At 40.0% G+C, this 288,358-nt stretch overlaps 2 protein-coding genes and 1 non-coding gene across 4 annotated transcripts; all 3 read left to right on the top strand.

Moving 5' to 3' along the window:
• The first annotated feature begins 64,102 nt into the window (after positions 1 to 64,102).
• On the top strand, positions 64,103 to 192,389 carry C1H1orf87 (chromosome 1 C1orf87 homolog). Its single transcript, XM_065884333.1, is given in 15 exon segments — positions 64,103 to 64,209; positions 84,004 to 84,176; positions 84,179 to 84,231; positions 100,806 to 100,946; positions 101,530 to 101,585; positions 101,587 to 101,648; positions 101,651 to 101,784; positions 103,519 to 103,634; positions 107,186 to 107,350; positions 112,887 to 112,947; positions 114,490 to 114,587; positions 148,749 to 148,822; positions 181,119 to 181,198; positions 184,402 to 184,609; positions 192,229 to 192,389. Coding segments are annotated over 15 exon segments (1,689 nt in total).
• Positions 173,142 to 173,248, top strand: LOC136141212 (U6 spliceosomal RNA). The gene has a single exon (XR_010657715.1). It is a non-coding gene; the product is annotated as a U6 spliceosomal RNA (small nuclear RNA).
• A 64,065-nt stretch (positions 192,390 to 256,454) lies between the features above and the next one.
• Positions 256,455 to 287,917, top strand: CYP2J2 (cytochrome P450 family 2 subfamily J member 2). 2 transcript variants are annotated; one of them, XM_065876675.1, is made up of 9 exons: positions 256,455 to 256,710; positions 266,949 to 267,111; positions 270,075 to 270,224; positions 270,839 to 270,999; positions 273,598 to 273,774; positions 275,791 to 275,932; positions 278,885 to 279,072; positions 282,115 to 282,253; positions 287,429 to 287,917. In XM_065876675.1, the coding sequence occupies exons 1-9, from the start codon at positions 256,501 to 256,503 to the stop codon at positions 287,605 to 287,607; spliced, it is 1,509 nt and encodes a 502-aa protein (XP_065732747.1). In that variant the 5' UTR covers positions 256,455 to 256,500; the 3' UTR covers positions 287,608 to 287,917. The 2 variants fall into 2 exon arrangements, with proteins under 2 accessions (XP_065732747.1, XP_065732806.1); XM_065876734.1 differs by having other exon boundaries at positions 256,482 to 256,710; positions 275,797 to 275,932.
• Positions 287,918 to 288,358: the final 441 nt, after the last annotated feature.

The raw sequence follows: 288,358 nt of genomic DNA, 5'->3' as shown, positions 1-288,358 counted from the left end.
GCTTGTACATCTCTATCAGGGCTGTGCTGAGACCTAATTCTGATCATTAGCCAAGAGGTAATGATGGGTGGTACGGGTGAGTCTTGAGATAATCACTTTATAAGGTACCTGCTCCAGGTGAAATAATTACTTGGTCTCCAAGGAAAGGGAGGCTATTCTCCTCTGGAAAAGATGAAAGTGCTGCTTTTACTGGCCAAAAAGGTGCGAGAGAATTTGAGGATTCAAGATTCTCAGATTTGCTTACTCAAATGTTACCACCCCAGGTCTCACGGTTCTATTCTTTATCTATCAAGGTCCTAGCTTTGGCATAGAACACCTATTGAGACTAAGTACTGATCCTTTTGGTAGCTCAGTCACCCTTATAATCAGTTTCTGGACCTGATTTTCATCCCTGAAACTACAGGAGAGAAGACTGACTGTTAGAGCTTTGATTAAAAACATTTTGGTTTTTACATTCTTCCTTAAGTCGAAATTGACTCTCCTTTGCTTTTCTTTTTTCTAAACTAGGTCTCTAGTGCAACCTAAAGCAGCCACCCCACTTTACAACCTTTATTAAAGAAACAAACAAACCAACACCCTGTTCCCATATCAATTAAGGGCTGCAACTTATTGGTGTGCCAATGCCTTGCCTCCAACTGTACTACCCCAATTTTCCACAGGTAAAAACTTGAGTGATTGCAATGAATAGCATCTTACTACTGGCAATGGGTTTTACTACTTCTAGACAAGTGGGCAATACAATTTTAAAATCTTGTTTTCTAGAATCATTCCTGGGTTCAGCCAAGTGTCTATAAAGCAGAGCCTGGGGCAAGGATTAAAATGATGATATTTTATTTAGAAGAAGCAAGCCTAGAGAAATGAAGGTGAGAAAGAAAAGGGGAATGGGGCAAGGAAATATGAGAAGAAATGCAGTGTACTTTAGGACACTGGCCACTTTTTCTGAATAGGCCAGGAAGACTTATAGCAGCTTGTTGTCACACATGTTTGCTTTACCTGCAAGACTTCTTTGGAAGGTTTACAAGGAAATTTTTCACCCTGGAGAAATCCCCCAAAAGATAAATGAGATGGAATTATCTGACTAGCTCCCTTCTATCTCTCATTTGTCATTGCTCTTGGTTTTCCTCATTGCATTAGATCAACTTCTATAGCAAATATGAGCCACAGGACCCTGTTTGCAAAAATGTTGAAAGTGACTAAATGTTTGGAAGCCATATATAACAGTACGAGTTCATGAAATAAAATAGACAGACATATCAAGCTGACTCTTAAATAAGATATTGTGGGTAATTAATATTATGTGGAGAAGACTGGGGAAGAAAGAACCAATAGAACCAAACATTCATAGAGAATGCTTGGGAATTGTCATCTCATTGATATGAAAATATGTTTAGATATCCATGATTATTTTAAAAATCAAGAAATAAAACTTACAATATATTTTACATAATTCTACCATAAAATAAATTCTTTCTTCTACAATGAAACAGCAATGCCATGAAAATCAATATACAAAAAATAAAATTTATTTAAAAGCTGGTGTATATATTTTATCTTTAAAACAAAGCCGGGGGTGGAGTCAAGATGGAGGCATATGAAGACACAGAGTTCGTATCTCCCCACAACTAGGGCACCTGCCAGATGCTGGTAGGGGACCTCGATGCCCAAGGAGATGGGAGGAACCTGCAAGCAAACTGGTAGGACATGGGGGGGACTGAGGGTAGAGGAGAAGTGGAGGCCACACAGGACTGGCACCCCTGAGGGGTGGCTGTGGGGGGGCATTTCCCACACCTGAAGGGACCCTCACAGGCTCAGATCAGGGGGAGCGTGGCAATGTTTTCCCTTGCCCAATCAGCCGGGGAAGTTTGCCCAGCTCTCAGGCCAGGTCCTACGTCCTCAAAGGATGTCTCCAGGCCACATGGCCCTGGGGGTATAAGAAGGAGGCCAGGGGAGAACAGGAGAGGCTGGTGAGAGGGGCCTTCCAGGACAAGAGGAGTGGGAGAGGAGCAGAGTGCATTTGTCCTGCAAACTCGGGCCCAGGAAGCCTGCTGGGCTCCCAGGCAGGGTCCCCCAACCTCTGAGACCAGAGGCATGCCTGGGCTCCCTCTGTTCAGTTGAGCCTAAGCCCCACCGCTCACACTCCCCCAGGGCCTTTTCCAGCCCTGTGGGTCCTAAGCATAGGCCCCGGCCACCATCCAAAAACCCACCCCTGCCTAGGCCCCACCCTCCACAGCCAAGATCTTTTCCACCTTCTTTTTTCCTTTTTTTTTTTCTCTTCTCTTTTTCACTATTGTGGTTCTGTTTTACCTTCCGGTTGTTGTTTCATCTATATTTTTATTTTTATATTCTTTCTAACATATCTGTTAGTTTCCTAGTCTAATTTTATTTTTTACTCTTTGTTATTCACCTTTTTTTTTTTTTTTTTTGCCACCATGCACAGCTTGTAGGATCTTAGTTCATGAGCCAGGCATGGGGCCAAAACTCCTGTGTTGGGAGCTCTGAGTCTGAACCACTGAACTAACAGAGAACCTCTGACCACAGGGAATATTCATCAGAGTGAGGTCTCCTGGAGGTCCTCATCCCAGCACCAAGACCCAGCTCTATCCAACAACCTGCAAACTCCAGTGTTGGAAGCCTCAGGCCAAACAACCAGTATGACAGGAACACAATCTGGCCCATTAAAAAAAAAAAATGAGATGGCAAAAAAATATGTCACAGATGAAGGAGCAAAGTAAAAACCTACAAAACCAAATAAATGAAGAGGAAATAGGCAATCTACATGAAAAAGAATTCAGAGTAATAATAGTAAAGATAATCCAGAATCTTGGAAATAGAATGGAGGCACAGATTGAAAAAATACAAGAAATGTTTAACAAAGTCTTAGAAGAATAAAGAACAAACAAACAGGAATGAAAACAATAACCGAAATGAAAAATACACTAGAAGGAACCAATAACAAAATAACTGAGGCAGAGAAATGAATAAGTGAGCTGGAAGACAAAATGGTGGAAATAACTGCCAAGGAGCAGAATGAAGAAAAATGAATGGGGCTTCCCTGTTGGCACAGGGGTTGACAATTGCCTGTTAACATGAGGGACACAGCTTCTAGCCCTGGTCTGGGAGGATCCCACATGCCGTGGAGCAGCTAAGCCTGTGTGCTGTGGCAGCTGGACCTACCCTCTAGAGCCCACGAGCGACAAGTACTGGGGCCCGCACACCTGGAGCCTGTGCTCCGCAATGGGGGGTCACCACAGAGGGAGGCCTGCATGCTGCAATGAAGAGTACCCCCTGTGCTGTGAAACTAGAGAAAGCCCGCATGCAGAAACGAGCATAAATAAAATAAATTTTTAAAAATATTAAAAAAATAAAAAAGAATGAAAAGAATTGAAGAAAATCTCAGAGATCTTTGGGACAACACTAAACACATAAACATTTGAATTACAGGGGTCTCAGAAGAAGAAGAGAAAAAGAAAGGGCCTGAAAAAATATTTGAAGAGATTATAGTGGAAAACTTCCCTAACATGGGAAAAGAAATAGTCACCCAAGTCCAGGAAGCACAGAGAGTCCCATACAGGATAAACTCCAGGAGAAACAGATCAAGACACATATTAAACAAATTAAAAAAAAATAAATTCAAATAAAAAATCTTAAAAGTAGCAAGGGAAAAACAAAAAATAACATACAAAGGAATTCCCATAAGGTTATCAGCTGATTTTTCAGCAGAAACTCTGCAGGATAGAAGGGAGTGCCAGGATATACTTAAAGTGATGGAAGAGAAAAACCTACAACCCAGATTACTCTACCCAGCAAGGATCTCATTCAGATTTGACAGAAAAATCAAAAGCTTTTCAGACAAGCAAAAGCTAAGCGAATTCAACATCAACAAATCAGCTATACAACAAATGCTAAACAAACTTCTCTAGGCGGAAAACAGAAGAGAAGAAAAAGACCCACAAAAACAAACCCAAAACAATTAAGAAAATGGAAATAGGAACATACATATTGATAATAACCTTAAATGTAAATGGATTAAATGCCCAAACCAAAAGACACAGACTGGTTGAATGGATACAAAAACAAGACCCATATATGTGTTGTCTATAGGAGACCCACTTTAGACCTAGGGACACATACAGTCTGAAAGTGAGGGGATGGAAAAAGATATTCCATGCAAATGGAAATCTAAAGAAAGCTGGAGTATCAATACTCATAGCAGAGAAAATAAACTTTAAAATAAAGAATGTTACAAGAGACAAGGAAGAACATTACATAATTATCAAGGGATCAATCCAAGAAGAAGATATAACAATTATAAATGTTTATGCACCCAACATAGGAGCACCTCAATACATAAAGCAAATGCTAACAACCATGAAAGCAGAAATTGACAGTAACAAAATAATAGTAGGGGACTCTAACACCCCACTTATACCAATGGACAGATCATCTAAACAGAAAATAAATAGGGAAACACAAGTTTTAAATGACACAATACACCAGATAGTTTTAATTAATAGTTATAGAACACTCCACCAGAAAGTGGTGGACTACACTTTCTTCTCAAGTGCACACGGAACAGTCTCCAGGATAGATCACACCTTGGTAACAAATCAAGCCTTGGAAAATTTAAGAAAATTGAAAGTATATCAAGCATCTTTTCTGACCACAACACTATGAGATTGGAAATCAATTACAAAAAAAACATGTAAAAAACACAAATACATGGAGACTAAACAGAGCATTACTAAATAACCAAGAGATCAGTGAAGAAAACAAAGAAGAAAACTAAAAATACATAGAAACAAATGACAATGAAACACAACGACCCAAAACCTATGGGATGCAGCAAAAGCAGTTCTAAGGGTGAAGTTTATAGCAATTCACTCTCACCTTAGAAACAAGAAAAATCTCAAAAAATCTTCTAACTCTATACCTAAAGCACCTAGAGAAAGAAGAACAAACAAAACCCAAAGTCAGTAGAAAGAAAGAAATCATAAAGATCAGAGAAGACATAAATGAAATGGAAGTGAAGAAAACAATAGCAAAGATCAAAAAACACTAAAAGCAGATTCTTTATGAAGATATACAAAATTGATAAATCATTAGCCAGACTCATCAAGAAAAAAAGGGAGAGAACGCAAATCAATAAAATTAGAAATGAAAAAGGAGAAATCACAACTGACACTGCAGAAATACAAAGGATTATAACAAATGACTACAAATAAGTATATGACAATAAAATGCACAACCATGAAGAAATGGACAAATTCTTGGAAAGGTACAATTTTACAAGACTAAACCAGGAAGAAATAGAAAATACAAACAGACCTATCACAAGTAATGAAATTGAAACTAATTAAAAATTTTCCAACAAACAAAGGTCCAGGACCAGATGGCTTCACAGGTGAATTCTATCAAACATTTAGAGAAGAGCTAACACTGATCCTTCTAAAACTCTTCTAAAAGATTGAAGACGGAGGAACATTCCCAAATTCATTCTACAAAGCCACCATCACCCTGTTACAAAACCAGAAAAAGATATCACAACAAAAGAAAATTATAGACCAGTATCAATGATAAACATAGATGCAAAAATACTGAACAAATACTAGCAAACAGAATCCAACAACACATTAAAAGGATCATACACCATGATCAAGTGGGATTTATCCCTGGGATGTAAGGATTCTTCAATATATGCAAATCAATCAATGTGATATACCATATTAACAAATTAAGAAATAAAAACCATATGATCATCTCAATAGATGAAGAAAAACTTTTGACAAAACTCAACACCCATTTATGATAAAAACACTCCAGGAAATGGGCATAGAGGGCACCTACCTCAACATAATAAAGACCAGATATGACAAACCACAGCAAACATCATATTCAATGGTAAAAAACTGAAAGCATTTCCACTAAGATCGGGAACAAGACAAGGATGTCCATTCTCGTCACTCTTATTCAACATAGTTTTAAAACTCCTAGCCAAGGCAATCAGACAAGAAAAAGAAATAAAAGGAAAACAAATTGGAAAAGAAGTAAACCTGTCACTCTTTTCAGATGACATGGATACTACACATACATAATCCTAAAGATGCTACCAGAAAACTACTATAACTAATCAATGAATTTGGTAAGGTTGCAGGATACAAAATTAATGCACAGAAATATCTTGTATTCCTATATACTAGCAACAAAAGATCAGAAAGAGAAATTAAGGAAACAATCCCATTTACCATGGCAACAAAAAGAATAAAATACCTAGGAGTAAACCTACGTAAGGAGGTGAAAGACTTGTAGTCAGAAAACTGTAAAACACTGATGATAGAATTTAAAGATGACATAAACAGATGGAGAAATATACCATGTTCTCAGATTGGAAGAATCAATATTGTGAAAATGACTACACTACACAAAGCAATCTACAGATTCAATGCAATCCCTGTCAAACACCAATGCCATTCTTCACAGAATTAGAACAAAAAATTTTACAATTCGTATGGAAACACAAAGGACCCTGAACAGCCAAAGCAATCTTAAGAAAGAAAAACAGAACATTCACAGAAAGATACACAACATGAAAAGGCAGACGGCTATGTACCAGATGAAGGAACAAGATAAAATCCCAAAAAACAACTAAATGAAGTGGAGATAGGCAACCTTCCAGATAAATATTGCAGAATAATGACAGGGAAGAGGATCCAGGACCTCGGAAAAAGAATGGAGGCAAAGATTGAGAAGATGCAAGAAGTGTTTAACAAAGACCTAGAAGAATTAAAGAACAAACAAACAGAGATGAACAATACAATAACTGATATGAAAACTACACTAGAAGGAAACAATAGCAGAATAACTGAGGCAGAAGAATGGATAAGTGACCTGGAAGACAGAACGGTGGAATTCACTGCTGCAGAACAGAATAAAGAAAAGAGAATGAAAAGAAATGAAGACAGCCTAAGAAACTTCTGGGACAACATTAAATGGAACAACATTCGCATTATAGGGGTCCTAGAAGGAGAAGAGAGAGTGAAAGGACCAGTGAAAATATTTGAAGAGATTATATTAGAAAACTTCCCTAACATAGGAAAGGAAATAGCCACCCAAGTCCAGGAAGTGCAGAGAGTCCCACAGAGGATAAACCCAAGGAGAAACATGCCGAGACACTTAGTGCTCAAACTGGCAAAAATTAAAGACAAAGAAAAATTACTGAAAGCTGCAAGGGAAAAACAACAAATAAAATACAAGGGAACTCCCATAAGGTTAACAGCTGATTTCTCAGCAGAAACTCTACAAGCCAGAAGGGAGTGGCATGATATACTTAAAGTGATGAAAGGGAAGAATCTACAACCAAGATTACTCTATGCAGCAAGGATCTCATTCAGACTCGATGGAGAAATCAAAAGCTTTACAGACAAGCAAAAGCTAAGAGAATTCAGCACCACCAAACCAGCTGTACAACAAATGCTAAACCAATTTCTGTAAGTGGGAAACACAAGAGAAGAAAAGGACCTACAAAAACAAACCCAAGAAAATTAAGAAAATGGTCATAGGAACATACATATCAATAATTACCTTAAATGTGAATGGATTAAATGCTCCAACCAAAAGACACAGGCTTCCTGAACGGATACAGAAACAAGACCCATATATATGCTGTCTACAAGAGAGCCACTTGAGACGTAGGGAAACAAACAGACTGAAAGTGAGGGGATGGAAAAAGATATTCCATGCAAACGGAAATCAAAAGAAAGCTGGAGTAGTAATGTTCATATCAGATAAAATAGACATTAAATAAAGAATGTTAGAAGGGACAAGGAAGCACACTACACAATGAACAAGGGATCAATCCAAAAAGAAGATATAACAAATATAAAATATGCACCCAACATAGGGGCAACTCAATACATAAGGCAACTGCTAACAGCTATAAAAGAGGAAATCGACAGTAACACAATAACAGTGGGGGACTTTAACACCTCACTTACACCAATCGACAGATTATCGAAACAGAAAATTAATAAGGAAACAGGAGCTTTAAATGACACAATAGACCAGATAGATTTAATTGATATTTATAGGAAATTCCATCCAAAACCAGCAGATTACACTTTCGTCTCAAGTGTGCCCTGAGCATTCTCCAGAATAGATCACATCTTGGGTCACAAATCAAGCCACAGTAAATTTAAGAAAACTGAAATCATATCAAGCATCTTTCTGACCACAACACTATGAGATTAGAAATCAGTTACAGGGGGAAAAATGTAAAAAACACAAAAACATGGAGTCTAAATAATATGTTACTAATTAACCAAGAGATCACTGAAGAAATCAAAGAGGAAATCAAAAATTACCTAGAGAAAAATGACAATGAAAACAGGATGACCCAAAACCTATCAGATGCAGGAAAAGCAGTTCTAAGAGGGAAGTTTATAGCTATACAAGCCTACCTCAAGAAACAAGAAAAACATCAAATAAACAATCTCACCTTACACCTAAAGGAACTAGAGAAAGAAGAACAAACAAAATCCAAAGTTAGCAGAAGGAAAGAAATCATAAAGATCAGAGCAGAAGTAAATGAAATAGAAACAGAGAAAACAATAGCAAAGGTCAATAAAACTAAAAGCTGGTTCTTTGAGAAGATAAACAAAATTGATAAACCATTAGCCAGACACATCAAGAAAAAGAGGGAGATTTTCCCTGGTGGCGCAGTGGTTGAGAGTCCGCGTGCTGATACAGGGGACACAGGTTCGTGCCCCAGTCTGGGAAGATCCCACATACCATGGAGGGGCTAGGCCCGTGAGCCATGGACACTGAGCCTGCGTGTCTGGAGCCTGTGCTCCACAATAGGAGAGGCCACAACAGTGAGAGACCCGTGTACCACAAAAAAAAAAAAAAAAGAAAGAAAGAAAGAAAAAGAGGGAGCAGACCCAAATCAATAAAATTAGAAATGAAAAGGAGAAGTTACAACAGACACTGAAGAAATACAAAGCATCCTACAAGCAACTCTATGCCAATAAACAGGACAACGTGGAAGAAATGGACAAATTCTTAGAAAGGTATAACCTTCCAAGACTGAACCAGGAAGAAATAGAAAATATGAACAGACCAATCACAAGTAATGAAATTGAAACTGTGATTAAAAATCTTCCAACAAACAAAAGTCCAGGACCAGATGGCTTCACAGGTGAATTTTATCAAACGGTTAGAGAAGAGCTAACCCCCATCCTTCTCAAACTCTTCCAAAAAATTGCAGAGGAAGGGAAATTCCCAAACTCATTCTATGAGGCCACCATCACCCTGACACCAAAACCAGGAAAAGATACTAAAAATATAGAAAAGTACAGGACAGTATCACTGATAAACACAGATGCAAAAATCCTCAACAAAATGCCAGCAAACAGAATCCAACAACACATTAAAAGGATCATACACAATGATCAAGTGGGATTTCTCCCAGTGATGCAAGGATTCTTCAATATATGCAAATCAATCAATGTGATACACCATATTAACAAATTGAAGGAGAAAAACCATATGATCATTTCAATAGATGCAGAAAAAGCTTTTGACACTATTCAACACCTATTTATGATAAAAACTCTCCAGAAAGTGGGCATAGAGGGAACCTACCTCAACATAATAAAGGCCATATATGACGAACCCACAGCAAACATCATTCTCAATGGTGAAATACTGAAAGCATTCCCTCTAAGGTCAGGAAGAAGACAAGGATGTCCACTCTCACCACTATTATACAACACAGTTTTGGAAGTCCTAGCCACGGCAATCAGAGAAGAAAAAGAAATAAAAGGAATACAAATCGGAAAAGTAGAAGTAAAACTGTCACTGTTTGCAGATGACATGATACTATACATAGAGAATCCTAAAGATGCCACTAGAAAACTACTAGAGCTAATCAATGAATTTGGTAAAGTTGCAGGATACAAAATTAATGTACAGAAATCTCTGGCATTCCTATATACTAGTGATGAATAATCTGAAAGTGAAATCAAGAAAACACTCCCATTTACCATTGCAACAAAAAGAATAAGATATCTAGGAATAAACTTACCTAGGGAGACAAAAGACCTGTATGCAGAAAAGTATAAGACACTGATGAAAGAAATTAAAGATGATACAAACAGATGGAGAGATATACCATGTTCTTTGATTGGAAGAATCAATATTGTGAAAATGACTATACTACCCAAAGCAATATACAGATTCAATGCAATCCCTATCAAATTACCAATGGCATTTTTTACAGAACTAGAACAAAAATTCTTAAAATTTGTATGGACACACAAAAGACCCCAAATAGCCAAGGCAGTCTTGGGGGAAAATAATGGAGGTGGAGGAATCAGACTCCCTGACCTCAGACTATAATACACTGGCACAAAAACAGAAACATAGATCAATGGAACAAGATAGAAAGCCCAGAGATAAACCCACGCACCTACGGTCAACTAATCTATGACAGTGGAGGCAAGGATATACAATGGAGAAAAGACAGTCTCTTCAATAAGTGGTGCTGGGAAAACTGGACAGCTACATGTAGAAGAATGAAATGAAATTAGAACACTCCCTAACACCATACACAAAAATAAACTCAAAATGGATTAGAAACCTAAAAGTAAGACCAGACACTATAAAACTCTTAAGAGGAAAACATAGGAAAAACACTCTTTGACATAACTCACAGCAAGATCTTTTTTGATCCACTGCCTAGAGGAATGGAAATAAAAACAAAAATAAACAAATGGGACCTAATGAAACTTAAAAGCTTTTGCACAGCAAAGGAAACCATAAACAAGACGAAAAGACAACCCTCAGAATGGGAGAAAATATTTGCAAATGAATCAACAGACCAAGGATTCATCTCCAAAATATATAAACAGCTCAATGCAGCTCAATAACAAAAAAACAAACAACCCAACCCAAAAATGGGCAGAAGACCTAAATAGACATTTCTCCAAAGAAGACATATAGATGGTCAAGAAGCACATGGAAAGCTACTCAACATCACTAATCATTAGAGAAATGGAAACCAAAACTACAATGAGGTACCACCTCACACCAGTTAGAATGGGCGTCATCAGAAAATCTACAAACAACAAATGCTGGAGAGGGTGTGGTAAAAAGGGAACACTCCTGGCACTGTTGGTTGGAATGTGAATTGATACAGCCACTATGGAGAACAGTATGAAGGTTCCTTAAAAAACTAAAAATACAACAACCATATGACCCAGCAATCCCACTACAGGGCATATACCCTGAGAAAACCATAATTCAAAAGGAGTCACGTACCACAATGTTCATTGTAGCACTGTTTACAATAGCCAGGACATGGAGGCAACCTAAATGTCCATCAACAGATGAAAGGATAAAGAATATGTGTCACGTATATACAATGGAATATTACTCAACCATAAAAAGAAACGAAATTGAGTTATTTATAGTGAGGTGGATGGACTTACAGTCTGTCATACAAAGTAAGTCAGAAAGAGAAGAATACAGTATGCTAACGCATATATATGAAATCTAAAAAAAAAGAAGGGCTTCTCTGGTGGCGCAGTGGTTGGGAATCCACCTGCCAATGCAGGGGACATGGGTTCATGCCACGGTCCGGGAGGATCCCACATGCCGTGGAGCGGCTGGGCCCGTGAGCCACGGCCGCTGGGCCTGCACGTCTGGAGCCTGTGCTCTGCAATGGGAGAGGCTGCAGCAGTGAGAGGCCTGCGTATGGCAAAAAAAAGAAAAATGGTGCCGATGAACCTAGTGGCAGGGCGGGTATAAAGACGTAGACGTAGAGAATGGACTTGAGCACACAGTGGGGAGGGGGAAGCTGGGGCAAAGTGAGAGTAGCATCGACATATATACACTACCAAATGTAAAACAAATAGCTAGTGGGAAGCAGTAGCATAGCACAGGGAGATCAGCTTGGTGCTTTGCCATGACCTAGAGTGGTAGGATAGGGAGGGTAGGAGGGAGGCTCAAGAGGGAGGGGATATGGGGATATATGTATGCATATGGATGATTCACTTTGTTGTACAACAGCAACTAACAGCATTGTGAAGCAATTATACTCCAATAAAGATGTATTAAAAATTTTTTTAATTAAAAATAAAACAAAGCCAGCACTTGATGTAAACTAGAAGCAAAGGGATAGCTTAGGGAGTACCCCCTCTTGAAGGACCTCTGGGCTCATACCAAAAGTGTTTTTTTTTACCTAGAAGTATGGTCAAGAAAGCATATAGCTCCCTCATTGATATATACTTTCATACTGTTGTTACAAATGCTATCTAAAGACTACTGGATTATGTATTCTGTAAGAGCACAGACCATATGTTTTAGTCACCCAATGGATGTAGTATGTCAAACTTGGTAAGCATTCAGTTAGTATTTATTGGATGATGCAATAAGTCAATTAATTAATCAGTTCAAAAAGGTTTCATACACTTTTCCATCTGTCATTTCTCATTGCTCTTGGTTCACCCCATTTGAAGTTTGATTCTATGTAAAGTACAAATTAAATTTATTAAACAGCATTTGAGTAGGCCTTCCCAATCTTTCTCATAGCTCTTCCACAGTAGTGAATATTAATATTGAAAATTGTATAAATTCGTGGCTAAAAGATGAGCCTTCAGAATGCTATGAGTTTAATACATGAGTTGGGCACAGTTGAACTTTTACGGTCATCTAGGGTAACTTAGGTACCTTCAAAGGATTTTTTTTTTTTTTTTTTGTGGTACACGGGCCTCTCACTGTTGTGGCCTCTCCCGTTGCAGAGCACAGGCTCTGGACACGCAGGCTCAGCATCCATGGCTCACGGGCCCAGCCGCTCCACGGCATGTGGGATCTTCCTGGACCGGGACACGAACCCGTGTCCCCTGCATCGGCAGGCGGACTCAACCACTGCGCCACCAGGGAAGCCCCCATCAAAGGATTTTTGATGGTGTAGCATATCAATGTTCATAGATTTCCAGGATATATTTATTTTCCTTCTAAATGTATAAAAAGACAAATGTCAGATTGTCTTTTTGTAGGTTTATATGACAAGTGACTCACACTGGATTCATTATTTACCTACCATGGGCCAAATTTCCCTATTGAAAGCAACATTTTTTCCTGACTTTATCTTATTTGATATGCTTCAATCCTTTGTTAATAGTCATAGAAAAATAAGCCTGAACTTTGATATTCATCATGGCCTGTAGTCCAGAGCATGGATGCATGGATGATTTTCTATGTCATGAACAGAACTGGAAATGAACAGTTAACTGACATAGGCTCAAAATAAAGTGTACTAAGAAGGGCATTATTTTTCTCCCTCAAAATATAGAAATGTCATTCTCTAACATCTTGAGAAACTTCCTAGCTAACCCAGAATATTTCTATAAGTTACTAATGTTTAGGCAAAATGAGAAAGAGAATAACAATCTGAAGTAGAAGGGGAGCTCACCAGTTCTCCATTCTGGCAGTATTCTTGTACCATTTAATCTGTTTCAAGATTCAACATTTCTAATATATAAGTTGGCTTTGTCAACACCAACCAACTGAAAATACATTGGGAGTGTTGACTGTTGGAAGAATAAGTCAAGGACATTCTCGGAGAACTCCATGGGAATAGAAAATGACTCCCTGGTCAACAAAAATAACAAAATATAAAGAGCAAGATATTAGCTATCAATGAAAGGAAGTAAGTGCTTCTCATCCCTGGTGACATCAGACAAAAAGTCCATATTATTTGTGACTCAGGTGGCAATTGATGTTAGGCAGATAACAGCTAGTAGAATCAATGGCTTTTTGGAAAGTGTGACTATATCACAGCTCAGGTAAACTCATTTGGACCAGATCCAGTTAAATGGAAAGATGGTGGTTCAAAAGAGGGCACAGCTGAATTTTCTTGTTTTATCAAAAGCTAAATTCAGATAGTGGAGTCTTGGGAAAGGTGGGAGTCTGAACACAGAAGTCTCAAGTTTTCCATGCCTGCTCAAGAAAAGGAGTAGATCATCAGTTGTGTGGGTCAGTTGAATGACTCTTGAAGAATGAAGTTGTCCAGCAATTATCAGAGCATGGACTCCATTTTTTCATTTTTCATCTAATCTAGTTTGTACAGTATGATATACTGATTAAATTTCTTAACATATCTTAGAGGTACGATCATTTGCCCACAGATAGTCTCAGAAGTGACTGCCCTGCTCACATTTCATGAAGCTAACGACCTGGTGATGTCAAACAAGATTGCACAGGTTAAACTCTCCTTTTGAAAGTGTAGACAGATGAGACTATTTTGGGCACTTTCCTTTCTCCTATAGTTTTTCTCCAATTGAGTTCTTTAACACTGGATTTTTCCCTCTATGTTATCGGAGGAATGATAAACATTCTTTCTCTCATGGACTGAGTGAGTAAACTTCAGGGACTCTCAGACCGCTGGTCTTCCTGTCTATGTCTCTGAAAGCCAGTATAATATAACTATAAGGACCATAGGCCCAGACACTGGAAACAAAAGCTACTGATCACAACTCTGCCACTAACTCATATTGTGACCTTGAACAAGTCATTTTCCTTTTCTAGGTCACAATTTTTTCATCTGTCAAATGAAGGCATTCAATGAATAATTTGTAAGTACAATTTACAGCTTAATAATTCTTTAATTCAAAGAATACTTTGGGGTCTAGATTTCCCTGGTATTTTTAGGTACCTCATTTACTCCAACAAGGATCAGACTTTCTGGATATTAAGTAATGGTTAATGTATGTTTGATGTCACGGATGTGGAAAAAGTCATTGTTAACTTTGTGAACTTTTCCAAGTTTACTTTGGGAAACTTTGAAAAATTCTGAAAGAACTCATTTGCATATCCAATCTTAGTGGCATGAGTGATTTGATACATGTCTCTTAGGTGGACAAATAAATTCATTCTCATAAATAAGTCAGTCCTTTTTGGTTCTCTTTGGGAATAGCCTTTCTGCTTGAGAATGTTTTAAAAAGGAAATGGGAGCTATTCAATGCCTTGTGTCTTTCACATTCTGCCTCCTAGGTCCAATGGACCTTTAACAAGTACCCAGTCTGAGAGAGAATCAGGGGGTAACTAAGGCATTTGCAAAAGAGTATCCATTTTGATTCAGTAGTTAGTGATTCTCAGTCTTTTGTGATCCTCACTATGGCTGACTGAATGTGAATTCTTCATATATACAGTTACACAATGGTTTTTATTTTTTGTTCTACAGACCCTAAGATATAAAACATAGAGAGATATGAAAGGATCCCTCAGGAAGTTTAACTCTTCCTATATTGATGGAAAATACTTCAAAGTTGGCAAAAAAACAACTTCTAGAATCCTTTAGAATATTGTTTAAAGGAGAGAACTTATGTGGTATCAGATGCTGCAAAATCTCAGGTCATGTCTACAACTGAGTATGCTGTTAATAAGTATGTTCTCTTATCATTAATAGTATTATATTATTCTCCTAAGCAACATCAATATTAGAGAACTGGCATTCTACTTGATGTAACCCTTTTCCCCAGACTACATCCTCACCAGAGCTCTAAGGGTTGAACTGAACACATATGATGTATATCATCTGTTTCTCCTCCATATCCACTTTCTACTATTCTGTATCACGTCATCCAGGAGGCTGATCTGTATGAATATACTAATGGAATAACCTGCTTTCTAACTTCCAGCTGGGTTTGATCAATGGGGAATACTAGCAAGAACTCAGAGGACAAGAGAAAGGAGGCTGTTTATTGCCCTCCTCCCTCCCATTATGACTGGTTGGTTTGCCATCAACTAAAGGTTTCATCCCCTATCAGGCAGTTCTCTTCACACAACTATCTCTGTCCCTAGTTAGTAACCATTCCCTACCCTTGTCCATCATGTTAGTGCTTTCCTGTTACCAACCAGAGAACACTGTACCATTCTTTCCAGTTTACCTACACCCAACCACATCTTGGTAAATAGCCCCTTTATTATATTTTCTTCAAATTATCCATTTAATGTGTGGCATGCCTTTCCTGACAGGACTCTGACAATGCACGTGGCCTGTAGGCTATCAGTTCCATGAGGACAGGGATCTTTGTTCTAAGTTATTCACTGCTGTATCAAGAGCACTTTAGCACAGTGCCTGGCATGTATTAGGCATTCGAGATAAATTTGTTGAATGAATGATGACTGTTCTCTAAATAGCTTTAGAACAGATTTTATGGAGGCAAAGACTTTTTATAATTATGGAGGCACTCTTTAAGAAAAAGAATATGCAAATATCTCAGTGTTGCAATGTTTATAAAAATATATGACCTTATTGCTAAGGCCCCAAAAGACCTTGAATGGGTCCTATGCAAATGAAGGGCCCTGAAACTTAAGTTTCTCTAGCTTCAACCTACCTCTTCTGAAATCTCAACTCAGAGTTTCAAGGAATCTGCCAGTTGCCTTCATAGAAATGTGAAGAGAACAGCATGATGTAAAGGAAAATGCATAGCACTAGGAGTCAGATACACATGGGTGAGAATTCCAACTCCTCGGCTTATAAGTTACCTTCCAAGAGACTTGGTCTACTTCATCTATAATAGAGGGATAATATTCTTCTTTCAGAGAACTGTTGTGAGGATTATCTGAGATAACTATGTAAAGGTTCTAGCTTAGAATAAGTGCTTAGAGATTAGTCAGTCTTTCCCTGGGAAAGGTATTTTCCCAGCAGCCTCTGTTCAAGCCTTCCCCAGGTCTGCTTCTTATCTATTATGATAGAACTGGATCTTCCCAGTGAATCCTCTGAGACCCTGTCTAATCAGGTGCTACTTCAGGACTGGACCATAGCTCTATTTACACTATGTTCTGGAATCAATATTTGCACAATGGAAAGTCTAGCATCTAACACAATTTGCCTCCAGCCAAACATATAGCCCTGTTTGCTGGGGATTCCTTTATGTCACTGGCCATAACTCAGCCAGATCTCTAAGGAGCCATTTAGATGCTCTAAGCAAATTTTTTCATTGCTTTCTCGAAGGAAAAATTTTCCCCATATTTCATTTTCTAAGTGACCCTCAAAGGCATGTCAGCTGCCTTCTACATAAACATTTTATTATAGTTTTGAGCAAGCTACATTTTAGAGCCTGGGTTATCTCTTTTTAAAAATTCTATTTGCTCTGTTATTAATTCTCTCCTCTTCCAGTTATTCAAGTATGAATTACACCCAAATCCTTGCTTAAACAATGCAAAATCCATGAAGATAGGTATGGTATTGCTTTACTTATCATTGTATTCCCAGAATATAGTGACTGGCATGTGATAGATACTCAATAAATATTTTTGAATTAATAAATGAATGATTGAGCATATCATGCAGAATGGAATATAAGAGTATGACCTAGGGGATATTAGTTATAAGGGTAAACTAAGAAATCAAATATGGGCAATACTTTATACTGTATATCTACAAGGGTTAGATATCTTATGAGAGAGAGTTCTTCATGACTGGAGATGCTAAAATAGAAACTGGTGAACATTTCTCAGGAATTCTGTAAAGAAAAATCTTGCCTTAAATTGAAGATGGAAGTTGGTTTCCTCTAATTTCAATACCAACTCAGAATTTATGATTTCCTACATTCATACTAAGTGTTAGGTAGTAGTTTGTGGTAATTTAGGGGACTAATTGACCTTGGAGCTAATTCCAGTTCCCATATTCTAACTTTGGTACCTTGACCAAATCAAGTTCCCTGAGCCTCAGTTTCTGTAACTGTAGAGTGAGCATAATACTGATTTCACAAGATCACTGTAGATTAAAAGAAATATTAAATTTAAGAGCCCCCAAGCACCACTCTAAACATCTATTAACTGCTCAACAGGTATTAGATGCCTTTTCACCCCTCAAATTTATGCTCTTAATAAAGTTAGACTAGTTAAGGAATTCCTCAAGGATGCAATGTAAGAAAGAGGCTGGTACTGCAATTCAAAAGACCTAGTCTCTTGGTCTATAATTGGCCCTAATCACCTCCATGACTTTTAGCAAATCAGACACCTCTGATTCTTCAGTTATAACATGAAGGCCCTAGATTAAATACTGCCTTAGATTTCCTCAAATGCTGAAGCTATGGTATGTCTTCAGAAAGCTCAGTTTACTTACATAATACTCAGAACAATATTAAATAGAAAAAACCACACTTCTTTGTTGATTTTTCTTACCCTTATGGGTAGAATCCTAGCACATGGCTGAATCCAACTTGGTCTCATGAGTATATTATTGTGTACTCTGGGCTTTGTGAAATACAATAAGCCACATGTAATTCATTAGCCATAATGAACCTATCTTGACTAAGAGGCAGGCATCCTCTCTGAGGCAGTCCTCTTCCACAATAACTTCATTTCTTCCTGGAATGAGACTGAAGAATTAATACACTGCAGCTATTAGGATAATATTTCAATTTTTCAAAAGGAAATGTTCTTAACATGGGCCTGGTATCCCTCCTGCTGTTAACAATAGAACCCTCCACCTCCTTCTATGAGCCTTCCCTATAAAGGCCAGAAAACTCATTCTCTGCTAAACGAGTACTTACATAACCATAACCGTAGTGAGGAAGAGATCATTTTAGCTTCCTGCCCAGAAAGCCTACAGTGCACTGGTGTGTCTTCCTGAAATCTGATTAGTTCTTCAAATAAAAAGCCTGATACTTTTTCATTATGCTCTTCTTCCTCTGGGAATAATTTTGCAAAAAAATAACATGAATAACAAAATGTAACATTAAAATGGAGTGAGCTATTCAATGGAGATAAAGAGCAGGGGTCAAGAAAAGACTCTTTTGCCTCTAACTGGGAAATTCAACTGCCCTCTCAGTTTTGATTATAAAGGGAAGAAAAAGATTTCACTCGACTGTGAAGGCAAAAGATTTGATGGATAGAGCTGTTATCCTTGGTTAGCTTTATAATGACTTACTTTGAATGGGTTGATTTTAAGAAAAATTGATTTCAAAAATATACCTCTGCCTCCCTGTCTTTATTTAAGTCACAGCCACCCTCCTCTCCACACCCAGAGCACATCCTCATAACATTTTCATCATTAATGAGCAGTGTTAACTTCTGGATGATTTCACGACTAGATCTGCTGATGCACTGGTGGATCCTGACTGTGTTAAGTTTTGCAATGTTCTTATCCAGAGGTTTCGATGAGAACCACATGTTTCTGCCACTTGCTCTAATTCTAGTTAGTGACAAGATCTGCTACTCTGAGACTTTTAAGGAACTCTCTACAGACCCAAGTTGCCCTGGCTTGAAGGATGAGTTTGGATATGACTGGAGCTTGAGTCCAAAAGGCACAGGAATACTGTGAACTAAAGAAAGAGCAGAGAGAGTCACAATATAGACACCACCTTCTGAAAAAGGCTCTGGGAAAACAACCTCAAAGTGGAAATCAGACCATGTGAGTTTCAGAATCAGTAAATACTGATGTAAGTGCCCAGTGGAAACTGGGGCTGTTTCACATTATTTCAGCATCAAACTTACATTTTAAGGAGTCATTATTAACTTTACTTATAATGAAGGCACTGGAGCTCTGAAAAGTTACATCACTTTCTTGGTCCCAAGATTATTGCAGAGTTGAAATCTGAACTCAGATCTCCTAAGTCTTTGTTACTAACTGCCTCTTAAAACCAAAAGAACAGCATTAAGAATCCCTCTTTGACCAAGATTAAAACTACTAATCATTAAATTAAAAATGCCTTGTAGGGACTTCTCTGGTGGCACAGTGGTTAAGAATCTGCCTGCCAATGCAGGGGACACGGGTTCAAGCCCTGGTCCAGGAAGATTCCACATGCCACGGAGCAACTAAGCCCACGCGCCACAACTACTGAAGCCCGCGTGTCTTACAGCCCATGCTCCACAACAGGAGAAGCCACCACAGTGAGAAGCCCGCACAGCACAACGAAAAGTAGCTCCCGCTCACAGTTAACTAGAGAAAGCCCATGCGCAGCAATGAAGACCCAATGGAGCCAAAACAATAAAAATTGTTTTAAAAAGTGCCTTGTAATCACTACAATCTTGTTTTTCCGATGACCATGGTTGTCCATAGCTTTCAGGATAAAGTTCAACATTCTTACCTTAACCCACAAAACCCACAAGGCTCTCCATCACCTTTCTTCCTACTCATTTGCCTTCTTCTCTCCTTAATCCCCAGAAGTTTATCTTATTCTACAGAACTGCCCTCCACCCCAGACAGTAGCTACAATTTCCCAGTACACATGCCACTCCTCCACTCAGGGTGCCTTCTCTCCCTTATTTATTCAGTTAACTCAAATATATCTTTAAAAATCAGCTCTATGGTCTCCTCTTCTGGAAAGCCTGCTTTGACTCCAGCTTAATTTAGATGCCTCTGCTCTGTGTCCCCACACATACCATGGGGGCCAAACTCCTAACTATTCTCCATAATGACTCATTGACTTGCTTTTCTCCTTTACCAGATTCAGAACTCCCTAAGAACCAGACTATGTTGAATTTATCTTGTATCCTCAGCATCTATTACAGCAACTGAGGCATAAAAAGTGATTAATGATTCTGAGTGAGTAAATGATTAAAAACAAGGTTGATCAGGAGATGACTAACAAGACATATGGGAGACAATTTCTGAGAAGACAAATTCTTTCAGCCACAGTATGGCTTTACCTAACTGTACAATTTCACATATCACTCCCTGCTGCCCCCACTCCTCTCATCTTATACTAGAAGGGATATTTTCTAGTATAAGAAATTTCTTATAAGTATATATTATAATTTCTGTTGACCTAAAACAATTAGACTGCCAGTTATTTCTCAGGATCAGTAAAGAATTGCTCTTCGGGGTCTGCAACCATGGTGAGCCATGCGCAAGTCTCCAGAAAAGATGGAGAGAAGAACTGTTTCATAGAGGGGAAAAGGAAGTTAGGAGGGTTGTAGTAAACAAAGAGCCCACAGCTTTTCATTGGCTGAGTTCTGACATCTCTCACTGGGAGCTCTTGCCAGCAAGGAAGAGGAAGCCCTTCATTTTCCTGTTGGGCTCTGCCTATTGTCACAGGGCATGAGAGCCCCCCTTCTGGTCTCCCAACTCTATTGAATTGAAGTTTCTGTTTATTCATTTTTTTTTACCACCCATTCATGGTTATCTCTGATATGTTAAAATTTAGCTTTATGCTCTCAACTTTCACTGAAAATTGCTATTAAAAATAACCCCCAAAACTCACTGCTGATTCTTATGAATCTCTATATTGGGAAGTTCTTAGAAAGTTTAGCCCGAGAAGAACTTAATTTCCCCTTAATGGATTTGGCATCCTTTTTACAATATAAGCTATGTAACCAAGTATGATTTCATATTCACTTTAGCTTCTAGGAAATTTAGAGTCAAATTTCTTGCCCAATCATAGCAACTATACAGGCCCTCTGGTTTGCAAATTTTTATTTTTATTTTACTTTCTCATCTCTACTTCAATTCAACATATTTTGAGAACTTACTGGATGCATGAAACTGTTCTGGGGGCTTAGTGTATATCAATTAACAAAATAGAATTAAAATTCTACCCTCATGAAACTTACCCTCATGAAACTTACCCATAAAAATGATGTACATTTTTTATGTACATCATACAAACCAATTCCAAAATTAATGCTGTACATATGATCTAAAGTTGATGCTTATATTTATTCAATCCTGCTTCCTTCTTTTATAATGCATTTATTATAATTATATCTCTCAACTAAATTTTGTAAATGCTGACATTCACAGATTTGAAACCTCTAAGAAAAACATAAAATGCTGGTGGAATTAGAATCATCTCATTTCAGACTTTCTTAAATAATGGTAATTGAAAGTTTATAGGCAGCTTCAATAATTCCTAATCAGTGCTTTTTAACACATTAGCAGTTGGTGTCTGGAGTCTGACATTTGCTGTGAATGAGTGCCTGACAGCTTTTGTTGTAAGTTTGGGCTTCTTTTGCCTAGTAATTTGCTCCCTGCTGTCTAAGGGGAGGGAACTTTACTTTCCCAGATGTCCTACAAAGTGTCAGTGTCAGTCTCCCAACCCACCCCAGAGCTCACTGCTCCCCACCAATACCAGCGACCCTGACCTGAAGGTTTCCTAGCTACAGGTCAGATATGACTTGTACTGGGATTGGGAGGGCTTCTCCTGAGATGCACCTGCCAGTCTTCAGAATATCTAGAGAGTTTCTTTTTATGCAAGACCTTACAGAGACATCCAGAGCATCAGTTGAGAGCTGAATCTCCTTCACGCACTAAGAATATTCAGTTTGTAATACAATTAACAAAAGCACACTTTGCATTGGATTGTATATACTATACAATGGCAACCTGATATTTATGTCCTATTCAACTTCCCCAAAGGGTTAGAGAAAACCTTTAGAGTGAAATGGCTAACCAAATGAGATCTACCGTATCTGTCATTTTTCCTATCATTGCTGAAACTCTTCTGGGCCTCATGCTGTTCTTGTCTCACACTGCCTATTCTGTCAGAGGATCTGACCAATGGGGGCCTGAGCTGAAAATGTATCCCTCATTAGGAAGAAAACTTTAACTCCATTCACTAAACCTTACCCCACCTACCCCATCTTTATTTAACTGTTTCACACTATCAATACCATATAGGCTACACATACAACAGTGCTATCTAATCCAGCCTAATTCATCAAGCAAGAATTTAATGAATAACTACTAAATACACAAAATAGACAGAGAATGACTATGGCAGGGACTTGGACCTCCTATAAGGTCCCTCCTGTTTGTGCGCTTGAAGGATATTGTCACCTGCTGGCCCATAGTTCACATCTTTTCTTTGTTTTGTATATTGAAAAATGTGACTTTTATACTACAATGAACCAAATCATAGCCTCCCCACTTCACCACTTATGTATATGATTCCATTTTCTTTTAATAAATATACCACATTCCCAACAGCTTATAATCATTTCCGTACAGGAAGCTGGCAAGAAAATGTGCTCCCAAGCTATGGATACGCAAAACATCATCAACAAATCATAAATGCATTTTACTGGACAAAAGAAGGCCCTCCCCAAAGACTGCATACTGTGTGAATCCATGCATACAACATTCAGGAAAAGGTGAGACTATAAATATTGAGAACAAATCAATGGTTTTCAAGGTTCGGACAGGGGTGCTGGGCTTACCTAGAAAGAAACTACATAAGGGAATTTTGGCATAGAGAGAGAGAGAGAGATGAATCTGTGTCATGATTTTAGGAGTAGTTGCATGACTCTGAGTATCAAAACCTACAGAATTGTATAGTCAGGAATAATTTTATTTTAGGTAAGAAAAAGTTAATAAATATCAAAGCCCATGTGATGAAAAGAACTCCAGCTACAAGTCTAATAAGTATAAATTTGCTACATTACCTAAGATATATATTTATATCATCTTTAGTTATTAGCCTTTAGACTTATGATGTCCAAAACAATACTAGAATTTTGATAAGATATATCCAAGTATTTAAATACCCTATAATCATAGATACATGGAATCTAAAAGTTATAAAGAATCTTGAGGGTAATTTACCATTAGATTAACAGATTAACAAGAAAAACATATAATCATCTCAGTAGATTCAGAAAAATCCTCGGATGATATCCAACATCCAATTCTGACTAGAAAAAAAAAGACAAAATCAAACAAAAACCCTCTCGGCACTCAAGGCATAGAAAGGAACAACCACAATCTAATGAACCACATCTACAAAAACTGTGAAGCAAATATCATACTTAATAGTAGAAGACTGAATGCTTTCCCCTAAGATGAGGAGCAAATCAAGGGACTACTTTGGACCACTTCTATTTAACATTACTGGCCATTCTACACAGAGGTACAAGGGAACTATGTTTTCATGCCTATTTACCAAATTATACACTTCAAAAATGTGTTTTTTTTTGTATATCGAATATACCTCAATAAAGCTTTAAAAATTATGTGATTTAAGCACAGTTCTTTCACCTACTGCTAACCAAAGCCTAATCAAGTCCTTGGTTTCTTCACCGTCTGAGAATATTGGATCGTAGAAGTAGCTGGGAAGTCAGGAAGTCACTAGGTGGAGACAAGCCTGATGTTTGGGAAGTGGCTAAGCCTTCTTTTCTGACAAAATGGAGTAAAATAAATCAGACTTCCAGAAATCCTGTTCACTAGGAGCATACACTATGAGTTCTAACCTCACTGAGAAGTAGAAAAGATAGCATAAAAGACTTAGGGTTTTGGAATCACACAGATTTCAAGTCAAATTCTGAATTAACCAAACCTTGGCTGTGTGATTTTGATATATTTATTACACTTTCTGAGCTTCAGTTCCTGCTCTGTCAAATGAGGACAATAATACTTTTTTTTCTAAAGGGTGCTTTGAGGAACAAATAAGTTATTCTACGTTAAATGGCATATATTAGGCATTCAATAAATATTGTACAAGTTCCCTTTCTCTTCTCCAAAATCCTTTAAGTCTTTTCTCCTTTTATTTTGTTTCCAAAGCCTTGTAAATAATTATCCAATTACTTATTTTCTCAAAATCAACCCCCGTGCTGTGTAGTAAGTTATCATAGAAGAAACAGGCATGGCATTTATCTAGAAAGAGCTCACAGTCTAGTCAGGAAGACCAATGTATAGAAACAAATGCTATCCTGCAATCAAAGTAAGTACTACAAAAAGTAGGGCTACAACAAGTAGAGTGAATAATTTTGCTCAGATGACTCAAGTAAGGTTTTTCCAGAGCAAAAAGAATGTCTTAAAATATGGATGAGAGTTGCTAGGTTTATGTGGATGTGGATGTAGGGAAAAGCATTTCAAGCTGAGCAAACAAAAAATATACACTACATTCACAGGCTTTACTAACAAAGTGCTTTTTGCATCTTGCTTCATGACGTAAGTCTGATCCACACACATTGAGACCAACTTCAGGTATCACCAAGCAAAGCCCATTAACAATTCTCCAGCGCAAGCTCTCACCTCTCCATTCTTTGATCATCCTTTTCTTCTGAACCAAACTCGGTCTCGTTCTATTGGCATGAGCCACACCCAGCAGGAGGACCCTTGTTGGGGCCCAACTTGGGAGGGTCAGTAACACATGGACTCCTATAGCAAGTGTTTAACTGCACGACAATCTGCCCGAAAACTGCATGGCACACTTATCCTATATGATCTTCACGTCCTTGGTCTACCCCAGGCTCTGGGAAAGTAAATAGAAGAGGCCCAGACCATCAACAATCTAATCTTGGAAAAAGAGGTTGTGCCTTCTAAGTTCCCCACCAAGTTTGTCTTTATCACAACATCTGTATCACTTGAAGGCTTCTCCCTCTTAGGCTATAGGAAGTAAAGAAATGGCAGACTCCTTGGGCATATCAGATATAGATATAAATACTGAATATTAGTTTTCCAAACTAATTGCAGAGGGAATGAAACAAACTACTCGCCTCGAAATTGCTGAGCACCTTAGAGAAAAGTACCAAATAACCATACCACAACCAGCAAATCTGAAACATCTGGAATCAGATCCTTTGGAATACACATCAAAAGCTATATATTGAAAATAGATCAAGGAAGTATTCTTCTCCTGAGCTGGACGAGTTAATTTGATTTAGAACCACAGACAGTAAACTGTCCCATTTCCCTTACCATGCCATTGCATCTCTTTTCGTGAAGTGTTCTAATATGCTGCCTTGATTTGAAGTTGCCTAGATGTGAGAGGCATCATGAAATCCTACAGGTACCAAATTCTTGATTTCAAGATTTGTGCTCATTTCATTGCAATATGCTGCTTCTGAAAGAATGGGCATGCCATTCTCCCCTCCCCCACCATACCTTTTAGAAGGATCTTGAGTAATTGAAGCTCACTCAGGATTGCTCAGTTTTGATGTGGAAAAGGGAGAGATTGGAGTTTAGGTACATGAGTCCAAGGAGAGTCAAACTTGAAACACCTTACAAAGAAGAAACAATAATTAGAAGGCTCTAAAAAGAAGTAAAGGAAAAGGAACTACTTACGTGCTTTGTGCTGTGCTAAGTACTTAATCACAGCCAGTGATAGCTATTAATATCTCTATTTTAAAGATAAAGAAACTGAGACTTGGTGAAGTGGTAAAGATGGTCACAAAGCCATCAGTCTTTTATAATCATAATAACATTATTTGAATAGTACTTGGTATTTTCCAATGTGCTGCTAAATCCATTCTTTAAATTGCTCCTATTTTCATCTGTATGAAAAGGACAAGACATATTTTCTGAATTCTATCTTATACCTGATCAAACTAAGGCACAGAGCTTTAAATCCTTTGTCTAATTGACTGCCAAAACCCCTCACTACCCCATAGCTTACAATAGTAACAATTTATTGTATCTCATGATTCTGCAGTGAAGTATCTGAGCAGGGCTCAGCTGTATGACTCTTCCAAGTAGCACTGAAATCTCTCAGTAGTATTCACCTGGCAGATGGGCTGGTTTGGAGGACTGAAGATGGCTTCACTCATGTCTGGTGCTTTGTCAGGTATAGCTGGTAGGCTGGACTCAGCTGGGACTTTTTTTCTTTTTAATTTTATTGAGATACAATTGACAAATATCATTGTTTAGATTTAAAGTGTACAACGTGATGATTTGACATACATATACATTGTGGAATGATTACCAAGATCAAGGGGACTTTTGACCAGAATGCCTACACATGGCCTCTCCAGCATGATGGTCCTAGGTTAGTTCTAAAAGAGGGTGTTCCAGCGAACAAGAAGAAACTGCATGACATTTATAAACTAACTTTGAAAGTCACATAGTCACTTCTCCCAGATTCTATTGGCCAAAGCAGTCATAAACACATGCAAATTCAAGAGGAGGGAAGGTAAACATGAAATGAAATGGCAAAGGACCCGTGATGATGTTTCAAGACTGCCATAGGTGCACAGGTACTATTGGAATCGTGATTTAAAGCCACAACTTTGTCCCATTCCCTGATGCTCTATCTGAGGAACCACCAATGATTCACAAGCCTGCAGGGTTGGAAGGGCAGGGAAAAGGGGCTGTCAGGGAACAATGGCAGCCCAGCAGGCATAGACTCAGGGCTGTGCCAAGAATCCATTGCCAGTTGTGTTGGTCTACCATGAAAATCTAGAAATCCAGATTTTTATGTGCAATCTCCCAATTTTTAATTATTAGGAAATAATTCAAAATTTTAATATACTACATGAATTAATTTTAATCTCTAGTTTTTTTCACATCTTTATTGGAGTATAAATGCTTTACAATGTTGTTAGTTCCTATTGTACAACAAAGTGAATCAGCTATATGTATACATATACCCCCATATCCCCTTCCTCCTGAGCCTCCCTCCCATCCTCCCTATCCCATCTCTCTAGATGGTCACAAAGCACCGAGCTGATCTCCCTATGCTATGCAGCAGCTTCCTACTACCTATCTATTTTACGTTTGGTAGTGTATATATGTCAATGCTACTCTCTCACTTCATCCAAGCTTCCCCTTCCCCCACCCCCTGCCCTCAAGTCCATTCTCTACATCTGCATCTTTATTCTTGCCCTGCAACTAGGTTCAGCAGTACCGCTTGTTAAAATTCCATATATATGCATTAGCATACAGTATTTGTTTTTCTTTCTGACTTACTTCATTCTGTATGACAGATTCTAGGTCCATCCACCTCACTACAAATAACAATTTTGTTCCTTTTTATGGCCGAGTAATATTTCATTGTATATATGTGCCACATCTTTATCCATGCATCTGTTGATGGGCATTTAGGTTGCTTCTATGTCCTGGCTATTGTAAATAGTGCTGCAATGAACATTGCAGTACATGAACCTTTTTGAATTAAGGTTTTCTCAGGGTATATGCCCAGTAGTGGGATTGTTGGGTCATATGGTAGTTCTATTTTTAATTTTTTAAGGAACCTCTTCCATAGTGTTCTCCATAGTGGCTGTATCAATTTACATTCCCACCAACAGTGCAGAAGGGTTCCCTTTTCTCCACACCCTCTCCAGGATTTGTTTGTAGACTTTTTAATGATGGCCATTCTGACTGGTATGAGGTGATCCCTCATTGTGGTTTTGATTTGCATTACTCCAATGATGCTGGATTGGAGCATACATTGGATTACAGCTTTGGATTACTCCAAAAGCTACTCCAATGTTGAGCAGCTTTTTATGTATTTGTTGGCCATCTGTATGTCTTCTTTGGAGAAATGTCTATTTAGGTCTTCTGCCCATTTTTGGATTGGGTTGTTTGCCTTTGTGATACTGAGCTGCATGAGCTGTTTGTATATTTTGGAGATTAATCCTTTGTCAGTTGCTTCGTTTGCAAATATTTTCTCCCATTTTGAGGGTTGTCTTTTCATTTTGTTTATGATTTCCCTTGCTTTGCAAAAGCTTTTAAGTTTCATTAGGTCTCATTTGTTTATTTTTGTTTTTATTTCCCGAACTCTAGGAGGTGGGTCAAAAAGGATCTTGCTGTGATTTATGTCATAGAGTATTCTGCCTATGTTTTCCTCTAAGAGTTTGATAGTGTCTGGCCTTACATTTAGGTCTTTAATCCATTTTGAGTTTATTTTTGTGTATGGTGTTAGGGTGTGTTCTAATATCATTCTTTTACATGCAGCTGTCCATTTTTTCCAGCACCACTTATTGAAGAGGCTGTCTTTTCTCCATTGTATATTCTTGCCTTTTTCAAAGATAAGGTGACCATATGTGCGTGGGTTTATCTCTGGGCTTTCTATCTTGTTCCATTGATCTATATTTCTGTTTTTGTGCCAGTAGCGTACTGTCTTGATTGCTGTAGCTTCGTAGTATAGTCTGAAGTCAGGGAGCCAGATTCCCCCAGCTCCGTTTTTCTTTCTTAAGATTGCTTTGGCTATTCGGGGTCTTTTGTGTTTCCATACAAATTGTAAAATTTCTTGTTCTAGTTCTGTGAAAAATTCCATTGGTAATTTGATAGGGTTAATCTCTAACTTTTATCTCTATATCACACAATTTGAACTTTTCTGTTTTGTTTTTATGTCTAGAGGAAAATGAGTTAATTATTTGTTTCTTTTGCCAACTACAAATTGGCACATGCCATCTACCTCTGCAATAATTAAATCATGAGTCACTGTAGCTGCTGACCTTCAACACTCCCTAAAAGGAGTTTAGGGTGGAGATCAGGAATGAGGCACTCTGTGCTCTGGGAAAAACTGGCGGAAGAGGTCTTCATATAGTTAGATATATTCAGGAGATTTTATGAGCCCAATTCTTGCCTCTCCTCATGTCTACAAAAGCACTAAAATCATTAATGGTGACATCTGCTCCTCGTGACTAGCAGCCAGCCTCTGCCAAAATGTGTGCTTGACTGCACGTACCCCGTTCACTAACATCGTATGTAACACTGACCTCCCCCACTGCCTCTTTGGAGCAGTTTCTCAGAGCCCTCTGAAATGCTATCTCCCAGGCTAGAGTCCTCATTTTGCCCCCAATAAAACTTCACTCACAACCCTCACATTGTGCATTTTTTCAGTTGACACTTTCAAAGCAAGAAGTATAAGTCCCAAATACAGGTCTGGAGTCAGACAGCCACAAGTTCCAGTCCCGGTTTTGCCACCTGATAATTCTGTGCCTGATGCGAAGTCACTTATGCTCTCTGAGCCTGTGTCCTCAACTGTAAAATGGGGATAATAATAATAGTTATCTCATAGGACTTCTCAGGGTGAAAATGAGGCAAGAAGGCTAGCACAGCTCATGACACATAGTAGGTCCTCAGTCAGTGGTACTTATTATTATGAAGGGGAAAACATCCTCCCCCACTCTGACAAGAATCAGTGTGGAGAACTTTCACCAGGAGTTAAAAGACCTGAGTTTTATTCTGTCCTGGAGTGAGTCTAGGCTATGGACCAGTAGCCAGGGAGACGGGAAAGTAGGAGGCCCCTGCAAAGCTAAGGTCCAAGACAGGCTATGACTTGAATAAAGTGCATGAAAAGAAAGGCCATGGTCTACACAGAGGCTGAAGGACCAGGCAAGCAGCATCGTTGAGCCCTGGCCTTGGAATCAGGTTGTTACTTAGATGACCTTGGGAATGTCACAGGATTTCTGTGGAGTTTGCTTGAATTCCTCACAGGTAAAATAAATAACATAATCTCTTCTTAAAAGGGTTGATGTGAAGATCAACTGACCGAGCTCATGTGAATTATCTGTCAATGTCTCATACATATACTTAATGAATGTTTATTGAATCTGACTCTGAGCCATTCCAAAGTCAGGCAGATGTTTCCTCTTTAAAACTCAGAACACACATGTACACGCACATACACATACACACACACACGGGTGCATCTAAAACTGTTGAAACCTGAATACACCTGGGGGATTGTACCAATGTCAACTTCCTGGTATGAATATTATACTATAGTTATGGGAGATGTAATCATTAGGAAAAACTAATTGAAAGCTATACATGGGACCTCTGCACGTTTTGTTTGTTAGGTTTTTGGGTTTGTTTTTTTTTTTTGGTACTTCCTATGAATCTATAATTGTTTCAAAATAAAAAGTTTTTTAAAAGTCAGAAGAAACAGTGGAATATAAACCAAAGAGAGAGTGAGAGAAATCAGCAAGATACCCATAACAGAACACAAGGCAAAGACCAGGAAGGTGGGGAGGGTAGGGGCAGCGGCAGGAAATTCACAGGTATTGAAAAAGACCAGATGAAGCCTGTAGGGAAACAAACAGCTGTGAAGCACTGATCCTAAAGCTTCACATCTGAGGCCATTTTCTCTCACAGCCTAGACACTTCTTGCCTGGTTACTATTCTATTCAGAAGATTATCTCGGGACCTAGCCAGACCAATGGCTGCAGACAGAAACAGGTAAATAAGAACACAGGACCAGAACCAGAGGGTGCACTATGGAATAGAGGAGGAGACAGAGGAAGGAATAGTGGCCACCAGAAAACATACCAAAATTTGATTATTCATCATGCCACATGTGGTTTTACATGTGTCCCAGAGCTTGCTCTGAGGCAAATCTTGAATGGTGCATTTGGCTTTCAGGCAGATCGGTGATCACTTTCTTGTTTATTCAATCCACAGAAAGGTTAATTATGCTAGTGACTGTGGTCGGGAAACAATTCTTGGAAAATGCTTTGGTAACAACAGGTTGGTAGTGTATGAAAACCATCTGCTTCCCACAAATGTTAAGGTAAACTTTCAAACTTGTGGGGTTAGCAATTACAGATTGTATGGTAGTTTAGCAGAGGGAAAATACATGCTGTGTTGATGTAGACTTTTGAGATCTTCTTGACACCCAGCCGAGAAAGAACACCCTGTTATAAGAAGGATGGTCTTCGAGCATATCAAAACTTTGGGTAAGTCATCTTTGTTTGCACGTATTAAGGCTAACAGAACAAGAACATCACACAAGGGAATATAGTATTTATACTGAATGTCTCCTAAGTAAATTAAGCCTCTCCGGTTTGCTCTTGCCTTGACCCACTAATGGGAACAGGATTATAGATGGAAGATTTGTTTCTTATAAAAATATTCAGTTTATTCTACAAAGGAACATAAAATGCTGCTCCTCTGACCCCGTGGCAGGAGCTGCTCTCAAGGGCTGCAATTGTGGTTGTTCCAGCTGCTTTGTCATGAAGAGGTCTACTCTCCAATTCTTCTGATGGCAGGGCTTCATGGCTCCCCACCTCCACTCTGGAGGAGAGAAATGGAAAGGGCTAACGGGCTCCCAACTTAGCAAATGTTGTCAGGACCACTAATCCATCATTCTAAGGGTACTTCTCAAAGAGACAGATTCTTGTGAAAATCATTCAGCTGACGCTGAGAGGGAACATCTTAAGTAGAGTGGAGTTCAAAATTATGAATGGCAGCAGAGAATGGACACAAATCATATTTGCTAATGGAAGTGAAAAATCTAATTTGTCCCTTGTGGTTACATCTTGAATAGCAACACCTTATAATGCTTAGGCCCTAGGTGGCTTATGTCCACTACTTATTGAGGAATGGCCACATAAATATATAAATTAAAAATTTAGGCAATCTTACATCTATAGGTGATTAACACCGTCCCCACAACATTCTCATCCTGATTGACCATTTATGACATTTCTGCTAAGATCTGGAAAGGCAGGGTGAAGAAAATGGTGACATCTACCTCAATTTGTATGTGTGAACATCTTATAGCGGCGGTTATAAAAAAAAAAAAAGGAAACTTCTATCCTTGTCAGAAGACTGCAAGGCATTCAAAAGAATACAGAGGGGCTTCCCTGGGGGTACACATTGGCTTCCCTGGCCAATGCAGGGGACACGGGTTCAAACCCTGGTCTGGGAAGATCCCACATGCCACAGAGCAACTAAGTCCATGCGCCACAACTACTGAGCCTGCACTCTAGAGCCCGCAAGAAACAACTAATGAGCCCATGTGCCACAACTACTGAAGCCCGTGCGTCTAGAGCCCATGCTCTGCAACAAGAGAAGCCACCTCAATAAGAAGCCTGTGCACCGTAACGAAGAGTAGTCCCCGCTCGCCGCAACTAGAGAAAGCCTGTACGCAGCAAAGACCCAATGCAGCCAAAAATAAATAAATAAATTTATTTATTAATTTTAAGAAAAGGAACACAGAATCTGGAATCAGATGATATTTATTTTAATAGAGACTCTGACACCAAATAACTGACCTTGTGCTAGGTATTCAAACTCTACAAATCACAGAATTTTCATAATTAAAACTGGATCGACAACAATAATATGCTTCTCATAGGATTGCTGTATGAGACCCAGCTATCTCTCCAAGTGACAGATACATATTATTTCCTTCTTCTTTGTTAATCAGGTCCCAGTTTTGCTTAGGTGTTCACACTCTCCTTGGCTATATGCTCAGAGGAAGGACCCCTCCCCAGGCCTCAGTGGTTAATCTTGACTAGTCTAAGTCAAACATGGCCCTTCCGTTGCTCCTGACAAAATCTGGTTTAGGCATAGGCATGTGACAAAATTCTTGCCAAAGAGACATGAAGGGAAGACTCTGGGGGAAGGAGGCCTCCAGAAGATGGATTATTCACTCTTACACAGAGCCCCATAAAGACAATTTCACTTTCCTACCTCAGGATAGTGTTAGCTACATATGAGACCCATAACTGCAGCAACCATAAAACCATGAGAACAAAGCCAAGAGAATTTTAAAGAACCCAAGCTAGATCCGGGGTGCATTTACGAATTAGCAGCCAAAGAACCAGCCTATCTCTGAACTTCTTGTTATGTAAGATGATAAATTTATTCTGTTTAAGCTACTTTTTGTTTTACTTGCAGCATCCCAGGGAATCCTACCTGATACAATATAAGAATCAAATAAATAATGTCTATGGGGGTCTACCCTCCAGATATGGGATGGACCAGACGCAAATGGAACATTACCAAATTTGCAACCCAGCTTCAATGCATCTCAGTCTCAGACTGTATTCGTGTGACCTGCCCTCTATTGATGATCTTAAGCATATGGCAAACTCACTCTAGAGGCAAATGACATCACCAAGAGCTTCCACAAATTCCCATAAATTATGTCTGCCATTCAATTAAACATAACAGACATATCAACAAACAAGAATAACAGGAAAACCACAGACAATGGAAAAAGAACGGGAGATGACCTGGTTTGGGAACCCATCAGACATGAATTTTAAAATAACTGTCAGTAGAGGCTTCCCTGGTGGCACAGTGGTTGAGAATCCACCTGCTAATGCAGGGGACACGGGTTCGAGCCCTGGTCCGGGAAGATTCCACATGCTAAGGAGCAATTAGGCCTGTGTGCCACAGCTGCTGAGCCTGTGCTCTAGAGCCCACGAGCCACAACTATTGAGCCCACATGCCACAACTACTGGGGCCTGCACACCTAGAGACCATGCTCTGCAACGGGCAAGGCCACCACAATGAGAAGCCTGCGCACCACAACAAAGAGTGGTCCCTACTTGCTGCAACTAGAGAAAGCCTGCGTGCAGCAACAAAGACCCAACACAGCCAAAAATTTAAAAAAAAATAAAATTAAATAAATTAAATAAATAAAATTTTTAAAAAGCCTTTGTCCAACTTAATTAAAAAAATAAATGTCAGTAAAATGTGGAGATGACAAGATGGAGAATGTATCAGAGAACTGGCCCTTACAAAAATCCAACTAAAAATTTAGAACTAAAAAATATAGTAATCAAAATTAAGAATTCTATATGGACATAACAGTGAACCAGGAGTTAGGTCAATAGAAACTATTCAAGCTAACACAGGGAGAGCAAGAAAAGATGAAAATTTTAGAAAGTACCAAGAAAGACATATGAGAGAGGATATAAAGCTCTATCATGTATATAATGGAATTGTGTAAAGGAGGAAGAAAAAGAAAGGATCAAAGGCAATATTTGAAAGTTGACAGCTGAAAATTATCAAAAATTGACAAGATATTAAGCCACAGATTAAAGTAGGACATATAAAAAGAAAACCACACCTAGGAATATCATAATAAGACTACTAAAAAACAAAAACAAAATCATTTTAAAAGCAGCCAGAGGAAAATGCACATTTATCTTCAAAGGAGCAATAGTAAAACTTAATGCCTGACTTTTCAATAGAAACTTTAGAGGCTATAAAACTATAAAAATGCTTTTTAAAGTTCTTAAAGGAAGTAACTATTAACTCCCAAAGCTAAAACCGATGAGAAATGGTACATACTCAACAGAAATAAGTATTTATGTCCTACCAAAAGAAAGCCTGTACAATAATGTTCATCACAGCTTTATTATTAATAGCCCAAAATGAAAAACAACCCAAGTGTCCATCAATAATAGAGTGGATAAATAAATTGTAATAGAGTCAATGGGTTACTACATGGCAATAAAAAGAAAACCCACTATTACACATAAAAGATGATTCCACAGACCTGATGTTGAGTCAAAGAAGCCAGAAACAAAAGTACATGTTGTATGGTACCACTTGTATGAAGTTCAAGAACAGGCAAAACTAACGTATTGTTGAAGAACACAGAATTGCAGTTACTTCTATAGCAAAAGTGGTGTCTGTAGGGAAGGATGGGAAAACGTCTTGGAGTGCTCTACACGTTCAAAACCTTGATTTGGATGGTATACATAAAACTTCATCAAGCTGAATGCTGAGATTTTGTGCTTTGAATGTATGTAAGTTGTTCCTAAGTAAAAACAATGTCACATATAAAGAAGAAAAAAGCAAAGAGTAAATAAAAATGTTTCTATACAAGCAAACAAAAAACCCTGAGAAAATTCATTGTCAACAGAATCCCACTAAAGTAGTTAGCTCTTCAGACAGTAGGAAAATGATTCTAAGCAATAAAATCAAAATGCAGGAAAGAATTAAGGACAATTGGTTGAGGTACATCAAGTATATAAACCTAAATGAATATTATCTATAAACAATGGTAATAATGTCTTGCAAACTCTAAAATGAATGTGTTACTTTGCTTGACATTAATAACCAAAAATCAGGAAAAGAATAAAAGGAGTATGAATGTTCTCAATCAGCAATATCTGGGAAGTGGTAAAAGATCTAATTTATATTAGACTGTAATTAGTTAAGTGTGCCTGTAACTTCTAGGATACCCACAAAAAGCATGGTAAAAGAATGTATAACTAACAGGTTAATAGAGGAGAAATAATGAAGCTAGACATGAGAGAAAACAGAACACACAAATACACCAGTATACACATTAAGTGTAAGTGGATTAATATTTTGATTAAAAACAAAAGTTAACAGACTGAATAAAACAAAACACAACAATATGTTCCATCTTTAAATATAAAGATATTAGACAAACTGTAAGTAAAAGATAGCTTCCTAGGCTGCATTTCTTCAGAAGCAGACCCTGACACAAGTATTTGAGGGCAAATAATTTACTATTAAGTGATGACAGGATCATATGTAAGGGAATGAGAAAATAAGACAGGGAAAGGAAGGATACTGGATGCATTAATGAACAGTTTAATTCTTGGGGCAATTATAACTGAATTCTGCTATGGACTGATGCGGGATGGTGTAAAATATACATCACAGTTGTCTCAACTGAGGGGTTAGAAAACTGAGGTATTTATCGCTAAACTCCCACACCTTATTGGCAGAGGGCTCTGCCTGGAGAACTACTAACTCCCCCTACTTCCTGCCTGCCACAGGAGTCAATTAAAAATGTCAGGCAGGGCTTCCCTGGTGGCGCAGTGGTTGAGAGTCCGCCTGCCGATGCAGGGGACACGGGTTCGTGCCCCGGTCTGGGAGGATCCCACATGCCGCGGAGCGGCTGGGCCCGTGAGCCATGGCCGCTGAGCCTGCGCGTCCGGAGCCTGTCCTCCGCAACGGGAGAGGCCACAACAGTGAGAGGCCCGTGTAACGCATAAAAAAAAAAAAAAAAAAAAAAAAAAAATGTCAGGCAGAGAGTTGAAAGTGCTTATGGGACTCAGTAGGATGATTTAGAATTTCCTGGAAGACTGAGTGCTAAGGAGATACCAGCAGGGCATCCATAGCTTCAGCCACAAATGAAAATATATATACCATGCAAACACTAATTTAAAAAAAAGAAAAACAACTATATCAGACAATGTAGGTAAGACACATTTTTTTAAAAATTTTTTGGCTGCACCGCACAGCATGTGTTATCTTAGTTCCCTGACCAGAGATTGAACCCGTGCCCCCTGCATTGGAAGCGCAGAGTCCTAACCACTGGACCACCAGGGAAGTCCCAAGACACATTTTTAGAAATTAAAAAAAAATTTTCTTAGGAGAAAAGGATGATTTAACACTTATTAATATGAACTCAATTGCATAGATTCACAATACATGAAATATAAACTGATATAAGAAAAAATAAATATATAATCATAGAACTATTAGCATGCCTCTCTCAATAACCAGTATATACACTGACAAAAATATCAGTAAAAACAAACAAAAAAAGGTCTGAATAGCACAAATAATACTCTGGAACTAATTGACAGCTATAGAACACTGCAACTGAGAGCAACAGTAGCAGTACACACAGTATTTTCAAGTGTACATAGAACATTTATTAAAATTGACAATACACCTGACTATAGAGCAAGTCTCAATGCCTTGCAAATAATTTAAGTCATACATAATATGCCCTCTAAACACGGTGGTTTAGAGCTAGAAAACAATAACAAAAATCTAAACAGAGAATCCCTAAAACTAACGATTATGCAAAATAATTCCAAATGAACCTTGGGTTAAAGAATAAACCACAATGAAAATTAGAAAATATTTTGTACTAAATTATTAAAAAACATATCAAAACTTGCAGATACTGCTGAAATACAGACTTAAAGGAAAATGTGTAGCATTAAAAGCATATGTTAGAAAAGAAATTTTTAAAGGCCCAAAGCCAATGTTTTAAGTGATTAACTGAAATAGTAGAAGGAGGGAAATCAAAAAGAGCAGAAATAATAAAATGGAAAAAAATACAGTAGAGGAAATAAACAAAGAAAAGTGACTATTAGAATAACAAAAAGAATAAATGCTTAGCAAGACTGATCAAGAAGAGAGGGACAGAGACAGAGAAAGGAGGACAGGGGAGTGGGGAGAGAGATTTGAGGTATGAAAAAGAACATATCACAACATATCCTACAAACACTATTTTCAAAAAGAAGAAGAATAATGAGAGGATATTATAAATAATTTTATGCCAGTAAGTTTTAAAAGTTAAGTGAAATTGCCCAATTCCTAAAAGAAGGAAATTTGCCTAAACTGACACAAGAATAGAAAACTTGATCTATAGCTATTTAAAAAGTTAAATTTCCAATTAAAACATTCCACTGAATGGAGAAGTCTCTAGGCTCAGACAGCATCATTAGTTAATTCTTCCAGATATTTAAGGAGAAAATATCATCAATCTTGCACAAGTTTTTCCAGATAATAGAAAAGAATAGCTAACTTTATGAGATCAGCATAACCTTGATTCAACAACCTGACAAGGATATTGGAAAAAAGGAAAATGTCAGAGAAATCTCTCTCTAGAACAGGTAAAACTCCTAAATAAGACATCAACAAGTCCAATCCAGCAGCATACAAAAATGATAGTACCCAAGGCCAACTAGGGTTTACTCCAGAAATAAAAATTCCTGGTTGGTTTAGCACTCAAAGTTCAATCCATGTAATTTAGCACATTAACAGAGTAAAGAATAAAACAATATGATAATCTAAATACATAAAAGCATTTGATAAAATCCAATACCCTTCCTTCTAAAAATTCCTAGCAAACTTGGAATAGAGTGAACTTTCTTAATTGGATAAATATTATTCTTTAAAACCTTATATCAAATATCATACTTAATAGTGAAATATTGAAAACTTTTTGCCTGAAATGGAGAATGTGACAAGAATGCTTGATACTACCATTTCTCTTCAACATTGTACTGAGGACTGGGCTAGCACAATAAGGGAAGAAAAAAAATAAAACCATAGAACTGGCATGGAAAAATTAAAAGGTCCTTATTCACAGATGACATGATTACATGCAACAGACAATCTGAAAGAATATATGATTAGAACTAATAAGTGAAAATAGCAAGGCTGATATTTAAAAAGTGTTTTTATATAGCACTAACAAATAGAAAATATTTTAAATAATATCATTTACAGTAGCATCATAGACATGAAATACTTCAAAAAATTTAACAAAAGATGTGCAAGATTTCTGAACTCACAACTATGAGACATTACTGAGAGAAATTAACACCAATTTAAATGGAGGGATATACCATCCTTATTTACTGGAAAACTTATACTATTGATTCAATACTATTCAATACTGTCCCGTTCGACATCTGTAGCAGGACTAGTTATTATTGTAAAAAGTGACTAGCTGATTCTAAATTTTATGTGGAAATGCAAAAAGCTAAGAATAGCAAGACAATCTTGAAAAAGGCAATACTGCAAGATTTACCTACCAAATATCAAAACTTGTTTAAATGTAAATTGATTAAGACATTGTAGTACTGGTGCACAGATAGACAAATATATCAATAGGAGACAAGAGAGTGTTCAAAATTAAACCTATCCATATACGGTCACTTGGTTCAGACAAATATTCTCTGCAGTGCAGTCAGGAAATAATGGGCTTTGCAATAAATGGAAAGTGAAGTGGAAATTATTATGGGAAAAGTGAACTCTAATTCTTTCCTAACAACAAACAAAAACTAATTCCCGATTAAAAGTAGATCTAAATATGGAAAGTAAAACATTAAATCTTCTAGAAAAAAAGAAAATATCTGTATGATCTGAAAATAAATGAAAGTTTATTAAACAGGACACAAAAATCAACATTATAAATCAGACTATATAAAAATTAAGAAATTTTATATGCCAAAAGACAACACTTCAAGAGTGAAATGTTAGAGGGGAGGGATGAATTAGGAGTTTGGGATTAAAGTATACACACTACTATATATAAAATAGATGATCAACAAGGGCCTACTATATAGCACAGGGAACTACACAAAATATCTTGTAATAACCTATAATGAAAGAGGATGTAAAGTGTGTGTGTATATGTATACATATATATATATAAAACTGAGTCATTTTGCTGTACACCTGAAACTAAAACAACATTGTAAATCAACTATATTTCAATAAAAATTAAAAATATAAATAAATAAATACATACATACATAAACAGAGTGAAAAGGTAAACCACAAATTGGGAGAATATATTTGCCATATATATACAGCAAAGAACCCGTATCCAGAATTAAAAAAAAAAAAAAAAAAGCCTACAAATCAAGAAGAAAAAAGACAGAAAACCTGAACAGGCACTTCACAAAAGGAGATATTCAAATAGCCAATAAGCATATGCAAAGACACTCAACTTCATTAGGTGTTAGAGAAATGCAAATTGAAATAAAAATAATACCACTACACACCCAACAGAAAGGGTATAAATAAAAATTCTGACAATATGAATTGTTGGTAAGTATGTGGAGCTACCAGAACTCTCATTCTCTGCTGGTGAGGGAATAAATTGTTTGAATTACTCTGAGAAACCTTTAAGCAGTACCTAATCAAGCTGAAGATTTACACTCTACAACCCAGCAGTTTATCTCTTAGGTATATAACCAGCAGATATGTGTTTCTGTTTTACCTGTATATCAAAAGACAAACAGAAGAATTCATAACAACCCAAATGTCCATTAATAGTAGAATGAATTTTAAAAGATACTATACAGCAGCAAGAAAGAATTATTGCTACAAGTAACAACATGGATGAATCTCACAAACTAATAAACCACACACAAGAGTATATAATTCCATTTACTAAAGTTCAAAAACAGGCAAAATTAATCTAAGTTGTTGGAAAGCAGAACAGTGGTTACCTTTGGTTAGGAAGAGGCACAGGGGAGATTTGGGGGGGGGGCGGTATATGAAATCTTTACTTTTTTATCTCAGTGCTGGTTACACGTACTTTGTAAAAATTACTTGACCACTTGTGATTCGTGCATTTTTTCTGAATATATATCATAGGTAAATAAAATGTATTGAAATAAAACAACACACATTATATAAATGTACTTTGTAAAATGAAAAATATGTAAAAGCAAAATGAATGTCCACAAGAGTACTTTGTAAAGAAGTTTGATTGCTCCGTTGTAGGAACAAAGTAAATGACCAAGAGATGTTTGACTTTAAAAATATGTGTATCACTGAGTCACTTTGCTGTATAGCAGAGATTGGCACAGCACTGCAAATCAACTATACTGCAAAAAAAATTCTTTTTAAAGAGATGTTTGACAAAGACAGGAAGAAAGAAATATACAAAGGACTGAAAAAAAAAACAGTGGAAAGGAAAGGAGAGAGGGAGGGAGAGTCCAACAATGCAGTACAGCCAGGGATGTTCCACCTTGAGCGAACTCTGTCCTGCTAGCTCTCGGATTCACTGATATAACTTGTACAAAAATCCAAGCAACTGCGACAGTCAGTTAACTGCTAAGTACCAAGCTCTGGGCTCTTCTTCAATCATGCCAAGGACGTACTTTATACCTATTTTATGGGTGAGTGTAATGAGGCTTGGAGAGGTTAGATACCTGTGCAAAGTCACAAAACCGGTAAAGACAGAAGCAAGGATGTGAATCCCTGTCGATGTGACTTCCAGACCATATTCTCAACAGCCACCCTCTCCTGCTAACACAGTAATCAATAGTTATCTATTTAGATATGTTTTGAAAGCCTAAGTAAGTAGCAAGGTCTAAGGATCTCCTGAATCCCAAACTGCTTTCCTAATATTTATCTTCCTTTATCTTTTTAAAAAATCTTCCTTTATCTTTGATGAACAGAGATGATGTTCCTCAGGAAAGGAAAAAGTGATGACACAGCAACAGCTTAATGTCCCACAAAGCTGTCTGGAGTTGGTCCCTGGAAGTGTTTGTGGTTTGCACACACAGGTGACGGCAATGGGGATCTAAAGCAATGGGACTCATGTACACTGACTTCATCACTTACTAAAGGAAAGAGTCCTTTGCTTTGAAAACAAATGTGTTCCTTCCATTGCTCAGAAAGACCTCTTTATTCACAGCCTGATCTTGGCCTCAGGCTGATCTGGCAGGTGCAGTATCAAAACCACACTGGAAACCCTCTGAGTGATACTTTCATTCCCCTGTGCACTTCCTCCATCCAGGCAGCACTGTCCCTCACCTCATTTTAATGCTTTGGCATTCAGTGTCCTACTCTTCTGGAACTCTTATTAAAACATGTTTGTGGTTCACCTACTGGGTGACTTGATAGCCTTATCACAGTTAATCCTTATCACACATCTTTGGGGTAGCTTATTGAATACCCATTTTGCATTGGAGGAGAGTGAAGGTCAGAGATGTTAAGGGGTGTGTTCAAGGACACACAAATATTGAACGACAGAGCCAGGACCTATCAGATACTAGAGACTGGTCATTCCTTTCTACACACACCCATATAACACCCACGGTTGTAGACACATATGAACAGCAAAACATCTTGGAAAAGAGGAAGGAATGTGAAAAAAAAGCAGACAAAAACCTTAGTGATCTGGGGCTAAATGAAGAACCAATCTTGCATATTTCAGTAGCCTCTTAAACATCTGTAACTGAATTGCATTAGAACTATTCAGCTTCATTTTACAATTATGCTTGTTATACCTGCATTCGTGACTCAGGCCTTTAGTTAACAGTAGATACCAGGTACTGGGCTAAGAACTGGGATGATGATGATGGCGATGATGATGATAGTGACAATGACAGCATACTGTCTACCCACATGGACCTTACCATCTAATTGGAAAGTTAAACAATCACATTAACAACAAAGAAAGTAGATAGCTAGTGGGAAGCAGCCTAATAGCACAGGGAGATCAGCTCGGTGCTTTGTGACCACCTAGAGGGGTGGGATAGGGAGGGTGGGAGGGAGGGAGACGCAAGAGGGAAGAGATATGGGAACATATGTATATGTATAACTGATTCACTTTGTTGTAAAGCAGAAACTAACACACCATTGTAAAGCAATTATACCCCAATAAAGATGTTAAAAAAAAAGAGTGTTGTCTGTTATGACAGGGGAAATTATGACCCTGATCATCAAGTAAAAAGTACAATCATGATTACAGTTCTGTTGTCAAAAAGGCACGAAAGTGTCAAATGTATTTAAAACAAGATATTATTAAAATAAGTCCAGGGCATTTACTTGCCTAAATAACTAGAAAAACGTTTGTTAACTTCTTGGGGATAATCAGAATAATTAAGAGATTATTGGGCTTCCCTGGTGGTGCAGTGGTTAAGAATCTGCCTGCCAATACAAGGGACATGAGTTAGAGCCCTGGCCCGGGAAGATCCCACATGCCGTGGAACAACTAAGCCCGTGCGCCACAACTACTGAGCCCACGTGCCACAACTACTGAAGCCTGCGGGCACCTAGAGCCTGTGCCCCGCAACAAGAGAAGCTACCACAAAGAGAAGCCCGTGCACTGCAACAAACAGTAGCCCCTGCTCACTGCAACTAGAGAAAGCCCACGTACAGCAACGAGACCCAATACAGCCAAAAATAAATTAATTAATTAATTATTTTAAAAAAGAGATTGTTCTAATATGACAGATTATCTGCCTTTGTTTTACAGTAAAATCAAAGCTCATTAGCATGTCTGGTTCTACCTTCTGTGCCTAGCAGGGTAGTATGGAAAGAGCAAGGTCTTTGGAGGCACAAACACTGAGTATAAATATCAAGTGTGTCATTAGTATTTTTCTGGTTCCTATTTCTATTAGAAAAAGCCGCTCATAAGAATACAGGGAACAAGAGTTGTTGGAAGAACCAAGGAAGACAATGTGTATAAACAAACTTTGTTACCTATTATATTACTCAGAAAATTTTTTTGGTTGCAAATGCCAAAAATCTAATTCAATTAGCTTTAAAATTGTATTTGTTAAAAACTTTTGTCCACACAGAAACCTTCACACAGATGTTTATAGAAATTTTATTCATAATTGCCAAAACCTGGGAGCAACCAAGATGTCCTTCAGTAGGTGAATGGATCAATAAACTGTGGTACCTCCAGACAATGGAGTATTATTCAGCTTTAAAAAGAAATGAACTATCCAGCCATGAAAAGACATGGAAGAAACATAAATGCATATTACTAGGTGAGAGAAGCCAATCTGGAAAAGTATGATTCCAACTATACGACATCTGAAAAAGGCAAAACTATGGAGACAGTGAAAGAGTCAGTGGTTGCCAGGGATGAAGGAGAGGGAGGTCAGGGTAAATAGGCAGAGCACAGAGGACTTTTAGGGCTTCCCTGATGGCGCAGTGGTTTAGAATCCGCCTGCCAATGCAGGCGACACGGGTTCGAGCCCTGCTCCGTGAGCACCTAAGCCCGTGAAGCACAACTACTGAGCCTGTGCTCTAGAGCCTGCGAGCCACAACTACTGAGCCCGTGAGCCACAACTACTGAAGCCTGTGAGCCTAGAGCCTGTACTCCACAACAAGAGAAGCCACTGCAATGAGAAGCCTGCCTGCGCACTGCAGTGAAGAGTAGCCCTGCTCACTGCAACTAGAGAAAGCCCATGAGCAGCAACAAAGACCCAACGCAGCCAAAAGTAAATAAATAAATAAATATTTTATTTAGTATCATACAGAAACTACTCTGTATGATACTACAGTGGTGGGAACATGTCATCATAAATTTGTCTAAACCCACAGAATGTATGACGCCAAGAGTGAACCGTAATGTGAACTATGGACTTTGGGTGATTATGATGGGTCAATGTAAGTTTGTCAATTGTCACAAATGTACAGCTCTGGTGGGTGACGATGGGGGAGGCTAAGCATGTGTGGAGGCAGGAGGATATGGGAAATCTCTGTACCTTCCTCTCAACCTTGTTGTGAACCTAAAACTGCTCTAAAAAAGTGTCTTTTTTTAAAAAAAAAAAATGGTATTTACGGACTCCCATGACTGGAAAGCGTGGGGTGGATCTCACCTCAAGCACTGCTGGGCCTAGGGGCTTGAAGGATGCAGCCAGAATGCTCTCCATCTCTTGCCTCTGTTATTCTGTTGGCTTCGTTCTTTCCTATTGTAAACAGTCTTCTTGAGTCTTCGTACCTCATCCTGGCTGGCAATCCTACAGGAGAGACAGTCTCTCTCCCCACTTTTATATATATAAATCCTAGGGATCCTGGTTGGCCAGGCCTTCATCCTGTACCCAGCCCTTGAGTCAGTTAATGGGGCTAGAGTGAGAGTATTATTGTGACTGGCTAGGCCTGGCCACGCTCTTACCCTGTGGTGACATGGACAGGCACGGAATACTATGGACTATGTTCTGGAGGAGGGGTGACTGCCCAAAGAAGAAGAGGGGATACAGAAAAGCATGTTGGAGAGTCAGATCTGCACAATGCACCACACACAGTGACTAAGTTAAGATCTGTGGATTTCTACACACTTCACGATACTCCAGCTGTGTGATCTAGGCCTATATATTTCACTGCCCTATGCTTCATTTTCCTCATCTATAAAATAAGGCATTTCCTTTGTAAGCATTAAATGAAATAATAAACCCTAGATGCTTGGTACCTGGCACATATAATTGCTCTGTAGAAGGCAGCCATTACTAATAAGATTAATCCCCATCCCACAGACCTGGGAACAAAGGCTCAGAGAGGTTCTAATTTGCCCTGGGCCACATCCATGGAACACCCTATGGAGAGATCATAACAACAAGTATAAGAGCCTGGAGCCCTGCAGACATCTTTTGCACTTAGGGAATTATACAAATGATTTCTCATTGATGACATCTGGTCCTGAGGGAGATAAGGCTCACTTTTAGCTGTGCTTAAGGACAATCGTATAGTCATCATAATGTCTTGTGCTGCATGCTGCTTTTATTTTTCAAAGTGTTTCCCATCAATTACATCATTTTACTCTTAAATATCCCTATGAGTCAGGGAAGACATTATCACCATTAGTTGTTGTTCTTATTATTGATTTTTTTAAATGCTCTGCTTGTTATAGAGCAAGTACAGCCATTCCCATTTTTAAACTGTTCCTAATATATTTTTTCATGAATTCTGGTGCTTAGTTTTCTCTGACTTGAATTATTCTCTCCAAATTGAAAATGGCAAATGTCCTTGACAAATGCACAGCAAGATGGCTTAGGACGAGACTAAGGAGTGGGAGAGCTGGAAAATGGATTTTTACATACAAGCCAATGAATGACAAAATCTGTATTTCCCAATCCTAAACTTCTGCAGAAGCTGGAGTCAGGAGGACCAGGGAATCTGTGAACTAGCTAACACCACAAGTTAGCAGCTGTTCACATGGGGCCCAGACAATTGCCAAATTAATGCATTTCTCAGTGTAAACAGAGCTGATGGAAAGTCTGGGCCTTGTGAAATCTTGTAAAGGTCGGGAGTCCCAGATTCTACCACTCAGCTCTGCCACTGACTAGCTGTCTGACAGTAGGAAAGGGACACCTGCTCTCTGAGCCCCATTCACTTCTGGAGAATGGAATACCAGAAACTTCTGAGGAAGGTAGGTCTGGGTGTGAACCCAGCTTCCTTATATTCTGAGTGTGTGGCAAGCTATATAATTATCTGAGCTCTAATTTAGTCACTCAAACTGCTTATATTTGAAGATTATATAGCATCGATATGTACAAGGACCTAATACAGTGCCTGCTGCAGAGCAAGGATCAATAATTATTAGTCTCTCTTTCCCTAGAGCAAAACAAACAAGTCTATATATATCTGATAGATAAATTGATATATATATATATATATGAACATAGCATAATTATATGCATATATAATTACTGTGATAAAATTAAAACTTTCAGTTATTTAAAATGATTACAATACATTTAATATGCAATAAACATTTTATACTCTGTATTATTTCAAATTCTCAAATAAATATTCCATCTTCAAAAAGAGTATCATTGTGTAAAAGCCAGGGTTAGGATCACTCTATTCTCTCATACAGTAATTATTCAAGGATCTCCTATGCGTCAAGCACTTCCATGCATATAACAACAAGCAAAACAGATAAGGTCTCCACCTTGCATCTAATGGAAGTTCAGGCAATGATGACAAAGAACTGTTCCTCCCTAGAGAAAGTACCTAGGAAGGATATCTGGGGAACACATCAAAGGGCCACCAAATTCATTTTCAACAGAATTTATCCAGGTGAAAACAGAAGCAGAGGATTCTAGATAGAGCAAAGCGAACATAAGCATTAGCTCTGAGAAGGAAGCCAAAGAGATGTTCCCTAAGGCAGAGTCTATCACAAGTGATTGGCCAGAGACAAGATCCTTATCTAAGTATATAAAATAAGCAGTCACCATATGATGGTCTACCTTTTCAAGAAATGTCACCCTTTTCTCTAAAACAATCTGTGTGCACATCTGCAAAAAACAGAAAGAAGCTTAGCTACTCAACTTGCTTTGGTAACCAAAAATTCTTGAATAGGTCTCTAAAGGTAATCAGTTTCACAGCCCACCCATTGCCTTAAGGGAAACCTAGTTTCACAGTATGGTTAGATCACTCATCAGTCACATGTCTTTAAGCAAGTCACTTAACAGCTAGGCCTCAGTTTCCCCATTATCAAATGCTGATAGTCATAAACCAATTCACTTTTCAACCACCCACATGAGACCAACACTTTAATGAAAAAGGGTATTTTGATGTCACCCCCTTCGCTATGATTTTATGCATTTTTCCTAAAGCCTGATTTTATCATCAGCTGGTTACCATTTATTTAAAAAAAAGGAAACATCCCTGCATAATAAGACTCTAGTGGGAATGGTAAGGGAATTGGACTCATAAAAATCAAGTAGCAAAACGATTTAGCTGTTGTTTCACTCCAGCCTGGGCTGTGCCTTGCATGAAAAATGAGCTCATCTTTGAATGTAGCAAATTCTGCTTGTTTGGGTAGTGCTTCTAATCGAGGCATATATATTTTCCCTCAATCACAGGAAAACAAATTGTCAGTGGCATATTGCTTTGATATTTCAACCATTTGCGGGATTCCCAGCCTCCAAAATGTCTTAAACAGAAGCATGAAGCATGAATAGGCCAAACTAGAGAAACCGGTATTTATGAGCCTATTCGAACCTTGTAAAGATTTGATCAGCAAATATGCCAATTGATACACCATAATGTTTTACAACTGCAGTTGTCTTGGTCTATAAAACTTATTATAATTCTGAAGGGATTTCTGCTTTCTTTGCAGACATTTCTGTTTTACTGCCACCTAGTGGTGAATATTAGAACTGGCAGTAGTGCTGCTGGAATTTTAGGAGGCAGAAAGAAAAAAAAATAAAATAAAAAGACACAAACAAATGATCCTAAAAGGCATCTTTCTCTCTGTCTCACTCGTCTCGCCTTCCCTATCCAAGTAATCCCCTCCGCTTACATACATAAACACAATATTCCAGGCAGATTCTATAAGTCTCTTGTATGGCTTACGGACTATGCGGTAGAAAAAGTCCCAGAACCATTTTTGACAAAGAGCCCTGATCTTCCTTATCTTTAATATCTACCAGACTATAAATAAAGCTGATGTTTTTACTCTCATTTGACTCCTCTTTCAAAAATCTCCACCAGTTGGAATGCAGTACTTAGAAGCTTCTAGACTTCTGACGACAGAGACCAAGACGGTGGCGGTGTTGAGGGCCCAGGATTGGCTTCTCAGGATGATACTGGGATGGCCTTGGTGGACTCACTGCTCAGGAAAAGCACATGGGGATGTCAAGCAGAGCTCCTTTCTAGGAGATTCCTAGGGCACCAACCAAAGGAAGCAAGAGAAAATCCCAGTCACCAATGTCCTGAGCATACAGAGAAAAAGGTCCCACTCTACAGAAGCTCTATGGCTTCCCACAGAAATATTGGTTCTAAGCCTGCATAGAAGTCTTGGGTCCCATTAGATCAATGATTTTCAACCTGAGGGAGTAGCATCCCCACAATAAGCATGGGGTGGTGGGTATTTTGATTGCCAATAAAAATATGGAATGGAAAATGCTCTTGGAAACTAGTGCTAAATGTTCTTCACAGTCCTGCACAATGAAGAATGTTCCATCCAGAATTCCACTACTGTCCCCACAGAGAAACACAGCATTCACTTGAGGATGGGGATGGTTCTTCATTCCTTCTTTTATTCTTTGATAAAGCATTTTCTGAGTTCCTTTGTGTCAGACCTTGGGTTAGAATCTATGGATCGGCTATTAAACACACAGCCTCCCTAAAATTTCAAAGGCTCCCAGTGGGTATTCCATTCATTCTCAACAACATGGTACTTTTGTTGATTTTCCTTTTCTCCCTTGAGGATATGGTAACTGATCAGGAAGCCACTTGAGGATAGCGCAGCCTTGTCACAGTCACAGATGAGGATGCCCACCAGGTGGATATTAATTACCTCCCAAGGGTGCTGTGGTCCAGTGCACTCAAAGCATCACACTCTCAAGAGACTCTAGCAGAGCCACATTCTGATTCTTATGGTGTTCATGCCAAGGTGGAGGGAAATAGCCTTCCTTTCTCTTGTGTGTTACACTTTGTCACCTACTTACCAAACAAGTGCTGCTTCTGTCTCTGTGTCTCAGAGTCTCTCCACATCATCTCCTTTACCATCTACTTCTAGCTATGTACAGTCTTGGGTATGTGGTGGGATACCTAAATCTCAACAAACACCATAATGTCCATCCTATTTCAAGCTAATTCCTAGAAACCCACATGAAACCACTTTATCATATTCCTTCAGTAGCTCCTCTCTACCCCTGGAAAAATCCCTCATGCAAACCCACTACCTGAGGCCTTATTCACCAGGTCAGTGCATCAGATACATTAAATCCCAGTTTAGACTCAAGCTGGAACACTCCCTCCCATTGCATAAGAGCTGAATCAATGTCCTTACATATGTTGATGAGAAAGATAGAGAGAGATGGATAGAGGATATATGATAGATATGATGTGATAAAACATCACATGTAAAAAGTTTGACACATACCAGGCTCTTAATTAAATTTAGCTTTTATCCTTAGTATCTTTTTGGAGAATACTGTTGTTATCAATGCCATTTTAAAGATGAGAAACTGAGGCTCGAAGTCACAGAGCAATTAGTTCATAAAGTTAGGATTCTAGCTTATTGATCTTTGACTCCAAAGCTCAGGCACTTCTGACTAGGCCATACTAGCTCTACATTCCATTCTCAAAATATCTTCCTTTTATGTAGATCGTGTAACATGTTCACACCACATACAGGCGACTGTGTGTATACACATTTCATCAGTGTTCTTCTTTCCCTAAGCATGGCTTTCTCTCTCATCACATTCTGATAAGGAGGCGTCCTTTGGAAGATGTGGTCTATAATGACTAGACTGCAGTTTGCAGCTGAAGCCAAGTGAGGTGTCAGCTGTGTGTCGGCAGAGCTTATGCCCCATACAACATACACCAATTTGTGCTGCCCTAGAGATAATAACAGGCAGACTACAGAAATAAGTAGCTGTCTTCCTCTCATTATACATTGTGGGTGGATAAACCATAAACAATATTTCCTTCATTTGAAAGTTGTAAATGCAACAGATGGGGAAATTTCTGTTAATAGAGTATTAGAAGCCTTACGTATCTCTATTTTGTTTGTAAATACAATCTTGTTCTGAATCACAGTGATTTTCTGCAAGTCTGGGTGTGGTGGACATTACTAGGGCTCCTCAGTATCCATGTCCTCCCCATTTCCAGACACACAGAGACCATACTTCCCAGGCCCCACTTGCATTAGGAAGGGCCACGGTACTCATCTGGCCAATGAGTTGTAAGCAGAAGCAGTGTGTGTGTGGCTTCTAGAACAAAGTAACTTAGTTCCAAATGGGTAACCTTTCAGAACTTTTTTCTTGCAACAGCCATTGTGGAAGCCTGTGTTAACATGAAGGTGCCACAGCGTCCACAGAGACCAGACTGTGGAGCCAACGAACACACAGAGGATAATTGTCCTGGAGAATTGCCCAAATCCACGGCAGAATTTGCATAAATAAAAATAAACTTTTGACTTTTGTTTTCTTAAGCCACTGAAATTTAAATGTCATCTCTTAACAACGTAAGAGACATAACTTGGACCCTCCTGACTAACGCTGTGGGTGAGGTCATTTCACTCATACCATAAAATAGCATACACATCCTTCTGTCCTAATCCAAAGTAATATATGCATTTTAATCTCATACTCAACGTCTTCTACAAACTGGCTCAAACCTACCTTCCGAAATTACCTTCTACCATCCTCCAAGTGAAACTAAACACCATTCTTTGACCACATCTCACAATTCCTTGCTCTTTTTTTTCTATGTCGTTCCCTTGCCTAGCATACTGTCTCTTCCCTTCACACATATCAAATCGCCATCTTTAAAAAGCCCAACTCATGTGCTAACTCTTCCAATGAAACCTTCCCTAATCCCACTATTCTGAAGTAATTTCTCCTTCCTTCAGATTTTCATATTTCTTGCTGCTCCTTCTAACTGTATATTTTGTATTATGCTTATTTTACACATAACATTATATTAGTTTCAGGTGCACAGCATAAAGGTTTGAAATATGTATGTATAGTAAAATGATTACCCCCGGCTACTTAATTTCTACCACTGCACATAGCTATGTTTTTTTTTCTTGTGATGAGAACTTTTAAGATCTACTCTCTTAGCAACTTTCAAACATACAACACAGTACTATTAACTATAGTCACCATTCTGTACATTATATCCTCATGACTTATTTTATAACTGGAAGTTTGTACTTTTTGACCCCCTTCACCCATTTCAACCACCCCCGCCCACCTCCCACCTCTGGCAACCACCAATCTGTTCTCTGTATCCATGAGTTCAGGGTTTGGGGTTTTTTTTAATTTTTTATTTCTATTTTTAGATTCCACAAATAAGTGAGATCATACAGGACTTGTCTTTCTTTGTCTGATTTTTTTCACTGAACGTAATGCCCTCGTGGTCCAGCTATGTTGTAGCAAATGGCAAGATTCCCTTCTTTTTTATGACTGAGTAATATTCATACATATGTCAAATCCTTTGTCTGTTTTTTAATTGAATTAATTATATTTTTATTGATGAACTATATACTGTAATGTTTTAATGTGTCTTGCCGGAACTCTTTTTCTATTACAAGAGTATGTTATTTTTACTATATGTTTTTAAATGGCATTTATGACACATACAATTTTGTAACTTGACTTTTAAATTTAATATATCGTGATCATCTTTACATGTCTATGTCTAATTACGTCACTTCCAATGACTCCTCTGTGGTTCATTACATGAATGTTCCATAATCTAAAATCTAATGCTTCTTTTTTTTTAACATCTTTATTGGAGTATAAAATCTAATACTTTAAATTAGATTTAAAGTCCATGGGACTTTCCTCGTGGTCCAGTGGCTAAGATTCTGCACTCCCAATGCAGGGGACCTGGATTCTATCCCTAATCAGGGAACTAGATCCCACATGCCTTAACTAAGAGTTAGCATGCCACAACTAAAGTTCCCACATGCCACAACGAAGATTGTGCACATAGCAACGAAGATCTCACATGCCACAACTAAGACCCGGTGCAGCCTAATAAATAAATATTTTTTTAAAAAGTTTAGGGTTTCCTTGGGCACAGTGGTTAAGAATCTGCCTGCCAATGCAGGGAACAGGGGTTCGAGCCCTGGTCTGGGTAGATTCCACATGCCGCGGAGCAACGAAGTCCGTGTGCCACAACTACTGAACCTATGCTCTACAGCCCGCAAACCACAACTACTGAGACCACGAGCCACAACTATTGAGCCCATGCACCACAACTACTGAAGCCCACATGCCTAGAGCCCGTGCTCTGCAATAAGAGAAGTCACCGCAATGAGAAGCCCACACACTGCAACGAAGAGTAGCCCCGCTCACCGCAACTAGAGAAAGCCCGCACAGCAACAGACCTAGCACAGCCAAAAAAAAAAAAAAAAGATTTGGATTTAAATTCAGGATTTATTTAAAAGGAGAAGGAAAAAATGCCACACTGCATCTATATCTTTGAACACTTATACAATCACTTCTTTTTTTAACTGAGGTATAATTAACATATAACATATTAGTTTCAGGTATACAACATGATTCCATGTTTGTATACATTGAGAAATGATCATTGGGAGTCCAGTTAACATCCATCACCACACAGAGTTACAAAATTTTTTTTCTTGGGATGAGAACTTTTAAGATCTACTTACATAATAACTGTCAAATCTGCAGTATGGTATTATAAACTATAGTCACCATGCTGTATATTATATTCCCATGACTTGTTTATTTTATAACAGGAAATTAGTACCTTTTGACCCCCTTAACCTGTTTCACCCACCCCACCCCGCCTCTGGTAGGCACCAATCTGGTCTCTGTACCTATGAGTTTGCTTTGCTTTGACTTTTTGTTTGTTTGCTTATTTGTTGTTTAGATTCCACATATAATACAGTATTTTTCTCTGACTTTTTTCACTTAGCATAATGCCCTCAAAGTACATCCATTTTGTTACAAATGACAAGATTTCCTTCTTTTATATGGCTGAATAATATTCCTATATCTATATAGAAAGATACAGCAATCACATTTTTTTTTCTATCCATCCATCAATGGATACAGGTTGTTTCCCTGTCTTGGCTATTGCAACTAATGCTGCAATGAACATGGGGTGCATACATCTTTTCAAATTAGGTTTTTCATTTTCTTCAGATAAATATCCAGAAATGGAATTGCTGGAAACATATGTTGGTTCCGTTTTTAAGTTTTTGAGGAATCTCCATACTGCTTTCCATAGTGGCTGCACCAATTTACATTCCCATTAACGGTACATAAGGGTTCCCTTTTCTCCACATCCTCACCAATACTTGTCATTTCTTATCTTTTTGATAATAGCCATTCTAACACATGTGAGGTGATATCTCAATGAGGTTTTGACTTTTCCTGATGATCAGTGATGCTGAGCATCTTTTCATGTACCTGGCCATGTATATCTTCTTGGAAAAATGTCTAATCAGATCCTCTGCCCATTTATAATTAGATTGTTTGTTTTATTTGCTATTGAGTTGTATGAATTCTTTATATATTTTGGATATTAACCCCTTATCAAATATATGATTTGCAAATATTTTCTCTCATTTAGTAGGTATCCTTTTCATTTTGTTGTTGGTTTCCTTTGCTGTACAGAGCTTTTTAATTCAATGTAGTCTCATTTGTTTATCTTTGCTTTTGTTGCCTTTACTTTCAGTGTCGAATCCAAGACCAACATTAAGGAGCTTACTGCCTATATTTTATTCTAGGAGTCTTATGGTTTCAGGAGGTGTGCTCAAGTCTAAACCATTCTGAGTTGATTTTTGTATATGATGTAGGATAATACTCCAGCTTCATTCTTTTGCATGTGGCTCTCCAGTTTTCCCAACACCATTTACTGAAGATTCTGGTTTTTACCATTGTATATCTTGGCTCCTTTGCTGTAAATTAACTGACCATCTATGCATGAGTTTACTTCTGGGTTCTGTAGTCTATTCCATTGATCTAGACATTCATGTGCCTGCTCTTATGTTAAGACCATGCTGTTTTGATTACGACAGCTTCATAACAGTTTGAAATCAGGAAACATGAGGCTTTCAGTTTTGTTCTTCTATCTCAAGATTGCTTTGGCTATTCAGATTTCTTTGTGGTTCCATACAAATTTTAGAATCGTTTGTTCTATTTCTGTGGAAAATGCCATTGGGATTTTGATAGGGATTGCACTGAATCTGCGATTGCTTCGTGTAGTATGGACACTTCAAGAATATTAATCTTTCCAGCCCTGTATTATGAATATTTATGAGCATATTTTACCTCTCCGATTGGTAATCTTGAGAGGGGCATTCAAATCTGATTCATCATCGTATCTTCAACATCTCAGTGTGGTACCTTAAAATTATGCCCAATAAATATTTAATAGATATAGATACCAGTGATACTAATATAGTAAGTTTTATCATAAAATCAACTTAGACCATTTGGGGGCTCTATCAAGAATTGTTCCTTCTCTCAACCACTTTCTTACTTCCCACCAAAAAGAGGGAGCATTATCCCAATCAGGCCATTTTAGAAGTGGGTGGGGATACTGGGCATTGAAAAGTCCTGCAGCTACACAAGGTCCCTCTTCCAGGCCATGAAGCAGTATTAGGAAATGAAACAGGCTTCCTTCTTTCCCCACAAGCATTCAGGAATTGAGGAGTTTATGGCACTTGGGTTTCATAGCTGGCAGTAAGAAGATTAGAACTGGGAGGACAGTCATGGCAGCAGCATTGACATCTGTTGAGAATGTAGGGTGTGTCAGGACCTGTGCTAAGCACTTTATGTATACTTTATCACTTCTTCTTCCCAAGAGCAGCAGGGAGGTGTAGAACATGGTGGTGGTGCATAAGCACTGAAGCTGGACTGCATGTGTTTGAATCCCAGCCCTACCACTAGGTAACTGTATAATCTAGGACAAGGTATTGAATTTCCCTCTGCCTCAGTTTCCTGAATTGAAAACAATATTCCCTACCTCACAGAATTATTATGATAATAAATGTGTTGGTTAATAGAAAACACTTAGAAGAGGGTCTGCACATAAGTGTATAACAAATATTGCTTTGAAAAAAAAGAATAATGTAGTTATTGTTATGATCCTCCTTTTACAGATTAGGATACCAAGGCATAAATGCTAAACCCATTGCCCAAGGACATGCAACAGTAAGTGGTGGAATTGATATTTGAACCCAACCTTCTGCTCTCAGAGTCAGTGTTCTTAATTCTACCATATACCCTCTTTGAGGCCTTCAGAATCACTGGGCATAACTTATGAGATTCCTTTCAACCTTGAAATTCTGTGATTTACAGATGTTAAAACTTAAAATCAGGTAATGTTCTTAACAATCCAGGGCAGAGGTGACCAGAATGGTCTTTCTGTGATTTAGAACTTCTAGCCTGCAGTCATTCTCTAGGACCTTTCATTAAGACCACATTTTTCTAGGACTCTTTTTTTATACTCTAGAGGTTAAAAATGCTGCTCCAAGGAGAAGATGCAATACTTTAGAGTCAGACAGATGTGAATTTTTTTTTTTTTTTTTTTTTTTTTTTTTTTGCAGTACACGGGCCTCTCACTGTTGTGGCCTCTCCCAGTGCGGAGCACAGGCTCCGGACGCGCAGGCTCAGTGGCCATGGCTCACGGGCCTAGCCAGTCCGTGGCATGTGGGATCTTCCCAGACCGGGGCACGAACCCGTGTCCCCTGCATCGGCAGGCAGACTCTCAACCACTGCGCCACCAGGGAAGCCCGAGATGTGAATTTGAATCACTGTTCTACCACTAATTTGCTGCAAGACCTTGGGCAAATTATTCAACCTCCTATCAGACTAACCTCTACCAGGTTCCTATACCTTGTAACTTACTGGATACTGTCTCTTCCTCAAGGCTAAGGGCTCCTCCAACAATTTTATCTTTCTGCTATTATCTTCTTTCTCTCAGTGCAACAATTCATTGGTTCAGATGAATTGGCCTAACCCAAACTAGGCCAACCCTAGTAAATGGAACCAAGGAATTCTAGGTTTACTGGTCTCTTGAATGGAAATAATATAAACTCATGAATTGTGGGGATAACTTTTTCCCATGGTCTGGGATCAGAAAACACCAACATATAGCAGAGAAGAGAATAAATGAAGCCGATGTACACAGAGAAGCAGAGACAAAGGTTAAGAAAAAAAAAAAAATCTCCATGTCCCTGACTGTGCCAGAGGCCTGAGTTCACTTCTGTACTCGAGTTTCATGAGAAATACCCCTTTCGCTATCATTGGCTTTAGTGGAATTTCTCCTATTTACCATCAAAAGTCCTGTCTAATCCAGCATTCTGAGACCAGATTCCTCAACAGAAAAAATAAATAATATATCCCTTATAGGAACATTACTGAAATTAAATGAGATACCACACATCAGTGACTGACATATTGTACATCTTAAATAGAAGATGCTATCATTTGTTAAATGGTCTTTACTTATCATAATTCGTATTATGCTATTACAAATTATCCAACATATGTTTGTTTCCTTTCATATATTTAAAATATACTTATGATCACATACTACATGCCAGCCCTGTGCTTAGAACTGGCCATACAATGAATAAGACATAATATTTACCATAAACAAGAGAAACAGAGTAGGGAAAATAGATAATAAACCAGTAATTACAATTGAGAGCAATAAGTGTTAATATTACAAACCAGGTTCATTTTGCAGATGAACAGCAAGTCAAAATGCTGAGACTCTGAAGTTTGCAGCAAAGAGGGTTTGTTCACAAGGCAGCCAAGCAAGGAGACAGAAAAACAAATCTCAAGTCTACCTCCCTGCCCAGAAGGTAAGGGGCTTGGGTTATTTATGGGATAATGAATAATGAAGTGGTAGGCCTGAGGCATGGGAAGCGGAGAAAGGTGATTGGGAAAAGGTGCAACAGTGGTTGTTCTGCGCAGGCGTAACTAAGAGCTATAAGCCTCTGCACGTTCAAAAGATCACTGAGTGGACACTCGCGCATGCCCAGTTGAAGGGTCGGTGGTCTTATCCAGTCTTAACTGGCTCAGCTCAAACTAGACACAGCTGACTCCAAGTCCTAGAAAACAGCTCAGGCAAACATCTTATTGTTCAGGCTACATGCTGCTTGGAGGACATGCTGCTTGGAGAACAAGCAAATCTTAAAATAACCTTGATTAGTGAAGGCAGGTGAATTGGATTTAACCCATGGGTTCATTTAGACTGCTAGTTTACTGAAGAGAGCAGACCTACCTGCCTAGGGACACTGAGAACAGATAACTTCACAGAATTGGTAACATTCAATCTTATCTTGAAAGAAACAAGGTCATGAGGAAAAACATTTCAAGGAAAAGCAACAACTTCTGCAAAGGCATGAGGGATAAAACTCCATGGGAGGTTTTTAAGGAACTGCAGGCAACTTGGTGCAGCTTCAGTTGGGGAGAAAGAGAGGGAGATGGAATTGGAGAAGTGAGTAACAGCCAAACCAAGGAGGCCATAATAAAGAACATGTGGGACTTCCCTGGTGGTGCAGTGGTTAAGAATCCACCTGCCAATGCAGGGGACTCGGGTTCGAGCCCTGGTCCGGGAAGATCCCGCATGCCAGGGAGCAACTAAGCTCATGTGCCACAACTACTGAGCTTGTGCTCCAGAGCCCGTGAGCCACAACTACTGAGCCCATGGGCCACAACTACTGAAGCCTGAGGGCACCTAGAGCCTGTGCTCCACAACAAGAAAAGCTGCCACAATGAGAAGCCCGCACACCGCAACGAAGAGTAGCCTGCGCTCTCCACAACTAGAGAAAGCCCATGCGCAGCAGCAAAGACCCAACACAGTCAAAAATAAATAATAAATAATACATTTATAAAGAAAGAAAGAAAGAACATGTATATCATCCTAAGGAGGAAGGCTAAAGACAAACCCTTACCATATACCAAATACTATCCTAAACGTTTGTTAATTCCTTTCAACCTTACATGATTGTAGGCATTGGTACTACCCATGAAGAAATAAAGTTACAGAAAGGCAAAGTACCTTGCCTGAAGTAACACCATACTAAGTGCTGAGCCAGATTTCGTATCCAAGCAGTTAGGCCTTCTTATGGAATTATGCCTTAGTTAGTTGAAGTTACTATAACAAAAATACCATAGATTGAGTGGTTTAAACAACAACCATTTACTTCTCAAGTTCTGAAGTCTGGGAAGTCCAAAATCAAGGTGCCAGCCATTTCAGTTCCCGTTAAGAACCCTCTTCCTGGTTTGCAGAGGTACACTTTCCTGCTGTATCCTCACGGGATGAAGAGAAAGAGCTCTGGTCCCTTCTTTCCTCATAAGTGCACCAATCCCATGACCTCATCTAAACCTAATTACCTCCCAAAGTCCTCTCCCCAAATACCATCACGTTGGGGGTTAGGGATTCAACATATGGATGGGGGAGGAGCATGAATATTCAGTCAATAGCAAATTGTATGCCCCCCAAATTCACACATTGAAATCCTAACCCCCAATATCTCAGAATATGACCTTATATGGAAATAGAATGACTGCAGAGGTAAGATGAGGTTATATTGGAGTAGAGTGAGCACATATGTGCACACAGGGAAATGCCATATGAACATGAAGGCAGAAATTACAAGCCAAGGGAACACCAAATATCGTCAATAAACCACTAGAAGCAAGGACGCAGGCATGGAAGAGATTCTGCCTCACCACCCTTAGAAGGTACCAACTCTGCTGACACCTTCTTGGATTTCTAGCCTCCAGAACTGTGAAACAATAAATTTCTGTTTTTAATCCACCCACTGTGTAGTACTTGTTATGGCAACACTAGTAAACTAATATAGGGTCCAAAGTCAACCCATCTACCCAAACTAATATAGGGCCCAAAGTCAACCCATGTAGTATGCTACATGACCTTGTTTTTCCAGAGCCATGAGAGCATTTTAAAGAGGGAAGAAACTTGGCCATATTTGCATTCTGTTCTAAAATCAGCCTGCTCTCATTCATCTTTTTACCTGACATCCTCCATTAGTCATAAAGATCATTGGCTTGGGTCCTGTATGTTTCTTTGGCCAAAAAAAAAATAAGTATAATACCCCATATTCTTTGCAACACAGCTCATCTTACATTCGTATTTGTCCCTTCTCTTTTTGGACAGGGACTTCAATGTAAAATGCCTCAGTTTTATAGATCTTTGAATAAACTGTTCAAAAGAGCAGTGTTTTATCGCTTCCTATTTATAATCTCATTCTGTTCTGACTTATATGGGCAAAAACCAAACACTGGAGACAATTTTTTCCTCTTCCTTAGTCTGTTTGATGGTAAATGTAAAATCATGAAGTTTTAGGTGGGGGCATTCTTTGGTCCCCTTATTACAGCTATTCATCTTTACGGGGGGTGAAGGGGAGAGAGCTGACTCTATTGGATGGAGATGTTTCTCTGGAATCTTTCTCTGGTGACTCGTAATCTAAAGCTGTTGAATTCTAGGAAGGCAGTTTTAACCGCAGTATTTAATCTTATGGAGACGTTTATTGCATAGCTTTTTGTTTTGTCTTGTTTAATATAAACCACCGGAGAGATGTTTCCTGGTTATGTCATTTCATAAAGCAGAGTGTGAAGTAAAAAAAAAAATCCCGGATAAGAAAAGGCCATTCCTTCTTAAGAATTCTGTCACAGAATCTGCTTCTCTAAGGGACTTAGAGCCTTAAAGCAATGCCAATAAAAACATTAATAGTAACAATAATAACAACAACAATGGCTAACTAACACCCACAGAGGAGGTGTGGAGTTGCGGTTATAAAGGCTACTTCTAGAGTCAAACACACCTAGATTTTCTTTGCAGCTCTGACTGTAGTTATTGCTTGTCTCTACCTTAAAGATAAAAGAGTTAAGTTTGTTCAAGGTCACTTGGCTAGGAAATGGCAAATCAAAGGCTCCCTGGGGTCTGAAAAAATATATCAAATTTCATCTAAATACCTCCAAACTGATAGAACAGCTGCATTATGGAAAGCCTCCCTCCAATGCCATTATGTTTCTAGTTAGCATTTATAAAACCTCTAAGTCAAGATAAGGTCAAAGGATAGTCTTTAGTAGAATATCAGATTTGATCAAGATCAATTTACTCCGTCAAGCTTTATCACAGAATTTATAGTGAAACTTAAAATGTCATTCAATCTTTTGACTGCGCCCCACATATAAACCTTAGCAACATGAAGTTAAGAGTCTCTGTATTAGTCAGAACTCTCTGGGTAAAGATTAATGAGGCCCATCTCAAAATATCCTAAGTAAAAGGGAAATTTATCTCTCCTCTGTTTGGGAATTCTAGACTCTAGCTTCAGGTATAGCTGGATCTAGGCTCTTTGTCTTGTCACCTTTCACACACTGGCTCTATTTTCAGTTCTGATCTGGCTTCCTTCTCTTCTACTGAGAAAAAGGTAGTATGTGTTGATATAGATCTCTGCCAGCAGCCTCAACACCTTATCCTCACAGGTTACTAAGCTGTGGGCAGATAGAAGACTTCTTTATCCTCTGATATCTGTGTACTAGTCATTGATGAGAACTGTTCAGCCTATTCAAGCCATAGAGTATGACCAGGTCTATAAAGAAGTAGATCCTTCAGTGGCATTGCATTCATTTCTTATGGCTGTTATAATAAATACATTATCACAAACTTGGTGGTTTATAACAACACAAATCGGAGGCCAGATGCCCAAAAGCAGTCTCATTAAAGTGAGACTAAAGTCTAGGGATCAGCAGGCTGTGGTCCCTTCTGGAGGCCCTAGAGGAGAATCTGTTTCCTTGCCTGTCCTAGCTTCTGGAGACCACCTGCATTCTTTGGCTCAGGACCTCTTCTTCAAATCACTCTAACCCTTTGCTTTCAAGGTCATATCTCCTACTTCCTCTTCTGTAGTCAAATCTCCTACTGCCTGCCTCTTTTAAGGACATTTGTGGGACCCACTGGATAATCCAAGATAATCTCCTCATCTCAAGATCCTTAACTTAATCACATCCGCAGTCCCTTTTGCCACAGAAGGTAACATTAATAGCTTCCAAGGATTAGGATGTAAACATCTGGGGGGCCATTACTCAGCCTACCACAAGCGTCATCCTGGAAGGTATGATAACTGATGCAAACAGGCAAAGAAAGACACGTTTTATAAAAGAGAAACCAAATTATACAGAGAATGGAGAAATCCTTTTCAGCTTCTGGGATCTGGTTTGGCTTCTTGACAGATAATTATAATAATGATGAGAGCCAACATTTATATTGCTCCTTACGTGTCAGGCATTGTTCTAAATGCCTTATTTATATAACTCAATTAATCTTTACAAAACATCACCCTCATTTTATAGAAGATGAAACTAAGGTATAAAGACATTAAGTGAATTGAGTAAGATCACATTGAAATAGTAGAGCCAGGACTTGAACCCAAGGTATCTGATTCCCAGGCACATACTTTTGGCCATCTGAGATGGAACTTAAAGAATGGAGAGCAGGCTGACACAATGAGGAAACAGAAGGGTATTGTAGACAGAGGGAAGAGAATGAACAAAGGCACAGGGGCAGAGAAATGAAAGGCAGATTCAGGCCAGTGAGTGGACCAGGTTGAATGGAGTTTAGCAAGTCTGAGAGAAGCAGTGGGATAGCGAGTTAGGTCTAGCTTGAAGCCAGGGCACAGAAGACTTTGAAACCATGGACACCCTCCATGGCTGATGGGAGGCCTTTGAGACATTGGACTAGAGGAGGGGGCTTATCAGAGTTGTACCTTGGGAGGACTGATCTGGTGACAACGTGAAAGCTGGACTGGGGGAGTGAGAAGGGAGCTGCCCCCTCTCCTCTACTCCCCTGGCACTTTGTATATCATAGAATATGCCCGTATGTCTTGCCCACTAGAGAGTGAGCCCTGGAGGGGAGCCCAGTATATCATCCATCTCTGGCAGCATGTGCCAGTAGATGATACAGTAAAGCACAAAACACAATACAGCTAGAGGGCAGGAGGCAGGGGTTGTGGATGCTGGGACTGCTCCTGCTGCTAATGGAAATAACCATTCTGGAGTCAGTTTAAAGTGCCTTTACCCACATTTGCTGAAGACTTTTAGCATAATAAAGAATACCTAGAAAGTTTGGATATATGTAGGTTTATATTCAAATCTTGCCTCTGTCAATTACCTCCTTATGGTCTTGGGTAATTTCTCAATACCCCAAGCCTTGTATTCTTAATCTTTAAAATCGAAATTACCCCAAGCCTTGTATTCTTAATCTTTAAAATCGAAATAAAGTTATTTTATTGGTAATTGTTAACTTATAAGGTAATATTAATCTGGCTCAAATGAGGGATGTGGCAGGTGGATATCACTGGAAATTATTTTTTTTAATATTCTTATTTAATTGCATCACCAACTTACCTTTATGCCCCTGTTAGTACTTTTCCTCCATTTTGCAGTTGTGACACCGAACCTCAGGGAAAAGAAGGGATTTATCCAAAGCCATACAGTGGAAGAGCCTGGATGTGAAGCGACAAGTGTAAGATTCCCAGCTGCGTGCACACTTCATAAAGGAAAATGAAGCTTAAGGGAAAGAGCGGGACAGGCGTGACCACACAAGTGAGAGAGATGGACTTCAAGAAGGACGCTCACAGATCTTCGAGGAAGTTCCAAAGACCAGGTTTGAAAAAAACATCCAGACTATTCGCCTCTCAGCAGCCACACCCTGGGCACCCGCGGAGAAGGCCCCAGCCTCCCGCAGGTGAGCGATCTGGTCCCCGCCCAGCAACAGCCCTCTGCGTCCTTAGCGACCGGGGGCTGGTGCAGCCTCCGCCCAGGAGCGGGGCCCTGTGATTGGCCGGACTCCTGGGCTCCGGTCTCCCGCCCCACCCCGGTCCCCACAGGCTTCCGTAGGTCGGGATCCTGGGGAGAAGCACTGACCACGCACCCCTGAGCCGCCCGAGCGGTAAGGCCGCCCCCTGTGAGCTCTCCAGGGAAAGGATTGACACGCAGCTGCTGGGTAGAGAGGACCCCCATAATCACAAATTCTGGTCCTTGAAGTTTCCAGATAGCTTCAAAGAAGTTGTAGGGATGGGGCTACCCTCGCAGAGCAGGTCCTATTGCTCACCACACACTAAGTGAAGCTAGGGTTTGGGGAAGAACCCTGGTCTACTTATCAGACCAGAGTACTGGAAACAGGTATGCTCTCACTCGCTGTGTGACCTTGGTCAAATAACACCCTCTCTGGGTCTTGGTTTCCCAATCTGTAGAGGGAGCATTTGGATTAGAATGATTTCTAAAAGCCTTTCAATCTCTGAGAGCCTCTGATAGGGAATGGTTAGCCTGGGACCAGGTTTATAGAACTTCTAAGTTTCCCCTGGCATCACAGCTGTTTAAACATACAATGAATATCTAGAGCTGGATCTCAATTTTAGATCCACTGCATTGTTGCAGAAACAGATCAGTGATAACGAGAAAAATCCCCTTTTCTATGCACAGTGCTCCTTCAGATGCATGATCTCATTGGCTTATCCCTAAATCCAGAGAGCAGAACTGGAATTATTCTAGTTTCATAAATGGGGAAACTGAGCTTCAAAACTGAATTTGAGTTCTTCACACGTCCCTCTAAAGCCCTGGTTTCCTCTCTGACCTCACAAGAATCCTGTCACTTGACTTGTAGTACAGGAAGGCAGGGTCACCGAATGGCTGTCAACCAGTTTTACAGCCCTCTTAGGTGGAATTCCCAACTCTGCTAATTACTGTTATGTGACATTGGATAAGTTACTTAGCTACATTATGCCTGTTCCCTCAACTGTAAGACAAGAATGATAATAGTAATTAAGAGTAACTTTCTCATGATTTTATTAGAAATACTGAAATAATAATATAGGTAAAGCACTTGGTCTCGCTATTATTATTGTTGTTGTTATTATTGACAAGGATGCTACAGCTGCCTAGTGGAAAATCCAGAGAAAGAGTTTTACTTATTTTCCACCCCCAAGGATTTGAAGAGGTTTTGAGAATTATGTCTTCAGTTTGGAAGGCTGCCCGTGGATCAAATGCAATGCCTGAGATGATGGTGAAAATCATTGGAAGTAAACACTTTTGATACCTTGTGGAGAAGCCAAAGATGTAAGTTTACTATTTGAAAAATACCTGTTTTGCTTGGATGATAATGAAGTTTTTTCTTTAATCCAGAAATTTACATTTTAAAAACGCTGTCCATGGAAAATTAAGTCATTAAGATGAAACAGTAAAAGTAAAATAGTGTTGATAACTTCTATGCACAGTGTTTTCCTAAAGTTTTCATCTTTGTAGTTCCCCATACTCCTTAATTACTTGGGCTGATTTTCCAAATAGATGGGAAATATAAGCATTGAGACATTTATAAATATTAATGGAGCATTGCTGCTTCTTCTCATCAGGTCTGTAATCTACCACATTTAGTCATTTTTGGGGGGTGGGGAGGGAGAGGGGAAGGTTGTTAATCAAATTGTTATGAATTAAAGGAGGGGGATTGGTAATGAGTCATCAATTGTAAGAGTTTCACTTACTTTTCTTCATAATCCATACTCCTCCAATAGGGGCTTCTCAGAACATAACTAAGAGGGCTTTCTTCCTCTAAACTCATCACAGTCACACTTGAAGGGGGACATTCATATATCACTAAAATTCTCTAGATGTTTGGCACAGAAAAGTATGACCAGTTCTTCCTTCCAGAGTTTTGGTGGTTTGCATAAGAAAAAGAAGATACTAGCCCTGCCTTTCATCTAGTAGATATTCCATAAATAGCAGCCTGTTAATAATTGCCTTTCCCTCCTAAAGTGATTTCCTTAGTTCTTTCCTCTATTTCAGAAACCCATAGACCAAAAAAATAGAGAAACAAAAAGATCTAACCTCATTGAACATAGGTTCAGAAAGCAGTGGACACCAAACCTGGCTATCATCAGAATCACCCAGAGAGTCCTTAAAAATAAAGATGTGGGGTTCAACCCAAGACCTATTAAATCAGAATCCCTGAAGATGAGGCCATGAGGACTACTGTTATGGAGTATAGGCTTTAGAAGGGCAAATGGGCTTTACCTCCCCACCAATCAGTACGGTTGCCCTAAGAGATTCCAAAGTGAGTACTGTAATCAATTAGTAATGTCTGTCATGGCACAGGAAGTGAGCTTTGCAGCACGTGAGTCATATATTTGAGATCCCTACAGACCTGAGAGATGTGAGTTTGAATCCTGGCTCTGTGCCTTCCTAGACTTTTGACATTGAGAAAGTGAGTTAACATCTCTGGCCTCAGATTCTATCAACTGGGGATAAAATCCATCTATCTAGTAGGGTTGTTGTGAGGATCAAATGCGAAAAAGTATGCAAAACATCTTTCCAGTGCCTAGAAGTATATTCAATGTGCTTAAAAAATGGTTCTGCTACTATTATTGAGGCAAATCTTTCCATGGATACAAGACATTAAGTAAAAAATCAAATCTCTTTCTATGAAACACTTGGCATCCCTTTTATATTCTATGCCAGGTTATCTCTGTTTTGTAGATGAAGAAACTAAGATACTGTGATAAGTGATTATTTCAAGATCTGCTGATCTTGACAAATCCCAGTCGTTGTCCAGAAAAGTAAATAAGATCAGTTGGAATGCCTTGCTCAATTCTCCTTCTACCTGGAAGACATTGCAATTCTACTAATTTCCATTCCTCTTTGAGGTTGTTTGTTTAACCCCTTCATCCCCAACCCCTTCCTTTTTCCAGGGGTATCAGAGTCTAATACGTTCCTAATGGGGGTGGGAGGTGGAGGAAGTATCCTTGTCCTTTTAAAGTAGAGAAAAATTCCATCTGTCTTATAAGAAGGTACCTGTATTTATTTCTCTTTATTCTTTAAACTTTAGATTCAGGAATTAAGAGTACATTACGTCAACTACATTAATTGGAAATAAAAGTTCTGTTTCTTCTATGACACAGACAATAAAACAATTGTTATTTTTTTAATATTAAAATAAGTTTTCTGTTTCTGTTTCTATGGACTTGATGTTACTGTTGCTGGAATGACATAGGACAGTTAACAAGCTTTCCTAAAATATTTTTGTATGGTTCAAAAATAAATAAATCTCAAGAGGCTTCTTGTTGCTGAGTTAAAGACAGACCCACCACTACCATGCCTTTGCATGTTCCAAAGTCTGACTCTAAAAAACATTTTAATCATGCTACATCTACACCTTTCAGCCAGGGCTTCAAGAAGGTGTTTTCTTTGGGGTAAATCATTGAGCCCATAAGTAAAAAATGTACATAAGAAACATAAGTAAAAGCCAAAAGAAGAAGAAGTCTCTATAAGGAAAATCTAGATTTAAAAAAATTACAAATTAATAATGGATGGAAAAATAGAACTATTCTCGTGTAACCACATTTAGTTCAGATTTCTTATAGGATGTGTGGAAAAGATGGATAGTATATCAGACAGAGAAGTGATCCTCAAGGTACAAATCAGTCTATTAGTTTGCTAGGGCTGCTGAATGAAAATGCCATAAACTGGGTAGCTTAGACCAACAGAAATGTATTGTCTCACAGTTCTGGAGACTAGTCAGCCGAAACCAAGGTGTCGGCAGAGCCCTGCTCCTTCTGAGGTGCCCAGGAAGGATCCTTCTGTTCCAGGTCTCTCTCCTTGCCTCTCCCTATATATGTTTCTGTGTACAGATTTCCTCTTTTCATAAGGGCACCAGTCAGTTGGCTTATAACTCTACTACTCTAACATGGCTTCATCTTAACTAATTACATCTGCAGTCACCTTATTTCCAAATAAGGTCACATTCTGAGATACTGGGGGTTAGGACTTCAACATATGAGTTGGCGGGGAGGCACATAACCCATAACAACCAGTCTCCCATTTTACAGATGAGGTGAGACAACTGAGGCCTCAGTGAACTTAAAGTCAGGCCACTTATTAAGAATTAAGACTGGAATACCACTCCCTCCAACTTTTTTTAGTTAAGCCTGGACACTTACTAGCAGGAGATGAACAGAAAATACTCAATGCCTACTTAGAATACATATTTTTCACAAAAAAGATCAAGGTACAGGCTTAAAGAGTAAAACAGGTGTCCCTCAGTTTGTGCCATCATCGTTTTCCTCATATATCCCTACACCAGCCTTCCAACCCTGCTCCCTGCCTCTAATCTCATTCTCTCATTCACTCTCTGAATCCTTGTTCCTCAAAGGATAGTCTATGGACCATCAACATCAACCTCACCCGGAGTCTGTTAGAAATGCAGACTCTCAGGCCCCTCTCCAGACATACTGAGTCAGAATCTGCACTGTTGTCAATTCCCAGGTGAGGCCTATGCAACATTCGTGTTTGAGAAGCCCAATTCTCAAGTATAGCTAGCACCATCTTTTTAAAATGCAAATCTAATGAAGTGCCACCATCACCAGCCTCAGATTTGCCTGCCTCCCTCCCCCTGCAGGCTCCCATAGCATTCGTAGGGATTATTGCACTCTGACAATTTCCTATGCATTTCTGTGTTCCCCCCATTTACCTGTAAATTCTGTGTGCACAACTGTACCCTCAGCACTGAGTGCAAAGTCTTGTACATATTGAAAGCCTAATGAATGAATTAGAGTACAATAGATGCCAAGAAAAGGGAAGATCTAGAAAGACAATTCTTAGTGCTTTAAATACAAGTCTAAAGGCCCATGTTGCTAAAATAACACGAAGATATTACTATGGAACCCTGATGAGTCATCTGATAGCTGATCCAGAAGAACATATGCCAGCTGACTTGAGACAAATGTCTCATTTTCTAAAAGGAGATAAAAGTTGGTAATGAAATCACAGAACTTGAGGCTTGTGGACAATCCCTGGCAAAATTACAGGCCAAAGAATTAAATATATTAGATGTGAGAACAAAACACAAAGGTGATGGTCACTAAGGGTTGGTGCATGTTGACTAAAAAACAGAGCATGCTAAACTGACCGCGTTCTCTTTATTGATGAGGTTACTGCAGTGCAGATGAAGGGAATCATAAAGCACAGTATTGGTTAATTTCAGTGAGTCATTAGGCACATTTTTCTCACAAAGCCTTGAAATAAGGCAGAGAATTCTGGACTGAATAGTATTAAGATAGGCGACATACCAACCTGGTAGTGACTGAACAATGGATGTAAACACAATATGTCGGAGGTGGAGAGGTTGAGAGGATTTATGTGTGACCCTGTTCTTAGTCAACATTTTTTGAAATCCCCAACTGAAGGAAGATAGACAAATCACTTTAGTAAACAGGTAAGTAGTAGAATGCTGGGAAGACTTGGCAGGAAAATGAGCGAAAACCAGCAAGATAAAATCAAGAGAAATATATGTAAAGTATGTCTTTAGATAAGGGTACATGTAAGTGATTATATAGAATAAATGTTTGGATTTTACTTGCTGTGAAGTAATAGAATACATACTGGTCTCTGGGAATTCCCTGGCGGTCCAATGGTTAGGATTCCGTGCCTTCACTGCCTAAGGCCCGGGTTCGATTCCTGGTTGGGGAACTAAGATCCCGAAAGCTGTGCAGTGCAGCCAGAAAATAAAAAATGAAAAAAATTTTTCAATTTAAAAAAAGGATACATACTAGTCTCTGCTCCCACCCAGCTCCTGGCATGGAGCTCCTAAAACTCTCACAATTTCCTAAGAGATAAGAGTACTAAGAGTATCATTTGTTCTACTATTTAATCTTTGACCCTGGCTCCTGACACAAAGCTCCTAAAGCCCTAAGAATTTCCTGAGTGATAAGGTGTCCTTTGTTCTAATGAGGATACTCTTGGTGGGATCCTGGGTGGCTCCAGGGTGGAGGTTGGTCACGAGAAAGACCAAGCCATGATTAAAATCTTGGAACTTTCAGTGCCTGACACCACACTATCCTCCTAGAGGGAAGCAAAGCTGGAGACTGAGTGAATGATTGATCATAACTACATGATGAAGCCTCCTAAAAATCCCAAAGGTATGGGGTTCAGAGAGCATCTAGCCTGCTGAACACATCTATGTGCTGGGAGGGTGTTATGTCTGTAGAATGCATGGAAGTTCCATGCCCTTCCTCAAATACTTTGCCCTCTGCATCTCTTCCATCTGGCTGTCCCTGAGTTGTATCCTTTTACAGTAAACCAGTCATCTAGCAAGTAAATGGTTTTCCTGAGCTCTGTGAGGCACTCTAGCAAATTCATCAAACCTGAGGAGGGAATTGTGGGAATCCTAATTTATAGCCACCCTGTCAGAAATATAGGTAACAACCTGGACTTGTGACTGACACCTGAAGGGGGCAGGGCAGTCTTGTGTGACTGAGCCCTTATCCTGTGGCATCAGTGCTAACTCCAGGTAGATAGTGTCAGAACGGAATTGAAATGTAGGACCCTCAGCTGATGTCAAAGAACTGCTTAGAGTGGGGAAAACCCACACATATTTGATGACTAGTACTGTGTGGTAGTAGTAGAGAGTAGAGTGGAGAATAAAATGGAGGGTTTTCCCCTGTACACTTGGGTTTAAGCTTAGCATGAGCCAAAGGTGTCCAGATAGAGGAATGGGGGGTGGGGCAGGAGGCAGGCATCATACTCAGAACTAGACCTGTCACCTGGGAGTACTATGCTTTATCCCGGATGCCACATTTTAGGAGGGATCCTGGCACACTAAAGGTGCAAGCACTAAAGAGGTGGCATTATGGAAGCTCCAGGGTGTGACATGTGGCCTAGGGGAACATTTATAGAATCTGGGAATTGAGTTGTTAAATAAAAGAGGAATTGGGTCCCTTTCAAGAAACTCCTGTGAGTAGAGATGCTTCTGGTGAATAAAGTTGGACTCTATAGTTCCTTCCCATGCCAAGAATCAATGACCCAAAGCATTTTATTCCATAGTTACATGGCTGTTGGTATAGAATTGCTAAGCACGGGGGAAGCTGACTCCGAGATGTTATGGGAAAGAATAGCAAATGTTTGTAATAATGTACATTGATGTTTAGAGCCAATAAACATAAAATTCTTTATTTTTCCACATGACTCTCATGGAGCCCATATTCTGTCACTTTTTAATCCCTCAAAGCCCTTCACATTAATACAATATTTTTGAGTTTCTTGAACTCTTTTAAAGTGTTAATGTTAACAGTTTTAGAAATTAATGCATATATGGAATTGACATCTTTTCAGTTAAAAAACATTAATTGAGTACTTGCTGAGTGTCAAGCCTTAGGGACACAGCAGGTTACCTAAAATTCTAGTGATGGGAGACATACAACAAACAGGTAAACAATGATCATTCGAGTGAGGATAGTGCAATGAGGAAAAATAGAGGAGGGTCATAAGGGTATATGGAATCACAAGGGATGTTTCCAGAAGGCGTCTCTAAGCAAATGGCATTTAACTGAGACTGTTAAGAGATGAGTCAGAACTACGCAATGAAACTTATCCATGGTTAACTAGCAGTGAGCTGGCTAAGACTAGCCCAACTCTATCCCAGTGGGTGTGGCTCACCAGATTCCAAGTTTCCATAAAAGTAGTAGTTTCTTCTTCCCTCTCCTGCCCCAGAAGAAGAGGCTGCAACTTCCCACAGACCCCAAGTTCTCCAGATATTGAACATTTGGCTTTCCCCAACAACTGCTACAAATAGCACCTAAGTTGAGCATCTGGAGTCTAAGCAGATTTTTTTGGTACTAGGTTGCCTTATGCCTGCTTCATACAAAGTGCCAAAGTGTCACTTCCCAGGAGCACAGCACCCAGAGATCAGGGCAGCTGCGTAGCTGCTGATTTTCCACCCATGAGAGTCAGTCTGTACCAAGCGACACCACAGGTGTTCATCACCATCCCTGTGCCTCCACAGTTCTACACAGAGAGTAAACTATGGAGCAAGGAAGCCAGAGTTGGTGGAGCTAGTGAACAGGGGGAGGGGCATAGGAAATGAGATCAGGGAGGCCCTCGGGGCTCAGATCATGGGCCATGTGGTCCCTGGTAGGAACTCTGGATTTGTTCTATGTAGAAAGGGAAGACATGGGAAAATTGAGAGCAGTGGAGGACACAATCGAATTTATGCTTTCTAAAGGATGGTTCTGGCTGCTGAGTGGAGTATACACTGGAAGAGGCATGAGTAAAATGAGAGAGACCATTTAGGGAGTCATTATGGTAATCCAGGCAGGAGATGGTAGCAATAATCAATTATAGTCCCTACATAAATCCTGGATAAACTTAGTGATTTAAAAATTCAAATACCTACTTATTTTTTTTTAAGAAATAACTAATTGTAATACTTTATCTTTGTTTATTGTATTTCTTGCTATATAATCTACATATTACCTTACTATCCATGAACTCAATCTGTCCCTAAAACAGAACGATATCAGAGCACAAACAGTTGTCTATGTTTTCACAAGTTCAAAGAAATGAAGTAATATGCTAAAAATCATACTTCTCCTATGCCCTTTCCACTGTTTTTTTTTCTTTTTTATTAACCTTCTACAATAGGTTTTAAGTTATTATTATTATTCTAGACACTGTGAGAAGTAAAAAGGAGCATGAGATACTGTTTGGGACATATGCCTCCAGCCCAAGACATAGGCATAGAGCTTTAAATTAGAGTATAGGGCTTTATGTGAGTAAATGTCAAATCAATGGTATAAAAAACAGGTGGCCATTGATCTTAAATCTTGAGACTGTGAGGTAAAAGTTGTTACTTTACCATTTGAAATTCTACACTTCCAAAAATATAATAAATAGTAAAAGGCAAAAACAAAACACTATTTACAACATATATGACAGGAAAAAATTAATCCTCTTAATGTATAAAGAGCCCTTACAAATCAATAGGAAAAAGATGATCAGCCCAGTTTCAAAAACTGGCAAAAGATCTAGACAGGCAATTCACAAAAGAAGAAATAAAAATGAACACTAGATATATATGTATGGTTGGGGGAGTGGGGTGGGGAATTAACCTGAGTGGTAATGAAAGAAGTTTAAACAACAGTGAGATATTATTTTCTAACAATCAAATTGGAAATGTTTTTATAATGGAAATACCCAGGTTGACAAGGGTTTAGGAAAAAGAGTACTCATATGCTATCGTTTTTTAGATTATAAAAAGCCTTAAAAGTGTATGTACTTTGGCATCAAATCACCACCTGTGAATCAATTCTGTGGAAATAATTATGGGTAGATGTAATGGTTTGGTTTCAAAAATGTACACAGGCATATACAAGTCTGGGTCCAGTAGGAAACAGATTACATAACTCAAATTAGGATGATTCAAGGAGGATTTGTTTACAAGAGTAAAAGAATTGCAAGATATAATACAGGAATCATGGGCTAGCAGCTGCAAGGTCTGCAGAGATAGGAAAAGGGGAATGTTATTGAGATGGAAGCATTCTGTAACTCAGGCCACCTGGAGAAAATCATGACCTTTGGGCAGAAGACACAAGTAGCTTGAGACACTCTTGCAGGGAGAACCAGTCTCCTGCCAGGGCCAGAATCAGAAGACATGGGAGCTGACCAGCTGATCAGTCCACAAAGGTCAGCTTCTCAGGGTGGATGAGGACGCAAGGAAGTCGGAGAAAAGGAGAATGTCCAGCAGAGAAGCAATATTTAAACTAGTAAAAATTTGAGAACAGTAAATATTCCCAAATAATAGAGGACTAGTTAAATAAACTCTTGTATATCTATACAATGAAATACTATCTAGACACTTTAAATGTTCTTGTGGATACATAAACATTGATGCGTAAGGTATCCACATTATATTGTCAACTGGAAAAATTTTAAAAGATCACAAAACTTTATAATCCTAGTTTGGTTTAAGAGCAAAACAAAACATAAGTTCTTGTATACGTACAGGGAAACTTTCTATAAAGAGATAACATAATACCTTGCCACATATAGTTTAACCACTTATAATTTTGAGAAAGCACAGATTTATTTTTATGCAGTACACTTTTTTTAGGACTTTATTTTTTACAGCGGTTTTAAGTTCACAGCAAAATTGAAAGGAAGGTATAGAGACATCCCATATACCTCCTGCCTCCACACATGCGTAGTCTTCCCCATTATCAACATCCCTCACCAGAGTGGTACATTGGTTATAATTGATGAACCTACACTGACACATAATAATCACTGAAAGTCCATGGTTTACTTTAAAGTTCACTCTTGGTGTTGTACATTCTATGGGTTTGGATAAATGTATAATGGCACGCATTCACCATTATAGTATCAGACAGAGTAGTATTGCCCTAAAAATCCTGTGCTCTGCCTATTCATTCCTCCCCTCCTTTCCTATAGTACACTTTTCAAATCCATGGTCTCTTTACATACCACTGATTTAGTTCAATCTAATTAAACAAAACCCCTATAGCAATCATTATTGCTCCTGGTTCCCATAGACCCTGCGGATGTATCCAGAACATGTTACAGAGAGAGAAGAACTGTAGGAGCCGTTCGAGGATCTCAGAGCATGAATGGAAAACCTGGCTCAGAGCTGTGCCTTAAAGCATGGAGATAATTGATGAAGAGGCCAGGCAGTTGCACAATTACCTTGCTTAGAAACAGAGGAGAATGCAAGTGCAAAGAACATTCAATTTCAAGCCTATAGTTGAAATTGTTGGCTCAAAGATTTAAAAACAGCACAGTCTGGCCAGCTCCTGGGTATAATTCACCTGAGGACACTTTGATACAACAATGTTTGGGGTTTTTTGGGTTTTTTTTTTTTTTTTGTAAAATTAAGGAATGTGATTCCAAAGAATTGTGCTTTATCAGAGCAGATTTTAAATATGAATTAATCTGCTTTTTTTTTAAAGTGGGTGATTTCTATAACTTGTATTTACTATTATTAGTAAATAACAAGGTGGTGGGAGAGATTACATGAACTCTGTCTTTTTATCTGTTTAAATAGGTTTTCCTCAGTTCCTATGAACTGTGAAATGTTGATCCTTCAAACTTTAGTTTTACCTATCAACAAAGAAAGTTTGGGGATCCAAAGGAAAGAGCACCCCTTCTGTACCTGGGTGATGAGAAAGGTGTTGATAAAGGAGATAGCACTTTAACTTAGGACTAAAATAAAATTACCATTTGTCATGGGCTGACTGGGAATCCAGGCTCGGTGCTAAATATTTTATACAGCTTATCTTGCTAAGTATTATTTTTCTAATCTCACAGATGAGAAACTGAAAATTAGAGATGTGAAATAACTTATCAAAATCACACAAGTTATGTTTGGGGTTAGGACTCAAAACCAGGTGTCTTGGACATATAGCTCACGTCCTTAGCCACTGCCTGAAGTTATTTGTACATTTTGCACAACTATGGAAAAGACCTTCCTTTTTCATTGTCTATGCCATTGTTTCTCAAACTTCTGTGTACATAGGAATCATCTGAGATGTTTGATAAGAATATAAATTTTCTTGTCCTGCTTTCAGAAATTCTGATTTAATAAGTTCAGAGTGACCCAAGTTTCTATCTTATTATCCAGCACCCTACACAATTCTTACCTGCCTCAGGTGGTCTGAAGTTCAATCACTGTCTTTTTCTCCAAGAACAGGCCCTTCATTCTATCTGGAATATTCTCCCACCTCTTACTTTCTCTTTCACCTGCTATCTTATAAATCAATTCCTTCATGGAGTCATTTCCACTCCTCTTAAAGCAGATTTGGTTTGACAACACTCTGTGATTCTATATCTTTTTTTTACATACTCTATTTTTTCAATTATCACATTGTATTATAATTTTCTGTTTAAATGTCTGCTTTTCCCGCTTAACTATGAGATCTTTGAAGACAACACAACCTGAAGACAGTGAGTGGATTAGATGCTCACTGCAACCCTGACTAAGAAGGTAATAATGCATAGCTAAAAAACAAGTAAAACAGAAGAAAACATCCATGGTGTAAATATGCCTAATGCTGTAGAATTGGATTTACATGTAAAAAGAAGGTTTCAGAAGAGTAGGTATGTTGGGATATCATCTTCTGTGAGTTAATTTATCTGAAGAAAATGAAAACACTAAATGGAAAAGATATGTGCATCCCAATGTTCATAGCAGCATTATTTACAGTAACCAAGATATGGAAGCAACCTCAGTGTTCATCAACAGATGAATGGATTAAGAACATTATATATGCAATGGAATATTACTTAGCCATAAAAAAGAATGAAATTTTGCCATTTATGACAACACGGATGGACCTGGATGCTTAGTGAAATAAGTCAGACAGAGAAAAACAAATACTGTATGTTTTCACTTATATGTGGAAGCTAAAGAATAAAACAAATGAATATAACAAGACAGAAAGGGACTCGCAGTTACAGAGAACAGACCGGTGGTTGCCAGAGGGGAGAGGGGTTGGGGGAGGAGCAGATGGGTGAAAGGGACAAAGAGGTACAAACAACTAGGTATAAAACATGTATAAAATGTACAGCACAGGGAATATAGCCAACATTTTATAATAACTTTATATGGAGTAAAATCTATAATGATAGTGAATTACTGTGCTGTAACCAGAAACTAATATAACATTGTGAGTCAACTATACCTCAATTAAAAAAGAAAAGAAAAGGGGGAGGGGAGGAGTAAATCATACCAAAGAACAATTGGTGATTGACCTGGTTACTAATTTTGCAGCCAAAATGGCCCCAATTTGAGAAACTATTCTCATTCTGTAAAGTAGTATAGTGAAAAATGCCATGAAAAATACACTTTGGTTATTTTCATTGTTGTCAGAATGTGGCTCAATGCTGTGAAGAGAGATGTGGGATACTTTGGAAATAACTTTGGAAATAACTTTGGGAATGTTATGAATCCCTTGTCCCTGGGAAGGTACAAACCAAAGCTGAAGGATGGCCACTTGGGTGTTCTGAGAAGGACTTCATAAGCCTAAGTTGGAAGATGGACTAGGTACTTCTATATACATTATTTTTTATTAACATTTTAAAAAAGAATCAAAATCCTCTTGTTTAACAGTAGCCAGTTTGTTTATTATGGGTATGAAGTTGAGGAGAAATGTGGAGGAAGGAGTACATGCTTTGGAGCCATACAGACCTGGGTCTGAGCCCTAGATCTCTACTTATTATCAGTTTATCAATGAGCAATTTACTTAATCTCTCTGATGATTTTTTTTCTCATCTGTACAATGATCATAATACCTACATTTCAGGATTATTAGAATAACATAAAATAATTTATGTGAACTTATACACAGTGGCTGACACATAGAAATAAGCATTTAGGACATGTTAGCTAGCATAATTTACAATGACAAAGAAATAATTTGGGTATGGGTTTGGGAATTAATGTACTTTAAAAATTTTTCTGAAGACTAAACATCAATGATAATAGTATATGGATGGCTCCAGGGAGTAAACAAAAAAAAAAAAAAAAAAAAAAAAAAGAAGAGGAAAAAACCCTCACATTTCATCACAACATTTGCTACATTAGCACAGGCTTTACGTTTCAGCTTCCCCATGGAGTTTGGTGAGATTTTCAGCTGCAGTCCCCTCCCCAGTCCCACTTTATTTTTTATTTTGTTGTTTTCTTTTTAAAAGAGAAAAGTCTGGTTGTGCCGATTATCTGTTATTACTTCCAAACAAGAACATGCTTTCATTTACTGAAATTAGATCCCCATTCACTGTGTTGGCACACTCCGGACTGTCTTCTCCAGAGGGTTTGAGGCCTGTTAGATGGTACGCAGTTGGAAATTGGCAGCACTGAACCTCTGCCAAGGCTGGCAGACCTTTAAGATGGCATCTGGTGACCTTTCTGCTGAGCCCCCTGGGTCCTCCATTTGCGAGTTGATGTTCTCACGAGGGGTGTAATCCAAATCAAATGTGAGATCTGGTGAGATGTAGTTGCATGGGAGGTGGGGCCAGTGTGGGATCTGTACATTGCTTTGGGCAGAGGATGCTACTAGACACCCTTGCAATGTTTCTTTCTAATCCTGAGACTCTGAGCTCTACAAAAGGGTGGCACTAAAGGGCTGATTTGCAGGAAGAGCCTAGTGTGAGAAAGGGAACAATTGGACAGTTTTCTCCTCATTTATTTATCATCCAGCATTACTGTCATCCTTCCTAATTGCCATAGTTCCCAGATGACACTAAACCCTTCACAGCATCCCTGAGAGCAGCAGCTGAGGTTAGCAGTACATATGAGGAAGCTAGCTGTGTCTTGCTTCCTAGACAGTATTGATGACATTTTTTTCCTTCCTTTGAAATGGCAAATTTCTATTTTCAATACTGCAGGTAGATAGCACACAAGCCTAGAAGAAAGACCTGTGGGTTTGTGAAAAACATAACCACAAATGCCTGTTGACGAATTGTGCTAATAGCAGACACATGCCATTTCTCAGCTAGGGAGTCTTTCTCATAATTTTAAAGTGCTATGTATGTTGTTTGTTTTAAAAAAAAGAAAAACAGCTTTTACTTTGAACAGAGTTAACAGGTCATTTTTGATTTTACATCTACTGTGGCTGTTTTAACAGACAGTTACATTTAACATTTCTCAGGCAATTCTGTCCTGAGACTGCCCACAAAATGATTTTGAAGGTGATTAAAGCAAAGATGATTCATCCCCCTTGCCTTCATCCAGAAGAGTTAACTGTCTGCCCCAGGACCATTTTTGCTTTTTAATCCTGCACTTCCTGCATGCCTCGTCCTCTAATTTCTTTTCCTCACATATTCCCTAACTTCCATGGATCCTTTCCTGACTCGGAACAATCAAGGTGCAATCAAGAAGACTTAGACCCTGTGGATGTATCTATGTAGAATTGGACAAATCGCGTGAACTGTCGGAACCTTAATTTCTTCATCCTAAAATGAAAGTAATACGAGTACCTACCCATAGGGTTGATCTAAAGATTAAATAAAAGAATGTTTGTAAATGGCTATAATGTGGCTGCCATGTAGCTAAATACTCAGTAATACTATTATTTTTATTTTATTTTATTTTTGCGGTATGCGGGCCTCTCACTGTTGTGGCCTCTCCCATTGCGGAGCACAGGCTCCGGACGCACAGGCCCAGCGGCCATGGCTCACGGGTCCAGCTGCTCCACGGCATGTGGGATCCTCCCGGACCGGGGCATGAACCCATGTCCCCTGCATCGGCAGGCGGACTCTCAACCACTGCACCACCAGGGAAGCTCAGTAATACTATTATTTTTGCAACCATTGCAAACCATAGTTACTTATCTTTCTTAGGAACTTCAAATAGCACTGATTCTTTGTAACATTCACTTGACATTTATTTATATACCAATTAGGTAGATTTCATATTATTTATGTAAATTTTATGCCAATTTCTTTTAACACTTTATAGAAATATACCTATGTAATATATAAAAGTGCACATTACAAGTATACACTCACTGAATTTTCACAAACCTGATTTACCCTTGCGTCAGACATCCAGATCCAGAAACAGAATGGTACCAAAATCCTAGAAGGCCCCCTGATGTTCCCTTCTGGACTTTATACCTCCCCCCAAAGATAACCACTATCCTGACTTCTAGAAGCAAGTTGTTAACATTATTTCTGTTATTTTTGGACAGCGAAATGAAATGAAATTTCTTGAGGTCAGGGACCATATGTTATATGTCTTCTCTCATTGCAAGAACTATGTGTTATATACACACTCTTCTTCTAGCATTCCCATCTTACTGTATTGCCATTTGATTGCACCTGTCTGGCAAAGCCCCAGCCCTGGACGAGCCCCGCTGTCTGCCTTCCTTGCATCTCCACGAGGACTACTGGGCATGTGCCCTCTCCAACTGATGCTGCAAAATCCGTGGTCTCCAACCTTCAGTGGCTGCTCAGTTGTGCCCAGCTATCTTCCACTCTTTATAGAAGCTATGTCAGGCTGTATGTCCTTAATTCAGACTTCCTATCCCAGCATTTCCTTTCTTGAGACCCAACAGGTAACCATACCTTGTATGTCAAAGAGAAAATTCAAGCTGTCAGCAATTTGGTCAGTCTCCTGTCGCCAAATGTTAAAATTTGCCTACATCCTCACCCATCTTCCTACTTCCCCACCCTGAAGTTTCATTTCTATCTCTGTTCTCTCAGAGATCTTACTTTGTCAGGGTTCACCTTATTTAATCAATGATATCCTCTCCTTTGGTCAGTTGGCTCTTCATTTATTTTTTGTTTGTTTATTTATTTTTTTATTTATTCATGGCTACATTGGGTCTTCGTTGCTGCACGCGGGCTTTCTCTAGTTGTGGTGAGCGGGAACTGCTCTTCATTGCTATGAGCGGGCTTCTCATTGCGGTGGCTTCTCTTGTTGCGGAGCATGGGCTCTAGGCATGCGGGCTTCAGAGGTTTTGGCTCACAGGCTCTAGAGCACAGGCTCAGTAGTTGTGGCGCACAGGCTTAGTTGCTCTGCAGCACGTGGGGTCTTCCCAGACCAGGGATCGAACCTGTGTCCCCTGCATTGGCAGGCGGGTTCCTAACTACTGTGCCACCAGGGAAGTCCCGGCTCTTCATTTAAATATGTTAAAGTCCCTACTGTCTTTAGTTTCTTTTTTGTAATTTTGTTTTTTTTAATTGAAGTATAGTTGATTTACAATGTTGAGCCAATCTCTGCTGTGCAGCAAAGTGACTCAGTGATACACATAGAGACATGCTTTTCTTTATATTTCTTTCCCTTATGGTTTAGCACAGGATATTGAATATAGTTCTCTGTGCTACACAGTAGTAGGACCTTGTTATTTATTCATTCTATATACAAGAGCTTACATCTGCTAATCCCAAACTCCCGGTCCTTCCCTCCTTCATGCCTCTCCGCCTTGGCAACCACAGGACTCTTCTCTATGTCTGTGACTCTGTTTCTGTTTTGTACATATGTTCACTGGTGCCATATTGTAGATTCCACATATAAGTGATATCATATAGTATTTGTATTTCTGTTTCTGACTTACTTCACTTAGTATGATAATCTCTAGTTGCATTCATGTTGCTGCAAATGGCATTATTTCCTTCTTTTTTAAGAATGAGTAGTATTCCATTGTATATATTTACCACATCTTCTTTATCCATTCTTCTATTGATGGACATTTAGGTTGTTTCCATGTTTTGGCTGTTGTGAATAGTGCTTCTATGAACATAGATGTGCATGTATCTTGTTGAATTATAGTTTTGTCCAGGTATATACCCAGCAGTGGGATTGCTGGACCATGTGGTAATTCTATTTTTAGTTTTCTGAAGAACCTCCACATTGTTTTCCATAGTGGCCGCACCAACTTACATTCCCACCAACAGTGTAGGAGGGTTCCCTTTTCTCCACATCCTCTCCAGCATTTGTTATTTGTAGACTTTTTAATGATAGCCATTCTGACCAGTATGAGGTGGTATCTCATTGTAGTTTTGATTTGCATTTCTCTAGTAATTAACGATGTTGAGCATCTTTTCATGTGCCTATTGGCCATCTATATGTCTTGTTTGGAGGAATGTCTATTAAGGTCTTCTGCCCATTTTTTGATTGGGTTGTTTGTTTTTTTGTTGTTGAGTTGTACAAGCTGTTTGTATATTTTGGAGATAAACATAATAATAACAAAGTCCTATCTGAAATCAACATTGCACGCCAGTCACCACCCCATCGCTCTCTTCTCTTGCAACCAAAATTCTTCACAGAGGTCTTTATACTTCCTACCTTTAGCTTTTTGTCTCCCCTCTTACCTCAACCCACTTCACTCTAGTGTCCACCTCTGTTACCTCAGGAAGCTCCCCTTATCAAGATTCCTGACGACGTACTTATGGCTTAACTCAACGGACACTTTTCAGGACTCATCTTTCTCAGCAGCACATGACACTGTTGACTATGCCCTCTCTCTGGAAACATTCTCTTCACTTTGCTGCCAGACCACATTCTCCTGGTTTCCCTTCCACCTTACTTAGAATTTCTTCTAAATCTCCTTTTAGGGCTCTTCCCTCTGTAAATGTAGGTGTTCCTTAGAGTTCTTTCTTAAGCCTTCTTTGCTTCTCATGCTGCCATGACTAAGAGAATTAATGTAAAAAATATACATACATCAAATCTTGGCCTTATTCAAATAAACAGGTATTGTAGCAATTGTTTTATGCTCACATAACATGACATGCTTTAAAATGGGTCCTTTCCACTGTGTCAATAACAAGAGCTAAAATTTATACAACCATCTAGGCATAAGGCATAGCTATTTTTTTTATTTTATTTATTTTTTTAACATCTTTATTGGAGTACAATTGCTTTACAATGGTGTGTTAGTTTCTGCTATATAACAAAGTGAATCAGCTGTACATATACATATATCCCCATATCACCTCCCTCTTGCATCTCCCTCCCACCCTCCCTACCCAAAGCACCGAACTGATCTCCCTGTGCTATGCAGCTGCTTCCCACTAGGTATCTATTTTACATTTGGTAGTGTATATATGTCCATGCCACTCTCTCACTTCGTCCCAGCTTACCCTTCCCCCTCCCCGTGTCCTCAAGTCCATTCTCTATGTCTGCGTCTTTATTCCTGTCCTGCCCTTAGGTTCTTCAGAACCTTTTTTTTTTTTAGATTCCATATATATGTGTTAGCATAAGGTATTTGTTGTTCTCTTTCTGACTTAACTTCACTCCGTATGACAGACTCTAGGTCCATCCACCTCGTTACAAATAGCTCAATTTCATTTCTTTTTATGGCTGAGTAATATTCCATTGTATATATGTGCCACTTTTATCCATTCATCTGTCAATGGACACTTAGGTTGCTTCCATGTCCTGGCTATTGTAAATAGAGCTGCAATGAACACTGTGGTATGTGCCTCTTTTTGAATTATGGTTTTCTCCGGGTAAATGCCCAGTAGTGGGATTGCTGGGTCGTATGGTAGTTCTATTGTTAGTTTTTTAAGGAACCTCCATACTGTTCTCCATAGTGGCTGTATCAGTTTACATTCCTACCAACAGCGCAAGAAGGTTCCCTTTCTCCACACCCTCTCCAGCATTTATTGTTTCTAGATTTTTTTGATGATAACCATTCTGAGCATTGTGAGGTGATACCTCATTGTAGTTTTGATTTGCATTTCTCTAATGATTAGTGATGTTGAGCATCCTTTCATGTGTTTGTTGGCAGTCTGTATATCTTCTTTGGAGAAATATCTGTTTAGGTCTTCTACCCATTTTTGGATTGGGTTGTTTGGTTTTTTGATATTGAGCTGCATGAGCTGCTTGTAAATTTTGGAGATTAATCCTTTCTCAGTTGCTTCATTTGCAAATATTTTCTCCCATTCTGAGTGTTGTCTTTTCATCTTGTTTATGGTTTCCTTTTCTGTGCAAAAGCTTTTAAGTTTCATTAGGTCCCATTTGTTTATTTTTGTTTTTATTTCCATTACACTAGAAGGTGGGTCAAAAAGGATCTTGCTGTGATTTATGTCATAGAGTGTTCTGCTTAAGGCATAGCTATTTTTAAATTTATTTTTCCTGATAATAAAATAACATTTCCTCATGTAGGAAATTTAGAATAATAGTTTTATAAGATATAATATGATATAATATAGCATAATGCAATATCCTAACTTCTATTAGGAGATACTTACTGTTTACTTCTGACATTTCCTTCTAGATATACTATGTACTCTAACACATGAACACATATATATCTATACATGAATTTATAGTTAAGATAATTATATATTTTCATTTATTTGTATAAGTAGACATTTTCTTTTGTCATTAAAATTATTCATAACTATTTTAATGGCCCCATACATTCTCTCATATGAACATAGAATGAAATACTGAACACATCCATCTATTAAAAAATACTTAGAGTTTTAAATTTTTATTTTTCTGCATTTTTTCCTTAATATACAGTCTTAAAAATTGATTTACTAGGTTAAAAATTTTAAGTTCCTGACTCTTAACATGTTTAGTCTGGTCATCCACTATAAGAATTATATCTATTTATGTGACCATGAGCATTTGTTTTCTTATTTCCAAAGAAGTTTTCTATATTTAAAACAATGCCTTGGGCTTCCCTGGTGGTGCAGTGGTTAAGAATCCACCCGCCAATGCAAGGGACAGGGGACCCAGGTTCAAGCCCTGGTCTGGGAAGATCCCACATGCCGCAGAGCAACTAAGCCCATGTGCCACAACTACTGAGCCTGTGCTCTAGAGCCCGCAAGCCACAACTACTGAGACTGCATGCCACAACTACTGAAGCCTGTGCGCCTAGAGCCCGTGCTCCACAACAAGAGAAGCCACCACAATGAGAAGCCCGTGCACCACAACGAAAAGTAGCCCCTACTCACCACAACCAGAAAAATGCCCGCTCACAGCAACAAAGACCCAATGCAGCCAAATATTTAAAAAATAAATAATACTTTAAAAATTAAAATAAATTAAACAAATAAAACAATACCTTGTAATTGTTTTGACTTATGTCTTTAGTTATTAAACAATGTTGATTAATTTTTAGATTTTTGTTTTTTATTTAAATTTCCTACAGGTTTTTTTTTCCCTCTATATTTAATATTAAAATTAAATGGAAGACTACTGAGAGAAAAAGAAGCCTCACGGTGAGGCAATTAAGGAGAGACATAGAGCAGAACTGGAGCTGGCAAACTGCCTTGACTTTCTTCCTTTTCTAGTTGCAAACACTGGAAATACCTGTTAGACTTGTAAGTAAAAAAGATATGTGATAACCTTTACGGTTCATCTTTGACACTGCCGTTTCTTACAGTAAGGGTTTTGGAGCAGATGGACAGATTATGAGTATATGGAAGATAAAGAAGAGAATAACATGGTCTCTCTATGGTAAATGGTCCCTAGACAAATAACCAACGTTTACTTCTTCATTACGCCATGCTAAGTTACCAGTGTTCCCAACACCATGCTAATACCTTACTTTGCTTATGCCAGCCTAGTGCAGATGGAGTCTGCCCTGAGTAACAAAGTGCAAAACTGTTTCTTCCCAGCAAGGAGAATGAGAACTTGAAGGCAGAAACTCAAACAGTACTCCAGAAATCAGTGTCTGGTACTGCAAAGCAGATTAGCAGAGACCCCCCAGCTTCTACTAATACCATAGATCATCAAATCAATCATGACCCAGATGATGTGGAAAAGAGCAAGCACCCAGAGAAAAACCAGAGGACAACCAGAAACTCCTAACGGGAGCACTCAGTTGCAGATTTCTGGATGGCCAAGTGAGTAACAAATACCTGAACTTTTCTTGGTAATTGGCTAGGAAAATTGAGAGTTAGGTTGGAAACATAGACTCACACCAACACACGCTTCTACTAATGGTAATTAACACATTTTGCATCAGATAGAATTAGAATCATTTTTTTTCATCTGAAAATGAATTTTAAGGTCATTTTGTATATTGCATCTTTGCTGACCACTAACTGAATTGGTCAACCTATTCTATCTGTGACTAACTCAGCGATAGTTATACAGTGATGTCACCATACATGCAAATTTGGGGTGTGCTAGAGGGGGAGGGTTCGTCTGCTTTAACATTACAGGAAAAGATCATTTATATTCAAAATCCAATGAAATATGTCTAGACATCAAAAAATTATCAGCCTTAAACTATCTTGATATAAATATATTATCACTGCACTCTGTTAAGAATCAACCAAACAATCCACAACAAACTAACTTGGTAATGATGAATCTAAATGATTATTACTTTGTAATTAGAAAGCAAGAGTAGCAGCAATTGAAAACTGGACCCAAATCAAGACAAACTAATGATTCATTGGTAACAAAGTACCATTTCCAAAAATTGCTGAAGTTGCAATTAAACCGACATATAGAGGAGTTTTGCAGTACTGCCAAGCATGAAGTAACAGCCAGACATTTTAGTAGAATACTGACTTAGAGTCTGCAGTAAACTCTAACATAACTATTTTTAGTTTATAATTTTAATAGCCCTTACTAAATCACTCAGATGCTCACTAGTTTCCAGTCATGAGAATATAAAATCCTGTGGATTTGGGATCTTTTGCTCATGAGAACTCTGCAAAGATTAAACTTTGGAGTGGTTACCAGTCCACCAATGGACCTCAGACCATGTTCTGCAAGGTCTCAAACACTGGGGACTTCTCTTTTTCCTTCCTAAAATTTTTATTGATCCTTCTAATTATAAAATGTTATATACTCTTGTAGAAATTTTGTAAAATGGAAGAATATAAATAAGAAGAAATTAAAACTCAATCAAATAGTGGTATATTTCTTTCTCTTCTTTCTTCCATGCATGGACACTGAATATGAACCATTATGTATATACTCTTTATTATCCTGGTCTATTCACTTCATATCAAGAATTCTCCCCCAGCTTCAAAAAATTCATCCTAAGCATCATGTTTATTGTCTCTATGAGAGTCATAATCAGAACTAACACTTATATAGCATTTACTATGTGCCAGGCACTATTCTAAGCTCTTTACATATATTAACTAATTTACTACTCCCCAAGCACCCAATGAGGTAGGAGCTCTTATTATCTTCAAATCATAGATGAAGGAACTGAAAAACAAAGAGGTCAAGTGCCTTGCCCAGGTCATAAGGCTGAGAAGTGGCAGAGCCACAGTTGAGGCCCAGGTTCTAGGTCCTTAATCCCCAAACTGTATTCATTCTTTTATATGGATATAACATGGCTCATTTAACTAATCCCTTATTGATGGGCATTTAAGTCACTTCTAGTTTTTCTCTTATAAATGAAATTTTGTTTCTTGGCACTCTCCCTATCATATCAAGTTACCCATTTGGGGTACAGTTTCTGGATCAGCCATTGTAAAAGGCAGAATGTTCATTGGGTAGGCTGTTCTTGGACCTCCACAATCTGGATTCTTTGCTAGCTCTGTAGTGCCAGAGGGAGATGATTTGTCCTTCCTCTCCCAGTATTCAAGGAGGTTTCTGATGGGAGGCTCAGCAGGGCTAACACCCAGCCACCAAACACAGCAATACCTCATAGGAAGTGAGGGCCTAATTGGTTCTGTCAGCCGAGTGTATGGTCCTGGGCGGCCAGTGGCAGCCACAGTTGCCTGGGACAGAGACCCTCACTACCACCTTGACTAAGTGGTAAAGGGAATCCTGCCACAGTGAAAGAAGTAAACCAATTAGAACTTCTAGATCCTTATTCCTTATATACAGATGAAAATAAGCCTTCCTGCCTGGGATGTAACAGGCAATCTGGACCAGCTGAATTTGCTCTAAAAGAAAAGTAGCTGATAGAGACTTGAGCCAACATGGGTGGGGACAGGCAAGTACGAAACTCTATTCTAAATTACAGATAAATTTAAAGACTATTGTTAGTAGGAGGTAAGTAAAGCTGAAAATGTTAAGAGAATCCGTAGTTTCATGTATCCAAGAACAGTAAGGGTAGCTTAGAAATCAACAAATACAAACTTTCATTTCACAAATGAAGAATAAGAGGCCCAGAGAGCTTAAATGATAGTTCAAGGTCTCACAGTTAGAGCCTGGCTCTTCTCACTGCCAGCCCTAGGACCTTTTGTCTCTAAGTCCTCTCCTTCCACGTCTTTGAAAATACATATATGTTGTTTACACTGCTTCTCAGAAGCATCAGCTCTGCCTTCTCTCAAAAAATAAAAAAAAGAATGTATAACTAGAAACAGACTCAGTAGCACAGTTTCAAAAATAAAATTAAAGTGTGCTTTTTGCATCTGGCAGCATGAAAATGAAAGTGTTAGTGTTTTAATTTTAATAATTATCACAGTTGATTGGTAGTATGTTCTTTACAAAGTCCTTTTGCATGTTTTATCTTGTTTGTTCTCCACAAGAGCCGTTGAGGTAGGTAGAGACACATGATGTTATCCTCATTTTACAGATGGATAGACAGATGTCAGGGACATTTCCACTTGACTGTGCATTGGCAGCTGAGCTCCAACAAGTTCAAAGCCAAACCTTTGATCCTGCTCTTCTTCCTGTGGTCTGTGTCTCACAGAAAGGTCCCACAACTCTCCCAGTTGCATAAGCAAGAAATCTGGGTATGCTTTCCTCTTCTCCATCCCTAACTCTGATATCCAACTAATCACTGAGCCCTTTAAATTCCATCTTTTTTATGTCTCTCAAAGTGTCCTCTTCTGTTTCTTCTGCCATCATCCTAGTTAGACCACCATTACACATCAGTAGGAAGATTTTAATTATCTTAAAACAGGACTTATTTTGTTATGCTTTCTTCTCTTTATTGGTCAGCTGTGGTAGTAATAATGCTGTGAGACAAGCAAGCCCAATACTCAGTGGTTTATAACAATAATCGTTTTTGTTCACATCACATATGTGAGTAAGACAGCTTTTACTTATTCCAGTAGGATTTTCGAGGCTTGGCTCCAGACTGCAGATTTGGTTCAGGTCTGCTCTGTTTTTCTTATTGTTCTGAATCCAGTGGGCTCCTCAAGGCAAGCTCTTCTCATGGTAATGGAAACATTTCAAAAGGACAAACACAACTGCATTACTGAACCACAAGTACATTTTAAGTCTTTGCTTATGTCATATCCACTAACATCCCACTGGCCAAAGCAAGCCACATGGCAAAGCAAAACACCAATGGGGCAGGGATATATATATGCTACCTCTTTTAGGAGGAATTTCAAAACCACTGATCAAGTGTAGCCCCTACTTAAAACACTTGAACACCATTGTTTAATCGTCAGTGCCCTAGTAGAAAATTCAAACTCCTTGACTTACTGTATCGACTCAACTCTGTTCACTGTCTACTTCCCTTCAATCCCCACCTTTCACTAAACTGAACTTCTATGTCCCAAATAGAGTTCTGCTTTTTTATCTCCTATCCTTTGACCATGCAATTACTTTTATGCGAAATTCTCTTCCCTCCTTCTCTATTTAACTCCTAATTACATCGGGGTCTCAACACAGATATCAAGTCTATCAAGAAACATCACTGTCTTACCACCAAAACTGCCTTTTCTAAGGTGCATCTACATCAATCTGTGCATATGGCAGATGTTATTATACTATTAAAATAGTTTGTTTCCTTGTCTATCTCCTTCCATGAGTCTTTAAATTCCTTGAGAATATTCATTTTTGTTTCCAAAATGTGTCTCTCTATATATTAACCCAAAGCCAACATATTATTTAATGGAGAAACACTAGAGGCTTTCACATTAGAGTCAGGAGAAGTCAAAGTACTCAATATCTCTGCTGGGTTTTACTATATGTTGGAGGTATTAGCTAATATAATTAAACAAGAGAAAGCAACCCAGGCATAATAATTAAAAAGGAGGAAAAACTCTTTTCAGATGGTAAGATTATATATATAAACTATCATAATTTCTAATGAAGAAACTATTAAAACAGTAAGAGGGACTTCCCCGATGGCCCAATAGTTAAGAATCTACCCACCAATGCAGGGGACAAGGGTTTGATCCCCTGTCCGGGAAGATCCCACATGCCACGGAGCAACTAAGCCTGTGCGCCACAACTACTGAGCCTGCGCTCTAGAGCCCTTGAGCGACAACTACTGAAGCCCACATGCCTAGAGCTCATGCTCTGTAACAAGAGAAGCCACCGTGATGAGAAGCCCTTGCACCACAACAAAGAGTATCCCCCGCTCGCTGCAACTAGAGAAAGCCCGCACGCAGCAACAAAGACCCAAGGCAGCCAAAAATAAATAAATAAATAAATTTATTTATTTAAAAAAAGAACAGTAAGAGAATTTGGCAAAATAGAGTTATAGCATCAATATCCACAAATCAATGGCTTTCATATATATATATATATATATATATACACACACACACACACACACACACACATACAAAAACTAGTTAGAAAATAAAATGGAAAACACCATTTACAATAGAAAATAGATATTTAACTAAATTAACTAAATAAATAAATCAAACACATAGGTATAAACTGAACAAGAAATAATGTCCAAACATTTATGAGGAAAAATATAAAATACTCTTGAAAAACATGAGCATATTTGAATGATGGAAAGACATGCTATTATATTCTTGTACAGAAAAAAGTAACATCATCAATTTGCATCAAAATCCCAATGACCTTTTTTGTATAAATGTAAAAACTCATCCTAAGATTCACATGGAATCTCAAGGGACCTTGAATATCCAAAACAATCCTGAAAAAGAATAAAGCTGGAGGACTTATACTTTCTGATTTCAAACCTAACTGCAAAGATACGATAATAAAAATGGTATAGCACTGGCATAAAGACAGACATATGGACCAATGGAATAGAATAGGGAGTCCAAAAATACTCCTTCACATATATGCTCAAATGATTTTTTTTAAGATTTATTTATTTATTTATTTTTAGGTCTTCATTGCTGCGCGTGGGCTTTCTCTAGCTGCAGGGAGCGGGGGCTACTCTCCATTGTGGTGCGCGGGCTTCTTATTGTGGTGGCTTCTCTTGTTGAAGAGCACGAGCTCTAGGGTGTGCAGGCTTTAGTAGTTGCGGCGCATGGGTTCAGTAGTTGTGGCTCACAGGCTCTAGAGCACAGGCTCAGTAGTTGTGGCTCACGGGCTTAGTTGCTCCGTGGCATGTGGGAACTTCCCGGACCAGGGCTCGAACCCGTGTCTCCTGCATTGGCAAGCGGATTCTTAGCCACTATGCCACCAGGGAAGCCTGAAATGATTTTTTGACAAGGATGCCAAGATGATTCAATTGGAAAAAGACGGTTTTTTTCAACAAATGGTACTGGGAAAACTGGATATCTGCATACAAAAGTATGATCACCATATACAAAAATTAACTCAAAACAAATCTATGACTTAAATTTAAGATCTAAACCTATAAAACTCTTAAAAGGAAAAATAGGGAAAAACCTTCACATTAGATCTGGCAATGATTTCTTGGATCTGACCCCAAAGGCACAGGCACCAGAATAAAAAATTGACAAACTGGATTTCATGAAAATTTTTAAATGTTGTGCATCAAAAGACACTATCAAGAGAGTAGAAAGGCAGCCCACAGAATGGGAGAAAATATGTGCAAAACATAAATCTGATCAGGGGATTAATGTCCAGAATATATAGAGAAATCCTAAAGCTCAAAAACAAAAACAACCTGATTCAAAAATGGGCAAAGGCCTTGTATAGACATTTCTCCAAAGAAGATACACAATGACCAATACGCACATGAAAAGATATTCAACATCACTATCACATTAGCGAAATGCAAATCAAAACTATAATGAGGTACCACCTCACAGGCATTAGGATAGCTACTAGTAAAAAAAAAAAAAAAAATGAAAGAAAGGAAAAAAAACAGAAAATAACAATGTTGGCAAGGATGTAGAGAAATTGGAATGCTTGTGCACTGTTAGTGAGAATGTAATATGGTACAGCCGCTGTGCAGCAGATTCTCAAAAAGTTAAAAATAGAATTACCATTAGGTCCAGCTAGTCCACTTCTGGTAATACACAAAAGAGTTGAAAGGAAGGTCTCAAGGAGATATTTGTACAGCCATGTTCATAGCAGCATTATCACAATAGCTAAAATGGAGAAGAAACCCAAATGTCCATCACCAGATGAATGGATAAGCAAAATGTGGTGTATGCCTACAGTGGAATATTATTCAGCCTTAAAAATGTAGGAAAGTCTGATACAGGCTACAACACGGATAATTTTCACATTTGCTAAGTGAAATAAGCCTGTTAGTAAAAGGCAAATACTGTATGTTCCACTTATACAAGATACTCAGAATAGTCAAATCATAGGGACAGAAAGTAGAATGGTGGTGCCAGGGCCTGAGGGGAGGAGGGAAGAGGCAGTTGTTTAATAGGTATAGCGTTTCAGTTTTGTATGATAAAAAGAGTTCTGTGGATGCATGGTGGTGATGGTTGCACAATAACATGAGTAGACTTAATACCACTGAACTGTGCACTTAAAAATGGTGAAGATAATGAATTTTATGTCATGTGTATTTTACCACAATTCTGAAGAATGGGAAAAAACATGAACAAAATCAAGATGTCAATCCTCCCTGAGGTAATTTATAAACTTAATGTGATTCCAGTAAAACTAGTACCAGATTTTTGTTTTGTGAATAGTCAAATTGGTTATAAAGTTAATTTGAAATAATAAAGAAGCAAGAATAGTCAGTAAAACCCTGCATAGAAAAGCAGTGGGTACATGGCTAGCATTACCAGATATAAAATGTAAAATCTCTGTCTCTAAAATAGTGTTATTTTGGCACATAAATAGATGAGACTAATAGAATTGAAAAAAAAAGTGAAGAAATAGACCCAATGGCATATTGCAATTTTGTGTATAATAAAGATGACATCACAAATTAGTAGGGAAAACATAGACTCTTTAATAAGCAATATAGGATTATCTAGCCACAGAGAAAATTTTAAATCATGTATATTCTTCACATATTATACATGTAACGATATATACCAGGATGTATTCCAAATGGATCAGGGATTTAATATAAAAAATAACTACACAGTAGTACAAGAAAATGGGCAATTTCCTCTATAATCTGAGATAAGGGAAAATTTTCTCAACTGTGACTCAACATGCAGATACAATAAGAAAAAACGTGATAATTTTGATTACACATATGTGGCCAGAACTACCATCAGCAAAGCACATAGATACTTAACAAACTGTGGAAAATATCTGCAACTCATGTCATAGATAAATACATCCCTAACAGATAGAATTTTCTATCTAAAAATTAAGAAGAAAAAAGACAGTAAACTATTAGAAAAATGAACAAAATATAGGAACAGACAGGTCACAGAATGATAAATATAAATGACCCTTAAACATATCAAAAGATATAGCCTTGCTCTTAATAAAAGGAATGTAAGTTAAAACCACCTTGAGATATAATTTCTCACCTATTACACTGGCAGAAGTCCAGAAAATTGACAACATACTTTGTTAGAAGGTAGAGGAAATTTAAAATGGAACAACCACTTTGGAAGGAAATTAGGCAATAATCAGCAAAACTACTTATGTATGAATTTTTTGACATGAAAATCTCACTTTCAGAAATCTATTCCAAAGGTATACTGGAAATATGTTTAACAATTTATGTAGAAGGTATTCGTTGCATTATTACTTATTATATCAAAAATGTAAACAACCTAAATTTCCATCAATAAGGGACAGGTTGAAAAAACTAAGGTACATCCATACATGGAGTATTATAAAAACTTTAATAAAACTGTAGAAAGTAATGAAGAATCTCACTATATATATGAATCATATATATACACACATATATATAATTGTATGGCTATATCCATACTATATATCATTGTATGGAATAATATAGCTAGATATACTATTAATTAAACAAAAGCAAAGTGAAGAAAAGTATGTAGATTATGCTTCTAAATATCTATTATTGCTTATGTTTTTAAAATTGAAGGAATTAATGAAAACTTTTTTTTTAAAACATGGTTACCTATTGGGACTAGAGGGAATATAATGGAGGGATCAAGAATAGAAACCACAAATCTCTGACTAAATCTTGTTCTGTAGATTTGGCTTTGGAACTATTTAAATATTTTACATAAATATAAAACTAACTTAAATGTTTAAAAAAATCAAGCCCTAAAAATTGAAAACAAAATAAAGTAAGTCTATTTTAGTTATCTATTGCTGCATAACAAGTTATCTGAAAAGGTGACCACTTAAACCAATAACCATATATTATCTCTCACTGTTTCTGAGGGACAAGAATCCAGGAATAGCTTAGATGAGTAGTTCTCGCTCAAGGTCTCCTATGAAATTTCATGCCAAATGTCAGCAGGAATGCAGTCACCTGAAGGTTTACCCAGGGCTAGAAGATCCACTTCTAGGCCCCTTTGAGTGGCTATTGACAGAGGCCTCAGTTACTTGCTGGCTGTGGCCAGAGATATTGTCTGTTTTCAATTTGGGCCTCTCCATAGGGCTGCTTGTGACATGGTATCTGGCTTTCCCAAGATAAGTTATCCCAGAAAGAGAGAGAGAGTGAGCATGTGTGTGCACAACCAAAACTGAAGCCCCAATGTCTTAATAACCTAATCTCAGAAGTGGCATACCATCACTTGTACAGTGTTCTTCTATTGGTTATCCAGACTAATTCTAATTAAGTGTGGAGGGGAAGGCCTGCACAAGAACATGAGTACTAGGAGGCAGGGATCACTGGGGCCGCCTTGGAGACTAGCTACCACATGAACCTATGTATTAATTGACAGCACAACCAAAGAGCGTGGAACTATTGTAAATAACTTTAAAACATAATAACTTCACTGTATGTCTCTAGTGGGGTATATACTCTAAGGAAAATATTTTTGAAAAAATACCTTTAAAGGTTTTCAGTAACCATTATGTTGATACTGTTCTTCTGTATGTGTATTGGGGGATAAAGCAAATGAGTCACCATCTTGGTGGTTTTGGGACTTGGAATTTCCAGTGTAGGAGAAATGAAATATAGCTATAATATTGATGAGACAATATAAAACTCCTATACTCCTACATCTGATTTGGAAATACCAGTATGAACTCTTTTTTAAAAAAAATACATTTCCTAGCCTCGTCCATTGAAAAATGTAGAAACAATCCCATGTGAATGAGCACCCTACCACCTGTATTGTTCAGTAAATTCTAAAGGCTGATTCCAGCTTTGAGCCTGTAACATCTGCTTACACCCAAAACAATGAAGATACCAAAGACCTTCCAAGACTTGTCAAGAAAAGACTCAGGATCTAACTTAAAATGGCTCCCACTAAAAAAAGAAAAAAATTAAAGGCTCCCACTAGTCAAAGTGGGACATTTGGGATATCAATAAAAATAATAGGGGCTTCCCTGGTGGCGCAGTGGTTGAGAGTCCGCCTGCCGATGCAGGGGACACGGGTTCGTGCCCCGGTCCGGGAAGATCCCACATGCCGTGGAGCGGCTGGGCCCGTGAGCCACGGCCTCTGAGCCTGCTCGTCCGGAGCCTGTGCTCCACAACGGGAGAGGCCACAACAGTGAGAGGCCCACGTACCGCAAAAAAAAAAAAAAGAGAGAGAATCAAGCATTCATTCAATGTGCCTTTTCTCTACAAACCGTATCTTAGATAATGGTTGATAAGGGACAGTCTCTCTTTAGAGAAACATTACTACCAATAAATGAGAAGTAATAGTAGAGTTAGAATACCACTATTTTCTAAAATCCTAACAAAAAAAATAGACTAAAGCAATGATTATCAGTGCCTGTGAATATCACAAAAAGGAAGACAACCTGACAGCATTTGCTTCCATGGGAAAATATACCAACTATGAAATGATTGAACTTGACTGTGATCAAGATTCTAGATCTAACTGCTGTTTTACAGGAAATATATGGGACAATTTGTTAAACAGCAACAAAATCCAGATGGTGGAAAACTTTATAGGACAGACAACTCAGCTTCTTCAACAAATAAATTGCAAAGGAAAAAATGTGAAAAGGTGGGAGGGTAGGAAGAACTAGAATTTTTTTTTTTTTTTTTGGCTGCATTGTATCTTCGCTGCTGCATGAGAGCTTTCTCTAGTTGCAGCGAGCAGAGGCTACTCTTCATTGCGGTGCACAGGCTCTAGGCTTCAGTAGTTGTGGTGCACGGGCTTAGTTGCTCCGCGGCATGTGGGATCTTCCCAGCAGGGCTCGAACCCATGTCCCCTGCATTGGCAGGTAGATTCTTAACCACTGCACCACCAGGGAAGTCCAGGAAGAACTAGAAATTTTAAAAGATGTAAGTGATATTAGCCAGTTGAAATATGTGGATATTATTTGGCTCCTGATTTGAATAAACAAACTAATAATACTATTTATCAGATAATTGGGGGATTTTGAACACTCACTAGGTAGTTGATGATATTAAGGAATTATTGTTAATAAGGAATTTTTTAGTGTAATAATGTCATTGTGGTTATGTTTACAAAGAATCTTTATCCTTTGGTCAGTGGTTCACAAATTTTATTGTGCATTAGAATTACTGGAGTACTTGTTAAAACACAGATTTCTAGGCTCCCAACCCTAGAAATTCTCATTCAGTGGGTCTAGGGTGGGTCTTGAGAACTCACATTTCTAACAAGTTTCCAGGTGGTGCTGAGGCTTGTGACCCAAGGACCACACTGTAAAACTCACTGCTTTATAAATACATGCTAAAACAATGCAGATGAAATAATACACTGTCTGGGGTTCACGTCATCTCTGGTGGGGGTGATGTGGACATAAAAAAACAAGGTTTCCAGTTGATAACTGAAGCTTGGTGATGAGTATACGGAGTTTCATCATACTATTCTCACTACATGTGCCTATGTGTAAAGTATTCCATAATTAGAAGTTAAAATTTAAATAAAATATAAATTTTACAAAAATACATAAGCCAAATGATTAACTCTAGTATTTACTGTATTCATATGTTTAAAGTATATATTTAAATCATATATATATTAATTTGGAAATACTATTTTTTCAATTCTACATTTTCAAAAACTATCAAATATTTTACATGCATCTTTCTCATGGTTGTATTTATTATCACTAGTGTGCTTTTTTGAGCCATTTAGCAGCCTTCTAGAATGCATCAAGACCTTGGCCTAAGTTATTTAAGAAATAGAACTTTTCAACTCTGCATTTAATGCTGTCTCTGTAAATTTTCACCCAAGTAACAGCTATCCATTGCCTAATATTAAGACAGTTTGTTGTGTTCACTTGTCTTGGTGCAGAGTATTCATGTCTTCTACAATATAACCACTTAAAAATAGTTTTATTTATAAGCCATCTCTTTAAAGAATTGTTTACACTTCCAACACTTTCAAGTTCTAACGCCCAAGGACAGTTGCTGAATCTGTGTTAAATTTCTCTGCTTCATTTGTACCGATTCTCTGAGGTCAATATTACAAAACTAGCATCGCTCAAAGTCATTTCAGGCTACTGTGTTATCCATTCCCAAGCAGTATTTTGTGATTCAAAGTAAAACAAATGAGTGTTCTGCCTATGTTTTCCTCTAAGGGTTTGATAGTTTCTGGCCTTACATTTAGGTCTTTAATCCATTTTGAGCTTATTTTTGTGTATGGTGTTAGGGAGTGATCTAATCCAAAAATGGGCAGAAGACCTAAATAGACATTTCTCCAAAGAAGGTACACAGACTGCCAACAAACACATGGAAGAATGCTCAACATCATTAATCATTAGAGAAATGCAAATCAAAACTACAATGAGATATCATCTCACACCAGTCAGAATGGCCATCATCAAAACATCTAGAAACAATAAATGCTGGAGAGGGTGTGGAGAAAAGGGGACACTCTTGCACTGCTGGTGGGAATGTGAATTGGTACAGCCACTATGGAGAACAGTATGGAGGTTTCTTAAAAAACTACAAATAGTACTACCATATGACCCAGCAAACCCACTACTGGGCATATACCCTAGAAAACCATAATTCAAAAAGAATCATGTACCAAAATGTTCATTGCAGCTCTATTTACAATAGCCAGGAGATGGAAACAACCTAAGTGTCCATCATCGGATGAATGGATAAAGAAGATGTGGCACATATATACAATGGAATATTACTCAGCCATAAAAAGAAATGAAATTGAGCTATTTGTAACGAGGTAGATGGACCTAGAGTCTGTCATACAGAGTGAAGTAAGTCAGAAAGAGAAAGACAAATACCGTATGCTAACACATACATATGGAATGTAGGAAAAAAATGTCATGAAGAACCTAGGGGTTAGACAGGAATAAAGACACAGACCTACTAGAGAATGGACTTGAGGATATGGGGAGAGGGAAGGGTAAGCTGTGACAAAGCAAGAGAGAGGCATGGACATATATAAACTACCAAACATAAGGTAGATAGCTAGTGGGAAGCAGCCGCATAGCACAGGGAGATCAGCTCGGTGCTCTGTGACCACCTAGAGGGGTGGGATAGGGAGGGTGGGAGGGAGGGAGACGCAAGAGGGAAGAGATATGGGAACATATGTATATGTATAACTGATTCACTTTGTTATAAAGCAGAAACTAGCACACGATTGTAAAGCAATTATACGCCAATAAAAATGTTTAAAAAAAAAAGTAAAACAAATGAGAGAAAGCTGTAGTATCAGAGACTTTATAGGTACTCTGACAACCCCTGAAGTCAGAAACATAGTGATTCTTGATCAGAATTTCCCATTTTATCTCCTTTGACAATTTAGGAACACTCTTTGCTTTTGAAAAACAGCCCAGGATGATTTATATCAGTGAAGGGAGAAGTCTGAGGCCTGGTGTGCCCTTGGCCTGAACAAGACATCATCATCATTCTGACACTGTCTTTCTTGGTTTCTTCTTCAAGTTCAGCGTTTTTCTTGACGCTGGGAGTCAGCAGGATACAAGAGAGTTCTGGCCCTCATAGTGTTCTAAAGAAGCATTTATCAGCACATCATTCTCATGGAGTCAAGGTGTTCTTTAGTCCCCTTTATTTCCATTTATACACCAAATTTATTGAGTGCCTTTATCTTTGGCACAAGAGATACAGGTGAACAACCACCCCTCATAGATCTTTTGGAAGGAGATACACAAAAAAATAGCAAACAAATTCATAATATAGTTGTACAATATGCAAAATATTTAAAATACATTATGGCATTCATTCTTCACAGCATTCCTGGGAGCACAATATATTTTCCCCTTTCCATAGGCAAGGCCATAAAATTTAGTCTGTAATGTCTAGGCCAAAAGATCTATGAGGGGCAGTCAGCAATCATACCTGTCTTGTTCACCTGTATCTCTAGTGCCAAAGATAAAGGCACTCAATAAATTTGCTGTATAAATGGGAATAAAGGGACTAAAGAACACCTTGACTCCATGAGAATGATAAGTGTTGATAAATGCATCTTTAGAATACTGTAATATAGAAGTGTATCAATTCTCAGAGGCAGAAAATATTTATATGTACCTGAAAATATAAATATTTTATATTACAAGTATTTATAAAGAAACGTATTGTTCTGAGAACACTATGTCTGAAATACCTAACTAAATATCTTGCAGAATGAAACTGTTCTGTGGACAAACTGTGTAATCGTTCTCATCCCAGAGGAAAGGTGAAAAGCAGGGTCCAAATCTTATCTGCATAATTTACTAGGGAGTAAATTTTGGGCAAGTCTAGCCTAGTGCTAGATCTACTAAAAACATTACCATGACTCCCCACTGCCGTCAGGATAAAACACAGATACTAACAAGAGTTAAGGCTATTCATCTCCTTTCTCCTGTCTCCCTCTCCAGCCTTGCCTTTTGTCTTTCCAAAAATTTAAGTGATGCTCTGAGAGCATCCATTACTCTCTTTTAGGCACATGTGTGCACCTTTGAGGTTTTCTACATCCAGTTTCCTTTTCCTGTACTCTTCCTTCTTCTCTTCTCCTCTTTATTCTCCTTTATTCCCATTCCGTCTATCACGGAAGTCTCCACTCCTTAGCCTATCCAAATCTAGCTCATCTTTCAAGCCTAGACTTAAATGTCATTGCTTCCAGACCTGGACCACCAAGTCCAGGTTAGATGGACCCATGGGCTGTTCTAATAGTGTCCCTTACCATCCCATGGTGTACTGTCACAGTCGCTTGCCGTGCCTCTCATCGTCTGCAAGCTCTGTGAGAGCAGAGGCCATATCTGTTTTATTCACTGTAGGGCCTGTCACAGTGCCTGGCCTAGCCTAGGCAAGCCATAAATATTTCTTAAATGAAGGAATACAGTTACTTAACTTCTTTAAGCCTCAGGATTCCAAATATAAAAAGGTACAAATACTACCTACCTTATAGGGTTGTTGTACGGATTAAATTGAATGATATAAACAAAGTACTCATAATGGTACGTGTAGAGAGTATGTGCCCAATATATGTCGTGTTATTTTATTATGCCTATTTTAGAACCCTCTGCCACTCCTCACTCTGCCCACTCTAGAGACCCTCTTGATTTTTCTTTAAAATGTTTCATGACTGGGCTTCCCTGGTGGCGCAATGGTTGAGAGTCCGCCTGCCGATGCAGGGGACATGGGTTCGTGCCCCGGTCCGGGAAGATCCCACATGCCGCAGAGCGGCTGGGCCTGTGAGCCATGGCCGCTGAGCCTGTGCTCCGCAATGGGAGAGGCCGCAACAGTGAGAGGCCCGTGTACTGAAAAAAAAAAAAAAAAATGTTTCATGACTATACAGCATCTGTAGGTTGATATTCATACTGATAGGTTATTCAATATAACTATCAATTGAGTACAGACACTCAGTTTTCAATGAATCCTTCTGATAATGTCTCCTTTCAATTACTTGATATTAAAAATAGCCATGTGATTCAATTTGTACCCAGGATTTTATTTTAATCAGGTATGGCAAGGTAACACATATAGAAGGAACTGCCTTTGAAAGAATGTATTATTTACATTTCCCAGTGAAAAGGGGGCATGCCACACCATGCAGGGCCACATGGGGAAGCACCAAAGTCAATCAAGGGGCAGAGGAGTGAGGGGAGAGCACAAGCCACAGCCTTTACTGGGGTTTCCATGGGAAAGGTAATGCAGGGCAGGGTAAATAGATCAGACCTGGCTGGTCTGAACAATTCCAGTGGGCTTTGGGCCCACTGGAGACCCAAAGAGGGGCTGTCCCCTGTCTGATATCTGGACCTGGGTAGATTTAGGGTGGGGGAAATATTGGCTTGGTGTGTGAGAGTTAGATAAAGGAAGTGGTTGGAGATATGGACTTAGGATTGGTTGGTTCACATATTAAAGATGTATTAGCAGGCAAGCTGCTTACTATCTCTAGGAATTACTTAGCCCTTGAAGGGGCAGTCTCCTCCAGCCAGCAAGGCCCCCAACATGTCAAACCATCATAAAATACAGAAAATAAAAAACATTATTAATACATCATACACCATGGCATGAGGGAATGGGATTTTATCATTGACCCTTGTTCCATCATTTATTCTGTTGTAACCTTTAATAACATTGCTCTTGGGGTGTAATATTCTGGGTGTTTTAATCTCTTCTATTCCATTCTTGACAAAGCTCACAATTGCCTTTGCTGCCCTTCTTGAATCTACTAATTGAAACAGCCCAAGAATAGCCCTATCTCTAATAATAGCCCTCCATTTGCCTATCAACATCTTATGGTCTACCTATTTTTTTCTTTGTCGCAGACACCTTCTTTATTGCATAAATGAAAAAATTGTCCATTTATTTATCAAACTTGTGTTAACAGCATAATGATGAAGTTAATGTTGACGTAACCTTTCTCTTCTGTGGGGATTCAATGACTCAATGACCACATGGGCTGAAGTCATTTGGAACTGTGAATGTGTTTTAAGTATTTGTTGACTCAGACTTCCCTGGTAGTACAGTGGTTAAGAATCCACCTGCCAGTGCAGGGGACGTGGGTTCGAGCCCTGGTCCGGGAAGATTCCACATGCTGCAGAGCAACTAAGCCTGTGTGCCACATCTACTGAGGCTGTGCTCTAGAGCTCATGAGCCACAACTACTGAGCCCAAATGCCACAACTACTGAAACCCGTGCACCTAGAGCCTGTGATCCACAACAAAAGGAGCCACCACAATGATAAGCCCAAGCACTGCAACGAAGAGTAGCCCCTACTCGACACAACTAGAGAAAAGCCCACGTGCAGCAACAAGACCCAGTGAAGCCATAAATAAATAAATAAATTTATTTTTTTAAAAAAAGAATTTGTTGACTCATTCATATTCTCCCTTTTTTTCTCTTTCTCTTCACCCACCCCTTCTGATCCTTACTACCATTTGTCTTTGTTTCTTTAAGATTCCCAACCAGGAAAGTGTCTACTGCAGCTCTGTACCAACTGGAGACCAGTCCCTGTCCTATATCCATGGCCTCCCCAGGAGAAACCTTAGAGACTGGTCCTTAGAACAGATGGCAAGGGGCAGCTCTGACCAACCCAGTGTGTGTATCCTAAGAGTTGTTGGGCTGTTTTCTATTGTGGTTGAAGGGGTATTATTTGTTGACTGTATATTTTGATGTGAAACACATAATAAGAAGGTCTGAGCATGGACTGGTGGACACCACACTCCATATGTCCCATCAGCTTTCAAGGAAGCTTCCCTGAGGAGTTCACAGGCAAACCTCAAATGATTCCCCTGAACATTGCATCTTACTTCCCCCTTCCTCCTTCCAGATCCAATGGGTCTCTAAGATTTGTTATTCTAAATTCTCATATAGTCAAAAAATTATTTTCTAAAAGACAGATGATACACCTTAAGGAGCCTTCTAACAGAGCATGTACTCTGAAATGATTTCCTTCTTTTCTTCTCCTAAAGAAAAAAGTCCTGAGAAATTGTAAACTAATGAATATACCCAGACTGAATACTTACTTTCAAGTGTAAGTGTTCTTTCCTGTTCCTTTTAGGACAAGGCTTAAAAGTGGATGCTTTGATACCAGCCCAACTAGGCTTCTTCTTCCTTGCATTAGCATTTACTCATTTTGTTTTAGAGCCCTGTTAATTTGTTATTACTGTTGTTGTTTCAGGATATTGGCCAGAGGCCAAGTGGAACAACAAAAGAAGACACTTTTCTTCTTGCTGTTCAGAAGAGAACTCAAGTCATGCCTTTTGAGTTCTGGCTTATTAGACAAGCTTCAGAAAGAGATGAAGATCCTGTCTCTTCAGGATTTCTTCTCCAATCTCAGCTGGGCCACCTCTTCTTCAGGCTTGAGGTCCCTCTGCAGTTACCAACAGTCAAGATCCTTTGCCAGCGATTTTCTGGGAGGGGATCTCCTGAAATGGTATGACCATCTTTTTATTTTAAGTGTGGGTTCCTTTTGTTTACTTGATTTGTACCCACCAGAGTAATAGAATTAAAAGGTAAGGTTCTTTCTTGAAAATAACCTTTACTATTGACCCATAAGATACAAAGCATATTTATATTCATATGCGGAAATCTCTAGTCAGATAAGACCCAAATAGAAAACAGATTTAGGTCTCAGCCTTGTTTAATTTCTCTTTAAAGGGTTTCCTGTCCAAACTTTCATTGTCTGCTCTTAACACCATTGGTATACTTACAGAATCAAGATAATGGGCCCACCTGAGTCTATTTACAAGCTGATCAGTCTATAGGCTCTGAGGTTAGAATGGAGAACTTATCGAAGATGTATCATGACAGCTCCTAGAGAGTTAAGAGGTGGGAGGTATCTTTGAAATATAATTCACCACCATCATTTCACTGAGTAGGAAACTGAAACCCAGAGGGGTTAAGGAACTTGCTCAGGGCACCCAGAGAATTAATAGTAGACCCAGGACAGAGATAAAGGCTCCCCAAAGATGAGACCAGGGTTCTTTCTCTGAGCACTGCACTTCCCAAGCTCACATTGTGAGTGAATACAAAGCATAGCCCAAGTGTAACCAAATTCTGGGAGCTAAAGGAAAATATCCTAAAATAGGAAGAAATAATACCAATGGATAAATCATTTGTGAGCATGTGTTGATTGAAAATCAGGCCAAAACCAATCTCATAGGGCTTATCTGAGGATTTAGTAGTAAAATAAATGCAAATTATCTGGTCTCATGTTTAACATTTAGTAGGTACTCAAATAAATGTTAGTTCTATCTCCTGCCCATCCCTTATCTGTGAAAATAGAATCAGTTGTATGAGACGTATTTCGCAATACAATATCAACCTATTAGTACAAACTCTCTGAATCTTCAGTTCAAGCCAATTCTCCAGCCTGAGATCTAGTTTCTATCAGGACCTTATCTGGCTTCCTGTCCCCACTGCTACGTCCTCTACTGCCCTGGAGTTGTCTGCCCACCAGACCAGAGTCCCTAGCATGTCATCCAGCCCAGCAATGGAAATGATGACATTCTTTTAGTCCTTTCCTATGTAAAAAAAAAAAAAAAAAAAAAAAAGTCTTGAGTTTTTCACCTAGGTAAATAAGGCCTTGCCCCTAAGTAATCTGACTATATCTGTTGAATATATCCATGTAAGAGATGTGTGTGAGGGAGAGAAGCTAGACGCTAGGTTATGCTATTGTAACAAATTGCCCCAAAGTTTCAGTGGCTTAAAACAATAAAAGTTTATTTTTCATAATGAGTCCACCCCAGGCTCTTCTCAGTACCATCATCATCTTAGCTCCAAACCCATGTTGATGAAGCAACCACTCTGTAGAACTTTTGGATGTGATGGTAGAGGGGAAAAAGAGAGACCTGGAGGGTGTCATGTCAGCAGTTTAATCCTCAGCCCAGAAGTAACACATGTCACTTCTGCTCACAACTCACTGGCCAGAACTGGTCATCACCCTACTCAACCACAAGACAACCAGGAAGTATTATTTTACCGTATGTCCAGAAAGGAAAATAAAAGGAATAGTTGATAAAAAGCACTAATAATTATTATATTTTAAAACCTGTTTTTAACAGTTTTAATGCTAAAACTTTTCCAAATACATGTTATCTCAGCAGGCATCTTCTTTCCCCTACATGTAAATTCAATGAGGATGTTCTGTTTGATATTTACTTTTCAGGTGAATTATGAAAAGCTACTCTGGTGTTTAAAAGTTGCAGCTTCAGATGATACACAGCAAAACAAAAGAGTTGAGGACAGCAAGGTGAAAGAAGCTCAGGGTGGTAGGCATCAAAGGTACTTTTCTCCCTTTTTGTGGGTATAGTGTTTGTAGACTGCAAGAGCTTGCAGGGATTGTGGAGGTCATACACTCGAAAACTTCACCTAATGCAGAATCACTTTGCTCTTCACCAACAGTTGACTTCTGCTTATAGTTTTTTATTTCTCTCTTGTACACAGGCCAGCATAGAAAGTTATTTGCAACAATTACCAGCTTCTTAACATCAAGCATGTGCCTTTTTTATGAAGTTGCCATGTGAAAGTGAAAAACCTCATTATGAAATAAGAAATGAGTGTATACCGGGGCAGAGCTCCAGTTCATACAGTATGATTCCAGAAATATGTTCAGTCAGTGAACTCCTGGCTTACAGGCACTAGTCCTTCACATAATCTCAAAGGAAAGAAATGACTCAACGTAAAAAATAGGATGTGAGGAACAGCGTTAGAAATGAGGCACAGTAAAGCATGATAGTCTCTGTGTTCTCCACGAAAAATGACAAAGTGCAGTGGTTAGGAGCATAACTTCCATTGACAGAAGCCTGGGCTCAATTCCTGTTTCTGCCCATTAGTGGCTCTGCAACGTTTGGCTGGTCACTTACCCTCTCTGTGCTTCCATTCCCCAACTGTAAAATGGTAACAATGATAGATTTCCCTTCACTTCATAGATTTGTAAGAGGAACTGAGTTAGTCAATGCAAAGTTCTTAAAAATAGTACCTGATAGATAGCAAGTGCTATATAAGTGTTTTTTTACTATTTTAAACTATCCTACCAGAAGACACTCTTTCCCGTTACAAATAATGTGACATAGTGGTTAAGAGCCATGGCATTGAAGTGTATCACTTCACTCTAGGAAAAAGGCACCGTGTCCTATAAAAATATCCCTGGGCCAAGTAATAGACTTGATTCCTTTCTATGATGTGCCCTTTTTGACTGCAATCCTTCAGTCAACACACATTCACTGAATGCCAGGCACACTTTGCTGAGCACAGTGAATTCAGAGATTGGCAAGGCCCAGTCTCTCCCTCAGGGGCTCACAGTCCAAAGAAAGTGATGCTGCCATGTGGGTACACCAGTCAACTATCACTTGGCGCCATTGCCCTGCTGAGAGCTGTAAAGCCCTGGCAATATTTAATAATCAGCAACCACACTTCACATAGAACAGATAGTGAGATTTGCGCCCTGAAGGGTAGTAGACGATGCACCAGAACATATTGCCACTTATTGGCAGATATGGGTCTTACGAATCCTAGACAGGAAACTTTTCTTGAGCCCTAGACTAGGTTATATCTCTTTGCTATATGACCCCATAGCCCTTTCTCTTTATAACAGTCATTGTGCTTGTAATTACTTCTTTGACATTTGAGGTTAGGAATGGTATCTTTCCTGGCCAACTCGGTGTCCAGCATACTTCTAGCATAGTTCCTGGCACATGGGAGATGCTCAATAAATATCTGTGGAATGCCATTGGCACTCCAGTTATCCAGAGAGCTTGCATCACTTCACTCGCAAGGACATTCGGATATCTACTGTATAGAAAAGATGCATAAAGACATCATTTTGAATTCATCAGAGAAGGTGCTGCTGTATATAAACCAGACAGTGTGTTTATGGAAGTGCAGGACTGATGACCTGTAATTAATCCAGGCTCTTTGTTAATTAATGTACAGCTTAGAAAAAGGTCCTCCCCGGTTCCATCAGGTAGAGCCTTATATGGGGCACTCTGTGATGTTTAAAAAGCCTCCAGCATCACCAGTGGCAGCAGGAGCGGCAACGGCTCTCGTCACCTAAGTTGGACCAGATGAAGTAAACTCCTGCAGCAGGTTTTTCTATGAAATCCACCAGCTGCAGTAAATGGGTTCCATATAACACCTGCTCATTCAGTACTCCGTGTGCTGAGCCGAAGGCCAAAACCTTACGAATTCCTACCCACAGGAACTGGTGTTGCAAGAAAAGGAAAGAGGAAGGAAAACTTCTGATTCAAATCTGGGACAGATACATCAGATTTGTAAGGCCAATCTCTACAAGATCCACATGATATAGAAGCAAAACAGACTCAGCCCATGTCTTATGGAGCAGTCTACTAGGGAGGAGGTCAGACAGGAAACAACAGCTAAAAGAATAAGGAAGCAATTGCAACTTGAGGGAGACTTATTAAGGAAAAGAACAAAGAACTATGAAAGAGTCTCTCAAGCAGGGGGTTCTGGAGCAACAGAAGGGCCGCCGGTGAGCCTCAATTCCCAATTCCTCATTCAGGGACATCATATTGGCAGCTTGAAATCAGCCATGGTGGGAGTATTGGCACCATGAAAATTAGTAATGCTACAGGTTAGGGCTTTATCTTGGAGAGCTAGTCATTAAAGGTTTACCGGCACACCACTGAAAGGAAACTGATTCACATGAGTGGAGGTTGGGGACGTCATGGAATGTCCCTCTAGGGAAGTGGCACTTAAGTTGAGGGAGTGGAAATAAGGAAAAGCTTCACTGTGGAGAAGATACTGCAGCTTGGATCTGGGAGGACACATACATTTGAATGTTAAATGAGTAAACATCTCAAACTAGTTTCACAAAACAAATGACTATAACATTTCATCACCCTGTTGTTTTTTGCCGATTATTTAAAGTAACAATAGTCAGTTAGATACACTCTTTTAATAACTACTTACATTTGCATGCCAGGCGGTAAGTAAATAATTGTACCCAAACATTTTCTGGGTTTTCCAGATACAAAGAGCAGAGTCGAGGATTATGCAGGAAGTTCACCTGGTTCAAGATTTCCTTCTATATAGATTCCCTGGTTACAGGGATCTGGTAGGATCTGCTTTGCTTTGCTTTGCTTTGCTTGTGGCAATGGACAGTTTGGAAATTAGATTTGCTATCAATAATTATCTGGGCTTAAGAAAAGTAAGATAAAGCAGGAAAAGTAAACTACTATGGTCACTTCTTTTTCTAACCTGGAAAAAAAGAGTTAGTGGATTACAAGTTTTGGTCTATGTTGTAGTTCAATTGGTTGGTACCTCTGGGAGAACAGACTGTGGGACTCACTAGAGTGGAACAGACTTTAGTTAATCTTTGCAATCTCCACATGTAGTCCCATGATGAGGTTACCCAGATTTAGAAGGCCTTACTAGGTGGGTCCTCTCATTCCACAGTATGTATTGGGGTGAGAGGCGTGGTGTGAAAACACACAGCAGCTTTTTTGTTGTTAACATCTTTATTGGGGTATAGTTGCTTTACAATGGTGTGTTAGTTGCTGCTGTAGAGCAAAGTGAATCGGCAATACAGCTTTTTTTTTTTTTTTTTTGCGGTACGCGGGCCTCTCACTGCTGTGGCCTCTCCCCTTGCGGAGCACAGGCTCTGGATGCGCAGGCTCCGGACGCGCAGACTCAGCGGCCATGGCCCACGGGCCCAGCCGCTCCGCGGCATGTGGTATCCTCCCGGACCGGGGCACGAACCCGTGTCTCCTGCATCGGCAGGCGGACTCTCAACCACTGCGCCACCAGGGAAGCCCCGGCCATACAGCTTTGAGTGGATCATCTTTTCACAGCCTTTCTCCTGCCTCTCCAAGCAGTACTGCCCCTCAAGACTCCAACTCCCAGTCAGAAGTGAACCACGACCTGTTGGAGATCTTGAAGATGGCACTAAGGGCAACCAAGGGCAAACTCAACATGGAGAATCTCAACCTGAGTTTTTGAAAAGAAGATCGCTCGTTCTCTGGCTACTGCCCCCACCCAAGGTAACCAAAATTAGATTTCAGATTCAGTCATCTCTAGAAGGCTACCTCGGGGCACTAGGTTTATAGTAAGAAGGCACAGTTATATTATTCACTAAGAATAATACATACTGAGATACATAACTGGCTAGCTTTGAAAGTAGGAGTGCATATATACTATGTAGGTTCTAGGAGCATTTATATAATGTAAGTTCAATATTTATTGTGTAAGTCTAATAATCATTTCCCAAATTTCAATCAACCAGGAGGAAAGTGATGTGCTAAAGAATACAGAATGTTTACAGTAAAAGATTTCCTCTTCCTGTTTTTACATCTAATCCCTTATATGATAAATTGGCCATCCCTTTGGAAATCAAGCAATATCTCGTTTAATAGAAATTTAAAAGTGATTAGAAGACACTAAAATAAAAATTCAAATTAAAAAGATACAAGGCACAGTTATGATCTGTGTTCTGCCTGTGGATTACATTTCACAATTGTTTGTTTTCTGTGCCCAAGAGGAGAAAAACAAGAGAGAAAAGGAATTGTGAAATGTGCAGAATTGGTCCAGGAATTACTTACACTGGGCTATGTTTTACGCTAACAATAGACAATATGACAATACCAAATAATCTTTCACAATGGAAAACAAATGTTTTTCTAAGGCCAAGTGTTCATTTCTCACACCCTCTACCAGCTTCCAGTGAGGTCAGCAGGTGGTACTCTGTTCCTTAGGGATACCAAATTGTAGGGACTGATGTGATTTATTACTAACAGAGATTAGCCTGCTGTTTGGGAGAATTAATTAACAGTGCAGATATGTTTCATGAAAGAGGATCCAGAACCATATTAATTCATGTGTTGTCTTTAGCCAGACAAACTCCAGTCATGAGGTTACCTTGGATAATGACCACTGTTACTGCAATTCCATTCTCAGCAACTTTCACCGCCAAGCTTTACTGAGTTCTTCCTACAGTGCCAAACACTGCACTAAATGCTCTACTTACATTAACTCATTTAACACTTACAAATAAGTACAAGATCTAGGTAGATGTTATAATACCCATTTAATAAATGAAAAACAATAACAATGGAGTCTCAGAGAAGCCAGCTGAATCTCTCAAGGACCACAGCCAACAATAGGCAGAGCCAGGATTCAAAATACAGAAGAATACTGGAAATTGAGACACAATTAGAACTCCAATAGGCAGAATATATCTGGAAGGATATATTTGGAAGGAGTCCAGGATACAGGAGTTAGAATTCCAGAGGAGTAGAAGGAATTAGAATTTACAGACCCCCAAAACAAAAATATCCTGTAGGAAAGATTGGAAAATGCCTTTCATCCAGGTAAACAGGGGTTAAGAATGGAGAGAGTCAGAGAATTCAGAAGAACAAGTGATGTTTACTAAGGAAGCAAGGACACAACATGCTGAAAGTGGAATCTTATTCTAGGACAGAAGTAGCTTTCTCTGTGCTTTCATTTATACAGTCAACTCACCATGCAAAGGCAAAGTACATGATAGTGTGTACATGTGTGTGTGCATGTATATTGTATACATGAATATTAAACATGCAAGCCTGTTTCACTAAAGAAGTAGACAACACTACGGGAGATCCCATACATCATAAATGGCCTTCATTATGTTATTGAGAAGATCAGTGGAAATTGACTAAGAAGGAGCCATTTCTTGTTAGATTGGAAAATACATAACAGCATCAGTGAAGCTTGAATGTTCTCAGATGCCCTGGTGGAATGGTACATAAATGACTTGAAAATCAAAATGAATTTACTGAAACTCTATGAGCCTCACATTTTCCATCTGGAAAAACTGGGTTCCAAATATCTTACCTCCTGTGTCTATTGTGAGGATTAAGCAAGATAAGTATGTAAAGGTACTTAGTATACTGTCTGATATATGAGGCACTCAGTAAATAGGTTTCCCTTCCTTATATTTAAAAAAGAAAATCTGTGTTTGGTGAAATTATCACTGCAAAATAGCCTAAGGAAGGAGGACCTTTCCCAGGGTCAAGTGATAGCCACATTGAACACTGGCTATCAGAACGGGCCCTGAATGTCCTCCACCCTGAGCTGGCCCTGAAAGTTTAAATTTGGGGTTCATATCCAAGGAAATAGGGCACATTTTCCTTGAAGCTGGTCTGCCTCTCATGAGCCATCTGGCATCTCTTAAGACATCTGGAACTCATTCAAAGTATATTACAGTTCTGGGAGGCATGGCAAATAGAATTCTGTTTCCCCAGAACGTGAGACAAATTGAGGCCCAACAGACACTGGACACGGCAAGCAGCAGGGATTGCACCCCAACATACTTGTTCCTGGACACAGGACTTCAGAGGAGACTGGGAAAGGCCATCTGAGTTGGAAGGGTTTCACAGACCTCCTTAAGTTTCTCACAAAATCTATGCACCCCGTGCCGAGGGGAAAAAGAGCACATCCTCACAGCCAATATTTCAGATGGTTCAGAGATCATCTGCCTCTTCTCAGATAAATAAATGCAGTTTTGAAGGGTGATCTATGGGTCTTGTCACTTGAATCAATGGCATTGTTGCCATTCTCAAAGAAGAGTATAAAAATGTATCTAATATCTGTCATCCTCATTCTGTGGACTCACTCATTCTGTTCCTCTATCATATTTTTGATGCAATGATGGCTCAGGAAGAATTCCTGAGGCAACATGGATCCACATACATTTATTTATTAACTTCCCTGACCATTATTTAAATCAGGTGTAGAGTGAATAGTGTGTAGAACCTAAGAAGTTTCCAAGCATGCAGGTTCAGTTTAACACTTTTATACATAATCCATATTCTTTCATCCTCTTTCTGCTCTACATCACAAAGACCTCCCAAACTACTTGCAGACCTTCCTGCCAGGAGGAGCTGCTAGAACACAGGTTGCTCTACCTCTAATTACTCTTGCTTCATTTTCATGCAACTCCCTCATTATCATCAAGAGGGAATCCCTTTACTTAGAGAACTGGGGCTTGTGAATGTGAGGTTCACTCCCATGGCAAGACTACAGCAATGACACTAGTTTACCAAGTGACCAGAACTATAAGACATTCTTCTGCAGTTTGCCAGGCTCCTTTTTTGTACTTAGTTGTTTCTGTATCAGTACACTCTGCCCTTAAATGATAAATGGTTTCTACTAGCTTCAAATCATTCCCTTCTTCCAAAGTTATAGCCAGATTTCTGAACAATATGGCATGTTTATTCTTACATTCAACATATTAATCACTCAATGTGTTCTGTGTGATAAGACACTAAGGACAACAAACTATTATGATTTCAGTTCCAGAGTTCTCCAGGAGCTAGGGGAAAAGGTAATGTTTTAAACATGATACAATTCTATATGTAAAATGCAGTGATGGCAGTAAATTTGAACACAGAGAAGGAACACCAACCTAGCCTCACCCAAAAACTCCAGAGGAGATGATGCAAATACTGAGTCTTAGAGGACGTGTGAATTTGGCAAAGAACTGGGGGAGAGCAGAGGAAGGGACAGGAAAGGTATTCTAGGTAAAAGGTGCAATGTGAAATGTCACTGAAGTAAGAGAGAACATGGCTAATTCAGGGAACTGTAAGCCATTTCATATAGGCAGAACACAGTAAATATATGGTGGCTGGGGACGGTGGGAGATGCTGCTCAAGTTGATGTTAGAATGAAAAGGAGGAACTTGTTTTTGAAGGGTCTTTCTAAGAAGTGTGAACTTTATCCTAAAGCCCTAGTGGAATCATTGAAGGATATTAAACAAATGAGTGATATGATCAAATCTGATATTTGAAAAGAGCACTGTAATAGAATGTGGAGAATTAGAGGCAGAGAGAACCTTTAAAAGACTGTTCCAATAATTCAAGCAAGAAATTATGAGGGTTTAGACCAGGGTAGTAGCAGGAGGGATGGCGATATTAAGGAGATAGAAAAGTAGGTCTTGGTGACTTAATTAGACGTAGGTCCTGAATTCAGAAGAATCAAAAATGACTACCAAGGTTCTGGCTTTGGCAACTTGGTAGGTAGTGGTACCGTTCTCTGAGATAGGAAATAGAAAATCAGTAGTTGGGGAGGTAAAGGAAAGGATGATGTGTTCAGTTTTGAACATGTTGATGTAGGTTGAGAGCTTAAAGCTAAATGATTTAAGGGTCTTCAGTATGGAGTTGAACCCTTGGGAGTAATTAGGATTCCTCAAGGACATAATGGAAAGTGAGAAGGGAAGGTTGAGGAGGACGCTCATTGTTAAGGAGTAGGTAGATGAAGACAAGCCAAGAAAGTAGACTAAAAATCATCAAAAGAAATATGGCAGTGGTCAAGAAAGTCTAGAGAATAGATTTATGGAAGTATGGCATGATCAGCCATGTCACATGCTGCGAAGAGATCATCTGTAATCAGGACTGAAAAGTATTCATTAAATTTGAAACTGTGGAGGTTACTAATGCCTTGGTAAACACAATTTAAGTAGAGTGATGGGGTAAAATGCAAATGGAACCATAAATGGGAAGGGAGGAAGTTGAGAGAGCATCTGTGCATCACTGTCTTAAGGAGCATTTTGAGGAAATGAATATTTATTTTACATGTCATTTCCTAAATAACATAAATATTTTATTTACATTTGATTTTTAAATCAATGTCGTTATTGAACAAAGAAACTATACATAGCCAAACATTTTCTTATTGAACAAGGGACATCCTAATGAATATGGATTTTTAAAATAATCCTAGATAACACTAAATTGCCAGGATTTTCTGGTAGATGTTTCTATTGCTCTTCCACAACTGTCACTTTCAGTTCCTAGCAGCTATCAATCAATCTGCTTCTAGGAACCCTGTACTATTTCTAATCTGCTGTTCATTTAGCCTGGAGCAAAACTCAATGTTGCCAGAAGTAAATAAACTGTTTTTAGAATAACGTCTTAATATTGATGCTTAAAAATACACTAATATGCTCTAATTATGAGGATAAGTCTATTTTTATTTATTGAGTAAAATGGCATAAGGTGACTAATTTCTACCTCTCTCAATTTATTTTTTTCCAACCTATGCCCATATACATTCCACTCTTCAGGACCTTCAACTCATTCATTCATTCCTAATTCATCCATGTATTCATTTATTCAATAACTAGTTTTCAACACTGTGCTAGGAATGGTGATAGGAAAATGAAGGAGATGCAATTCCAGCCCTCAGCAAACCACTGTCTTTTAGAGAAGCTCTCATGAACAGATATTTACTGTCCAGTGAAAAGGGGTATAAAACTATAATAGGGTGAATTATGCCAAAATACATGCAGTTTATAAAAAGCACCATGCTCTTTCTCACCCATCATTTATACATGCTTTTCTTCTGCCTGGAATTATACTCAACCCCTTTTTCTTCTGGCAAACTATTATTCATATTTTTCATGTTTTAAATAGATCTTTTTCCTTCCCTGACATACTCTTCTACAGCTAGTAAGTAACATGTGCAAGTTTCTAACCCAGATTGGCTGTTTCCTTGCATAAAGACAAATGAAAATTAACTTTTTGTCACTGTATTAAAATCTAGGTTATATTATTCAAGTACGGTCAGACCAACAGATCAGGAGATGATTGCCATTGAAAAGACAGTTTGTTACTCAGTTCCCAAGAGGAGGGGAATGGAACACTGCACAGGCCACATGGGGAAGCACCAGGAGGTTAGGAGGCAGAGAGGATGAGGGAAAACGTGGGCAAGAGCCTTTATTGTGGGATGGGTGAGACGAGTAAGAAGGCTTAGGATTGGCTAGTTTGAATAATTTCAGTGGGCTCAGGGACATAAGGGCCATTCCTAGTTGCCTAGCACTTGGCCCTTGAGTAATTAGAACATGGAAATAGTGGCCCAAAGAAGTAGTTGGTTTGCAGATGAAAGACACACTTGCAAGCCAGTCCTTCACTATCTCTAGGAATTGGCTAGCCCTGGGAGAGAGGCAGTCTCTCCAGGATCAGCAAGGCCCCATGATGTCAAGGCATCAGAATAAAAAGACATGCTTAATACAGTCAGTGTATGGAAATTCCTCTAAAAATAATAATAGTAGCTACAATTTTTCCAAACACTGAATTAGACATTTCTTTTCTTTTCTTTGCCCCTTTCTTCCTTCCTTTACTCCTCCCTTCCTTCTTTTTTCTTTCTCTTCCTCTCTCTCTCTTTCTTGTTCTCTTGCTCCCCTTTCTCTCCTTTCCTCCCCTCTCTTCTCTTCTCTCTTTCTTCTATGTCCCTTCTTCTTCCTTTTCCCTCTCTTCCTTTTCTTCATTTCAACAAATATTAATCAAATGTCTACTAAAATCCAAGCATTATTCTAACTGCTTATTTTCTCTTGAGGAGTAGAAAATACTGGTCTTACTTAGTAGATGGAGTAATTGGGAATAAAAAGGTTCAGTAACTTCCTGAGATCACACAAATCACAGGCAGCATATCCCGTATTCAAAATTAGTCATGTTTTATTCTTAAGTCTCTATGTTTAAACATTATGCTAAACACAGAACACATACTATCACAACTCTAAAAGTTTGACGTGTTTGAATCTAAGTATCACCCACCAACCAACTTCAGAGATGAACTGGTTTGTCAGCTGGACTCAGAAAATATTAAGTACTTGGGAAATTGCAATGACCCTTCATTCATCCATCCCACAAACATTAATTGAGCACCTGGTTTCTAGACTAAGTTTCATCACTTATTAACTATGTGACATTGAGAAGGTCACTTAATCTCTCTAAGCCTTGATTTCCTTATATATAAAATACAGATAGTGATAGTAACCTTACTAATACAACAAGCTGCTTTGGTAAATCAAAGTAGTTGTAAAAAATTACTTTGTAATTTACTTATATAATAAGTGTGTATAATTTCTAGGTCTGGACCACCCATTCCATGGCTGACAAAAATGTAAGATCAGCATTTCAAAGTTCAGTGGCTTCTGAGTCATGAACTATATCTTTGTGTCAAGCAACTAAAAATTTGTTGGTGATGCACATTCAGTTGGACATTCTTGTCCTAAATGGTATCTTAATGGTATAATGCACTCCTGGTTATTAATTTTTTGTCCAAATTATATAAGTTCTAATTATAGGAGGGAAATTCAAATCTTAATTTCATTATATTGAAATTTTAAATCTTTTCTTATTTGCAGGTCAGGGCTATATGTGGGAAACATGGATTGTATTTGACTTTGAGCCTCCTGGAAACATTGCTTAACCATCAAGATTTGGGTTACCAGGATGAAATAAAGTAAGTCGATTTTTTATTCACATGGTCCTTTATTAGAATACCAAACACATAGATGTGTATTTAGGCTAGAAATTTTATGTATGAAGCAATCAATTTTATCACCTAAAGACAGAGTTAAGGAATGTTTGCTTATATTAAGAACAGAGGATCTTCTTGGTCATAGAAAAACAAAAGCAGTAAACTTCCACTTCCAGTTTACTGGTAAATAGTAAATCAGATGTACCATTTCACCCTAAAAAAATAAAAAATAGAACAAAATATATGAAGCAATATTTTTCAGACTTCGGACATCAGGCAGCATAGAACAGTGATTCCTGAGAGAAGGAAATGAAGTAAGCTCAGTTTACTGAACAAGAAGAGGGATTCCAAACTGAGCCCAGCATTCTCCTTGAGCTAAAGGGACAGAGTATGAAGTTCAGGAAGCCCAAGAAGGCTAGAATGTCCAGTACAAAGTAGCAGCAAGGGGAGATCCCCTAGGGGTACTTTCTGGAGATTTCCAAAGAGTTGCCCTCATGTCTTCATGTGAAGACTTGGCTAATGTATGCATTTGAGGAAACTACACAAGTCCAGAGAAAGAAACACCAAAAGAAAAAGGTGGGTAAATTTTTAGATCTCACACAGATTTGGGAATAGTTCATATTTCCACCAATCAGAGAGAAACACATGTGGCATTGATTAGAGTCCCCAGAAGGGTATTGTGCTGTAGTGGAGCCTAATACATGAGAAATTGGAGTCTCAGAAGGAGAGAAGACAAATAGGGGGAAAGAAAAGAATGTTGAAAAAACAATGGCTATAAGTTTTCTGAATTTGAAGAAAACTATAAAGACATGGACCTAAGAAGTTTAATGAAATTCAAGTATTAGAAATTTGAAGTAAGCCATACCAGGGTTCATCATAAACAGATTGCTTAAACTAGCAGTAAATAAAAAACCTTAAATGCAAAAGAGAAAATGACAAATTACACATAGAGCAGCAAAGATAAGAATTACAACAGATTTATCATTAGAAAAGATGTAAGCAATAAGACAGTGGAAAAACAACCTTAAAGTATTGAAGGACGAAACAATCAATCTGGAATTCTAAATCCAGCAAAACTATCTTTCAAAAACTAATGCGGGGGAAGATGGCAGAAGAGTAAGACGTGGAGATCACCTTCCTCCCCACAGATACACCAGAAATACATCTACACGTGGAACAACTCCTACAGAACACCTACTGAATGCTGGCAGAAGACCTCAGACCTCCCAAAAGGCAAGAAACTTCCCACATACATGGGTAGGGCAAAAGAAAAAAGAATAAACAGAGACAAAAGGATAGGGATGGGATCTGCACCAGTGGGAGGGAGCTGTGAAGGAGGAAAGGTTTCCACACACTAGGAAGCCCCTTCGAGGGCAGAGACTGCGGGTGGTGGTGGAGGAAAGCTTCAGAGCCGTGGAGGAGAGCACAGCAACAGGGGTACAGAGGGCAAAGCAGAGAGATTCCCGCACAGAGGATCGGTGCCGACCAGCACTCACCAGCTCGAGAGGCTTGTCTGCTCACCCGCCGGGGTGGGCGGGGCTGGGAGCTGAGGCTCAGGCTTCGGTGAGGGCACAGGGAGAAGACTGGGGTTGGCGGCATGAACACAGACTGCAGGGGGTTAGTGCACCACGGCTAGCCAGGAGGGAGTCCGGGGAAAAGTCTGGACCTGCCGAAGAGGCAAGAGACTTTTTCTTCCCTCTCTGTTTCCTGGTGCGCGAGGAGAGGGATTAAGAGCTCCACTTAAAGGAGCTCCAGAGACGGGCGTGAGCCGCGGCTAAGAGCGCGGACCCCAAAGACGGGCATGAGACGCTAAGGCTGCTGCTGCCGCCAGCAAGAAGCCTGTATGCCAGCACAGGTCACTATCCACACCCGCCTCCCAGGGAGGCTGTGCAGCCCACCACTGCCAGGGTCGCGGGATCCAGGGACAATTTCACCGGGAGAACACACGGCGGGCCTCAGGCTGGTGCAACGTCATGCTGGCCTCTACTGCCGCAGGCTCGCCCCGCACTCCATGCCCCTCCCTCCTCCTGGCCTGACTGAGCCAGAGCCCCCGAAGCAGCTGCTTCTTTAACCCCATCCTGTCTGAGGAAGAACAGACGCCCACCGGTGACCTACACGCAGAGGCGGAGCCAAATCCAAAGCTGAACCCCGGGAACAAAGAACAGAAAGGGAAATCTCTCCCAGCAGCCTCAGAAGCATCGATTAAAGCTTCACAATCAACTTGATGTACCCTGCATCTGTGGAATACCTGAATAGATAATGAATCATCCCAAATTGAGGAGGTGGAATTTGAGAGCAAGATTTACGATTTTTTTCCCCTTTTCCTCTTTTTGTGAGTGTGTATGTGTATGCTTCTGTGTGACATTTTGTCTATATAGCTTTGCTTCCACCATTTGTCCTAGGGTTCTATCCGTCCATTTTTTTTTTAATGTTTTTTTCTTAATAATTATTTTTTATTTTAATAACTTTATTTTATCTTACTTTATTTTATTTTACTTTATATTCTTTCTTTCTCTTTTTTCCTTCCTTCCTTCCTCCCTCCCTCCCTCCTTCCTTCTTTCCTTCCTTTCTTTCTTTCTTTCTTTCTTTCTTTCTTTCTAATTCTACTAATTCTTTCTTTCTACTTTTTTGCCCTTTTATTCTCAGCCGTGTGGATGAAAGGCTCTTGGTGATACAGCCAGGAGTAAGAGCTGTGCCTCTGAGGTAGGAGAGCCAACTTCAGGACACTGGTCCACAAGAGACCTCCCAGCTCTACATAATATCAAATGGCGAAAATCTCCCAGGGATCTGCATCTCAACACTAGCAGCCAGCTTCACTCAACGACCAGCAAGTTACAGTGCTGGACACCCTATGCCAAACAACTAGCAAGACAGGAACACAACCCCACCCATTAGCGGAGAGGCTGCCTAAAATCATAATAAGTCCACAGACACACCAAAACACACCAACAGATGTGGACTTGCCCACCAGAAACACAAGATACAGACTCATCCACCAGAACACAGGCACTAGTCCCCTCCACCAGGAAGCCTATACAACACACTGAACCAACCTTAGCCACTGAGGACAGAAACCAAAAGCAATGGGAACTACGAACCTGCAGCCTACAAAAAGGAGACCCCAAACACAGTAAGATAAGCAAAATGAGAAGACAAAAAAACACACAGCAGATGAAGGAGCAAGATAAAAACCCACCAGACCTAAAAAATGAAGAGGAATTAGGCAGTCTACCTGAAAAAGAATTCAGAATAATGATAGTAAAGATGATCCAAAATCTTGGAAATAGAATAGACAAAATACAAGAAACATTTAACAAGGACCTAGAAGAACTAAAGATGGAACAAACAATGATGAACAACACAATAAGTGAAATTAAAAATACTCTAGATGGGATCAAGAGCAGAATAACTGAGGCAGAAGAACGGATAAGTGACCTGGAGGATAAAATAGTGGAAATAACTACTGCAGAGTGGAATAAAGAAAAAAGAATAAAAAGAACTTAGGACAGTCTCAGAGACCTCTGGGACAACATTAAACACACCAACATTCGAATTATAGGAGTTCCAGAAGAAGAAGAGAAAAAGAAAGGGACTGAGAAAATATTTGAAGAGATTATAGTTGAAAACTTCCTTAATATGGGAAAGGAAATAGTTAATCAAGTCCAAGAAGCACAGAGAGTCCCATACACGATAAATCCAAGTAGAAATACGCCAAGACACATATTAATCAAACTGTCAAAAATTAAATACAAAGAAAACATATTAAAAGCAGCAAGGGAAAAATAACACATAAGGGAATCCCCATAAGGCTAACAGCGGATCTTTCAGCAGAAAGTCTGCAAGCCAGAAGAGACAGGCAGGACATATTTAAAGTGATGAAGGAATAAAACCTGCAACAAAGATTACTCTACCCAGAAAGGATCTCATTCAGATTTGATGAAGAAATTAAAACCTTTACAGACAAGCAAAAGGTGAAAGAGTTCAGCACCACCAAACCAGCTTTACAACAAATGCTAAAAGAACTTCTCTAGGCAGAAACACAAGAGAAGGAAAAGACCTACAATAATGAACCCAAAACAATTAAGAAAATAGGAAAAGGAACATACATATCGATAATTACCTTAAATGTAAATGGACTAAATGCTCCCACCAAAAGACACAGATTGGATGAATGGATACAAAAACAAGACCCATATATATGCTGTCTACAAGATACCCACTTCAGACCTAGAGACACATACAGACTGGAAGTAAGGGGATGGAAAAAGATATTCCCTGCAAATGGAAACCGAAAGAAAGCTGGAGTAGCAATTCTCATATCAGACAAAATAGACTTTAAAAGAAAGACTATTACAAGAGACAAAGAAGGACACTACATAATGATCAAGGGACGATCCAAGAAGAAGATTTAACAATCGTAAATATTTATGCACCCAACATAGGAGCACCTCAATACATAAGGCAAATACTAACAGCCATAAAAGGGGAAATCGACAGTAACACATTCATTGTAGGGGACTTTAACACCCCACTTTCACCAATGGACAGATCATCCAAAATGAAAATAAATAAACACAAGCTTTAAATGATACATTAAACAAGATGGACTTAATTGATATTTATAGGACATTCCATCCAAAAACAACAGAATACACATTTTTCTCAACTCTCATGGAACATTCTCCAGCATAGATCATATCGTGAGTCACAAGCCTTGGTAAATTTAAGAAAATTGAAATTATATCAATATCTTTTCTGACCACAACGCTTAGAGACTAGATATCAATTACAGGAAAACATCTGTAAAAAATACAAATACATGGAGGCTAAACAGTACACTGCTTAATAATGAAGTGATCACTGAAGAAATCAAAGAGAAAATTAAAAAATACTTAGAAACAAATGACAATGGAGACACGATGACCCAAAACCTATGTGATGCAGCAAAAGCTGTTTTAACAGGGAAGTTTATAGAAAAACAATCCTACCTTAAGAAACAGGAAACATTTCGAATAAACAACCTAACCTTGCACCTAAAGCAATTAGAGAAAGGAGAACAAAAAAACCCAAAATTAGCAGAAGGAAAGAAATCATAAAAATCAGATCAGAAACAAATGAAAAAGAAATGAAGGAAACGATAGCAAAGATCAATAAAACTAAAAGCTGGTTCTTTGAGAAGATAAAAAAAAATGATAAACCATTAGCCAGACACATCAAGAAAAAAAGGGAGAAGTTTCAAATCAATAGAAGTAGAAATGGAAAAGGAGAAGTAACAACTGACACTGCAGAAATACAAAAGGTCATGAGAGATTACTACAAGCAACTCTATGCCAATAAAATGGACAACCTGGAAGAAATGGACAAATTCATAGAAACGCACAACCTGCCAAGACTGAATCAGGAAGAAAGAAAATATGAACAGACCAATCACAAGCACTGAAATTCAAACTGTGATTAAAAATCTTCCAACAAACAAAAGCCCAGGACCAGATGGCTTCACAGGCGAATTCTATCAAACATTTAGAGAAGAGCTAACACCTATCCTTCTCAAACTCTTCCAAAATATAGCAGAGGGAGTAACAGTCTCAAACTCGTTCTATGAGGCCACCATCACCCTGATACCAAAATCAGACAAGGATGTCCCAAAGAAAGAAAACTACAGGCCAATATTACTGATGAACATAGATGCAAAAATCCTCAACAAAATACTAGCAAACAGAATCCAACAGCACATTAAAAGAATTATACACCATGATCAAGTGGGGTTTATTCCAGGAATGCAAGGATTCTTCAATATACGCAAATCAAACAACGTGATACACCATATTAAAAAATTGAAGGAGAAAAACCATATGATCATCTCAATAGATGCAGAGAAAGCTTTCAACAAAATTCAACACCATTTATGATAAAAACCCTGCAGAAAGTAGGCATAGAGGGAACTTTTCTCAACATATTAAAGGCCATATATGACAAACCCACAGCCAACATTGCCCTCAATGGTGAAAAACTGAAAGCATTTCCACTAAGATCATGAACAAGACAAGGTTGCCCACTCTCACCACTATTATTCAACAGTTTGGGAAGTTTTAGCCACAGCAATCAGAGAAGAAAAGGAAATAAAAGGAATCCAAATCGGAAACGAAGAAGTAAAGCTGTCACTGTTTGCAGATGACATGATACTATACATAGAGAATCCTAAAGATGCTGCCAGAAAACTACTAGATCTAATCATGAATTTGGTAAAGTAGCAGGATACAAAATTAATGCACAGAAATCTCTGGCATTCCTATACACTAATGATGAAAAATCTGAAAGTGAAATCAAGAAAACACTCCCATTTACCATTGCAACAAAAAGAATAAAATATCTAGGAATAAACCTACCTAAGGAGAAAAAAGACTTGTATGCAGAAAACTATAAGACACTGGTGAAATAAATTAAAGATGATACAAATAGATGGAGAGATATACCATGTTCTTGGACTGGAAGAATCAACATTGTGGAAATGACTCTACTACCCAAAGCAATCTACAGATTCAATGCAATCCCTATCAAACTACCACTGGCATTTTTCACAGAACTAGAACAAAATATTTCACAATCTCTATGGAAGCACAAAAGACCCCGAATAGCCAAAGCAATCTTGAGAACGAAAAACGGAGCTGGAGGAATCAGGCTCCCTGACTTCAGACTATACTACAAAGCTACAGTAATCAAGGCAGTATGTTACTGGCACAAAAACAGAAAGATAGATCAATGGAACAGGATAGAAAGCCCAGAGATAAACCCACGCACATATGGTCACCTTATCTTTGATAAAGGAGGCAAGAATATACGGTGGAGAAAGGACAACCTCTTCAATATGTGGTGCTGGGAAAACTGGACAGGCACATGTAAAAGTATGAGATTAGATCACTCCCTAACACCATACACAAAAATAAGCTCAAAATGGATTAAAGCCCTAAATGTAAGGCCAGAAACTATCAAACTCTTAGAAGAAAACATAGGCAGAACACTCTATGACATAAATCACAGCAAGATCCTTTTTGACCCACCTCATAGAGAAATGGAAATAAAAACAAAAATAAACAAATGGGACCTAATGAAACTTAAAAGCTTTTGCCCAGCAAAGGAAACCATAAAGAAGATGAAAAGACAACCCTCAGAATGGGAGAAAACATTTGCAAATGAAGCAACTGACAAAGGATTAATCTCTAAAATTTATAAGCAGCTCATGCAGCTTAATAACAAAAAAACAAACAACCCAATCCAAAAATGGGCTGAAGACCTAAATAGACGTTTCTCCAAAGAAGATATACAGACTGCCAACAAACACATGAAAGAATGCTCAACATCATTAATCATTAGAGAAATGCAAATCAAAACTACAATGAGATATCATCTCACATCAGTCAGAATGGCCATCATCAAAACATCTAGAAACAATAAATGCTGGAGAGGGTGTGGAAAAAAGGAAAACTCTTGCACTGCTGGTGGGAATGTGAATTGGTTCAGCCACTATGGAGAACAGTATGGAGGTTCCTTAAAGAACTACAAGTAGAACTACCATACGACCCAGCAATCCCACTACTGGGCCCTGAGAAAACCATAATTCAAAAAGAGTCATGTACCAAAATGTTCACTGCAGCTCTATTTACAATAGCCAGGAGATGGAAACAACCTAAGTGTCCATCATCAGATGAATGGATAAAGAAGATGTGGCACATATGTACTATGGAATATTACTCAGTCATAAGAAGAAACAAAATTGAGCTATTTGTAATGAGGTGGATAGACCTAGAGTCTGTCATACAGAGTGAAGTAAGTCAGAAAGAGAAAGCCCAATACCGTATGCTAACACATATATATGGAATTCAAGAAAAAAAAAATGCCATGAAGAACCTAGCGGTAGGACAGGAATAAAGACACAGACCTACTAGAGAATGGACTTGAAGATATGGGGAGGGGGAAGCATAAGCTATGACAAGGTGAGAGAGAGGCATGGACCTATATACACTACCAAACTTAAGGTAGATAGCTAGTGGGAAGCAGCTGCATAGCACAGGGAGATCAGCTCGGTGCTTGGTGACCACCTAGAGGGGTGGGATAGGGAGGGTGGGAGGGAGGGAGATGCAAGAGGGAAGAAATATGGGAACATATGTATATGTATAACTGATTCACTTTGTTATAAAGCAGAAACTAGCACACCATTGTAAAGCCATTATACTCCATTAAGGATTAAAAAAAAAAAAAAAGAATATATTGTGGCAATAAACTTCAATGGCTCAAATCTCAGTTCAGCCAGGGTATATTTGATTTAAAAAAAAAAAACTAATTGGAATTAAGACTTTTTTCACACATACAAAGTTCAGAGAATTCATAACTGTCAGAGCAGCACTACAAGAAATATTAAAAGAAGCCCTCAGGCAGAAGGATAATAATCATTTTTAATCTACACAAAGAAATGAAAAGTATAGGAAATAATAAATGCCAATGAATAAAAATACATTTTCCTTATTAAAAAGAAAACCTCTTTAAATAATAATTGACTATTTAAGGCAAAAATAATAACAATGTACTGTGGAGTTTATAACATAATAAAGTGCAACATTTGACAATAGCATACAAGACTGGGGGGGAAATAAAATTTTACTGTAAAAAGCTCCTTATACTATTAGCTAAGTAGTATAATTTTGTTTGAAGGAAGAATGTAGTGAGTTAAAAATATTAATAGAGAAGATTAAATGGAATAATCACATGTAAATACTAAATAGATCAAAATAAAAACATAGGGAAAAAAAACTAACAGATAGGACAAATAGAAAATAAACACAAATAAAATTAATAGATTTAAATCCAACCATATCAATAATTACAATAAGTATTAATGATTCAAATGCACCAATTAAAAGGAGGCAATTATCAGGGACTTCCCTGGTGGTGCAGTGGTTAAGACTCTGTACTCCCAATGCAGGGGGCCTGGGTTCGATCCCTGGTCAGGGAACTAGATCCCATATGTATGCCACAACTAAGAGTGTGCATGCCACAACTAAGGAGCCGGTGAGCTGCAACTAAGAAGCCACCCTGCCGCAACTCAGGAACCCACCTGCTGCAACTAAGACCTGGTGCAAACAAAAAAATAAATTAAATTAAAAGACAGCAATTTTCAGATTTCATTTAAAAATTAAGACCCAAGTAATGCTATCTGAAATGAACCCCTTTAGAATATAAAGACAGACACACTGAAAGTAAAAGGATGGAAAGTGATATACCTTATTAATTCTAATGAAAAGAAAACTGGGTTGGTTACACTAAAGACAGACAAAGTAGCTTCTAAATCAAGCGGTATTGCCAGAAATTCAATTCATCAAGAGGACATACAAACCTAAATGATCATGCCCTTAATAATATAGCTTCAATTTACATGAAGTAAAAACATAAAACTGGAAGAAGGAATAGATTCACAATTATAGTTGGAGAACTGAACATCTTTCTGTCAGTAATTGATAAAACAAGTAGACATAAAATCAGTAAGAATATAGAAGACTTGGACCATATTATCAACTAACTTGATGTAACTGGCAATTACTCCACACAACAGCAGAATATGGATTCCTTTTAAGTGTTCATGAAATATTTAAGAGATAAACCCTAACTACCCTGATCCATAGAACAAGTCTCAGTAAATTTAGAAGGATTAAATCATATAAAATATGTTTTCTGACCCCAAAATATTAAATTAGAAAACAAAACAAAATAATATCCTGGAATTCTCCAAACATTATGAAACTAAACAATACACTTATAAATAACCACTGATCAAAGAAGAAATCACGAGGGAAATTAAACAATATTTTGAACTGAATTAAAATTAAAACACAATACATCAGTAATCTTTGTCTTTTTTTTTCCCAAGCCCACTATATAATATTTTAAGGGGAAGAGCTAGAAAGTGGTATACGTAACAAGAGCCTCAGGTCATTCTTTTTGTTTTTTGGGGTGTTTTTTTTTTGAAATTTTGAATTTTATTTATTTATTTATTTTTCGGTATGCAGTCCTCTCACTGTTGTGGCCTCTCCCGTTGCGGAGCACAGGCTATGGATGTGCAGGTTCAGCGGCCATGGCCCACGGGCCCAGCCGCTCCGCGGCATGTGGGATCCTCCCAGACTGGGGCACGAACCCACGTCCCCTACATCGGCAGGCGGACTCTCAACCAGTGTGCCACCAGGGAAGCCCTATTTATTTTTTTATACAGCAGGTCCTTATTAGTCATCAATTTTATACACATCAGTGTATATATGTCAATCCCAATCGCACAATTCAACACACCCCCAACCCCACAACCCCACTGCTTTCCCCCTTGGTGTCCATACGTTTGTTCTCTACATCTGTGTCTCAATTTCTCCCCTGCAAACCGGTTCAGCTGTACCATTTCTCTAGGTTCCACATATATGCGTTAATATATGATATTTTTCTCTTTCTGACATACTTCACTCTGTATGACAGTCTCTACATCCATGCAGGTCTCAACAAATGACCCAATTCCATTCTTTTTTATGTCTGAGTAATATTCCATTGTATATATGTACCATTTCTTCTTTATCCATTCGTCTGTCGATGGGTACTTAGGTTGCTTCCATGACCTGGCTATTGTAAATAGTGCTGCAATGAACATTGGGGTGCATGTGTCTTTTTGAATTATGGTTTTCTCTGGGTATATGCCCAGCAGTGGGATTGCTGGATCATATGGTAATTCTATTTTTTTTTTTTTTTTGGAACCTCCATACTGTTCTCCATAGTGGCAGTATCAAGTTACATTCCCACCAACAATGCAAGAGGGTTCCCTTTTCTCCACACCCTCTCCAGTATTTGTCGTTTGTAGATTTTCTGATGATGCCCATTCTAACTGGTGTGAGGTGATACCTCATTGTACTTTTGATTTGCATTTCTCTAATAATTAGTGATGTTGAGCAGCTTTTCATGTGCTTCTTGGCCATCTGTGTGTCTTCTTTGGAGAAATGTCTATTTAGGTCTTCTGCCTATTTTTGGATTGGGTTGTTTGTTTTTTTAATATTAAGCTGCATGAGTTGTTTATATATTTTGGAGATTAATCCTTTGTCCATTGATTCATTTGCAAATATTTTCTCCCATTCTGAGGGTTGTCTTTTCATCTTGTTTATGGTTTCCTTTGCTGTGCAAAAGCTTTGAAGTTTCATTAGGTCCCATTTGTTTATTTTTGTTTTTATTTCCATTACTCTAGGAGGTGGATCAAAAAAGATCTTGCTGTGATTTATGTCAAAGAGTGTTCTTCCTATGTTTTCCTCTAAAATTTTTATAGTGTCCATGTTACATTTAGGTCCCTAATCCATTTTGAGTTTATTTTTGTGTATGGTGTTAGGGAGTGTTCTAATTTCATTCTTTTATGTGTAGCTGTCCAGTTTTCCCAGCAACACTTATTGAAGAGAGTGTCTTTTCTCCATCGTATATCCTTGCCTCCTTTGTCATAGATTAGTTGACCATAGGTGCATGGGTTTGTCTCTGAGCTTTCCATCCTGTTCCATAGATCTGTGTTTCTGGTTTTTGTGCCAGCACCATATTGTCTTGATTACTGTAGCTTTGTAGTATACTCTGAACTCAGGGAGTCTATTCCTCCAGCTCTTTTTTTTCCCCCTCAAGACTGCTTTGGTTATTCGGGGTCTTTTGTGTCTCCATACAAATTTTAAGATTTTTTGTTCTAGTTCTTTAAAAAATGCCATTGGTAATTTGATAGGGATTGCATTGAATCTATAGATTGCTTTGGATAGTATAGTCATTTTCACAATATTGATTCTTCCAGTCCAAGAACATGGTATATCTCTCCATCTGTTGGTATCATCTTTAATTTCTTTCATCAGTGTCTTATAGTTTTCTGCATACAGGTCTTTTGTCTCCCTAGGTAGGTTTTTCCTAGGTATTTTATTCTTTTTTGTTGCAGTGGTAAATGGGAGTGTTTCCTTAATTTCTCTTTCACATTTTTCATCATTAATGTATAGGAATTCAAGAGATTTTTGTGCATTAATTTTGTATCCTGCAACTTTACCAAATTCATTGATTAGCTCTAGTAGTTTTCTGGTGGCATCTTTAGGATTCTCTATGTATAGTATCATGTCATCTGCAAACAATGAGAGTTTTACTTCTTCTTTTGCAATTTGTATTCTTTTCATTTCTTTTTCTTCTCTGATTGCCATGTTATTCAACTATGTTGAATAACAGTGGTGAGAGTGGACATCCTTGTCTTGTTCCTGACCTTAGAGGAAATGCTTTCAGTTTTTCACCATTGAGAATGATGTCTGCTGTGGGTTTGTTGTATATGGGCTTTATTATGTTGAGGTAGGTTTCCTCTATGCCCACTTTCTGGAGAGTTTTATCATAAATGTGTGTTGAATTTTGTCAAAAGCTTTTTCTGCATCTATTGAGATGATCATATGGTTTTTATTCTTCAATTTGTTGATATGGTGTATCACATTGATTGATTTGCGTATATTGAAGAATCCTTGAATCCCTGGGATAAATCCCACTTGATCATGGTATATGATCCTTTTAATGTGTTGTTGAATTCTGTTTGCTATTATTTTGTTGAGGATTTTTACATCTATATTCATCAGTGATATTGGCCTGTAATTTTTTTTTGTAGTATTTTTGTCTGGTTTTGCTATCAGGGTGATGGTGGCCTCATAGAATGAGTTTGGGAGTGTTCCTTCCTCTGCATTTTTTTGGAAGACTTTGAGAAGGATGGCTGTTAGCTCTTCTCTAAATGTTTGATAGAATTCACCTGTGAAGCCATATGGTCCTGGACGTTTGTTTGTTGGAAGATTTTTAATCACAGTTTCAATTTCGTTACTTGTGATTGGTCTGTTCATATTTTCTATTTCTTCCTGGTTCAGTCTTGGAAGTTTATACCTTTCTAAGAATTTGTCCATTTCTTCCACATTGTCCAGTTTATTGGCATAGAGTTGCTTGTAGTAGTCTCTTAGGCTGCTTTGTATTTCTGCGGTGTCTGTTGTAACTTCTCCTTTTTCGTTTCTAACTTTATTGATTTTAGTCCTCTCCCTCTTTTTCCTGATTAGTCTGGTAATGGTTTATCAATTTTGTTTATGTTCTTAAAGAACCAGCTTTTAGTTTTATTCATCTTTGCTATTGTTTTCTTTGTTTCTGTTTCATTTATTTATGCTCTGATCTTTATGATTTCTTTCCTTCTGCTAACTTTGGGTTTTGTTTGTTCTTCTTTCTCTAGTTCCTTTAGGTGTAAGGTTAGATTGTTTATTTGAGACTTTTCTTGTTTCTTGAGGCTATAAACTTCCCTCTGAGAACTACTTTTGCTGCACCCCATAGGTTTTGGAAAATCGTGTTTTCATTGTCATTAGTCTCCAGGTATTTTTGATTTCCTCTTTGATTTCTTCAGTGATCTCTTGACTATTTAGTAACGTATTGTTTAGCCTCTATGTTTTGTGTTTTTTTACATTTTTCCCCTGTAATTCACTTCTAATCTCAAAACATTGTAGTCAGAAAAGATGCTTGATATGATTTCAATTGTCTTAAATTTACTGTGGCTTGATTTGTGACCCAAGATGTGATCTATCCTGGAGAATGTTCCATGCACACTTGAGAAGAAAGTGTAATTTGCTGTTCGGGGATGGAATGTCCTATAAATATCAATTAAATCTATCTGGTCTGTCGTGTCATTTAAAGCTTCTGTTTCCTTATTTATTTTCATTTTGGATGATCTGTCCATTGTGTAAGTGAGGTGTTAAATTCCCCCACTATTATTGTATTACTGTCAATTTCCTCTTTTATAGCTGTTAGCGGTTGCCTTATGTATTGAAGTGCTCCTATGTTGGGTGCATATATATTTATAATCATTATATCTTCTTCTTGGATTGATCCCTTGATCATTATGTAGTGTCCTTCCTTGTCTCTTCTAACATTCTTTATTTTAAAGTCTGTTTTATCTGTTACGAGTATTGCTACCCCAGCTTCCTTCTGATTTCCATTTGCATGGAATACCTTTTTCCATCCCCTCACTTTCAGTCTGGATGTGTCCCTAGATTTGAAGTGGTCTCTTGTACACAGCTTATATATGGGTCTTGTTTTTGTATCCATTCAGCAATCCTGTGTCTTTTGGTTGGAGCATTTAATCCATTCACGTTTAAGGTAATTATCGATATGTATGTTCCTAAGACCATTTTTTAAATTGTCTTGGGTTTGTTTTTTAGGTCCTTTTCTTCTTTTGTGTTTCCCACTTAGAGAAGTTCCTTTAGCATTTGTTGTAGTGCTGGTTTGATGGTGCTGAATTCTCTTAGCTTTTGCTTGTCTGTAAAGCTTTTGATTTCTCCATCGAATCTGAATGAGATCCTTGCCAGGTAGAATAATCTTGGTTGTAGGTTCTTCCCTTTCATCACTTTAAATATATCATGCCAATCCCTTCCGACTTGTAGAGTTTCTGCTTGAGAAATCAGCTGTTAACCTTATAGGAGTTCCCTTGTATGCTATTTGTCGTTTTTCCCTTGCTGCTTTCAGTAATTTTTCTTTGTCTTTAATTTTTGCCAATTTGATTACTATGTGTTTCGGTGTGTTTCTCCTTGGGTTTATCCTGTATGGCACTCTCTGCACTTCCTGGACTTGGGTGGCTATTTCCTTTCCCATGTTCAGGAGGTTTTCGAATATAATCTCTTCAAATATTTTCTCAGTCCTTTCTCTCTCTCTTCTCCTTCTGGGACACCTATAATGCGAATGTTGTTGCATTTAATGTTGTCCCAGAGGTCTCTTAGGCTGTCTTCATTTCTTTTCATTTTTTTTTCTTTATTTTGTTCCACACCAGTGAATTCCTCCATTCTGTCTTCCAGGTCACTTATCCATTCCTCTGCCTCAGTTTTTCTGCTATTGACTCCTTCTAGTGTAGTTTTCATTTCAGTTATTGTATTGTTCATCTCTGTTTGTTTGTTCTTTAATTCTTCTAGGTCTTTGTTAAACACTTCTTGCATCTTCTCGATCTTTGACTCCATTCTTTTTCCGAGGTCCTGGATCATCTTCAGTATCATTATTATGAATTCTTTTTCTGGAAGGTTGCCTATCTCCAATTCATTTAGTTTTTTTCTGGGGTTTTTTCTCGTTCCTTCATCTGTTACATAGCCCTCTGCCTTTTCATCTTGTCTATCTTTCTGTTAATGCGGTTTTTGTTCCACAGGCTGCAGGATTGTAGTTCTTTTTGCTTCTGCTGTCTGCCCTCTCCTTTTTCCTTTTTCTTGCATTTCATATTTAATCCAACAGTAATCCATTAGTAAGTCAACCCTATCTTGAGAATATGCCGAGATTCTGGTCCCTTTTCACCACCTCTATTGGTACTTAACTACACCCCATCCAATCTACCATTATCTCTCTCCTGGATTACTATAATCCCTGCTAACTGAATTCTGCTTCTCCCTTGTCCCTAGTTTATCTTCAGTACAGCAGCTACAGTGATCTATTAAAACCTAAAACAGTTAATATCATTGCTCTGCTCATAACACTGCAAGAGCACCTTATTTCACTTAAAGGGAAAAAAAATCAAAGTCCTCATGAAGGGTTCTATGTGACCTGCCCTCCGTTACTTCTCTGGCTCCATCTACAACTTCCTTTTCTCATTCTGTTCCAGTCACACTGTTCTCCTTGTCTTCCTCAAACATACCAGGCACACATCCATCTTAACACCTATCTTCTGAATGATTCCTCAACCTAGAATGCTTTTCCCCAAAATATCTTCCTGCTAATTCCTTCACCTTAAGATTATCCCCAGGGGGACCTTGAAGATGGCGGAAGAGTAAGACGCGGAGATCGCCTTCCTCCCCACGGATACACCAGAAATACATCCACACGTGGAACAACTCCTACAGAACTCCTACTGAAGGCTGGCAGAAGACCTCAGACCTCCCAAAAGGCAAGAAACTCCCCACGTACCTGGGTAGGGCAAAAGAAAAAAAGAAAAAACAGAGACAAAAGGATAAGGACGGCACCTGCACCAGTGGGAGGGAGCTGTGAAGGAGGAAAAGTTTCCACACACTAGGAAGCCCCTCCGCGGGCGAAGACTGCGGGAGGCAGAGGGGGGAGTTTCGGGACCGCGGAGTAGTGCACAGCGACGGGTGCGGAGGGCAAAGCGGGGAGATTCCTGCACAGACGATCGGTGCCGACCAGCACTCACCGACCCAAGAGGCTTGTCTGCTCACCCGCCGGGGCGGGCGGGGCTGCGAGTTGAGGCTCGGGTTTTGGTTTTGGACGGAGCTCAGGGAGAGGACTGGGGTTGGCGGCTTGAACATAGCCTGAAGGGGTTAGTGCACCACGACTAGCCGGGAGGGAGTTCGGGGAAAAGCCTGCACCTGCCGAAGAGGCAAGAGACTTTTTCTTCCCTCTTTGTTTCCTGGTGTGCGAGGAGAGGGGTTTAAGAGCGCTGCTTAAAGGATCTCCAGAGACGGGCGCGAGCCGCGGCTAAAAGCGCGAACCCCAGAGACGGGCGCGAGTCGTGGGTAAAAGCGCGAACCCCAGAGACGGGCAGGAGACGCTAAGGCTGCTGCTGCCGCCACCAAGGGGCCTGTGTGCGAGCACAGGTCACTCTCCACACCCCTCTTCCGCGGAGCCTGTGCAGCCCGCCACTGCCAGGTTCCCGGGATACAGGGACAACTTTCCCGGGACAACGCACGGCGGGCCTCAGGCTGGTGCAACGTCACGCCGGCCTCTGCCGCAACGTCACGCTGCCTCTGCCGCCGCAGGCCCGCCCCGCACGCAGTGCCCCTCCTTCCCCCATACCCCAACCCCCGGCCTGAGTGAGCCGGAGGCCCTGAATCAGAGGCTCCTTTAACCCCGTCCTGTCTGAGCGAAAAAACAGACGCCCTCCAGCGACCTACACACAGAGGCAGGGCCAAATCCAAAGCTGAGCTCCGGTAAGCTGTGAGAACAAAGAAGAGAAAGGGAAATCTCTCCTAGCAGCCACAGAAGTAGCGGATTAAAGCTCCACAATCAACTTGATATACCCTGCATCTGTGGAATACCTGAATAGACAAGGAATGATCCCAAATTGAAGAGGTGGAATTTAGGAGCGAGATCTATGATTTTTTTTCCCTTTTCCTCTTTTTGTGAATGTGTACGTGTATGCTTCTGTGTGAGATCTTGTCTGTATACTCTTGCTTCCACCATTTGTCCTAGGGCTCTATCCGTCCATGATTTTTTTTTTAATTCTTTTTCTTAATAATTAAGTTTAATTGTAATAACTTTACTATACTTTACCTTTGTTCTTTCTTTATTTCCTTCCTTCCTTCCCTCCTTTAGACAATGAATCACCCCAAATTGAGGAGGTGGTCTCTGGGAGCAGGATTTATGATTTTTCCCCCTTTACCTCTTTTTGTGAAGGTGTATGTGTATGCTTCTGTGTACGATTTTCTCTGTATAGCTTTGCTTCAAACATTTGTCCTAAGGTTCTATCCGTCCCTTTTTTTTTTTTTTCTAAATATTTTTTAATTCAATAACTATATTATACTTTATTTTATTTTTACTGTATCATCTTTCTTTCTGTCTTTTTTCCTTCTTTCCCTCCTTCCTTCCTTCCTCCCTCCCTCCCTCGCTCCCTCCTTTCTTTCCTTCTTTGCTTCTTCCTTCCTTCCTTCCTTTCCTCCTTTCCTTCTTTCTTTACTCATACTTCTACTAATCCTCTCTACTTTTTCTCCCTTTTATTCTGAGCTGTGTGGATGAAAGGCTCTTGGTGCTACAGCCAGGAGTCAGGGCTCTGCCTCTGAGGTAGGAGAGCCAACTTCAGGACACAGGTCAACAAGAGACCTCCCAGCTCCACATAATATTAAACGGTGGAAATATCCCAGAGACCTCCATCTTAACACCAGCACCCAGCTTCACTCAACGACCAGCAAGCCACAGTGCTGGACAACCTATGCCAAACAACTAGCAAAACAGGAACACAACCCCACCCATTAGCAGAGAGGCTGCCTAAAATTAGAATAAGGCCACAGACACCCCAAAACACACCACCAGACGTGAACCTGCCCACTAGAGAGACAAGATCCAGCCTCATCCAGCACAACACAGGCACTAGTCCCCTGCACCAGGAAGCCTACACAATCCACTGAAACAACCTTACCCACTGGAGACAGACATCAAAAACAACGGGAACTACGAAAGTGCAGCCTGCAAAAAGGAGACCCCAAACACAGTAAGATAAGCAAAATGAGAAGACAGAAAAACACACAGCAGATGAAGGAGCAAGATAAAAACCCACCAGACCTAACAAATGAAGAGGAAATAGGCAATCTACCTGAAAAAGAATTCAGAATAATGATAGTAAGGATGATCCGAAATCTTGGAAGTAGAATGGACAAAATGCAAGAAACAGTTAACAAGGACCTACAAAAACTAAAGATGAAACAAGCAACGATGAACAATGCAATAAATGAAATTAAAACCACTCTAGATAGGATCAATAGCAGAATAACTAAGGCAGAAGAACGGATAAGTGACCTGGAAGATAAAGTAGTGGAAATAACTACTGCAGAGCAGAATAAAGAAAAAAGAATGAAAAGAACTGAGGAGAGTCTCAGAGACCTCTGGGACAACATGAAATGCACCAACATTCGAATTATAGGGGTTCCAGAAGAAGAAGAAAGAAAGAAAGGGACTGAGAAAATATTTGAAGAGATTATAGTTGAAAACTTCCCTAATATGGGAAAGGAAATAGTTAATCAACTCCAGGAAGCACAGAGAGTCCCATACAGGATAAATACAAGGAGAAACACGCCAAGACACATATTAATCAAACTGTCAAAAATTAAATACAAAGAAAGCATATTAAAAGCAGCAAGGGAAAAACAACAAATAACACACAAGGGAATCCCCATAAGGTTAACAGCTGATCTCTCAGCAGAAACCCTACAAGCCAGAAGGGAGTGGCAGGACATACAGAAAGTGATGAAGGAGAAAAGCCTGCAACCAAGACTACTCTACCCAGCAAGGATCTCATTCACATTTGATGGAGAAATTAAAACCTTTACAGACAAGCAAAAGCTGAGAGAGTTCAGCACCACCAAACCAGCTTTACAACAAATGCTAAAGGAAGTTCTCTAGACACGAAACACAAGAGAAGGAAACGACCTATAATAGCGAACCCAAAACAATATAGAAAATGGGAATAGGAACATACATATCGATAATTACCTTAAATGTAAATGGACTAAATGCTCCCACCAAAAGACACAGATTGGCTGAATGGATACAAAAACAAGACCCTTATATATGCTGTCTACAAGAGACCCACTTCAGACCTAGAGACACATACAGACTGAAAGTAAGGGGATGGAAAAAGATATTCCATGCAAATGGAAACCGAAAGAAAGCTGGAGTAGCAATTCTCATATCAGACAAAATAGACTTTAAAATAAGGACTATTAAAAGGGACAAAGAAGGACACTACATAATGATCAAGGGATCGATCCAAGAAGAAGATATAACAATTGTAAATATTTATGCACCCAACATAGGAGCACCTCAATACATAAGGCAAATACTAACAACCATAAAAGGGGAGATCAACAGTAACACATTCATAGTAGGGGACTTTAACACCCCACTTTCACCCATGGACAGATCATCCAAAATGAAAATAAATAAGGAAACACAAGCTTTAAATGATACATTAAACAAGATGGACTTAATTGATATTTATAGGACACTCCATCCAAAAACAACAGAATACACATTTTTCTCAAATGCTCATGGAACATTCTCCAGGATAGATCATATCTTGGGTCACAAATCAAGCCTTGGTAAATTTAAGAAAACTGAAATTGTATCAAGTATCTTTTCCGACCTCAACGCCATGAGACTAGATATCAATTACAGGAAAAGATCTGTAAAAAATACAAACACATGGAGGCTAAACAATACATTACTTAATAATGAAGTGATCACTGAAGAAATCAAAGAGGAAATAAAAAAATACCTAGAAACAAATGACAATGGAGACACAACGACCCAAAACCTATGGGACGCAGCAAAAGCAGTTCTAAGGGGGAAGTTTATAGCAATACAAGCCCACCTTAAGAAGCAGGAAACATCACGAATAAACAACCTAACCTTGCACCTCAAGCAATTAGAGAAAGAAGAACAAAAATACCCCAAAGCTAGCAGAAGGAAAGAAATCATAAAAATCAGATCAGAAATAAATGAAAAAGAAATGAAGGAGACGATAGCGAAGATCAATAAAACTAAAAGCTGGTTCTTTGAGAAGATAAACAAAATAGATAAACCGCTAGCCAGACTCATCAAGAAAAAAAGGGAGAAGACTCAAATCAATAGAATTAGAAATGAAAAAGGAGAAGTAACAACTGACACTGCAGAAATTAAAAAAAATCATGAGAGATTACTACAAGCAACTCTATGCCAATAAAAGGGACAATCTGGAAGAAATGGACAAATTCTTAGAAATGCACAACCTGCCGAGACTGAATCAGGAAGAAATAGAAAATATGAACAGACCAATCACCAGCACTGAAATTGAAACTGTGATTAAAAACCTTCCAACAAACAAAAGCCCAGGACCAGATGGCTTCACAGGTGAATTCTATCAAACGTTTAGAGAAGAGCTAACACCTATCCTTCTCGAACTCTTCCAAAATATAGCAGAGGGAGGAACACTCCCAAATTCCTTCTACGAGGCCACCATCACCTTGATACCAAAACCAGACAAGGATGTCACAAAGAAAGAAAACTACAGGCCAATATTACTGATGAACATAGATGCAAAAATCCTCAACAAAATACTAGCAAACAGAATCCAACAGCACATTAAAAGGATCATACACCATGATCAAGTGGGGTTTATTCCAGGAATGCAAGGATTCTTCAATATATGCAAATCTATCAATGTGATAAACCATATTAACAAATTGAAGGAGAAAAACCATATGATCATCTCAATAGATGCAGAGAAAGCTTTCGACAAAATTCAACACCCATTTATGATAAAAACCCTCCAGAAAGTAGGCATAGAGGGAACTTTCCTCAACATAATAAAGGCCATATATGACAAGCCCACAGCAAACATCATCCTTAATGGTGAAAAGCTGAGAGCATTTCCACTAAGATCAGGAACAAGACAAGATTGCCCACTCTCACCACTCTTATTCAACATAGTTTTGGAAGTTTTAGCCACAGCAATCAGAGAAGAAAAGGAAATAAAAGGAATCCAAATCGGAAAAGAAGAAGTAAAGCTGTCACTGTTTGCAGATGACATGATACTATACATAGAGAATCCTAAAGATGCTACCAGAAAACTACTAGAGCTAATCAATGAATTTGGTAAAGTAGCAGGATACAAAATTAATGCACAGAAATCTCTGGCATTCCTATATACTAATGATGAAAAATCTGAAAGTGAAATCAAGAAAACACTCCCATTTACCTTTGCAACAAAAAGAATAAAATATCTAGGAATAAACCTACCTAAGGAGAAAAAAGACCTGTATGCAGAAAATTATAAGACACTGATGAAAGAAATTAAAGATGATACAAATAGATGGAGAGATATACCATGTTCTTGGATGGGAAGAATCAACATTGTGAAAATGACTCTACTACCCAAAGCAATCTACAGATTCAATGCAATCCCTATCAAACTACCACTGGCATTTTTCACAGAACTAGAACAAAAAATTTCGCAATTTGTATGGAAACACAAAAGACCCCGAATAGCCAAAGCAATCTTGAGAACGAAAAAAGGAGCTGGAGGAATCAGGCTCCCTGACTTCAGACTATATTACAAAGCAACAGTAATCAAGACAGTATGGTACTGGCACAAAAACAGAAAGATAGATCAGTGGAACAGGATAGAAAGCCCAGAGATAAACCCACGCACATATGGACACCTTACCTTTGATAAAGGAGGCGGGAATGTACAGTGGAGAAAGGACAGCCTCTTCAATAAATGGTGCTGGGAAAACTGGACAGGTACATGTAAAAGTATGAGATTAGATCACTCCCTAACACCATACACAAAAATAAGCTCAAAATGGATTAAAGCCCTAAATGTAAGGCCAGAAACTATCAAACTCTTAGAAGAAAACATAGGAAGAACACTCTATGACATAAATCACAGCAAGATCCTTTCTGACCCACCTCCTAGAGTAATGGAAATAAAAACAAAAATAAACAAATGGGACCTAATGAAACTTCAAAGCTTTTGCACAACAAAGGAAACCATAACCAAGACGAAAAGACAACCCTCAGAATGGGAGAAAACATTTGCAAATGAAGCAACTGACAAAGGATTAATCTCCAAAATTTACAAGCAGCTCATGCAGCTCAATAACAAAAAAACAACCCCATCCAAAAATGGGCAGAAGACCTAAATAGACATTTCTCCAAAGAAGATATACAGAATGCCAACAAACACATGAAAGAATGCTCAACATCATTAATCATTAGAGAAATGCAAATCAAAACTACAATGAGATATCATCTCACACCAGTCAGAATGGCCATCATCAAAACATCTAGAAACAATAAATGCTGGAGAGGGTGTGGAGAAAAGGGGACACTCTTGCACTGCTGGTGGGAATGTGAAATGGTTCAGCCACTATGGAGAACAGTATGGAGGTTCCTTAAAAAGCTACAAATAGAATTACCATATGACCCAGCAATCCCACTACTGGGCATATACCCTGAGAAAACCAAAATTCAAAAAGAGTCATGTACCAAAATGTTCACGGCAGCTCTATTTACAATAGCCCGGAGATGGAAACAACCTAAGCGCCCATCATCGGATGAATGGATACAGAAGATGTGGCACATATACACAATGGAATATTACTCAGCCTTAAAAAGAAATGAAATTGAGCTATTTGTAATGAGATGGATAGACCTAGAGTCTGTCATACAGAGTGAAGTAAGTCAGAAAGAAAAAGACAAATACCGTATGCTAACACATATATATGGAATTTAAGGGGAAAAAATGTCATGAAGAACCTAGGGGTAAGACAGGAATAAAGACGCAGACCTACTGGAGAACGGACTTGAGGATATGGGGAGGGGGAAGGGTGAGCTGTGACAGGGCGAGAGAGAGTCATGGACATATACACACTAACAAACGTAGTAAGGTAGATAGCTGGGGGAAGCAGCCACAAGGCACAGGGATATTAGCTCGGTGCTTTGTGACAGCCTGGAAGGGTGGGGTGGGGAGAGTGGGAGGGAGGGAGATGCAAGAGGGAAGACATATGGGAACATATGTATAGCTGATTCACTTTGTTATAAAGCAGAAACTAACACACCATTGTAAAGCAATTATACCCCAATAAAGATGTTTAAAAAAAAAAAAAAAAAAAAAGATTTTCCCCAGTTTTCACCTTGTCCATGAGGCCTACATTAAACACTCTATTTAAAGTTGTAGTGGACTTCCCTGGTGCTGCAGTGGTTAGGAATCCACCCGCCAACGCAGGGGACATGGGTTCGAGCTCTGGTCCAGGAAGATCCTATATGCCCCAGAGCTACTAAGCCTGTGCACCACAAACTGAGCCTGCACTCTAGAGCCTGTGAGCTACAACTACTGAGCCCTTGCACCACAACTACTAAAGCCCATGCACCTAGAGCCCATACTCCACAACAAGAGAAGCCACTGCAGTGAGAAGCCCATGCACTGCAGCCAAGAGTAGCCACCCTCACCACAACTAGAGAAAGCCTGCGTGCAGCAATGAAGACCCAATGCAGCCAAAAATTAATTAATTAAAAAAACTGTAGTCCCCTGATCCTTTCTTCCCCTTAACCTGCTCTCCTTTTGCTTCCTTCTATACACTTATAAACTTTTAATGTATAAACTTTTAATCAAATTGATGTATGTTATTTATTGTTGTAATCTGTCAGTCTCTGATAAACTACAGACTATAGTGTCATAGGGTAGCAGAATCTTTGTTTTATTTATTGATGCATCCCATGTGTATACAGCACTACCTGGCACATAGTAGGTATTTGATAAATATTTGTGGAATTGAACTGAACTAGAAGAAGAATAAAATCTCAAAATACTCTGAGGGATACAGATACATGAGTTTTCCCTAATCCTTAGCTAATGGTCAAATTGAAGAAGGCCTTCCCTAACCATCTCATCAAAATCATGTTCCTTGTGCTATATTCTCTCTTAGCATTCAGTAATGTTCTTTCCTATCACTTATCACTATTTGTAATTATGTATTTATTTGTGTGATTTGTTAATTTAATGTCTAGATGGTGACCTCCATGCTGGCAAGGATCGTGACATATTATATTCTAACATCTTGTAGGCCAGTGCTTGGCACATGATAAGTACAGAGTAAATATTTGATTAATCCATTTATTCATTCATTTAACAAATATTTATTGAGTGCCTACTGTATACCAATCACTATTGTAGTCATTGGGAATATAGCTATGAATGAAACAAAGTCCCTTCCCTCATGAATCTTATATTCTAATGGGGAAGAGAAATTATAAATAAAGTAAAATATGTGACATATCACATGGTGATAAAAGGTTATGGGGACATCAAGTGGTAAATAAATGATGAGAGGAGGTTGAGCATAGCCAACGAACTTCCACTAGACTAGGTTTGGACATGGCTGTTTTCCTTCTCTAAAATATTGGAGGTGGTTGGGTGAAGGTGAGGGAGGCGGTTAAGCAGGAAAAGCAAAAAAGTGGGCTTAGAGCCGAGTAGAAAGTCAATAAGCCAAAATTGGGAGTCCCAAAAAGGCACCAGTATAAAAGGAGAAAATGCAAGTGTCAAAGCTCACATTATACTGAGTATGCTTGATTAGAAGTTGGGGTCCAGAACCAAGATTCCAGGAAGCAGAGATATGAGAATAAGAGTGAATGGGGAACAAATGAGGTTAGGCTACTTACAATTATATCAAACTTCTCAATTTCCCACTATTTTATGTGTATATCAGCGAAGCACACCAATTTTTTTATTCACCTGTCTTTGACCTTTGAATGTTCAAGGACATCAAAACTATGAGACCAATGAAGAATTGCATTTATAAGTGATAAACCTGTTTCATCCTTAGACAGTCATTGGCTAAAGCTTCTTCTGTTGAATTAGATTCATTCAGTTAAGGGCTTTGTATGCAAACTTATATCCTTAAGAGATTAAAAATGAAATTTAGACACACATTTTAGAAGCTGAATCATTATTTTAGTACATATTGTCCATTAATCTGCTGTTCTATTGGGAACCCATTTGGAATGTGGCTGCTTACTAATTAGCAGGATTCTAGTGCTGAGCTGCTTCCTGATTAAATGTCCTTTAGAATCAATAAAACATCAGGAAGGATTATGGTGATGTGGGATTAGCCCCATCTAACCAAATAAAATGAGTTGTGTTCTTTTCTTAAACTATCACGTTGCAAGAGCTGATGAGAGGAGCAATTTCGAGAACACTGTGGCAAAGTTGTTTTGTGTGTGTGTGTGTGTGTGTGTGTGTGTGTTTCAACATTGAGATTTTGTTTTTTGCCATTTCCCTACCAAGCAGAGACATTAGTGAATGGCTGCCAAGATAAGGTGATTTTGAGAAAGACTTGATTACGATTTCAAATCTCTACTCTGAATCACCCTTATGAGTGAGGGAGTTCAGGTTGTGTTGAATGGAAATTATTATCCCAGTTCTTGCCCAGGAACATGTAAGTCAGAATTAGTATTTAATGTTTCTGTGTGACTTTGCAGTAAATGGTAATTAATTAGGGCAGAGGGAGAACAGGAAGCAAACTAATACTCTAAAACTGTATTGGCAAAATTAAATGCTTCAAACCCAGTTTAAAACATAGGCACATAAGCCAAATTGTGTCAGGGGAGGGGATAAATAATGAAGCTGCTATGGAGGCTTCGTAAATAGAGTGGCACAATTGACATAGCCACAGTAGAACTTATCATACACATCTGGCCCATTGTTGGGAGTGCAATCAGGTTGAAAATGACTGGTTTGATAATCCTAGGAACAACCAGAGGATTTTAGGAGATAAAGGAAACATGAGGTGTCTGATTCAGCAATTACTTTTTAATGGGAATAGGAAAATTGTTAGGCGGTGAGCTATTAGAGACATGGTATGAATCTGCCCATTGGTTGGGTCCTGGAAACCAGATCTGGCTTTTAAGAGCTCATTAATTCCAATCTTATCTTCCAGAGCCCATAATTCATACGGGATAAGAATTCTAATAATATTATTGCTAATAAAGTTTTTATTAATAATAGCCAACATTTACATAGTGTTTGCTATATTCCAGGCAATGTTCTAAGTGCTTTATAAATATTAACTCTTTTAATCCTTACACATACCTCATGAGATAGATACTATTATTTTTCAAATGAGGAAGCTGAGGAACAGAAAGGCTAAAACTAGTATGTAACTGATAAATGAATTCATCAATAAGGCTAAGTCAAACGCAGACTCTCTAGCTTCGGGGTCTTGGCTTTTAATACACTATACCAACTCTCCTACAAGTCCTATGCAACTTAAAGGCTTATAGGATAGTGGCTAGGCACAGGGGCTTTAGGCAAACTGCCTGCATTTCATAGACAGCTCTACCCTTGGGCTTGGTGCTGAACACAGTTCTGGATTTGAGGAGCTCAGTATCTTATTGCCCTAGGACCCAGGAGAGGTGTAGGATATGAATACAAAGTGAGGAAACTTTTAAGTTCCAGGGGCATGTATAATCCAAGGAAGCCCACGGATTGCAGGTAGCATCTCCTCACCGGTTTAGCACCTCCACTACCCCTTCAGCCCCCATCCATGCGGAAAGGCATCACGAGCTCCGGAATCACATAGGCCTAGATGGAAATCCCAACACTGATGTGCACTGGCTTTGAGAACTTGGACAAGTCACTAATTTCTCTGAACCTTAATTTTCCACCTGTCAAATGGAAAAAGAATCCTTTGTTCTGGATTTGAGAGTTTATTGAATATGTATCAAGAAAGGGCTATGCTTCTCACAGGTAACTGGAAGGTGAGAAGAATACAGTTTAGGCTACATGAGTAAGAGGGTGAAAGCAAAGAAAGATGGTGCAGTTGGATGAGCTTTCCAGCAGCTGAGTAAAATAACAACCAAAATAACCTCCTGACTCAGAAGGATTGATGCATGTACACCTCACATGTCCAGGCATGGGGCTACATGCTCTACATGGCTTATCTCATTTCATACTCCCAACAGCCTCATGAGTTAATGTATTTTTACACCCACTTCATAGATGAATAAAATGAGGTTCAGAGTCCTTAAGTGAATTGTCCCAAAAGTTGGGATTCTTTAAATCTTTGTTCCTATTATGGGTTGAATTTTATTCCCCCTAAATTCATTTGTTGAATCCCTAACCCCCAGCCCTTAGACTATATATATGACAATAAAGTCTTTAAAGAGGTGATTAAATTAAGACGGGGCCATTAGAGTGAGCCCACATCTGATATGACCGGTGTCCTTATAAAAAGAGGAAGTTTGGACACACAGAGAGACACTAAGGATGGGCTCACCCAGAGAAAAGGCCCTGTGAAGACATAGTGAAAAGGTGGCCATCTGTAGGCAAGGAGGAGCCTCAAAAGAAGCCAAATCTACAGACATCTTGATTTTGGACTTCTAGCCTCCAGAACTGTGAGAAAATAAATTTCTGTTGTTTAAGCCACCCAGTCTGTGGTGTTCTGTTATAGCACCCCTAGCAAACTATACAGCCCCTGCAGGCTAACAGTCCCTTGCAGTCTTTTTTCTATCTGACTCCTTTTCCTAGCATATTTTGTGCACCTCAGCTGGAATAGTAGATTACAGGATTGTCAAGGGAATGGCTCTAATGATTTAACTTTTCAAATCATGAGACTTAACTATGATTCTAGCAGTCTGAACAGAGCTGGCTCTTCAGTACTACTTAATACTCAGCTGAGCTTGGTAGGACTTGTAGGAGCTCACCAGATGAGGGACGGGGAAGGGAACTCAGAGATAGAGGGAGCAGTGTGTGCCAAGACAAAGAAGCAACAAGAACATAGGATTGGAGAACCAAACTGTCCATTGTGGCCAGAGGATACATTTCACAAGGTGGAGAAAGGCAATGAGCTTGGGAAGGAAGTACTAGCACACCTTTGATTGAAGCCTGTATAAAACTCAGAGAGAAACATGTCACCTGTAAGTAACATAATCAAGATTACAAGGATGTTCCTATGAAATAGCCCCCATTTTGTTTTTGGCATCTGCAGAACAGATGACATTTTAATTTTATTAAAATTCCAATGAACAAATGAAGAGGCAAAAAAAAAAAAAAAAAAAAAAACAACAAAAAACACACACCAGAAACAAAAACTAATAGGCACTCTAGTCTCCGAATCTAGAAGGAAGCTCCACTGACTGTAAACACATGGAATCTGGGAAAATCATTGAGTTGGTGCCCCCAGCTTTGTCCTGCCTACCTATAAAATGTGCAGAAGATGAAAGATATTCCATCCCTTCACCAGTCTTCCCCTTGATTTGGAGGCCCCAAGTCTTAACCAACCAGAACATGACATAGATGCTACTTTCTGTATCCACCTGAGTACTGTTCCTTCCTCTCCTTCCCTCATCCAAGGTTACACACCAGTACACTTACCCACACACTGCTTTTCTGTGCCTATGCAGAGACCAAAACTTCTAGGAATGATAGAACAGAATGTTGGGGTGAAGAAGGCAGGAATAGCTAGACCCGGCTGTGGTATTTGCATATGGAAATGTAAAGCCACGTGGGTTGAAGAAGAAAGAGGGGATCCCTGGTAGTTGTATATGTTGAGGAGTGTGTAAAAAATTAATATACAGGGCTTCCCTGGTGGCGCAGTGGTTGAGGGTCCGCCTGCCGATGCAGGGGATACGGATTCGTGCCCCGGTCCGGGAAGATCCCACATACCGCAGAGAGGCTGGGCCCGTGAGCCATGGCCGCTGAGCCTGCGCGTCTGGAGCCTGTGCTACGCAATGGGAGAGGCCACAACAGGGAGAGGCCCAAGTACCATTAAAAAAAAAAAAAAAAATTAATATACGGAAACCTCAGTTAAATAGAGTTGGGAAACCAGAAGGGAAAGCCCTCATGCCCTGCGATATTAGAGCCCAACAGTAAGGAAGGACTTTTCTGGCAAGGACTCAGCCAATGAGAAGCCATGGACACTTTGTTTATAATAGCCCTCCCAACTCCCTTTTCCTTTCTATAAAAGCATTCTTTCCCTTGCTGTCTGGGGGACTTGAGCATGGCTCACCATGTTTGCAGACCACAAACTGCAATTCTCCATTGATCCTGAATAAACTCATCTTTGCTGGAGAAATATCTGGCAATCTGTTTGTTTCAGGTCAACAAGTGTACCCATTACGACATACTACACCAATTTAGTGTCTGATATCCAGCAGGTGTGGTGAGAAGATCCCACCTCTGAGGTGGTCCCAACAGAGGGGCACAAAACAAATGCCTGAGAAGCACCAAATATTGGTGGGAGTCTTCACTCACCCCTTGACTGAGGGGCTGAATGAGCAGTAAGTAGGACCAAGGGAAACTTATGAAACTCATCTATTGGGTTGTACAGAATGTGAACAGTTCCTCACTGACACTGAATAAAGAGAAAACCCTAACATATGAGGCCTAATTTTCAAAAATACTGCAGAACAGGGAGGTGTAATTATGATCCCACAGGCTCCAAATAACAGTAAACTTTTGGAAATGATTTACTCTAGAAACTAGAAAACATTTAGAAAGCCACTAGTGTTCTCTATAGGATATAAGGAGCCATGTCTCTGTTGAAATGAATTGTAATGTAATAAGCATAATGAGATTAAAAATGAAATGTAAAAAGCACTAAAGTGAACAGAAGAAATTAAAATGAACTTGGTGAAATGTGGATAGTTTCCAGGAAACTGAAACTTCTACAGCATAATGAAGAGGTAACCAGGATTGTGACTATGTTCGGTGATGGATATTAACTAGACTTATTGTGATCATTTTGCAATAAATACATATATCAAATCATTATGCTGTACACTTGAAGCTAATATGTTATATGTCAATTATATCTCAATTTAAAAATAAAACATTCAAGGAAATCTGAATATTGTTAGATATTTAATGATATTAAGACACTTATGTTAAATGTTTAGGTCAACAAGCCTTTTCTTTGAAGGGTCACATAATAAATGTTAAAGGCTTTGTGGGTCTATAATCTGTTGCAACTATTCAACTATGTCATTGTGGCCTGAAAGCAGCCAAAAACAACACATAACGAATGGCCAGGGTGGTGTTTTAAAAAAATATTATTTACAAAAGAAAAAGGGATAACTAGAAATCAATGAACAGCAAAATTAATGCTAGAGAAAATCTAGTGCGTAATGTCAAACTTGAGAGGTTTCCACAAAATCTAGAGAAAAAGAACAGAAAAAAATGAAAACGGATAGTAGAGATAGAAGAATAGAAATTGAACCTAAGATGCCCTGAAATTGTGGAATAAGAAACTAGAAGAATTGGACAAGAAATAAAACCAAAAGTCACAGCTGAAGAAATTTTGCAGAGATGGGAAAAAGAAAAACCCTCTGCGTACAGACTGAATGGATTTGTTATGATCTAAACTAAATTAAGAAGAAAAGTATCCATGTCCCTCCTGACAAAACTTTTGTGCTACAGAGACAAAGAAAATTATTTAAGGATGCAGCCAAAACAAAATAAAACTAAACCAAAGCAAATAAATGAAAAAAAATAATTATAAATGAATCCAAATCAGACTGACCTCATACTTTAGCAATGTGGATAAGTGGAAAGGAGGAATCACTAATATGGAGGACCAACTATAAATTATACATGAATTTCTGACTGGGCAGAGGGTCAGCGCCCCTAACACACCCCAACCTCCAGTGCATTGTTCAAGGGTCAACTGTAGTATGTTTCTTTCAATCTGGCATTTAAACACCATATAATAAAGATGTTTAACTTAAAGTAAAAAAAAAAAAAAAACCAACTTCTGCAATAGTAGATATCAGAAGACACTGAAACCATGTTCATGGAATTCCAAAGGGGACTGGGAAATGTAACTGAAACCAAGTTATATTACATTCATGTGTAAGGCCATAGAGTACAATGGTTAAGGGTGCAGGATTTGGAGTCAGACAGGGTTTAAATCGTGCCTCCTCCATTGATCAGCGTGTCCATAGCCAAGTCATTTACATGTCTAATAAGATGGTTGTCTCAATGAAATGAGAGAATGCACACAAAGCACTCAGAACGCTAATTAAAGGCCATTTTAACTTAAGTTTGGATGAAGTTAGAATTTGAACGCAGATCTGCCTGAATCTACAATCAGGCTCACAGACCTTGTCCTTCAATCCTGACCTCTCTGACTCAACATGAAGAGTTTGGCACCTGGTACTGTGATTAGAATTACACTGCCTTTTATGGCAACAAGAACCCATTCTCACACTTAAATTGTCAATGGCTCTTTGAAGGTCCTAGAGTAATATAAAGAGTATGGAATAAAGAACGTATTTTATTAGAGGATCTAAAGGATTTCATTGGTCACTTAAGTCCTATATACCACTTAAATCAGGCAGTGTCCAAGTTCAGTACTTAGAAAAATTTCCTGCAATTTCCCTCCCCTGCTATCAGCAAAAATTCAAGAAAGGGCAAGAGAGCTTCTGGTGTCATCTTGTCCAGAGCCCTTACTGAATATTTGCTAACTCCTAACAGTTCTGAAAAATAAATGTTATGCCATGTGGAAATATAAATGGATTTAGGTTTTTGTCGTGTTGTTGTTCAATGGGTCAGAAGATGCTGTAGGCATAAACCTGGCCCTCCTAAGAGGAGGGAATTGCAGGAAGTGTAGAAGACAGGAGATGCTTCTACTGCAGTTCATTTCCAGATCTGTGCTAATATCAGATCTTTGTATGTTTATTAATATTCCTTAAGAGTGCTACTTCTCCAACTTTCTTTTCCCTGCCTAGCCTTGCAGCAGCTGATATAGTCATCAGTTTATCTGGCTTGTGGTTCTGTATAGCTATGCCTTATCTATTCTTGTGCCTAAAGTGACATGAAGCTCTGGAGGTCATATTTTCTATACTGACAAAGAACTTTTCTGATTTGTGATACCACGTATAGAAAAAGTTTTATGAGGTATAAGCAAAACAAACTAGTTATGTATCTAATGAGTTTATAGAGGTTCCTTAAAAAACTAAAAATAGAGCTACCCTATGATTCAGCAATCCCACTCCTGGGCATAAATCCAGAGGAAACCAGAATTTGAAAAGATATATACACCACAATGTTCATTGCAGCATTATTTACAATAGCCAGAAGGCAGAAGCAACCTAAATGTCCATCGACAGATGAATGGATAAAGAAGATGTGGTGTGTGTGTGTGTGTGTGTGTGTGTGTGTATATACACACACACATACAATGGAATATTACTCAGCCATAAAAAGGAATGAAATAATGCCATTTGCAGCAACATGGATATACCTGGAGGTTATTATACTAAGCAAAGTAAGCCAGACAGAGAAAGAGAAATATCATATGATATTGCTCATATGTGGAATATTTTAAAAAATGGCACAAATGAACTTATATACAAAACAGAAATAGACCCACAGACATAGAAAAAAAACTTATGGTTACCAAAGGGGAAGAGGTTGGGAGCAATAAATTAGGAGTTTGGGATTAACATGTGCACACTACTATGTATGAAATAGATAACCAACAAGGACTTACTGTAGAGCACAGGGAACTCTACTCAATATTTCATAATAACCTATAAGGAAAAAGAATCTGAAAAAGAAAACTGAATAAAATAAAACTGAGTAACTTTGCTATACATCTGAAACTAACACAACACTGTAAATCAACTATACTTCCGTTAAAAAATAAATAAAAATAAAAAGTATAAAATCACATGGCATTAAAACTCGCCTAGAAAACACAGGACATATTCCCACAATTGGCTCTTTATATTTGCTTGACTTCTGATGGGCAAAGAGGTGATAAAAATTCTTATCAGTTGTAGTTTGGTTGCTAGAAGCAGAAACTGTTTTTTGCTAACATAAGCAAAAAGAAATATTTTTGAAAGGATATGGAGTTACACACAAAATCAGGGGAAATGAAACTTCAGGAAGCACCAGAAACAAAAATTAATAAGAGACACAGAGACAGAGAGTGGGAGAGAGGGAAGAAGGGAGGGAGGGAAGGATAGGGAAAGTGAAGTGATAGATTGAGATTAATTAGACTGAGTGGGTCACAACATTGTCTAGGGGAGGGTATGGGACATAGATTGTAGCCCATTACTCCAGAGAAACATATTTTTATATAAATGGAGAATGGATGTTGGGCAAGCAAATACAAGTGATTCTCACTACCAAAGTGTTCCTAAAGTACTTGTAAGTTTTAAATGACTCCCTGATTGTCAAGTGCTCATGCATTCTTCAATGCAATTTCTGCTTGGGGACTTCACTAAATATCTATTTGCACTTAGCACCCATTTCTATCCCCTTCTATGTTCCTTCCTATGTTGTAATACTTCCCACACTTAGGAAGGCTAAAAAGAACATTTCCAAAGCTCCCTTAAAAACTGAGGTTCTGGAATTGATTTAAGTTCCATCACTGAAATGCAACTGCATGAGATTTCAAAGGCAGGGAGACTGAGGAGAGGGGCAGGGACATTATAAGTATTTATTATTTTTCTGCAGTAGTAGCAACTCCAATAACCCTGGCAGACATCAGTTTTTCTGGTGGCCAGAATGCCCTATATACTGCCTAATCACCAAACTCATGGCCAAGGGCATCTGAGACATCAGCCAGAATTTCCTACAGTTCCCTGGACTCTGGGCTACATCTTCTGAGGCCTAAGCCTTAGCCCAGCAGCAGACACCAACCTCCATTCTACTAGCCCCTGCAATAATTTTGTGAGTGCCTAATTGCCATTTCTAGTAGAGACACTTAAAGTAGCTTGTGTTTCCTTCACTGCACCCCAAATGATACAGACATCAAAAAACTCCTTTAATATCACTATCTGTATAAGCTTTAAGCTTTATTGCACATGCTTCCAGAGCTTCCCACATTGATCACAGGTATTATGTTTCCTTTTCTTTCACAGATGGCAGAATTTTGTTGAGTTGTTGAACAGAGCTTCATCTTATTTGTCATCTGATTTGCCTCCCAGAGAGTCTGGTTATTTTGTTCTTCGAGAGACCTCCTATTCCCAGAGCTCTAGTTGAGGCTGTGACTTAGCCCCAATGGTTTGTTAGTTGGGTTTCATCTCATTGCTCCCAGAAATGTAAATGGCTTACCAGTGAAGAAAAAATAAGAGTGAAGTTTTCCTTGATGGCTATACTTTAGGTCAGTTGGGTTGTAAAAGGCATAATTCTCCAAGCTGTATTATAACATGAAGCAGTCCCTAGTGATAGCCCTTTAAGAAGAATGCAGCACATTTATAAAAGAAGTCGATATTCCTTATTAGAATTTCATTTGTACAGTCCCTTAGATCTGAGAATCCTGTAGCTAGGTACTTATCCTACTAATATCTCACCAAAGAACTCTCCAAGATTTATATATATATGTTTAGTGAACCAACTTTCTGTACACATTTTAAAAGAGACTAGTACAAGGAACTCTATGTCAATAAAATGGACAACCTGGAAGAAATGGACAAATTCTTAGAAAGGTATAACCTTCCAAGACTGAACCAGGAAAAAATAGAAAATATGAACAGACCAATCACAAGTAATGAAATTGAAAATGTGATTAAAAATCTTCCAACAACAAAAGTCCAGGACCAGATAGCTTCACAGGTGAATTCAACCAAATATTTAGAGAAGAACTAACACCCATCCTTCTCAAACTCTTCCAAAAATTGCAGAGGAAGGAACACTCACAAACTCATTCTACGAGACCACCATCACCCTGATACCAAAACCAGACAAAAAAAGAAAATTAGAGACCAATATCGCTGATGAATATAGATGCAAAATTCCTCAACAGGATTTGAGAAGATGGCGGAAGAGTAAGATGTGGAGATCACCTTCCTCCCCACAGGTACATCAGAAATACATCTACACGTGGAACAACTCCTATAGAACACCCACTGAACGCTGGCAGAAGACCTCAGACCCCCCAAAAGGCAAGAAACTCCCCACGTACCTGGGTAGGGCAAAAGAAAAAGGGAAAAAACATAGACAAAAGAATAGGGACGGGACCTGCACCAGTGAGAGGGAGCTGTGAAGGAGGAAAGGTCTCCACACACTAGAAGTGCCTTCGCAGGTGGAGACGGCGGGTGGCGGCCACGGAGGAGAGGACAGCAACAGGGGTGCGGAGGGCAAATCAGAGAGATTCCCGCACAGCGGATCGCTGCCGACCGGCACTCACCAGCCCGAGAGGCTTGTCTGCTCACCCGCCGGGACGGGCGGGGGCTGGGAGCTAAGGCTCGGGCTTCAGTCGGAGCACAGAGAGAGGACTGGGGTAGGCGGCGTGAACACAGCCTGAAGGGGGCTAGTGCACTACAGCTAGCCGGGAGCGGTTCCGGGAAAAGTCTGCAGCTGCCGAAGAGGCAAGAGACTTCTCCTTGCCTCTTTGCTTCCTGGTGCGCAAGGAGAGGGGATTAAGAGCGCTGCTTAAAGGAGCTCCAGAGACGGGTGCGAGATGCGGCTAACAGCGCGGACCCCAGAGACGGGCATGAGACGCTAAGGCAGCTGCTGCCGCCACCAAGAAACCTGTGTGCGAGCACAGGTCACTATCCACACCTCCCTTCCGGGGAGCCTGTGCAGCCCGCCACTGCCAGGGTCCCGTGATCCAGGGACAACTTCCTCGAGAGAACGCACAGCGTGCCTCAGGCTGGTGCAATGTCACGCCGGCCTCTGCCGCCGCAGGCTCGCCCCGCATTCATACCCCTCCCTCTCCCCGGCCTGAGTGAGCCAGAGCCCCCGAATCAGCGGCTCCTTTAACCCAGTCTTGTCTGAGTGAAAAACAGACGCCCTCCAGAGACCTACACACAGAGGCGGGGCCAAATCCAAAGCTGAACCCTGAGAGCTGTGCGAACAGAGAAAGGGAAATTTCTCCCAGCAGCCTCAGACAGCGGATTAAAGCTCCACAATCAAATTCATGTACCCTGCATCTGTGGAATACCGGAATAGACAAGAAATCATCCCAAATTGAGAAGGTGGACTTTGGGAGCAAGATAGATTATTCTTTCCCCTTTTCCTCTTTTTCTGAGTGTGAATGTATATGCTTCTGTGTGAGATTTTGTCTGTATAGCTTTGCTTTCACCATTTGTCCTAGGGTTGTGTCCATCCGTTTTTTTTTTTACTTTTTAAAATTTTTTTCTTAATATTTATTTTTTATTTTAATAACTTTATTTTATTTTATCTTACTTTATTTTATTTTATCCTCTTTCTTTCTTTCTTTCTTTATCGCTCTCTTTCTTTCTTTCTTTCTATTTTTTCTGCCTTTTATTCTGAGCCATGTGGAGGACAGGGTCTTGGTGCTCCAGCCGGGCATCAGGGCTGTGCCACGGAGGTGGGAGAGCCAAGTTCAGGACACTGGTCCACAAGAGACCTCCCGGCTCCACATAATATCAAATGGCGAATATCTCTCAGAGATCTCCATCTCAATGCCAAGACCCAGCTTCACTCAACGACCAGCAAGCTACAGTGCTGGACACGCTATGCCAAATAACTAGCAAGACAGGAACACAGCCCCATCCATTAGCAGAGAGGCTGCATAAAATCATAATAAGGCCACAGACTCCCCAAAACACACCACCAGACGTGGACCTGCCCACCAGAAAGACAAGATCCAGCCTCATCCACCAGAACACAGGCACTAGTCCCCTCCACCAGGAAACCTACACAACTCACAGAACCAACCTTAGCCACTGGGGACAGAAACCAAAAACAATGGGAACTACGAACCTGCAGCCTGTGAAAAGGATACCCCAAACACAATACAATAAGCAAAATGAAAAGACAGAAAAACACACAGCAGATGAAGGAGCAAGGTAAAAACCCACCAGATCTAACAAATGAAGAGGAAATAGGCAGTCTACCTGAAAAAGTGTTCAGAATACTGATAGTAAAGATGATCCAAAATCATGGAAATAGAATAGAGAAAATGCAAGAAACATTTAACAAGAACCTAGAAGAACTAAAAACGAAACAAGCAATGATGAACAACACAATAAATAAAATTAAAAATAGACGGGATCAATAGCAGAATAACTGAGGCAGAAGAACGGATAAGTGACCTAGAAGATAAAATGGTGGAAATAACTACTTCAGAAGAGAATAAAGAAAAAAGAATGAAAAGAATTGAGGACAGTCTAAGAGACCTCTGAGACAACATTCAATGCACCAGCATACAAATTATAGGGGTCCCAGAAGAATAAGAGTAAAAGAAAGGGCCTGAGAAAATATCTGAAGAGATTATAGTTGAAAACTTCCCTAATAGGGGAAAGGAAATAGTTAATCAAGTCCAGGAAGCACAGAGAGTCCCATACAGGATAAATCCAAGGAGAAACACGCCAAGACACATATTAATCAAACTATCAAAAATTAAATACAAAGAAAAAATATTAAAAGCAGCAAGGGAAAAACAACAAATAGCACATAGGGGAATCTCATAAGGTTAACAGCTAATCTTTCAGCAGAAAGTCTGCAAGCCAGAAGGGAGTGGCAGGACATATTTAAAGTGATAAAGGAGAAAAACCTACAACCAAGATTACTCTACCCAGCAATGATCTCACTCAGATTTGACAGAGAAATTAAAACCTTTACAGACAAGCAAAAGCTGAGAGAGATCAGCACCACCAAACCAGCTTTACAACAAATGCTAAAGGATCTTCTCTAGGCAAGAAACACAAGAGAAGGAAGAGACCTACAATAACAACCCAAAACACTTTAAAAAATGGGAATAGGGAAGGGGGACCTTGAAGCTGGCGGAAGAGTAAGACGCGGAGATCGCCTTCCTCCCCACGGATACACCAGAAATACATCTACACGTGGAACAACTCCTACAGAACACCTACTGAAGGCTGGCAGAAGACCTCAGACCTCCCAAAAGGCAAGAAACTCCCCACGTACCTGGGTAGGGCAAAAGAAAAAACAGAGACAAAAGAATAAGGACGGCACCTGCACCAGTGGGAGGGAACTGTGAAGGAGGAAAAGTTTCCACACACTAGGAAGCCCCTCCGCGGGCGGAGACTGTGGGAGGCGGAGGGGGGAGTTTCGGGACCGCGGAGTAGTGCACAGCGACGGGTGTGGAGGGCAAAGCGGGGAGATTCCCGCACAGAGGATCGGTGCCAACCGGCACTCACCAGCCCGAGAGCCTTGTCTGCTCACCCGCCGGGGCGGGCGGGGCTGCGAGCTGAGGCTCGGGTTTCGGTTTTGGACGGAGCGCAGGGAGAGGACTGGGGTTGGCGGCTTGAACATAGCCTGAAGGGGTTAGTGCACCACGACTAGCCAGGAGGGAGTTCGGGGTAAAAGCCTGCACCTGCCGAAGAGGCAAGAGACTTTTTCTTCCCTCTTTGTTTCCTGGTGCGCGAGGAGAGGGGTTTAAGAGCGCTGCTTAAAGGAACTCCAGAGACGGGCGCGAGCCGCGGCTAAAAGCGCGAGCCCCAGAGACGGGCGCGAGCCGTGGCTAAAAGCGCGAACCCCAGAGATAGGCGCAAGCCGCAGCTAAAAGCGCGGACCCCAGAGACGGGCGGGAGACGCTAAGGCTGCTGCTGCCGCCACCAAGGGGCCTGTGTGCGAGCACGGGTCACTCTCCTCACCCCTCTTCTGCGAAGCCTGTGCAGCCCGCCACTGCCAGGTTCCCGGGATCCAGGGACAACTTCCCTGGGAGAACGCACGGCGGGCCTCAGGCTGGTGCAACGTCACACCGGCCTCTGCCGCAACGTCATGCCGCCTCTGACGCCGCAGGCCCGCCCCGCACGCAGTGCCCCTCCTTCCCCCACCCCCGGCCTGAGTAAGCTGGAGCCCCCGAATCAGCGGCTCCTTTAACCCCGTACTGTTTGAGCAAAAAACAGACGCCCTCCAGCGACCTACACGCAGAGGCAGGGCCAAATCCAAAGCTGGGCTCCTGTGAGCTGTGAGAACAAAGAAGAGAAAGGGAAATCTCTCCCAGCAGCCTCAGAAGCAGCGGATTAAAGCTCCACAATCAACTTGATATACCCTTCATCTGTGAAATACCTGAATAGACAAGGAATGATCCCAAATTGAAGAGGTGGAATTTAGGAGCTAGATCTATGATTTTTTTCCCTTTTCCTCTTTTTGTGAATGTGTACGTGTATGCTTCTGTGTGAGATCTTGTCTATATACTCTTGCTTCCACTATTTGTCCTAGGGCTCTATCCGTCCATGTTTTTGTTTTTTTTTTTTAATTTTTTTCTTAATAATTAATTTTAATTGTAATAACTTTATTATACTTTACCTTCATTCTTTCTTTCTTTCCTTCCTTCCTTCCCTCCTTTAGACAACGAATCAACCCAAATTGAGGAGGTGGTCTCTGAGAGCAAGATTTATGATTTATCCCCCTTTACCTCTTTTTGTGAAGGTTTATGTGTATGCTTCTGTGTAAGATTTTCTCTGTATAGATTTGCTTCCAACATTTGTCCTAAGGTACTATCCGTCCCTTTTTTTTTTTCTAAATATTTTTTAATTCAATAACTATATTATACTATTTTATTTTTACTGTATCTTCTTTCTTTCTGTCTTTTTTCCTTCTTTCCCTCATTCCTTCCTTCCTTCCTCCCTCCCTCGCTCCCTCCCTCCTTTCTTTCCTTCTTTGCTTCTTTCTTCCGTCCTTCCTTTCCTCCTTTCCTTCTTTCTTTACTCATAATTCTACTAATTCTCTCTACTTTTTCTCCCTTTTATTCTGAGCTATGTGGATGAAAGGCTCTTGGTGCTCCAGCCAGGAGTCAGGGCTCTGCCTCTGAGGTAGGAGAGCCAACTTCAAGACACAGGTCAACAAGAGACCTCCCAGCTCCACATAATATTAAATGGCGGAAATCTCCCAGAGACCTCCATCTTAACACCAGCACCCAGCTTCACTCAACGACCAGCAAGCCACAGTGCTGGACAACCTATGCCAAACAACTAGCAAAACAGGAACACAACCCCACCCATTAGCAGAGAGGCTGCCTAAAATCAGAATAAGGCCACAGACACCCCAAAACACACCACCAGACGTGAACCTGCCCACTAGAGAGACAAGATCCAGCCTAATCCAGCACAACACAGGCACTAGTCTCCTCCACCAGGAAGCCTACACAACCCACTGAAACAACCTTACCCACTGGAGACAGACATCAAAAACAACGGGAACTACGAACGCGCAGCCTGCAAAAAGGAGACCCCAAACATAGTAAGATAAGCAAAATGAGAAGACAGAAAAACACACAGCAGATGAAGGAGCAAGATAAAAATGCACCAGACCTAACAAATGAAGAGGAAATAGGCAGTCTACCTGAAAAAGAATTCAGAATAATGATAGTAAGGATGATCCGAAATCTTGGAAGTAGAATGGACAAAATGCAAGAAACAGTTAACAGGGACCTAGAAGAAATAAAGATGAAACAAACAATGATGAACAATGCAATAAAAGAAATTAAAAGTACTATAGATACGATCAATAGCAGAATAACTGAGGCAGAAGAACGGATAAGTGACCTGGAAGATAAAGTAGTGGAAATAACTACTGCAGAGCAGAATAAAGAAAAAAGAATGAAAAGAACTGAGCACAGTCTCAGAGACCTCTGAGACAACATTAAACGCACCAACATTCGAATTATAGGGGTTCCAGAAGAAGAAGAGAAAAAGAAAGGGACTGAGAAAATATTTGAAGAGATTATAGTTGAAAACTTCCCTAATATGGGAAAGGAAATAGTTAATCAAGTCCAGGAAGCACAGAGAGTCCCATACACGATAAATCCAAGTAGAAATACGCCAAGACACATATTAATCAAACTGTCAAAAATTAAATACAAAGAAAACATATTAAAAGCAGCAAGGGAAAAACAACCAATAAAACACAAGGGAATCCCCATAAGGTTAACAGCTGATCTCTCAGCAGAAACCCTACAAGCCAGAAGGGAGTGGCAGGACATACTGAAAGTGATGAAGGAGAAAAACCTGCAACCAAGAGTACTCTACCCAGCAAGGATCTCATTCAGATTTGATGGAGAAATTAAAACCTTTACAGACAAGCAAAAGCTGAGAGAGTTCAGCACCACCAAACCAGCTTTACAACAAATGCTAAAGGAACTTCTCTAGACAAGAAACACAAGAGAAGGAAAAGACCTATAATAACGAACCCAAAACAATATAGAAAATGGGAATAGGAACATACATATCGATAATTACCTTAATGTAAATGGACTAAATGCTCCCACCAAAAGACACAGATTGGCTGAATGGATACAAAAACAAGACCCTTATATATGCTGTCTACAAGAGACCCACTTCAGACCTAGAGACACATACAGACTGAAAGTAAGGGGATGGAAAAAGATATTCCATGCAAATGGAAACCGAAAGAAAGCTGGAGTAGCAATTCTCATATCAGACAAAATAGACTTTAAAATAAGGACTATTAAAAGGGACAAAGAAGGACACTACATAATGATCAAGGGATCGATCCAGGAAGAAGATATAACAATTGTAAATATTTATGCACCCAACATAGGAGCACCTCAATACATAAGGCAAATACTAACAGCCATAAAAGGGGAGATCGACAGTAACACATTCATAGTAGGGGACTTTAACACCCCACTTTCACCCATGGACAGATCATCCAAAATGAAAATAAATAAGGAAACACAAGCTTTAAATGATACATTAAACAAGATGGACTTAATTGATATTTATAGGACACTCCATCCAAAAACAACAGAATACACATTTTTCTCAAGTGCTCATGGAACATTCTCCAGGATAGATCATATCTTGGGTCACAAATCAAGCCTTGGTAAATTTAAGAAAATTGAAATTGTTTCAAGTATCTTTTCTGACCACAACGCCATGAGACTACATATCAATTACAGGAAAAGATCTGTAAAGTATACAAACACATGGAGGCTAAACAATACACTACTTAATAATGAAGTGATCACTGAAGAAATCAAAGAGGAAATAAAAAAATACCTAGAAACAAATGACAATGGAGACACAACGACACACAACCTATGGGATGCAGCAAAAGCAGTTCTAAGGGGGAAGTTTATAGCAATACAAGCCCACCTTAAGAAGCAGGAAACATCTCGAATAAACAACCTAACCTTGCACCTCAAGCAATTAGAGAAAGAAGAACAAAAATACCCCAAAGCTAGCAGAAGGAAAGAAATCATAAAAATCAGATCAGAAATAAATGAAAAAGAAATGAAGGAAACGATAGCAAAGATCAATAAAACTAAAAGCTGGTTCTTTGAGAAGATAAACAAAATAGATAAACCACTAGCCAGACTCATCAAGAAAAAAAGGGAGAAGACTCAAATCAATAGAATTAGAAATGAGAAAGGAGAAGTAACAACTGACACTGCAGAAATAAAAAAAATCATGAGAGATTACTACAAGCAACTCTATGCCAATAAAATGGACAATCTGGAAGAAATGAACAAATTCTTAGAAATGCACAACCTGCCGAGACTGAATCAGGAAGAAATAGAAAATATGAACAGACCAATCACAAGCACTGAAATTGAAACTGTGATTAAAAATCTTCCAACAAACAAAAGCCCAGGACCAGATGGCTTCACAGGTGAATTCTATCAAACGTTTAGAGAAGAGCTAACACCTATCCTTCTCGAACTCTTCCAAAATATAGCAGAGGGAGGAACACTCCCAAATTCCTTCTACGAGGCCACCATCACCTTGATACCAAAACCAGACAAGGATGTCACAAAGAAAGAAAACTACAGGCCAATATCACTGATGAACATAGATGCAAAAATCCTCAACAAAGTACTAGCACACAGAATCCAACAGCACATTAAAAGGATCATACACCATGATCAAGTGGGGTTTATTCCAGGAATGCAAGGATTCTTCAATATACGCAAATCTATCAATGTGATACACCATATTAACAAATTGAAGGAGAAAAACAATATGATCATCTCAATAGATGCAGAGAAAGCTTTCGACAAAATTCAACACCCATTTATGATAAAAACCCTGCAGAAAGTAGGCATAGAGGGAACTTTCCTCAACATAATAAAGGCCATATATGACAAGCCCACAGCAAACATCATCCTCAATGGTGAAAAACTGAAAGCATTTCCACTAAGATCAGGAACAAGACAAGGTTGCCCACTCTCACCACTCTTATTCAACATAGTTTTGGAAGTTTTAGTCACAGCAATCAGAGAAGAAAAGGAAATAAAGGGAATCCAAATCGGAAAAGAAGAAGTAAAGCTGTCACTGTTTGCAGATGACATGATACTATACATAGAGAATCCTAAAGATACTACCAGAAAACTATTAGAGCTAATTAATGAATTTGGTAAAATAGCAGGATACAAAATTAATGCACAGAAATCTCTAGCATTCCTATATACTAATGATGAAAAATCTGAAAGTGAAATCAAGAAAACACTCCCATTTACCATTGCAACAAAAAGAATAAAATATCTAGGAATAAACCTACCTAAGGAGACGAAAGACCTGTATGCAGAAAATTATAAGACAATGATGAAAGAAAATAAAGATGATACAAATAGATGGAGAGATATACCATGTTCTTGGATGGGAAGAATCAACATTGTGAAAATGACTCTACTACCCAAAGCAATCTACAGATTCAATGCAATCCCTATCAAACTACCACTGGCATTTTTCACAGAACTAGAACAAAAAATTTCGCATTTTGTATGGAAACACAAAAGACCCCGAATAGCCAAAGCAATCTTGAGAACGAAAAAAGAGCTGGAGGAATCAGCTCCCTGACTTCAGACTATACTACAAAGCTACAGTAATCAAGACAGTATGGCACTGGCACAAAAACAGAAAGATAGATCAATGGAACAGGATAGAAAGCCCAGAGATAAACCCACGCACATATGGACACCTTATCTTTGATAAAGGTGGCAGGAATGTACACTGGAGAAAGGACAGCCTCTTCAATAAATGGTGCTGGGAAAACTGGACAGGTACATGTAAAAGTATGAGATTAGATCACTCCCTAACACCATACACAAAAATAAGCTCAAAATGGATTAAAGACCTAAATATAAGGCCAGAAACTATAAAAACTCTTAGAGGAAAACATAGGCAGAACACTCTATGACATACATCACAGCAAGATCCTTTCTGACCCACCTCCTAGAGTAATGGAAATAAAAACAAAAATAAACAAATGGGACCTAATGAAACTTCAAAGCTTTTGCACAGCAATGGAAACCATAATCAAGACCAAAAGACAACCCTCAGAATGGGAGAAAATATTTGCAGACGAAGCAACTGACAAAAGATTCATCTCCAAAATTTACAAGCAGCTCATGCAGCTCAATAACAAAAAAACAAACAACCCAATCCAAAAGTGGGCAGAAGGCCTAAATAGACATTTCTCCAAAGAAGATATACAGAATGCCAACAAACACATGAAAGAATGCTCAACATCATTAATCATTAGAGAAATGCAAATCAAAACCACAATGAGATATCATCGCACACCAGTCAGAATGGCCATCATCAAAAAATCTAGAAACAATAAATGCTGGAGAGGGTGTGGAGAAAAGGGAACACTCTTGCACTGCTGGTGGGAATGTGAATTGGTTCAGCCACTATGGAGAACAGTATGGAGGTTCCTTAAAAAACTACAAATAGAATTACCATATGACCCAGCAATCCCACTACTGGGCATATACCCTGAGAAAACCAAAATTCAAAAAGAGTCATGTACCAAAATGTTCATTGCAGCTCTATTTACAATAGCCCGGAGATGGAAACAACCTAAGCGCCCATCATCGGATGAATGGATACAGAAGATGTGGCACATATATACAATGGAATATTACTCAGCCTTAAAAGGAAATTAAATTGAGCTATTTGTAATGAGGTGGATAGACCTAGAGTCTGTCATTCAGCGTGAAGTTAAGTCAGAAAGAAAAAGAGGAAATACCGCATGCTAACACATATATACGGAATTTAAGGGGAAAAAAATGTCATGAAGAACCTAGGGGTAAGACAGGAATAAAGACGCAGACCTACTGGAGAACGGACTTGAGGATATGGGGAGGGGGAAGGGTGAGCTTTGACAGGGTGAGAGAGAGTCATGGACATATACAGACTAACAAACGTAGTAAGGTAGATAGCTAGGGGGAAGCAGCCACAAGGCACAGGATATTAGCTCGGTGCTTTGTGACACCCTGGAGGGGTGGGATAGGGAGAGTGGGAGGGAGGGAGACGCAAGAGGGAAGAGATATGGGAACATATGTATATGTATAACTGATTCACTTTGTTGTAAAGCAGAAACTAACACACCATTGTAAAGCAATTATACCCCAATAAAGATGTTTTTAAAAAAATGGGAATAGGAACATACATATCGATAATTACCTCAAATGTAAATGGATTAAATGCTCCCACCAACGACACAGACTGGCTGAATGGATACAAAAACGACACACATATATATGCTGTCTACATGAGACCCACTTTAGACCTAGGGACACATAGAGACTGAGGTGAGGGGATGGAAAAAAATATTCCATGCAAATGGAAATCAGAAGAAAGCTGGAGTAGCAATTCTCATATCAGACAAAATAGATTTTAAATTAAAGACTGGTATAAGAGACAAAGAAGGACACTACATAATGATCAAGGGATCGATCCAAGAAGAAGATTTAACAATTGTAAATATTTATGCATCCATCATAGGAGCACCTCAATACATAAGGCAAATACTAACAGCCTTAAAAGGGGAAATTGACAGTAACACAATCATACTAAGGGCTTTAACACCCACTTTCACCAATGGACAGATCATCCAAAATGAAAATAAATATGGAAACACAAGCTTTAAATGATACATTAAACAAGATGTACTTCATGCATACTTATAGGACTTTCCATCCAAAAACAACAGAATACACGTTTTTCTCAAGTGCTCATGGAATATCCTCTAGGATAGATCCTATCTTCGGTTACAAATCTAGCCTTGGTGAATTTAAGAAAATTGAAATCATATCAAGTATCTTTTCTGACACCAACGCTATGAGACTAGATATCAATTACAGGAAAAGATCTGTAAAACATACAAACACATGGAGGCTAAACAATACACTACTTAATAACGAAGTGATTACTGAAGAAATCAAAGACAAAATTAAAAAATACCTAGAAACAAATGACAATGGAAACACGATGACCCAAAACTGATGGGATGCAGCAAAAGCAGTTCTAACAGGGAAGTTTATAGCAAAACAATCCTACCTTAAGAAACATGAAACATCTCAAATAAACAACCTAACCTTGCACCTAAAGCAATTAGAGAAAGAAGAACAAAAAAAACCAAAGTTAGCAGAAGGGAAGAAATCATAAAGATTAGATCAGAAATAAATGAAAAAGAAATGAAGAAAATGATAGCAAAGATCAATAAAACTAAAAGCTGGTTCTTTGAGAAGATAAACAAAATTGGTAAACCATCAGCCAGACTCATGAAGAAAAAATGGGAGAAGACTTAAATCAATAGAATTAGAAATGAAAAAGGAGAAGTAACAACTGACACTGCAGAAATACAAAGGATCATGAGAGATTACTACAAGCAACTCTATGGCAATAAAATGGACAACCTGGAAGAAATGGACAAATTCTTAGATACGCACAACATGCTGAGACTGAACCAAGAAGAAACAGAAAATATGAACACACCAATCGCAAGCACTGAAATTGAAACTGTGATTAAAAATCTTCCAACAAACAAAAGCCCAGGACCAGATGGCTTCACAGGCAAATTCTATCAAAATTTAGAGAAGAGCTAACACCTAGCTTTCTCAAACTCTTCCAAAATATAGCAGAGGGAGGAACACTCCCAAACTCATTGTACGAGGCCACCATCACCCTGATACCAAAACCAGACAAGGAGGTCACAAAGAAAGAAAACTACAGGCCAATATTACTGATGAACATAGATGCAAAAATCCTCAACAAAATACTAGCACACAGATTCCAACAGCACATTAAAAGGATCATACACCATGATCAAGTGGGGTTTATTCCAGGAATGCAAGGATTCTTCAATATATGCAAATCAATCAACGTGATACACCATATTAACAAATTGAAGGAGAAAAACAATATGATCATCTCAATAGATGCAGAGAAAGCTTTTGACAAAATTCAACACCCATTTATGATAAAAACCCTCCAGAAAGTAGGCATAGAGGGAACTTTCCTCAACATATTAAAGGCCATATATGACAAACCCACAGCCAACATCATCCTCAATGGTGAAAAACTGAAACCATTTCCACTAAGATCAGGAACAAGACAAGGTTGCCCACTCTCACCACTATTATTCAACATAGTTTTGGAAGTTTTAGCCACAGCAATCAGAGAAGAAAAAGAAATAAAAAGAATCAAAATCAGAAAAGAAGAAATAAAGCAGTCACTGTTAGGAGATGACATCATACTATACACAGAGAATCCTAAAGATGCTACCAGAAACATACTTGAACTAATCAATGAATTTGGTAAAGTAGCAGGATACAAAATTAATGCACAGAAATCTCTGGCATTCTTATAAACTAATGATGAAAAATCTGAAAGTGAAATTAAGAAAACACTCCCATTTATCATTGCAACAAAAAGAATAAAATATCTAGGAATAAACCTACCTAAGGAGAAAAAAGACCTGTATGCAGAAAACTATAAGACACTGGTGAAAGAAATTAAAGATGATACAAATAGATGGAGAGATATACCATGTACTTAGATTGGAAGAATCAACACTGTGAAAATCACTCTACTACCCAAAGCAATCTACAGATTCAATGCAATGCCTATCAAACTACCACTGGCATTTTTCACAGAACTAGAACAAAAAAATTTCACAATTTGTATGGAAACACAAAAGACCCTGAATAGCCAAAGCAATCTTGAGAACGAAAAATGGAGCTAGAGGAATCAGGCTTCCTGACTTCAGACTATACTACAAAGCTACAATAGTCAAGACAATATGGTACTGGCACAAGAACAGAAAGATAGATCAATGGAACAGGATAGAAAGCCCAGAGATAAACCCATGCACATATGGTCACCTTATCTTTGATAAAGGGGGCAAGAACATACAGTGGAGAAAAGACAGCCTCTTCAATAAGTGGTGCTGGGAAAACTGGACAGGTCCATGTAAATGTATGAAATTAGAACACTCCCTAACACCATACATAATAATAAACTCAAAATGGATTAAAAACCTAAATGTAAGGCCAGACACTATCAAACCCTTATAGGAAAGCATAGGTAGAACACTATGACATAAATCACAGCAAGATCCTTTTTGACCCACCTCCTAGAGAAATGGAGATAAAAACAAAAATCAACAAATGGGACCTAATGAAACTTAAAATTATTAATTATTAGAGAAATGAAAATCATAACTACAACGAGGTATCACCTCACACCAGTTAGAATGAGCATCATCAGAAAATCTACAAACAACAAATGCTGGAGAGGGTGTGGAGAAAAAATGGAGACCTCTTGCAGTGTTGGTGTGAATGTAAGTTGATACAGCAGTGTGGAGAACAGTATGGGGGGTCCTTAAAAAACTAAAAATAGAGTTACCATATCACCCAACAATCCCACTACTGGGCATATACCAAGAGAAAAATGTAATTCAAAAAGGCACATGCACCCCAATGTTCATTGCAGCACTATTTACAATAGCCAGGTAATGGAATCAACCTAAATGTCCATTGACAGATGAATGGATAAAGAAGAAGTGGTACATATATACAATGGAATATTAACCATAAAAAGAAATGAAATTGGGTCATATGTAGAGACGTGGATGGACCTAGAGACTGTCATACAGAGTGAAGTAAGTCAGGAAGAGAAAAACAAATACTGTATATTAACGCATATATGTGGAATCTAGAAAAATGGTACAGATGAACCAGTTTTCAAGGCAGAAATAGAGACACAGATGTAAAGAACAAGGACATCAAGGTGGGAAAGTGGGGTGGGGGGGGTTGAATTGGGAGATTGGATTATATACACTAATATGTATAAAATAGATAACTGATAAGAACCTAAAAGAAAAAAACAAGATGGAAACAATTAAAGTATCCTTCAGGCACCATTTAATTAAATAACAGTATATCCAATTGATAAAACTATGCAGCTGTAAAGTAACATGGCTGATCTGATACAGGAAGATTTCCAAGACATATTATTAAGTGAAATGATAAAGACGAATTGGGCAAAATATTTAGCAATTAGCAAGTGTTATATATGACAAGTGAAAAAATATACATTGATATTAATCTGTTGTTGCAATTCTCTATTTTACATCTATCAACTGTTTGGTGATTACATTTTAGACCAAGATACAAGGTACTGAGAATTTGGGGGGAAGCGTAGTATATCAGTTTACATTCCAGTGGTAAAACCAGATATCTCACTAGGTATTTCAAACAGAGGGAATTTATAGCAGGGGATTGAGAGATTGGTTATTACCAATATTATTGATAGAAGACTGAAATAGCAAAAAGAGGATTGTGAGTGTATTCATTTCCCTAGGGCATTTGTCATTAACAAAGTACCACAAACTGGGTGGCTTAAAATAACAGAAATATCTTTTCTCGTGGTTCTGAGACTAGAAGTCTGAAATCAAGCTATCAGGAGGGCCATGCTGCCTCTCAAGGCTCTAGGAAAGAGTCTTTCCTCGCCTCTCCCAGCTTCTGGTGGCCCCAAGACTTCCTTGGCTGATGGCTGCATAACTGCAATCTCTGTCTCTGTCTTCACATGGCCTTCTTTCCTCTCTGCCTCTATTTTGTCTCTGCATCTAATCCCCCTCTCTTTCTCTGTACAAATACACTACTGTTCATTCAACTTCAGGCCCACCCAAATCCATAATGACATCACCTTAACCTGATTACATATAGAAGACGTTGTTTACAAACAAGGTCATATTAACAGATTTCAGTGGTGCCTACATTAGGGGACACAATCCAACCCATGACCATGAGGTAACCCAGAGATTAGTAACTGTAGGAAGCAGCTGCCATAATTAGGGCTGAGGAAACATAGAAAAAGACATGCTATTAGCAGAGTCTAGAATCTCATAGGTGATTATGAGTCTGACAAGCAAAAAGTTTAGGCAATATTACGCTTTATAGAGTAACAGGAGCATCGTGGTACTGTTGCACTGTTGTGATATCCTGTTGCTTACTGAGAAACTTAATGTTTTGATCTCTTCCCATTTCAGTATTGCTGGAGCTATGATTATTAAATGCTGTTAGGCACTGAGTGGGCCATTTTGTTTGCATGTTCTCTAGCCCCACATGTAAGTGTCATGAAAGGAAAGAACTGGCGTTATAAGAAAATAAAGACAACTACTCATTTACAGTGTGTAGAATTGTAAATTTTCTCATTCCAATTTTCACTCAAAGATTATATCATAACCTGACTAAAATGACTCATTTTATATATACTGCCTCATATTATAAAACTTTTCACATTTGGAATCACAAAAATCCTGTGAACTTGTTTTTACTGTATGTATGATTATCACATAAAAACTTAATATCGGTAAGTTAGACTTAGGACTAGAATGGACCTGTTGGCAAGATCAACTAGAAGACTAGACAAAATACAAAATACCATATGATCATCTCAATAGATGCAGAAAAAGCTTTTGACAAAATTCAACACTGATTTTTGATAAAAACTCTCCAGAAAGGGGACATAGAGGGAACCTACCTCAACATAATAAAGCCCATATATGACAAACCCACAGCAAACATCATTCTCAATGGTGAAAAACTGAAAAAGTATTTCCTCTAAGATCAGGAACAAAACAAAGATGTCCAGTCTCACCACTATTATTCAACATAGTTTTGGAAGTCCTAGCCATGGCAATCAGATAAGAAAAAGAAATAAAAGGAATCCAAATTGGAAAAGAAGAAGTAAAACTATCACTGTTTGTAGATGACATGATACTATACGTAGAAACTCCTAAGGATGTTACAGGAAAACTAGAGCTCATTAATGAAATTTGGTAAAGTTGCAGGATACAAAATTTATACACAGAAATCTCTTGCATTCGTATACACTAACGACAGAAGATCAGAAAGAGAAATTAAGGAAACAATCCCATTCACCATTGCAACAAAAAGAATAAAATACCTAGGAATCAACCTACCTTAGGAGGCAAAACACCTGTACTCAGAAAACTATCAGGTAAGTTTTGATAAGATACTGATGAAAGAAATCAAAGACAACACAAACAGATGGAAAGATATACCATATTCTCGGATTGGAAGAATCAACATTGTGAAAATGACTCTACTACCCAAAGCAATCTACAGATTCAATGCAATCCCTATCAAATTATCAATGGCATTTTTCACAGAATTAGAACAAAAACTTTTACAACTTATATGGAATGAAAAATCTTGAATAGCCAAAGCAATCTTAACAAAGAAAAATGGAGCTGGAGGAATCAAGCTCCCTGACTTCAGGCTATACTACAAAGCTACAGTTATCAGAACAGTATGGTACTGGCACAAAAACAGAAATACATATCAATGGAACAGGACACAAAACCCAGAGATAAACCTATGCAGCTTTGGTCACCTAATCTGTGACAAAGGAGGCAAGAATATACAATGGAGGAAAGACAGTCTCTTCAATAAGTGTTGCTGGGAAAACTGGACAGCTACATGTAAAAGAATAAAATTAGAACACTCCCTAACACTATACACAAAAATAAACTCAAGAGGAGCTTCAAGATGGCAGAAGAGTAAGTTGTGGAGATCACATTCCTCCCCACAAATACATCAGAAATACATCTACATGTGGAACAACCCCTACAGAACACCTACTGAACACTGGCAGAAGACCTCAGACCTCCCAAAAGGGAAGAAACTCCCCATGTACCTGGGTAGGGCAAAAGAAAAAAGAAAAAAACAGAGCCAAAAGAATAGGGATGGGATGGGACCTGCACCAGTGAGAGGAAGCTGTGAAGGAGGAAAGGTTTCCACACACTAGGAAGCCCCTTCACGGGCAAAGACTGCGGGTGGTGGAGGGGGAAGCTTCTGAGCCACGGAGCAGAGCACAGCAACAGGGATGCAGAGGACAAAGCAGAGAGATTCCCGCACAGAGGATCAGTACCGACCAGCAGCTACCAGACTGTGAGGCTTGTCTGCTCACCTGCCAAGACAGGTGGGGGCTGGAAGCTGAGGCTCCAGCTTCAGTAGGATCCCGGGAGAGGACTGGGGTTGGCTGTGTGAACACAGGCTGAAGGGGGCTAATTCGCCACAGCTAGCCGGGAGGGAGTCCGGGAAAAATTCTGGAACTGCCGAAGAGGCAAGACACTTTTTCTTGCCTCTTTGTTTTCTGGTGCACGAGGAGAGGTGATTAAGAGTGCCACTTAAAGGAGCTCCAGAGACGGGCGCGAGCTGTGGCTAACAGCGCGGACCCCAGAGATGGGCATGAGACGCTAAGGCTGTTGCTGCGGCCACCAAGAAGCCTATGTGCAAGCACAGGTCACTATCCACACTTCCCCTCCCAGGAGCCTGTGCAGCCCGCCACCGTCAGCGTCCCATGATCCAGGGACAACTTCCCCGGGAGAATGCACGGCATGCCTCAAGTTGTTGCAATGCCATGCCAGCTTCTGCCGCTGCAGGCTCACCAGGCATCCATACCCCTCCCTCCCCCCGGCCTGAGTGCGCCAGAGCCCCCGAATCAGCTGCTCCTTTAAACCTGTCCTCTCTGAGCGAAGAACAGACACCCTCAGATGACCTACATGCAGAGGCAGGGCCAAATCCAAAGCTGAACCCTGGGAGCTGTGCAAAGAAAGAAGAGAAAGGGAAATCTCTCCCAGCAGCCTCAGGAGCAGCAGCTTAACTCTCCACAATCAACTTCATGTACCTTGTATCTGTGGAATACCTGAATAGATAGCGAATCATCCCAAATTGAGGAGGTGGACTTTGGGAGCAACAATATATTTTTTTCCCCTTTTTCTCTTTTTTTGAGTGTGCATGTGTATGCTTCTCTGTGTGATTTTATCTGTATAGCTTTGCTTTTACCATTTATCCTAGGGTTCTGTCTGTCCTTTTTTTTTTTCCCCTTTTCTTTTTTTCTTTAGTATAGTTTTTAGTGCATGTTATCATTGGTGGATTTGTTTTTTGGTTTGGTTGCTCTCTTCTTTCTTTCTTTCTTTTTTTTATTACTTTTAATTTTTTAAATAATTAATTATTTATTTTTAAAACTTTATTTTATTTTATCTTTTCCTTTCTTTCTTTCTTTTTTACTCCCTTTTATTCTGAGCTGTGTGGATGACAGGCTCTTGGTGCTCCGGCCAGGGGTCAGGGCTGTGCCTCTGAGGTGGGAGAGCCAAGTTCAGGACATTGGTCCATTAGAGATCTCCCAGCTCCTTGTAATATCAAACGGCGAATATTTCCCAGAGATCTCCATCTCAATGCCAAGACCCAGCTCCACTCAAGAAACAACAAGCTACAGTGCAGGACACCCTATGCCAAACAACTAGCAAGACAGGAACACAACCTCACTCAACAACAGAGAGGCTGTCTAAAATCATAATAAGGTCACAGATAACCTGAAACACATCACCAGACGTGGACCCTCCCACAAGAAAGAGAAGATCCAGCCTCACCCACCAGAACACAGGCACTAGTCCCCTCCACCAGGAAACCTACACAACCCAATGAACCAACCTTAGCCACTGAGGATAGACACCAGAAACAACAGGAACTATGAACCTGCAGCCTGTGAAAAGGAGACCTCAAACACAGTAAGTTAAGCAAAAGGAGGAGACAGAGAAACACACAGCAGATGAAGGAGCAAGGTAAAATCCCACCAGACCTAATAAATGAAGAGGAAATAGGCAGTCTACCTGAAAAAGAATTCAGAATAATGATAGTAAAGATGATCCAAAATCTTAGAAATAGTATGCAAAAAATACAAGAGATGCTTAACAAGGACCTAGAAGAACTAAAGAGTAAATAAACAATGATGAACAACACAATAAATGAAATTAAAAATTCTCTAGAAGGGATCAATAGCAGAATAACTGAGACAGAAGAACGGATAAGTGACCTGGAAGATAAAATGGTGGAAATAACTACTGCAGAGAAGAATAAGAAAAAAGAATGAAAAGAATTGAGGACAGTCTCAAAAACATCTGGGACAACATTAAACGCACCAGCATTCGAATTATAGGGGTCCCAGAAGGAAAAGAGAAAAAGAAAGGGGCTGAGAAAATATTTGAAGAGATTATAGTTGAAAACTTCCCTAATATGGGAGAGGAAATAGTTAATCAAGTCCAGGAAAAACAGAGAGTCCCATACAGGATAAATCCAAGGAGAAACACGCCAAGACACATATTAATCAAACTATCAAAAATTAAATACAAAGAAAAAATATTAAAAGCAGCAAGGGAAAAACAACAAATAACATACAAGGGAATCCCCATAAGGTTAACAGCTGATCTTTCAGCAGAAAGTCTGCAAGCCAGAAAGGAGTGACAGGACATATTTGAAGTGATGAAAGGGAAAAACCTACAACCAACATTACCCTACACAGCAAGGATCCCATTCAGATTTGATGGAGAAATTAATACCTTTACAGACAAGCAAAAGCTAAGAGAATTCAGCACCACCAAACCAGCTTTACAACAAATGCTAAAGGAACTTTTCTAGGCAAGAAACACAAGACAAGGAAAAGACCTACAATAACAAACCCAAAACAATTAAGAAAATGGTAATGGGAACATATATATCGATAATTAGCTTAATTATAAATGGATTAAATGCTCCAACCAAAATACACAGACTGGCTGAATGGATACAATAACAAGACCCATATATATGCTGTCTACAAGAGACCCACTTCAGACCTAGGGACACAAACAGGCTGCAAGTGAGGGGATGGAAAAACATATTCCATGCAAATGGAAATCAAAAGAAAGCTAGAGTATCAATTCTCATAGCAGACAAAATAGACTTTAAAACAAAGACTATTACAAGAGACAATAATGATCAAGGGATCAATCCAAGAAGAAGATATAAAATTGTAAATATTTATGCACCCAACATAGGAGCACCACAATACATAAGGCAAATACTAACAGCCATAAAAGGGGAAATTGACAGAAACACAATCATAGTAGGGGACCTTAACACCCCACTTTCACCAATGGACAGATCATCCAAAATGACAATAAATAAGGAAAAACAAGCTTTAAATAATACATTAAACAAGAATGACTTAACTGATATTTATAGGACATTCCATACAAAAAACAACATTCCATGCAAAAACAACAACTTTCTTCTCAAGTGCTCATGGAACATTCTCCAGCATAGATCATATCTTGGGTCACAAATCAAGCCTTGATAAATATAAGAAAATTGAAATTGTATCAAGTATCTTCTCTGACCACAATGCTATGAGACTAGATATCAATTACAGGAAAAGGTCTCTAAAAAGTACAAACACATGGAGGCTAAACAACACACTACTTAATAACCCAGACATCACTGAAGAAATCAAAGAGGAAAGCAAAAATTACATAGAAACAGATAACAATGAACACATGATGACCTAAAACCTATGGGAAGCAGCAAAAGCAGTTCTAAGAGGGAAGTTTATAGCAATAAAATCCTACCTTAAGAAACAAGAAACATACAAAATAAACAACATAACCTTACACCTAAATCAATTAGAGAAAGAACAAAAAAAACCCCAAAGTTACCAGAAGGAAAGAAATAAAGATCAGATCAGAAATAAATGAAACAGAAATGGAGGAAACAATAGCAAAGATCAAGAAACCTAAAAGCTGGTTCTTTGAGAAGATAAAAAATATTGACAAACCATTAGCCAGACTCATCAAGAAATAAAGGGAAAAGACTCAAATCAATAGAATTAGAAATGAAAAAGGAGAAGTAACAACTGTCACTGCAGAAATACAAAGGATCATAAGAGATTACTACAAGCAACTATATGCCAATAAAATGGACAACCTGGAAGAAATGGACAAATTCTTAGAAATGCACAACCTTCCGAGACTGAACCAGGAAGAAACAGAAAATATGAATAGACCAATCACAGGTACTGAAATTGAAACTGTGATTAAAAATCTTCCAACAAACAAAAACTCAGGACCAGATAGTTTCACAGGCGAATTCTATCAAACATTTAGAGAAGAGCTAACACCTATTCTTCTCAAACTCTTCCAAAATGTAGCAGAGGGAGGAACACTCCCAAACTCGTTCTAAAAGGCCACCATCACCCTGATACCAAAACCAGACAAAGATGTCACAAAGAAAGAAAACTACAGGCCAATATCACTGATGAACATAGATGCAAAAATCCTCAACAAAATACTAGCAAACGGAATCCAACAGCACATTAAAAGGATCATACAACATGATCAAATGGGGTTTAACCCAGGAATGCAAGGATTCTTCAATATACGCAAATCAATCAATGTGATACACCATATTAACAAATTGAAGGAGAAAACCCATATGATCATCTCAGTAGATGTAGGGAAAGCCTTTGACAAAATTCAACACCCATTTATGATAAAAAACCCTCCAGAAAGTAGGCATAGAGGGAACTTTCCTCAACATATTAAAGGCCATATGTGACAAACCCACAGCCAACATCGTCCTCAATGGTGAAAAACTGTAACCAATTCCACTAAGAACAAGAACAAGACAAGGTTGCCCACTCTCACCACTATTATTCAACATAGTTTTGGAAGTTTTAGCCACAGCAATCAGAGAAGAAAAAGAAATAAAAAGAATCAAAATCAGAAAAGAAGAAATAAAGCTGTCACTGTTAGCAGATGACATCATACTATACATAGAACATCCTAAGGATGCTACCAAAAAAGTACTAGAGCTAATCAATGAATTTGGTAAAGTAGCAGGATACAAAATTAATGCACAGAAATCTCTGGAATTTTTTAAACTAATGATGAAAAATCTGAAAGTGAAATTAAGAAACTCCCATTTACCACTGCAACAAAGAAGAATAAAATACCTAGGAATAAACCTACCTAAGGAGAAAAAAGACCGGTATGCAGAAAACTATAAGCCACTGATGAAAGAAATTAAAGATGATACAAACAGATGGAGAGATATACCATGTTCTTGGACTGGAAGAATCAACATTGTGAAAATGACTATACTACCCAAAGCAATCTACAGATTCAGTGTAATCCCTATCAAACTACCAATGGGGTTTTTCACAGAACTAGAAAAATATTTTTCACAATTTGTATGGAAACACAAAAGACCCCGAATAGCCAAAGCAATTTGAGAACGAAAAATGGAGCAGGAGGAATCAGGCTCCCTGACTTCAGACTATACTACAAAGCCAAAGTAATCAAGACAGTATGGTACTGGCACACAAACAGAAATATAGGTCAATGGAACAGGATAGAAAGCCCAGTCATAAACCCATGTACATATGGTCACCTTATCTTTGATAAAGGAGACAAGAATATACAGTGGAGAAAAGACAGCCTCTTCAATAAAGGGTGCTGGGAAAACTGGACAGCTACATGTATAAGAATGAAATTAGAACACTTCCTAACACCATACACAAAAATAAACTCAAAATGGATTAAAGACGTAAATGTAAGGCCAGACACTATCAAACTCTTAGAGGAAAACATAGGCAGAACACTCTATGATGATCTAAATCATGGCAAGATCCTTTTTGACCCACCTCCTAGAGAAATGGAAATAAAAACAAAAATTAAAAAATGGGACCTAATGAAACTTCAAAGCTTTTGCTCAGCAAAGGAAACCCTAAACAAGACCAAAGACAACCCTCAGAATGGGAGAATATATTTGCAAATGAAGCAACTGACAAAGGATTAATCTCCAAAATTTACAAGCAGCTCATGCAGCTCAATATCAAATAAACAAACAACCCAATCCAGAAATGGGCAGAATACCTAAATAGACACTTCTCCAAAGAAGATATACAGATTGCCAACAAACACATGATAGGATGCTCAACATCACTAATCATTAGAGAAATGCAAATCAAAACCACAATGAGATATCATCTCACACCACTCAGAATGGACAGCATCAAAAAATGTACAAAAATTAAATGCTGGAGAGGGTGTGGAGAAAAGGGAACCCTCTTGCATTGTTGTTGGGAATGTAAATTGATACAGCCACTATGGAGAACTGTATGGAGGTTCCTTAAAAAACTAAAAATAGAACTACCATATGACCCAGCAATCCCACTACTGGGCATATACCCTGAGAAAACCATATTTCAAAAAGAGTCATGGTGCTCGCTTCGGCAGCACATATACTAAAATTGGAACGATACAGAGAAGATTAGCATGGCCCCTGCGCAAGGATGACATGCAAATTCGTGAAGCGTTCCATATTTTTTGAAAAAAAAAAAAAAAAAAGAGTCATGTATCACAATGTTCATTGCAGGTCTATTTACAATAGCCAGGACATGGAAGCAACTTAAGTGTCCATTGACAGGTGAATGGATAAAGAAGATGTGCCACATATATACAATGGAATATTACTCAGCCATAAAAAGAAATGAAATTGAGTTATTTGCAGTGAGGTGGATGGACATAGAGTCTGTCATACAGAGTGAAGCAAGTCAGAAGGAGAAAAAAAATACTGTATGCTAACATATATATATGGAATCTAAAAAAAAAAAAAATGGTCATGAAGAACCTGGGTGCAAGATGGGAATAAAGACGCAGACCTACTAGAGAATTGACTTGAGGACACGGGGAGGGGGAAGGGTAAGCTGGGACAAAGTGAGAGAGTGGCATGGACATATGTACACTACCAAATGTAAAATAGATAGCTGGTGGGAAGCAGCTGCATAGCACAGGGAGATTGGCTCAGTGCTTTGTGACCACCTAGAGGGGTGGGATAGAGACAGTGGGAGGGAGGGAGATGTAAGAGGGAAGAGATATTGGGATATATGTATATGTATAACTGATTCACTTTGTTATAAAGCAGAAACTAACACACCATTCTAAAGCAATTATACTCCAATAAAGATGTTAAAGTAAATAAATAAATAAATAAAATAAACTCAAAATTAATTAAAGACCTAAATATAAGGCCAGACAGTATAAAACTTTTGGAGGAAAACAAAGGCAGAACACTCTTTGACATAAATCACAAGATGTTTTTTGACCCATCTCCTAGAGTCATGAAAATAAAAACAAAAATAAACAAATAGGATTTAAGTAAACTTAAAAGCTTTTGCACAGCAAGGAAACCATAAACAGCATGAAAAGACAACCCTCAGAATGGGAGAAAATAATTTGCAAACAAAGCAACCAACAAGGGATCCAGGTCCAAAATATACAAACAGCTCATGCAGCTCAATATCAGAATAAATAAATCAAATAACAATCAAAAAATGAGCAGAACATCTATATTGACACTTCTCCAAAGAAGATGTATGGGTGACCAAAAAGCACATGAAAAGATGCTCAATGTCACTAATTATTAGAGAAATGCAAATCAAAATTACAGTGAGGTATCATCTCACACCAGTCAGAATGGCCATCATCAAAAAATCTACAAAAAATAAATGCTGGAGTGGGTGTGGAGAAAAGGGAATGCTCTTACAGTGTTGGTGGGAATGTAAATTGATGCAGCCATTATGGAGAACAGTATGGAGGTTCCTTAAAAAACTAAAAAGAGAATTAACATATGGCCCAGCAATCCCACTACTGGATATACCCCCAGAAAACCATAATTCAAAAGGATACATGTGGGAGTTCCCTGGTGCACAGTGGTTAAGAATCTGCCTGCCAGTGCAGGGGACACAGGTTTGGGCCCTGGTCCAGGAAAATCCCACATTTCACGGAGCAACTAAGCCCACGAGCCACAACTACTGAGCCCACGTGCCACAACTATTGAAGCCCGCACACCTAGAGCCCATGCTCCACGACAAGAGAAGACACCACAATGAGAAACCCACACACCGCAACAAAGAGTAGCCCCCTCTCACTGCAACTAGAGCAAGCCTGCATGCAGCAATGAAGACAAATGCAGCCAAAAATAAATAAATAAATACATTTTTAAAAAGATACATGCACCCCAATGTTCATTGCAACACTATTTACAATAGCCAGGACATGGAAGCAACCTAAATGTCTATCAACAGAGGAATGGATAAAGAAGATGTGGTACATATACACAATGAAATATTACTCAGCCATAAAAAAGAGCAAAATAATGTCATTTTCAGCAACATGGTTGGACCTAGAGATTGTCATACTGAGTGAAGTAAGTCAGACATAGAAGGACAAATATCATATGATACTGCTTATATGTGGGATCTAAAAAAGGGGTACAAATGAATTTATTTACAAAACAGAAGTAGAGTCATAAATGTGGAAAACAAACTTATGGGGACTTCCCTGGTGGCACAGTGGTTAAGAATCCACCTGCCAATGGAGGGAACATGGGTTCAATCCCTGGTCCAGGAAGATCCCACATGCTGCAGAGCAACTAAGCCCATGTGCCTCAACTACTGATCCTGTGCTCTAGAGCCTGTGAGCCACAACTACTGAGCCTGTGCATCACAACTACTGAAGCCTGCATGCCCTAGAGCCCACATGCCACAACTACTGAGCCCATGTGCTGCAAGTACTGAAGCCTGTGCACCTAGAGCCCTGTGCTCCACAACAAGGGAAGCCATCACAATGAGAAACTCACACACCACAATGAAGAGTAGCCCCCACTCACCCCAACTAGAGAAAGCCCATGTGCAGCAATGAAGACCCAAGGCAGCCAAAAAAAGAAGAAAGAAAGAAAGAAAACAAACTTATAGTCATCAGGGGATAAGTGAGGTGAAGGATAAATTGGGAGATTGGGATTGACATATACATACTACTATATATAAAATAGATAACTAATAAGAACCTGCTGTATAGTATAGGGAAGTCTACTCAATACTCTACAGTGGCCTATATGGGAAAAGAATCTAAAAAATAAGAGTGGATATATCTGTATATGTATAACTGATTCACTTTGCTGTACACCTGAAACTAACACAACATTTAAAATCAACTATACTCCAATAAAAACTTTTAAAAATACAAAACAATATTTCTTTGAAAGGTATTGTTTGAAATTCAAATTGAACAACCAACAGAAAGAAGAAAAAAACCCTCTGTGGAAGACATTAACATCTCATAAAATCTCTTGAATTATCCATACAAAATGTTCAGTTAGAAATGGTCATGAATGATACAAAACAGGACATGGATTTTCAAATAACTGTAATTAATATGTTTAAGGAAATGAATAAGATGAAGAATTTTCAACCATTAATTTGAATCTATAAAAGGAATCAAATGGAATATCTAGAACTAAAAAATACAAAAATTAAATTTAAAAACTCAACAAATGGGTTTAATAGAAGATAGCTGAAGAGAGAATTAGTGAACTGGAATATCATTCAATAGGAAATAACCAGATTGAAGCATAAATGAGAAAAGATGATGGGATATACACAAAAGAATGTATAAGAGACATATAGGAAATGGTGACACTATCCAACATATGTGTAATTATGTTGCAGAAGGAGAGGAGGAAGAGAGTATAGATGAAGCAATATCTGAAGAAATTATGACTGAAAACCTTCCAAAAGTGATAAAAATATCTCAAGCCACAGATCCAAGAAATGATACAAATTCCCATGAAGACAAACACAAAAGAGCTTAGACTCCTCCAAACATGGTTTGTTCTAAGATCTAAAGTAGTATTTTACAAAAATGAAATACGACCCCAACTTTGAATCTCTTCACAGTGGAGCCTGTGAAGTGAGGGAAAGAAAGAAGGAGAGCAGGAAGCATGGAGTAGGGCTATAGCATGACTACTGATGGGGGAAAATTAGGAGGGAATGATGGTAGCCTCAGAGGTTCATTGATCCCCTCAAACATTTTCTGACGGCCCATCACTCAAGATAGCACAGAAAAATGGCTAAGAGCTTAACCTCCCTTTTATTAAGGAAAAAAAATCCATAGTAATTCCTAGTTAGAACTACTTATACTGAAGGGACAGAAAAGCCAACTCAGTTTGTTTAGACAATAATGAGATTTCGTTTATGTAACTTAAAAGTCTTGCAGCAGCAAGAGCTATAGACATGGTTTGATCTAGCCATTCAAGTGTCAGATCAAGGATCTGCTCCTTTCTGGCTCTCTGCTTGCTTTACCTGGTGTTGGCATCATCTTCAGCCTCTAAATGTTGGTGTCCCAGCTGCTCTGGGCACTCCTATAATAGCAAAATAGCTCTGGCAGCTATGTTCATCATATATTCACAGCACTCTCTTTTGGGAGGTCCTGCCAAGGAGAGAACTTTACTAGCTAAGAAACTGTAACAGATATCTCCTCTCATGTCAGAGACTCAGACTGAGTTTCATGTCCGTCTTTGAACCAAGACTGTGATTGGGATACCAAAATAGTCTTCAACGAATCAGAAACCAAGATTGGAGTTGGAACTAAGGATTATTCCCACCAAACCACAGCACTGGGATGAGGGAGGGGTGGCCAGCAAGATATCACTAGAAGGGCATAATGAAGGGTCACATGCATGGCCCATAAGGCCCTTTAGTTCTGCAAATATCTAACCCACTTCTCTTCTCTTTTCATCCCATGTCAGCTAGGCTCTTCTCTGTTATTGCTTGAATGCACCAAATACTCCCTTCCTTGAGGCCTTTGCCCTGGTGATAGCTTCTTCCTGGAATGATCTTTCCCCAGACATTTGCATGGCTTTCTCCCTTGTTTCTCCACTCAGGACTGTATTTAAATGTCACTTCATAGAGGCCTTTGGTGAATTCTCTATCTAAAATAGCAACTGCAATTACTTTCTACCCACATCATTGGCTTTAGTTGTGTTTCTAGCACTTATAACTACTTGACATTATTTTTCATACCTACTTGTTTGCCCTCACCACTGGAATGTACACTCCATGAGAAGATTCTGCCTTGTTCATTGTTGTATCATAATAAGCATTTAACAAATGTTTATTGAGTGAGTGAATGGGTTAGAATCCCAACCTAACCCTACCTCTGTCATCTCAAGCAGATAACTGAAACTTTCATTGCTCAGTCTCCTCACCTGTCAAATGGAGATATTTCTACGTCACAGAGTTATTCTTCAGATTAAGTAAGAAAACATGTGGGAAATGTCTGACATATATAGATATTCAAGATATATATGTTTTCTTCTCACAAAAGCTTCATCCAGTAGGTCCAATGAGGCCATATTCTATCTTTCTTTCTTTCTTTCTTTCTTCATTCCTTCCTTCCTTTCTTTCTTTCTTTCTTTCTTTCTTTCTTAGAAAGTATAGTTGATTTACAATGTTTCAGGTATACAGCAAAGTGATTCAGTTATTCATATATATATATATATATAATGTTTTTCAGATTCCTTTACACTATAGGTTGTTACAAGACATTGAATATAGTTCCCTGTGCTATACAGTAGATCCTTGTTTATCTATTTTATATATAGTAGTGTATATCTGTTAATCCCAAATTACCAATTTATTCCTCCCTTTCCCATTGCCCCTTTCCCCTTTGGTAACCATAAGTTTGTTTTCTATGTCTGTGAGTCTATTTCTGTTTTATAAAGAAATTCATTTGTATCATTTTTTTAGATTCCACATATAATGATATCATATTATATTTGTCTTTCTCTACCTGACTTACTTCACTTAGTATGATAATCTCTGGGTCCATCCATGTTGCTGCAAATGGCATTATTTCATTCTTTTAAGTCAGTTGTTATCTATTATGGCTTTACTTTAGTATAACCTGGGAATTTTTTAGAATTCCGAAAGGGTTCTCACCCCTAGAGATTCTGATATAATTGGTCTGTGTGACACCTAGGCATTGGTAATTTTTAAAGCTCCCCAGGTGGGAGCATTTTAGCAGCCAGTGCTGAAGACCGTTGATTTCAAGTCATTAGTTGGGGTGGGGGAGAGATGGTGTGGCTGGCTGTGTAACTCAGAATTCACTGGAAGCCCTGTGAAACCTGGTCCTTCCAATACCTGGAAATCTCTAGAATCCAGCTTGGCCTATTTCCTCCAGCACAAATCTTCAACTGGCAGTCTGGACAGATGGTTATTATTTATCCTTCCTGCTGTGTTAGAAAGAAAAAAAATCACCTCTGCCTCAGGTTTCTCAATTTTCACATGTGCAAACCATTACCTTTTAAAATATGCTTATAGGCATTAGGAGGGAGAAAGGGAAGCTTAAAAGAGACCAGGGAGACGAACATGCATCTTCTTCTAATAGAACTTTTAGAAGTGCAGACAGTAGAGAAACTGGACCAGGACCAACTCTAGGTTCTAGATCTTATACTAAAAGGGATAATGCATGTGAACAGTGCCCACAAAAATGCCTGGCACATCATAATTAATGTAAAGTCCTCTTTTCTGGAGAAACTAGATTGCTTAAGATCACATAAAATAGCACAATAACAAATAATACTACCTCGTATTGGGCATCTTCTCTATGTTAAGCATTTTATTAGGTAATGTTTTTAATCTCCACAATATTATTGCAGAAGGCTATTATCATTCCCTTTTCACGACTGACAAAATTAGGATCTGAAAGCTTGCAGCTGGTAAAGGGAAGCAGCCAGATTATAGCATCAGATCTGACACCAAAGTTCATCTATAGCATCTGGCTTAGGTATAGAAGGATAAAGAGAGAAATCCTTCCTCCCATAGGGCCTGAAAAGGAATGGGAGACACAGAACTATATATTCAGTGACTGTATTTTCCAAACCTCAGATTAGGGCACATGATCATCCATTTAGTCAACCAACATGCAATGAGTATTTATTCTAATGCTGGGTGCTGGGACTTCAGAGAAGATTATGAAATCACATTGCCTTCTCCATCAAGAAATTGTGGGAGAAGATTCATAATGAGTTGTAGGTGCAATGTTAAAAGTCTAACAAAAGGCTTTTTGATCCAATATGTGAATTTATTTATATAAACATCCTTACATAGATAACACTATTAGTTAACATTTATTGAGTACTTGCTATGCTCCAAGTATTCGCTTTACATTTTCTAGTTCATTTAATCCTCACAATAACCTATAGATGGCATTATCCCCATTTTACAGAAAGGGAAACTGAGACACAAAGAGGACAAGTCCCTTGCCCTAGGTCATGCAGCTAATAGAGAAAGGAGCCAAGACTCAAACCCAAGGCATCTGACTTCAGAGCCTCTATTCTCCACCACTGTGTTATACTGTCACCCTCTACCTTTTGTTTAAAATTCATTGATTGAACCATTTTATTGAAAACAGCAACACCCAACTCAGAAACAATATGTATTTGTTAATGGCATATTTGAATTACACAGTAAATATTGAAGCTGAAGCTCCCAGAAGTCTATGCTGTGTCGTCGTCATACTGATTTATACAGTAAATGAATGTTGCCAAGTCTGATGACAGGTGCTGAGTGATGAATGAATGATGCCCATAATAAGCCTCAGAGGATTTAAACTGAAGGTCTTTATGTCTCTTTCCTGCATCCTAAGGAAATTTCTTCTATTCATGAAGGCAGCAGCCCGAGCAGCTAGCACCTGAACAGTAAAATCTCCTGGGTTAGGGATGCCATTCAAACCTCTTCCCATATAGGACTTCTGACCATTGAAAGGAACAAGGAAGGGAGAAGACAAAGGTTTTACACGATCCTTCAAGTGCAAACTTGGGTGGTAAAGGAGGCAGAAGTGCCTGCTTCTCTAAGAGGCAGAACCACAGGAAGAGGTCCCATGCCACTTCCCAAACTGTAAAAGCCCTCCTGATTCAGGACAGTTCTACAGGCTGATGTCTCTGCTTATCTGGAACTCTCTGCTCTATGCACATGCCCACAATCACCTTTGCCTGGAAACTCCTATTCATCCTTCAGGTCCCCACTTGAAGTGTCACTTCCTCCAAGAAGCCTTCTCTGATCCTTCACCACTCCTATCCCTAGCCCAAAAGGAATTTATTTTCACATATTCCTGTGTTGTGTTTATGGTCGTTTGTAATTAAATAATAATCTTGAGTGATTATTTAGCATTTACCTCCCCTTTGTGAGCTTCATCAGGGCAGGAACTAGATCTTTCTTATCCACCAGTGTATCCCCATCACCATTTACAATGCCAATCGTATAGCAAAGCCTCCACATTTTCTTTGCCTGGGTGTATATGTGTATGTCTTAAAATGAAGAGACCAAACTAAAACCATTTTTTTCTTTCTCATCCAGGAAAGAAAGGAAAGGAAACCTCTGCTACTCCAGTGCATCCTGAAGTTAATGAGATATCTCAAGGAAAAACTGAACATATGGTATGCAGCTGGGTATACAGACCTCGGCGAAGGGCTTCATCAATCCTTCACCTTCTATTCACTGATGCTGGGTGAGGCCCTCCCTTCTGAATTTTTGATTTCCGCCCAGTGCCTTGACTATCAGACTATCTTTGACTTCAAGACTCTACTCCAGCAGAGAAGGAATACAGACAAACTCCTAAAGTGTGGTTGGTTTCTCTCCTAGCTGGTATGCATGCAGAAACCACTTATCACCACTCAGTGATGGGCTTGCCATTGGCCCCTGAAAGTTGAACTTGTAGCATGTGGACAGGTGTCCTTCCAGAGCCTGTGACCAGTCCACCAACTGCCAAAATGATGGTTGTGAGACCTATTTTAACATCTTAAGTCCAGCTTCCAGAAATTTAGGGTGACCTTTTCCCCAGACATCCCATTTTAAAATGTAATGGGCTCTTTGATTTAAAAAAAAAAATCTGGCAAGCATTTAAAATTCATTTTAATATTCCCAGCACTTAACCAGGAGAAGATGCAGACAGAATTGAAAAACTGCCTGAGTTTCTCTGTTGTTGTTGTTTTTAAATGCCCGGATTAGAACATAATTCATCTTCAGATGACGGGAGGCCTCTTCATGCACTTCACACTTCGAAATATTTTAGAAAATAGTATCCATTTTGGCAAGCCTCTTTCCATGCAAGAAACAACAGCAAATGCTTTTCTCCTTGAGTGTTAAGTCTGCTGTGAATAAGATTATAAAAAATATATACTTTGCTCTTTTATTTTGCCTCTTGTTTGAGGATTTTACTGCCTCTGCAATAATCGATTCTTCTCATATTCCTGTATAAGCAGCATTCGTTGTCCCACTTTTTAGAAAGGGGACTTGAAGCAGAAGTTTGGTAAAGCAACTTTCCTATTGTTCCAGGAAAATCACTCATTTATTCATTCACTTATTCATTCCGTAAACATATCTTGAGAACCAACTATGTGACAGTCACTAACCAGAACTTGAAGATACATAAATGATTATCTCACAGGTCCAGGCTCAAGATCTTTAGCAGATGGGAGAGATACTCTAACAGACAATTACACTATCCCATAATAAGTGCTATGATGGATAAAGGGGCTACAAAGAATTGCCCCTCACCTAGGCTGGGGCTATCAGGGAAGGCTTCCCCCAAGAAGTGAAATATGAGTTGGGCCTTGGAGGATGAGTAGGAGCCTAACGCATCAAGGCATAGGTAGCAAGAAGGAGTTTTACAACAGAGGAAACAGCGTATATAAGGCATAAGGGCATCAAACAGCTGTATTTTTTTTTTCTGGTTTTATGTGGCTGGAGAAAATGATGTATATATTGAAAGAAGAGAAGGAAGAACAAGAACTTGAATGGTCTTATGAGCCAAGCAAGGAATTTGGACTTCATCCTGACACAGTGGGACCAAAACAGTATAGGGTGTGTTAGTTAGTTAGTTATCTACTTACGTACTTACTTCCTAGGTTTAGCTTAATTCAGGCCCATACAAATTCCCCCATTCCCTGTCTTTAGTGGTCAAAGAGAGTGTTAATTATCTGAAGAAATATATAATTATTTAAAGTCAGTTTCTCAGCTTTAAGGACCTCTTTGAATTTTCTAAAATCATCCACCAAACTGTATGCAAATGTGCATCCATCTGGTTGATTATCTAAAGTTTTCATTGGATTTCTAAAGTGGTCCAAAGCTCTAAGAAGTATGAGAATCACTATTCTATTTACTTTATAAAAACTTTCAGCTTCTCCCAAAATAGACTTTATCAAAGTAGAATTCTTATATATTAATCTCTCAAAATGTACTGGTCACTAGTCATCCGTATGGGTACAGTTTTGTATAACATTATATTATTTTAAACAAGACAATTCTTCACATTCCCCAGTAGCAGCTGAATCCATGTTTGTTAACTTGGCCTCTTATTTAAATTACTATTCTCTAGAGCAAGGGGATCTCCACAGCTTATATGTGAGAGGTTTGAGACAAGGTACAAAATTGGAGAAATTCAGGTACTTGAAATTTGGGAGAAGCACAGATGGTATACAAATTGGAAAGCCTAATTCTATGAAAAATTAGTTAAGAATATTTGAATTACAATTAATATAACCAAGTCTACCAACTTAATTTATTAGAAGGATAAGGAAGGAGCATAATATATATATTTATATATATATATATATATTTATTTATTTATTTGTATGTATGTATGTATACATATATCTCCCCAAGGATAGAAACATAACAATAAAATCAAAGGCTTGAACCTTGAACATCATCATGACTTCTTATATCTTCTCTCTTCTCTGCTGTCAGTTTCATATCCTCTCTGTCTCTCTCTTCTTACCTCTCATCCAGAATGATCTCTGTTTTCCTATCTCTGGCTTTAACTCTCACAAATGGTTCCAAAATCACTGGAAAATGTGTTTACTGAACATTTTGCATTAGATGCCCAGTCCTGCACTATGTGCTTAGACACATGACGGTTCTCTCTAGAGCCATATGGATTGAAAGGAGGGGCAATTCCTGGAAAACTGGGGTTGGGCAGATCAAACAATAGATGCTCACTCTCTCTACATGACAGGTGACAGAATGTCTTACATGGCTCTACTGACACTCATGTGTCTATTTATTCTAAAAAGATCTCTATTTTGTACTGGACATGGGGTTAGGATACAAAGATGAGCTAGGTATATGCCTCAATCTAGTTTTGTGTCTACCATTCACTATATGATCTTAGTAAGTCACTTCCCCACTCTGGACTTCAGCTTCCTTTGTTAAATGAATAGGACAGACAGAACTAGTGCCTTACGCTTCATTATAGTGAGCCCACAAGCCAAAGTTAACACCATTATTGTTTCAATCACTTTTTGTCAAGAATCTCATACTCACGATCCAGAGGTTTTCCCACCAAGAAACTATATGCATTGCCTATTGATCCCACTAGTATAAAACAGAGTAGAACATCATGAAAGTCTCAGTCAGTTACAAAAACCTCTGTTTGTGTAAATCAGAAATGCAAACTGAATAAAAGTCACAATGTTATCCTTCTCTTAAAGAAAAAAGAGAGTATTCAACATAGTAGTTCTTTACAAAGCCAGACCTACAATAAATCTTGCTAGTTGTGTAGCCTCATGTTGGCCAAGATACTGGGGGAGCTCTGGGTTATGAATATGTTGCCAGTGAAATGTTTGTGTTGTTTTGGTAGAAAACTCCAGAAAAGGATTTGCAGCCAGAAAACCCTCCTGCTGAGACTTCAGTCCCCAAAGATCTCCTGAGCACTTTGAAGATCAGGCCAGTCTCACAGCCTTTTGTCAATCCAGTGATGAAAAACACATCTGAAGAATGTGAGACATGGGTCGACAGGCTCAGGAAGCTAGAAAATGCCCTCGACCTGTGTGATCTGAGTAATACAGGTGAAGTGTGCAGCTTACAGCTCATATGTCTGTTTTTTTTTTCATTTTGTACAGGGCTCCACAAATGTTTTTAATTAGTTTTTATTGGAGTATAGTTGCTTTACAATGTTGTATTAGTTTCTGCTGTACAGCAAAGTGAATCAGCCATATATATATATATATATATATATGTATATATATGTGTATATATATGTGTGTATGTATATATATATGTGTATATATGTGTGTGTGTATATATATATGTATATATATACATATATATATACATATATATGTATATATATATTCTTTTTCAGATTCCCTTCCCATTTAGGTCACCACAGAGCACCAAGTAGACTTCCCTGTGCTATACAGTAGGTTCTCATTAGTTATCTATTTTATATATAGTACTGTATACATGTCAATCTCAATCTCTCAATTCATTCCACCTCCTCTTCCCCCCTTGGTAACCATAAGTTTGTTTTCTACATCTGTCACTCTATTTCTGCCTTGCAAATAAGTTCATCTGTGCCATTTTTCTAGATTCCATATATAAGCAATATTATATATTTGTCTTTCTTTCTGACTTACTTCACTCTGTATGACAATCTCTAGGTCCATCCATGTCACTGCAAATGGCATTATTTCGTCCCTTTTTATGGTTGAGTACTATTCTACTGTATATATGTACCACATCTTCTTTGTCCATTCAGAACGACCCTCAGAATGGGAGAAAATATTTGCAAACAAAGCAATCGACTAGGGATTAATCTCCAAAATATACAAATAGCTCATGCAGCTCAGTATCAGAAAAACCAAACAACTCAATCAAAAAATGGGCAGAAGACCTAAATAGACATTTCTCCAAAGAAGACATACAGATGGCCAAAAAACACATGAAAAGATGTTCAACATCACTATTAGAGAAATGCAAATCAAAACTACAATGAGGTTCCACCTCACAGCAGTCAGAATGGCCATCAGCAAAAAATCTACAAACAGTAAATGCTGGAGAGGGTGTGGAGAAAAGGGAACCCTCTTACACTGTTGGTGGGAATGTAAATTGGTACAGCCGCTATGGAAAACAGTATGGAGGTTCCTTAAAAAATTAAAAATAGAGCTACCATATGATCCTGCAATCCCACTCTTGGACATATATCCAAAGAAAACCATAGTTTGAAAGGATGCATACACTCCGATGTTCATTGCAGCACTATTTACAATAGCCAGGACACGGAAGCAGTCACACACCTTTCCATTTGTGTTGCAGTCTAAGAGTGGACACATCCCTTTCTTTCACTTCTTAACAAATACAATTTGTACATAAACCATGTGCCTGGCACTATGCTGAGCACAATCAGGAAACACAAAGATGAATCAGACATGAATCCCCCACCAGGTTGCTTACAGTTTCTCTGAGTCTAACCTACAATCCAACCTTGTAATTCCCCTGATTGAAATCATCAGCATGCCTGCTAACAGGCTGAACTCTAAACTGTTTAGCAAGGCAAAAGCTGGTCTCTATCCACCTGACCAGTATCTTCTCCTTCTATTTTAATTCTCTCAGCATATCCTACCCCATCATAATGAATAACTTGCCTTCCTCAACTGTGTCTTGCTTTCTCCTGTGGCTGTGCCTTTTCTTTTTCAAAAAAACATTTTATTTATTTATTTTTGGCTGCATTGGGTCTTCGTTGCTGCCATGGGCTTTCTCTAGTTGTGGCAAGCGGGGGATACTCTTCATTGCAGTGCACAGGCTTCTCATTACTGTGGCTTCTCTTGTTGTGGAGCACGGGCTCCAGGTGCGTGGGCTTCGGTAGTTGTGGCACACAGGCTCAGTAGTTGTAATGCACAGGCTTAGCTGCTCCGCAGCATGTGGGATCTTCCCAGACCAGGGCTCGAACCCGTGTCCCCTGCATTGGCAGGTGGATTCTTAACCACTGCGCCACCAGAGAAGCCCATGGCTGTGCCTTTTCTAACCCTACGCCCTCTACCTGAGCTGTCTGCCTCTCCTCTGTCCCCGCCAACTCCCCACACTGTCCACCTGGCTAATTAATACCTAAACACCTTTTATGTCAGAACTCAAGCTCTACTCCTCTGAGACTCCCATGGTTTCCCCAGACAGATTAAGGCCAACCTTTATCTGGCCTCTTACAGTTCTTTAACACCCATTATCATATTTGATATATTGTATTTTTCTATTTGGGACTTAGTACTACCTAAGTACTAAGATACTTTTTTATCCTGAGTACCTTGCACAATTCTGTTCAACCCTTTTTTAAGAAACAAATAAATGAATGTACATAAATAACTAAACCCAAAATAGAAGGTGATAAATGCCATTAGAGGGTGCTATGTGGGCATTCAGACAAAGGAGAATTCATTCCTAGTGAGGTGATAAGGTTATGTTAGTGTGAAATTGATCATTAAGGGAAAGTGCAGTTTGTATACAAAGGACTGAAATAGAGGGCCCTTCCTGGCAAACATGCAAGTTAGCCAAGCAAAGCATTATGTATGAAGCTCAATACAAGGAATTTGGTTTGAATAGAATACAAGGGCTATTAAGAAGAATATTAAATGAAAAATGTGAAAATATAGGATAGGATCAGATCTAGGAAGGTCTTAGATGACCGACCAAACAACTTGGATTTAATTCAAAGATAGTGAGCACATTGTGTTTCTAAGCAGGAGAGTGGTATGATGAAGTTGTATTTCAGAAAGGTCCTTGATGGCTATGTGAAGAATGAAGGAGAAATTTAAATTATAAAAAGGATAAAGGATGTTATTGCAATGCTTAAGTGAGATAATGAAATTCAGAACTAGGTCAGAGACCTGTGAAATGGAAAAGAGGCAGCACATACAAAAACATATGCACTGAAATTGTTGTACTTAACTACATACTGTTGTTCATGAAGACTTAGCATTATATGTGGAGTCTAAAAATATGGAACACATAGAAATGGTTGTTGCCAGGAAATATGTGGAAATGTTGGTCAAAGGGTAGAAACTTTCAGTTATAAGAAATTCCAAGGATTTAACGTACAACATGGTGACTCTCATTAACAATATTGTGCTGTGTACTTGAAAGTTATTATGAGTAGAGCTTTAATGTACTCACCATAACAACAACAACAAAATGGTAATTATGGGAGGTAAAGGATTTGTTAACTAACCTTATTACAGTAAACATTTCATAATATACATGTGTATCAAATCATCACATTGTATATCTTAAACTTACACAATGTGATATATCAATTACATCTCAATAAAAAAAGTTAGTGTACACATAGTACTTTCTAGAAGTAATCATATAACAGCACTAATGCCTTTTCATTCTCTGTATGTTTTTGTTTCATTTTGCTTTGAATTTCCAATGCAAGTTAATTCTAGACCACATGAAGTATGAACACCATGTAATACCCAAGGACTTCTAATAACTATACCAAAGAGAGGGGGAAATGAAAATTTTAGGTAAAAAATTCATCTAGATGAATTAGAAACTCATTTATTAAACATTTGTTATGAGCCCAGCCCTGTGTTAGAGGCTGGACCAGGAGGGAAACCAGAAAGGATGAGACATGGTCTCTGGCCTCAAGGAACTTTTAGGTAAGACACAGAGGCTGCCAATAGTTCAAAGCCAGTAAAAGAAAAAATTTTAAGACAGAATAAAGTATTATAATTAAAGACACAAACTAGACTTAAAGAGTCCAAAGAAAAGACAGAAGAGATGAAAAAAGCTCAGTGAGTACTCAGAGAGGGCTTCTTGGAAGAGAGAACTTGAGCTGAGCCCAGAGGAGAGGTAGACTTTGAATAGCTGGGTAGGGCATTCTGAGTGTGAAACCATATTCTGCAAAGGTTAGAAGGTGAGAATGAGTATGATGGGGAAGAAAGTGAGAAAGACAGGACTGACTGTCACTTTGGATTGAATAGTGAAGTTGAGACCCTACTGTGAATCCTGAAGGCTGGAATGAGGCTTAATTCTCTACGCAGTGTCCACCAAAGGTTCAACCAGAGGAGAACACAGGGAAAGCTGAAATGGGTCATTTAGGGAAGATACTGGGAAAAAAGGAGATCAAAAGTTTACTGAAATAACCTTTATTTCATGAGTCTGTGTTTACACATCAAGACTGTGAGAGTGTTGATGGGGTTACAAACAAAAACAAAACAAAACCAAAAATCAGGTAGAGAGAAAAGACGTTTCCAAAGAAACAAATGCTGAGTTTTGATGATGGATGATGGATCATAAATTTAGTTGCTAAGAGACTCCCAAAGACTGGGACCTTTCTCATACTTCTGAACTGCTCTGGGGAAAAATGGAGTTTTATTGACTTTGGGGCAGATTCTGGCAGATTTGAAATGACTTTCTCATGGCCTTTTCACTATTTATGCCCATTTTCTCTGTTTCTATGAAATTCATTAGTTCCTCAATAGCCAAGGAATGTGTCAGCCAAATCTGGAAACATCTATAACTATCTTTAATGAGGAAAGAGGATTAACTGAGGTCATCTTGTTGGTTTATTAGCCACAGTATTTAGCATACCACCATGGCCCTCCTCTAGACACTGAGCAGATCATCCCTACTCTGCCCAATGATGAATCAGTGCTCTTTATTATGTGCAAGGAAATATGTAGGCCAGGGCGTTCCTCATCCAGGGTGAAGGCAGAACATCCATCATCAAATTAGTATTTCTGGGAACCTGCTCTGAGCTTATTCTTTAATGGGGGTTGTCAAGAAAATATCCTTGAGGAGAAAGAAATAAGGAATGACTATGAATAACTGGTCAGGCTTTCTAAAGAAAGATGGGTGGTTGGGATAAATATTTGAGTGACTGGTAGATTGGGAATTTTCCCAGTGAACTGAAGGCTAGACAGAAAATATTTTAGAGTTCAAGGAGGCATAGTGCAATGAGAGCCCTCAAGGACACGGGTCTGGACTTAACATACGCTGTATCACTAACTCCTCACATCAACCACATGCTGAAGGGATTAATGTCCTTATTTACAGAGGAGAAAGCCACACTCAAAGTGATAAAATATCAGTAGGTGGGAAGTTGAGGCATAATTCTAACCCAGTTCTATTGGACTTCCCACTACACCAATCACCCATGACACACCAGAAAGATCATGAGATTCTGTTTGTTGGTTTGTTTCTTTGTGTGTTTTTAACCAGATTCAAGTCTAGACTTCACCAATTGCTGAGTCACTTATATTCGCCAAGCCTGTTTCCTTGTCTATAAAATAGGACTGATAATAATAAAACATACCTCCCAGATTTGAGAAAGGATCCAATGAGATTTAAAAGTTCTTTGTAAACTGAACATGAAGTGGATAGTAAAGAGGTTCTTATTTCATTCTGGTTCTGGTGGGACAAGGACAAGCTTCCCAACACTAAGATGGATTGTAAGATTATTTTATGCAGCTGTCTTGGGCATCCCCTAATGACAGCAAATTAGACAGAGATAAATTTCAGTCAATGGACTTTCGTCTGATGCGCGAATCCTCTACCAACGGTAAAACTTAGAAGATAGAAGAAAAGGCCCACACACACACCAGTGGTAATTCTTATATGCATTTTTTAATATTAATTCTAATTTTTAATTAAAATATAAACTAAATTATATATATAAATAATTTCTTCTAATTAAAATATTTTCTTGTGTATTTTAAGTAATATTGATGATATAACCATTATAACTATCCTATAAAAATACCTACATTAATGAGTGCTTAATAGTTCTGGGTATTGTACTAAGCACTTACTATTTTATTAATTTTCAAACAATTTGATTATCCCTATTTTAGAGTCAAGGAAACTGAGGCTCGAAAATTAAAGTAACTTCCTCAGTCAGACACTTACTCCAAAGTCCATGACTTATATTTCCAGAGGTGGAATATGAGGAAATGTCTTGAGGGAGCCAACCTAGACCAGGTCAAGAGCCTCCACCCAATCCAGAAAATTGTAAAGATGCAATTGGCCAACTCAAAGGAAGATATTTCTTCAAAGGAAAGGACCAACATTCTAATAGGAGAAAGAGACAGCAAATAAACCTGAATAGAACAGACAATTTAAAAACAGTGGATTGGATAGGACAGGATGGGGTGAGATGGGATAGGATGGTATGGAATGAGATGGGATGGGATGGGTTGGGATGGGAAGGGACAGGACAGGACTGAACTGAATAGAATTGAATTGAATAAATCACATTAGGACCCCAGCTGTCTGTAGTCCACTGTTAAAAACACTCATTAGAGAGCAGTTCAGAGAAGAACATCATGCTCAACTGTCCTTGCACGTTTAAATCCAAACAGAGCTCAAAGAGAGATGACAGGTATCCGCTATAGCCCAAATCTAATAGACTGGTCGTGGCTTTCTGCAAAATGACCAGGGGACCACTCCTTCTGGATTCTTTGAGAAAGAATTTCACAATCATTATTATAGTCTGCACAAGTACAGGAGACTAGAAGAGCCACATGCAAGGGATGTATCTCACCCCTATAAAAGATATTTAAAAGCTTGACACCTGTAGCGTAGATCTTCACAATTCATGGAAAATATTTAGAAAACAATCTGAGCCCTGCTTGAAACAATCTCTTTCCCCCATTCTATAATACAGTATGGTGGTTAAATGCATGGACTAGAACAACCTTGGGCATCTGTCCATCTCTATGCCTCAGTTTCTCTCTCTGTAAAATGGGTTGTTGTGTTAAGTGAGTTAATATTGGTAAATTGTTTGGAGGGGTGCCTGAAATATGGTAAATGTTATATATGAGTATCAGTCGTTATTGTTATTGTTGTTGCACTCTAATTAATTTTCTGCATCTCTTATCACCTCAACTGGTTGGTGATCTTCCTAAGGTAACAGACCACTTCTCAAAATCCTCTCTATTCCCAAGCACAGTATCTGACATATATAAGCTCACAATTAAGAGCTTATGAATGAGTCACTGACCTTTGCTGTTGTTGTGTTCTACCCTTAAACTCCTCTCTGCAGTTATCAAAATCTACTTACCCTTAGCATGGACAACACATTGGTATTGGTACATATAACATGTGGGTACCAGAGTATGTCCTGTGATAAGCACTACCATCTCTATTATACAGATCTAGACTCTAAGCCACAAGAAGTTAGGTGATTTACCTGTGATCACACAGCAAGCTGGAGGGAGTCACAGTAAATATATTTCCAGAAATGCATAAAAATGAGCTGTTTAAATCCTGCATGTCTAGGAACATATTTGGATATTTCAGTAAGTTAAACATAAACTAGAGCAATTAGGAATTGCTTTTAGCCGGCACCCCACCATTTTCAAAACTTGGTCTTTTAAAGTTTTATGGCTACGAAGAACAAGCTAAAATCGCTTTAGAGTCTACCTATGGATTATATTGGACCCCATCTCCTCCCCAAAATCACCCTCAGATTCCTCTCAACATCTATTATGCATAGCCAGGATTGTAAATATCTTTTAAGGGTGTCACTTGGTTTTTAAGAAGCTTAAAATTTCAAAATATTAGCATTTAATTCTTGCTCAGAAGTCATTCAAGCTAATGAATTTTCCTCTTTCTTGTTTTTTCTTTTAAAAATACTCTAAAAAAAATACTCTTTTAAAAAGCTCCCACCCACCCAACCCAATGGCAGGAGTTCTGGAGAATGAACGAGCCAGATGCCTCATTCACAACTACAATCTCATTTACAACCTGTCCCTGAGCCCTCGGAAAATTGACCAAGCCTTGCGGAGATTCCATGCTGGAGAAAATATGCTCTTGGAGCCAGCGCTTCAGTACTTAAAGGAGCTATAATAACAAGCCCATATTGTGAGAACAGATGTTCCCTTTGTCTCCCTTTTTACCCGGACACATGTTTCTCCTCAGCCCGAGTGCAGTGGTGGAGACGCTGTCAGAGTTGAGGCTGATGCAGCTATTGTCAACACTTTGAGCTTGGACTTGGTTTCTGGCTATGATGCTCACTCATAAGCAGCTCAAAGTGATACAAGGAAACCAGGTTTTCTCTTCTGAGGTGGCAAAAACCCAATTTCTTAAAATCCCCTTCTATTCTTATAAAGCTGGTGATGAATATCCAATGATTTTTTTTTTCAGTATTGCTGATCAAACTGTTTTTTTGCAAACCCTGCAATTCCATATAGTAAAAACATGCTAGATGTTGTCAACTCCCAAAAATGCCTGTGAATTAATAGACCTAAATATATCTTTTTTGGATGAGTAAGTCAGCCTTTCCTCTAGTCACTATTCTAGGATTTCCACAATTGTAAGAAAAATAAAAGTATTAACAATATATTATCTTAATACCAAGCAGCAGAAGCAAAATTTCAAGTGAAGTTTTCTGAACAAGTTCAATATTTTCTCTAGTACAAAACTAGATGATGTTACACTGTCTCCAAGGATATTTTTCCCAGAGTATTGAATACAACTTTTGAGGAGGGACTCCTGGAACAAAGGATTGTGGAAATAGGTAACATCTTCTTTGCTTCCTCTGGCAGGAAAACCAAGTAAAATTTTCCACCAGTTCCCACAGTTCTTCTAGTCTTAACATCCACCCCCCTGCAATTTGCACTACCCTGGCCACAACATACATACTTACATTCACATCACACCACTCAGGCAGTATGAGCTCATTGAAGGAAGCCCAGGACTTCAGAGACAGAAGTATTCCCAGTACCATCATTAATGCTGAATGACCTGGATCCTGATTTTCCAATCTCTGTGTGTGGAAGACAGGATGAAGGAGTTAGGTCAAGGGAAAAAGCAAACAGAAAGGTCTCTGAGCATCCCCTTTAATACATTTTACATAGTGGGGTATCTCCTAAAATCTTATAAATTAAACCTTAAGAACAAAATAATTTGGATCCACCAACGTAAATGATCTCTGAGGGCCTTCTAGTCTCTCCTGCTCTAGTTTTTATAATCCTTGAGTTGCCCAGAAAAATGCCCGTCTAACACTCTAGAGCCCTTGGGATTCCTAGCTGCCTTTTAGAACAGAGAAGTAAGCAGAAAAACATGGCTTTCTCATGCTACCAAAGTACCAAATGAGGGAAATTAGAATATTAGATCAGACAATGTAATATGCATTGGGCAACTACTGTGTGTCAGGAACTTGACGTATTCTGTTTCATCCAACTCTGACAACTCGATGTGGCAGCTTTCACAGCTCCTTACAGATGAGGAAACAGAGGCTCAGAGAAGTGAAGCAGAAGAAGGCTGCAGGGTTGTGCCTATGGATAATTGGCTGGAGGGATATGCTGCAGCTCTATTTATAATAGCCAGGACATGGAAGCAATCTAAGTGTCCACCGACAGATGAATGGATAAAGAAGATGTGGCACATATATAGAATGGAATATTACTCAGCCATAAAAAGAAATGAAATTGAGTTATTTGTACTGAGGTAGATGGACCTAGAGACTGTCATACAGAGTGAAGTAAGTCATAAAGAAAAAAGCATATACTGTATGCTAACACACATATATGGAATCTAAAAAAAAAGGGTTCTGAAGAACTTAGGAGCAGGATAGGAATAAAGACGCAGACATAGAGAATGGACTTGAGGACATGAGGAGGGGGAAGGGCAAGCTAGGACAAAGTGAGAGAGTGGCATGGACATATATACACTACCAAATGTAAAATAGATAGCTAGTGAGAAGCAGCCTCATAGCACAGGGAGATCAGCTCGGTGCTTTGTGTCCACCTAGAGGGGTGGGATAGGGAGGGTGGGAGGGAAGGGCATGCAAGAGGGAGAGGATATGGGAACATATGTATATGTATAACTGATTCACTTTGTTATAAAGCAGAAACTAACACACCATTGTAAAGCAATTATACTCCTATAGAGATGTTAAAAAAATAAAATAAAATAGATTAATTAATTAATTTCAAAAACCAGCCAAAATCCAGTTCAGGCACTTAGTAGGTGGCAGCCTTGGCGAATGTTAAACCTCCCTGAGCTTCAGTTCCTTCACCTGTAAAACGGGAGTAATTGTACTTTTCAGGGGAGTTTTATAAACACTGAAAGCCATGTCATGCAGACACATAGTAGAGATGGGGGCCTTTCTTATGTCCCTTCTCTTAGCAGCTGAGCCTCAGGAAGCTTGAACAATGGTCTGTGTGAAATGGCAGAGAGCAATAACACTACTGCTACAGCGCAAACAAATTTTGAGATACATCTGCTTTCTAGAACCAAGGGCCAGTTGCTCTTAGATCATCTCCGGTCTGGAATTCTCCACTGCTTTACCCCAGGATGTGTGTGGTATGTAGGTGTGAGGGTGTGTATTTGTAAGACTTGCCCTTGTAAAAGTAAATACTCATTAGATTTTCTCTGAGTAAAGCATTAAAAAAAAAACCAAAAAATCAACTTAAGCCATAGAGAACAGCTTAGATATCTCGGTGACAAAGTGACAGCAGAGGTTAAATGAGGCCGGGCTGTGAAGCAAACCACTGGACACAAACAGCAAAATGCTATGAGGTCATTATGCTTCAGAATATTTTTTAGTGACCACTATGCTAAAGCTTTTGCCTGGTTTGCTTATGGACAATGTTACCCTTCTCTCTCTCTTTTTTTTTTTCTCAGATCAGAGTTGTTTTGTATACTTCCTGTGACTGTGTCATTGTGAACTTCTAATAAACACTGGGTAGAGGGAGTCTGGTGTCTGTGATCTTGACCAGCTTTCTCTAGCAGAATCTTTCTAAATGGGTGTCTGTGTGCAGTGGCCCGGTTAACCTCCAGGATTCCCTGGAGGGACTTGGTGTCGACTGCATCTGCCCCAACTCTCCAAAAACCTCAGCCTCTAAAGATGGAAAGAGCACTGAAGACATAGCAGAGGCTGGATCTCACCACCTGGGCAGACTCTTTCCCAGATGTGTGACCCTGAGCAATCCACTACCTCCCCATAGAGTCATTCACATTGAAGGGGATAATGTATACAAATTGCCTGACACTGGCACAGAGATGTGCTCCACAAGGGGGAACTGGCTTTCTATTTTATTCTTATACAGTGTTTCCTTTTACACCATTCAATGGGCCAAATCATTATGCACCCTTTCCAGATACAGACACCTTATAAGCCAATGGTTGGCTCACTGGTCATGTGGTCCTAGAGTGCAGAGACCATGTCCTCCACATTTCTATTCTTCATTCTCTCTCCTGTCCTTACTCCTCACCATAACCCAACCAGGTGGGCATTCCTATGCCCATTGTACAGATGAGACACTGAGGCTTGGATGGTAAATGGATTTGCCAAAGGAGTAACAGCTAGTGAGTGACGAAGTCAGGACCAGAACCCAGTGCACAACTTCCAGTCCAGCGGTGCCCTGCAGGTCACAGTTAGAGCAAATAACCCACAGAATTCCCGTTAGTGTGTGTGGTCTGACTCCCCAGCAAGTCTAGTGGACACACCAAGCCAGGACCAAGGTCTTCCTGGTTTTTGTCCCCAGCACAGAGCCCAGATTCACCATCCAATGGGAACCTGGAACACGTTTGTGGAATGGCACCTCCACATGAACATTTGGAAAAGCCAGCAACGTTTTGCCCTCTTCCAGTACCCCCAGCTCATCACCACCTTCTGGAGACAGGAATAAAGGGTGTTTTCAGGACTCTGGACGTGATCGGTTCACACAAGCGGAAGCACAACTATACAGATCGCGCCATCCAAACAGTTTGCTAAGTGCCCACTAACTCTTCAGAGGAATTTCCCGAGATCATTAAGAGAAACAATAACGGGATTTTATATTCTAATTGGGATCAGAAACTGGACAGCTTTGGAGCTGGCTGGAGAACTGTGTGGCTCTGAAAATAAACACTCCCCTTTCTGCTCCCCCCTCCTCACCCCCCACCCCTTGTGAGAGCCTTTCAGCTCTGCTTCCAAGTCTCCTTAGCAACAAAGGTAGGGGTTCCCAGAGCTGGTGCCTCTGGAATGCCAGCCATTCCCCTCATTAGCATTCAGGGCCGCTCATCTGCCTGCACATTTGGCCATGGGGCTGTGCAAAAGGCAAAGTGCCTTGGGGGAGGCCCAGCATTTAGCGTGATTGGTTGGGACATGGGAAGCATCCACAAAGACTTTCCAAACAAAAGGCATCAATATTACTTGTGGAGCCATCAGTCTGCCTGGGGCACAATGTGGCTCTGGCTCAGCCACATGCTTCCTCCCCAGGTCCTGTGTGAAGGCGTGGTGGGCTCTTGGCCCTGAACACCAGTGTGTTGGATGGTCTCCCTCCTCCTCCCTCTCTGTGCTGCCAGGTCTCTCCTCAGACTCAGTTTATCCAGGTTGGACAATGGGTGGACTCTAATTGGTGGTGGGAGTGCCCACGGGAGGGGGGTTGACAGAGGGTAAACAGTCAGATGGTAGGACAATCACAAGCAGATGGTGCTGCTGGGAATGGATTCCAGACAAATTCACGGGCAGATTGAGCTCTGACAAAGACTTATCTGGTGGAGAGCAATTGGCACCTTATACTAAGCCCTTGCTCAAAACACACATCCTGCTCTCCCACACAATCTCTGAGAGTTCCATGAGGTTCCATATCACCAGAATTCCAAAATATTGATCAATAGGCCAATCCCTGGGAGATTCCAACCAGCAAAGCACTTTCTCAGCATTCTCATAGAACCAGTCCTTAGCAGAGTTTCCTTCAGCCTCCCTGTGTTTGAACACCTTCAGAGATGTGGCTCTCACTCCTTGTCATCTTCTCCTCTCCACACAGCTCCGATTTGTTCTTCTAAAATTTGTTATCCTTTTAATCCCTTTTCTACCCTCCCTTGGAGCCAAAGGAGGAGGAGGAGGAAGAGGAAGGGGCTGAGGAGGAAAAGGGGGGAGGGGGGAGGGAAAAGGAGGAGGGGGGAGGGAAGGGGAAGAGGAAGAAGAAGAAAGAAAGCTTTGTTTCTTTCCTCCAGAATGGACTCAAGTTGGGGAGGGTCTCAAGACTGGGAGGAAATTGGGAGAACAGATGTGTAAGCAAGTATATCAGCTTGATAGAACTGCTGTGTCCAAGCACTACCAACTGGGTAGCTTAAACAACAGAAATGTGCTGCCTCACAGTTCTGGAGGCTAGAAGTCCAAAGTCAAGGTGTCTGCAGGGTTGGTTCTTTGGACTGTGATGGACAATCTGTTTTGTGCTTCTTTCCTAGCTTCATGTGGTTTGCTGGCAATCTTTGGGGTCCCTCAGCTGATAGATGTAAATATAACCCATATCTCTGCCTTGTTTTCACATGGTGTTCTCCCTGTAAGCATGTCAGTCTCTGTGCCCAAATTTCCCCCTTTTATAAGGACACATCATATTAAATGAAAGCCCACCATAATGACCTTATTTTAAGGTCATTACCTTAAAATTGATTACCTCTGTAAAATCCCTAGTTCCAAATAAAGTCACATTCTGAGGCACTAGGGGTTAGGACTCCAACCTGTCTTTAAGCAGGTATACAATTCAACCCATAATAGCAAGAAAATAAATAATTGTATGTATGTGACAAGCACTTTGTTAGATTTCTCCTGGGAATGAGGAAGGCAAACAGAGGGTATAAATGCTCCACTTAAGCAGATCAGTGAGAGCTTCCTGTGATAAGACACTTGTGCTCACCCTGAGATGTTGAGTGGAATTTTTCCAGGTGAGTAAAGGGAGATTATCTTTCCAGGAAAGGGAAGAGCATACGCAAGCCACATCTAATCTCTTTTCCACCTAGTTTTCAGAATTTGCCATCCTCTCCTCCCCAGTACATACACACACACACCAGGTTGTATACCTTCTTTCCTTAACTCCATAAGCCAGGATTTGGGGTCCTTCCCTCATCACGTGTGTTGAGGAGAGAGTATTGAACACAGGACTCCAGGGATGCTGACAGCAGCCCAAGTGAGGAAGACATTACCTCTGACATTCACAAGACTGGAAATCTAAATCCTCTTTTTAATGCTGAGTGACTGCCAACAACGGAAGGTGTGACTCTCCCCTGAAATTGGTGGGCAATTCCACAGGAACTTCCAGTGCCCTAACTCCAAAGGGTGGGAATTCTGGGTCCCCTGTAGGGTATATTATATTATTTTTCAAAATATCTAGTGTTACAAACTTGTATCCTCTCCCTAGGGGGTGATACTTTCCCACCTCATTGAAGTTAAGTTTGGCCTGTGACTCATGACTCCCTTTCCAGCAAGAGAATTGTCAACCCCACCCTGTTGACCCCAATCACTTACTTTGGTCAATAAAGATCAGTAGAAGAAACATGTCACTCCTAACAGTAGCTTTAAAAGACATTGTATGATTCTTCCACCTTCTCTTTTTCTTCTACCACAATTCAGAAAGCTCTCTGAGAGCAGGCTGGGACCAGGAGCAAAGGCCAATGTGGAACAGAGTGGAAATCAGTATTATAGACATATACATAAAGAAAAGTCAACCTTGGAGCATGAACAAAAATTAAGCCACTAAGAATTTGGGATTGTTTGTTATCATGGCAAAACTTGGCTAAGCTTACTGATACACCTTTGAAAGTCAGAGAAAAAGGAACATAATTCCAGCCCTTGGAACTCTGCAGTGTAAAGTTGCATGTTCAGACTCTTTTGAGTTTTCTCTCTTTAACTCACTCATGGAGTGTTTCTTTCAGACACTGTGGCAGAGATAGCTACCTGTCTACCAAAATTTTTACTCCCTCTTCCATAATGGGGAGTTGAAGATGAAAAAAGTAGCTGTCCAGCAGAGATTCCATTTCCCAGCACCCTTTGCATTGAGGCATGGCCTTGTGATTAGTTCTTATCAGTGGAATGTGAACTGAAGTTATATGTGTTCCTTCTCAGTCAGATATTTTAAGAAGTAGCTGGGTCTTCTCCACTTTGTTCTTCTACCATGCTCTTAATGATTAAAACCAGTCTGCTTCTTAATCAAACCTACAATGAAGTATCACCTCACTGGTCAGAATGGCCATCATCAGAAAGTCTACAAATAATAAATGCTAGAGAATGTGTGGATAGAAGGGAACCCTCCTACACTGTTGGTGGGGATGTAAATTGGTGCAGCCACTATGGAAAAACAGTATGGAGGTTCCCTAAAAAAATAAAAATAGACTTACCATATGATCTAGCAATCCCACTCCTGGGCATATACACCAAAAAGATGAAAACTCTAATTCAAAAAGATACATGCACCTCAGTGTTCACAGCAGCTCTATCTACAATAGCCAAGACATGGAAACAACCCAAGTGCCCATCAACAGATGAAATGATAAAGAAGATGTGGTATACACACACATACACACACACACACACACACACACACACACACAATGGAATATTATTCAGCCATAAAAAAGAATGAAATATTGCCATTTACAGCAATAAGGATGGACCTAGAGATTATCACACTAAGTGAAGTAAGTCAGACAGAGAAAGACAAATATTATATAATATCATTTATATGTGGAATCTAAAAAAATAATACAAATTAATCTATGTACAAAACAGAAACAGACTCACAGGCATAGAAAACAAACTTAGGGTTACCAAAGGGGAAAGGGTTGGGGGGAGGGATAAATAAGGAGTATGGGATTAATAGATGCAAACTACTATACATAAAATAGATAAGCAACAAGGATTTACTGTATAGCACAGGGAACTATATTCAGTATCTTATAATAACCTATAATGGAAAATATATATATATGACTGAAGCACTTTGCTGTACACCTGAAACTAACACAGTAATGTAAATCAACTATACTTCAATAATAAAAAAATAACAATCTTATTCTTTACTTACTTTCTGATACCTATAGGTCTGTATTTATCAGACTGTGTTTCCTGGAACACTAAGACCGAGTGGTGCTCCTCCAGACAGGTATTCCATGTTCAAGTAAGTTTGGGAAGCACCCTAGGCTATCTCTCTTCCCCCTTGGTGAGTCTAAATGCCTAATGCACATGAAACTGAGACAAAACAAAACAAGAGGGCTTCCCAAACAAGAGGGCTTCCCTGGTGGCGCAGTGGTTGAGAGTCCGCCTGCCGGTGCAGGGGACACGGGTTCGTGCCCCGGTCCGGGAAGATCCCACATGCCGCGGAAAGGCTGGGCCCATGAGCCATGGCCGCTGAGCCTGCGCATCTGGAGCCTGTGCTCCACAACAGGAGAGGCCGCAACAGTGAGAGGCCCGCATACCGCAAAAAAAAAAAAAAAAAAAAAAAAGACAAATTCTCTTACCCTTATTTAATCCAAACTTATTTGACCAAAGTACTTTTTATTTTCAAATAATATTTTAACATTCCTCAGAACTAGTGTTCTATGCAAGATACTAAGAAATTCTGTCCTAAGTAAAGTTCCAGCACCTTACATCTTACAAGCCATCTGCCACGCTTATTTATTCAGAAAATACAGGTAAAGCATATACTACATCCTGGGCCCTGCGCTGCTGAAGTGTCAGGGCCCTGAATAGGGTCTGGCCTATAAGAGGCTATACTTCTGAATAAATAAAAAAGTGTCATAAATCTGCATACTAACTGAACAGCTGTCTATTACCTACCAAATAAGACCAACTACAGCTCAGCTAATATCTTGCTGGAAATAAGCATTGCACTGCGTTCCTGTGTCTCACCACTGCCTCTCTCTCCTGCCTCATTTGCCACTCTGTCCCCATTTTTATTTCAGCCACGTGGACCATTCACTGCTTCCTAATGATACTATGCACGTTTGTGATTTCTTACCTCTTGCAATACCCTTTTCACTTATTTTTAATTGTTGGATGCCTTTTTATCCTGCAAGATCAAAATCATATGTCCCTCACTATATAAAACTTTCCATAACTCAAACCCTGACCTACAGCCTCCATTTTTAACCTCCATATGTGCACACCTCTGAATAATCAGCCCATCCCAAATAAGCCATCTCAAGCTCAGAATACTCCCACCAGGGCTGATCTTGGTTAATGACACTTCCGACTCCTTACTCAACTATGGCACCACCTGCCCTCATAGTCAGCAAGTGGGAGAGACAGCAAAGGAACAAAAAGACAGTTGGGAGAGGTGTTATGTTCCCTTTTGGGTCCAAGACTGGGATGAGAAATGAGGAAAGTTATTAGGTAGACTTTGGTTCAACCTGAGAGAAGAGATATAGTAACAATCAGAACTGGTGAACAGTGAAGTAGGCTGTTCTCTAAGGTAGTAGTTTTCTGTCCTCAGAAGCATTCAAAAAGGATGGAAAGGCTTCCCTGGTGGCGCAGTGGTTGAGAGTCTGCCTGCCGATGCAGGGGACGCGGGTTCATGCCCCGGTCCGGGAAGATCCCATATGCCGTGGAGCGGCTGGGCCCGTGAGCCATGGCCGCTGAGCCTGCGCGTCCGGAGCCTGTGTTCCGCAACGGGAGAGGCCACAACAGTGAGAGGCCCGTGTACCGCAAAAAAAAAAAAAAAGATGGAAACCTGTCAGTAATGGGAAAGATGAGTGGTCCCTCCCAAGTATAGGACACTATGAATGACAGAATTGTTGGGTTATGAAGCATCTGAGAGGTTGCCAGGTCTTGGCCACCTTATCCCAATGCCAGATAAAGAGAACAAAGGTACCACTACCCCTAAACTGGATTCATCGTCTCTACTCTTTGTAACTATCACCACACTTGTAATCACATCAACATCTTCCTCAGTTGACTTGAGGTCCAGAAGACCCCTGCTATTTCTCAGGCAGACCTAGAACAAAGTCCTGTGCACAGTGGCAGCTTCCAGAGCCTGAGAGCCAATCTACACCTGCCTCTGGAAGGAGCACTGGTGGCTGGTTACTCCCCCGCCTCCTGGAGGGAGTGGTTTCTGACCAGGTCCACTGCAATGGCCTATGCATTGTCTAGGGCACATGTATGCCCTCTTTCTTCAGAACAAAACACAAGGATGGGCCAGGGATGGAGTGGAATGCAAGAAGAATGGTGAGCACTTTACAGATGAGGATGCTGAGACTCAGAGAAGTTCTGTGACTTTGTTAAAGGCGCAGGAGGAATTGGAGACAGAGATGATGATCTGCCTTCCCTCAGCACAGTCCTTACTGGCCATTACTTGCCAGACCTGCCAGTCCTCCTCCATCCTGGCTTATTATCCAGCTGCCAGCCGCTGGTCTGCCCCATTCCGAGAACCAGGCCTGCCAGGGTGCAAAGAACTGCGTTTCCATACACCAGGGTGGCTTGGAATTTGTCTCCTGCTGCCTCATGCCGAGGTTCACTGACCCAAGAGAAGGAGAAGGAAAGTCTCAGTATTGAATACAAGCTGTGGCCAGGTACTATAATCTCACCTAATACCCATGACAGCCTTCAGAGGTGGAAACGATTTATACTTTATGAATAAAGAGAGCTGAGGTTTAGAGGCTCAGCGGGAGAGTGGTAGAGTCATGATATATACACAGACTTTTCCAGCGCCAAGGCCTGTGTTAACCTCCATTCCGCGCTGCCCACGGGGGGCCAGTTGCCTGGGTGCTGCTTCCTCCTGGAATTTCTAATTACCCTGGATCTGTTGTATCTAGAGAGGGAAAAGAAGAGCTCAGCCCTGTACAGTTCTCTCTGTTTTACTTAACAAATATTTACTGAGCACCTACTGTGATCAGACCTCAGTAAACAGTGTGAATGGATTTCCCAACAGACAGAATGTTTTCCAGACATCCTAGGTAAGGCCTATACCCAAATACCGCTGACTAACTTGGACTTCTTTCCTTCCATTACTGACCCTTGCCTGAAATTGGTCTGTCGGTAGCTTCCCTCACTGGCACTTAACAGGTCAGGAAATGCATGTCCACTCTCATCTACCTGTCTCCCAGCTCAATCCTTCCCACTCAGAGAACAGCACTCAGGTGGCACTATGATTTCCTTCAGCCCTCTCTGGGATCCCTATGAGACATTAGTGACTTACTCCTATACGGATAACTTACTTACTTGTTGATCTGAGGCCATTATGAATACCACAGACATACTACATGGATGCTTTAGCAGGGAGCTTTTCTCATTCTCGTCCATCCATCCATTCACTTATTTACTCATCGGTTCAAGAAACACTCCACTGTGCTTGGAGCGGTGCTGGGTACCAGGCATACAGAGACGAGTAAGGCAGGACTCACCTGTCAGTGACGGCACACACTAGAGCTGTTAAGTCCCACAGAGGATAAGCACTAGGTGAGAGGAAAGCCAGGAGTACTCCACCACAACAGAGGGGCACTCAGCTCGTCCCGATGATAGGGGTGTCACTGTCGTCAGGCAAGGCCTCCTAGACCATTTATGAGTGACCTGAGTCCTGGCACAGGAGGAGTAATTACCAGAACAGGGACAGACGTGGGGTACTTGGGTGGCAGGGCTGAGTTTTCCAGGTAGGCCAAACAAAATGAGCAAAACCCCCGAGATATGAACGCTCTGTTTTAGGAACTGGGGACTGGAGCATGATGGTCCAGGTGAAAGTGAAGGAGGCAAAGCTGGAGAAGGTAGGATCAGATCTTGAAGACCCTTGGTGCCCAGCTAAGACTCCATACAGAGGGCAAAGGGCTGTGATGAGATGGGGTGAACGTTTTGATTGCTCAGGGGCCACTTAGGGGAAAGCTCTGACACACAAGAACAGAAGCAGGAAAAACTCTTCCATACTACTGTGTGACCTGGGTACATCACTTAATATCATTGAATTTCAGTTGCTTCATCTTTAAAGTAGGCTTTAAAGTACCTACTTTGCAGGACCATCATAAGGGCTGAATATAGGGTATGGGAAAACCACATACAATGCTTAACCCTACATAGGTCTCATAAAATGACAGCTATGTATTTATAACGTTCATGTTCTATAATAACCTGATTGCAAAGACAAAGGACCTTGCAATGAGAATGGCCTTTCTTAGGAAGGGCGTGAGGGATAATGCCATCAGCAGAAGAGCTTCAGGGAGTCATTGACACTGATGCACACGCAAGTAAATAATTTATGTGTTTGGACCATTTTTTAAAAGCCCCATTATTATTCCTTCTCGCTGCCTCACAGTGATGCTGGGAGTTGCAGCGCATTAGTTAATTTCATGGCCCTGTTTTGAATCTTACAATATTTCATCCTCCTGATTCAAAATATTCATTCCAAGTGGTTCCAACTTCACAAATAAATAATTCCTGTTGGAAAATGGAGTTTTCCCATCTGCACAGCCCATTTTCCATCTGTTCCTACAAGCTCATGGTAGGATGGGTCTGGGTCTTGAGGCCCTGTTGATTAGTCCTGATTTAAGAAGGAATGGCTTTCTCCCAGATGAATTGTGCATTAGTGATAAAGATTAGTTTCCACTGTTATTAGTTACTATGTTAGGAGACAGTTTTAGAGATCTGGAAGTGGATCAAAAAGTACACGCTAGACAGGAGGAAGGAGAGAAAAGCCACATTGACTTAGCTTCCACCATGCACTTAACGTTCTTCTAGGCACTACCCACACTGTACACAGGTAATTTCACCATTGCAGCAACCCAACAGGTAGATGTGATTATGTCCATCTGACAGATGAGGGAACAGAGGATCAAACGGCCTTAAAAACTTGCCTAAAATAACATAATATGTAATTAAGGGAGCTAGGATTGATTCCAAAACTCAGGCTTTCTGTGTAACACCAGAGGTTCAAAAGAGCACTGTGCTTTTTGAATGGAAAGTATGTTGACCAAAGAATTGTGATTTTGTTTCTTTCAATAACCATGTCATATTGTAATAAAAGAGCATCCCGTGAAGTAAAGGTAATTCGAGTCCTTAAAACGACATGGAAATTAACAGAAGAAGAGAGCCACTTATTGGTATGATCAGAATATAGTCCTGTCTTAGAAAGAACAGTAGACTCTGAGTTAGAAAATTTAGACTTATATTTTGGATCCCCAACTTATTATCTTAAGGACAAATCACTTAATTGCCTGAGTCTTGTTCTCTTCAACTGGAGAGTGACAGTCTATCTTTTTATTTTATTTTATTTTATTTATTTTGGCTGCATTGGGTCTTTGTTGCTGTATGCGGGCTTTCTCTAGCTGCGGCGAGTGGAGGCTACTCTTCATTGCAGTGCGCAGGCTTCTCATGGCGGTGGATTCTCTTGTTGCGGAGCACGGGCTCTAGGCACGCGGATTTCAGTAGTTGTGGCACACGGGCTCAGTAGTTGTGGCTCACGGGCTCTAGAGCGCTGGCTCAGTAGTTGTGGTGCACAGGCTTAGTTGCTCCGCGGCATGTGGGATCTTCCCGGACCAGGGCTCAAACCCGTGTCCCCTGCATTGGCCAGCGGATTCTTAACCACTGTGCCACCAGGGAAGTCCTGCAACCGGAGCATTATAAAAAATTGTTTCCATCCAGCAATTACTTTGTAACGTGACTGTTTTCAAGGTAAACTCATTTGTCTTGCTGAACAGATGGGAAAAAAAAAAATAGCTCTCTGTCTTCACATGTCTGAGTCCCTTCAAAAGACTCTATCCCAGATTCAGAGGTGAGCAAACAGGCTTTATACACAGATGGGTCCCACAGTCTGAGTAAAGTAGGACGGGGTGTTCCTATTTCCTAGGGAGGAGGCTAGCGCTCATTGAAAACCTATCTTCGTACCAGTCTTGCAAGCTAAGATTTACCTTGCCCAGTTATAGATGCAGGAACCGAGGCTCTGAGAAGTTTAGGAATGTGGGTGGAAGACTACATGACCGCTAAGTGCTAGAGCCAAGGATTTGAGCTTTTTCCACTATCCATGCTATCTCCCAGAGGCTCCAAATCATTCTGGGAAAATTGGCCTGCAAGTTGGTGACATAGCACCAAAAGTAACCATGGAAGAGGAACCCTCCATGTGTGGTTTGGAGAAAGTGTTTCCCCTATTCCTCTAACAGGCCTGAGGTGGGACACCCCTTCAAACCTTCCCCAGGAAAGACCCTCAGTTATCTGGGAGCTGCCTAGAATATGAAAAACCTTCAAAATGATGGAGTCTACTGGAAAACTTTACCAAACATTTAAGGGAGAAATAATATCTACACGAACTCTCCCAGAATATGGAAGAGGAGGGAACATTATCCAATTCAGTTGGGATGCTCAGGTACCAGAACCAAAGACATTACAAGCAAAGATATCAGCAGATCAATCTCCCTCTTGAGCATGGACTCAAAACTCCTTAACAAAATACTGGCCAATCAAATCCAACAATACATGAAAAGTTAAGTACTAAGTGAGGTTTATCCTGGGAATGCAAGGTTGAACAATCAAAAACCGATCAATACAATTCACTTTATCAACAGACTAAAGAAGAAAAACCATATGCTCTCTTGAATAGACACAGAAAATGATGGAATCCGACCCTGGTGTTTTCCAGGTGAGAAGCTTGAGGCCCAGAATGGAGAAAATACATTCTCAGTGTTACAAATTACTGACAAATCAAGATTTAGAATCCAGCTCTTCAGACCTGAAGGCTGTGTGGGGCTGTCACCCAATGCCGGGGGGCCAGAGCAGTCTATGAAGTATAGAGAGGCAATAACCCAGAGATTTCCTTCACAGCTCTCACATGGCAGCTGAAGTGAGGGAGTGGGAACAGGTTAACTCCAGCCAGAGCCATGCTAGAAAATACCTGAGCTCCAGTTCATAAGCATAGAATCAAGGGAGCACTGGGTTGGAGGGGAGGGATTATGTGTTTCCTGTAACTTTCCCAAGGAGGTGGAAATTGCAACTGTTGAAAACGTGATATAAAAAAAATCCACTTCATAATTTGAAAACTATGAGCCACAGCTATAGCTCTTTTGAAATAGAGTTTTTGAAAATCACAGAATTTTCATTAAGATGGGGAAAAATAGGCTACGAACACTTTGGTGTAACTGAAATGACAGGGACCTCTCAATCCTACCACCCAGCTGGGGATCAGCTCAGTGATATTCACTAACATTCACTTTTGTCAACACCCTACATCAAACCACTAGGTAAAAGATTTCTTTTTCTTCTTTACTAATTTAAGGTCTTGGTCACAATCACAGAGCTGGTAGTTTCTTTACTCTTAGTTGTGATGATTGGAAAATAAAGTCAAACGAAACTATCTCTTTCTTCTCCAGACAAATTCTCAGTGGTTCTGTCTCTGGAAAACCCTCTCTCTATCCTCCATTTCCCTCCCCAACACACACACACACACACACACACACACACACACACACACCCCACTCCCTTCTCTGACTCTTCCTTTACCTGGTACAGAACTCGTGGGTGAGTTGAATACAAACCACATGTGTCACCAAGGCAATAATTGACTATAAACTAGCCCCAGCATCTTCAAAGTGAAGCAGAAGTTGGATGTGCCTTTGCTCCCTGTGTTTCTTCTCATCTGGTTCTTTTAAGTTGACTCAGGTTGTTTTTGAGCTTACAGTTTAAAAGGAACTCAAATATTTATCTCTCCAGATTGTCTTGTAACCACAATTTACAGACAAGGAAAGTGGAGCTCAGCAGGGCAGGCAAGTTTCCTCCACTCACCCCGTTGTAGGTGGCAGGTTTCATGGCACCAGACCTCAACAAGGGCACAGTCTCCTTGGGAGTGTCAGGCAAACATGTAATCAGTGACTTAATAATAGCAGCCATTTAATAAGCTCTTACTGTTTCCACGTACTGAGCTACGTATTTTCTCTTCAGTATCTCATTCAATCCACATGGCTCCCCAGTGGAGTGGGTGTGATTATACCCATTCCAATAAATGGGTAAATGCAGCTGGGAGGTCATTTAATATGTCCAAAATTATACATAACAAGTAAATGACAGACTCAGGACATTAACTTGGGCCTGAGGCCAAAGTCTGGGCTCTCCGCTGCATTTGGCTGCATCTTGGAAAGTCGAGGGTATCAAAAGAAATGCAAACAGTATGTTCTGGGGTTAAGTATGCAGTAGAAGTAGGGTGATGGGGAAGGGGTCCGTGGTTGAGAAGCAATCATATTTGCTTAGAAAAGGGGTATATCAGAGAAGATTACATGGCAGTTGAAAGCTGTCTTGATTGATGGACAGGATTTGAAAAGGTAGAGATGAATAAGGGAAACACTAGATTCCTAGATGGAGGCAATGCTGCAAACACAGGCTCAGAGGCACTTCGTATGCAGATAATAATAATCTTGTTTAGAAAGAGGACATGGGCACTTGCTGTCACGACCAATTGTGAGGTGTTTTTGCAAGGAATGCAATACTAATGGTAAAGGATGGAAGTTTTATTTCATTTGATTTTTATATAAATTAGAGTCAAAATTATTCCTGTAAACATCATGGTACCTGCACTCAAAAACCTTGCCTTCTGCTGGGAAGATAAACAATTAAACAAGCAATTACTGCCCAGCAGTAAGTTCTATGAAAGGGTAGGCACAGGATGACCCTGCCAACTCAGCCTTCAGGAGGGCATGCAGAGAGCCAAGCCCAGAACTGAGGGACAGGTGGGCAACGTGGGATGGGATTCTGGATGGAAGCAACAGCTTGTGAGACCCAGACAGGAGACAGACCACAGCTTATTTGGGAGGCTACAGGTGTTGAGCAGGAGAGAGGTGAGCAGGTGGGAATTGGTAACACGTGAGGCCAGAGGGGTCAGCTCTTGATGAGGCCGCATGCTGTGTAAGAGAGAGGATGTGGGAAGGTGCCTGGGCCCAGCGCGGCACGGGCTGGCTTCCCATCGCAGTCAGCAAATCAATTACTCCCTCCACCGCCTTTTGCCTTGTGTATTTAGAATGCATGGAGTTAGCCTGCCAAACATCTGCTCTCGCTATTAAGTATGCCATGGTAACCATTGCACTCCCGTGCGTCAGCGCCACCAGGATTGGTAATAATCACAAGTGTCAAAAATGGGGAAGAATGGAGAAGGAAAGCTGTGCAAAACCCAGGGGCGGGATGATGGGGCCCCGCCAGCTGCACCTCCTGCTGCCCCTGTTAGAGGCAGGGGAGCTGATGCGACTCTGGCCTCCTCTTGCCCCTTCTGTGGGTCCCTCTCCCTGTATTATTCATCCGCTGCTTCAACCGACACTGGAAAAGGCGCATTGCCTTTGCCAGAACAACATATGTGCCCCTGCATCATTGTGTGTGATACATAAACCCGCCAACAGCTCCCAGAGCCAGGGGCCCTCGGGGTGAAGACACCACATTGACACAGGCAGGCAGCATGGTGTCCTGGCAGGAGCACAGCTCTGCAGACAGACAGACCTGGCTTAGGATCTCAGCGTCGCAAAAGTTCACAGGCTTGAGACCTTGGGCAAATCTCTTACACCCTCTGAACCCGCCTGCCTCTTTTGTAAAATACAAGTAGGAACGTTTGCCTCATAGGGTTGTTTGGGAGCTTAGAGACAACGGATGGGAGATGGCACAGCGATTTCCACAGAATAAGGAATCAAGCTTAGCTACTATGATCTTTTTAATTGAGCTCCCCCAAAAATGCTAGGCACGATGCTGTGCACTTTATTCAAATTACTGACTCTCCACAACCAGCCTATAAAGTAGACAACATGATCCCCATTTTACAGGTAAGAGGACTGAGGTTAAGGGAGGTCAGGTGACGAGTCATAGAGCTGGTCAGGGCGGGTCAGAAGGTGAACTCTGGCTTCCTACACAGCCCACGCCCTTCCTGCTTAAACCACGCTACCTTCCACACGTTCAAAATTCTTCATATGTTGAGTTGAAATCTCTTTCTTGATAAAGATTATTCATAGGTCCCCGTTCTGCAACTGGAGCCACATAAAGTAAGCCTAGTCTCTCTTCCAAACAAAAGCTTTTTAGGACTAAAAATAGAACTACCCTATGACCCAGCAATCCCACTACTGGGCATATACCCTGAGAAAACCATAATTCAGAAAGAGTCATGTACCACAGTGTTCATGGCAGCTCTATTTACAATAGCCAGGACATGGAAGCAACCTAAGTGTCCATCAACAGATGAATGGATAAAGAAGATGTGGCACATATACACAATGGAATATTACTCAGCCATAAAAAGAAATGAAATTGAGTTATTTGTAGTGAGGTGGATGGACCTAGAGTCTGTCATACAGAGTGAAGTAAGTCAGAAAGAGAAAAACAAATACCATATGCTAACACATATATATGGAATCTAAAAAAAAAATGGTTCTGATGAACCTAGCGGCAGGACAGGAATAAAGACGCAGACGTAGAGAATGGACTTGAGGACATGGGGAGGGGAAAGGGTAAGCTGGGACGAAGTGAGAGAGTAGCACTGACACATATACACTACCAAATGTAAAATAGATAGCTAGTGGGAAGCAGCCTCATAGCACAGGGAGATCAGCTCAGCGCTTTGTGACCACCTAGAGGGGTGGGATAGGGAGGGTGGGAGGGAGACACAAGAGGGAGAGGATGTGGGGATATACATAAGCATATAGCTGATTCACTTTGTTATACAGCAGAAACTAACACAACATTGCAAAGCAATTACACTCCAATAAAGATGTTTAAAAGAAAAAGTTTTTAGGACTGCAGAGGCAGCTCCCATCCCCCTGACCCCAACCCAACCATCAATCTTCTTTTCTCTGAACTAAAAGCTCCCAAGCCTGGTTCACATAGTCACTTTCTGCAGGATACCCTCCAAGCTAGGGTATGCCTCTCTCAGAGGTGTGCCCAGAACCCCTTGCTCCTGGATTCCTGGGTGAAGTTTACATCCTCCCTCCCAGCGCTACAAGTCACTGCATCTCGGGGTACACACACAGTACCTGAACCTCCAGCTGGCAGAGCTAGTGCCATCACCTGGACCACAGCCAGACGGCTTTTCCGCCTTTCCCTGGATCCTCTTCTCCAAGCCAAGAGTGCAGTACCTTGGGCTCCAGCGCCCTCTTGTGTAAAGGGAGAGAAATCTGCAGGAAATGGACATAGCATCAGGATGGAAGATCCACCTGAGGAGGAGAAATCTGATTGTCTCTGTTTTTTTTTAAAAAAAAACCCAGCCAGCCTACCCCCGCAGCTGCTGTAAGTTTATGTCTCTGTCTTGAATGTCCCACCAAGTTGTTGTGAGCTGGAGGATTAGCCTGTAGTCAGTCATTAAGACTGACTCCTCTGATGATGTCAGTCTATCAGGAAAGAGGCAGTTGTGTCCCCACGTGTCCACCTTTAGTAAAATCTCATTCAAGCCTCCACCCCCAGAGTTCTCTCAGCTTTGCTAAGGACACAAGGAGAAGGACATGTAGCCATACCTGGGCCCAAGCATCTGAAGTGGAGAGACCCTCCTACCTCTGCCCCATAGAGCCAGAGAGGTGATAGCAGTAAGGGATATGGGAACAAGAAAGGATACAACCTGAGGCAGTAATTGCAGGATAATTAAGAGGAAACTGAGGTCAGATGGTTCCTTGCATTGGCTCTCAGGGTTGCTGAAATTCTCAATGCTGCTCCCACCCTCCAGCTTTGTGCAAATGTTATCTGGGAGGGTTTGCCCAGTAAAGCAAGCAACCATTCCTTTCTCTACCAAAGATTCACTAGGGGTCGCTGGGCAAGTCACTTCACATCCTCTGGGCAGGGTGGTGTCAGAGGTCCCTTCCATTGTCATAATCAGTGAGCTCTAACATAGAGTCATCCCCAGGTCCATTTCAGCCATCTAGAAGACTCTAGATGGACTAAGCCCCAGGATTGCTAGGATTTTATAATGAACTAAATAATACAGAACACATTTCCATGGAACACAAACTATCATCAAATCTTTGTTGAGCATCTAAAGTACTCAACAGATACGGTGTTGATGCCATGGTTTTCTTCCTTCATGGTAACAAGTCAGTCTCCAACAAGCCAAGAATGAACAAAAACATGAAGGTGTTTTATTGCTTATGTGCAGAAATCAAACTCAGCAATTACAATTTTCTTATCCCTCATGCAGAGAGTTATACAACATCAGCTTTTCCTGATTAAAACTCTGCAATGGTTTCAAAACTTTATGAACATAGCATGAGCCACCGAGTTACAACTTTGGACACAGCAGCTGGGAGAGGCACAAGTCCATTACGAAGATGGCACAGAACTGCTGTTTTAGTCGTCTGCGTGCTCTGGTCCCCCCAGTGCCCACCAGCCCCACAGCTTCATCCTCTGGCTGGTGTTGTCCCTGTGCCTGGAACCACACACACTGTTCTTGGCCAAGCAGCTAGGGGCAATGAACAGAACTGGGGTGCCCCCTGGCTCTGCTGGACTGACTGTGGATAAGAAGCAGTCCCCAACCTTTTTGGTACCAGGGACTGGTTTCGTGGAAGACAATTTTTCCACGGATGGGGGTCATGGGGGGATGGTTCAAGCAGTAAAGCAAGTGATGGGTCAGGCGGTAATGAGAGTGTTGGGGAGCAATGGGGAGCGGCAGATGAAGTTTCACTCTCTCGCCCGCCACTCACCTCCTGCTGTGCAACCCAGGTCCTAACAGGCAGCAGACACGTAGCGGTCTGCAGCCTGGGGGTTGGGGACCCCTGTTCCAGAGTGAGCGCCAGCAGCCAGCTGCCCTGTTCCAACTGTGTCTCTTCCCCCCCACCTCTCCTCCCTGGGACTTTGGTCTCTCCTAGAACCCCAGCAGCTAGCCTCTGCTAGGAGGGTCCAGTCACTTATTTGTGGGGGACAACTGGAACCAAGAGGGGAAAGGAGTGAAGTGTGAGTGTCAAGACAAAAAAAAAAAAAAGACAAGAGAAGGGTAAGTAACGAGGGAGAGAAGGATGAGAATAATGAAACTGTGCTATAAAATAAATTCCAGATATTTTCATCTGACTCCACTCAATCCCATCTCTTGTTTGATAACTTCGGAGATCTTTTTCAAACAAACATTTTTCGGGGGAAGGAGAGGCAGATACCACAAGGTTTTTATTGAGAGCTATAATATTGCTTTCAAATAAGTCATTTCTGATTCATCTCTGTTTCATTTAATGTTATCATCTACAGATGGAGATCCCAGAGAGGGAAGAATTACCTGCATTGCTTTCAGGTCACATTCCGCTCCATCAGGAGAGCAGAGAAGAATTATTCTAGCGATAGAAGCTCTGTGAACTGGGGGCTTACTGAGAATGTGAGACCCACAGCCCTGACCAGGCCGGGAGACTACCCAGCAATCTGTCTTTTCACATGCGTTGAAAAGTTGTGTCTTTGATCTTGATCTCAAGATGTAAATGATTCCGATTTCAGATTCATAAAAATACTAAGAAAACAGTACTATACTACCCAAAAAGGCCAGTAGATCAGTCCTTAAAAATAGCACGTTACAGCATAATCCTACCATGTCTGCGTCCAATGCAGTTCCATTTTTCTTACGCGAGAGGAAGATGAAATGAACTTTGCCCCAAGACTTAGACACAGGAGGCAGTGGCTGTGCTGAGTGTGTTTTCCATCTCATTCAAAATTAAAGCCCAGAAAGCTGAGCCTTGCTCACAAATACACGCTCAGAGATGGCACACACAAAGGCAAGTCTAGTCTGCAGGAGGCAGATAACAAGGCAGGTGCAGGCGAGCAGGGGCTGCTGCAGCCTGGAATGGAAATGCCAGCCCAGAGGATGCCTTGCTAACAGAATAACAGAATCCCCTTGCCTGCTGCTCCTGGTAGGCCATGTTAATGCAGCTTAAGGGTTATTTTCTTCTCTAAAGAATAGGTCGAGTTTTAAAACCGCATCTTCTTCCAGCCAACAGGCTCATACTTTGCCAAGCTCTGTTAAACACTGACTCATTGGAAAGGAACAGCCCTTTCTAAAGGGGAAATGGGATGTATATTTGTAGAAACCTCCTTTAAGAGGTTTGCATAAACCCCTTGTGATTACATGGCCTGGAGATTTGTTCCTGGCTTTGTGGCTCCTCCAGCAAGAGCTTTCTTTCACAGTTATCTCAGCTCGTTCTTAAAATTTGTGTAAGCTTTTGTATCTGGAGTTTCCAACCTAAACCATAAAACTACATCTGTTCAAAGGCTGGCTGGTTCAGAGACAGAGGCCAAGGTCACATTTCAATGGGAGGGAAAAAAGGGGAAGCTCAGATATACACTGTAAATGCAAAATGATCGGTTTGTGGCATAGCATTGCCTGAAGCGCTTAGATTTCTTTGATCTTGTCCCTTTCCACCACCCTCCACCAACACTGAGACATAAATGCCATGACTTCACAATGCATAAACAACCACCCAGAAAGTAAAACATTCAGTCAGAGGTGCTAGCTTTGGCCATATGGATGAAAATGTATACTGTTTACCTCTTTCCTCCAAAGTAAATTCAGCCAACCTAGTTGGTATGAGAAGACAGTCACAACTGAAGCCTTTGTCTGCTTTCATTGCCACTCACCCTTTTGCAAAGATGTTTCTATAAAGAAATCCAGCTGTTTTTGTGTTATTTTTTTATCAGCCCCACCTGCATTTTTTTCCTGGGAAAACCGCTTAGTCCTCACCAGCAACCATGAGAAGTTCTGTTATGTGTTTGTGCTTCATGCATTAGATATGTCATTAGTGTGTAAAGCAGGAAGAACATGGCCTTGGGAGTCCAGCAGGCATGTGTTTGGTTCTCAGTTTTGCCATTTACCATCTGCGTGACCTACCTGAGCCTCAGTTTTCTCATCTGTAAACTGGGAATGGTAGGAATAAAAGAAATCTACATCGTAGGGTTGCTGTGATGATTCAATCAAATGAAAATAAATATCTTTAAGGTATCCTGGATAAAGCAGGCCTTTCATAAATGTCTCCATGAAGGACTATAAGAGTCTGCCCTGAAAGTCTCTGGACGCAGGTAAAGATGATGAAGGAGAAGAGTGCTGTGGTGAAAGGTTGAGGCACTATTATAAGAAGACTGGGCGCTGAGCTTACGTTACTACCTGGCCAAGGGTCAGGCTTAATCAATATTACTTCTATGTGCCACAGTCTTGCTTCTGGGCCAACTAATGACAGAACAAGTAAGGATCCACAATACATGTCAGAAAGTAGCATCAGATCTTGAACACCACAGCTCTTCCAAAATACCCTACCACACACCAAAGGCATGGGAGGTTACCCATGAGTTTACAACTTATCCAACCGACACAAAATCTTAATACCTTGTGATCATCAGAGTAATACTATAATATCATTCACCACAGTTCACTGTTATCATTCCACTGAGATGCTGATCCCAGTACAGCCACACAGCAGACACAGGAAAAGGGTGTGTAGGAGTCCATGTGGCCACACAGACAGAAACTGGACCACTCTGACAGTGGGTGAACACTCATAGTATCTCTTACATTCTGCCTTTTCTCAAAAACATAATAAATTGCTTCTCGTGTTAGTGGCACAGTGTTGGACTAGCCCTAACCCTCTGGACTCTGTTCTTCTCTATCCATACACACTCTCCAGTTGATTTCATCTAATCCATGGCTTATATACCACCTACATCCAATATTTCTAATTTATATCTCCAGCCTGGCCCTCTCCTCTGAACTACAGGCGTCTAACTCACTACTCATATCTTCACTTGGATATCTAAGTTATCTCAAATTTGACAGTTCCAAAAACGAACTCCTAACTCTCCACCACCATCACAACTCCAAACCTGCTCCGACCTCTTTCAGAAAATGGCAACTCAATTGATCAAACCAAAACCTTAGAATCATTCTTGACTCCTTTATTTTCCATGTACTCCATATTCATGTTATCAGCAAATCCTATAATCTCTCATCTCAAAATACATCCTCAATCTGACCTATTCTTGTGACCTTTCAAATATTATTCTGGCCAAAGTTCCCACCATCTCTCACCTAGATTGTTGCAATAGACTCTTATCAGGTCCCATATTTCAATCGTGCCCCTTCCCAATATAAATTTTTTTTCACGTAGCATAAAGAGTTATTCTTTTAACATGTAAGCTAAATCATGTCAACATAGTTTCTGTTTGAGGTAATGAAAACTTCCGGAACAAAACTGTGGTGATGTTTGCACAACACTGTGAATGTAGTTAATGCCACTGAACTGTATACTTTAAAATAGTTAAAATGGCAAGTTTTCTATTATATATATTTTTTACCTACGACCTTAAAAATGTGTTAATGTAATAACAAAAACCATTGAATTGTATGCTTTAAATGGGGAATGTATCTGTCAATGTGAGATTATACATATATAGGTAAGTTAATTATATCTCAACAAAGCTGTTTAAAAAACAAAATGTCCTGGATAAAATAGAACAATTTTTTAAATTATCGAAACATTTTAATAAAAAGATAGTGTCTCATCACTTCTCATTCATTGGAGCCACTTTTGTGTTCATTGGGAAAAACAAAGTATTCAAAAGCTGAATATTTGCAAAGAGCTGAAAAGGGCTCTTCTCAGAGATTGATGGGATAATTGGTCTGCTTAAACACCCCAGAGTGAAACCAAATTCACCTTTAAACTTGTGAAATACAGTGTCAATATGGTGTTCTGGCAGACACTGAACTCAGAGATACCCAAACTCATCCCCAACACTACCATTTTCTTGGTGTGTTGCATTGTTTATTGACAATGGGGCAACACCAATTGTTTCAATATTCAATTATAACATTATGACCGTTTAAGTGTTGTTCACTGCTGAGCCTAGTAGTTCACTCTAATTATACTTCTTATTCAATTTTTTTGTCCTTCCAGGATTAATAATTACCTCTTTTTCTGTTTGCTTAGTTGTTTCTATCACCAGCTCTAATTTTTCCCTAACTCTCCAACAGTCAATTCTGAATAATATTTTTCACAAGGTCAAATCCATCACATCACCCACAAGATTTTTTTTTTTTCCTGGGGACATCCTTATTGAAGCTCTTCTCCTCCAGCTCCTGTTAGAACGGTTGTTCTCAGACCTGCCTCATGGCTGCCATCCTGGGATTTCCTTTGCCACTGTATTGCTAAAGTCCCAGTATTATGAGATGTGTAGATGATAGGTTGTCAGCTTTCTAGGTTTATCCCATTGACTCAATGTAACATGTCCTTCAGTAACTTGCCACACAGGGATTCCGGAGAGGTAATTTTTTTGAAAACATGCATTTCTAAAAAGGCTACATTTTGTCTTCACTCTTTTTTATAGAACAATTTTACTGAGATATAATTCACATGCCATAAAATTTACCCATTTAAAGTATACAATTCAATGGTTTTTAGTGTGTACACAAAGTTGTATGACCTGTGCCATAATCCATTTTTAGAACATTTCATCACTGCAGAAAGAAACCTCATGCCATCAGCCTCACTCCCTATTCTCCACCTCACCCCACCCCAGTCTCTAAGGATTTGGATATTCTGGACATTTCATATAAAAGCAATCATACAATATGTGGTCTTTTGTCTGGCTTCCTTCAGAAAGCATAACGTTTTTGAGATTTATCCATTTCGTAGCCTCTATCAGTACTTCATTGCCACTTTTTGATTATTATGAATAAAGCCTCTATGAACATTCATGTACTAGTTTTTGTGCAGACCTGTGTCTTCATTTCCTGTGGATATATATATATATATATATATATATATATATATATATATATATACCTAGGAGAGGAACTGCTGGGTTATGTGACAACTTTATGTTTAAGATTTTTATGAACTTCCAGACTGTTTCCCAAAATTGCTGCACCATTCTTTATTCCCACCAGCAATGTATGAGGATTTCATTTGGTCCACATCCTCAGCAATACTTCAATTGTATGTCTTATTACAACTATCCTAGTGTGTGTAAAGTAATATTTCACTGTGGTTTTGATCTATATTTCCCTAATGACTAATGATGTTGAGCATTTTTTCATGTGCTAATGGCCATTCATATATCTTCTTTGGAGAAATAATTATTTAAATCCTTTGCTCATTTTTAATTGGTTTATTTGCCTTTTTATTATTGAACTATAAGAGTTCTTTATGAACAGGAATCCCTTATCAGATATACAGATAAATATTTTCTCCTATTCTGTAGATTGTCATATCACTTTCTTGGTGTCATTTGAAACACAAAGTTTTTAATTTGGATGAGGTCCAATTCCCATTATTCTATTTGATTTTCTGAATATTACCTAATTCCCATCCTATGAAACATTTTAGGGTCATCTCTTTACCTGGTGCTCTGAAATTTTAAGATAACATACAATCATATGGGTCTTTTCCATGCATTGTGTTGAATACTGAGTAAGCCTGTTTAGTCTGGAGACTAATGTCCTATAATCTGCGAAAGTGTGTATCTGTGTGTGTGTGTGTGTGTGTGTGTGTTGTAATCCCTCTCACAATGGAATTTTCCTTATTTGCTCATCACAGTTAAAAAGGATACATGCAAAAACTGATTATAAGATCCATGTGCAAGAGTAGAAGGGAACTCAGGATTTCTCCATAGACTTTTACTAAATCCTCCAGGTTTCAGTGTCGAGCCTCTCCTTCATGGTCTGCTATGCCAGGTGTTGCCAAGTTTAGAGCCTTTCTGGTTCAATTTCTCCACAGAGTAAACATCCTGCATCCTGCCAGGATAAAGAAGGGGTAAATGCCTGCCTGTAAAGGATAATAGAAGGACTTTATTACAATATAGAAATAGAAAGAATACAATATTCTTTCTAGCCTCATGCATCACCCCCATCTTCCTTGGTTCCTGGTCCTTCAGTTTCTAGAGCTTTCCAAGATCCTGCAGTGTAAGTTGAACTTGCTTTTTGCTGTCATTTCCCTGGTGTTCAACTCTCATCTTTCTGCTAATACCTCCATCTTCTTTCCCCTAGTGGATTAAAACTAAAACAATCATTTTATTTTCTCCCACCATTTCTAAGGGCCGAGAATTCTGAAAGCACCTAAGTTAGGGGCTTCTGGCTTGGGGTGACTCGTGCAGTTTGAGTCAGTGTTTAAGCAGGAATGATGGGAGTCTGGAACAGCTGTGGGAAGGCCAGCTCTCTCTTCCCATGTAGTCTCAGGGCCTCTCCGTCTGGTCTCTCCACATGGGTCACTTTGGTGGCCTGAACATGACAGGACTTCTTAACCTCGTGGCTCAGGGCTAAAGACCAAATGGTGTGAGAGCAAAGCAGAAGTTGCGTTGCCTCTCAGGACCTGGCTTCAGAAGTCACCAAGTGCTACTTCAGCTTCCTCTGTGGTTCCACCAGTTACCAGACCCAAGAGGGGGGATAGAGACACTCCACCCATCAATGGAGGGAGATCAAAGAATTTGCAGTCACATTTTGAACTGCTACATTCCTTTGAAAATTAGTATCTTTATTTTCTTATTTCTTTTCAAAAAGAGGAGATAAGAAACAGCTGTCATTCAGACAATGATGACAAGCTGCCAGCCTTTGAAACAGCAGGTAAAGTGAAGTTGGAATTAATTAGCATTTAGAAAACCTGTGCAGTGTGTCACTCCAATGCAGAAGAAATACATGTTGTTCCTTGCAAATTATACCGCCTATTAAAATTAGTTTAAATAAAAAGACAGAAACATAGCTAAAAGTTTGAAACAAAAAATTCAAAAAGCAATAGTTCCCTGCTCTTTCTCTTAATACTAAACTCATCTGTGTAAATTCAAACACAACATAGGTGAAAAACACGTCTGTGCTATTGCGTTCAGGAACACACAATAATTTCATGTGGGGGGTTCTATATAAAATTGCACTTGAACATGTCCAGTGGTAACCCACACAATGGCTCTGCAGGAATTTGCGATATTTTTCTTATTTTTTCCTTTCCTTTTTGCTTTTTATTTGGAAATAATTTCAAACCTACAGAAAAGTTGTAAGAATAAAGATAGTACATACATAGAGCAATCAGTGAAGAGATAGTTTAAGACATGAAAATATCCTGCTCCTCGTTAAAATATCCCCTTTAACACCATGGATGATTCTTGCCTGAACCATTCTTTATTATGATGATGTTGCAAAATGATGATTTCCCACTCCCTTATGTCTACCAGTTGGCACTGAACCTTCTATTGCAAGCAAGAGCCCTTCCTTCTCCCCCATCTATACATAATGAGTGCATATATACACCCTATATACACACACACACTATATATATGTATCTATATCCATATATATAATGTGTACTATATATATACCATATTATAGATGCACTATTATATATACTAGAAAGATAAAACATATATTTACACATTATGTGGATAATGTATTTATATGTATATGTATATATACATATTAGAAACCATGAGGCCAAATTGATACGTCTAATTCTAATCCATGGGATTTCACATAAGGAATATTATGAGTGTCAATAATTCTGTTCGCAAATATTCTGGCTGTCTTCCTACAGTCACATGGTAGGATTACACTTTCTAGCCCACTTTTAAGTTAGACATGACCAATAGAATGTGAGCAGAAGTGACATACACCACTTTTGAGTAAAAGCTTTAAGAGAAGATCAGTGCCTGATCACATTATATTACTGCAGCACAACTAAGGCTTTTCTGAGAAATATAATTTAATTCACGTTTCAAGATCACTTTGATTCAATTAATATGGTGGATTAAATCTGCCTATCAATCTCTGTCCCTAAAGCTCCACTAAAATATGAGAGCAAAGTAATAAAAAAAGAATATAGTTGGAAAAGGAGACAAAAGCAGACAATAGGTGACAAAACAAAAAAAGAATGAAGAGCAAACAAAGAAACCCACCTTATTTCAAATGCATAAAATATGCTGAAAGGGGGAAATAACTAAATAATGAAAGAATGTAATATTCAACTATATAACCTCAGTCTTGGGTGAAGTGGGTAGTAGGAAAATAAAAAAAGAAATCCTAGTAGTAGTTTTATTTTTTGTAGTCATGTGGACTATTTCAATTTTCCAAACTTTTATTTTTTTTTTTGGCTGTGTTGGGTCTTCGTTGCTGCACGCAGGCTTCCTCTAGTTGCAGCGAGCAGGGGCTACTCTTCATTGCGGTGCACGGGCTTCTCATTGCGATGGCTTCTCTTCTTGTGGAGCACAGGCTCTACACACGCGGGCTTCAGTAATTGCAGCCATGGGCTCAGTAGTTGCAGTGCGTGGGCTCTGGGGCACACAGACTTCGGTAGTTGTGGCGCGTGGGCTCAGTACTTGTGGCACACGGGCTTAGTTGCTCCACAGCATGTGAGATCTTCCTGGACCAGGGATCAAATCCATGTCCCCTGCATTGGCAGGTGGATTCTTAACCACTGCGCCACCAGGGAAGTCCCCAAACATTTTAATTGCATTGTAAGATTAAGCCAATGTGTAAATATATTGATGATTTGGGGAACCAAGAGTCTCACCGTGAAAGAAGAGACATACAAATATGAAATGGAGAGAGGACATGAAAGAATTCTGTGGAGGTGGATTAGAATTAGCATTCCTTTCCCCCTATCTTGGTATTCTTGGAAGTGTGTGTCAGGCTCCTCCATCAGCCTGAACCTTGAGTGACTATGGTAAGCCAGCTCACCACACAGTACATGTAGAGTGGATGAGAAATGAAATCTATGGAAAGGTAGAAATTTGTGAAACCTTCCAAAATCTTCCTGTTACTTCTATAATAAAATCTATACCCCTTACTCTGGCCTACACATCTATCTCTACATGATATGACCTTGACCATTCATCCAAACTCATCTCCGACTACTCTCTCCCTTGGATTGTATTCTGGCTACACTGGCCTCCTTGCTAGTTTTCAAACTTTCCAAATGTTCACCACATCAGAAACATTTTGCACCGTGCTTTCCCCACCTAGAATGCTTTCCCCACGACCTTGCCATGGCCTACTGCCTCAGTCCATGTAGGTCTCCATTCAAATGCCACTTTCTCAATGAGGCCAGCCCCTCCACACACATTGCTGTCTCTATCCACTTACTTTACTTAATTTTCTTTCATAGCAAATATCATTGCCAGAAATTTATACCATGTATTTATTTGTTACTTTTTTCCTCTAGAATGGAGGCAATCTATTCTTATTGTATCTATATAACTCATCACTGCAGCCCCAGGACCTAGAAGAGTGTCTAACACAGAGAAGATGTTCAACAAGCATTTGCTGAATGCATGACTGAATGCTTCCCACACCCATCAGTAGTCCATAAGCCCCATGAAGACAGGGCTGGGGGCTTAGTGAGCATCAGGTAGAGAAGGTGCCTGGACCCTGACACAGAGGACAGCCACCCACTGTTGTAAACAGTTTGACTTGTTCACACATGACACATCATTTGTACTCTCACATCCAGGAAGAGCAACCAGGACCAACCAGTGGAGAGCTTTTCCTGGACTACCCTAGGTTTTCTCCAATTCTATGGCCTTGCTTATTTCTCTCATTCCTCTGGCTACACAAAATTTGAGCCTCTTCCAGCTGCCGAATACCCTTTCCATGCCACTGTACTGTCTACCTGAACCTCTTCCTCTAAAGCAAAGTGAACCATTTGTTTGCTTATTGTACCACCTGAATGCACTTAATCATTTTCATGCAAATCAATGACAGATACAAGAGGGACCATATCTTGTTCACTGCTTTAACTCTAGTGCCTGGGGGCACTGGATGGGGCCCAATGCACAGTTAGGACCTCGACACACATTTGTTGGATGAATGAATATGTGAATAAATGGTGGGTCCCAGTTTACATACCCTATATATTGATTGACTGTATACCTGTATGCATAATACTTGCTGCTACATAATGAGTACTCAGAAAAGAACTGGTCTCTCTTCTGGAGTTGCTGCTGGTTTCCACTGCCATTGTCATCTCTAGTTGTGCTTGGCTCTCTGAGCAGCAGTCTCCCCCTCCCAGGAAGGGTTCTTCCTAATACCCCTCTCATCTGTCCTCACTGCCTCCGACACCAATTAAACAACGTCTGATAACTTCACCTGGCATTCTGCATGTTGGCATCTGGATTCCCCCACCCCTAACAAGTCCCAGGCCTCCTCTTGAATCTGCCATTGCTAAGCACCAGCTGATGATTGCCCAGACAGAAGCCATCTGCTAGTTATTAAGGAAAGTTAAATAAGCAAAGGAGCTCCAGGGAAGTTCAACAAAAAAAGATCAACATATGTGTAGAGAATTGGCAACGGGTTGGCTCCTGTGACACCAGGTTCGTTATGGCTATGTTAAGCATGCCTCACTCACGATTGCTCATCTTATCGGCTCGTGGGAAGCCCTCCTGATGCAGGAAGGCTTCATGCTCCTCCCTAAGGCAAAAGCAGCCCCACAGCACTTCATTATAACACATCTGTCAGTCATTCTGTCTGAACCACAATCTCCTTAGGGACTAGGGTGGGTCTGGTTAAGGGCACCAGTTATTTCAATCTATATAATACTTTTTAAACTTTGTATTGAGGGGGTCAGTCAATAATGAGCAAAACATTGTTCCTGTTCTCAGGAAGATTATAACGGAGTAAAGGCATGGTCTGGATGACAAAGATGGGAAGCAGGGTATAAGATCCAATCCAATGTTGTTCTCAGAAGTCAATAAGGGTCAAAACCAAGAATGTCAAAGCCAACGCTTAAAAGCTGAGCCAAAGCCATGATGCTAAGCCAAGGGCCAGAAGTTACCTGGACATGGCACAGAAAGAGCAAAGTCAGAAGAGAAGCCAGGAGGGGGTCCTAAGTGATGAAGAGTAGGGCTGAGGCTCTTCGAGCTTACTTTTTTTTTTTTTTCGAGCTTACTTTTAATGGCTATGCATTTTCTGGTATACAGGGAGGTCAGAATGGTTCTTAAGGAACAGAGTGGGGCTCATTCACGTGTTCATTTATTCGGTATTTGTTCATTAACTGCTGTGCAGTAGACTTTATGCTATATGATCTAAGAGGTAAGGGAGATATATAGCACCCAAGCCTATTTACAGGATTCTATCAGGCTTATGTGAAAGATAAAACCCTATACACGAAATGAAATATTAAGACACTATGGGAAGCTTCTGATTTAGTTATCTGAAATAGAGACATTTTGGCTTTATTTTTTAATGTGAAGGACCTCAAGAAAAATGCCATAGAAGGGTAAGTTGGAGGACTGTTTATTTCAAGCTTGGAAAAATTGGAAAGGTAGAATTTTTTCTGGGCCTTGAAGCCATGTGGAAATTGGACATACAAACATGTAGTCAGGAAAAGCTTTAGAGATCAATGAAAAGGAAGTCTTAAAGCAGTGTAGTGTGGTGGGAAAGAACACGAACATGGCAGTCAGATTAATCAGAGTCAAATCTTGGCCCTGTCACTTAGCCGTTGAGTGACCTTGAGCAAGTTATTTAACCTCTCCATGCTTCCATTTCCTCAGCTGGTGTGGAAATTGTTTGCAAAAGTGGCTGCAACATTCCTTCCCATACTCCTTGTAAAGTGACTTCACCACTCTTCCCTTCAAAAGGAGGACTCTGGTGCCTCCCTTCAATTTGGGCTGGTTACCTGTTTTGGCCAATAGAATATCACAAAGTGATGCTGTGCCAATCAAGCCTTGGGCCTTAAGAAGCCTTGCAGTGCCTGCTTCCCCCCTCTTGGAAGCCAGCCACCATAGAAAGAAACTCAAGCCAGACTACTGAGTGGTGGCAGACCACGTGGAGAGAGAGGCCACGTAGTAGAGAATCAAGGCGTCTCAAAAGAGAGCCAGCACAAGGCCTCAGACGTTACACGAAACCACTTTGGATCTCCCAGTCTCAATCAAGCCCCTGCAGGCAGGACCACAAGGAACTGTGATGAACATCCTTGCTGAAGCTCTGGAAGTCCAAAGTCCTGACCCATAGACTTGAGAGCAATGAAATGGCTGTTGTTCTAAACCCCTACATTGGAGGATGATTTAGATACCTGCTACAGATGGCCAACAGCCCAACTATCTAACTCATTCTGTATATACCCCACAGCGTTTCACTAGCAAAACAGAAACAACTCCATGAATTCCAAGGGTAAGGAGTTGGATATAGGAGTTGAGGAACTACATGTCATTGGAATAGCTGGGGGAGCAAATGTCAGGGAAGCCAACACTGAAGACTGAGCCCAAGGAACTGAAATGGGTAGTTCAAAATAGCTTGCCAGAAAGATGATGAAGATCTCTGAAAAGTTTCCACCAATAGTGTCAGTCTATAGCAGAAAAGTAAATGGTCTCGAGAGCTTGTAAGAAAGCCTCTGAGAATCCCTTACCTGCCTTTGCTCATGGCTTCAGTTGACTCTTGCTTTTCCTTCCCTCCCACTTTCCCAATCTCCTACTAGCGGTGCTCAGTGGCCAGCTCTATGCTGAAACCCCATAGGACGGGGATTCTAGTACATGGAGCCCATGGCTTCTTAGAGTCCTTAGGTGGAATGCTAGTGATGTCAAGTTGACAACAGAACATGCAGCCCAAGGAGCAATTTATTCATGGTTAGAAAGTCTTGATTCTCCCAGTCAGTTTCTTGAATTGGACCATGTCTCCTCCCTACCCCCCAAAATCTAGTCAGGTCAGATGATAGAGAACAAGGTTTAAAAAAATAAACCTGGGTATACAAGAATGTCCAAGGGATGTTCTCCTCTTTCTCTGCTGAGCATAGCATACATCATAGCAGCAATCCTAGATAATCTGGAGAATAATCCCAGGTGACTAAGGTCATTATGAAAAGTCCCTGGCAAGAAGTTTCCAGCAAAGGTAAAAGTAATAAAGGCTTCTAGCCATAGGAGATCAAGGTGTCTCACTACAGAGATTAGGACCTGCCATCTAGTAATTGGAGGTGACTGGTGTTTTATTCATGACTGAATTGTCTGGGGGACATGTGCAGACTTACTGGTAGTTATTGGCATTCACTTATCACTTCACAAACACTTTTTGAACTCCTCCCATGAACTGAGAAGGTTGTCAGAGATAAACAGTTTCTTCCCACAAGTCTTGCAGAAAATTGGGACAAATAAATCAAAAATCTACAATTCACTGAAAAAAAATATAGTTGGAGAGAATGTAAAGATTTTATCTAAGCACCAAACAAGGAAACAACTGAGTCTAGGGGTTATGGGTGGAATTTGGAAAATCTCAAAGATTTGAGAAAGGCTTTTATATGCATACTTTTATGCATATAAAAGTCTTATATGCAAAGGCTTTTATATGCATACTTTTGAAAGATGATTAGAAATTCATAGCAGACAAAGGAAGTCAAGTACATTCCATGCACATGCAAAAGCAAAGAAATGTGGAAGTGTATGGTGCGGCCTTGGACTCAGTTGTGCAGTTGATCTGAGATCAAGTACGCCAGGGTACAGGAGACAACGCTCAGAGCCAGTGTGGAAGCATAGGTTGGGCCAGGTTTTAAAGACTCCTGAATGCCATTTTGGAGTTGGAATCCTGTTCTTTAAGTCAGTATTTTCCAGATACACTTGCATTTTCACCGAAGGTTTCACAAGGCTCTCCATTGAGATGCTGAAAAAAATTCTGAACTTCTATTACTGTGGCTACAGCAGCGATGAAAATGAAGCACCCAAGTAAATTGAAATAGAGTAACTCAGTGTTGAACAAAGAGTTTCAAAAACAATCAAGTACATCCAATCATATGGCTCTCACCATAAAATATGATTACTAGTGCAATAAGATTTTCATGTTTACAAAAATATTGTAAGAATTATTCTTATTTTTAATCCTTTAATTTTATTATTATGTTGTTTTATAACACACTTGATTCATGACTATAGTAGTACATCTATATGATTTATAACTACCTAAATAAATCTATGTTGTGGGTACATGCTGAGAAGTATTTTACTAATAAAATGTACATAATCAAAATATTTGAAGGCCACTCCAGCAAGTAATGGAAAGCCAGCAGAGGGATTTTTTTGTAAAATAGTAGCCTATTAATGTAGCTTTTTGGACATTTTGCTCTGGCAACTGTTTGGAGAATAAGTGAAGGAGAAAAAGAATGGAGGCAGGCAGGGAAACCATTTAAGAGGATGTTTCAATAGTCAAGGTGGGAAATAAGGATGCCTGAACTAGCTGTTTTCTATTGTTTAAAACTCGAGATAAAACGCAATTAAGAATATTTGAAAGCAAGAGGTACCAGCTTGCTAGTGGGTTTCACGGTCCTAGGGTCTGAGGGATGCAAAGTCAAGAAAAGCATGACGTTCCTCCCAAAATAACTCAGGTTCTTGGAGGCAGAAATACAGGGGTCACAGAATTTTTTAGTCAGGTCTTATGGGGGTTTCTTGTAGTACAAATGGAGGCAAAGGTATTCCAGGCCATGGTATTGTGTATGCAGAAGCCCAGAAGGAAGAGAATGCCTGTCGTGTGCAGGAAATAGAGAGAAAAACCTTAGATGGAACCAAGGATGGATAGGTTATCTGGCCCCAGATTACCAAGGGTTAGGAATGCCATGGTCCCAACAAAATTTTAGCCTGTGATCAGTTCAAACTATGAATGTTCTCTAGAAAAATGCTGGCATGGCTAGAGTCTCATCAGTGGCTTTACATCAAGTGACGTAGTGCTTGGAAGAAAACAAGGATATAGCAGAGTTCTGAAAACTAAGACGGCGGGCTTGCTTCTACAATTTCACTTTGTGACCACATGGGGGCAGTCTCAACCCATCGCATCCAAGGAGCGGCTCAGAACTTCAGATTTCACCTGAGCTTTCCAAATAACCCCACTCTCAGGTACTGTTCTGTGTTGCCTGTCTTTGGGAGAATGACATTTTCAGAAATTAATGGTGTTTTATGGGTTTTTACTAAATAGCCTTGGAATTTCCCAGGTCAAATTCTAATCTGTTCTTTTAGTTTTCAAACTTCAGAGGTGACATTCCACAGGACCCGGCAATACTGCCCCCGACATATCTTGCAAACACTCTTCACTTTACAAAATTCAGCACACTACGTAGCCTAACCTCATATCATGCATTTTATAGATAAGAAAAATAAGTCCCAAGGAGGGTCATGGCCAGAGAAACAGTACAATTGGAGAATTAAAGTACCTAGAAAAATTAAAAACAAGAGGAGAGGGACTTCCCTGGTGGCGCAGTGGTTGAGAGTCCGCCTGCTGATGCAGGGGACACAGGTTCGTGCCCCAGTCTGGGAAGATCCCACATGCCGCGGAGCGGCTGGGCCCGTGAGCCATGGCTGCTGAGCGTGCGCGTCCGGAACCTGTGCTCCACAACGGGAGAGGCCACAACAGTGAGAGGCCCGTGTACAGCAAAAAAAAAAAAAAAAAAAAACAAGAGGAGTGGTTAGGGGCACAGGCAGCCTGTGTCTGAGTCCTGTCTTCATCACTTAATGGATGAATAACTTCAGGCAAGTTTCCCCTCTTCTGTGCCTCGGTTTTCCCATCTCACCGTCCTCAGATTAAATTAGTCTCTATAATATTTTTTAAATGCTTTAAATGTTACCAGTACTTAACAAGTACTATGTGCATTGTGATCATTATAATTTCAAAGATTAAATTTTTATATTTAGAAATTCTATTGATGCTAACATAAATATGTCATTTTGTTAGGTGTAAAATAACCCATTTTTACTTTATAAAATCTAATATTTTCATTATCTTTTTGAATATTTGACCCACTAACCTTAATGTCTCTTTCAGATTGCTTTATTTTCTGTACTTCCTAGAATGTGAATTTTATTACTTCTTTCCTTTCCTTTTTTTTCATCTGCTGACATAGTCAACAAATACTGATTGAGCATCTATTTATGTGCTAGTCATTGGCGATATCACAGTGAACAAAACAGAGCTTTATAAACTCTGTGCTCCTCATGGATCTTATATTCCACTGGGGGGCAGAGGGAGAGAGAATAAACAAAAATCAGAGCATGTGGTATGCTAAGTGAGAATTTGTGCTATAAAGAAAAATAAAACAGGGGATTCCCTGGTGGCGCAGTGATTAAGAATCCGCCTGCCAATGCAGGGGACACAGGTTCGATCCCTGGTCCAGGAAGATCCCACATGCCGCGGAGCAGCTAAGCCTGTGCGCCACAACTACTGAGCCTGCGCTCTAGAGCCCACAAGCCACAACTACTGAGCCTGCGTGCCACAACTACTGAAACCCATGTGCCTAGAGCCCGTGCTCTGCAACGAGAAGCCACCGCAATGAGAAGCCTGTGCACTGCAATGAAGAGTAGCCCCCGTTTGCTGCAACTAGAGAAAGCCCGTGCGCAGCAACGGAGACCCAATGCAACCAAAAATAAATAAAATTTTAAAAAGAAAGAAAAAGAAAACAGGAAGGGGAGGAGTTGCAGTTTTACATAAGGTAGTCAGAAACATCCTTCTTGAGACCACAATTTCTGAGCAAAGACCAGAAGGAGGGTAGGGAGAGAGCCATGTAGATATCTTGGGGAGGGGCTTTGTAGGCAGAGAAAAGAGCAGGGGCAAAGGCTCTGAGTCAGGAGTGTGCATGGCACATTCAAAGATGGCGGCATGGGGACTGCAGTAGACTGGACGATCCCCTGGGAGAGTACTAGATAAAGTCAGAGAAATCACAAGAGCCAGACGGTAAGGCCTGCCAGGACATCATGAGGACTGAAGTTGTTGGACAGCTACCTGAGCAGCTGAATGACATGATATGATTTTGTATTTTAAAGAACCGCCCTGCCATGAATATGTGTGAATGAATGTGTATGAATGTTCCAAAGGCAACCACAGAAGCAGGGAGACCAGGCTTTTGCAATAATCCAGATGAGAGATGAGGATACTTGTGAAAGGGTGTCAGCAGAGGAGGCAGTGAGAAATGCTGGATATATTTTGAAGATAGACAACTCGATTTGCGAATTTACATTTGAAGTGTAAGAAACAGAGGAAATGAGTATGATTCAAAAGTTCTTTGCCTGAGAAACTAGAAGGATGAACTACTGATTTCTGAGATCTGGAAGACACATCCTGAATCCCAGGTGCTTCTGTCCATCTTTACTCTCGCTGCTGAGTCATTATCCACCAGCCTATTCGCTACAATAGTTTCCTAACCATTCTGCCTTCCTCTGTTCTTACACCTGCAAACCATTTTCTTCAAGGAAGGAGGGTCATTAAACAGAAAAAAAAAAAAAAGCAGATCATGTCACTCTTTGATTAAAAATCTCCAGTGGTGGGCTTCTGTGGTGGCGCAGTGGTTAAGAATCCGCCTTCCTAAGGCAGGGGACACGGGTTCGAGCCCTAGTCCAGGAAGATCCCACATGCCGCGGAGCAACTCAGTCCGTGCACCACAACAACTGAGCCTGTGCTCTACAGCCCGCGAGCCACAACTATTGAAGCCCACGCTCCTAGAGCCTGTGCTCTGCAACAAAGAGAAGCCAACACAATAGAAGCCTGCACACCACAAAGAAGAGTAGCCCCCGCTCACCGCAACTAGAGAAAGCCCATGCAGCAACAAAGACCCAACACAGCCAAAAATAAATAAATTAATAAAAAAAAAAAAACCTCCAGTGGCTTCTAATCAAAATTAAAATAGACTCCGAACTCCTTACTGTGGCTTACAAATTCCTTGTCTGACATGATTTCTATTCTCCTACCTCTGGAGCATTCCCGTACCCCTGCCCTGCCACATGAATACACCAAGATTCTTCCCATATAGGGTCACTATTAGTCCTTCTGCATGATTCTGCCCTCTCCTCTCAACTACATTATTTTTTGCTCCTTCTTAGCATTTAGATATGAGTTAACTGTTCCTACTCAGGCAGACCTTCCTAGACCACCAACCCTTAAGAAACAACTTGTCACTTTCTTTCAACCAGCTCCATTTTACTTCCCTGAATAGCGCTTAGGGTCATCTGATTATTTTTGTAATTGGTTTATTATCAGCTGTCTCCAACCAGAACGTAAGTTCCACTAGAGCTGGGGCCTTGTCTTCTTCCCCACTGTATCTCCAGTGCCTAGAACAGAGCCTGACCCACAGTAAGTGCTCAGTAAGTGGTTATTGAACAACAATGAATAAAATTCCTCATCGTTGCAGTGTACACACTTCTCACCTGTACATTTTCATTAATCACGGAGGGTCAAAAGGGCTTTAGTATCTGGTCAACGTCAGTGGCTTGTAACAAGTTTCATCCGAAACCATTCCATCGGGCTTAACTTTGTCAAAAATCCAGAAAGAGAAAAATTAAAGCCAGACCAATGAAGTAGTATTTAGTAAGGGTTTATTATGCACATAAGAACAGTTCACAGACTGGGAGCTTTCAAACTCAAAACTGTTAGGAAGCTCAGAGACATGACTCCTCAGGGTGACGTATAAAATGAAAATTAGGAAGCTGTTCAACCTTTCCTATGATTGGTTATTATAATGGAAGTTTCCAGATGGCAGGGGATTGATAATAGTGATTATTTTATAGCATTTTAGGAAGATGACTTAAATTTCTTGTATGATTATCAGAGGCAGTTACAAGAAGCAACCTAAGTTAAGCCTCACTTATATTCGTGAAAGAAGCTAGATTTAGTGTTTATGTGGCTTCAGTGGTATTATCTGCTCAGGGAATTTTCAAATTTGGTCTTCATTTTGTATTTTACTTTGACAAACTTTCAGTGTTCTAACCTCTTCTGGACCAACGTTAGGGTAAAATTGGCATTAAACGATGATGCCAATCCTCTATTTACAACCACCTGTTTCCTTTTTTTTTTCAAATTTTTTTTTTCAATTTTTTTTTTTTTTTTTTTTTTTTGGTACGCGGTCCTCTCACTGTTGTGGCCTCTCCCGTTGCGGAGCACAGGCTCTGGACGCGTAGGCTCAGCGGCCATGGCTCACGGGCCCAGCCGCTCCGCGGCATGTGGGACCTTCCCGGACCGGGGCATGAACCCGTGTCCCCTGCATCGGCAGGCGGACTCTCAACCACTGCGCCACCAGGGAAGCCTTGCTTCCTTTTTTTTAAAATTTTATCCATCACTCTTGATTTTCGCCGCCTCTAAACATTTGTCACATGTTGTATGATGTAATGTGTGTGTATAGTAATATGTGTGTATAGATATGTGTGTATATCTGTGTGCATATACATATCTTTTTCATGTACTACATAGTCATGTTTACATAGGTATATGCATTTGTGTATGTATGTATGTGTGTGTGTATGTGTATATATACATGTATATGTACACCATTTGACCATTTAGCATCCATTGCCACTTATATGTTAATAGTACCCTGATTTTCTTTTGGGAAAGTAAATCTTCCCCTCTGGGTGACATCATGATAGGATAGTAAATCAAGGCAGCTGAATTTCCTAGCAGAGGAGCAAGCACATGACTTAAGCCAAGCCAGCAGGAATCTCTCCCCTCAAGTTCTGGAACAGTAAAACACTGGAGGGAAAGGAGGTAGAGTCCCTTCTTTCCAGCAGCAGCATCAGATGGGATAGTGGAATGGGATCTGCAGCCTAGATGCCTGGAGATATATTTAATCCAGTCCTGGATCTTGTCCTATTTCTAAGTCTCATCTCTTAGTCTCCAGTTAGTCGTGCAATCATGTCTCTTTCTAAGTTATGTAGAGTTGATTTTCTTTTTTTGCATACATGATTTTATCTTTATTCTCAAGAATCAAATATTTCGTTCTATTTATATGTGCAATACACAGCATTTTCTTATCACCTTCAATTTTTATCTCTAATAGCCACTGAAATAATACCTTTATCTTACTAGCAATCCTATCGCTCTCACTACTTTTTTCTGCACTTATTTGATATGTACAAAAGGACAGCGAAATAATAAAACAAAGGTAGGTAAGAGCTTTAAAGTATATGCGAGCAATAACCATTGTGCATGTGTAGGTGTGACAGAGTGAGTTGATACAGTAGTTCTGGAGCATAGCATTATTTGAATTTGTAAAAGTTATTAAGTTAAAAGTTATAAGATAGAGTGATTTTAGGGTGTAGAGAATGTCAATTGATACAGGGAGTAAATGCTAAACAAAGAGAGAGAAACTTCTTAAAGAATATAAGATATAATAATAAAAACACTTCACAAATCATTCTGACACTCATTCTCTCACTGGTATTGCCCTACAATTTTGAGGAAGATAAATACAAATTGTTGGTCTCCATTTTAATGCTAAAAAAGTGAAGTTCAGAAAGGCTAAATGATTTCCTGAAAGTCCTTTAGCTATTAGAAACAAAACCCAGAATAGAATGTAAGAGTTTTGAGGGTGATTTTTTAGTTCATGGCTGACGACCTGACCCTAACTAGTTTTAAAACAAAGTGGAATGTTTTCGTGATGACCCATATATATTTCTGCAGCATCATGGGAATAAAATCCCCACCAGAAAATAATGACAGTATAATGTGCAACATTACAGCATACTTGGGACTGGTGAGCAAAATGGCCAGTCCATAATGGACTTCCAGCTACGAGAAGCTAAGAGACAACAGGGACCATCTCAGGGCGTGAGTAACAGTGACACATATATGGCCTGCAGTGCATAAGGAGGAAACATCTAAAACATATAAAGACTAATCATAGATCTGGAAACTCACGTTCCTTTAGGCACAGCATCTAGACTGTAAGCTTCATGAGAACATGGACTGATATATATTTACCTAACATTGTATCTCCTTTACTAGCAGGAGAGATGATGCCTGCCACATTGGAGGTATACAAAATTTGTTGAATGAACCTCCACTATAGCAGCCAGCTATATTGACCTTTAGTTACTTCTCTACATCACTCATGTGCCTCATTGCAAGAAAACTACAAAGCTCCGCTGCTCTCTCTGTGACTTCCCAGATAGATTCAGTTAGAAACAGTACTCATTGGCTTTTAAAGAGTGAGGGGGTGGGATTCTTAGAATTAGAGTCCAAGGATGATTCAGTGAGCAGTGTTAGAGACTCATCACTTACATTTGCAAGCCCTTGCCCAGGTGAATAATGCAGAGGAGGAATGGAATAACAGAGGTCAGTTACTGCCAAAGTAAGCCTCTTGCTCTTTACCCTCCTGAGAATAAGCTACACCCCACCCCCATACTTTGTGTTTATTGGAGTGTCAGATTAAGAAATTAAAAGGAGAATGCCCTTAATCCCAAAAAGGTACATGAAGGTAACACTTGTTAAATAAAGCAAAAAAGAGTTTTCTGGAAGGAAAAAGAGCACGAGAAGTAGAGAGTCAAGGGGAAGGAATCTTGCTATGGGACTGGCAGAGGGATGAAACCTCTGGGAGCAGAAACAGATGCATATCAGAGGGTGGCACCTTTAGACACAAGGCATTGCACTCAGTCTTCATGATTAAGGTGCAAAAAGTGGAAGAGATGGGGCAAGACAAGGATGCTTTGCTACCACTGATTCCTGGGACTAAGTGAAGTGGAGCCCACAGAGTCTTGCAACTTTGATCCAAGGCAACCTACTTGAATTCCAACTCTGGTCCACAAGATAGATATGTTTTCAGGGGGTTCCCAATGAGCTTGGCACACAACTTATCACTAACACTAACTGCTCTCCTATAATACTAATGATCCCCTTTTCTCTTTTAGCAAGAGAACCCCACCCCAGGTTTTAGATAGACACATGGCTGCCATCTCAAGGCTTCGTTTATCAGCTTCTCCTGCAAATTAGTTGTTGCCATGTTGCTGGATTCCTGCTGCTGATGTTCCTGGTGAACTTAAGGTTCTTGCCTCATAGTGGAAAAAATTTGGAAATGAGACAGGGAGGTTAAAAAAGTAAAATGAAGATTTATTTAAACAAGAATACACTCTCAGAGGGAGAGCAGGCAGACAGGTGAGTAGCTGCTGCCCTGGGTTTCTTTAGCAAGCCAGTTATGAGGGGCACACAAATGAAGGGGCAGAATATTCATTGGTGAAGGAGAAGTTTAGGGTTCATATTACCTGATTTTCATCCCAGCTCCATCTTCCCAAGGAGAGGAGGGATTTTTGTTCTTTTTTAGCTTAGATCAGAAGTGCCATGGTGAGACTAACCAGCCAAGCTCGCCTACAGCTAGCAAGCAGACTCCCGAGAACAAACATCTCACCCTTTGGGAAACTTTAAGTCTTTGTTTCAACAAGCGGAATGAAATTTCTGTTTTCTCATCCTTTCTCAAACCTTTTACCTACAAAACTATAGATTCATATGCTGATTCTTTCGATAATTCTAACTGCTAGATATGTGGTCAGCTTCCTATTTGCGGGTCTTCAGGATCGCCTTGATGGGTTTCCCCCTTATAGGGAATGGCTTGAAAACAACTAGCTACAACAAGTCTCTCCAAAGTGCCAGGTCCAGATCAGGTTTCAGGCTTATTCCTAAGGAGCTGAAATCTTAATCATATAAGACTCAGATCCAGGACTTGGAACTCAAATATTTCTAATTCGGTAACTATTAACCCAAACTTAGGCAGGACCATGCCCCATATCAGCAGGGAGTAGAGCAGCCATTGCTCCAATCCCTGAAAGATTTGGGGAAAGATAAAACCGAAGTGGGGACTAAAACTGAGTCCCCTTAAAACTGAGTTCCGAGGGCTTCCGGGAAGATGGCGGAAGAGTAAGACGTGGAGATCACCTTCCTCCCCACAGATACACCAGAAATACATCTACACGTGGAACAACTCCTACAGAACACCTACTGAACGCTGGCAGAAGACCTCAGACCTCCCAAAAGGCAAGAAACCCCCCATGTACCTGGGTAGGGCAAAAGAAAAAAGAATAAACAGAGACAAAATGATAGGGACGGGAACTGAACCAGTGGGAAGGAGCTGTGAAGGAGGAAAGGTTTCCACACACTAGGAAGCCCCTTCGCGGGCGGAGACTGTGGGTGGCGGAAGGGGAAGCTTCGGTGCCGTGGAGGAGAGCACAGCAACAGGCGTGCAGAGGGCAAAGTGAAGAGATTCCCACACAGAGGATCAGGGCCGACCGGCACTCACCAGCTTGAGAAGCTTCTTGGCTCACTCACCGGGTCGGGCGGGGCTGGGAGCTGAGGCTTGGGGTTCGGTCTGAGCGCAGGGAGAGGACTGGGGTTGGCGGCGTGAAAACAGCCTGAAGGGGTTAGTGCGCCACGGCTAGCCGGGAGGGAGTCGGGGGGAAAGTCTGCACCTGCCGAAGAGGCAAGAGACTTTTTCTTCCCTCTTTGTTTCCTGGTGCGCGAGGAGAGGGGATTAAGAGCGCTGCTTAAAGGAGCTTCAGAGACGGGCGCGAGCCGCAGCTAAAAGCGCGGACTCCAGAGACAGGCATGAGATGCTAAGGCTGCTGCTGCCACCACCAAGAAGCCTGTGTGCGAGCGCAGGTAACTATCCACACCTCCCTTCCGGGGAGCCTGTGCAGCGCGCCACTGCCAGGGTCCTGGAATCCAGGGACAACTTCCCCAGGAGAACGCACGGCGCGCCTCAGGCTGGTGCAACATCACGCCGGCTTCTGCCGCCGCTCCCTCGCCCCACATCCTGCCCCTCCCTCCCCCGCGGCCTGAGTGAGCCTGAGCCCCTGAATCAGCTGCTTCTTTAACCCCGTCCTGTCTGAGCGAAGAACAGACGCCCTCCCGCGACCTACATGCAGAGGCACAGCCAAATCCAGAACTGAGCCCCTGGGAGCTGTGAGAACAAAGAAGAGAAAGGGAAATCTCTCCCAGCAGCCTCAGAAGCAGCGGATTAAATCTCCACAATCAACTTGATGTACCCTGCATCTGTGGAATACCTGAATAGACAACGAATCATCCCAAATTCAGGAGGTGGACTTTGAGAGCAAGATTTATGATTTTTCCCCCTTTTCCTCTTTTTCTGAGTGTGTATATGTATGCTTCTGTGTAAGATTTTGTCTGTATAGCTTTGCTTCCACCATTTGTCCTAGGGTTCTATCCGTCCATTTTTTCTTTTTTTCTTCTTAATAATTATTTTTTATTTTAATAACTTTATTTTTTTAATCTGATTTTATTTTACTTTATCTTCTTTCTTTTTTTCCTTCCTTCCCTCCTTCCTTTCTTCCTTCATCCCTCCCTCCCTCCCTCCTTTCTTTCTTTTTTTCTTTCTTTCTACTTCTACTAATTCTTTCTTTCTACTTTTTCTCCCTTTTATTCTGAGTCGTGTGGATGAAAGGCTCTTGGTGCTGCAGCCAGAAGTCAGTGCTGTGCCTCTGAGGTGGGAGAGCCAACTTCAGGACACTGGTCCACAAGAGACCTCCCAGCTCTACATAATATCAAATGGCGAAAATCTCCCAGAGATCTCCATCTCAACACCAGCACCCAGCTTCACTCAACGACCAGCAAGCTACAGTGCTGGACACCCTATGCCAAATAACTAGCAAGACAGGAACACAACCCCACCCATTAGCAGAGAGGCTGCCTAAAATCATAATAAGTCCACATACACCCCAAAACACACCACCAGACGTGTACCTGCCCACCAGAAAGACAAGATCCAGCCTCATCCACAAGAACACAGGCACTAGTCCCCTCCACCAGGAATCCTACACAACCCACTGACCCAACCTTAGCCACTGGGGACAGACACCAAAAACAATGGGTATTATGAACTGCAGCCTTCAAAAATGAGACCCCGAACACAGTAAGATAAGCAAAATGAGAAAAACACACAGCAGATGAAGGAGCAAGATAAAAACCCACCAGACCTAAAAAATGAAGAGGAAATAGGCAGTCTACCTGAAAAAGAATTCAGAATAATGATAGTAAAGATGATCCACAATCTTGGAAATAGAATAGACAAAATGCAAGAAACATTTAACAAGGACCTAGAAGAACTAAAGATGAAACAAACAACGATGAACACCACAATAGATGAAATTAAAAATACTCTAGATGGGATCAATAGCAGAATAACTGAGGCAGAAGAACAGATAAGTGACCTGGAAGATAAAATAGTGGAAATAACTACTGCAGAGCAGAATAAAGAAAAAAGAATGAAAAGAACTGAGGACAGTCTCAGAGACCTCTGGGACAACATTAAACGCACCAACATTCGAATTATAGGGGTTCCAGAAAAAGAAGAGAAAAAGAAAGGGACTGACAAAATATTTGAAGAGATTATAGTTGAAAACTTCCCTAATATGGGAAAGGAAATAGTTAATCAAGTCCAAGAAGCACAGAGAGTCCCATACAGGATAAATCCAAGGAGAAACACGCCAAGACACATATTAATCAAACTGTCAAAAATTAAATACAAAGGAAACATATTAAAAGCAGCAAGGGAAAAACAACAAATAATACAGAAGGGAATCCCCATAAGGTTAACAGCTGATCTTTCAGCAGAAAATCTGCAAGCCAGAAGGGAGTAGCATGACATATTTAAAGTGATGAAGGAGAAAAACCTGCAACCAAGATTACTCTACACAGCAAGGATATCACTCAGATTTGATGGAGAAATTAAAACCTTTACAGACAAGCAAAAGCTGAGAGAGTACAGCAACACCAAACCAGCTTTACAACAATAGCTAAAGGAACTTCTCTAGGCAAGAAACACAAGAGAAGGAAAAGACCTACAATAACGAACCCAAAACAATTAAGAAAATGGGAATAGGAACATACATATCGATAATTACCTTAAATGTAAATGGACTAAATGCCCCCACCAAAAGACACAGATTGGCTGAACGGATACAAAAACAAGACCCATATATTTGCTGTCTACAAGAGACCCACTTCAGACCTAGAGACACATACAAACTTAAAGTAAGGGGATGGAAAAAGATATTCCATGCAAATGGAAACCAAAAGAAGCTGGAGTAGCAATTCTCATATCAGGCAAAATAGACTTTAAAATAAAGACTAGTAGAAGAGACAAAGAAGGACACTACATAATGATCAAGGGATTGATCCAAGAAGAAGAGATAACAATTGTAAATATTTATGCACCCAACATAGGAGCATCTCAATAAATAAGGCAAATACTAACAGCCATAAAAGGGGAAATCGACAGTAACACATTCATAGTAGGGGACTTTAACACCCCACTTTCACCCATGGACAGATCATCCAAAATAAGAATAAATAAGGAAACACAAGCTTTAAATGATACATTAAACAGATGGACTTAATTGATATTTATAGGACACTCCATCCAAAAACAACAGAATACACATTTTTCTCAAGTGCTCATGGAACATTCTCCAGGATAGATCATATCTTGGGTCACAAATCAAGCCTTGATAAATTTAAGAAAATTGAAATTGTATCAAGTATCTTTTCCGACCACAACGCCATGAGACTAGATATCAATTACAGGAAAAGATCTGTAAAAAATACAAACACATGGAGGCTAAACAATACACTACTTAATAATGAAGTGATCACTGAAGAAATCAAAGTGGAAATAAAAAAATACCTAGAAACAAATGACAATGGAGACACAACGACCCAAAACCTATGGGATGCAGCAAAAGCAGTTCTAAGGGGGAAGTTTATAGCAATACAAGCCCACCTTAAGAAGCAGGAAACATCTCGAATAAACAACCTAACCTTGACCCTCAAGCAATTAGAGAAAGAAGAACAAAAATACCCCAAGGCTAGCAGAAGGACAGAAATCATAAAAATCAGATCAGAAATAAAAGAAAAAAAAATGAAGGAAACATAGCAAAGATGAATAAAACTAAAAGCTGGTTCTTTGAGACGATAAACAAAATTGATAAACCATTAGCCAGATGCATCAAGAAAAATAAGGGAGAAGACTCAAATCAAAAGAACTAGAAATGAAAAAGGAGAAGTAACAACTGACACTGCAGAAATACAGAAGATCATGAGAGATTACTACAAGCAACTCTATGCCAATAAAATGGACAACCTGGAAGAAATGGACAAATTCTTAGAAATGCACAGCCTGCCAATACTGAATCAGGAAGAAATAGAAAATATGAACAGACCAATCACAAGCCCTGAAATTGAAGCTGTGCTTAAATATCTTCCAACAAACAAAAGCCCAGGACCAGATGGTTTCACAGGCGAATTCTATCAAACATTTAGAGAAGAGCTAACGCCTATCCTTCTCAAACTCTTCCAAAATATAGCAGAGGGAGGAATATTCCCAAACTCATTCTATGAGGCCACCATCACCTTGATACCAAAACCAGACAAAGATGTCACAAAGAAAGAAAACTACAGACCAATATCACTGATGAACATAGATGCAAAAATCCTCAACAAAATACTAGCAAACAGAATCCAACAGCACATTAAACAGATCATACACCATGATCAAGTGGGGTTTATTCCAGAAATGCAAGGATTCTTCAGTATACGCAAATCTATCAATGTGATAAACCATATTAACAAATTGAAGGAGAAAAACCATATGATCATCTCAATAGATGCAGAGAAACCTTTCAACAAAATTCAACACCCATTTATGATTAAAAAAAACCCTGCAGAAAGTAGGCATAGAGGGAACTTTCCTCAACATAATAAAGGCCATATATGACAAACCCACAGCCAACATCATCCTCAATGGTGAAACACTGAAAGCATTTCCACTAAGATCAGGAACAAGAAAAGGCCCACTCTCACCACTCTTATTCAACATAGTTTTGGAAGTTTTAGCCACAGCAGTCAGAGAAGAAAAGGAAATAAAAGAATCCAAATTGGAAAAGAAGAAGTAAAGCTGTCACTTTTTGCAGATGACGTGATACTATACATAGAGAATCCTAAAGATGCCACCAGAAAACTACTAGAGCTAATCAATGAATTTGGTAAAGTAGCAGGATACAAAATTAATACACAGAAATCTCTGGCATTCGTATACACTAATGATGAAAAATCTGAAAGTGAAATCAAAAAAACACTCCCATTTACCTTTGCAACAAAAAGAATAAAATATCTAGGAATAAACCTACCTAAGGAGACAAAAGACCTGTATGCAGAAAATTATAAGACACTGATGAAAGAAATTAAAGATGATACAAATAGATGGAGAGATATACCATGTTCTTGGATTGGAAGAATCAACATTGTGAAAATGACTGTACTACCCAAAGCAATCTACAGATTCAATGCAATCCCTTTCAAACTACCACTGGCATTTTTCACAGAACTAGAACAAAAAATTTCGCAGTTTGTATGGAAACACAAAAGACCCCGAATAGCCAAAGCAATCTTGAGAGCGAAAAAAGGAGCTGGAGGAATCAGGCTCCCTGACTTCAGACTATATTACAAAGCAACAGTAATCAAGACAGTATGGTACTGGCACAAAAACAGAAAGATAGATCCATGGAACAGGATAGAAAGCCCAGAGCTAAACCCACGCACATATGGTGACCTTATCTTTGATAAAGGAGGCAGGAATGTACAGTGGAGAAAGGACAGCCTCTTCAATAAGTGGTGCTGGGAAAAATGGACAGGTACATGTAAAAGTATGAGATTAGATCACTCCCTAACACCATACACAAAAATAAGCTCAAAATGGATTAAAGACCTAAATGTAAGGCCAGAAACTATCATACTCTTAGAGGAAAGCATAGGTGGAACACTCTATGACATAAATCACAGCAAGAACCTTTTTGACCCACCTCCTAGAGAAATGGAAATAAAAACAAAAATAAACAAAAGGGACGTAATGAAACTTTAAAGCTTTTGCACAGCAAAGGAAACCATCAACAAGACCAAAAGACAACCCTCAGAACGGGAGAAAATATTTGCAAATGAAGCAACTGACAAAGGATTAATCTCCAAAATTTATAAGCAGTTCATGCAGCTCAATAACAAAAAAACAAACAACCCAATCCAAAAATGGGCAAAAGACCTAAATAGATACTTCTCCAAACAAGGTATACAGACTGCCAACAAACACATGAAAGAATGCTCAACATCATTAATCATTAGAGAAATGCAAATCAAAAGTACAATAAGATATCATCTCACACCAGTGAGAATGGCCATCACCAAAAAATCTAGAAACAATAAATGCTGGAGAGGGTGTGGAGAAAAGGGAACCCTCTTTCACTGTTGGTGGGAATGTCATTTGATACAGCCACTGTGTATAACAGTATGGAGGTTCCTTAAAAAACTACAAATAGAAATACCATATGACCCAGCAATCCCACTACTGGGCATATACCCTGAGAAAACCATAATTCGTAAAGAGTCATGTGCCAAAATGTTCATTGCAGCTCTATTTACAATAGCCCGGAGATGGAAACAACCTAAGTGTCCATCATTGGATGAGTGGATAAAGAAGATGTAGCGCATATATACATGGAATATTACTCAGCCATAAAAAGAAATGAAATTGTGCTATTTGTAATGAGGTGGATAGACCTAGAGTCTGTCATACAGAGTGAAGTAAGTCAGAAAGAGAAAGACAAATATCGTATGCTAACACATATATATGGAATTTAAGGAAAAAAATGTCATGAAGAACCTAGGGGTAAGACAGGAATAAAGACACAGACCTACTAGAGAATGGACTTGAGGATATGGGGAGGGGGAAGAGTAAGCTGTGACAAAGCGAGAGAGTGGCATGGACATATATACACTACCAAACTTAAGGTAGATAGCTAGTGGGAAGCAGCCACATAGCACAGGGAGATCAGCTCGGTGCTTTGTGACCGCCTGGAGGGGTGGGATAGGGAGGGTGGGAGGGAGGGAGACGCAAGAGGGAAGAGATATGGGAACATATGTATATGTATAACTGATTCATTTTGTTATAAAGCAGAAAGTAACACACCAAGAAAAAAAAAAGAATGAGTTTCTTTTAGGATATAAGATTATAATCAGTATGGGACAAATGATGTGTTGGAAAATATTTACTTGGCAGAATAGATCTTCATATAGTTAGATATTTGTAGGAGCTGATTTTGAAACTGTGCACCTCAGATTTGGACTTGAACCCATATGCCAGGACTCGAACCCAGCCTAAACCCAGATTGGGACTTAAACCCACACAGCTGGGATTCAAACCCTGCCAAAGCTCACAGTCTTCCAACTGAGGTCATACACCTGGTTTCAGGACTTAATGAAACTCAGGTCCTTGATGTCTGATTGCAGAAAGAATTCTGTGAGAGACAAAGTGATAGATAAGAAGTATTTATTTATTTATTTATTTTTAAAATTTATTTATTTAATTTATTTTTGGCTGCGTTGGGTCTTCATTGCTGCTTGCGGGCTTTCTCTAGTTGCAGCGAGCGAGGGCTACTCTTCCTTGTTGTGCTCAGGCTTCTCTTTGCAGTGGCTTCTTATTGTGGAGCACAGACTCTAGGGCGGGGGCTTCAGTAGTTGTGGCTGGTGGGCTCTAGAGCGCAGGCTCAGTAGTTGTGGAGCCTGGGCTTAGTTGCTCCGTGGCATGTGGGATCCTCCCAGACCAGGGCTCGAACCCCTATCCCCTGCATTGGCAGGTGGATTCTTAAACACTGCACCACCAGGGAAGCCTGAAGTGGATTTATTTAGAGGGACGCACACTCCACAGAGTGTGGGCCATCTCAGAAGGTGAGAAAGGCATCAGGTTATGGGATTGTCAGTTTTTATAGGGCTGCACAATTTCATAGGCTAATGAGTGAGAGGAGTATTCCAGCTATTTTGGGAAGGGGCAGGGATTTTCAGGAATTGGGCCACTGCCCACTTTTTGATCCTTACGGTTGGCCTTGGAACTGTCATGGTGCCTGTGGGTGTGTCATTTAACTTGCTGATGTGTTACAGTGAGCATATACTGAGGGTCAAGTTCTAGTGAAAGTTGACTTGTCCATCATCTTGGACCCATTTTGTTCTAATCAGTTTATGTCATGTCCTCGGTTTACATCATTTCTTTAAAGCTTGTGCCCTGCCCCCTTCCGTCCTGTTTCAATTTTATAAGCCCAATTCTTGCATCTCCTCATATCTAGAAAAGCAGTAAATTCCTTCATGGTTACGTCTGCTCCTCATGACTAGCAGAAACCTTCTGCAAAAATATGTGCTTGATTGCATGTACTCCCCCTTCACCAAAATCACATATATACTGACCTTCCCCCTATCTCTTTGGAGCAGTTTCTCAGAGCTATCTGAGGTGCTGTCTCCCAGGCTATCGTCCTCATTTTGCCTCCAATAAAACTCAACTCACAACTCTCACATTGTGCATTTTTTAAGTTGGCAAACTCCTCACCAAACTCTCCTGGATTGGGACACATAGTTTTCGAGGGCAGGAGACCACTGTGTCCCCCTTCGCCTGGCAAAGCAATAAAGCTATTCTTTTCTACTTCACCCACGCCCCCCAAAAACGTGTCATGGCGTCAGTGCATGATGGGAACTTCTTACCTGCAAGGCTAATTTTATTGTAATGACAGCATAATGAGCAACAGGTTACATTCAACACAAGGGATTCCTGCCTTTCCCCACCTTTCTTTGTCTGCCACCAGGACACTTATCACCCAACATGTGTGGTTTCCTGTGAGTCTGAAGGTTTCCACTTTTTGTTGTCTATGGACTCCCACTGTTTACAAGATGCATGATTTCCTGTCACCTAGCCCCTGCACTCATGTCTTTGCTCGTATCTAGCTACCTGCCTGCTGTAACAATGGAATATGAGTAGAAATGACAAGAACAATTTCCCCATCGTGACTTGAAAAAAAATAGCCACTTGCCCTCTTGACCTCCTTCCAATGAGTGAAACCCAGTGGGGCCCTGTGGGGCTCCCAGGCATGGAGGCCCTTTTGTCCCACATTTCTTGTAGGCAAGACTCCAGCCTCTCCAGCCTCTGTGACCTTCTCTGGGTTCCAAAGAGTAGATACGAACAGTTGCTAATCAAGGGAGGAACAGCCAAGAAACCACCAGAGGCAAGATTAAAGGGACCAGAGAAACTCATCAAGATTAGGGGACTGACAACCTGAGGTGAGATGAAGGGAGTCCAGGCCCTGCACACACCCTAATCTTGTCAGAGACCCCACCTCAAACCATTGTTATAAAATCCTTCCTCAAATCTTCCCGGGTTGGGACACATAGTTTTCGAGAACAGGAGCCCACTGTGTCCCCTTTTGCCTGGCAAAGCAATAAAGCTATCCTTTTCTACTTCACCCAAAACTCTGTCTCTGGGATTTGATTTGGCACCTGTGTACAGAAAGGCCAAGCTTTCAGTAACATTACCTCCTCCTATATGTGTAATACACTTCAATAAATAACTTAAAAGCTTCTTACACCATAATCCCAGAGTAGAATATGGCTGTGGTTCTGTTGAACCTGGTATGAATTTTGAGACAAAGCCTGCACAATAGGGCGTGGTGAACAACAAGATAGAAGGATATCTTACTCCAACAGTTCATTGCTGGTACTCAATGAAGAAATTGACTTTTGTATATTAATTTTTCTTCATTAGTACTTTAGTAATACAATCCAAGGTTGTATACTGCAACCTTGCTAAAATTGCTTACTAGTTCCAGAAGACATTTTGTGGATTCTTTGAGGTTCTTTACATTGACAAACATGAAATCTGCAATCTCAGTTTTATTTCTTCCTTACCAATCTATAAATTTTTATTTCCTTTTCTTGTCTTATTGCATTATCTAGGATTTCCAGCACAATGTTGAATGAGGTGGTGAAAGAAGACATCCATGCCTGTTTCTAATCTTGTGGAGAAAACATCTAGTTTCTCACTATTAACTGTGATGTTAGCTATAATTTTTTTGTAGATATTCTTTATCAAGTTGAGGGAGTTCCCCTCTATTCCTCATTTGCTGAGAGCTTTTATCATGAATGTATGTTGGAATTTGTCAAATGCTTTTTCTGCATCTATTGTTATAATCATATGATTTTTCTTCTCTAGCTTGTTGATGTGATGAGGTTACATTGATTTATTTTCTAATATGGAATCAACTTTTCATACTTAGAATAAATCCCACTTGGTCATGGTTTCTAATTCTTTTTATACAACACTGTATTTGATTTTCTAATATGCTGTTGAAGACTTTTGCATCTATGTTCATGAGAGATATTGGTTTTCCTATCTTCTAAGGAAGGGGAGGTCCAGAGGTGTCACAGGGCATGGTATGTGTGAGACTAGAGCATAGAGGTCTTAAAGAACAGGCCAAGGAGCTCACAACCTGACCCCAAGGCAGTGGGAGACAGGATCTGGGTCCAGGGTATCTGGAGACCTGTCCTTGACCCTTTGCTCAGCCATGGGGGGCCCCACGATTCTGTCCCACCCCTTCACCACATCCTTCAGTCTGGCCTTCCACAGCACCCCCAACAGAGATCTCTCTGTGTCCAGCTCCTATCTGTACCCTGGCATCAGCAGCTCCCACATGGTGAGTCCTAGTGGCGGGGGGGTGGTGGTGGTCAGGAGCTCTCAGTAAGGTAAAGAGGTTGAAGGCTTTGTCTAGTTTTGTTATAAGTGTAATGCTGGCCTCATGGAATGAATTAGGAAGTAATCTCACTGCTTCTATTTTCTGGAAGAGAGTGTAGAGAATTGCTATAATTTCTTCCTGAAAGTGTGGTAGAATTCATTAGTGGAAGCTTCTTGATCTGGAACTTTCTGTTTTGAAAGTTTATTATTGATTAAATTTCTTTAATATGTACAAACCTATGGAGATATCTTAAGATTGTTTTGGCTACTCAGGGTCCTTTGTGGTTCCATTTGAATTTTAGGATTATATTTTCTATTTCTGTAAAAAGAGCGATTGGAATTTTGATAGGAAATGCATTGAGTAATACAGACATTTTAACGATATTAATTCTTCCAGGGGTATATCTTTCCATTTTTTGGTGTCTTATTTAATTTTTTTCAACAATATTTTAGAATTTTCAATGTATAAGTCTTTTGCCTCCTTGGTTAAGCTTATTCTTAAGTATTTTATTCTTTTCAATGCTGAGCTAAGTTTATCTCTGTTTGCAGATGACATTATATTATATGTAGAAAACACTAAAGATTCCACATATTTAAAACTAATAAATGTTAGAACTAATAAATGAACTCAGTAAAGTTGTAGGATATAAAATCAACATACAAAAATATGTTGTGTTTCTACTCACCAACAATAAACAATCTGAAATGGGGTCTCAGTTTTGTATCTACTCTGACAGATATTGTCTTTAATTTGTGTATTTAGAACATTAATGGGGGAGTCAAGATGGTGGAGGAGTAGGAGGACATGGAATTCATCTCTCCCCACAAACGCAGCAAGAATACATCTACAAATGGAACAATTCTCACAGAGCACCTGCTGAACGCTAGCAGAGGACCTCAGACACCTAAAAGGACAAGAAAGATTCTTGTGTAAAAAGGTAGGATGAAAGAAAGAAGAAGGGAAAAGGAAGAGGAGAGGAAGAGGGACAGGACCTGCACCCCTGGTGGGGAGCTGAATGAGAGAAGAGGTTCCCACATGGGGGGAAGCCCCCTCACTGGTAAGGAGATCAGTTGGGACAGAAAGGCAGCTTTGGGGGCTATCAGAGGAGAGTGCAACAACTGGTCTGTGGCAGGCAGGACAGAGTGAGACCGACACAGATGGTCCTTACCACAGCCTTGCATGCCCCAGCCTGAGAGGTGTGTCCACTTGTGCAGAGGGGGCTAGATGCTGGAACATGGGGTTTGGAGAACAGACCCAGGGAGAGGACTGTTGTTGGCTGTGAGGAGACAGCCTGATGGGACAGGAGTAAGGAAATCTGCACCCGGGAATGCTTGTGGAGGAAACCCAGAATGCTATAGAAGTGAAGCACCATTGTTGAGTGATGTGCAAGGGGCAGGGCCGCCATTGCAACCTCCCTCCCCATGCGCTGAACCCTGACGCCTGGGGAATAGGAAGGGTTCCCACAACCTGGAAGTCACCGCCTTCTCCTCCGCACCATGTCCCCGCTGCGGCAGGCACTCTCACAACCCCAACTGCTGCCACCTTTGTGCCCCCTCCTCACTGGGGCAGACTTGTGTGCTCTAGGGCAGCCTTGGGGACAGACCCCTGCAGGTGGCCCACATGCAGAGGTGGGGCTGAAACCACAGCTGAGCCCCAGGGGCCATGCAACTAAGGAAGAAAAGCTGAAATTTCTCCTTGCAGCTGTGCAAAACACAGATTGACACCCCCATGACCTGCTTTGTAAACTCAGTGCCTGCAGAACATCTGAACAAACAAGTGCTCCTGCAGCCAAGATGGGTCTAGCTTTATCAGCTGTAGACTTTGTGGGCACGTACATGCAGGGGTTGGACCAGGCTAGAGAGCTGCCCCCATAGAGACCAGAGCAGGTCCAAATCCAGGACTACTGCAATCCTGGGACCTGACTTCAGTGGATCTACATTGGTGGCTTAGTGAAAACAACATCTGAGAGACATCAGGGCCAACTGCCAGTGTACCCATGGTTAAGGTGTAGCTGAGAACAGTGCCAACAACAGTGTAATCTGATGTAATCTGAGAGCTCACAGAACAGGTGAAAGCTGACACAACAGAGCACACCCACAGGTGAACAGCTCTAGAGGAGGAATACTCAGTGACTTCTCTCCCAGTGGGAATGCTCCAATCCTGCCTACCTTTCACCACATATCAGAAACACAGCTAAGAAACAGATCTGAGGGCCTCTACTCCAACAACTAGGGAACAGACCCCCGTCTGACAGGGCAGTGACAACCACAGAGAAAAGGGGAGTCTCTGGTCAATATTCAGTGTAGGCTCTGGCCACCATAACATCAGTCACACCTCCTATCAAGAGGATGATGGCCAGCATGCACTGAGGAAAGAGGTTGCAGACAGCTATACTAAAAACAGCCTTCACACCAAAAAATATTAAACCCATGCAGGTTACACAGGGATATTCCCACATAAAAATAGCCCACCAAGACAGTCTGAGGGTCTGGCATTGGGAGGATGAACCTCCAGAACATTTAGCCTTGAAGGCCAGCAGAGTTTGAGTGCAGGAGCTCCACAGGGCTGGGGGAAACAGACTACTCTTGGAGGGCACATACAAGGTCTCATATGCACTGGAACCCAGGGCAAAGCAGTGACTCCATAGGAACCTGGGCTAGACCTAACTAGGGGTCCTAGAGGGTCTCCTGGGAAGGCAAAGATCAACTATAGCTCACTGTGGGGGCAAGGATACTGGTAGCAGAAGCCCCAAGGAATATTGATCGGAGTAGCGCTCCCAGCGGTGCACATTTTGGCAAGTACTGAAATTGAAACTATGATTTAAAAATTTCCAACAAACAAAATCCCAGGACCAGATGGCTTCACAGGAGAATTCTATCAAATATTTAGAGAAGAGTTAACACCAATCCTTCTCAAACTATTGCAAAAAACTGCAGAGGAAGGAATATTCCCAAGCTCATTCTATGAGGCCACCATCACCCTGATACCAAAACCAGACAAATATACCACAAAAAAGAAAATTTACAGGCCAATATCACTGATGAACACAGACGCAAAAAACTTCAACAAAATACTAGCAAACCGAATCCAGCAACACATTAAAAGGATCATACACCATAATCAAGTGGGATTTATCCCAGGGATGCAAGGATTCTTCAATATACATAAATCAATCAATGTGATACACCACATTAACAAACTGAAGAATAAAAACAACATGATCACCTCAATAGATGCAGAAAAAGCTTTTGACAAAATTCAACACCCATTTATGATAAAAACTCCCCAGAAAGTGGGCATAGACGGAACTTACCTCAACATAATAAAGCTCATGTATGACAAACCCACAGCAAACATTCTCAACAGTGAAAAACTGAAAGTGTTTCCTCTAAGATCAGGAACAAGGATGTCCAATCTCTCCACTTTTATTCAATATAGTTTTTAGAAGTCCTAGCCATGGCAATCAGAGAAGTAAAAGAAATCCAAATTGGAAAAGAAGAAATAAAAATGTCACTGTTTGAAGATGACATGATACTATACATAGAAAATCCTAAAGATGCTTCCAGAAAACTAACTAGAGCTCATCAATGAATTTGGTGAAGTTGCAGAATACAAAATTAATACACAGAAATCTTGTGTATTCCTACACAGTAACAATGAAGATCACAAAGAGTAAATAAGGAAACAATCTCATTTACCATAGCATCAAAAATCATAAAATATCTAGGAATAAACCTACTTAAGGAGGCAAAAAACCTGTATTCAGAAAACTATAAGACACTGATGAAAGAAATCAAAGATGACACAAACTGATGGAGAGATATACCATGTTCTTGGATTGAAAGAATCAATATTGTCAGAATGACTACACTACCCAAAGCAGTCTGCAGGTTCAATGCAATCCCTATCAAATTAGCAGTGGTATTTTTCACAGAATCAGAATAAAAATTTTAAATTTGTATGGAAACACAAAAGACCCTGAATAGCCAAAGCAATCTTGAGAAAGAAAAATGGAGCTGGAATAATCAGGCTCCCTGACTTCAAACTATACTACAAAGCTACAGTAATCAAAACAGTATGGTATTGGCACAGAAACAGAAATATTGATCAGTGGAACAGAATAGAAGGTCCAGAGATAAACCCACGCACCTATGGTCACCTAATCTATGACAAAGGAGACAGAATATACAATGGAGAAAAGACAGTCTCTTCAATAAATGGTGCTGAGAAAACTGGACATCTACACATAAAAGAATGAAATTAGAATATTCTTTTTTTTTTTTTTGCGGTACACGGGCCTCTCACTGTTGTGGCCTCTCCCATTGCAGAGCACAGGCTCCGGACGCGCAGGCTCAGCAGCCATGGCTCATGGGCCTAGCCACTCCATGGCATGTGGGATCTTCCCAGACCAGGGCATGAACCCATGTCCCCTGCATCCGCAGGCAGACTCTCAACCACTGCGCCACTAGGGAAGTCCTAGAACATTCTTTAATACCATAAACAAAAGTAAACTCAAAATGGATTAAAGACCTAAATGTAAGGCCGGATACTACAAAACTCTTAGAGGAAAACATAGGCAGAACACTGTCTGACATAAATCACAGAAAGCTCTTTTTGGATCCACCACCTAGGGAGTGATGAAAATAAAACCAAAAATAAACAAATGAGATCTAATTAAACTTAAAAGCTTTTGCACAGCAAAGGAAACCATAAACAAAATGAAAAGACAACCCATAGAATGAGAAAAAAATATTTGCAAACTAAGCAATCAACTAGCGATTAATCTCCAAAATATACAAACAGCTCACGCAGCTCAATATGAAAAAGAGAAACAACCCAATCAAAAAATAAGTGGAAGATCTAAATAGACATTCAGACATTTCTTCAAAGGAGACATACAGATGGCCAAGAAGCACATGAAAAGATGCTCAACATCACTAATTGTTAGAGAAATGCAATCAAAACGACAATGAAATATCACCTCACACTGGTCAGAATAGTCATCTCAAAAAAATCTACAAAAAATAAATGCTGGAGAGGGTGTGGAGAAAAGGGAACCCTCTTACAATGTTGGTAGGATGTTAATTGGTATAGCTACTATGGAGAACAGTATAGAGGTTCCTTAAAAACTAAAATAACCTACCATATGATCCAGCAATCCTATTCCTTGGCATATATCTGGAGAAAACCATAATTCAAAAAGATACATGCACCCCAATGTTCACTGCAGCACCATTTACAATAGCCAGGACATGGAAGCAACCTGTCTTCTCTGGTTTTAACTGAGTCTTTTATATAATTCCATTTTGTCTTCTGTCTTAGCATATTGATTAAATTTTTCTTTTTCTAAATTTGTCCAGCGGTTGCCCTAGAGTTCATGATACACATTTTCTAGTGACCCAAATCCACTTTTCAGGTAATATCAAACTGCCTCATCAGTAGGGAAAGTATATTTTATAACAGAGTATTCCTAATTCCTTCCTTCTGCCCCTTACAACATTCATATCACTTATTTATAAGCTATAATCACTGAATACATGGTTAATATTTTTATTTTGAACAAACTTATTTATAAGATCAAGAAAAAGAAAACAAAATATTTATTTTACTTTATTTTTTTCTAATGCTTTTTTTTTCTTTATACAGTTCTGATTTTCTGAACTGTATCTTCTTCCTTCTTTCTGAAGAACTACTTTTTACCTTTCTTGTAAGGCAGATCTACTAGGAACAGATTCCCTCAATGTTTGTTTGAGAAAATCTTTACTTCTCCTTAACTTAAAAAAAAAATTAGATATTTAGGATCTCTTCTACAAAACCATTTTGGCAAATATTAAAATGTTATACAGTTCTGCATCTGTGGATTCAACCATCCATGGATTCAACCAACCAAAGATTGTGTAATGCTGTAGTATTTACTATTGAAAAAAATCTGTGTATAAGCAGACCCTTACAGTTCAAACCCATGTTGTTGCTCAAGGGTCAGCTGTACTTGCAATTTGAATATAATAATATAAGCACAAAAGACAAAATATCCACTGTTAAACAGTGATTCTCCACGACTAACTCTATTTAAATATTGTGGGTTTTATAGAAAAGGTTTTTCAGATTTTTGTCAATACTTGTAGTACGTACTTTTATTCTTCACCAAAATCTTCAAGAAATCTAAAAGGCTGATATAAAAAGCAGTTTTTTTTTTCTTCTTGGATATTCTAAAACATGTTAGCTTAGATTACCCTTTAGATTTTCAGGGCATTAAAGATATACAAATAAAGTACAGAAGAATATTTGTTAACACATTTAGATTAAGTTTGTTCACAATTATTACAGGAAGCCCTTCAACTCTCAGATAATGAGAAAAAAAAATCCTGATGGGCCAAGTTATTTCTTCCTAAAAATAATATACCACATCAATTTTTAAAATAAATCCTTGGACTTCCCTGGTGGCCCAGTGGTTAAGAATCCGCCTGCCAATGCATGGGACGCAGGCTCGATACCGGGTCTGGGAAGATCCCACATGCTGCAGAGCAACTAAGCCTGTGTACCACAACTACTGAGCCCATGTGCTACAACTACTGAAGCCTGTGAGCCACGACGAAAATTAGCTCCTGCTTGCAACAACTAGAGAGAAAGCCCGTGCACAGCAACGAAGACCCAGTGCACCCAAAAATAAATAAAGTTAAATAAATAAAATAAAATAAAATAAATAAATACTTAAAAGCATTCGGAAAACATTTGTCTTTTCGTTGTCAAACAATGTATTTATGTGGTGGAAGAAGATATAAAAGACAACTAATAGAATTTTAAAATTTCAAAATAAGAAATTTTCAAATTAATAATCTATTATTGTCGTTTAGGAAATATGCCTTACTTTTAAACTCAAATTCACTTCAAGTACTTGACATATAATTTAATACCAAAAATAATCTAGCTAAAGTACTTCTTAATATTTATACAGTGTAACTTCTCTGGATAGACAGGTTTCACATAACAGTTTTCAATTAATGCTGAAAAAAATCACTTTATAGTAGTAATCACAATTCACTCATAATGAATTACCAATTTATCTAGGAATTCATGTGGCATAAGAACCAATGAAGGGACTAATCTGATAATTTCCCAGCATGCAATTAATATTCCACTTAGTTGCTTTACATGCTTTCATGTGTGTGACTTGATCGACAAAAAATATGTACACAATATCAACATTTTTCTTTTTCTTTCTTTTTTTAAGAGCAACTCAGTGATTTGGGGGATTAGTTGATACAAGACAGAGAACATAAAGGGAAAAGTATAAAGTACAAAATAACACTGAACACCAATACCAGTAATCACCTCATTATTGTTATAACTAAGGATATTATTAATTATTCACTTTTCTTTAGAACATAAAGTCAGTAACTTGAACCTGAGGTACAGACAGAGTACACACACAACCTTATACAAAATACTTTTTTAAGTCATACTACATTTTAAAATATTAGGAACCAAATACCTGTGCTGACTTGTATTTTAACTTAATGGAACAAGAAGAGAATAATATTCAACCAGGGAAGGTCATGCTGATCATGGTAAAAGCTCTTAAGGTGGAAAATGTCTTTTTTTCCCTTTGTACTTACCACAGGCTATACAATGTCCTGAGTATTCATTATATGAAAAAATATTAATCACAGCTTTGAGACCTTACTTCAGAAGGAACCAAGGAGAAAGCAAATTAGGTGAAGCTTCATCTTTGTTTTCAAAGAAGTGTTCTTCTTGTAGAAGAAATTTAGATCAGTTTATTATAAATATGTCGAAACCATTACCTTTTTAGGTAAAGTCCAGCACTTGATTTATACAAAGTCCATGAAAAGAAGTCAATAGAGATCATCTAATCTTAAATGTTACATCATCCATTCCAGCCCATGGCACAATCTCTCACTTGCAGCATTGTTTAAACACAAACAAAACAAAACAAGACAAACAACCCCGCCCAAAAAACCCCACAGAAGACAAAAACAAACAAACAAAAAAGGGATAGAGGGAGATAACAAACCTAAATGTTCTTTGATATGGAAATGGCTAAATAAATTGTGGTGTAAAAATAGAACTAGCATGTGATCGAGGACACTTCTGGGTATTTATCTGAATAAAATGAAAACACAGAAGTTGATGGCATCCCCATATTGCTTGCAGCATTATTTACAATATCCGAAATATGGAAACAATCTAACACCCATCAATGGATGAATGAATAAGAAAAATGTGAGATCTATATATATTTTTTAAGGAAATCTTACCATTTGCAACAATGTGGTTGGACCTCAAGGGTATTATGCTATGTGAAATGTCAGACAGAGAAAGACAAATATTATATGATCTCACTTATATGTAGAATCTAAAAACAGAGACAAAAACAGAGCTCATAGATACAGACTGGTGGTTGCCAAAGGCCAGGAGAAGGGGATGGGTGAAACAGATGAAGGGGGTCAAAAGGTACAAATTTCCAGTAATAAAATAATCATCTGTATGTAAAGTACCGCCCGGTGACTGTAGTTAATACCGTATTGCAAATTTGAAAGTCGCTAAGAGAGTATATCTCAAAAGCGCTCATCACAAGAAAAAAATATTGTAACTGTGTATAGTATTGGCTGTTAGCTAGACCTTTTGGGTGATCATTTTGCTCAGATGAATCATTGTGCTGTACACCCAAAACTAATACAATGTTATATGTCAATTATACTCCCCCCCAAAAATTGTGGGGTAGTGATAGAACTACATAGCTGTTCAAGTGAATAAACTAAAGCCACGTGTATCAACCCAGATAGATCTCAAACACAAAGTACTGAGAAAAAAAATCTATTGTAGAATTATTTTAAAAACAGCATTTATATAAATATTAGAAACACTGCATGGATGCATAACAACTATAGTGAAACAGGAAGATGTGGACTGGAAGGATAAAAACTTAAAAACTAAGCTCTAACTAGTATCTCCCTATAGACTTTGGAAGATAGCAAAGAGACTTGAATGCTCTTTTCTTTTCTTTTTAAAGAAAGATTTTAATCAGGTTGTCTATATATATATGTTGAGAATCTGAGTGTGTGCTATACTATTCCAGTACTATGCTTCACGTTTTGAGTACCTCACAAATGGTGAGACACAGGTAGGCACACAGGATAGCATAGAAGGTTGGAACCTGGGGTCCTACACCATCTTGAGGCTTCAGAGGAAGAATCTTACTAAGCAAACCAAAAAGGACAAGGACTAAGACACCTACCTTCAATGTTCATTAAGCACCTATTAAAGACTAGCCTCAGTGCTAGAGCTTTGATGTAATGCTTCTTAAACTTCGAAAGAGTTACAAATACAGGGCCTCCTTTAAGTGTGCTGCAGACCGGTGGATTCATTTATTTACCACGTATTTGATATTAACCTCTGTCTCAGTTTCTGCAACTGCAAGATGGAACGAAGGGTATCTGCATAAATTTGTCAGAATTAAGCAATTCATCTAAAGAAGTCTGGCATATAGTAAGCGCCCAGGAAATATCAGGTGCTGCTGTTTCCCTATTTTATTACCAGGCGCGGTTCCAGTCCTTTGGTGAGACGGTGATGATAGAAAAACACAGAGCTCAAGTGTCCGCGGCCCTCTCTGAGATGCGATGACATAAACCCAAGAGCCCCGATGGCCTCACAGAGAGACAGGCTGTCTAAGTAGCTAATAAAAACGCTTGTAGCCAGGCCTTTTCCAAGACCCTTGCTGTTCTCCCAGGAATCCGGCCACAAGCATCTGGTGGGCGGCAGGCAGCTGGGAGAAGGCAGAGGGGAGTAGAGGACCGGGTGGAGGCGGGTTGGGGGCGCGGCAGGAGGCGCGGCCTGAGGAAGAGCCCGGACGGGTCATGCAGACCAGGCTTCGCGGGAGCCTAGCGGGCCAGGGTAGGGGCGCGGCGGAGTGAGGGTTGGAGGGGGGGGCGGGGCGGGGCGGGGCCGGGGGCAGGCGGGGAAGGAGGGCAGTGCTGGCAGCTTAGAGGCTGAGAGCCGCCGGGACCTTCGCTGGATCAGACCGCGGAAGAGCGAGCCGAGGTCGCCGCCATGCTCGCAGCGGTGGGCTCCCTGGCGGTTGCCTTCTGGACCGTTCTCCGTCCCCGCACTGTCCTGTTGGGGGCCGTCGCCTTTCTCTTCTTTGCTGATTTCCTCAAAAGGCGGCGTCCGAAGAACTACCCGCCGGGACCCCTCCGCCTGCCCTTCGTAGGCAACTTCTTCCATCTGGACTTTGAGAAGGGGCACCTGTCGCTTCAGAGGGTAGGAGTGGGCGAAGGTGCCAGGACTGCGTCCTGACCCTGATCTGCAGGACAAGGGCCATTCCGGGTACCGAGGGCGGGAGGCTGGGGCGGGGGTTGTGGGCTCTGAGGCTAAAGCGGGCACCCGGGTAGCTTTGAGCCTCGCTCTCCTCACCAGCAACCAGCATGATTCCACTTCTAGGGATGAAATTTTGTTAACTGTTTACTATTTAAGTGTGCCAGACACGATATGTTCTTTAAGTCATTTAATTGTGTGTCTTGTTACATATTATTGGGACATTGTATTTATAATATAATCACTTTGTATTTTTAATATTATTATCCTTGGGGGGGAAAATCCGGTACTTTCCCTCTCGGAGGCTCCGTTTCCCATGTGTGAAATGGTGATACTTCTACCTAAATCCTCACCACTTTTCAAATGAATTGCTCCCATCCCCACAAGGACTGAGCCCCTCACATTCAGCCTCCGCCCTGCAATCCACTCTCACTAAAGTAATCATTTTAAAATGTCACTCCTCTGCTTAGGCTTTCTCAAGGCTTCTTGCTGCTTCCCAGCTTTCAGACTCCTTAGGGAGCCACTTGGAAATCTTGCTGTAGCCTCTTTCCACTTCTTTATAATCATCTTCCATCAGGGCTGCCTAACTGTGGCCACTCTGAATTCCTTAGAATTCCCTCCAACATCCAGCACTTTCTCAAGCGTTTTCAGCTGCTTCCCTGCCTCTCAGCACAGGTACCTTGCTGACAGACAACACTGTGATAGGTGGGTGTGAACATTAAATAAAACAGTGAATGGTCAATATTAATACAGCTTAGTGTAGGTGCCCAACAAATAATAGTTCCCGTTTCCCTAGAAATGCCTGGAGCACTTTAAACACAAGCCTATAATACAAACTCAGATTCAGATGGAGAAGGTTTTTATCACTTTCTGGGAGAAACACACATTTGGTACAGGATTAGTCTACAGAATTTTAAAGCTAGGCTCCTAAACCTGTACCCTTCTTTAATGAATGTGTTGTTTAATTTCCAATATTGGGAGATTTTCCTGTTTTCTTTCTGTTAGTGATTTCCAGTTGGAGTCCATTATGGTTAGAGGTCATATTTTGCATAATTTCAATTTTTAAAAAATATGTTATGGTTGGTTTTATGACCCAAGATACAGCACCATGCATACTTGAAAAAAATGTGAATTCTGCCATTGTTGGGTGGAGTGTTCTATATTGTATGTCAATTAGATATAATTAAATGACTGCGTTCTTTAGTCCTTCTGAACCCTTGTTGACTTCTTGTCTACTGATTCTATCAGTTACTAGGAGAGGGTTGTCAAAGTCTTCAACTGTAATTACTTGTTTTTCTATGTCTCTAGTCAGTTCTGGTAGTTTTCATTTGTGTATTTTGCAGCTCTTTTAGATGGTGTATACACATTAAAATTGTTATGTCATCTTGGTGAATTGGCTCTTTATTATGTAATGTCCCTCTTTATCTCTGGTAATTCTCTTTGCCTGAATTTTACTTCATCTGATATAATATAGCCACACCAGTTCTCTTCTGATTAGTATATGCTTCTCTATTCTTTTACTTTTAATCTACTTATACCATTTTATTTGAAATGAGTTTCTTGTAGATAACATATAGGTGGGTAATTTTTTTCATTCTGCCGATATCAGACATTTGATTGGTGAATTTAGATCATTTATATTTAATGTAATTATTGATTTGTTAAAACAAAAGTCTGCCAATTTATTATTTGTTTCCTATTTTTCACTTTGTTTTTTACTCCTCTTCTTCTCCTTTCCTGTCTTTCTGTGGGTCACTTGAACATTTTTTGAGAATTCCATTTTAATTTATCTATAGTGTTTTTGAGTATATCTCTTTGTATTGTTTTTAAGTGCTTGCTGTAAAGATTACATGCTACGCATACATAACTTATTGCAATGAGTATCAACAGTTTACCACTTTAGGTGGAATACAGACACCTTAAAACTCTTTAGGTCCTTTTACCTTCCCCTACTTTATAATATATAATTTGTCTTAAATATTACCTCTACAGACATTGAGAACCACCTCAGACAGTATTATAATTTTTCTTTTAACTGTCAAACACGATTTGTTAAATTCAAGAAGACAAGATTAGTCTATAGTATTTACCCATTTATTTACCCTTTCTGTTGCTCTTTCTTTCCTAACTGAAGAACTTTCTTTAGCTATTCTTTTAGAACTGGTCTGCTGGCAAAAAAATTCTCTTAGCTTTCCTTCATCTAAGAATGTTTTATTTCACCTTCTTTTCTTCTGGTAGAAATCAGAATTCTATATCACTGGATATAGAATTCTAGGTTGACAGTTTCTTTTATTAAACCCTTGAAAATGTTGTGCTACTTCTTTCTGGCATCTCTAGTTCCTGATGAGAAATCTGCTGTAATTTGAATTGTTGTTCCCCATGAGTAATGAGTTGTTTTCCTCTGCATGCTTTCAAGAAGTTTTCTTTGTTTTTATTGGTTTCAGAGATTTGATTGCATGTCTTGGTGTTGAATTCTTTGGATTTATTGGGTTCACTCACAACTTCTTGAATCTGTAGGTTTTTCTAGTACCAAATTTGAGAATTTTTCAGCCATTATTTCTTCAAATATTTTTTCAAGTCCATGTTTTTTTCCTTTCCTTCTGGTACTCTTTGGCACTGATGGCACAACTGACAGATCTTTTGTTATTCTAATATCAGTCCCTGAAGCTCAGTTGTTTTATCTTTTCTCAATCTATTTTCTCTGTGTTGTTCAGATTGGATACTTTCTATTGATGTCTTCAATTTCACTGATTATCCTGTCATTACCACTCCGCTACTGAGTTGCTCTATTGAGTTTTTTGTTTACATTATTGTATTTTTCAGTTCTAAAATTTCTCTTTGGTTCTTATGTATATTTTCTAGTTCTTTGTTAAGATTTTCTATTTAAAATTTTTTTGAGAGTATAATTGTTTATCGAAACATTTTCAATAGCTGTTTTAAAATCTTTATCCTGTAATTCCAACATCTTTATCATCTCAGTATTAGTTTCAACTCATTCAATTTGAGATTTCTCTGGTTCTTGGTAACATGAGTAATTTTGGACTATATTCTGGACATTTGGTGTATTTTGTTATGTGACTCTGGACTCTATGTAAATCTTTTATTTTAGCAGATAGTCAATCTGTTGATATTCAGAATGTTCACTTTTGTGGATTGTGGTTCAAATGTCAATTTAGGTTATAAAGTCTTTGCAATACTATACTGGTCTACCCCACTTATGTGTTGTCCACCCCCATAGGACTCCAACCCACATTCTCATCAGTGCAGGCTGGAGAGAATGAGGATGGGGACAAAAGATTGGGGCCCCTCTGAGTAGGGTAGCCTGAGGAGGGAAGTCAGTAATCTAACCATATCATCTCCATGGGATACAGGTGCCTCCTTATTTCTGTGGAGTGGTAGAAATCAGAATTTTGCCCACTGACTACTTCAAGGAGTCTCTTTACTGCAGTTCAGGGGTGATAGTCACAATTCAGCTCATAGAGTCAGCAGGGAAGGGGCACCGCCTTATTGCAAAGGTAGGATGAAGGCAAGTTTCCATGCATCTTCTTCACTGCTGTAGCCCCTCATTAGGATGTGGGAGGGTCACATCTCTTATGGTATTTGTCTCCAGAAAAGGAAGGTAGAAAGGTTGAAATGTTCTGTCCTGGTGGACCACCCTTTATCTGGTCCTTTGACTACAGAGAACAGGGTTTTATTGGTGTTACTTTTTGTATGTGTCAGTATCATGATGATGAGGAGGAGTAAAATGGGATGCTTTTACTCACTCTTGTCTGGAATCAGAAACTTTGTCTGTGCCCTTGTTTTACCATTAAGATAGATATGACTAAATAGGTTACATGATTTGCCTCATGTCATAAAACTGGCCAGGGATGAAACTGAGGCTAGGGTCTTATCTCTGGCCCAGAGATTTTTCACCAGAAGTGTTAAATTTTATTTTATATAGGTTTGCAATGAAATATTTTTGGCTGTAAAAAAAATGGAGTTAAATGGTGTGATTTAGTTGTAATTAAATTTACATTCCAGCAATTTGGAAACATTAAGTACCTATCATTAACTACCTATCATTGCCTATTTATCTATCTTTACTTACCTATCTGTCATTACCTATCAGCTATAACATTAAACAAGGACTTGGACGCAGGACTATTTGACTCATATACCTATTCTTTGACTTATGCTACCTGACTTTTCACGATGTAGTTAGAGGATAATTGACTTATCCAGGGGTTCATTTATCCAACAGACATTTATGAAGTGCTTATTATGTGACAGGCACAGTACAAGACAGTGTATGATGAAATGTGTGTATAAACTTTTGGTAACCAAATGAGATATCATGAGGTGGGATCACTGTGAATGGGAAGCCCTGGGGATAACCTCTATAGAATGTTGAAATAAATTTGGCTGAACTGGAAATAAATGTTAGGCAAATGGTTATATGGAGTAAAGTGGACAGGAGATTTTTAAATGGGAGGAAGTGACATGAGCTAAAACAAAGTGAGAGGGCCGTGAAGAAACTGGCCTATTTGTATGGCATGATGGGAACCATGAACCATTCTTGTTTTTCCCCTTTTTTTCTAAACTTCCTCTACCACAGCTATATGTGTATGTATTTAAATAAGAGAAAATCTTATTGGACTAAAGTGGGAGAATGGTAGATAAGGTGGATAAATGTATTATGAGGATATACATTAAGCTGCTTGTAATAAAAAGGCCCCAAAATACAGTGGTGTAAAAAAAGAGTGAAATTTATTTCTCTCTCAGAAGTGAGTTCAGATGTAGGCAGGAAGACCAGGGTAGGAAAGCTGCTTTGTAACACAAGGTCATCCAGAAACCCCAGTTCCTTCTATCATGTTGCTCTCGTCCTACAACATCTTCATGTATGAGTTCCAGTCCATGGAACGGGGAAAGGAGCAGGTGGTGAGAAGCAACTTTCCTTTAAGGACATGACCCAGAAGATGCACACATCACCACTGCTTACGTCCCATTGGCCACACCTGGAGAAGCTGAGCAATGTGGTTTTGATTGGAAAGTCATGTGGCCAGCTAATATTTAGGGAGCTTCATCACTCAGAAGGAGAGAGAGAATATCTTCATGCTTTCAGTTAAGGATGAGACATACAGAGAGAGTTAGGAAGAGCCCAACTTTATGACCACCAGCTAGGCACTAAATCTCTGTGCTTCTTTTTCTGAAAACAAAGAATACATTGTAGGGTTATTATAAGAATCAAACAAGTTTATGAATATCAGTTTACTGCCAGGGTGCCTAGCACATATTTGATGCTTCTTTCTATATCTACTACCCTCCTCCTTTCTTCAAAAATTTATAGTAACAAACTCAAGGAAAAGCCAGTTGAGGTTGCATACATTGTCTGGCCTGATTGCTGCACGGGCTGCATTAATCCACTCTCTGTCCACTTCCCCTCCATTCCTTTGTCCAGATCTAACCAGAGTCCTTTTGCTAAAATATACTCCCAAATATGTCAATAACAATAAATAATTTTATTATTTATTTTAGTATTATGGTTACTTATCACCACCATCCCAACGATGGGAATTAGTAATATCCCCCATTTTATAGATTTGGAAACTGGGACACAGAGAAGTTAAATAACTTGACCAAAAATCACATAGAAAGTGAAAGCAGAAGCTGGATATAAATGGATTTGTATGACTTCAAAAATCCAAGTTCTTAAGCATTCACTGCCCTTACCTCTCCTATTCAGTTTTCTAGTTGCAAACAAAACAAGATCCAAAATATTTCACTTGACATTTGTATATCCTTGGTCTAGCTCACAGTACCTTGTCAGGCTTGTTTCCCCTCTCTGTACACAAATGAGAAGGTATTTTTTCCCAGAAACCTATCCTAGCCTTTGGTCCCCTTATGTGCTTCCTGCTTTCCCCCATTTAATAAGTTATTGTACAGAATGGTAATAATAAGAACTGGTTACTTATCTGTACGCTCCATTAGATTGGGGGCATCTTAAGATTAAGGACCTGTACCTCCAGCACCCGGCCTTGACCAACCACAGGGTTAGTGCTCTCTAATGAACTTGTACTGCAGTCAGAAAACAGCTCACTTGTTCCTGAAAGCCCACATTTTCCTGTCTTTGCATTGGTGTATGCTATTCCCACAGCCTAAAATCTTTGCCTTCACAACACATATCCTTTTGCAGGTACCCACACCTTCATTTACAATCTGGCCCAAATATCAGCTCCTCTTAGAAGCTTTCTCCCGTACCTGGAGTGGAATTCTTCTCTTCTTTCAATAGCGTCATGCCCCTTGCTTCAGCATTATAGCATGTATCATCTTCCACTGTGCGTTAGTTTTTTTCTGTAGTCAGCCTTCCCCGAGAGGCTTTGACACTTCAGGAAAACACCATAGCGTATTGATCTCTGTATTGCCCTCACATATAACATAGCAACGTCAGAAGGTGCCTGACAACTGAATTTGATTTCCACAGGCTGTTCCCAGAAACCTAGCATAACCCCAAGAACTACCAGTGAGACCAGTATTCTTAGCAGAAGTTCAGAGACCCCAGGGGACTGGTGAACTGCATTTATGCATAAATGTATTCATGCGTACAGGGTTTTGCTTTACCAGATCCATGACATACTAGATTTTTGAAGGATTTTATGACTTAAAAAGTGTAAGAAGTGTTATGAAGCTTTATTCCCTATGTCCTTGGGTTTCTTTTTGGTGCTTTATTGGATAGAAACGCTTTGTAACTATAAAAGCAATACAAATACATTGAGTGACACATTTTAAAATACAGTTTAGCAAGTGAGAGAGAATCTTAGCTCCTTGAGCACAGAGCTCAGTGCTGGTGAGTGTTCAGAGGAACAGACCCTCTCACCTACTGCTAGTGGGAATAAGAATTGATATACTCTTCCTTTTTTCCTTTTTATGTTTTCCTGTCTTTGTTCTGTTGGCTTTTGAGTTTAAGAACTCAAATTAAGTAGAGTCTTCCTCAACTTTATATCTCGTGGTTCAGTCTCTTGTCTCACTAACTCACCACTTCTAATTTTTTTTATTCTAAACATTTATTTTACTCTACTTTATTATTTAAGTGCTTCATCTTACATTTGGAATACTTATCGTTCATATGAAATTTCCTGTAACCTATTACTTTTATTTTCCTTTTATAGCTACTGTGCTATTCCTTTTCTCTTGATCTTTCTATTTTCATTTCTCATTTTAAGCCTGTTTTAGCCTCCTGAACCATCTTTTTTTTTAATTGAAGCATGGTTGATTTACAATGCTATGTTAATTTCTACTGTACAGCAAAGTGATTCAGTTATACATATATACAGATTCTTTGTTATACTATTTTCCATTATGGTTTATCACAGGATATTGAATATTGTTCCCTGTGCTATACAGTAGGACCTTGTTGTTTATCCATCCTATTCATAATAGTTTGCATCTGCTAACCCCAAACTCCCATACCATCCCTCTCCCACACCCTGCCTTAGCAACATGTCTGTTCTCTGTGTCTGTGAGTCTGTTTCTGTTTCGTAGATAAGTTCGTTGTGTCATATTTTAGATTCCACAAGTAATATCATATGGTATTTGTCATTCTCTTTCTGACTTACTTCACTTAGTACGATAATCTCTAGGTCCATCCATGTTGCCACAAATGGCATTATTTCATTCTTTTTATGGCTGAGTAATACTCCATTGTACATATGCACCATATCTTCTTTATCCATTCATCTGTCGGTGGACGTTTAGGTTGTTTCCATGTCTTGGCAATTGTGAATAGAACTGCTATGAACATAGGGGTACATGCATCTTTCTGAATTATAGTTTTGTCCAGGTATATGCCAAGCAGTGGGATTGTTGGGTCATATGGCAACACTATTTTTAGTCTTTTTGAGGAACCTCCATACTGTTTTCCATAGTGGCTGTACCTTCTTACATCCCCACCAATAGTGTAGGAGACTGAACAACCTTATTTTTAACCTCTTCTTTTTCCCTTACACTGTCTTTTTCTTAAGAACTTGTTTGTTTTTGTACATCAAAATGTATTCTCTACCTTACAAAGTCTTCTCAGATGACACTGGGACTTACTACCTCCAAGTAAAGCCATTGGCACAGTGACTGGCATGGTTACTTAAGAATTGGTAGACATCACCACCGTTGGTACCAGGGCTGCAGGAGGTCCTTTGATGTATCCATGTTTACACAGTTGATCATGCCATAAAAATGTTTCATGTAGCTCTGTCAGACTAGAAATATACGTGGGCAGAGAGTTGGTAAGAGGTGAAACTCTGTAGAAGTTCATTTCAGTAAACACTACTGGAGTGCCAAGTCCCCTCCAAGAACAAGCTGAGATTCCAGGTTGTATACATTGTCAGTTAAGAGTCCTTTAGCTTAACCTGAGATTTTCAGCCATTCCAAAAGTATTTTTTACTGTATATTCTGAAATAGTCAAGAAATCCTTCCTGTAAAACCTAAGAAGTTCATCCAGGCATTCAGCATGATGAAATAAAAAGTCTTGATTTATGCAGACCCATTCCTGCCATTTGTTAGAACAAGACGTGCACTTTTAGAGGCAGACCAGACTAAGATGGAATCTTGGTTCTGCTCTTTCTAATAAGACAGACTTCCTGTGCTAGTGATGAACAAACATGGATGGAAGACTGTAGACCAACAAGACAATGGAAGGATGGAGTTCAGGCTTGGTCTTTAATATGGGAGCAGGGTGGTGAAATGAGACTAAATCCATGGTATTTGCTCTGAAGGGATGACACAGTCCAGGGAGCTTGAGGTGACATGGGAGAGCATAAGTGCATGGCAGCTGGGGAGGTGGGGCCACAGATACCTGGAGGAAATGAGCACTTCTGTTTGATACCACAGCCTTAGTAAGACACAGCCCTGCAGTCTGCAGGAATGGGCAGGTCTACTTAGATTCCTCTCTTGAGTAAGCATGTCAGGGAAGACTTTGATTTATGACCCTTGACTGCGGTCCAAGCCATATTTGCACATACCTGAACATTTGTGTACACCCCTGACACACCCACACACTCTTTCATTCTCTCTGTCTCACTCTTCCCCTCCCAGCTCCCTTACCCTCATTCTCACATTCGTTCTGTCACATCCACTAAACTCTAAAGTCCAAGCACCGTCTCAGGTTCATGGCTTTGTTCTTAAATCTTACATAATGCTTGGCAAATTTCACCAACATCCAATAGCTTTGTCACCTTGGCTAAGTTACTTCTGCTAGGACTCATTTTTCTTACTGAAAGACAAGGAAAATCATTACTACCATAGGGTAGTTGTGAGGTTAATGAAATAAAATGTGAAAGGTGCTTATCATGGCACCCAGTGGACGTGGTTGTCTGTGACCACCAGCTCCTGTCTCTCGCACATCATCCCTGTGCTCTTGTCCTGTCTGTCACATGAGCAAGTGCTTCCATATCCCTTTGCACACAGAGCTCATTCATTCCCCAGAGGCTCGAGTGGCTGTCTGCCAGGTACCAGGGAACAAAGTGCCTTTCACATCGCTGCTCTCATTCTTCTTCACAGAACCCTTTGAGGGAAGAATAATTTTCTCCTTTTATAGCTGAGGCTCCAAACAAGTGAGGCAACTTTCCCTGGAGCTCACAGCTAGTCAACCATAGAGTTAAGATTTGCACATGGCTCCAGAACTAGTGTGCTCTTCTCCATACCTGGTCCCAGCCCTATAATGAATTTTCTGTCACCTAGAACATGTTGAGGAAGGGGACATTCTCTCCTGGTTAAACAGATATGATTTACTAAGAAGTCCACATTCACTAAACATATCTCAGCCTTCTCTGGTGAGTCACATGTATGAATTCTCTCCCTTCACTAGATTTTAAGATGCTTGCAGTTAAAGACCTTGTTTATTTTGTTAAACGTTTAGGCCTTATTCTCAGGACTAAGGGTGGATACTCACTCAATTCGAGGAAGTTGAACATATGAATGAATGTTTATAAGGAATGTCTATGTCCTGTAGTGGATTCAGCCCGAGTCTAGTTGAGAGGAGGAGAAATGGAAACAGGTAGAAACATCCCCATCAGACCATCAGACCTAAGTGCACACAGAGGTGTGCACACGGACACCCCCTCCCCCCATCCAAGCTCCCACAGCTACACAAACCCTCTATTCCTGGACACACAGACATGTGCATATTCTGTGACTATTTTACTATTTTTCAGTTTGTGAAGAAATATGGGAACCTTTTTAGCCTGGAATTCGGTGACTTGCCTTCAGTTATTATAACTGGATTGCCCTTAATCAAAGAAGTCCTTGTCCACCAGGAGCAAAAGTTTTTGAACCGCCCTATAACCCCTATTCGAGAACGTGTTTTTAAGAAAAATGGTAAGTTTCTTGACTAATATAAGATGTGTATGTTTGATATTCTTGTAGTCTGTGAAAGGTACATTTGTGACTGTAATTCTCCAACACTCCCAGTTACCAGGCCCATCATAAAATTCCTGCCCCTAAAAGAAGCTGAGTGGGGCTTCCCTGGTGGCGTAGTGGTTGAGAGTCCGCCTGCCGATGCAGGGGACACGGGTTCGTGTCCCGGTCCGGGAGGATCCCGCGTGCTGCGGAGCGGCTGGGCCCGTGGGCCGTGGCCACTGGGCCTGCGCGTCCGGAGCCTGTGCTCCGCGGCGGGAGAGGCCACGGCAGTGAGAGGCCCGCGTACCGGAAAAAAAAAAAAAAAAAAAAGTATTTCAAAGAAGCTGAGTGGCCACATTTCCCTGTTACAGACACCCCCTCAGGGAACCTGGCAGGGTTAGCCCTAATGTCAGGGATTTGAGAGAAGCTGCATCACCTGCATGAACTCACTCTGGCAGCTCTAATTAGTAAGTATTCACATCACTCAGTGCTGTGATGTGTTTTTTAAGAAAGGCAATGCGTTCTCGCTCTCTCTTTCTGCTGTCCCATTCAGATCTCTTCCCTAGGAAAATGGATGTGGATCTGCTTCCTCCTGCTGATTATGTAATCCCTTCTTGCCTCTAGTTCCTTATGCTGTATTATTAAGGCTGTGCCCCACAAGGTATCTTAACCCTTCCATCTATATTAGAAGAGTTTGGCGGGAACACTTAAAATGATCATTAAATAAACGAACACATTTAAAAATCTAAATGAAAGACTCAGATTTATTCTTCTACCAAAGCACCATATTTTTCAGGTGCTTCTCAATTCCTCTTTGAAATATTTCATCCATTAACTCTACATCCATTCACTCTATTTATTATCAGCCATGTGAAGCCCAGTGCTAGGCACCAGTGCCAGAGCAGTGAGGAGAATGACAAAATCCTGTTCTTCTGTAACTTACATTCCATTCATGAAAATAATATCAATTACTCTAATAATTTCAGACCGTAACTGTTATGAAGATAAGAGCGTGGTGCACTTCTTAGGTGTATCTAATCTAATTCAGAGACTCAGGAAGAGCTAATGTAAGTAAATGACAAATGTGAAGAAGCAATCAGTCAGAGGGAATAGAGTATGAAAAGTCTCTGAGGTGGGAAGAACGACAATGAACTGAGGAACTGAAAAGTGGCCAGTGTGGGAAGCACAGGGATTAAACGGAGATAATTAAATGGAGATGAAGGTGCTGAGTTTGGCCAGGAGTAGTTCATGCATCTCCTTGTTAAGGATGTTGCTTTTTATTCCTAATAATAATGAAAGCTCTTGAACGGTTTCAGTAGAGAAAGGAATCATCGTACTTACATGGTACATTTTCAAGACTTCTTCAGGCTGCAATGTCAAGAAGGGAATAAAGGGAGTAAGAGACTGTTGCAGCATTTTAGGTTAGAGAAGGTGGTGGCTTGGACTAGGGAGATGGCGAGAAATGACAGTACAGTAGGTTAGACCAGGAGAGTGGCCGTGAAGATATATGGATTTAAGATATTCAGGAGGCAAATCCAATAAGACATGATGACCTAGACAGAGAGAGAATGAGGTATTGAGGTAGATACCCAAATGGGTAGGTAAAGGAAAGGAGGAATATTTGGAGGAGGGCAAGGTGTTGGCTGGCCTGGGTGGGGAGTTGTATATGGAGCAATCATGAATTCAGTCGTAGAAATGCTGAGTTTGAAATGCCTTTAAATCAGCAGAGTCAAACAGACACTGGTATGTATGTCTGGAGCTGAGGGACAGAAAGAGCTAATGAGATTTTCCCGAAAATGGAGCATAGATAAGGGGAGAAGAGGCTTGCAGAACTTGAATGGAGAACTAGATCATTTTGAAATATAATAGAAGGTGAATTAACAAAAGATATGGTAAGTTCTCTGCAGTCAGAGAATTAGGAGGAAAATTGGAGAGTGTCACGTCCTGGGAAAAGAGAGAAGAAAGAAGTGTCTCATGCTGCTGACACATCAAGATGAGGTTGAAAAGGATCCTGGACTGGACAGCAGGGAAGGCCATGTCCTTGAGGTGGTAGAGGCCAAAGGCAGATATTAGAAGGAGTTGAAGAGTGCTCTGGAAGTGAAGAAATGAGAGAAGTGTGGCCTCACCTGCCCTGTGAAATAAATGATCATCTGTTGAACACACCAAGATGGTTTTTTGCTTTTTCCTTTGCCTGTGTTGTTCTTTCTGCATAGATTTTTCACTCTTCCATGCTCTTGAATGATTCATTTTTTTTTTTTTGCAGTACGCAGGCCTCTCAATGTTGTGGCCTCTCCCGTTGTGGAGCACAGGCTCCAGATGCACAGGCTCAGCGGCCATGGCTCACAGGCCCAGCCGCTCCGCGGCATGTGGGATCTTCCCAGACCGGGGCATGAACCCATGTCCCCTGCATCGGCAGGCGGACTCTCAACCACTGCGCCACCAGGGAAGCCCCTGATTCATTTATTTTTTAAGGTCCAGCTTAGATAGGACGTCTCCTAAAGGCCTTGCCTCCTTATGAGTATGGATTTTGTCTAATCCCTAAGTGCATTCTTCGTATGTTGCATAACATAAATACTTACAGTTACTTATGTGACAAGTAATCAAAAAATGGGCTTTGGAGTTAGGCAGAACTGAATTTGAACTTTTATCCCTTGTCCCTCAGTTTCCTTATCAACAAAATTGTTGGGAGGGTTGGCAGTTATGATAGGACCTACCTCAGAGAGGTTCTGTGAGTGCTAAATTACACAATGTATTAAAAATGTTAAAGTGTCCGGCATTAGAAGCAGTCAGTAAATGCTAGCCACTATATCTATTGCTTTGGGATTATTTCTCTGAATAGTTTTCAAGCGCCTTAATGCCCTTCTCCTTCCTTCCATCTGATGCATTCTCCCCCATGGCTCTTGTTGGCTTTTTTTTCATAATGTTGTCTTTCTTTTTCCCAGGCTTGATCATGTCCATAGGCCAGGTGTGGAAGGAACAAAGAAGGTTTGCCCTGACAACACTGAAGAGCTTTGGTTTAGGAAGGAAGAGCTTAGAGGAGCGCATTCAGGAAGAGACCCACTTCCTCATCCAGGCAATGGGAGAGGAGAACGGTGAGTGTGTCATAGGACAGGTGCAGGGTACTGTGGCTCATTCATTCACTAACCAGGTGATTAATAAGAGTCTACGTGCCTGTCCTGCACCCAGCACTGTGTAGGGCACTGAGGGGATAACAGTGAACAGCTAACCATGACCTGCCCTCATGGAGCTCAAGAATTAAGAATAAGATGGGTATTAAACTTATTATTGTTTTTTTTTTGGTTTTTTTTGCGGTACGTGGGCCTCTCACTGTTGTGGCCTCTCCCATTGTGGAGCACAGGCTCCGGACGTGCAGGCTCAGCGGCCGTGGCTCATGGGCCCAGCCGCTCCGTGGCATGTGGGATCTTCCCGGACCGGGACACGAACCCACGTCCCCTGCATCGGCAGGCGGACTCTCAACCACTGCGCCACCAGGGAAGCCCTTATTATTGGTTTTAAATCCTGGTCATCAGTTTGACTTCCCGGGCATTGACTGAATACTTGCTATATAGTAGACCCTGTGTAGGGTGCTGGGGCCACAGTCTCAGAGGTGGTTCTGTAGTCAGTATGTCATATGTCATGTAGAGTAGACTCTCAGGGAAGGAGAAGGAAACCAATCTGAAGGATCCATCGCTTCTTCTGCCTCTAGGACAGCCTTTCGACCCTCACTTCAAAATCAACAATGCAGTTTCCAATATTATTTGCTCCATCACATTTGGGGAGCGCTTTGACTACGAGGACACTCAGTTCCAGGAGCTGCTGAGGCTGCTGGATGAGGTCACATATCTCGAGACATCAATGTGGTGCCAGGTGAGGCAGTCCTCACTTCCTATCTTGGATAAGGATATTGGGCTGATGTCAGACACAGATGAGTTCTTCCTTTTTTTTTTAAGCTAACATATAACCTTTTAAAATTTACTTTAACACAAACATGTTTGTAGTCAATCTGTTGAATTTAGTATTTTACGTCATATTGTTAAATATTGGCTATAGACAAAGAACGTTTCTAACATTTGTGTACGGTGCAAAACTTTACATGAAGTGCGCCTACGGACCTATGTTCTTTTCTTTAAAAAGCACAATATTGCCATCACCTTTGTGTCTCTCCTCTCCATGTCCCTCCCTAGCCCTCCGTGTCCATCCTCCCTCAGAAGTACTGTTCTTTGCCTGACTCTCCCCCAGCACATTGTTTTCAGATTCATATGTTAGTTGCACTTTTAAAAAAATATCTGCTTACTTTTCTATTTTATGAATATGCCCGTTTGTTATTCTGTTCCCTATTAATAAACACTTGGGGGACTTTCAGTTTGGGGACCTGGAATGAACATTCTTGTCAGTCCTTCATGTGGACACATCCACTCATTTCTCTTGCATTCACACCTGTAAAAAATACTTAAAGTTTTCCCAGGTGGTTGTACTACTTACATGTCCATCCACACTTGATATTATCAGTTTGTAACTTTGTAGGGTGTAGATTTAGAAGGTCAAACTCACCCCTTCCTTGGTGGGCCCTGCTCTCCACTTTTGTCCTGCCAGTGCTGTGAGTCTGTCAAAACCTCTACTCAGCTTCTTGGCCTCTCAGCCACATTTCTGGATTTGGAAAACACTTCTAGGGGAAAATCAGCCCTAAGGGTTTTGTTTATTCTTAACAAGTATCTTTAGCTGGAGTCTTATGGATCCATCACACCAATACTGATAAAGTAGCTAGCATGATTCCTGGCACATTAAAGGGGCATAATGAATGTGAGCTATTATGATTTATTGTCAGTGTTATTTTTGAATAATGTTCCTTGTTCTCAATTCTAACCGTGGTAGCCGCCCATCCAGTTATTCCAGTTTCTTCCCTCCTGTTAAGACAGAACCTAGGAAGTCATGGGAGTTCAGTGGGTACCCAGCTGACTGTTCCCAGGGAACAGAAATCCTGGGAGGGTAGGATGGGGCAGTAGGGCAGGGGTAAGAAGCATTTCTTAGAGACCCAAAGTAGACCAGGCACTTTGATGGACAATGCTTCATACTTTATCTCAAATAAGTTTTTACATCAGTCCTTTAAAGATGAGATGGGTCATCCTGATGTGTGCAAGCAGATATGGGAATATGTAAGCACATCCCATAGTAGTCTACTGGCTCTGTGTCACGTGCAGAATAGATCTCATGGCATTTAGTCATGAAAATAACCATCAGGCCCCACTGGCAGCTAAAGTAGCCACAAATCACATCATTACTACTATTATTATTATTATTACTATTATTACCGAAGTATTATAGCTAGCAAGAAACAGAGCTAATTGTCAAACCCATGCCTGTTTCACTTAAAATCTAGGCAACTTTCTATTACCTTATGCTATCTATTTTCGACTATGTATTATTAGAGAAAATATATTCAAAGACCACTTTATTTCAGTAAAAAATATCTTAGCCACATGGAGATTACATCATAGTGGGGGCAGACAAATAAATACACGTACATATTTAACATAGATAGATACATACATACATACATAGGTATGTAGATATATAGCTAGATACATATACATAGATACATAGATACATATACATAGATAGACATTTTGCACACACACACACACACACACATACACACCCAAATATATATACATACACATACTAATGATAATTGTCACAGAAAAAAATAAAACAAAATAAAGGAATGGAAAGAGAGTACCAGAAGTGCTACTAACTGTAGGATTATCAGGTAAGACAGGTCCAAGTAGGTGACATTTGAGCAGCACATTAATGCATTAAAGGAACTGGGGTTATACAGATTTCAGAGGAAAACCATTCTAGATGGAAGGAACAGCAAATGCAGTGTCCTAAACAAGAATATTTTTTATGTTTTCACAGAGGCCAATGGGGCTGGACTTGAAAGAGTAAAAGAGAGTAAGATGGCAGGGAGTGATAGCAGAGGAGGTGGCAAGAGGGTGAGGGGCCAGCTCATGTAGAGCACCAGGCTAGGAGAATGGTGTAGAATTTTGTCTAAATGTCATGGAAAGTCATTGGAAGAGCCAAAAAGTGAAATAATCAATCAAACAGCTAAATGGTCCTTCTGGCAGCTCAGTGGAAAATAGACTGGGAATGGGGTTAAGGATAGAATCAGGAAACCTGTTGGAGGCTTTACAGCATCCAGGTAAGTAATGTTGGTGGTTTGTGAAAGGAAGACAAAGCACATGGAGCGGTGAGAAGTGGTCCGAGACTGGTTATATTTTGGATGGAGAGCTGAAATGCTTTGCCCAAGGGGAAAGAAGAGGGTTGAGAGAGAGAAGAGTCAGGGGTGACTCCAAGCGTTAAATTTAAGTAAATAAAAGAGATGGAAAGAGAATGTCGTTTCATTGTCTTCAAAAGTAGAAAACTGGCACTCCCTTGTCTCCATGACTGTTTTGTTTTCTCCATCAGCTCTACAACGTCTTTCCAAGGATAATGAATTTCCTTCCTGGACCCCACCAAATGCTCTTCAGGAACTGGGAGAAGCTGAAAATGTTTGTTGCCCGTGTGATCGAAAACCACAAGAGAGGTTGGAATCCTGCTGAAGCAAGAGACTTCATTGATGCTTACCTCAAGGAAATAGAAAAGGTGAGGAAACCAGAGCTGTTACCTGAGTTTTACTCTTAAAGAGCAAATGAGGGGATTCTGGTTTCTTATTGCTGCTGTACCAAATCACCCCAAACGTGGGGCTTAAAACAACACACATGGGGCTTCCCTGGTGGCGCAGTGGTTGAGAGTCCGCCTGCCGATGCAGGGGACACGGGTTCGTGCCCTGATCCGGGAAGATCCCACATGCCGCGGAGCAGCTGGGCCCGTGAGCCATAGCCGCTGGGGCCTGCACGTCCGGAGCCTGTGCTCCGCAACAGGAGAGGCCACAGCAGTGAGAGGCCCGCATATCACAAAAAAAACCCCACAAACAAACACATTTGTTTCCTTACAGTTCTAGAGGTCAGAAGGCTGAAACCAGTTTCACTGGGCTGAAGTCAAGTTGCAGGAGGGACTGGCTCCTACTTGAGGCTTTAGGACAGAATCCACTGATTGACTTTTCCAGTATCTAGAGGCTGCCTGTACTCCCTGCCGCAGGGCCCCTTCCTCCGACTTCAAAGCCATCAATGTAGCATCTTTTCTGCCACCATCCTCACATCTTCTCTTTATGACTTTCTTGCCTCCCTCTTATAAAGACTTGTGATTATATTGGGCTCACTGGGATAATCCAGGATAATCTTCCCATATCAGTATCGTTAATTCACTATACCTACAAAGTCCCTTCTGCCGTGTAACATTCACGGGTTCTAGAGATTAAGACATGGACATCTTTGTGGGTCATTATTCAGCCTACCACAGGGAAGGAAAATAGAGGCAATACTTCATGGAGTGTAGGAATAACATTAACTCAGAATTGATTTATGAGTTAATTGATGAGACAATTAGAAATAAAGATAGAGGTTTAACAGTATTTGGCTTAAGGGCTTTGGAAAGCCCAAATACTGCCTTCTCATGATCTAGTTTCTGTCCTCGGCATATATCTGAGGGAGATACATACAAAAGGAAGAATAAGTGCTGTTTCATCATTAGTCAGACCGGTGCCCAGTTACCTACCCCTTCCCCCAGCTCCCAGTGCAGAGCACAAGTGAATCTGTGTCAGTTGCCAGAGATTAGCCTCAAATGGGACGGACATTCGCCTTCCTCCCTCATCACCATGTCATCTGCTTTTTAATATTACTACAGGAAAAAAGCAAAATGGGATGTATATCCTTTACCATAGTAACACCTCTGGTTAGCACACATCACTGCGTCTGTGTCATTATCTTTGACTCATCAGATTACTCATTCATTCTCCTAGAGTTGGCAGAAATGTGGATTTCTTTCCAACTCCACTCTTGTTTCACCTGATTGGCATAACATTAATAGAAGCATTGATTACTCCCCAGAGGGGGAGACGTCACTTGCTATATGGTGTGCAGGTGTGGGACCACAGAGGGAGGAATGTTGATGCATTGAAGCTTCTGGAGGAACGTGGCAAAGCTGCTGGAATGCCATGAGGAATGGCTGTTGGAACCAGAGAAGTTTAACCTAAAAAGGAAAAGATTAACAGGGAGATATGAGAATTATTGTATTAGAGAAATTCAGTTATTCTTTCTGGTATTAGTACAAACATTTGTTGAGAATTTGCTATGTGTCCTTTCCATCTCGCATAATTCATAATGCCATCTTAAGGGGTGAGTATTGTTATTTCTATTTTGTGAAATAGGATATAAGCACAGAAAGGTTTATTCACTTGCTCAAGTCATACAGATAGTGAATGGTGTGGCTAATATTGGAACCCAAGGCTGCTTTTCCAGTGTAATGCTAGATTCTCCCAAATTATGGGTGTAAAAAAATTAGTTGTGTTGTTTCATCCACCAAAGCTAATAAAAGCTTCCAGCACTTGGGGCAGGAGGACTCTAGTGATGTTGCAGTAATAAGCCTCTGCCTCCTGAGATGACCAAAGGGGAAGTCATTTCTCCTGGGCTCTCTCCTTCCACGTTTTCTCTTGGATGAGGGCCCCTGTGTTGTGGCAACTAAGAACCATCTGAATAAACCAATAATCATTGTGCTTTCTAGCATAAGGGCAGTGCTACTTCAAGTTTCCACGAAGAAAACCTCATCTACAGCACCCTGGACCTCTTCTTTGCTGGAACGGAGACAACTTCGACCACCCTGCGCTGGGGTCTGCTCTACATGGCCCTCTACCCCGAAATCCAAGGTGAGCATGTCAGTGGATGGGCCTGGGCCAGGTCAGAATGGTGTGCCCTGGAACACACTGTCCCAAGGTGGGAACAGAAGATAGCACGGTAGGATGGAGAGATAGGTAGGACAGTTACCGGGCCAGGTGGACTTGAGAATGGGAACCTTCTTTGGTTTTTCTGTGAGGATTGTGATGGGTCCATGTAACACAACTATAACAGAGAGTCCCAGCCCTCAGGAAACTCCCAGTCCAGTGGGGAAAACAGTGAAGTCCACTGACATTGTGGTGAGTTCCAGGAAAGAGTTCCATTCCACTCACGTATGAAATCTGGTCGCAGCCTTCCCTCCTTTGAAGTAATGTCTTCCGTTGCCCTGTGGACAATGCTCATACTCCTTAATCTGGTATATCATGCCCTCTGCTGGGCCTCTTTCTGCCCGTCCAGCCTCGACTCTACCCACCCTGCATGGGGGCATCATTAAGTCATATGTCACTTAATTTCACTGTCCTTATTTGTACCTCTGGGCCGTCACACCTGCTCTTCCCTAGAAGGATAATACCAAAATGTATTTCCCTAATTTCTCTGCACGGTAAACTCCTAGCTATGCTTGAAGAGTTTACTCAACCACAGCCCCTCTAAGATGTTTCCCCACACTTCTGGGAAAATACAAGCATCCTTTAGAGGTTGCCTAACTGCACCTCCATTACTTTGCTTACCACACATTATTTATATATCTTCCCCACAGACTGTAATCCTTTTGACGACAGTGACTGTTACAATCATTTTTCCTTTTCTAGGCCCCAGAACAGTTTAAGCACATGAAGGATAAAAACTGTTGGGATACAGTTCTGCAAACTGTGGGTAAAAGTTTATTAACAGGACATAAAGTCAATTTAGTAGATCGAAACTAACTTTTTTCCCTAAATTAAAAAAAATAGATTAGGGAAATCAGAGTGCTTTCTGTGTATTAAGGATAAGGCTTTTTTTGTGAAACTTTCTTTCCTTATACATATGAATAAATGTTTATTTTATATGTGTGTAGATTTATGTTTATGTGTCCTGAGTCATGCACTTAAAAAATGTGCTTGTAACTGTGAATTACAGGGTTTTCTTTAAATTTATTTATAAATTCTCCATGTTTTTATTTATCAGATACTTTTTTTTCATAAATTTTATTTATTTATTTATTTTTGGCTGCATTGGGTCTTCTTTGCTGTGCGCGGGCTTTCTCTAGTTGCGGCAAGCGGGGGCTACTCTTCGTTGCGGTGCTCAGGCTTCTTGTTGCTGTGGCTTCTGTTGTTGCGGAGCACGGGCTCTAGGCACGCGGGGTTCAGTAGTTGTGGTGCGTGGGCTCAATAGTTGTGGCTTGCGGGCTCTAGAGCACAGGCTCAGTAGTTGTGGTGCATGGGCTTAGTTGCTCCGTGGCATGTGGGATCTTCCCGGATCAGGGATTGAACCCGTGTCTCCTGCATTGGCAGGTGGATTTTTAACCACTGCACCACCAAGGAAGTCCTTTTTAAATTTAAAAGCCACCTAGTTAGCGTGTTGATATAGTTTCCCTATTAGAGGCTCCAAAATAACAGTGGCTTAAAATGGCATAAAAAAGTAGATGCAACCCAAGTTACTATCAATGGATGAATGGATAGGCAAAATGTGGAATGCAAGGGAATATTAATCAGCCTTAAAAAGAAAACATTCTGGGCTTCCCTGGTGGCGCAGTGGTTGAGAGTCCGCCTGCCGATGCAGGGGACACGGGTTCGTGCCCCTGTCCGGGAAGATCCCACATGCCGCGGAGCGGCTAGGCCCATGAGCCATGGCTGCTGAGCCTGCGCGTCTGGAGCCTGTGCTCCGCAACGGGAGAGGCCACAACAGTGAGAGGCCCGCGTACAGCAAAAAAAAAAAAAAAAAAGTAGAAAACATTCTGACACATGCTACGACATGGATGAACCTTGAAGACATTATGCTAAACTAAGTAATCCAGTCAAAAAAGGCATATTCTGTGTGATTCTAGTCATATAATGTATCTAGAGTGGTTGAATTCATAGAAAGCAAAAGTAAAATGGTGGTTGTCAGAGCCTGGGGAAAGTGCAAAATGGCATCCTCTTCAATGGATGTAGAGTTTCAGTTTAGCAAGATAAAAGTTTCTGGAGATTGGTCGCACAATAATGTGAATAAACGGCACACTTAAAATGATTAAGATAGTAAATTATATATTATGTTTATTTTACCACAACGTTCAAAGTTTTTAAATATTCAGTTAAAAAAAAAAGGAGTTTTATTTTTCTTTCAAATGAGAAACTCTAAGCTGGACTCTGCAGAACCCTTTTGGGGTCAAGCTCTTCCATTGTGTTGCTCTGCTGTATCTAGAATGGTGCCCTTGTTGGCACTCTCAAAGATGGCTCACCTCTAAGGTTGTCTTTCTACCAGTAGGAAGGGAAGAAGGAGGAGGAATCACACACCCTTCCTTTAAGGGCCTCTTCCAAGTATTAAACATCCCCTCTACTTACATTCTATTGGTCAGAGCTTAGTCACAGGGTAATCTGGGAAATGTAGTCTTTAGCTGTGCAACCAGGTATCCAGCTAAAATATCTATTTTTGTAGAAAAAGAAGAAAACAGATATTGGGACACAATTAATGCGTTTTTTTTTTTTCATTTGTTGGTTGCTTCCCTAAATCAGTTCGTGTAAATCTCAAAACATCCTAAAGCGGAAGTGGATTTATCCTAACGAATAAGAAGAGCAAACTGAGGCTCAAATGATTTCAGTAAAGTGCAGCAGGAATGTTGTAGAGCTAGAGTTTGCCACCAGATTTGTCTCACACCAGGGCCCGCTTTCCACTCACATACCTCCCTGAGGAGCTAGTCTAGAGAGCCTACGATAACTTTAGCCATTTTGAGCCTGGTTATTCCATTCCTTAACTTAACGAGGCTCAAAGAAAGTTATGGAATAATAGAACCTCCTCTGCTTTTCCAGAAAAAGTCCAAGCTGAGATCGACAGGGTGCTTGGCCAATCACAGCAGCTGAGCACGGCAGCTCGAGAGTCCATGCCCTACACCAACGCTGTCATCCACGAGGTGCAGAGAATGGGAAACATCATCCCCATGAATGTGCCCAGAGAGGTGACAGTGGACACCACCCTGGGTGGATACCACCTGCCCAAGGTAATTAGGGGCTCATTCACAGCCTCAGATCTCCAAGTTCATATTTGTAAATGGTGGGAATCTCAACTGGAAAAGTAACATGTGTTCTTGTCCTAGAGAATCACTTAAATAGGGAGAGAGATATATTATGCCAGATGAAATACTAGTTTTGTTCCCTGGGTATGATCTTAGAAAATTAGTTCAACTGGATGTTAATAGGAGTTATGGAGGGGAAGGGGGATTCCTAGGTCAACTGTGTTTAGGCAAAGCCTGGCTTTTCTTTGCTGTGAGATTTCTTACTACGTGACATACATTATGAATATTTCTGGGGATACAGCAAGAAGCAATTCTCAGTCAGACTTCGCCATGTGGTCCATTTCTTTGCCTTGGGAGAGCTTCTTACAGGATAGGGACCTGCCAGACTTACTTTAGAAAATTCTGCTTCATAATCCTGGGTTATAGAATTTTGAAATATGAAGGGACATTTGAGACCCCCTGGGCCAACATCACATTGATGCTGGTGTTTCTAACATAATATCCCCGCTGGTATTTTTCCAGCTTTGACTTACAGCCCCTTAATGGGATTGTCTCACAAGGGGAAGCAATACAATTGTGAGCAGTATTAAATATCAGAAAAGGAGAGAAAGGAACCAATGCTTTTTAAATAGGATTATGTTCCATGGACTATGTAGGTTATTTAAAATGTCTTAGTCAGTCCTCAGAATAATTCTGTTATCCTCATTTTATAAATTTGGAAGCCGAGGCTCAAGGAGTAATTAATCTTGCATAAGATCTCTCAGCTACAGCGACAAGAGTTGGGCTCCAGGAACGGAAGTGTTCTGATTCCCAGGCTCATCTTTTTTGTACTACACCATGTTCTCTCCACAGGAGTTGCTTCACTTTGACTTTAAAAGAGTCTCCCTGAAATATTCCTCAGTGGGTCCCTGTTAAATTCCCGGTCCTCACAAAGGAAATTCTGCTCTCACTCTGCCCACCACTCTTAGGATCTCAGCAGGCAGCTCTCCTATGCCCCCTAGTGTCCTCTCTGCACACTGCACATTTGCAGTTCTTTCGTTTCTCCACCTTGGTGGGCCTCTGTGGATCCATTAGATCCAGCTTGTCTAAGTTGCTCTGTTTGTTGTACCTGGGGATGATCTCAAGGCAAAGCCAGAGGAGCTTCCGCATTGGACACCCCTTAGTCACCATCCCTGCAGAGCCAGGAAAAGCAGCTATTCCTGCAGCGATTGCATTTACTATTTTCTTGCTGATTGATCATCTTGTGGGTGAAGGCTGAGGTAAATTATCTCACAGGTGATCTTTGCATTTTTACAGCAATTCATTTAACTCCAGAGAATCATCCCAGCTCAACAGACTTGTTCTAACATTGATTTTTAATATTGACTGGAATTATCATCCTGGGAACTGTGAGATCCCATTGACTATACATTGTAGAGGCTAGGAGCCATAACTCTGATGTCAAACGTCCTAATTCAAATCATTGTTCTACTTCCTCCCACCCTGTGACTTTGGGCATCTTATTCAACCTCTCAGAGCTTCAAATTCTTTATCCGTAAAAGTGCATTTAAATCCACCTCACAGGTGAACATGTCATGAGATCATGCATGTATACTATTTAACCTTGTGCCGACTATAGAAAGTGCTCAAAATAGCAGTTATTATTCTTTATTAATTCATCAGATGTTCATTAAGCACCTAAAATGTTTAGGGCTCAGAGGAAAATAATCATGCAAGTTTATAAGTACAAACCATGGTAACCGCCCAAAGGAAAAAACTCACTGGCTTTTAGAAAGACACAAGTTAGCTGCAATGAGGAATGGGAGCAAGTGCAGGCAGAGAAGACTTCCCAGAGGAAGTGAGGTTTGAGCTGAGGATTAAAGGATGATTAAGAGGGCTTCCCTGGTGGTACAGTGGTTGAGAGTCCGCCTGCTGATGCAGGGGACACGGGTTCATGGCCCAGTCCGGGAAGATCCCACATGCCGGGGAGCGGCTGGGCCCGTGAGCCATGGCCGCTGAGCCTGCGCGTCCGGAGTCTGTGCTCCGCAACGGGAGAGGCCGGAACAGTGAGAGGCCCGTGTACCGCAAAAAAAAAAAAAGGATGATTAAGAGTCAACTCGATGACAGAGTGGGGAGGAAGGACATTTCAGGCAATGTGAACAGCGTGTAAAAAGGCACAGAAATGAGTGGGAACATGTGGCATGTTTGAGAAACTGAAGGAAGCTTGATATAGTGGGAGTGCAGGCAGAAGGAGGGTTGCTCAGACAAGGAGCAGGTGATGTGTCCTTAATCTAAGAGTGATGGGAGCTATTGAAGAGTATCTATCAGGTTCCAGGTGTGGTGGGTGGACGGGTGTAGAATGATTAAATCATGTTCAAAGCTAACTCTGCTTTCAGCATGTGGAGCACATTGAAGGGGAAGAGAGGAAATGGACATAGTTAGGGCTATTATAGGAGTATAAGCAAGCAAGGTGATAGCCTGGACCAGAGGGCAGTGGTGGACATAACACGGAGGTGGCAGAATCAAGAGAAATTTCAAGTACAGTTGACCAGCCTAGCTTAAGGACTGGATGAAGGCAGAATGAGGGAAAGGGAGGCACTAAGGAGGACTCCTGGGTTTCTTGTTATGTATCTGGAAGGATAGTGGTTCCTTTCACTGGGCGACCTCATTCTACTATTAAACTCTCTGTAGAACGGACTAGACATTGGAGGGAAGAGAGTGGGAGATGTCACATTTTTCTCTTATTGATGCATACGTGTTCCCTCCCAAATTATGCCCTGACAAGTCCCTGCAGAGATCCATTCTGCAGTCGAGTAGTCACACTTCCCCATGTAAAATTCCCAGCAGGCAATTCCAGTCCATCATGGTAAGCTGTCCCATGGCAAAGAGCAGGGTCCTAGGGGCTGGGCTCAGAGGGAGCGGACTGGGGAGGCTGAGGGAGTTCAGGGTGCTATCAGCCTTGGTGTGATAGCCGGGGGGACTGCCACCCCTCTGCATATGTGTGTTGTGTGGGTCAAGTCTTACCTGAGTCCTTGCTGCCTTCTCCAGGGGACCATGGTCCTGACCAACCTGACTGCACTGCACAGGGACCCCGCAGAGTGGGCCACCCCCGACGTTTTCAATCCGGAGCATTTTCTGGAGAATGGACAGTTTAAGAAAAGGGAAGCCTTTCTGCCTTTCTCAGTAGGTGAGTAGCAAGAAATAAGAGTGTGGGAACCCAGACTCTCAGCCCTTCCCTACTCTTCTCCCTGGTGTGCTTTGCTTTAGTTGGAATGTCTCCAGGTCCAACAGGAAGAAATAACTCACAACCTAAAAGTTGAGAATGTTTTATTCGGGGCATTACTGAGGACTCTACCCTGGGAAGGCAGCCTCTCAGATAGTTCTTAGGGACTGTTCCAAAAAGATAAGGAAAGAATGAGGATATATAGGAGTTTTTGATGGAAAAAAAAACCATGTAGTCAAACATCAAAAGATTACTGCTAGTCACAAAAAAAAAAAAAACCAGACATCTCAAATTTATGATTTTAGTGCCTTTCTTTTTATGGGAAGATGCAAGAGTTTGGGCTCATTGAAATTATTCCTTTATATGCATCCTAACACTCTAGGGCCAGTATCCTCTTTTTCTCCAGACTGAATTCCACTCAGAGCACACCACTGTGGTCAGCTGCAGTGACTGACGGCTCATGGAGGGCAGCCTTCACTGTTTAACCGGAATGGCAAGCAGCAGTGTTCAGTCCACACCAGATAGTCCACTCCAGCATGACCCACTCTTTATTTTTTTCTTAAAGCATGTTTTTTTTTTGTTTGTTTATTTATTTATTTATTTATGGCTGCACTGGGTCTTTGTTGCTGCACCTGGGCTTTCTCTAGTTGCAGAGAGTGGGGGCTACTCTTCCTTGCGGTGCGCAGGCTTCTCATTGCAGTGGCTTCTCTTGCTGCGGAGCACAGGCTCTAGGCACACGGGCTTCAGTAGTTGTGGCACATGGGCTCAGTAGTTGCGGCTCGCAGGCTCTAGAGCACAGGCTCAGCAGTTGTGGCACACAGGCTTAGTTGCTCTGTGGCATGTGGGATCATCCCAGACCAGGGCTCGAACCCGAGTCCCCTGCATTGGCAGGCGGATTCTTAACCACTGTGCCACCGGGGAAGTCCCAGCATGACTCACTCTTGCTGTTGGTTGCAACTCAGGATTCCCTGGATGGAGCATCACCAGGACTCATGCCCTTAATTCCTGAGTCCTGGCTTGACTCTGATGGAGATTTCAGCTTCACGTTGTGCTGTCCCCCAGAACACTGGAACAAGAGCTCAGACCCTGCCTGTCTCCCAGAGAGAAGGTTGAACACTTGCCTTCTTCTTTACAGAGTTTTAAATGTTCCAAGATCTTTTTAGGGCAACCCATTCACACAGAACTAGAGCCAATTGCTGAGAAGAGGCTTGGGGAGGGGCAAGGAAAAGGGCTACTTGCTTCTCATTATGGGCATCACAAGTGACTCTAAGTGCCACAGGCTTAACTAGATGAGATTCTACTCTATAACAGGTCCCTGAAGAGGTCCTTTTGCTGTTTCAAATTCTAATGACCCTTTAAAAACCTAATTAATACATTTATATGGTATACAACTTGAAATGTACAAAAGAAGATACAGTGAAAACTCTCATGTTTCCAAGCCAGCCAGTTCCAAAAAGGGTGTTTTAATTTATAACAATGTAAAATTAGTAAGAAAAATTTTAGTATATTCCATGTATTGAGTTTGGTATGTTGCAGAGATCAATTCAACTAATTTCCCAATTTCTTAATTTTATAAATATTTCCTGAGCATCTATCATGTGTCAGGCATTCAGCCCTGAGGATATGACAATGAATGAAGTAGAAAAAAATATCTCTTAAGGAGCATGTGTTCTAGTGTACACTTACAAGTTTCAAATTCCTATTATCACCACATTGGAGATAAGCCCTGAGGCTTGGCAGGGCCGTTTAGAGCATCTAAAAAGCTATAAAGCTCACAAGGCAGAGCTAGAACTCAATGTTAACCAGGTTTATCAAACACTAAAGCCTGTGCTCTTCCTAGCAGTGTCTCCTAAAAAAGGTAACTATGCTACAGAGTTGACACTCAGAAATTCATGATAGGTTTCTTATCATTAAATTAAATATAGATTGATTTGCTGAGACAGTGTCATTTTGTTGATCATGCCACCAAAGTAAAGAAAGGGAGGCCCTTGAATTTGAACCCATGTATGCGTGATCCGGAGCCCAGATTTTCCTGCTATCGGACGCTGTCCTGAGTGTATCTGGACTGACTCTGATTAGATCTTCTGTGTCTTTCTTCCTCTGGTTCTATGCCACTTTTCCTCATGTTGGACAAGTCATTTCCTAACATGAAAGCAGACATGAGATATGGGAATACCTTCCAGTCTTCCTGTCTACAAGAGTTCAGATTTCCTATTATAATGCCAAGTTTCACCTGTGTATTTTAAGTATTATAATTATTCTTGACTCACTGTTGTTTTTGCTATTGAGATTTATAACACACCCTTTTAATTACAGGTTTCATTTGCAAGCAAATTATCTCATTTAATCCTTACAGCAACCCAGTTATTAATAGTTAGACAGGCAATCGATCAGTATGCCAGTTCTTAATGTAAGGAAACTAAGAATAAGAGAGAATTGTTTCTTATTCAAGATCACATGCCCAAAGAATTGGCTGAACAGGTCCTAAGACTCAAGTTCCCTCGTTCTCATCTAGTGCTCCTTCCTGAATAATTACAATGTAACTCATTTCCCCACTTAAAGGCCCTTCCATTTTAAGATTCAGCAAGTTCATATTATATGTATCCATTATTACATTGCTGCATAACAAAGGTGGAAAACTCAGTGACTTAAAACAATAAGTGTGTATTATTGCTCAGGAGTCTGCAGTTGAGCTGGGAGCTCAGCTGATCTTAGCTGGCCTCTCTGGCCTTTTTGGGAGGTCAGCAGGCTGAAGGCAGATGTAGGATGACCTCAGCTCAGACAATGGGGCTCTTTTCCAAGTTTCATCCTCCAGCAAGCTAGCCGGGCTGGTGTTCATGTGGAAGAGAAAGACCCCAAGAGGGAGAACAGGAAGCACACAATGCCTCCTAAGGGCCAGGCTGGGAACTGGCAACCATCATTCCCCCCTGCATTCTGTTGCCAGTACAAGTCATAAGGTGAGACCCAGTGCAAGGGGAAGGGAAAATAGCACAATTTTTATGGGAAGAGCTATGAAATCACATTGCAAATGATGGGGGTACAGGGCGAGAGGGGAAATTGGAGCCATTTTTGCAAGCAGTTAGTCTCACTATCTGTCTTTCTGCCTGAGAAGAATGAAATTCTTAGAAGGCAAGCAATTTGGGGATTCCCTCAGCTGTGACAGAATGAGGCCTAGCTAAACAGTTTTCAAGAGATAGAAACCTGAAAGATGCACTGACTTAAGAAGTCAACACCACTGTCTGGCTTTCCCCCGCCACACTCCCGGCTTTGGTGCACAGCTGCTTTGCCTCATTCTTGATCCAGCACTTTCTAAAAACAGCCTCCCTGAAGGGATGGGGTGTGGACAGCTCCTGCCCTTCTCTTGCAAAAGATGATCAGGTGTGGAATTAGGATACGTACACAATCAGGGCAAATGGCAAAGCTATTACTGCAAATTTATATTTTCTTTTCCTCATTTAAGTTTTTCCCAGTTGATCCAACAAAGCAGCAGACAGCTTCATGAAAGGCAAGAGGCTGAGTCCTCATTTTTCAAAAAAAATGTTTAAAAAGTCACTGGATCATAGGAGATAAGGTTAGGAAGAACTTTTCCCAAAAACCCTAGGTCAGTGTTCTCATTTTACTAATGAGATAATTGACCTGGTTAGTTAGTGGAAGCGTCAAGGAGAAGGTCCATGTTTCCCGTGGTCCAGCATGAAGCTTTGAAATCAAGTAGCCCTTGTTTTCATAATTTTAAAAGCAAATTCATATCTCCTGTCTTACTGGTATCCTTGCCCAGCCACATAATGTAGTTAGGAGAGAGATTATCTCATATGTTTGACAAGTTTGACATGTTTAGGTCTGTAAGAATAAAGGGTTTACTCATAGCTCAGAGCTGGTTACTGGCGGAACCTGTACTTTAACCCTGGTTCCTGACACCCTAGGTCCAGTTTTGTCACAATATCTGGATTCTTCTAGGAAAATCTTGGGTATTAACAATACATCTGATCTGGTACTGTTTTAACAGATTTCCTCATTGTACTATTTGTGATGGGTAAAGGGATAAGGATGAGGGGAACAGAGATAAATAGGCACACGCTGGTGGGAAACAGGCACAAAACAATATAAGTATGATATAATTCTGAAGCATATTTCAATTTACTAAACACTTTTGCAGATACTCTCTAATTTTATTTCCTCAACAGCTCATTACAGGCAAGAACAAAATAGAGGCATGCGTATATAAACTATTTCCAGGAAAGTTTCATGACATGGGGAAACACAAAGTAGTAAAAGCAGTGCACAGAATTAGCTACAAAGAGTAATCCCAGTGATGGTGTGCTGGAGAATCCTTACAAGGACCATGAGGAAATATGTCAAAATGTTAACAAGGGTTCTGTCTGGATTATGCGATCTTCTATTTTATTTATACGTTTCACAATTTTTTTTCTTTTTGTAGTGAATATATATTACTTAGGGAGAAAGTAAGTTATTAAAACACCCACAAGAGGGCTGGTAGTAGAGACCAGCATGGGGTGCTGTTACACAAGTCAGGCGAGGAGCGCGTTCATGAGGGGGAGGGCGTGGCGGAAACCCGGAAGACGTGAAGCACAGGTGGGATGAGATGGCATCTGCCCTGCGCAGGTAGCCATGGCAGAGAGGTTTCCAGTCATTAAGGAGGGAAACGTGATAAAGAGAAAAGATGCCTCATACTTGAGAAACCTTGCTCTGATGTTTACTTGCTTATACTTTTCAACAATTTTCTTTTAACAATTGAGAAAAATTACCTAGAATTTTGTTCTTTGTCTGCTTTTGTCATTATTGTTTGCTAATGGATTTTTGAAAGGCCTTAGGCTAGACTTCACTTGCTAGATCAATCCGGGCCTCTGACTTCTTTCATCTACACCTGCGCCTCACCTGTGCCTCACCTATGCCTCATCTGCCTGATTCCTGAAGGCATCGGAGTGTGTGATTGTGGATTTAGCTCGCTGGGCTTTGGTTAACTCAGGTGGCTGCGATCAAATAAGCCGAGTACATAAAGCCCCAGGGCCTAGCAGGCCCTCCGTTTGCTCAGGTTTCACAAGACGTGGTAGGAGGTTTCAGTCCTTGCTGGGCACAGACGCTGCCCGAACAGGTAACTCACCTTATGTTTTTGTCTTTCAGGTAAGCGGATGTGCCTTGGAGAACAGTTGGCGAGAACTGAGTTGTTTATTTTCTTTACTTCCCTTGTGCAAAAATTTACCTTCAGGCCTCCAAACAATGAGAAGCTGAGTCTGAACTTCAGAATGAGTCTGACCATCTCTCCAGTCAGCCACCGCCTCTGTGCCGTTCCTCGGGCATGAAGTTGTCAGGGAGGGAGAGGGGAAGGAAAGCAGGAAGAATGGCCGTGTCCCCCCAAGGCAGGAGCGCCTGCTCAGCAGTGAGGGAACAGCATGCAGTGCCTCTGAGGACAGGTCATAGGAACTGGACTCAGAGGAAACAGGATCCAAACCCCAGCTTTGCCATCTCCAGTGGAGCCTTGAGCAAATCAGGTATGTTGTGAGTGATTTGCCTCTCCAGCCAGGAAATGAAAAGAGAATAGTGATTCCTTCTCTAAAGGAAGAATTGCTGTAAAAACCAGAGTGATTTGGAAACCATAAAGCACATCATAAAAGTCATAGCTGTGATCTGCCTCCTTCCTGCTTCCTTCCTTAAATGGGGACTTGCTTCTGGCCTGTTGAGATGGCCCAGGTCAGAGTGGTGCGAAATGGTGGATAGGAGAAGTCGGGCCCTGGGGCAGCCACAGAGGTCAGCTAGAAAGGCCCTCACACTTGGTAGCACTGGGCAAGCTCATCCTGTTTCTGCCTCCGAATGGCCCCTGGGACGTCAGCAGGGCAGGTAGGATTCCTGATTTATAGGCAGGTTTCTATGGAGAAGAAATTTCTCTGATTTACCTAAGGATACACTCCTTGGCCTTGGACCCCAGAACCAAGAAGAATGTGACCACTTTAACCAAACCTGGAAGGCAGGTTTGGGGGAAAAAATGTGGAAATATTTTCTGCCTTCAAGGTGCCTCCTAACCTTAAATCCCTTCTCAGGCATTATTTATTCCCA

This window comes from Phocoena phocoena, chromosome 1 (genome assembly GCF_963924675.1).
Source record: "Phocoena phocoena chromosome 1, mPhoPho1.1, whole genome shotgun sequence".
In the NCBI taxonomy this organism is placed as follows: Eukaryota; Metazoa; Chordata; class Mammalia; order Artiodactyla; family Phocoenidae; genus Phocoena; species Phocoena phocoena.
This window is presented reverse-complemented; position numbering and strand designations above follow the sequence as displayed.

Coding starts and splice junctions, on each gene's coding strand:
- CYP2J2 (XM_065876675.1), top strand. CDS start 256,501: ATGCTCGCAGCGGTGGGCTCCCTGGCGGTTGCCTTCTGGACCGTTCTC. Junction 275,933..278,884: donor CCTCTACCCCGAAATCCAAG/GTGAGCATGTCA, acceptor CTGCTTTTCCAG/AAAAAGTCCAAGCTGAGATC. Junction 279,073..282,114: donor GTGGATACCACCTGCCCAAG/GTAATTAGGGGC, acceptor TGCCTTCTCCAG/GGGACCATGGTCCTGACCAA.